We start from the raw sequence: 228,514 nt of genomic DNA, 5'->3' as shown, positions 1-228,514 counted from the left end.
TCATATTCGCGTTGGCGAAAGCATGTAGCAGCTTCATATACATATTATTTCCGTGAGAAACTGGACAATCTTTGCAGTCCAATGATCCTGTGACGAACTTATCTATTCATTTTTTTCTTGTTTATTTTTTTAAAGATTTTTCAATTTTTGTCAACTGAAAAGTTTAAATAATTTTAAATAATTAAGTCGGTAGTGTTTATACAATGGCCGTAGCATTACAAATTATCATGTGTGTCATGCATTTATACGCCACGTCCTTCTTATCTATTAAACATAACTAAATCAAAACAAGTCTTCATTTGATATGTATGAAACTTGACTACTTTGTCCTTGGGGCTATTTTAATCGTGAAATAACTTAAGATTTCCACTGAAACTCGATAGCCTGGTTGATTTCTTATATAAGTACGAAAGTTTTCATTTGATTAAACATTTCATCCGATTTAATTAACTAGCATATAGCTCAGTTACAGATATAAGGAGGTATATCGTATATAGTGTTACTGTCACTGAGAAATAGCTACGAGTACCCAAATTTAAGAAGTCGACATCTCAACAACGCATGTGGCTTTACGCCATACAATGTAAAAGTGTCATATTTAAAAGCAATTGTTGACCAAATGAAGCGAAGCAGGCAACAAGATGACTGGTAATTGACTTAAGTAGAAAAAAAAAACACACCTCATGCACAAAAGATGCAAAAAAGTATTGTCATTTTGACAACCATTGTACTTTAAAATAAGTGATATTAAGGCACATAATAAAAAAAAAATCAAAATACTTGTGTTAGAAGTTAGCTTTCTATACTCTTTTATGCATCAAAATTCTTACCATCATGTTTTAAATTGTTACCTTTTAAACAATGCAAAGTATAAATGTTAGCAAAGGAAAAGATAAAGATAGGAAAAAAAAAGCGTTTTATCCATGTCATTTGAACTCTGGTGGATACTGAGTTGTCTTATTGGCAATCATACCACATCTCTTTACTAGCTCACCTGGCCCAAGGGGCATGAGCTTTGTCATCACTTGGCGACGTATTCGACCTTTACAAAAATCTTATCCTCTGAAATTCATGACTGGGCTACAGTCATCATTGGGGCATTTTGTTTTAAAAAAAATGTGTCCGAGTACCCCACCTGCCATCAAACATGGCTTAAAACAGAACATAGGCCGACGGTAAAATCCACGTTTTGTTTATTATCTCAGTGAAAACTGTATATCTATAGTAGTCTCAGTCTGGGACTATCATACCAACAGTAGTCTCAGTGTAGTTAGAGAAAATATGACAGGGGAGAAATGTTTAGAATGATTAAATCTACCAACTGTCTGTTAACATCAAAACTGTCAGACAACTTCTTATAGGAGTTATATGCCCTTATACGGTGAATATAACGCTTTTTAATGTTTGCCCTTTTATCTTGAAAATTGAAAATAACAATCGATAAATAGAAACTTCAAACAAAAAAATTCGTAAGGGTTCCGCGGAACCCAGTGTGTCGCCTACGTTTGCTGTTAATCGCAGGCTCAACAAAAATGAGGAAAAAAAAATCAATAAAAATATTCCTATAGATACTATCTTTTGATTGTAAGAAGCTTCTGTCAAAGTTTGGTATAAATCCAGGATAGATTATGAATCTAATAAATGTTTTAAAAACTTTAACTGCAGACTGTATTTAACGTTAACTGGAAGAAAAACCAAGTCCATTTATAAGTAAAATACGGATAAACAGGTACAAAATTTTAACAAAATTTCCTTCTAGATACTAGCTTTTGATCATAAACAAGCTTCTGTCCAAGTTTGGTACAAATATCCAGGATAGTTTAAGAAAGTTATAAAATTTTTAAAAACTTTAACCACAGAGTGAATGTAATGTTTCCCGGCAGAAAAAATAAGTCTATTTACAAGTAAAATACGGAAAAAACAGGAATTTTATTTTTACAAAATTTACTTCTGGATACTATCTTATGATCACAAACAAGCTTCTGTCCAAGTTTGGTAGAAATCCAGGATAGTTTAAGAAAGTTATTAAAATTTCAAAAACTTTAACCACAGAGTGAATATTTGTGGACGCCACCGCCGACGACGACGACGACGCCGACGGAATGTAGGATCGCTATGTCACGCTTTTTCGACTAAAGTCGAAGGCTCGACAAAAATGATCAAAAAGAAAGAACTACAAGTATGTCAAACTTGGTCAAAATCGTCAGACGACTCCTTTTTGATGTTATTGCCCTTTAATGTTGATTTTTACCATTTTTGTTTTGCTTTTTTGCCTATAATCTTTAAGGATTTGTATAGTAAATCTTTCTACACGAATCCTTGCAATTTTGAAAACTATAATAGACAAGATCTACAAATAAGTCAATATAATTATTTTAGAAATCTTAAGATGACTCCTTGTAGGAGTTACTGCCCTTAACTTACGATTTTTACTATTTTTTGCGCAATTGCATTTTAATTTGTGGAGAGAGAAACTTTACATAGCAAAAATGATCCACAAGGCAATATTTACATATAAGTTGATAATAATATTGCTGAAATCTTTTATCAACTCTTTGGGAGTTAGTGCCCTTAGAGGACAGTTTTTACCGTCATTTTTTTGGTCGTTTTTGCCTAGTATATTGAAAACTCTAACAGATAGATAGAAACTTTAAAAAGCAAAAATGATCAGTAAGACAAGATCTGCAAATAAGTAAGAATAGACGAAACTGTCAGTTGTGGTCTTGTTATTCCCCTTCACGATGATTTTTACTCTTTTTTAGCTCACCTGGCCCGAAGGACCAAGTGAGTTTTTCTCATCACTTGGCGTCCGTCATGGAATAAAATAAAACATGGAATGAATGTTCCTTATGAGGTACTGACCAAGTGTTGTTACTTTGAAGCTGATCCATCATCAAAGATGGCCGCCAGAGAGGGACTTAGTTTAACATAGGACCATATGGGAAATACATACAAATGTCTTCTTTTAGAGAACCACTAAATGGGATGAAATAAAACATGGCATGAATGTTCCTTATGAGGTGCTGACCAAGTTTTGTAACCTTGTAGGCGATCCATCGTCCAATATGGTCGCCAGCGGGGGACTTCATTTAACATAGGACCCTATGGACAATACATACAAATGTCTTCTTTTAGAGAACCACTGAATGGAATGAAACAACCAAACATGGCATGAATGTTCCTAATGAGGTGCTGGCTAAGTGTTGTTACTTTGTAGCCAATCAATCACCCAAGATGGCTGCCAGAGAGGGACTTAGTTTAACAAAGAACCCCATGGGAAATACATAAAAATGTCTTCTTTGAGAGAACCACTAAATGGAATGAAATAAAACATGGCATGAATGTTCCTTATGAGATGCTGACCAAGTGTTGTAACTTTGTAGGCGATCAATCATCCAAGATGGCCACCAGCCGGGACTTAGTTTAGCATAGGACCCTTTGGGAATACATACAAATGTTTATTTTTAGAGATCCACTGATTTGAATGAAACCAAACATGGCATGAATGTTCCTAATGAGGTGCTGGCCAAGTGTTGTTTCTCTGTAGCCAATCAATCATCCAAGATGGCTGCCAGCAGGGAACTTAGTTTAACAAAGGACCCTATGTGAAATACATACAAAAGTCTTCTTTTGAAGAACCACTGAATGGAATGAAACCAAACATGGCATGGATGTTCCTTATGAGGTGCTGACCAAGTGTTATTACTTTGTAGCAAATCCATCAACCAAGATGGCTGCCAATAGGGGATTTAGTTTAACATAGGACCCTATGGGAAATACATACAAATGTCTTCTTTTAGAGAACCACTAAATGGAATGACATAAAAGATGGCATGAATGTTCCTTATGAGGTGCTGACCAAGTGCTGTAACTTTGTAGGCGATCAATCATCCAAGATGGCTGCCAGCGGGGACTAAGTTTAACATAGGACCCTATGGGAAACACATACAAATGTTTTCTTTTAGAGAACCACTGAATGGAATGAAACCAAACATGGCAAGAATGTTCATAATGAGGTGCTGGCCAAGTGTTGTTACTCTGTAGCCAATCAATCATCCAAGATGGCTGCCAGCAGGGAACTTAGTTTAACAAATGACCCTATGTGAAATACATACAAAATAGAAATAAGAAGATGTGGTATGAGTGCCAATGAGACAACTCTCCATCCAAGTCAAAATTTATAAAAGTAAACCATTATAGGTCAAAGTATGGTCTTCAACATGGAGCCTTGGCTCACACCGAACAGCAAGCTATAAAGGGCCCCAAAAAATTACTAGTGTAAAACCATTCAAACGGGAAAACCAACGGTCTAATCTATATAAAAAACGAGAAACGAGAAACACTTATGAACCACATCAACAAACGACAACTACTGAACATCAGATTCCTGACTTAGGACAGGTGCAAACAATTGCAGCGGGTTTAAACGTTTTAATGGTACCAAACCTTCACCCTTATCTGAAACAATAGTGTAACATCACAACATAGAAAAACACACTATAAAATATCAATTGAAGTGGCTTAACTCAATCAAAAGACATATTAACACCAGTGAACATACACTGAACAAATAAATATGAGGTGCTGACCAAGTGTTGTTACTTTGTAGCAAATCCATCAACCAAGATGTCTGCCAACGGGGGACTTAGTTTAACAAAGGACCCTATGGGAAATATATACAAATGTCTTCTTCTAGAAAACCGCTTAATGGATCGAAACCAAACATCGATGGTATGAATGTTTCTTATGAGGTGCTGACCAAGTGTTGTTACTTTGTAGCTGATTTGTCATTGTCCTTGTAAAGTCATTTTCTACAATTTCAATGAATTTATTGGTAATTTCTGTAAACTTTACAAAAGTCTTCTGCTTTTGATTAAATTTAATTAAATATTAAACCAAATTTGGCATCAATCATTATTAGGGTATCTGTTATGATTCTAATCTATTTTTTACATGATTTCCAAAACCAAAGTAGAATCAGGTGAGAGACACAGGCTCTTGGGAGGCTCTAGTTTTGTTTTGGGGAAAAACTAAAGAAGATAGAGATAAACTATAAACAGTCATGATTTATACCCGAGTCTACAATTTTGGAGTGTGTCCATTGTTAGAGATCATTGTATATAGACCTAAGTGAGCAACACATGCTCTTTAGAGCCTGTAGTTTTTATGCTATCAATCTTTATCCATTATTGTAGGTAGAACAGAAAGATATATATGTCGTGTTTATTCTCCTCCAATTTGTGTAATTGTTAAGAAGACAGTAGTTTGACACATACACCACATTTTGTCAATTTAATATCCTAGTATTAGATGATGTTAGCCCGAATGGGTGTATCTAATTTACACCAAGATATCATTGTCAATGTAGAATGATAGTTTTCAATAATTTAGGAGGGGGTCTTTCAGCGATGTGACCATATGTTATTGAAAAGCATGATAAATGCAAGGTATCCAATTTCATTTAACAACATCTTGGTGTAAGTATATATATAAGGTATTAAAAAATTGCTTGAGATGGGTATAAAACATGTTTAACCCCGCCACATTCTGTATGTGCCTGTCCCAAGTCAGGAGCTTGTAATTCAGTGGTTATTCTTTGTTGGCAATAGTTGCTATATATCAAGTTTTTCGTTTATTGTTTTGAAGATAAATCAGGCCGTTAGTTTTCTCATTTGAATTGTTTTACATTTGTCATTTCAGGGCCTTTTATAGCTTACAATGTGGTAATGGTTTTGCTTATTGTTGAAGGCCATATGGTGACCTATAATTGTAACTGCTACATCATTTGGTTTCTGGTGGAGAGTTGTCTCATTGGCAATCATACCACATCTTGCTATTTTTATATTTATAGGATCTAAATAATGTTTACCAAAAAACACTATGTTGTGTGTACACCTACACACTAAAACATGTAGAAAGGAGGGCTAAAATGTAGTTAAATATAGCTACTCAGCCTGTAACAATAGAGTTTTAATCACACTTTGTGCGATCTTCCCCCAAAAAACTTAAACCATATCTTTAATACTTGGTCGTCTGAAATGGGCTTAATCATCTGTACTTTTCTGTTTAACTACTGTTTTTATATACATGTAATAATTTAGTGTTTGGGGCATACATAGAAGGGGTTGTTCAGTGTTTACAGACTTTGAACAGGTATCATTGATTGTTCTTCTATGTTCTTTTTAAAATTCAAAAGCTAAAAATTAAAAAAGGGGGGTTGAGTGCCCCAAAAAAACCTAGTTTAACCCAACAAGTTCATGTGCCTGTACAAAGTTAGGAGCCTCGTTAGTAGTTCGTCTCAATGTTTTTTGTCCATTAATGAATTTGGTGCTGATAGAAGATCTTTGATAGATCTCACATAACTTGTTTAACCCCGCTACATTTTTGCACCTGTCCCAAGTCAGAAACCTCTAGCCTTTGTTAGTCTTGTGTGTGTGTTTTTTTAAATATTTTGGTTCATTTGTATGTTTCCGAGTTCAGTTTAGGTCCATTTCGCTAAACTAGTATACATATTGGTTTAGGGGCCAACAGAAGCCCGCCTCCAGGTGCACGATTTTCTCACTGCATTGAAGACACATTGGTGGCCTTGGGCTGTTTTATGTTCTTTGGTCGGTTTGTTGTCTCTTTGACACATTCCCTGTTTCCATTCTCTATTCTATCTGTTGAATTCATTCATAACTTTTCTATATTCAAAGTGGTTTAGGCATATTGTTGTGACACTACCATATAAAAATAAGAAGACTTGGTATGATTGACAATGAGACAACTCTCCACCAAAGTTCAAATGAAGTACGGCCTTCAACAATGAGAAAAACCCATAACCTATAGTCAGCTTTAAAAGGCACTGACATGAAAAAATATGAAACAATTCAATTGAGAAAACTAACGGCCTAATTTATAACAAAACAATTTACGAAAAACTTATATGACAAACATGAACCAATAACAACCACTGAAGCTACAGACTCCTGACTTGGGACAGGCACATATGCAATGTGGCGAGGTTAAACTAGTTTGAAGGCGCCAACCATCCCCAAACATGGGACAGTGGTGTAACAGCACCACACAAGAACAACTATGCAAAACAATAAACGAATAACAAATATGAGAAACAGCAAAAAAGGACAACCACTCAATTACAGGCTCCTGACTTGGGACAGGCACATATACAATCATGTCAATGTGGTGGGTTAAACTAGTTTGCTAGCGCCAAACACCCCCCTAACCTGGGACAGTAGTGTAACAGTACAACATAAGAACAGACTATAATAAACTGCTTCCCTGAGCGCAGCTGGATACGTCCGCAGAGGTCCAACCCTGAACAGTTGGGGCAAAAATGGACACAATATTCAAGCTTGATACAGGTCTGAATTTGGATTGTAATTAAATATTTGATATATTATAGGTTTCTGAATAAATGTAGTCAAAGAACTTGAAATTGGTTATATGAAAGATTTCTTGCTGTTGTGCAATACACTGTGCTGTTGCGTAATACTTAGTAAATCTGTTGTCAGACTATAAACAAATAAAATGTTATAACTCGGAAACATAAAATCGAAAATTTATAAAAATCAAAAGGGAGCTTAAAAAAATAGATATAAACAATTTACCAAAGTTTCATAAAAAATGCTGAAAGCATTTTTGAGTTATTGTCCGAAAACTGGAAAATCCCCCTTTTTGTAATGAATAAAACCCCATAAATTGGAAACGTATAGTCTGAAATTTAGAAAAATTAAAAGGGAGCTCATGTCGATAGAAATAAACAGTTCACCAAAGTTTCTTGCAAATTGGTGAAATTGTTTTTGAGTTATTTTCTGAAAACTGGAAAATCCCCCCTTTTTTAATGAATAAAACCCCAAAACTCAGAAGCGGTAAATTTAAAATTTATTAAAAATGAAAGGGAGCTCACGTTAATAGATATGAACAATTCACAAAAGTTTCTTGCAAATTGGCGAAATATTTTTTGAGTTATTGTCTGAAAACTGGAAAATCCCCCCTTTTTTAATGAATAAAACCCCAAAACTCGGAAATGGTACATCTGAAATGTATAAAAAATATAAGGGAGATAACGTCAATAGATATAAACAATTCACCAAAGTCTCATGCATATTGGTTAAAGCGTTTTTGAATTAATGTCCGACATGTTGACAACGGACGGACGGACAGACGGTCAACGGTATACCATAATACGTCACATAAATGGGCGTATAAAAATCATTTGAAAAGCGCTTAACTCATTAGATCGATACAAAGCAGAAAACATTTAACAATAAATGGAGAATGTGTCCCCATGGACACAGATGATGCCCCCGCTTGCATACAACATTATAAAGGGACATAACTCAAGAACAATAAAAATGATGCTACCAAAATTTGTACTTGATCTTAGTTTTGTGGTAATAAGTATTGTGTATAGGTTTCATGTTTGGTTGGGGCAAACTTAAGTTTTGCAATTTTTCGATTTATAAAGGGGCATAACTCAATAATAGTTAAAGTGACACACCCAAATTCAACTTGATCTGTGTTTTATCAGTGGAAGGCAAAATTAAACATTGCATTGTATAAAGCATTGATTGTAGTTGATTCAACTATAATCATGGACAAAGGAAGATAACTCCAATTTTAAAAATTACTTGAACAATGACATCATTGATATTTTTAGAAAAAAAATGAAAAATTTAGCAATTTTTCCATTTGTAAAGGGGCATAACTCTAGAACAGTAAAAGTGATGCCACCAAAACTCAAACTTGATCTGTGTATTGTGGTAATAAGCATTGTGTATAAGTTTCATAACATTTGGTTGAGGCAAACTAAGTAAGAGAACGGAAATGAAAAATTTTGCAATTTTTCCATTTATAAAGGGGAATAACTCGAGAACAGTTAAGGTGACGCCACCAAAATTCAAACTTGATCTGTGTTTTGTGGTAATAAGCATTGTGTACAAGTTTGATACCATTTGGTTGAGGCAAATTTAAGTTAGAGAACGGAAACCAATTTTGGGACGTACGGACAGACGGACAAGGGTAAAACTTAATGCCCCCTCCGCTTTGGAGTGGGCATAAAAACACAGACCGGATGTGGCAGCGTATCTATACATCCCACAACAAAAAAGACACTAATATCAAAATCTGAAAAAATGGCAGTTTAATAAAAAACACAACTACTTTCAGGATAAAAAAAAAAGAAGAGAAGTTTAATTTAAAGAAATAATAGACATCTACACTTACTATAAACAAAAGGAATGGAATAGATAAATCTTTATTGTTTGTGAACAAAACAAAATAGCCTTAAAAACAGATATTTTCTACAATTCTCTTACAGATAGCATTACCACAAAAAGGAGTAGGTTTCGATAATATGGCCCATATTTCTAGCTATCACATATGGATTTAAAGGCAATTATCAAAAGGTATAATTGTTATAACAATGAATGGATAGAAAACAATTTTTTTCTTTTTAAATTATGTAGCAGCTTTCTTTTATGACATCAAAATTAGCATATTTCACTTTTTAACTGGCTTTCATAAAAATAATAAAGAAACATAGCACATGCATTAAAAAAAATCTTTTACCATTATATTTGTTATAACAAATTACCTATCTGACTTTAATATTTGGTATGTCAAAACATGACCCGTATCATTCCTAGTCCTAAATGAGATTGAAATCAAAAGATTTCCGCAAATTTCACAACAAGAGTGCACATGCTGAAATGTCTCGCCTTCTTTACTTACCATTAATATTATGTTGATAGTCCTAAATGAAAGCTTTACTACAACTATTACATAAACTTAACATGATCCAAGAAAATGAAGTCAAGGTCATATAAACCAAACAAGAAATACATGTACACCTTACAATCATTCAAATACACTAAACATATTGATCAATGAATTGTGAAAATGAGGTCAAGGTCAGATGAACTATGCCAGGCAGACATGAACAGCTTACAATCCTTCCATACAACAAATATAGCTGACCTATAGCTTATAGTTTAAGAAAAACAGACTGAAACACATAAACTTAACTTTGACCACTGAACCATGAAAATGAGGTCAAAGTCAGATGACACCTGCCAGTTGGACATGTACACCTTACAATCATTCCATACACCAAATATAGTAGACCTTTTGCATAAAGTATAAGAAAAATGGACCAAAACACAAAAACTTAACTATAACCACTGAACCATGAAAATGAGGTCAAGGTCAGATGACACCAGCCAGTTGGACATGTACACCTTACAATCCTTCCATACACCAAATATATACTAGACCTATTGCTTATAGTATCTGAGATATGGACTTGACCACCAAACTTAACCTTGTTCACTGATCCATGAAATGAGGTTGAGGTCAAGTGAAAACTGTCTGACGGGCATGAGGACCTTGATAGGTACGCACATACCAAATATAGTTATCCTATTACTCATAATAAGAGAGAAATTAACATTACAAAAAATCACAACTTTTTTTTCAAGTAGTCACTGAACCATGAAAATGAGGTCAAGGACAATGGACATGTGACAGACGGAAACTTTGTAACATAAGGCATCTATATACAAAGTATGAAGCATCCAGGTCTTCCACCTTCTAAAATATAAAGCTTTTAAGAAGTTAGCTAACGCCGCTGCCGCCGGATCACTATCCCTATGTCGAGCTTTCTGCGACAAAAGTCGCAGGATCGACAAAAATGTGGGGTGTAATTAGCAACACTATATGAGAAAAGCTACACAAAAACTGTTCCATTTCACTTGCTCACATGTGCACACATCATTTGAACACATTTTTCATCTTGAAATAATGAACTTAGAATAAGGTACAAAATACTACAGCTTACCACACCTGCTCCTTTGTACAGATCAATCAAGGAATGCTTAAATGGCTATATTACTTTGGAATATTCTATTTTGGTGAAGCTAAACATGTACCAGTTATTACAAAAATAACGAGTGATCAGTAATGGCTAATAATAGAATTGTATGGAATTATTACTTTGATGATTGACATCATTTTATTGCTATTTACCTTTTCTATAATACACTCCATTATATAGCAGTTGAGGTCATGATCAGTTTGGTAAAAAATTAATAGAGAAATATGTATGCCACCAGGAACATATACATGTATATTGATTTACTGTTCCCAGATGCCACATAAAGTAATTTTTAGTTTGTTGCTCCCAGAAAAATTTGTTGTTTCCTTTTTTATTTACTTCTTCTTTTGCAACTATCAAATAGTGTGATGGGGAGTTCATTATATAGAACAGTTAAATTATAAGCATTATAAGCATTTGCTTTTTAGTTGAGATTCTCAGCCTTTTAATGAAATGATGCTTTGAGATAGACAACACAAGAATAGTTATAGCATTTTGTATCTTGGCTTTAATCATATGGTAGAAAAAGAAATGGTTTATACAAATATATATATATATATATGTATATACAAACAAGAACTACTAATAAAAAATAAATGGGGAATGTGTCCATGGGACACAGTTGATGCCCCCGCTTGCATATAACATTATAAAGGGATATTACTCAAGAACTGTAAAAGTGACGCTACCCAAATTTGTACTTGATCTGAGTTTTGTGGTAATAAGCATTGTTTATAAGTTTCATAACAATAAGTTGGGGCAAACTTAAGTTAGAGAACAGAAACGTAAAATTCAACAATTTTTCCATTTGTAAAGGTGCATAACTCTAGAACGGTAAAAGTGACACCACCAAAATTCGAACCTGATCTGTGTTTTGTGGTAATTAGCAATGTGCATAAGTTTCATTACATTTGGTTGAGGCAAACTAAAGTTAGAGAATGGAAATGAAAAATTCAGCAATTTTTCCATTTGTAAAGGGGCATAACTCTAGAACAGTAAAAGTGACACCACAAAAATTCAAACTTGATCTGTGTTTTGTTGTAATAAGCATTGTGTATAAGATTCATAACATTTGGTTGAGGCAAACTAAAGTTAGAGAATGGAAACCAATTTTGGGACATACAGACCGGCTGACGGACGTACAGACGGACGAGGGTTAAACTTAATGCCCCCTCCGCTACAGCGAGGGCATAAAAAGTGAAACATATGTACTAGCATGGTTGGGGGTATGAAAAAAAGATGTTTTAATGCTTTCTATTTTCCTAAATGTTTTCCTGTACTTGCTTTATTCCCAAAGTACTTAACAGCCAATTCTGAAAACAAGAATGTTTAATGCCTGCTATATTCCCAGTGTTTCTGTCAATTCTGGAACAGCAGATTTCTTTTTCCAATAAAACTAGTAAAAATTTAAGCAGCCATTTCAAAAGCATATGATTTATTTTTAAAAGTTTGATCATTTGTGGCCTTATTCAATTGGTAATAAGAAACAAGCCATTTGCAAAATACACATACATCCTGTAAGCATAACTTAACCATTAGACTGAAACATTTGTGTTATGGATGATTTTCTCAATTTGGTACATCTTCTTTGGTTAAATTTTTGTATATACACATGCAACAAGGTTTTCTATTACCCTTTATTTTCTAGAAAATAACATACCTTATTGGTATACATGTAAATATAAAGAGATTAAAAAGTAAATACAAAGTGTGTAAAAATAATAAATCATTATAGTCAATATCTTAGGTTCTAACTTCATGAACTTGGTTCATTATTTTTACTGCATGATTATTTCTGAATTCTGGTATACAAGCAAGTTCTCAAGCTTTGTTAGTTTAAGTTTGCTGATGAGGTGTAAAACATACACCAATCAATCAATATTGGTTTACGATATTCATATAGAATCTGTAATCCTAAGGTTATTTATATTTTTCCATGGAAAAAACTGTTAATTTTGAAACAATATATATATTTCAAATTTGACTTACTGTGGATTCATTATTATTCGTTGGATACCAATTTTCGTGGATTTCGTGGGTACAGGTAAACCACGAAATTAAATTTTCAACGAATGACAAATTTTCTATAGGCTTGTATGCAGACCTCAGAAAAACCACAAATTAAATATCCACGAACATACAAGTTTTCCTTTATCCACGAAAATTGATACCCACGAAAATAAATGAATCCACAGTAGCTTATCCTCTAAATAATGGAGATAAGCTGGCCATGAATTCTTCGGTAAATAGTCCTTTAAGTTAATTAGTATGAAAAACCTGCTGTCCATATAAATAATTTTGAAAGAAAAAACCACAACCTGAAAATACATGAATTCACAATACATCATAAGCAAGATATGACTACGCAGCTCCATCTATATGATTAAAATCACATACTGTATGAGGTAAATATTAATAAAATTGTGATAACAGGGCAGTGATATGAATGAGTATTTGTTCATCAAAATACCTTTATAGTAGATCATATATTTAATGCTCTTCATGATTTTTAATATGCTGTTAATTTTTTTTTATGAGAAGCTAATTTTGTCAAAAACGGTAAGCCAAAACTTTACATTTTACATGCAATTAATAAAGTTTAAATGCATAAAAATATTGAACAAAGATTCCATTTAAAATCTTGGATGGTTAAACCTGATGTGGTTTTAGCTGCTGATCATGAACAAAGCACCAACAATCAACTTCAAAAGACTTTGTTGTTTTAACAGAAAAAAGAAAAGGAGAATATTCTTTGTTGCAAATATGATATAATATTTATTGACATGAATCATCTACCAACATTCACATATATCCATAAATTCTGTGATTGTCATTTTTTTCCAACTTTGATTATACATATTACATTACTTGTTTAGACATAAGACACTGCAAAAAAATTAACAAAAATATTTTTTGAAGGATTAAATTGTATCTGATGTATCAAGTTTTTCTATTTTTTTTTTTTTTTTTGGCAAATTAAGTACTATAATGTTTTTTTTTTACCACCAATAATATAATTTCTATAATTTGACATGAACAATGCAATGTCATAATATACAGTATAAAAGTATAAAGAAAATGGATAAATGTTTGGTATCTCATTGTTGAAGGCCATACAGTTGTCTATAATTGCTTACAGTTGAACTTCAGTGGATAGTTGTCTCATTGGCAATCATACCACATCTCCTTATTCATATAAGGGGAACACATTCACACCACAAACTGAGCAAATATTTCATGGTGAGGTCATTTTAAAAGCTTGAAAAAAATTAAATAAAAATTGTATATCAAATTTTAAAGGAAACATCTCAAAACAATACAGCTGCAATTGAGTCCAAAGAGGTCATATTTATCAGTCATGACCTAAATTGGGACCAAAATGAATGAGATAAATATCCAAAACTCAGACTTTCAGAATTATGAAGATAATCCTGTTGTTAGTTATTCATCTATAAGTTATGAAAAGAATCAACCAGTTAACCATTTAGATACCTGTCTGGCAATAAAATATTTTGGAAATATTATGCAATACATATATAATATTTTTTGAATATTTTGATTTTATATGCTTCCTAAACAAAATTTAACAGGAATGTATATTTCTTGATAACAAAAATCACAATAATTGAGAACACTGTCTGTTAATGATATTTCGGAAAGTCTAAGTCGCATTCATATTATTAGACATCTTTGAAGTAAAATTATATCACTCATATTTCTAGAAATCTTTGTATTCAAAACAAGTTGTCAAATATTCATAGTAGATAGGGCCTAGACCTCGTCATGCTGACCCTTTATTTCTTAAAGCCAACATGTAATTCAAATAATGATATTTCTAGAATCATACAGGCTTTACTCTGAACAAGGCTTAAACTTGACAAAAATGAAAACTAAGACAATTGGTACCAGTATCAGGGACAAAAAAGAGCCAGCACATGTAAGCTATAAAACAAATGACTTATTTTTATACACAATCATAATGTTTCTCTCTAGTCTATTATCACTATTCACCATAACAACAGAAACATTATAGGACAATTCATTCTACAAAAATGGCCAAACTTTCATACAAACCTGAGTCAAAACCCATTTGCTTAACATCAAAATGCAAATAAAAAAGATAACATTGCGTAGTATTAACAATATAGTTGATCATGTAGGCTAAAGTACACTAAATTTATAAACTATGGAATTCAGATTCAATCACTAAGCTAATAAATACATGATATGATCTATCACCTAATAATATCACTAAATTAAAAAACAAACAATACATAAGCATTTCTTTGCTTAATCTTTGGTCCTTTAAGGTGAGGTAGAATAGCTGTATTTAGCATTTTTCAATTGAAGTTAGACTTTAAAACTGGTCTTTATCAATATTTTATCTATAACCCAGTCACCCTCCTGGTGAAAAACTTCATGTTTATCAGACAGTTTAAAAAGTGAAGAATTCAATTAACATGTCTCCCTTTTTTCTTTTTTTTTAATAGAGGATGGTCTTCAAAATAACTTTGTGGAAACTGGAAGATCTTAGACAAGACATCTACTTTATAATTAAGTTACTCCCTCTCCTCCTGCCCTTTAGAACAATAAAAAAATTCAAAACAATAATCTTTAAGCCTAAGTTAATGCAGTTTAAAAGGTATTTTTTAGATTTTTGAAAAGTTATTCAAGATAGTTACAGAACAAACAAAAATTTCAAAACAATAATACTTAATATGATTTGTAACAAGGGAGGTTATAATATAATGAAATAAACTTCAGTTAAACAATGGTAAGGTATTTCGGTCAAAATGATGATGGCACGTCATAAAAGTCATCAAAATTTTCATAGATAACAAAACACAAATGGATTTATACATAAAAAAATAAGTTAATAAATTTTCAAAAATATATAATAGTACCGTATATAATTATAATAAACAACTTTATATTTCTTTTTCTTAATTTTTATGTCTTGATGTAAATCTAATTGTATATCATTTTCTGAAGTTTTATCTTTTTTTTTCAAATTTTTAAAAAGATAACATCCTTCATTGTCTTCCAACTGTAGGAATTTAACAAATCAATACAAGATACCACCACTCACATCATAGCAAATAAACAAGCTAATACAATATAAAGGTAAGCTTTATAAGGATATTGGTACATATGTAAACAATCTAACAAAGCATATATTGGTCAATAGTGTTATACCATAAATAAAAAAATACATACATTAATTTCAATGTGTAAAAGTATAGCACATTTAACATATAATTTTAATTGTAAACAACATGAGAATGTGATCTTTAAACAATATCTTGATATATTGAGGAAGCTGAGTTTATGATTGGACTTATGATATGTTTTCACATTAAATTGTACTGGAGATGGAGATACCCATATTTTGCTGTAATAACTTAGACAGAAAAGAAATAGGGTTTGCCTAATCTACCTCTAATATTATCAGTTTTCTCTCAGATTTGTTTAGTTTGAATCTGATAAGCTTTCTTCATCATCCAAAATTTGTGTTAGCTGGTGAGGGGTGTTTGCATAAAGGTGAGGTACAGTACTGTCTGATCTCTGTAAACGCTTCCTCCTTTCTTCAGCCTCTTTGAACTCTCTGGAGCGACTGGCCATCACCTCTGCTTCTTGTGGTAATCTGTCTTCATGTCGAACTGTTGACTCATGAGGCATCTATATAAGATACATAAAAATAAAAAACAAGTGATTTTCAAAAATTATGTTCAATGGCAATTATTTTCAGAATATTTTAAAATAAAATAAATAACTTTTTCCATTGTAAGAAAAGCATTTATCTTAAGAATCATTTCTAAAATAAATCATTTTGCGGTGGCAGTCATTTTGTTTTTAAATTGGCACAAAATTTACATATTTAAGGAGGTACAATTATACAATAAAGGAGTGCAATATTCATCCAATCTTTGCAACTTTTTCAATCATAAACCTGATTACATGATTCCCATTGAGTTCTGTGCTATAAATAAACAAAGCTGCCAGGTATGATTTTAGATGGGACAGTCCAAGAGACAATCCAGGACCATTCTACTAAAGTTTTGTTCAATTTGGCGAAGGAATTTTAAGGATATGTCAAAAAGTGTCTCTCCCAATCAGAGAATATAATGGCCATTTCAAATTTCAAATGATAGGCAGTCAAGCAAGATAAAGATTTGAGGATCAGTCAAGGCAATTGTTTAATTTGGCATAACACCTTCAAAGCCATCCAATTTTTGTTTAGCCTATCAGCAGCTTTGACTATCAGGTTGGATGACGGGCAAACCTGCCAGAAAGATTTCTAAAAGGAGGACCACAAAAGAACCATTTTACTACAGTAAAATTTGCTCATTGGAAAAGGTCATAATTTTAAAAGTTTTTTGGTCCGACTGGAAATGACTTATGCCAAGCGATTGCCATAGTTTGGACCTGTTGAGCTTAAAATTGGTCTTAATCAAAAACAGATTTCCAGCAAAAAGTACATAGTTAAAAAAATTTACAAGTATAACAATATATCAAAACTCTTCAAAGTTTTTCCCCTATCAGTGCATTTGGTTATTCTTTTTAGGTCTCTTTTGGCCATATAGCTCCTCAAATATTCAAGTACACACTCATGCATTTATACATCCTTGGCTTTCAAAATTTTGGGGTTTCGAGCGTTCCTGATTCCTGATAAAGGTAAATCCAGAAATGCATTCAGACCCAGCAAATCTATGAAGTGTTGTTTTCACTTTCTAGCACTTGGCCAATTGGTAGTCACCAAGGGTATCATCAGAATAATTAAAAAAAAAACAACTAAGGTTCAAACTCCCTCAGGAAAAGTTGACCTTAGTTGGATTTGGTTATCATTTTTAGGTCTCTTTTGGTCATATATAACGTCAAGTATTCAATGTGTTATTTATATACATCCTTGGCATTCAAAATTTTTGGGTTTGAGCGTTTCCTGATGAAGGAAAATGCAAAAAAAAACGCTTCAGGCTGTAATAAGACAGTACTTTAGTTCTCTGTTTGAATTTTTCCTGAATTTTACAGGGGAAATATCAACTCTGTGTGAACTTATCTTTTATAGTTTTTCATTTGTAAGAAAATATATAAAAAGTTAATCTACCGGTACCATTAACTAATTGACAGTAGATGTATTACATACCAACATAGCAGGTGACCTAAATACATAGGAAAATGGATAATGAAGCAAATTGAGGAAAGAAGCAGCATACAAATCAGCATATCTCATCACTTGGTTACCAAAAAACGTCTGTCGAGAACCTATAAAATCAAACACCAATTAATCTAACGAACGATATAAATTGTACAGTTAAAAGAAATGAACAAGTGCTGTACAAGGCTTAATGTTACGGTACAATCAATGTGCAAAACTAAAGATTTTTATAAGATTTTATATCAAACTTAGGTGGTCCGAGTACACAGTTATTTCGTAGTGCATTTCTTTTAGACAATAAATGAAAATAAAAAAAATCCCACCTGCGCTTTATCAATAATATTTTTACAGTGTGTTGTACTACTTTTGGGACAAATTATATCAAAATTATAGAAAACTTCATCAGCTCTTAACTCAAAATATGGACAATTTTATGTTAAGGGGGTCTTCAATCTTTTGACAGCTTCCGAAGTGCTAATTTTTAACATTTTTCAGCTGGACCAAATCACTACTTTACTTTAAAATTCATAACCCAAATTTTTTTACAGTGTCATTTCACCCCCCTACTTGCTATTTGAGTCATAAAACATGGAGAAATAAATTTGGAAGGGGTATAAAAAAAATTGGCAAGTAAAACACTGTCCACACTAGGGACTATATTCGTGGACAACGAAAATCAAAGGACGATAACTGTGTACTAGGACCAGGTATGTTGAAAAAAACTGATAAAAAAAATGCATTTTGCTCTTACTATTATCTTAAATATTATTAAAGGAAACTTTTTAAATAAATACACATTTGTAATCTTATGTTCTAGCTTGAAAACTTTTAGAGGGGTAAGCCAAACAAACCATGTACCCCCATGCATAATTTCCCCCAAAATGACAAGGTTCGACATCCTCATACCTGTCAACCTCTGAACCTGAAAATGTCAGGTCATAACGCGTACAAACTTTTTCAGTCCAATTTTAGTATTGAGAGTTTTTTTTATATACTATAACATATACATGTACCACTGAGTTTCCTGAAAATAATCACTTTTGTATTTGTTAAGTATATAAATATTTATCATTAATTAAATAACTTTCTAAAGCAATGCCCTTTTATTGTTTTATTCACACTTGTTAACTTCTTCTTGTTAATGAATGTCATAAACCCCAGCCATACATGTAGTTAGAAATCAATATTATAGCTAATGTGCTCCTATACACAGGAGGAAGATAAAAAGAAAGAAGTTAGTGTGTTTCCTTTCAGTGTAATATTTAGAGCATATGGATTTGATTTAAAGCTTTTACATTTAAGTGATAACAAATTTATTCTTTCTAAAAGAAATGTATTAAAAGGTTCAAATTGTTTAAAAATGATTTCTACAGGATATTTTGATATTTGCAAATGGCAAATCTTTTAATCAGGACATAGAATTTTATTTCATAACCTCCGACAAGATATTCTAGTGTTTACTCCCCTTGGCCGTCAATAGATGGCAGCACCGTAGCCCTTTAAAAGCTTTGTTCCAAAGATTTGGTTTCATTCTCCAATATGGCTCGCTCGCAGCATCATCAACTATCGGACAACGCTTTGTATTCACCGTATTCTCAGTAACTTTTTATATATCAGTGGAATTTTTATATTTATATTAATTCACTTATTTTCAAATTTCTGTGGTACAATTAACAAACAATCCTCGAATTGTTACTTTTCAATCAAATGTAATGTTTTGATAGCTGCCATTGGTACGGTAAATAAGCAAATTCTAATTTCAATTGTTTATTTTTTCAAAGGAAAAACGCTGAGAAAATCGAAAGTATATTTGATATCTAAATACTGGAAACAATACCAGTCAGAAATACGGGTGAAAATGGGTCATTTTCTGAAATCTCGGGTTATTTGAATACCCGGCGGGTATTTAAAAAATCCCTGAAGGGGGAAATTCTCGGGTTACACCCACAGACTACGGGTCAGTTGACAGCTATGCATCCTATCATTTGTTGAAATTTAAAGAAAATAAAATTCAAAACAACATGCACAACCTCAGTATATGTTCTGAACACCCGGTTTTATAAAATTGTAGCTCTTAATTCAAGGAGGAGTTAGTTGAGCAAACAATATACCCTATGTAGGACCAATGGACAGATAAACATGGGTAAAACAATATGCCCCTAACATTTTGTTGCGGCCGCATAAAAAAAAAAAACCATTAAGGTAGATCATAGGTATATATTTCTTGAGATAGAATTTTCTTATACTTTGCCAAAACAAAGATTTTACTATGCTTTTGTCAAAAATATAATAAAAAGTATGGGTCACCGTGCTATTTTCCAAGCTATGAGTCGTTGAAAATTGCCTAAATTTGGTTAGATTGTTCATGAAAAAACACATTTGTGTGCATAAAAAGAAATCTATGAGATAGAATTTTGAAATAAATTGTGAGAAGATAGGTTTTATAATATGTTTTATGAAAATAAAAAGAAAAAATGGTGTCACGGAACTTGTTTTCTTGCTACAAGTAAAAGTAAAAAAATTCCCTATCAGTCCAGTATATTTTTTTTACTAAAAGAGTTGTTTCCCCTTAAATGGCTTATTTTAAAAAATTGATTCTAAAAACACAAAATTTGATATTTGTTTAAATATTTTGGATAATACAATAAATCACCAAGTTTTCTTTATATAAATAAACAGTCTAACCAATAAATTTCAAATCTTTCTCCAAATTTGCAGATTTGGGCAAATAACTAAACTGATTTTGTACTGCGATTGTACAATCCAAGATGGCGGTATACCATGAATCTACCTTAAAATGTGTAGCTATTTTCACTTTCCATTAGCACATAAGGAAAATAAAAGTGTTTTTTTTTCATAAATTATTCAGTTTAGTTTAATTAATCTGAATTGTATGCATAATCAGAAAGCAATCTGTGACAGAGACTACCCAGCATGACATAGGCCATGCTCATGCTCTACATACTTACCACTTCTAAAGAGACTTCCCAGCATGCCATAGGCCATGTCCATGTGATGAGTTACATCCTAGAAAGTATTATCAAATAATTAATGTATGAAAATCTACTAAATATATTTCTCACAAATGCTTTATTTCTTGTTCATTTTAACTTGAATTATAATCCAACATTGATAGTCTTATGCTTACAAGATCTTACAAATGATTTTTGATGCATATAATAAGCAATGTCGCAAAAACAACGTATTCAACTTAGATGAGTTATTATCTGCCCTTGCTACTGATTCATTCGACTCAGTAGGTCACTGGATATTTGATTGAAAATCATATATAAACAAGATTTTATAATGGTTTGCAATTTTACTGACCAAACTTATTTTATAATTTTACTTAAAAGATGAACGACCTCTGCTGTAGAAATATACATGAATTGTAAAATCAAATCAGGATAAAACTTATTTTATTTTGACCTTAATTTGTTCTAACTTCTATTCGTTTACAGATAAACAAAAATCAGATAGAGACCAAAACGTAAAAATGACTCTATTGATAAGATCCTTACCCTAATGGCTTTCTGGATATTACTAATGTCAGGCTTGGTTTTGGAACTGCTATCTAAATTTCTGAAATGTAAAAGATATTTTATAATAAACAATGTTATTTCAAAATAATTTAATGGTAGTCTAAAGCTTCTATATCTACCAAAGATTTGACAGCCTTAGTAAATATAAGAAAATCAAAATAACCTGAAATGGCATTTTTCCTTTCTTCCACAGCCTCCCATGTATATTGCAAGCATGACCAAGAGTAAAAAGGCAAGTCCCCAGTTTAATAATTCTATGTATTAATTATATATATTCTTAATAAGTTAGCATTAAATAAAACTTGAAAGTGTTCCAGTGTTTACCTGTACATTTTGTACTTATACATAAACACCTTTGTTAATATTTGATGTAAATTTGATATTTCACGTCGTTGCATTACAAACCTTTTACCTTTAAAATGAACTTCATAGTAGCAAGATAAGACATACCTATATATTTCTCCTATATTAGCATCAAAATCTTCTAGTTGTGTGAAGAAGTCCTGTTTTTCTGTCCACACTCTTAGTTCATGTGCTAATTCTGGTACAATAAGGAATGTTCTCCAACCTCTCATTTTCTTGGATTTCAAAATGTCACCGAATATATGGTCTCCAATATAAAGAACTTCCTTGTCTAAAACTCCCATGATATCAGAAAACACATCAACAGAACCTTAAATGAACATATAATTCAAATTTGAAGCAAATTAAATTATTGTGCACAACAAAAAACAACACAGGTTTACAAACAACTACATGTCAATTTTATTGTTACTTTGCTTGAATATAAGATGATTGATTGATTGATGGTAGCATAGCATCCTGCTACAAATATTGCATGTTTACATTCAGGAAGATGAAAGTCAGTTTTATATGATTGAAGCTCATTAGGTTAGTCTGAAGAGGATGTTACATCATTCCAACATTTTAGTCCGACTCTGAGCAAATTAGTTTTGGAGGAATGCTAGTTACTTTGTTGAAATTCTGCACATACCAATATCAAAGTATTTGGTTTGACCAGAGGTGAGACTATCACAAGGATTTACTACTAAAAATCTATGCAATGTATAGTGGGACATGAAAGTAGTGTATGCTTATGCACCAAAAAGATCCACATGTATTTGCACCTACCACAATCAACTGTTTTGTGAAAATGTGTCTATAATTTAAAAGTTTACAAATATCTCGAAGCTCCATACTATAGGTTAAGTAAAAACACATATATAAGATGCATAAAATCCTAAAATATGCACATTCATTAAACTTTTAAAGCCCATACAAACAGATGTAAACAATTCAAATTTACCAATTTGTCCTTTTTTACCTTCCTTAATAAAGAGTTCCATTTCGTTTAATTTCAACTGGGTTTACGCCTGTACTGATATTAATGCAACATCATACAAAATATTATTAATTTATCACAAGTAGTTCCTATCAATCTTACTTAAGCAGAAAACTTAATATTTAAAATCGATAATTAATTCAAGGGCAGGCCCTCAAAATAGTCATCAAACTGATATGTACTGGTAGTAATGCAACTTCATACAAAATATCATTGATATATAACAAGTAGTTCCTATCAAACTAACTTAGGCAGAAAATTTAACTTTTAAAATCACTAATTAATTCCAAGTCACTGAACCATAGACTTGGGGCAGCGCATAAAAACAGTCATCAAACTGATATGTACTGATAGTAATGCAACTTCATACAAAATATCATTGATCTATAACAAGTAGTTCTTATCATACTAACTTAAGCAGAAAACTTAAAAATTGTTGACGCCAACAGCAAGGTCGTCATCATCATTGTCGCCAGAAAAGCCATCCCTATGTCTTGATTTCCGTGACTTTTGTCACAGGCGAGACAATAAGAGAATTGCTATAATCTTGATTGGTTGTTGTGTACAGCCGTTATTGTTTATTTTTTTAATCCACCGAGAGGACTCTTCTGTATATCAAAGGATAACAATATATATTTCCCTTTGCTTCAAAAATTGTGTAATGAAAAGCAATGGGAATCTTTATTTTTTTAACTAAAAAATATTGGCTGGCCTAATAAATTTTTTAATTCTAACAAGGTTTTGTTTTAAAAATCAACTTTCTTAAGTTCTGTATCTCAAAAAATGCTAAATGTACTATTGTAGCCTATGAAAAAACAGTTGCACTTCCAAAATCAAAAACATGGGAATATGTTCATTCATTATACAGACCAACTACTATACACTTTAGTTAAAACTGATGCATTACTTATGCCCAGCTGTGCCTAAAGGGCTGTTAGGAAAAGATACACATCATTACAAGAGAATATTACCTCCAGAATAGATCTTTCCCGATTTAATTGGTCCTGTATGTGAACCAATCTGTAACTTTCCTGTGTCCTGAAGAATACAATTTTACATGCTACTGCTATTATATACAATTTTACGGATAATTTTTGTTGTTTGAAAAAAAACTCTACTTCGGTCCAAGGAAATTTAATAAGTGGTCAGCAAGTAAAAAATAAGGGCACAACATGTCTGTTAGAGGTAAAGGTTTCTCTAATAATCATTATCTATAAAATTGAGAATAGAAACAGGGAATGTGTCAAAGAGACAAAAACTCGACCAAAGAGCAGAAAACAGCCCAAGGCCACCAGTGGGTCTTCAACACAGTGAGAAAATCCCGCACCTGGAAGCAATTGTTTGCAGTGAGGGTGAATGAAATCACATATAGACAAAATTGTGGTTTTTTTTTGTGACACTAGGGATGTTTTCAAAATTATGTCTTTTAATAGATATTGTTTATAAATAGAAATTGTAAAAGGTTCCACAAAACCCTGTTTATGTTGACTACCAAAAACTAAGTCCAATAAACAATAAAAAACGGGAAAAAGGAAATCATTTCAAACCTTTTTCTTAAGTTATTGATGTCTAAAAAATTAAATCCTAGACTGTATCTGAATGTTAATTGCAAAAAAAAAACAAATCTTTTTATCATTGAAATACTGAAAAATGAAAACAATATGTTTAGTATTTTGCTAGGCATATGGTCTTTTGATCATAAAACAGCTTCTGTCCAAGTTTCGAAAAATTCCATGAAGGTTTGACAAAATAATTGATGTCTACAAAATTCTAACTTTAGACTGTATCTTATTTGAAACTGCAAAATTAAGTCCATTTATTAGTAAAATAATGGTCTACTTATGAAAATATTCTTCACAAAATGGTGTTCAAAAAAATTACTGTTTACTATATAAATAATGATGTACTCATAATTTTCTTATTTTTGCCACTTTGGAACATTTACAATGGATGACTTGTCTTCATGCACTTCCAAAAGGGTTCTAAACAACAGATCCTTTTCCCCAATACAATTCTTTATGCTCAATTATATGTATATGACAAAAGGAGATGTAAGGTCAGCGTCAGCAAGAGAGCGAAAATACAACCCCAAAAAACGCAAAACAATAAAAATACATATGAGTCAGCTACTTTCATGTTCAAAATATATGTGTGAAGCAAAAGACACATAAAAAGAATGAATGAAATGAAACAGTCATCTTACCCTAACTACTTCACGTAATATTGTTCCTCCTTCAAAAAATAAAGGTTTTCTAGCATCTACCACAATGTAATCAAAATAGTCTGTCCAATCTCTCTGAAATAACAAAAAAACATTACATGAAACAAGATATATGATTAGAACATGATTAACTCACCAGTCAAAAATAAATCTGATATTTCTGATGATTTTTACTATTTAAACTTTCTATCATTAGGATTAACATTTTTACACATTTAGGGTAAACCCTTATACACTAATAAGATTCAAATGAGACTAGGAACTTTGCTACCTTTAAATTCATTCACTTGAATAAGTTAGAAATGAAATATAAGAATACTGCTTCCTAATTACAAATTCTTAGTCTTACCTTTTCATCATAATCAAGAAGATATTTCATCACTTTCTGAAATAAAAATAACCTTTTAAAATTGTACCCTAAATATAATAAAAAGAAAGAAATTTCTTAATTTGTTTCTTAATTTTTCGCATTCACTTTGCATTGTAAGTATTTATCTAATCAGTCTTGATTCTTCAGAGTTCAGTTGTATTTCATTTCAACATCACCTATATATTTGTAAAAACACAATCAATGCCAGTGTTCACTATTAGAAATCACTTATCACTGTAAGAAACCACCATCACTCATGTTACCTATCACTGTAACAAAACATCACTCATGTTACCTATCACTGTAACAAACCATCACTCATGTTACCTATCACTGTAACAAACCATCACTCATGTTACCTAACACTGTTAGAAACCACCATCAATGTCACCTATCACTGTAAGAAACCATCATTCATGTCACCTATCACTATAAGAAGCCATCACTCATGTCACCTATCACTGTTAGAAACCACCATCAATGTCACCTATCACTGTTAGAAACCACCATCAATGTCACCTATCACTAAGAAACCATCACTCATGTCACCTATCACTAAGAAATTATCACTCATGTCACCTATCACTGTAAGAAACCATCACTCATGTCACCTACCGCTGTTAGAAACCACCATCAATGTCACCTATCACTAAGAAACCATCACTCATGTCACCTATCACTGTAAGAAACCACTGTCACTTGTGTAACCTATCACTGTAAGAAACAATCACTAATGTCACCTATCACTGTAAGAAACCATCACTTATGCCACCTATCACTGTGAGAAACTATCACTCATGTCGCCTATCACTAGTACTGTAAGAAACAATCACTAATGTCACCTATCACTGTAAGAAACCATCACTTATGCCACCTATCACTGTGAGAAACTATCACTCATGTCGCCTATCACTAGTACTGTAAGAAACAATCACTCATGTCATGTATCACTGTAACAAGAGTGCAAAAACTAAAATGTCTTGCATGCTTTACTGATCAGGATTGATTCATGATAAAGGCTAAGTATCATATAAACTAAACATTATCAATGATCCATGTGAATGAGGTTAAGGTCAGACATGTACATCTAACAATCATTATATGCAAAAATATAGTTGACCTCTTACTTACAGTATCTTAGAAAGAGACCAAAACACAAAAACTTTACATTGACCAAAGAACCATGAAAATGAGGTCAAGGTTTGATGATATCTGCAAGACCGACATGTACACCTTAAAATCATTCCATACACCATATATAGTTGATCTATTACTTATAATATCTAATAAAAAGAGCAAAACACAAAAACTTGACATTCACCAATGAACCATGAAAATGAGGTATACAGTTTTTTCAGCAGTCTAATCATCATCAATGTCACCTATCACTGTAAGAAACCATCATCAACATCACCACTTTGAAGTAAGGCAATCAACAATCAAAGGCCACTAAGAATCATTCTTCTTTTTTAACTATAGAAGCACTGAAAGGTATTGTGCATACTGTTTAAAAATAAACTATATTTGCCCACCATAGTTACACATTAAAATAATTCTGTAGTTTTTGATGGTACTATTAACCCCAAAAATTATTTCTTTACTAGTATAAGAAACTAAAAAATTATCCTTAACTGGTACTAGAAACCAAACGAATTACTTTCCTTCTGGTACTAGCAACCCAACAAGTTATTCTTAACTGGTACTAGAAACACAATAAATTACTTCATCACTGGTACTACAAACCCAACACTTCTTTAATGGTACTACAAACCCAACACTTCTTTAATGGTACTACAAACCCAACACTTCTTTAATGGTACTAGAAACCCAACACTTCTTTAATGGTACTACAAACCCAACACTTCTTTAATGGTACTACAAACCCAACACTTCTTTAATGGTACTACAAACCCAACACTTCTTTAATGGTACTACAAACCCAACACTTCTTTAATGGTACTAGAAACCCAACACTTCTTTAATGGTACTAGAAACCCAACGCTTCTTCACTGGTACTAGAAACCCAACACTTCTTTACTAGTACTAGAAACCCAACACTTCTTTACTGGTACAAATGTACTCGAAACCTAACACTTCTTCACTGATACTAGAAACCCAACACTTCTTTACTGGTGCTACAAACCCACCACTTCTTTACTGGTACTACAAACCCACCACTTCTTTACTGGTACTACAAACCCACCACTTCTTTACTGGTACTACAAATACACCACTTCTTTACTGGTACTACAAACCCAACACTTCTTTAATGGTACTAGAAACCCAAGATTTCTTCACTAGTACTAGAAACCCAACACTTCTTTACTGGTACTAGAAACCTCAACACTTCTTTACTAGTACTAGAAACCCAACACCTTTTTACTGGTACAAATGTACTCGAAACCTAACACTTCTTCACTGATACTAGAAACCCAACACTTCTTTACTGGTACTACAAACCCACCACTTCTTTACTGGTACTACAAACCCACCACTTCTTTACTGGTACTACAAACCCAACACTTCTTCACAGTTACTAGAAACCCAACATCTTTTTTTTGGTACTAGAAACCCACCACTTTTTTACTGGTACTAGAAACCCAACACTTCTTCATTGGTACTAGAAACCCAACACTTCTTCACTGGAACTAAAAACTCAACACTTCTTTACTGGTACTAGAAACCCAACATTTCTCCACTGGTACTAGAAACCCAACACCTTTTTACTGGTACTAGAAACCCCAAAACTTTTTTACTGGTATTTGAAACCCCACAATTTTTTCCAATTGAGTATAAATGAATACGCTGTAAACATTTCTTAGAAATCAATACTGGTACAATTATTTAAAGGTATTATGACAGGAGGTACACAATACATTTGTGCACTGAAATGTAAGTAAAAGTTTTACTGATATATATATCAAATGGTTTATGAGAAGTTGAAATGAGAGAGATTGATAGACAGACTGATATCCCACCAATTTCCACCTTTTCATTTGACAATTAGAAGTGGGAGTACATCTTTTAGTTCTGGTCATCCACAATATGTTACTGGCATAGACTCATTCACAACTGCAATATAATTCAATGGTTTTAAAATTCTCCAGCTCTTTTTTTCTTCTATGAGGAGGGTTGATATATAAATTGTACTTCTGTATCAAGTGTAAAACACACGAGACAGTTCGGGGCATCTGTGGCCGACAAGTCTAAGTAGTTCATCTACAGCAATCACTAGCCTGTAAACACTGAGGTTGTGAGTTCAAACCCCAACCTTGGCAGGTGCATTTGACTTCGATCTTAATTGACAAGGATTGCCAGTTTTCCTGTGAAAGATCAGTGCTTCTCTCTGGGCACTCTGGCTTCCTCCACCAATAAAAACTGGCCTCCACAATATAGCCAATAGTGCTAAAAGAGGCATTTAACACCATCAATCAATCAATACAGCTAAATATGTAAAACATAATAGTCGAGTGTGTAGATATATCATATAGCAAGAGATTCGTTGGTGGAATCTGTTTCTCTAATGATTTTCAAATTTAATCTTTCTATTTTGATGATCTGCAACAAGATGATTTTATTCTTATGTGAAGTCATCTGACATGGCTTTCTTTTTTCTTGACGTCACAATATAAATTCAGAGCAAAGCAAGCAAATATGATGCTAATAATTGACTTTTGACCAATAAAGGAATGAGATCAAACAAACCTCTCATTGGTTAATCAAATTAAAGAAGAAAGTGTCTGAGGACACAAAAGCTTGCTTATAATACATGTATGTGAAAATACTTTTGGGACGGACAGACGGTCAAGGGTAACACTTAATGATCCCTTCGCCTAGCAGCGGGGGCATAAAAAATAATCAACTAGACGACAAAAGTATAAAAAAATTGAGAATTTGATGAAAAAAAAAATATTCCTAAATTGATGTTTGAACAAACATCAATTTAGGAATATTCTATCATTAAATTCTCATTTTTTTCAAATCTTTGCCTTCTAGCTGATTATTCTTTTTATTGAGAATTTGATGATAAGATATTCTTTAATTGATGCTTGTTCGGTCTGTGTTATATTATTACTTTGTTACCTCATCCATGTAATTTTAACAAATGAACGCTACACAAAGTTTTCTGCCTTCATATATTAGAATTAGTACTTACATTTGTGTATATATAATCACTATTTGTTGCTAAAAATACTTTAGATCCATGTAGTCTCATTCTAAAAATAAAACACGGAAACAAAATAAACAAAAGAACAGTGTTCCAATGCCTCCCATCCTGGCACATCATATTTATCCAAGGGAAACAACTCCAATAATTTTCTTTTCGAGTGTAAAAATCATTCATGTTTCCAAGATATTTCTCTTATAAACCTTTGCTATAATGTTAATTAAAATATGACAAGAAATATAGACATGTTGGCATTAACAAACACAATTTTCCATAAAGATCACACTTACAAAGGCACAACTCTGGTAAAATTGGTTGGTGTTGAGTTTCCAACTTGTCTTAATATAAAATTTTTATATAAATTATAACTTCAAAAGTAAAAGTCACAATAATATATGATTCAAGCTTATAGCTTTGTCAGCATATTATATTGTGTTAAGAACTACATCTAGTCAAGTTGGTTTTTGTAGAAGCCTATAAGCTACCTCTTGTTCTAGTTTAATTGCTATGTCATTGTTAGTGCACAAGGAATTTGTTTCCCCTTCTTATTCTGACAGTTGTTGACAGTTTATTATAATGGTTTATAAACGCATCCCAAACAGAACAGTAAAAAAAAAATCAAATATGCATATTCTCACCTGTCTAAAAGAATTGGTAATCTGTCATCTTTTATGACATATTTCTCTAAATTTTTTGCTGTTTCTGTTTTCAGAGGGCCCTGAAAAAAATAGCTTTTATTTTTCCATTGTAAATAGCAGTTGCAGATAATGACAATTTAATGTATGTTTTATTAGCAATTAGAGTTATCTTTCTTTTGTTGCAATTTTGTAAGAATCAAATATTTTGATCGAAAGTTTTCTAGGTAAAAGTTTTTTAAAAGACTCTTTTATTCAGAAAATAAACATCCACTTAGTGTCACAACTTGACATTTTTGTTAAAAGTAGTACTGAAATCAACTGTGAGTCAAAAGATCTATTTGCTATATATCAAAATAATCTTTAGGAAGTACTATTGTTGATTGTAAAAAGTTAAAAATACTTAAATAAAATAAATCTGACACTGACTTATTGGCTAGCTTAGTTGGGGGGACTACTAATGATTCAAGGTAAGTAGTCCTGCAAGGAAATAATTGGCCCTTCAACATGTCAATTGAAATTCATCTTAATTTAAACAGCGATAAGGAGTACTTTTAAACAAAATATGATATGAAGTGTTAAACCATGTTCATTTTGTTTAATTGCAACCAATTTTAATAAAAGCATTTCTTTTGAAAACCAGTTGCCATTCACATAACGTATACCCCATATCCTTTCTTTTCTATTATAAAAAAAAATCACTGTTTTAAATTTCAACTGCCTCCTCATTTCTAATTTGACAAATTCAGTCAGCTGTTCTTAATACAACTGATCATGACCATTTTCCCAAACTCTGGTATTACATAATCAAAGTTCTAGAAATCTTTTCCCCCCTGGTGGACCTTGGAAAAAAATCTGCTGGTCCTTACTATTATTTCTATTGCAAAAATACCAAAATTATGTCTGTCATTTGCAATATTTTGGCGGTCAAAACCTTCAGACAACCACTTTTAGAGAACTCTGCAAAATTTTGCTTTTATTGGTTTCATTGACAAATTCCCAACATCGCCTTGTATTCCAATAGTTTTCTCTTAGCTATAGCATGCCACATTTATATTTTCCTACTGAAAGGTTACATTATTTCCTAATAAAATCATAACAAGGGATGACTGTTTTGTGGTAAAACATGTCTCACTTAATTTGCAACAAATCTGAATACCATAATGATATTACATGTACTTCATATATATGGAATGGTTATCACTTAACAATATTTACAAATATAAGAAAATGTGGTATAATTTCAAATGAGACAACTATCCCCCCCCCCCCCCCCCCCCCAGTTCAAACATGCCCAACTAGACTGAGAGAAATTTTCAAAATCAAAAGGGAGTCAAAATTTCCCATGCCTTTTATCTATCTGGCATTCAAAGTCACATAACTCTGGAATGACATCAGGATTTTGTTTTTTATCAACCAGTGTGTTATTTTTGCCAATTTCAATAATGTAAAGTTTCCAGTAAATCAATCCAAGCAAACTCAAGTCATGGTACCAGAAGTAAAAAATTTACTTTAATCTGATAAGTAAAGTCCTGTAACTCTTGAAATACAAACCAGAACATTTTAAAAATCGAGCCTTCTTTTCTGTCAATCTTAATATTGTGTTAAAATTACATAAGAATGAAACTATAGTATTTATTAGTGATTATTGAACCATGAAATTGAGGTCAAGGACAACAGACATATGCCAGCTGAAAACCTCAGACCATAAGGGATCTGTCTACAGCTCTTCAACCTTCTGAAATATGAAGCTTTATTCAAAGCGCTCAGGTTGCCTCAAGGATGAGCATCCTTTTTCTTCATTCTCTGACATTTGTCACAGGCGATACAAAGCTTGTTTATCACAGCTGGTATCATAATTTTTTTTTCTTTTGGGTAAATTAACAGTGCCAAAAAAAACCCAAATATGTCTACATATACATACTGTTTTTGTATGGACATAATCTGTAGCAGCTAGAACATCTTGGTATATAGACATATAAGTCATAGTTATATCTCCTGATTTCACACCATTGTCAACTCTAAAAAATAAAGTCTTCATACATAAGCAGAATAAAATTTACATAATGCATGAAAGGGTTGTAGCATTGAAATACCATTGCTATATTGTAGTGGATTTCTGAGAACTTAAAGTGCACTTAAAAAAACAAGAAGGACATAGTTATATCTTCTGATTTCACACAATTCTCAACTCTGAAAAGAAATTCTACATAATATGTACGTGAAAGGGCTGTAGCATTGAAATACCACTGTTATATCATAATGGAGTTCTGAGAACTTTTAGTGCACTTTACAAACAAAGCTTTATAATTAACTGCAACAGGCAGATGGACACATTTAGATCTTAAATCCTGGAATAAGACCAAAACATATGTGGATTGTATAAACTATTTTTGGCGATCCAAATCAAAAATGAAAACGATTTGCGCCATGTTCCATCTGATAAACATCTTGATAAATTCTGAAATGGACACCATTAATGATGTTCTTTTCTTTCCATTGATGTATTTTGCTCAAACAGATTTGCTTACAGCCTTTTTATCTAAGAATCATTTTATTCGATTAGAGATATTCTAATTTAATAGATATTAACCTCTGTCTATGATGTAACATTCTTTTTCTGTTTCTCTAGGATAAGATTTATTTGAAATTTTTCTGTTGTAGAAAAAAAAGTGATGCTTTTAATACTGACATGACAGATAAAATTGAGAATGGAAACGGGGAATGTGTCAAAGAGACAAGAACCCGACCAAAGAGCAGAAAACAGCCCAAGGCCACCAATTAGATTATGATTGAATTATTGCACTATATTACAATATGCATTTTGGCAAATCATTAAAGAATTTCCTTGCTATTTTTAAGAATTTTAGTCAAAGAATAATTGACATTGCAGTTTGTTCTAAATCTTATGTTGCATATTTTTTCGTGACAACTCACATGCATCCTAACATAAAACTTACCAAAAATCATTCACTTGTGAATTCTGGGTCATAGTGACACTATTTTTACAGAAATGTGTTGTAACTACATGGAGTAATGTAAAATTTAAATGTCATAGATTTGTAAATTATCATTCATGCTTCTGTAGTAAGAAAGACATGATATTTCTATGAAATAAAATGAAAATTTTATGAATTTACTTCTGGGAAATTAAAAATATGCTTCAGATTTTAATTTATCCTTTCTTTTGGTGGATCAATAGTTATTATTCAACTTTAAGTAAAATAGAAAAAAAGAAAGATAAACTGTTAACACAGAGATATGTCTTGCCTTTTTGTTATTTTGATAGTAAAATGCAAATGTTGAAATTAAAATAGCAATACTTTAACATGTAAGTTATGCAAAATATTCAAAGTCAATGAACCATGACTGAAGGCACAGGGCCAAACAATCTCCAAGGAAATGAGATGTGCCAATGCTAATACAACTGCATACCAAATATCAATGACCTACCACTAGTGGTTCCCCATAAACTGACCTAATCACAAACTAATACATTGTTGACGATGCCAAAAAACAAAAAGAGTACCTAAAAAGGTTGATGAATTTTTCTACTTATTTATTTATTTTCAGAATCATCTATATTGTTTTAACTGATCATGTCCAATTCCATATCCTGTTTTTTTTCAATTTATTTGAATAAACAATTTTCACCCAAAGCAAATGTCCCTATCATTTCATAATATAATGCATAAAATTAAAGTGATTTTTCAAAAATGTCAAAATTTAGACATCTGATAATGGGAGAGATCAACAAGTTTTATCTAATATTCTCTCCATGAGAAGGCAGATTTATCACAATATAAACTGTTTTATCAGTTATATCACGCCATCCTATCTTACGAAATGCTCCAGGTTAGCTTCATCTTCTGATAGCTACTAATACTTAAATTTATAGACTCTTTTAAAATAGTAATTTCAAAAGTTTAAAATAAAGTAATGGGGAAAAGTCTGCAAAACTAAGCCCACATAATCAGTTTATCAAGTACAGTACACTTCTGACTTAAAAGACCACACCAATTCTTATTGTGTTTGGAAAAGATGATAAAAAAGACTTACTTTAAAAGAAATGTTTATTTCAAAATAATATTTTCATTGAAATTCACAAAACTACTTCATGGAATGATTTTCCATTATTACCATAATATTAATCAAAGCAGTAAAATTTGGTAAAATTTTTATGTGAAATAGTCCAGTTTTTTCATTGTGTGTTCTCTTTCTACAAAGGCAAAGGTGGAGGTTTATGCACATGCAAAACTGGTCTAACCCCTTAACATTTTGCATCTCATATACCTTTATCTTCGTGTCCTTAAATAAGCCATGGCTTCTACTGACCCCTCATCTTGGAATGTCATATTGAAATTTCTCATCGCATAATAATATATATATTATACTTATATAATTAAAAAATAAAAAACTTATATAGGTGTGCGCAGCTTAACAATCAACAGGAACTTATAAATTTATATGGGTTCCAGTTTTCGACATTTAACGCAGACTTAAAATTATTCAAAGTCTTTGCCGTCACAGTTAAATCTGACAGGTTATTCCAATGATCCACTACTCAAATTGAAAAAGTATTTAGTCAATGTGTCCGCTTACACTGTTTTTTTAAATAGTGTAATGATTCTTACTATCTGAACCATGAGTGTTATGTGTTGTTTGATTTGGTTTGTCTATAGTTTGTTTGTACATCTATGTTTTTCAGAGGAGTAAGGTGTTGGTAGTGTTATTTGTTGCTCTAAGTTTACAATGTTTCTTTGATCATCTTTAACCTTCAAATTATGTAGTACAAATAGAAACATGCATTCTAACCACAAATAACATGAAAATCAAATACCAAAAAACAAGATGTTACATAACTGTTTTATTGTTTTCTAGATTGAGATTAAGTGAGATTTTCTGCAAAAATAATACAAATATCACCTAGAAACCAAATTTGTGGAAATATGTTGAATAAATCAAAAATTTACAAGAAACCACTGAGATGATTAATCCTATCATCTATTTCAACCCAATCCATTATCATTTAGAAAACATCAAATTTAATATGTTTGTAGATATAGATAAGTATATTATCTATTTTTGATGGATAGAGCTCCCATTGGGATTCCAGGATAAAATGTAGTAAGCGTTATGATATTATGATATAGCTGTTGTATTTTTGACATTTGATATTTTTTGTAATTTAAAAGAATTATATGTTACGTATGTTTTCAAATCTAAACATTTTGACTGATGTAAAGGCTATTATGGAACTTGGTTACCCACTGAAGCATAAAATTCAAGACAGACTCTTAATTTATGCTTTAACCATCCTTGTCACTTCAAAGGTACCTATGACAAATTTTTTGAAAAAAATATCTATGAAATATTAAAGATAATGAAGAGTTGAACTTTTTTAACTGTGAAATAAATCTTTTCACAGGATTGTGAAAGCACCGATCAATCACACGTTTTAGTATGATGTGCTTCTATGCATTGATCCAAATGAACCATGGTAATATCTTTATACCTCAATAAAAATACAAATAAATGTGGATAGTGTCCTAATGTGGACACAGATGATGCCCCCGCTTGCATATCATATAGTTGTGCAGGGACATAACTGAAGAACGGTAAAAGTGACGCTACCCAAATTTGAAATTGTTCTGAGTTTTGTGGTAATAAGCATTGTGTGTAAGTCTTGTAACATTTGGTTGAGGCTAACTTAAGTAGAGAACAGAAACGAAAAATTCAGCAATTTTTATGTTTATAAAGGACCATAACTCTAAGAATGGTAAAAGTGTTGCCACCAAATTTCGTACTTAATCTGTATTATGTAGTAATAAGCATTGTGTATAAGTTTCATAACATTTGGTTGAGGCAAACTAAAGTTAGAAAACAGAAACAAAAAATTTGTACTTGATCTGAGTTTTGTGGTAATGAATATTGTGTATAGGTTTCATAATGTTTGGTTGGGGCAAACTTAAGTTACAGAATGGAAACTAAAAATTTTGCAATCTTTCTATTGATAAAGGGGCATAACTCAATAATGGTTAAAGTGACACTACCCAAATTCAACTTGATCTGTGTTTTATCAGTGGAAGTCAAATTAAACATTGCATTGTATAAAGCATTGATTGTAGTTGATTCAACTATAATCATGGACAAAGGAAGATAACTCCAAATTTAAAAATTACTTGATATTTAGAAGAAAAAAATAAAAATTTTGCAATTTTTCCATTTATAAAGGGGCATAACTTTAGAACGGTTAAAGTGACGCTACCAACATTCAAAATTGATCTGTGTTTTGTGGTAATAAGCATTGTGTATAAGTTTAATAACATTTGGTTGAGGCAAATTTAAGTTAGAGAACGGAAACTAAAAATTTTGCAATTTTTCCATTTATAAAGGGGCATAACTCTAGAATGGTTAAAGTGACGCCACCAAAATTCAAACTTGATCTGTGTTTTGTAGTAATAAGTATTGTGAATAAGTTTCATAACATTTGGTTGAGGCAAACTCAGGTTAGAGAACGGAAACCAATTTTGGGACCTAAGGACGGACGTACGTACTTACGTATGTACAGACGGACAAGGCTAAAACTTAATACACCCACCGCTACGGCAGGGACATAAAAATGTATTGAATTCTTCAATGAAGAAGTACTGTTACTCATACTTTTTCAGTGTTTTCTGTTAATTTTTCATTATAAATAGATAACCCATATTCCACACAGTTTTTTAACCTGAAATGCATACTAATTTGTACTTACTTTTTAAAATCTTCATGGTTGGAAAAGAAATCTACTATACATGCAAGTATATAAATACCTGAAAATACAGAGCAAAGATGGCATCAGTAGTTTAATACTGAAGAAACATCAACTAGGGTAATGTGAACACACAGGGCCCTGCTACAAGTAAATAAGTAATTGAGATCAAAGTCCCATAACTCCTGTAAAAATGGTTGTATAAAAATTATGGTACAATATGGTCAACTAAACATGATGGCAAACAATCTTACACAATATGAGAGATTTTTGTCCAATGGTTCAGAAGAGTTGCATTTACAAGGTGGCTTTGTTGTTTGTGACAGATGGATGGACTTAATACTACAGGCCTAGCTTCCACTGATTGATTATCGGGCCAAAAATTAATTAGGAAATTTGAAGCAGATACAAAGAACTGGACAACACAGTACAATAACCAATAAAGACTAAATTTTTTTTGGAATCAAGCCCCTCCCCCCTGAATTTTTCTTATTAATCCCCCCCTCCCCACCAACTCTAAGTTGGAAGATTTCTTATTGAAATTTAATCATACTACTACTTTTTTCTCTCTCCTGGATGAATTGCATCCAACAACCACAGTTCAAAATAACATTTGAACTGAAAGAGTCTATAAACTGCAAAAGAACAATTTCACAATGGAGGCTGTCTTTATTGTTTGAGGATAGATAATACTGTCTTTTGGTACTATCTGCAAGTAACATTCAATAATCCTTTTTTAGAAATAAGGTAAGTGGCTTTCAACTTGTGGCATCAACTTACATCACAAAGGTGATGAACTTCAGATATCTTTACATGACATGCTGACAAACCTATCTCTACCACTTGACCATAGGTCTTAAAAACAACTGATACTGGGTATAATGTCAAGGATAAGAAATCTGGTGTATATCAAATTTTAAAATGCACTAAAACAAGTGCATACATTATATCAACACCATTTACAAATTTGTGTTTTCAACACACAAAAAATTGGGTGCTGCTTTTCAATTAGCATTCCAATATCTTTATTTGTAATGATGCAAAAAATGGAATCAACAATCTTTTAGACTTAAAAAAAGAAGAAAAGAATTGCAAAAATCAATAAAGATTGCAGGAAAAAAATAACATCTATAACTAACTAACCTAATAATTATGTTCCATTCAAGAAACTTTTCTACCTGTCAGTCAGATTGTTACATTTATTTGTTTGACGTAAAAATATCAAAAGGGATAATCAGACTATTATAAACATAAGTCTATTTGCAGTGAATGATTTCCTGTACAGAGGCATGTATTCTATCTTAAACACTGACGTATGTTTGAATTACACACCCTCGACAATTCAAATTGTTTGTGCTAAAGATGCAACCACTGCCAAGAAGGTAGGAATAAGGATGATTTTGTAGTAAACACCGAGGTCATATGACCTTTGACGTTGTACAATAACAGTACAAATCCATTTTGGAAATATTATTTATAAACATTTATAATTAAACCTATCCTGCCTAAGATGAAAGTATGTCTACATATTTCTCCAACCAAATGATTCACCTTCTAACAAAATAGCAAGTGAAATATACTTCTCTAAACTAAGCATACCAAACCAGAAACTTGGACAAGTGGACATTTAATATGTTATTTGGTGAATTCTGGCATATTTTCAATTCAACTATGCATTGCACAAGAGTAAGCAAAAACAAACCAAAACTTGTGATAATGGCCAAAGTGAACTTCGTACTCTATGGCCTTTTTAACTTTTTTTTGATTCGAGCATCACTGATGAGTCTTTTGAAGACAAAACGTGCGTCTGCCGTACAAATTTTTAATCCTGGTATTTATGATAAGTCCAGATATCAGCTTTAAGAAAGTGTAAATCAAATGTCTAAATGCTGTGATGCCTTGGGTATAACACTGAAATATCACAGCTCCCAAATTGGTTCTTTGTACCATTATAATAATCAATGAACAAAAAATGGTTCAGTATAAAAACAGCAGCTTTAAGGTAATAAACTGCTTCGCTAAGCACAGCTGGATACGCCCGCAGAGGTCCAACCCTGAACAGTTGGGGCAAAAATGGACACAATATTCAAGCTTGATACAGGTCTGAATTTGAATTGTAATTAAATATTTGACATATTATAGGTTTCTGAATAAATGTAGTCAAAGAACTTGAAATTGGTTATTCAATTAAAGATTTCTTGCTGTTATGCAATACACTGTGCTGTTGCGCAATACTTAGTAAATCTGTTGTCAGACTATAAACAAATAAAATCTTATAACTCGGAAACGTAACATTGAAAATTTATAAAAATCAAAAAGGGAGCTTACAAAGATAGATATAAACAATTTACCAAATTTTCATAAAAAATGCTGAAAGTATTTTTGAGTTATTGTCCGAAAACTGGAAAATCCCCAATTTTGTAATGAATAAAACCCCATGAATCGGAAACGTATAGTCTAAAATTTATAAAAATCAAAAAGGAGCTCATGTCGATAGAAATAAACAATTCATCAAAGTTTCTTGCAAATTGGTGAAATTGTTTTTCGAGTTCTTGTCCAAAAACTGGAAAATCCCCCCTTTTTTAATGAATAAAACCCCAAAACTCGGAAACGGTAAATCTGAAATTTATAAAAAAGGAAAGGGAGCTCAGGTCAATAGGTATAAACAATTCACAAAAGTTTCATGCAAATTGATGAAATTGTTTTTGAGTTATTGTCTGAAAACTGGAAAATCCCCCCTTTTTTAATGAATAAAACCCAAAAACTCGGAAACTGTACATCTGAAATTAAATGTTTTACTTATAAACTGTTGTTTTCAAGTAGGAATTAAAATGAAATCTTGTTTTCTAATTTTTCTTTCATTTCTGGGGAAAAAGGACAAATCCCTAATCCACCCCCTCTGAATCTATCACATCATAAATAAATGGAGAATGTGACCATAGGACACAGATGATGCCCCCATTGCATATAACATTACTCAAGAACGGTAAAAGTGACGCCACCCAAATCAGAACTTGATCTGAGTTTTGTGGTAATAAGCATTAAGTATAAATTTCATAACATTTGGTTGAGGCAAACTTAGAGAACAGAAACGAAAAATTCAGCAATTTTTCCATTTGTAAAGGGGCATAACTCTAGAACTGTAAAAGTGACACCACCGAAATTCAAACTTGATCTGTGTTTTGAGATTATAAATAATCATAGTGTATAAGTTTCATAAAATTTGGTTGAGGCAAACTAAAGTAAGAGAACAGAAACTAATTTTGGGACGTACATAGGGACGTACATAGGGACGTACAGACAGAAAAGGGTAACACTTAATGCCCCCTCCACTGCGGCAGGGGCATTATTTAACCATAAAAATTAGTTAATCAGTTTTTATGATACAACTTTTCATCAAATAATGTTTAGAAGTTTAATTTTTCCTTACACTGTATCAAAAGTAAATTACTTCAATTATGAGGCAACAACCTAAGCAATATGCGTCATAAATTTGAGGAAATTATTAAAATGATTTCCATCAATGCCAAATTGTTGTATAATTATTTTGGCAAAAGCAACTTTTTGATGAATAATTTCAAATTAATGCATTAGGGAAGAATTGTGTGATGATAGGTTAGTAATCGTTGGCAGATAAAATACAAGATGGCTAATTTATTCTTGGCAGACAACAGTACTAACAAGGCTCTATATCTTTAAGGTTAATTAACACTTCACATTAGCTCTTGTCTAAAATCCACAAAATTGTCTCTTATCCAAATACTGAACATCACAGACTGGTGGGATCAATTATGAAAAGATTACAAAACATATGTGTTTGGGTCACTGTCTTGACCACAAAAATGTAATCTTGTCAATATAAATATATCATTACCAAGAGTACATCTACATGCCAAGAAGTTAATGTATAACAAATTGTGGCCATTGGAAAACAATTACACATACTACCTGTCCAATTAATACTTGTATCTAGTTTGCCAGATTCCATTCATTTTGGTCACTTATTTCTATTAAGTATGCATATCTTTTGCAAGTATATGCCTTACACAGAGTCCTAGACATGGGTTTGGTCTACAAAAGACTCAATGTTATGTTAAGAGAATTGAAAACCAAAAAGTTCAAAAAGTTAAGCTGAATATGGATAAGGCCATCTATGTCTGGGGGTAGAAAAAACCTTAGTGTTTTCGAATAATTCAACATTTTATGAGTTGATTTACAAAAAAATTAACATATCAGTGATATTTCATGTCAATACAACCGTGTTGACTACTGGGTTGGTGATACCCTTTGGGATGAAACATGGTCCGTAAAACTCATCAGAGATACCAAGAGGACTGGCACACTTTTCGTCTACAAAGAAATTATGTGTAGATCACATAATGATAAGTTTTAAAGTGTATTTAGAAACAATCATTTATAAAAAGATGTGTAAAGAGTACCTACCTAATGAAAATGTACAGTTTAAGCACTGTATATTCATCACTAATGAAAGCTGACATCATAACATAATAAATGACTTAATCATTGATGTAAATATTATCAGTAATTAGTAAAACCATGTATACTACACTTAAAAACCAACTTTATGATTCCTTCGACGCATGAAGTCATTTATCTTTTCAACCTTTTGAGTAACAAAAATAACAATATTGCTTTGCTGTAGATAAACTCTTCTCAAACAATCAAGGAGAAGCTGCATTCACAAGATATCATTGTGTTTAATAGTCGAAAAATGGTTAAAGTCTCATTATTCCTGTAACAATGGTAAAAGTCTTGAAAAAAATTATCAAATCTAAATGATGGTACAGAAATGGTCAATAGAATATGATGTATGAAAGCTTTCTGTCAAATGATCCCTGAGTATTGTTGTATTTTGGAAGAGGACTATCAACAAGGGACAATAACACAGACCATTAAGGTCCTGTTGGTCACCTAATTTGTTTGATGCTTCGCAAAGAAGAGTGCATATAACCTCATTGTAATTAATCTTGGTGTTGATTGCATCGGAGGGGATGTGGTAGGAGGTGGGGTGCGTAGGTGGGTGGACAAAACCAATCCCTGCTGAAAATGGACTTTTCACTCTACTTGTCATATTTCTTTTTCATTTAAATATTACATTGTAGTTACTGTAGCCTATCCATGTTGAATATAAGTATATATGTTCAAAGGCTCCGTGTTGAAGACCGTACTTTGACATATAATGGTTTACTTTTATAAATTGTGACTTGGATGGAGAGTTGTCTCATTGGCACTCATACCACATCTTCTTATATCTATATATGACTTTGTCTTGCTCAGGAAACATTTATGGTAGTCCAAGTTGGCCAAAATGACTGATTTTACAGGTTTCTGAAAAGTGACCTACCTTTTACAGACCTGAATTAATATGGCCATAAAATACCTGTTTTTGAACTATCGATGCATTTAGGATAAAGTGAATAGCTTTGGTCAACATCATTAATTTTTTGGTAACCATTTTACTCCCATCCCACCTGATTTTGTCTATTTTCTATTTTTTCTACTTCCATTAAAGAACTGCATTAATGTTGTCATAGTTTTATAACAGCACACCTAAGTTTATGGACTATGAATTGCAAGATTGGACTCCCTGTTCTCAACACAGAACAAGTTATTTGGACCATGAATTGCAAGATTGGACTCCCTGTTATCAAAACATTGGACTCCCTGTTCTCAACACAGAACAAGTTATTTGAACCATGAATTGCAAGATTGGACTCCCTGTTATCAAAACATTGGACTCCCTGTTCTCAACACAGAACAAGTTATTTGAACCATGAATTGCAAGATTGGACTCCCTGTTATCAAAACATTGGACTCCCTGTTCTCAACACAGAACAAGTTATTTGAACCATGAATTGCAAGATTGGACTCCCTGTTATCAACACATTGGACTCCCTGTTCTCAACACAGAACAAGTTATTTGGACCATGAATTGCAAGATTGGACTCCCTGTTCTCAACACAGAACAAGTTATTTTGGACCATGAATTGCAAGATTGGACTTCCTGTTGACGACACAGAATAAAGGTTTATGGAATCATGGACTATGAATTGCATGATTAAACTCCAGTTGTAAACAGGGATAAAAGGTAAATAGATTATGAATTGCAAGATAGGACTCCCTGCTTGGCGTATTGCGTTTCCGCTAATTTTTCAAAGTTCCAATACTAAGTTTCCGAAAACTTAAAGTATACATTTCCAGAATTTGTATTTATTACTTTTCTGGAAATTTATCTGGAATTAGATCATAAATATTTGAATATATGTTAGATAATTATTTATTTTACACTTTTATACAAAAATGTTTCTGATATTAAATCTACAATATATAAGATATTATCAGTTGACTACGACTACAAGGACAAAGATTCGGATTTTGGAAAAAATGGTTGACACATTTCTTTGGTTTGGCTTACTTGCCAAACAATAATATTGAAGAATGATTTGTAGAATTAATAGCAGACGCTTCATCTGACGATAAATGCATGAAGTTTGCAGATTACATATTGGAATTTTATATAGATGGCAATTCGAGATTTCCACCAACCAAAGGTTCCTAGTATTTTAATTTCCACTTAATGAGCAGTTTTACGCTATCCATCCTAACCTTTTAGTCTTTGTCGATGTGCTATCAAAACTGCAAACAACATAATCGTAAAGATGAGAACTCTATCTATTAAAGCACCCGTTCGAAAATATGAAAAGGAGAAGATGGACTTCCTTGTTGAAAAAAAACCACAAAACTTTTAAATGGTGAATGTACGACTGTGGACTTTGTACGACGTGTTGGCTACAGTTTAATTATGACTTTGCTTTCGTTCAAAGGTATTCCTTAATTATTTTCGCGGAAAAGTAATAATTTTTTTTTTTCAGGAATCGTAACAATTTTCCAGCAAAAGTAAGGTATTTCTTTCCGGAAACGTGAACTTTTTTTCCCGGAAACGTCATCTTTTTTTCCTGGAAAAGTAATGCCAATTTCCGGAAACGTAAAACGCCGTCCCTGCTGTCCACATAGTTCAGATGGGGCAGTTTTTTAAAAAAAATGTACAGCCATATTGGCCAAAAAGAAATGGCTGCTGAAAACTACAAGCAGCATCATCCATAAATGGGTTTATTATGGTTTTTTTTGTAAATATATGAAAAGGTAATTCTGAGATTTAACTTTTTAAATTCTTTTGATAAGATGGTGAATTAACTGGTGTCTTAATCTTTCCACAAAATATTTGGTAGGAGAGGGAGTAAACTACAGTCTATAAAACTAAATGATCATGTCTTAAAAGGAATAAATATAGGGCTTTGGCACATCAATATGATTTTTTTCATGTTAAAATTTAACAACATTAATTACCTCAATGCCTTAAATGTCATAATTATTCTAATTTAAAAAGGGTGTTAAAAACAATTTTATTTCATGAATAATGGAGGAAAGAAAATCCAAAAAGATCAAAGGAAAAATTCATAATTAATTACAATTCAAAGAAAGTTCTGTGTATATTTATCCTGCCTGAATAATTAATATTAGTTCAAGCTGTAAATTGTTAGCATACTTTTGTCAATCAAAAATCCTTTTTTATTACATCAGTGAGAATCACTCTTCCACAAAACAATAAACAATATAAATGAACAATTACAAAAGAAAGGTAATTAATCATTTTGTTTTACAATTAATTAGGGGAAACATAATCAATGTGTGTTTCAGTTAACATGGCTGAATGGTACATCTTTAATACAGGACGTAATATTTCAATGAAAGAATCTACGATGTCATCCGCGACATGAATGCATAGATTTAAAGAAAAATCGTGACAACACTGTCTACTTATAGATTCAGTGATCTTCCAAATTCAGACATCTAAGCCTGCTATAAAATTAGCTTTGCTATTTTTTGGGGGTTGAATAGGTATGCAAATTAACAAGACAGCATTATAGATTTATTTGAAACTTGTAATGTCAGAAAGAGCTATAAAGGAAGTTGCAGAACACTATACCTCACAATTTCAAGATAAGTTGTTCCACTGTTTATATGTACCTGTATACAAGAATTATATTTATACCATTGGAACAAATTTCTACAATAAATGATATGACTAGAGCAGATATTTGTGACAACTGAAAATTTTTCTGTACAATCTGAATTGTTCTTTTTTTTTAGTTCTCTGGCAAAGTTGATGGCAGCCAATTTTTAGTTCTTCTTATTGGGCTTTTTTTTTTGTTGCTTAAATTTTTGTTAAACTTTCTATTAATTAAATCTATACTTTTGGTTTGAGCGATCTTAATGATGGTTAATCTAGAAAACTGCTTGGAATGCAACAAAAAAGGTATTTCTGATTTTCATTTGAAAATGACAAATCTAATGGACAAGATGCACTAAAGGTTTTATTTTACTTTGAAATAAGCTTATTAGGACATTGAATGATAGATACTGTGTTTTTAGTGTTAACTGATACATATTTCTTCAGAATTCAAATGACAATACAAATCCCCAAAACTTGACAAACTGCAATTAACTAAAAAAAAATCTAACACTTAAAAAAATATTTGTAAGTCATAAACATTTCAGAATAACGTACATTAGCTTTAGCCATAAGATTTTTGTGAAAAGAGCAACTGTCTTTTAAAATAAATGCACATAACTATACTGTATATATGTAGGGGAAAATCAACATGTTTGAAATAATTGCTATTCTCTATTTTAAACATGGACAAATGTATGTGTAAATTTTTGAGTTATCCAACTTTATATGATTTTTACAGATCATTCTAATGAATTTACATCTCTCATTAAAATGGCTACAGCAAAATATGATTTAAAATAAAAATATTACAGCAAAGAAGCATTTCTTCTTGCAACATAATAATTAGGTGGGACAGTCATTTGAAAAAAAAAACAGCTTTAATTCTAAGAAATATTTGAACATTTCATATGTTCTTATGGACATTACACTGTGTTAAAATTTGCAAAAATAGTTGGAATCGCCTGAATGTAATGCTACAACTGGCAAAGTTAGTGTAATCAATGGTGACCTCATTACTCTGCAAACTCTAATGTAAGGTTTCTTTTGACACTACAACAGTACAAGGCTATCTGTATAGACCCTTTAGTAAGTTGCACTCTCTAACACAAGTTTCTTTTGACACTACAACAGTACAAGACTATCAGTATAGACCCTTTAGTAAGTTGCACTCTCTAACACAAGTTTCTTTTGACACTACAACAGTACAAGACTATCAGTATAGACCCTTTAGTAAGTTGCTATCTCTAACACAAGTTTCTTTTGACACTACAACAGTACAAGACTATCTGTATAGACCCTTTAGTAAGTTGCACTCTCTAACACAAGTTTCTTTTGACACTACAACAGTACAAGACTATCTGTATAGACCCTTTAGTAAGTTGAACTCTCTAACACAAGTTTCTTTTGACACTACAACAGTACAAGACTATCTGTATAGACCATTTAGTAAGTTGCACTCTCTAACACAAGTTTCTTTTGACACTACAACAGTACAAGACTATCTGTATAGACCCTTTAGTAAGTTGCACTCTTTAACACAAGTTTCTTTTGACACTACAACAGTACAAGACTATCTGTATAGACCCTTTAGTAAGTAGCACTCTCTAACACAAGTTTCTTTTGACACTACAACAGTACAAGACTATCTGTATAGACCCTTTAGTAAGTTGCACTCTCTAACACAAGTTTTTTTTGACACTACAACAGTACAAGACTATCTGTAAGTTTCTTTTGACACTACAACAGTACAAGACTATCTGTATAGACCCTTTAGTAAGTTGCACTCTCTAACACAAGTTTCTTTTGACACTACAACAGTACAAGATTATCTGTATAGACCCTTTAGTAAGTTGCACTCTCTAACACAAGTTTCTTTTGACACTACAACAGTACAAGATTATCTGTATAGACCCTTTAGTAAGTTGCACTCTCTAACACAAGTTTCTTTTGACACTACAACAGTACAAGACTATCTGTATAGACCCTTTAGTAAGTTGCACTCTCTAACACAAGTTTCTTTTGACACTACAACAGTACAAGACTATCTGTATAGACCCTTTAGTAAGTTGCACTCTCTAACACAAGTTTCTTTTGACACTACAACAGTACAAGACTATCTGTATAGACCCTTTAGTAAGTTGCACTCTCTAACACAAGTTTCTTTTGACACTACAACAGTACAAGACTATCTGTATAGACCCTTTAGTAAGTTGCACTCTCTAACACAAGTTTCTTTTGACACTACAACAGTACAAGACTATCTGTATAGACCCTTTAGTAAGTTGCACTCTCTAACACAAGTTTCTTTTGACACTACAACAGTACAAGACTATCTGTATAGACCATTTAGTAAGTTGCACTTCAATGCTCCCAAAAAAAAAAACATTTCAGACTTCAGACAGTCTACATTAATTATCATATGCATTTTTATGCATATGTTTATTCTTAAACATTTATATTTTATCTATTTATGAAAGATGACAAGTAATTGCTTTGATGGACAAGTTATTAAAATTATTATTCTGATAATTGAATTTTCGCCCATCACAGAAGTCATTAACAACATTGTTTCCTGGCTATTTATGTAGTATTGGTGTATTAATAATGAGTTTATTAACATATTAACCCTCAAATTGATGACAGCTCTCTGACATAAAGTGACAGTAAATTGAGACGTATTATGGTTCATTTTTTATCCTTATCCATCTTGAAACAAACATACAAAGTCTACTGGAATTTCGATATGTTAAAAAATCACTATGATCACTATCCATAACACTTTTTACTTAAGAATTGAATGCCTTTTTTGTAGTTTTATTGACATGTAAAAGCACTTGTAAAGCACTTTTTGCATGAAAGACAGTATTGCTTCCTTGAACAAAAATGTATTAACTTAAAAACTCTTAAACATGACAATAAAAAAAAATCCTCTGTTCTTATAATGACACATTTCAAAACATATGTGCAAGGTGTTAGAAAATTGTATTCAATATTAAGCATATATAAGATTGAATCAAATGTAATCCCTGAAAATGTGCACATGTCAACTAACTGCAAGTTTTAACCGGGTCATCAAACTTTAATTCATAAAACTATCAACTAATCTGTCCTCATAATGTTGCAGATAGCATTCATTACTTCAATATTGTCTTGAAATAAACATCAATTGTTTGAATGTAACCATGTTAAAAGAACTAACTGTGTTGATGTTGCTTAAGAAACAGCTACATACCAGTTTTGTTTCTATGTTCTTATACAAGAAAAATATCCTTTTTTTTCAAAGTTCCTAGGCAAAAAGCACCTACTGTTTTGTTTCACTTTTGCTTTACACACTCCACAAAAAGTTTCAATGTTGCATTGTAAATAGTTACCATTGTTTTAATATGACTTCACAAATTACACCAAATGCTCAATTTTTCTATGTAAATACTAACCAGTGTTTGAATGTAGCCTTGCATGGAAGCAGTTATTGCATCTATGTTTAAATACAGCTCTACAAATACCAACCAATGTTTTAAGGTTCTTGCACTTTCCTTCATTGTTTTTGCATAAATCAGGCCGTTAGTTTTCTGGTTTGAATTGTTTTATATTTGTCATTTTGAGGCCTTTTATAGCTGACTATACGGTATGGGTTTTGCTCATTGTTGAAGGCCATACAGTGACCTATAGTTGTTAACTTCTATGTCATTTGGTCTCTGGTGGAGAATTGTCTAGTTGGCAATTATACCAGATCTTATTTTTATATGCAACCTTGCAACCACTTGGCTGTAACATCAACATGATGACATGATTGTGGACAAAAAAGTCAACAAGACTGGTTATTCTCTTAGAATCTCTTTCATAACATTTGAAATAAATGGAGAATATGTCCCCATGGACACAGATGATGCCCCCGCTTGCATACAACATTATAAAGGGACATAACTCAAGAACAATAAAAGTGACGCTACACAAATTTGTACTTGATCTGAGTTTTGTGGTAATAAGTATTGTGTAAAGGTTTCATAATGTTTGGTTGGGGCAAACTTAAGTTAAAGAACGGAAACTAAAAATTTTGCAAGTTTTCAATTTATAAAGGGGCATAACTCGATAATGATTAAAGTGACGTCACCATAATTCAACTTGATCTGTGTTTTGTGGTAAAAAGCATTGTGTATAAGTTTCATAACATTTGGTTAAGGCAACTTAAGTTAGAGAACAGAAACTAAAAATTTTGCATTTTTTTCAATTTATAAAGGGGCATAACTTGAGAATGGTTAAAGTGACCCCACCAAAATTCAAACTTGATCTTTATTGTGTGGTAATAAGCATTGTGTATAAGTTTCATAACATTTGGTTGAGGCAAACTTAAGTTAGAGAACGGAAACTAAAAATTTTACAATTTTTCCATTGATAAAGAGACATAACTCTAGAACGGTTAAAGTGACGCCACTAAAATTCAAACTTGATCTGTGTTTGTGGTAATAAGCATTGTGTATAAGTTTCATAACATTTGGTTGAGGCAAACCTAAGTTACAAAAAGGAAACTAAAAATTTTGTAATTTTTCCATTTATAAAGGGGCATAACTCTAGAACAGTTAGAGTGATGCTACCAAAATTCAAACTTGATCTGTATTTTGTGGTAATAAGCATTGTATATAAGTGTCATAACATTTGGTTGAGGCAAACTCAAGTTAGAGAACGGAAACCAACTTTGGGACGTACAGACGTATGTATTTACAGACGGACAAGGGTAAAACTTAATGCCCCCTCTGCTATGGCAGGGGCATAAAAATCTGCATACTATCCTATAGAAAATTTATATTTTGTGATTCACCTGTACCAATGAAATTTTTCCCTTTACCATGAAGTAAGAAAAAGTCACAGTAATTGTCATTTTGTTTTCTCATCATTGACTATTCCTATTTTTCAAGAAATATTTCCAACTAACTAATACGCATTTTAAGGCTAATCTGAAAACTCAATCTATCCCCTCCAATCTACTTGGAACCTGTGTAACATTGACACAATCTGGCAAAAAAAGGGGGGTAAAAGAAAATTTATTCCCGATTCCCAAGATTGTCATGGGAAACTAAAGATTTTGTTTTTGTATGATCTAAAAAAAGGTTTTTATAGACATGAGCTTTCAACAGGAACAAAACTTTTAACACAATACAACTAATAGCTTTGATCAATGTACTAAAGGTGTCTACATGATTAATTGGTAATACAAATTTCTATAATCTGGGAGGTGTTATTTAGATAAATTATAACACTATATCAACTTAGTAACAAATGTGCATATGTATCAAAGTGAGAAAAGTACATTAGAAAAACAATGATAAAATGATACATCTCAACCTCAAAAGTGTCAATGTCTTTTCAGCATAACTTTTTATTTAGCCTCATAAAACACTTTTTTTATTTGGTCTACTTATACTGAAAAATTGCCTTGGTATACATTCTAATCATTTTCATTTTGTATTCAGTGTGCAATGTGCTAATACATTTAGTTGAATTTATTTCACACATTAAAGATTTAACAGATATCAAGGCTTTCAAGTAGATGAAAAGACATGAATATAAAACAACAGTGAGTCCACAGATACTTATAAGGTCATGGTCATTAAGGGTATACCCAAGATCACTCCACTTAATCTTTTTGTTAGTAAACGTTTATTGTTATTTTCAAATGGCATCAAGAAAAACTCTCCCCCCCCTCCCCCAAAAAAAAATAAAAATTTCTATTCACATTTTGCAATCTTTTCAATTGACTTTTAGGGTCAACTTATTTCCTATATTTCAACAATGATCATATAGATTATACATATGTGTTTTGGTTGGCAGTAACATTAAAAATAATTATTACATTGGTAGCAATGAATTACATTGATTTCCCAGTCAAATAAAAACCAATAATTTCACATGTGAAATAAACGTGGTTATTTCACTCTCTGACGTCATACAACAATAGGCGTTGTCAAGACGTCAATAACGTCGGATCAAAACAAATTGTGAATGCTAGAAAAAAGATATAGTTCCTTACATTTTCTGCATTAATTTCATTAAAAAAGCCATTTGCCAATGTAATAAAAAGAATAACTAATCAAAGAATTCAAATATTGAAAAATATTCAACTCGTGACCGAACAACACTGATAATTAACTCATGCGCTACGCGCATTCGTGAATTAATGTGTTGTTCGGTCACTCGTTGAATATTTTTCTCTATTTGATTTCTTCGATTAGTTATTCTATAATTATTAACTAGACAGCCTTAGATTTCAAAATGACCATTTTTGAGCACAAGATTTATTTTTAGAAACCAATACTCAAACTGATGATGGATACAAAGTTAGACCCTTTGGACCAGGTAAACAAACTATAGCTATGATTGTAAGTTGTTTGACCATCTTAAAAACAAAGTTCAGTAGTATAAGCACAGGACAGACCAGCATTTTATAAGCCTAATAACTTTAAGACATATCAAATGTGTCCCCTTTTGTGTGTTCTCCACAGAGCCTTGTAAAACAATGGTACTATTGGCCCATGGTGCATTTTTTCTGTGCTATCTGAATAGATTTGATACATGTAGTATAATGCATTATAAATGTCATTATGTGGTGCTTTAAGTTTAGGGAATCAGTGCTATTTCAAATCACATGGTGCTATTTGAAAATTCTGGGGAGAACATTGAAGCTGTACCTTTTTTAATTAAACTGTTACTTGATTTTTCATTCAATGTATACATACAGAAACTTGATATTACCTGGTAGTTCATACAAGGTGTTGAATATTCTAAACCTATTAGGATCATCCTCTCTATTGACAAACTTGTTTGGGTAGATTTTATGGATTTCGTGTCTGAAAGAACAAAAAAAGTTATTCATCAGTTCACATATTTATCAAATTTAGTGAATTATAACAGTTACATACAACTTCTATGGTCCATGGCTAAGCACATTAAATTTATTTGCCATGATTATCCTGATATAGAAGAAAATACAGAGATATAAGACTACTACCGTACACAAGGAGATCATCTTTAAAGTTTTTATTTATAACTCTTTTAAACAAGAGTGCACCCTCTGAAATGTCTCATCTGCTTTACTTATCATGATTGCATTAATGTTGACACACTGTAATATGAAGTTTTTACTACAAATGTCACATACATCTAATGATGACATCTAACACTATCAATGATCAATGACAATGAGATCAAGGTCAAGGTCAAATCAACTATGCCAGACAGACATGTATACCTAAGAATCATTCCATACAACACATATAATGGCCCTATTGCTTATAGTACCTGAGAAACAGACCTAACCACAAAAACTTACAAAATGACCAATGAACCATGAAAATAAGGTCCCTGACAGACAGACATGTACACCATACACCAAATATAGTTGACCTATTGCTTATAGTATCTGATAAACTGACAAAACAACAAAAACTTCACATTGACCAATGAATCATGAAAATGAGTTCAAGGTCAAATGAACCCTTCCATACAGACATGTACACCTTACAATCATTCCATTTTTAAAGTTATAATATATTTTCTCCCACATTTCTTGAGTAATGAAAGAAATCTTGGTAAAATTATAGGAAAAAAATCCAGTGGATTTGTTTTTAAGAAACATCTTATTATAGCCTGGCACTGTAGAATTTATCAAGTTACATAAACCTCATTTAAATCAAAGTCACATTTTAATTAAGTTTAGTCTGTTTCAATTTTCCACCTTGCTACCTTCTAATCAAAATTTGTTATTATAAAATGATAGAAACCTTATAATGTTTACTGAAGACTTAACCATTTAAAAGTCTGCAAAATTGGAAAGTAATTTTACACATTTGCTTTCAAGCTTGTCCTGCCAAATGCATCATTTATTTAAGATGCAAAAAAAAAATATTAATGCTAAAAGAAACTGAAGGCACCTGTCTACTTTTATGAAACGATATGCTGTCTAAGAGTGCATTTAAATTTTGCATATGCCATGATTAAATTATTTTCACTTGCATGACGCATGACCTAAACTGCTGTTTTCTATATTTCATGCAACATTGAGAAAAGGCTACTGGACTTTTCTTAGCACCTTCATAATTACCAGCGTGTGGGTTTGAGATGATTGTTAATTTCACTGATTAACGATGAAGTTGTGTATTGCATCTGTTAAAATTGAATCATTTTCACCACAACAAATCATGCCTCCGCTCATTAAAAAGCTTAAAGGATTGTCTGCTTCTATAATGTCTAAAAAATCTAAATTTATTTTAACTTTACATCTTTAATATACTAAATCTTAAGTGCAAAGAACTAACTTTTGTCTAAACTATTACAGACTTGTTGGAAGCATTTCTTTTAACTACTTATGAATATTCCATCTTTCCCTTATTCATTCTATGTTTCATTTTAAACATTTACTTGCTACAGCTCTGTAAACAACATTTTTAATCCTTTTCACCCCATTACACATACACTACACTGATACCAAGTGTTAACTTATTTCCTTGCAAATGGTAAGAAAAATATAAAGTTGCGTTTCAGATCTCCATATCTACCAAAAATGTTCATGTCTTCCCAAACTCATTTTATGGATATTTATGTTTAAAACAAGGAATTATTTGAATCTGGAATAATTTAGTATTCTGGAAAATTGAAAAGAAATGTATGATGATAACTTAAACCCAATTTTGGAGGGTTAGCCTAAAAGGGGGGAGGGTGGTTAGTTCATACTGAAATATATCATTGAAAGTAAAATAAGCCTTCTATTTAGTTGTTTTAGTTTTTCATCATACATTTCTTATCAATTTTCCAGAATTCAAAATTATTCCAGATTCAAAAAATTCCTGGTTTTAAGCACTTTTAAAAGTCCAGACATTTTCAGTTAAGCACCTTTGAAGTCCAGAACATTTCCTTATATAGTCTTTGTAAAATATTTAAGAAAAGAAATCATTTTACTCGGGTACCTTCCCTATTTTTTCTGCCAAGAGACAGGAAACAATTATATATTTTTTGGTCAAACATATAGGTAAAGGGTTTTTAACTATTTACATAATCAGCCGATGAAAGACCAATTATCAACACTATATTACCATTGTGTAAAAAAAAATTAGTCAGATTGATTGATTAATGTTTGCTTTAAACATCCAGTGGCAAATATTTCATGGATATATATAGATATAAGAAGATGAGGTATGAGTGCCAATGAGACAACTCTCCATCCAAGTCACAATTTGTAAATTTAACCATTATAGGTCAGAATACAGCCTTCAACACGGAGCCTTGGCTTGGTCAAATAAAAAAATATACAAAAAATCCAAAAGGTACTTCTTGTAAATTAAGTGGCATTATTTGATGAATGGTAGTAATTTTGACTGGACTAGAAATGAGGGAATGCTGGAAATCGTTATTGTTGTCTTGAATTTTTTTTTGTCAGATCGAAATCATGTACTTCAAAAATATCATTAGGTAATGTATATAGAAGTTGAGTCTTAACTTGGGCTTCCTTAAAAAAATCTGATGCAGCCATACATTTTTTAAAGTCTAGTTTTTAATCTTTTTAGACTTCGTAACCAAAGGCATTCAAGCCAATAATTAAGGTAATAATTGGTGAATCAAGGGCAATAAATGTGACCACAGGACATGAAAATGATTACCGGTACTTAGTACTTTTGATACAGACTCTTAACCTCAAAACTAGTGGTGTGTATATTAAAGTCAAACTACCAAAAAATAGTACACTACTGGAGGCCACTTTTTTTTCCAAAATCAAGGTTAAAAACTGATTTCTGATCAAATTCATGAGTTAAAGTAAACTCATTCATTAAATCAAACTAATTTCTAAAAAGCTTTTTTACATCAGTTTTGATAAAAATAAATTCAAATGATTAAAAGGTCAAATAACGTCTTCATCAATTCAAAAACTGACAACTTAATTCCCTATTATAATCTGGAGCCAGAGTGCCAACATTATATATTTCAAAAATGATTAACTTTGAAATATTAGAAGAGGTTATGAAAATTAAGTTATTGTGTTAAGATTAATAGTGTGTAGATCCATTTTATCCAATTTTATCACACAGAATAGGACCGTAATGGACCTTAATGATACATGATGATATTTCTTTATTGAAAGTTCCCATGCCTATCTCCCTTTCAAAATGAATTTGACAATAATAAATATTTGTTTTCAAGTATGGTACATTTGATTTAGTAGCTATTGTGGTAAGTAGAAAAAAAGGTAATAAAAATTTCTTCAATTACATGTAAACTTAGAAAATAAATGGGCATGGTGGACATGGTGTCTACATGGTCAAATAACCGAAACTCACAGCAAAGTGACATCTATTGTCAAATTTATCACTAAAAGTGAGAATTGACGAACAACAAGGTCACCTTTGTGTTATTATCAGGAAATATCACCTTTTTGTTATGGTTGCCTAATTTGCTAATAATGAATTTCCTTTAACTAATAAGGTTACTATGTTTAAATTAATGAAAGTTGTTTGATGTGGCAGACACTTCTAATTAAAAACATCCGGTAATCTTTTCATTTACAGGGTACAATTCTCTTAGACAATAAACGAATTTTCCAAAACAATAAAATTTGTAATTTTAATCAATTTGGAAAACTTGAGATTTCATCAACAAATGTATTTGTCTTAAAGCGGTAGAATTTCTTATATTATTCTTTTTTATGATGCGTGTGATATTTGTCACTGGTCTCCTTTAACAGCAATATTCCCTAAATTTTAGCCTCAGTGGCCTAGTGGTCTTAGTAATAAAACTACAGTGATTACTATCATGTCAACACTGAGGTTGTGAGTTTGAACCCAGCTTTGACAAAGGGGGAATTGACTCTAATTTTTGATAAACCAGGATTGCTAGTTGCAATTCAGCTTTTTTCACCAATAAAAACTGGCCACCATGAGCTAAGTGTGCTGAAAAGATTGCACTAAACACCAGCAATCAATCAATCTATATTCCAAAAACCCTAATAGATCATATAAAGATTTATATGAAAAGTCAAAAAAGTATTAACTGAGGCAGTTGTAGTAAAACAGACAATACCACAGCCAAAATAATTAAAGATGAACAGACAAATAATAGTCCACAAAACACTAAAAACTGAATAACTTTAATACCAGTCAAATCCAGGAGAGGACTCAGCAGCAATAGATGGGGAAGCATCATGCTCCATCAGTGAAACCTGTCATATTTATTGAAGATCTATTCATTTCTGTGAAAGTTCCAGTTTCTTAGTTACTTAATTTTGTGGTTTTATCATTGACCCTTAGGAAAGATGCCAAAAACATGTATTTCATAGAGGACTAAACAAGTTGTTTCCTCATATTATGATATAAGCCAATAAATCAAGGATACTAAAATGTGGTTTCAGTATCATATGCCAAGTTGGACAAGCTTATCAAACTAATGGTAACCAACCTGGAACACCTGGCTGGTGTAATTTCTTAATTTTTGTCTTATGTTTTATTCATGATTGAATAAAATGATGAGGTCAAGGTCAAATGAACCCTACCAGACAGACATGTTCACCTTACAATCATTCCATACACCAAATATAGTGGACTTATTGCTAAATGTATCTCATAAACTGACAAAACCATGAATAAATAAACTGTTATCACAGAGATATGTCTCGCCTTTTTGTAATTTTGATAATGCAAATGTTGAAATTAAAATAGCAATACTTTAACATGTAAGTTATGCAAATATTCAAAGTCGATGAACCATGACTGAAGGTACATGGCTAACCAATCTCCATGGAATGAGATGTGTCAATGCTAATACAACTGCATACCAAATACCATTGACTTATTATAAGTCGTTCCCTTTAAACAAACCTAAACACAAACATTAACTTGTAAACTATGTAAAAGCTTCCAAGTCAATGAACTATGATCAGGGGTGGGGCTATATAATCTCCATGGAAATGATACTTGCAAATGCCAATTCACCTTAAACTGATCTAATCACAAACTAATACATGTAAACTAAGCAAAAGTTTCAACGTCAATAGACCATGACTGAGGGGGCGGGGCCAAATATTCTCCATGGAAATGAGATGTGCTAATGCTTATACAACTGAACATTAATTAACATTGGCCTACCACTAATGGTTCCCCTTGAACTGACCTAATCACAAACAAATACATGTTAACTTAGCAAAATTTTCAAAGTCTATAGACCATGACTAAGGGAGCGGAGCCAAATAATCTCCATGGAAATGAGATATGCCAATGCTTATACAACTGCATACCAAATATCATTGACCTACCACTAGTGGTTCCCCATAAATTGACCTAATCACAAACAAATACATGTAAACTATGAAAAGTTTCAAAGTCAAAAGACCTTGACTGAGGGGGCGGGGCCAAATAATCTCCATGGTAATGAGATGTGCCAATGCTAATACAACTGCATACCAAATATCATTGACCTACCACTAGTGGTTCACCATGAACTAGACCTTATCACAAACTAATACATTGTTGACACCGTCGCCGACACCGGAAACAGCATACCTATGTCTCGCTTTTTGACTCCGTCAAGGCGAGACAAAAACTAATATTGACCAATGAACCAGGAAAATGAGGTCAAGGTCAGATGAACCCCAACAGACTGACATGAACACCTTACAATCATTCCATACATCAAATATAGTTGACCTAATGCTTATAATTTCTGATAATCTGACAAAACCATGATAACTTAACATTGACCAATGAACCATGAAATGAAGGTCAAGGTCGTATGAAACAGACCAGACAGACATTTACACCTTACAATCATTCCATACAACAAATATAGTGACCCTATTGCTTACAGTACCTGAGAAATAGACCAAACCACAAACAGTAAACATTGATCAATGAACCATGAAATAAAGGTCAAGGTCAGATGAAACCTACCAGTTGGACATTAACACCTTAAAATCATTCCATACACCAAATATGGTTGACCTATTGCTTATAGTATCTGAGATACTGACTTGACCACCAAACTTTAACCTTGATCACTGATCCATGAAATGAGGTCAAGGTCAGGTAAACCCTGTCTGATATACATGTAAACGTCGCAAGGAACCCAAATACCAAATATAGTTATCCTTTTACTCATAACAAGTGAGAAATTCACATGACAAAAAAACTCTTATTTCAAGCAGTCACTGAACCATGAAAATGAGGTCAAGGACAATGGATATATGACAGACAGAAACTTCGTAACATAATGTATCTGCATACAAAGTCTTTTACCTTCTTAAACAATTAGTTTACAATCGCCGCCCCCAAGGATTGTAATCCCTATGTCTCGCATTCTGCAACTTTCTTCTCAGGGGCAATAACTAGTTAAGTAGATAAACATATTGGTCCTAGGGTAATGAAAGGAACTTTTTTTTTGCCAGGATGTAGTTCAGATTTCTTGAGTGTTTAGTAGTTTTTGTTGTTTATTTTTTTTAAATGTTTTTAGGTTAGGATAGTCCTTTCAACAAGCTTAAGGGTACCAGACACATCTTTCAGTTTTTACTTCATCAAAAATTTTGATAGAAAGTATAACTAAGAGACAAATATTTCATGCATATTCAGAATGATGGTCTAAAACTAAATATATTGTGTAAGAAAATAAAATATTACAAAGGAGTAGTACCTACGTACAATCTTTTGAAGTTTTGCCAGATGAGTGTGTTTGTAGTATCTGTTTTTTATATTAATTATTAAAACAGCATTTCAACATCATTCTCATTATATCATTTAATATTATACAACAAAAATACTCAAAATCTATAACCTTTGTGCTTGAGTCAATCAAAAGTATTAAGTAGCTTTTCATCTGCAAATATCTAGAAAATATAAATGAATTATGAAAAACTCTTCATTATTATTTCCTTACAGCATCTACTGTTTGTATGAAATTACAAAAATAACATTTAGACAACAGATATTAATAATCATTAAACAAAAATTTTAATTCATATACAATAAATAAATAGATGAATATTGAGGATACTGAGCGATATCTTTATTTATGTTTTATTAGCTTTTAAAGATTATGATGAGGGATGCATAAAAGACCGTTATGTCCAGTGGCAAAATCAGATCCAGATTCAGGAAGAGAACAACAGTTCATGTGATATGATATGCTGAGCCAGATTTTTAATGTACTAGTTACAAGGTACACTAACATTCAACAAGAAGACATGTCACTCTATCTGGACACATTATTCTGACACAATGTCTACCAGTCTTTGCTTATAATGCTAAATGTAACATGCTTAGCAAAGAAACAGCAAATACTAATTTTCAATTTTTGATTTTATCCAGCCTGGGATCAAACCTACAACCTCCCACACTCAAGTCACGCTCACGAGCTTATATTTGGCAATAATGCCTGAAATACTTTAAAAAAAAAAGGATTACCAACACTTTCGTCAATGAAGAGGAAACCTTAACTTATTGAAATGGCTTCAATTAAGAGTTATCTCCTCATACTCATTCCAATATTAAATTTAGCTAATGGAAATTAAAACCATTTTCTGCACAATCAAGCCATTCAATGACATTATTAAAGTTTTATTGTTGAAGAGGGCAAAACTGACACATCTGAGTAACTCACAAACTTCACCTTGCCAATGGTATGATTTCAAGAAATTTTCAAACAGATCATTTATTTTTAAACTTTTTATACTCTGATCATCCTCCAGTCACTTAAGGAATGCAAGAAACAATACTAATATACAAAAACTTCAATCTATAAATTCTTCTTTTAAATTTTCCCATGGAGGAATGTACATCTGGAAAAAATATTTAAAAATCAATGTTTAAATGATAGTTTGTAGGTAATAGGGCTCTATGCTTTTGTAAACATATAAACAAACTATAGTATGCATGTGTTCATTAGTAGCAATAACACTGAAGCAAGATGTTTCCACCAGATGACTGATATTACTTTCCTCTAAAATTATGTCATTTTTGGCCTGTTAAATACTGTTTCAACATGAAAAACAATTATAATTTCAATTACTACATTCCAGAAAAATTAAGACATCTAGACAGTGCATATATCTGCAGAATACTTCCAGATAACAGAGAACTAAGGTCTAAAATGTAAATATGAATACATCTGAACCCTTCACTAACTAATTGAGCAAAGCTTATGACTAGGGTTCTACTTGTTTTGACTTTATTTCTCATTAACCAAACAAAAACGTTCTGTACTGTGAACAAAGAGACTACAAACATTTATAAAAATACAATACAATGTTTTGACTACAATACTCCTGTAAGTCAAATGGCAAATATTTCATGGATATTATGAAGAAAAACTGTAACATGAAAATAGAACAGCTGTTGTCACAGAACATATGACTAACAAGCATCAGTGAACAAAAAACAAAATTGATATCAGCCGAGGAAGTGTTCTAGACAGGATTTAAGGGTAGAGGGGCACAGTTTGTGGATGAAGGGCACATTAGAGCTGTTTCTTGTCTGAAAAGGGACAACTTGATCATAATTATATAAACAAGAATGTGTCCATAGTACACGGATGCCCCACTCGCACTATCATTTTCTATGTTCAGTTGACCGTGAAATTGGGGTCAAAACTCTAATTTGGCATTAAAATTAGAAAGATCATATCATAGGGAACATGTGTACTAAGTTTCAAGTTGATTGAACTTCAACTTCATCAAAATCTACCTTGATCAAAAACTTTAACCTGAAGCGGAACAGACGGACGGACGGACGGACAAACAAACAGACGCACAGACCAGAAAACATATTGCCCCTACTACTATCGTAGGTGGGGCATAAAAATTAAAAAATATAGTATTTGGCACCGTAAAAATGTTATTCCAGCAGTTAAACTGATTTATTTTTTTTACAATGAAACATCTATTTTCCTATTCAAAACAAAATTGCATAGGGCATGTAGGGTGGGACTATAAAGGCAGAGAGGAGCTGTGCCCCTCTTTTGGGGCTAGCTAGGAGGTTGGACATGTCATTGTGTATTCATAAAGTGTATAATATCAATCACTATAAATAAACAGACCCACCCATAATAAGCTTTCTAAAGTGTGTATAACTGTACTTTTTATAATCTAAATAAGGACGATCAGGGTTATTAGCCTAATTCTTACTATTTATAAATAGGACAAACACAGTAAACTAGGGTCATTACTGCTAAAGCAAACAAAACACTTCAGTTGACAAATATTTAAATTGTAATTTTAAGATGCAGAAGAAGGGTTAAAAGATCATATCAGATTATATGGAGCCCATAGGTCTGAGCTATGATATGACCTAAATTTGATGAAGTACAGAGAATCTTACTTCCATGAAATATGAAGGAACTTGATGTGGCACTGTAGTATATTATTCTTCCTCTGTGATTCCATGAAGTTCTATTTTCCCCATTGTGAAATGTCTGAAAAGACACTATAATGAGGCTTTAGTTTTCACATCTTAGCCAATATATATACCCCTCTATAAAAATAATACTGTTACCAGAGGTTCCAAGGATCAGGCATTAGTCGCCGTGAATCCATGGATAATGTCAAGAATTACCTATTGAAACTATCATAGCTATTCATAATATAAATAAGTAGAAGTGGTATGATAGCCTGAATGAGAAAACTAACCGAAATGACCAAATAATCAAAGCACAATGATTTCAGGTTACTGTACAGCTTTCAATAATTAGAAAAACTCATACCCTATAGTAAGCTATGAAAGACCCTTGAATGAAAACCAACAGCCTGATTTATGCTATAACAATGAAAGAAAAACAAATATTGCGAATAACAATTAACCGCAACCACTGAATTACAGGTTCCCGAACAGACATGTAAATAATATTTATACATGTTTGTGAGCACTCAACCCTTCCTCTTACCTAGGAGAGTGGTTAAAATACACAACATAAGAACAAACTAAGATTGGTTCTAAGCACAAAAACAAATTATAAAAAAGACAAAAGACATAAAGAAGTGAACTAAGTGTACTCTACTTTACTGAAAGCTAGTTCAAAGACCAAATTCAGCTAATAAATAAACCAAGTTCTCCAGGATTAAATATCCATCGGTACACATACTGTTAAAGGATTTAGTGATAGGACATCACAAGCAGTTCAAGTTTGAATATGAAATTTTTTACAACTTTGTTTTATGATTCTTTTTAAGGTTCTAGTTAAAGAAACCATTTGAAATTGGTCGGGTTCATGAACCAAACTGACTAATGAAGAGTTCATTTTTTTAAAGTTGTTGTTTTTTGTGATTGTTTTTCACAGTATTTTTCAATCCAATTTTTGTCGGTTTTACCATTATAAACTATCTTTGCTGACTGGTATCAAATTGTCCTGTGATTTTAGAACACATTTTAAAAAAATACATTTAGTGGTAATTTAACAGACCATGATGAACTAAATGTACAATGTGAGCTAAAATCCCGCCTCAAATGGGGCTTTGTATCATATTGAAAACTATCTAAAGAACTTTTAACTCAAATCCTCAAGATACCATCCCATTTCTTACATTATGAAGTTTTATAAAATGACACTTTTTCTCATGCCATTTTCAAAGTAAACTGTAATACAATATAACTAGCAATTACAATTTCTAATTTCAAAACCCCTTATGCAATTTCTATATAAACCTCTTCAAACAATTTTCATTACAGATAACATTAAATTTTTATTAAACTCTCTGGAGGTAATATAATATTTTTTAAGTCATTAAGATTAAATCAGCATCAGGATGTGAAGGGATCTTAACTTTTAGATTATGTTTACTTTCAAGGGTAATAGAATACATAATGTTGTCACCAAAAAGTCTCATGCACATGTCAAACTGTTTTCAAATAGTTTTACAAGGTAACTGTATCCTTTAAGTACAGTCCTGCACCTGTCAAAAAATCCGGGTATTTCAATGCCACAGAGGTCATTTAATATGCAAATCTTATATAAACATTACCTCTTTATTTTAGGTTTGTTACCTTGCATTTTATCAGTGAGATACCGTTACATGTATTTAAATTTTGGCCTCCAAGGGATGCCAATGAATATGTTGATATATTTAAATAAGGACAAATAAATTTCCACTAAGAAACATATCTGAAATATCACAATGCAATGTGGGTGTTTTAAAATTTTATAGAATTTATAAGATCTTATGAAATTTCTTAGGTAGAGTATGCAGTGGTTATCAAAAATAGGATTCATTTATATTGACTTTTCAATCCTTAAAAGACAGTGTGAGAATATTTTTCAAAAATGTGTTTTTTTATCATTTTAAATTTTCATATAAGCATGACATTGGATTATTGCATATAAAATAGCTATACTGAAAGAAAATGACAATAACAAGCAACCTGCATACATTTCTGAAAATATAAATGAGTGATTTCTTAAGTTTTAAAAGAAAGATTACGGTACATATATGTATATACATTTCTCTAATTCTTACACGATTTATCCTTTTCCTGACCTGTTGATTATTTTTATTTAAACAACGTATGATTGTTTGATCTCAGATCTTCATTGGTCAAAATTTGATTATGACGTCAAATTTTCTTGCTTTCCTCTGAATTTCCTATTATGACGTCATGAGGCGACCATGCCTGATGACTTCACATAGAAAGAACACATCTTTTTGCAGATCATTCAAAAAGAAGGCTTGAGTTTGTCTGCATATCGTTTAAAAATCATCAGAGAAACAGATTCCACCACCAAATCTTGTGCAATACGATACTTATCCAATCTCGACAGTTAAATTTTTTAAATATTTAAAACGCTCAGCGAGCTTTGCGTTTAAGATTTGAAAATTTAACTGTTTTGAATGGATAAATATCGTATCACACACAATACAGTGGTAGAATCTATATATATATCATACCCTCTTCCTTTCTTCTTTGCTCATTAACCATTTGACTCATTTTTAACTCAAGACTGTCAAAAAATAATGTCTTTTATATTACATTTTTGTGTTATTCAATTCTTAAAAATTTCTTCATATATAAAAAGAAAATGGGTAATTAACTTATAGTTCTCTATTGCAAACTTTGATAATAATTTCACAATCTTTTCTCATTGAACATTTGTCCTCAATACAAGAATTACTTAACTTTTATTATTACCATTATCAAGGATTTGTATCATGTGTATAGTAAGATACAAATCCTTGCCATTATTTAAGACTTTTTGCATCAGAAATAAGCTGTTTATTGAAAACTATTTGCATAGAAATATAAAATAATTTGTTGAAAAAAATTTAACCCCAGTAAAAAGTTCTGGATTACATAAATAAGTTTGGAAACATCTTTCAAAAATTGGTTGAATAAACTGTAACTCTTTCATCAAGATTTTTTTTTAAATAAATGGAACGCATTAACCATTTTGTAAAGTTATAAAAATAAATCCAAGGCAATTTTTTCCAGTTAAAATAATGCAGACCCTTCCACTCACTGAAAATGATTATGCTTATTATAATGACTTCTCCTGTCTCAATGCCTGCAAGAACCACCTGAATTCACAGGTGTAACAAGTTTAAGCAAACAAAAACAAACAATATGATCTGATACAATATCAGACAATTTTCCCCCAACTTATCCAATAGTGATGAGTTATAATGAATGATGTCTGTAATATATGGTTTTCCAATCAAAGGCCTGTTACTTTCAATTTACTTCATTGAGCCATCATGGCAGAGTAAACATAAGTGATGGAATGGAGATTTAATGATCCTCACTAACGAAAGTAGTAATGTTTACGTCAATCTTTCCTTTACCTATTCTTTCTGTTTTCCACAAAAAATACACAAAATGTCAAACTTTTTTAAAACTCATAAAGCCAAAAAAATATACACTTTTTTGAAGATTTCCGTTTTTTAATGAAAAGAAAACTATTTTTTGTTATTCAATTTATAAACATTTCTTCATACATAAAAAAAAATTTGGTTAATTGACTTCTAGTTCTCTTGACATGTTTATAAAACCATAAAAAAACCAAGACAAAAATATAGGTCATAGATTCCTGAATGTTGCTGAACAGCATATGTACCAAAGTGTTATTATATACAGTATAAGAAATAAATGTGGAATGTGTCCATGGGACACAGATGATGCCCCTGCTTGCATATCATATAAAGTTATAAAGGGACATAACTGAAGAACAATAAAAGTGACACCACCAAAATTCAAACTTGATCTGTATTTTGTGGTAATAAGCATTGTGTATAAGTTTCATAACATTTGGTTGAGGTAAACTAAAGTTAGAGAACAAAAATGAAAAATTCAGCAATTTTCCCATTTGTAAAGGGGCATAACTCTAGAACAGTTAAAGTGACGCCACTAAAATTTGAATTTGATCTGTATTTTTCTTGAAATTTATAGCTGATTATCGAAAAATAAAAAGATTTAATATGAATGAGTATTTGTTACAGAAAACCGCAAGTCAATCCCAGAGGTGATGACCTTCAGATACTATTACACACGTACCTGGTATATAGAGATAAGGGCCTTAATCTGGACCATATATTACTATTTAAGTTGTAACACATAGTATCTTTCTCTATTATTGTAATTATAACAATTTTCTGGAGATTTTCATGGACCACAATGCAGTAATAAAATAAAATCAATAATCAATATATTTGTTTAATGTAATTGATAATGGAATCATAACAGCTGTACCCACAGTCTAGTCATAAATCCTCTGCTGCTGGACTTGTTAAATGAACAGAACCAAGGTCAGGGACTCCAATAAGTTAAACCTTATTTGAATCCTTGACACTGAAGGAACTTTACTCATTAACTTTGAACTTGCAAAAGCAGACAATTAAAACTGTCAGTGGTAACATGCTCCTAAAAACTTTTAGAAACTTGAGAAATTAAGAAACTTAAAAGATTAGTGAATGGATTATATATAGAGCCCATATATTTAAAAAAAAAATAATAATCATTTAATTTAAGAGACCACACAAAAAGCCTTTTTCAATTTTTTCTTTTTTCTGGATGCCTTTTTAACTGTGGTTTTATATTGGGATAAGCACTTAAACAAATCTAACAAGTTTATCATAACATATACATGTTTTTTTCAAAAATAAACCTTGTTGCTTTTCAACATTTTAATCTTAATTTTACTACGAAGTGAAACACCTGGACTGCCGTATTTCAAAATTAAAATATTTAAATTCAATTTTGAAGCCACATGTTCACTTAAAGGACATTTTAAAACTTTTTAATTTCGAAAATATTTTTTCTAAGGATTATTAAAATGACAATTTCCTCTTTCTTTTTAATTCTTATTAAACAAATGTAATTCTCACATGCCTGAAAGGTTCAAGATCTTTTCTTTTGGTCTCTTATTAACCAAAACTTCTAGAATTAACATTTAAACTTTTAATAAAAACATTTAAAAGTTTCCAAGTTCAATTAGGGTGAACAGTTCAGCCACCTAACATTAGTTATTGTACCAGATTACAGCTAGAAGCTAAATTCATTTAAATTTTAGAAGTACTTTTTGTCATTTTTTTCTATATAATTATTTCAGTTCAACCTTCAGATATCAATACCCATTTGAATAGCATCTCGTATTTGTTAAGTGAGCCCTGATAATATCTGTCATCACCAAAAGCTACTTAATTTTCATCTATTTCCCCTGATCTTCTTTCTATTTTTTAAATGTCTCCATTGAACCATACAGTATAGTTAGACAACATTGTGTTGTAAGGTGATAATGTCAAACAGCTCGCGGCTAAAGCTTGAAAGATATGACACCCTACAATACTACCCCAACTGAGCTGTACAATATATTATATCAACAAAAAAATGGAAAGAAAAACTTTTGAAAACCTGTATTTTTCTTGAAATTTATAGCTGATTATCGAAAAATAAAAAGATTTAATATGAATGAGTATTTGTTACAGAAAACCGCAAGTCAATCCCAGAGGTGATGACCTTCAGATACTATTACACACGTACCTGGTATATAGAGATAAGGGCCTTAATCTCAATAATCTGGACCATATATTACTATTTAAGTTGTAACACATAGTATCTTTCTCTATTATTGTAGTTATAACAATTTTCTGGAGATTTTCATGGACCACAATGCAGTTGCACTCATCTAAAATAATCCAATATCCCAAGAATAAAAATATTTAGAAATCTTTCCTTCACTGTACAATTTGCTACAATTAGAAAGAATAAAAAAACGGGACCAACCTAGAAATGACAGCATCTATTAATTTATTTATTCTGATGAATTATTTTGGTTTAAATCATTGTTACGCAAGCACCAGGGTATAAGACTGAAAATTCCTCAGACAATTTTTATTTTTATGTTTAATGTCACAAACCAGACTCTGGTACATTTTGACAGTACATGAAATAAAATGAATAAAAGAATTGAGTAAGAGAAAAGAGAAACTGAAAAATATTTATTGTTTAATCAGAGAATTAAGTGGAATTCAAAGGACTAATTCAAAGTATTTCACTATTACACAAATGTACAATCTTATACATGTATTTCAACTTTTGTATTTACCAGCAGATCATAGCTATTAAAATAATTTTTGGGGAGCATTTTCATTGGTATAAATGACATAATTTATTGTATATTTGCAAATAAACCTTTGTCTTCTAACACATGATTGTACCTTTATTCACATACATTCATAATCCTGCACAATGACAAATAATAATATATGTTTCTATACAGCTCCAAAATAAGAATGGTAAAGCCTGGATTATCACTTCTATAAGCTGGTCAACTACCTTTCATACAAAGAATTGTCAGGAACTGCAAGTATGACAAAGGTCATACTTGTATCAAAAGGTAGGTTAATGTGCTGTGAGCCATTATCATGAATGACCTTGTTCAAAGGTACAACAACTTTTGTTATACACAAAGGTTGAACCAAAAATTAAAAACCACAAATTTCTCCATGAAAACAAAAATTGGAGTCGGCAAATAATAGCTTGATATTTTCAAGGAACAATGCATTATAAATTTATACAAGCAGTTTATTAAATGAAATAAGTAAAAGTATGATGAAAGGAATACAGTACAAACCTCATAAGAAAACTGAATAAGAAAAACTGACAGAGAACAAGCTGTAATAAGTAATCTAGCCAGTACCTCAAATATTCTTATAAGATCAGTAAACCTACTTTGATCAAAAAGATATACCCTTCAGAACAAAGATCTGGTAGGTCATCTAAATATAGTTAAAAAATTATGCCTTTAGACAAAAAGAGTCTGCAAAACATAAAATGATCAGTTGACATATGACCCTCATTGGTAGTCAAGGTCGTTAAACACCCCCTAGTAGCACACTGTTGGGCTGTTGTCTCTGACATTTGACCTGATGCCGGATGGTCACAAGTCAGGAACCTTGGCAGTGTTTTTCTTTTGTTCTAATGTTTTTAATAGTAAAAATAGAAAGTTTGGTGTTAATTACAGATCTTGTGTAGTCTCTGTTAAATTAATCCACAAATATGCTATGATCAGGGTGATTTTGTGCAAGAATACTGTATCGACATCATTTGTATACCATTACAGACTGTATATTAACATCAAGATGCATTTGACTTTTCTATGTCATTGGGTTGCTGTCTCCTTCACATTAACCACACATCTTTCCTAAGTTCATATCATTTTGCTATTACAATAATGTATTAGAAGTTCATGTGGCCTTCTTAAAAATATATTATGTAATAGAAGAAAACTGTGTCAGTTGTACAATGAATACGCTGATATATATCATGATATTTCATATAGGGGAAAATGATGTGAAGTTCAAGGGTACTCTTGATTGTCTTTGTATATCCAGATGGTGTATGATGAAATTCAACAGTACTGTATTAAATATACAAGGATGGATGAGATCTGAGAAAAAAGTTTAACCAAGCCACATGTTCATGTGCCTATCTTAGGCTGTTGTCTTTTGATATTTTTTAATGTTTTAGGAAAATTTTTAAAAATGGCATAGTAGATCTTTGAAACTTATCATTTTAGACTTGATCTATTGTAACCTCTCAATTGTTTACATCTAAATATTTTCTTTTTTTTTTTTACCTTCAGTTGCTGTTCAATTGACATAGCAGTATACCTCACATCTCCTTTTATTTATTTACAGTGGTATTATTCTCATTTACATTGCACTTTTTAGTGAGTGTTCAACAACTTTCACTTACATATAGCAAGATCTATCATATCTTTTATTCAAGCCATATTTCATTACATTAAAGATAGTACGCAGCATCCTAGCATTCATCACAACATATGAATACAATTTTTATCATGTTAAAGTGTTTATATTGATTAATAAACAACTCCCTGAAAATAATTTGCCAAAATTAATACTGGGCATACTGTGAAGTACTCATTGATTCTGGCATTTATGATTGACAGCCTCCAATTTACTTTTTAAATTATATGGAATTAGGAGCATCCACCTTTAATCAAACAATAGATTATAAAGTGAAAACAGATTTTAGAAAAAAATATACTGTAAATGGGGACTTTCTCAAAAGTGCTAATTTTTTTTAACAACATTACAACAAATAACCATAGACAATGAAATATTCACTTTTTTTATTTTGTGATAATGTAGAATGCCTGCAAATATGTGACCTGCCATGACATTTCCAGACTTATGGCGGTAAACATAATAATGAGAAAACGTTGATGTAAAGTCGTTACGTAACCGGCATAATAGGCATAAATTCAAAGTGCAGTGTTAATATTTTTCTCTAATTTATTCCCTATACAGATTGCAGTATGAACATTAAGTTTTTGCAGTAAATCTCATTGTTTCACAAAGTAAAGGAAAATATGAACTTATGTATGGACATATACCTGTACATGTAAATCAAGCAAGATATGCCTGCCTATTAGGACCCCAATAGTATCTCATCCCATGTTTGTTACTAGGTTTTGTTTTACCTATGCCGGTCTTAGAAATACATAAACAAGATGTATGTGTTGTTGAAGTTTTCTTACACCCCTTTCACCTACATGCATTAATATTATTGATCATGCTGTTTGACTGTTTCTAATCTTACTCTGCATTAACAGATCTTTGATTTAATCACTTTGTCAGGATACATGTATAAAATGTATTCACAATAAGATAATAGATGAACATTAAAAAGCATATCAAATAATACACAGCTCCTTGATGGTTTATTATATATCTTGGTATTCATTTTCGTAGCATTGATGTTGTTTTCCTTAAGAGAAAGAAAATGTTTAAGTCATTATTATTTAAATTGCAGATTCCATTAAATTGTTGCTATGGCAACCTAACGGTTGATATATAAATACATATTCTTTAATTATTTACTTATTAAAGCTACAATTACATTTTGATTAATTAAAAAGACTAGGAACCCCCCCCCCCCCCCCCCCCCTTTCCCCTTTTCCAAAAAAAACAAAAAAAAAACAAAATAATATGACAAGTTTCAAAACTATATTAGATGAACATACATGTGTAAATTAAAAAAAAAATGAAAAATCTAATAAAATCAAAAGTAATAAAAATAACCCTTATTTCTGTTATTTTGCAGAATCTAGCAAAATAACTAGTCTGGGTGTTTTGAATCTATGTATACTTCTTAAAAATGCAAAAAACTCATTTTGACCCTGGTACCTCCATAAGCCTGAAAATCTCATGGCTGGTCACATATATATGCTTACTTGAATGGTCAACTTTCAAATACGTGCATTTTCCTGTACATTTCCTATGTCACAATTCTTATTCTAATACGTCACAGTGAGAACCAAAAGTAATAACAAAAATGTCGAGCTCCAAGGTAAACTAAATAGGGGAGGTCCATAAAAACTGATAAAATCCAACATAAGACTTTATCAACCAACGGAAAGACTGAAAAACAACTGTCATAATCCTTAATTTGATACAGGCATTTTTTAAAGAAAATGGTGGGTTAAACCTGGTTTTATAGCTTGATAAACCTTACCAAAATTACTCAATAACGTCAACCTGTGAAATTCATTCATAAAAAAACAACTTGAGATTGGTCAATAGTTGTTGCACAAATCACCGATATTGATGTGAAGGGCTCAGTTAGCATTGTATGCATGAATTTAATCCCTCAGATGAAAAATTCATGCATTCATATTAAAAAAACAAAATCCCTGGAAAATATCCAAGTCTACAGTATATTCAGTATAAAGTGTACATCTTTCAGCCCAAAATTGTTTTTCATCGCAGATGGAAGCAGTACTATTGAGACAAACAGTCCAAGGGAAAATACTGCACTGCACATTTATAGTTTATAACAACAGATGAATAGCCACAAAGAAATAGAAAAACTTTAAACCAAACAAACAGATGGTTTCAGAAATGTATTAAAATATAGAAGCATTATTTAAACAAATAAAAAATCTTCTCAAGTTAAAACTGCATAAAAATATGTTGGTTCTTGATAGGAAATAGTAAAAACAGCAAAGAACTGCATATAGGGGAGGGCTGAAAACTTACAAACATGCTTAATATTGCCAAATTCTTTATGTTTCTGTCCCAAGTCAGGAGCCTGAAATTTAGTGGTTGTCCTTGGTTCAGGTCTGTCATATTCAATTTTCCGTAAATTGAATTGTTATAAATTAGACAGATAGTTTTCTTGTATCAATCATTTCACATTTTTCATGTCTGAGTTTTCTCATTGTTGAAGGTCGTACAGCGACCTATAATTGCTTACATCCACAACTTTAGTGTGGCTATTTGTCTCATTGGCAATCATACCATATTATTATATAATATATGTACATTTTCTACTTCCAAACAAATAAAAGGGATAATTCTTTTTTTTCTGAGACTTGATTTGGTTGTGTTATTCATGTCAAACTTTAGACTTTAACTGCAGAGCGCTAGTTCCTTGGGAAGCTGGAGGCATATGCAAAGTCATTGAAAATCATAGAATTTACCAGTGAAAACTGCGAATTCAAAGACATTTTACACCTGTCTCACATCCTGGTTGCGTAAATAGATAGACACACCCTATTACCAGCTATGTGTATAGCAGATGGAATAGGTAACACAGATTAAAATCTGTAGGACACATTGCAAAATCCATTGTATTTCAATGACACTTTGAACCGCAGACAAAAATCTGCTGTACACGATAGCATAAACAATTGTATTAAATGGCAATCTATAACACAGATCCTAATATATCTGCTTTAGTGATAGCCATTAATAGGGCGTGATAGAGGTAGTATTAAAAAGTTCCACTGTAAGTATTGGAGATAAACAAATGGACAAAAGACTTCTTTCACACGGCAAATCAATAGTCAAAACTAGACCTTTTATACAGCCAACAGGAAGGACACTGTTATCACCATCAAATATATCATTTATTTTCTACATTTATTTTGAAGTTTTTGCTAATTGAACAAAAGAAGATTGTAGCACACCTTGATTTGAATGGTCAAGGTTACTGCATGGTCAGTGGACACAGGTGTTAAGCTTTGACCATTTGTTTGATGTGAAATAAATGATAAATCCATCATCGAAAATACTTCAGCCTGTCACCATTATGCAAAGGATAAAAATTAAATATCTATAAAAGCAATTCTGACTAATTATCAATCATTAAAATAACATTTCTTTTTCAGGTATAATGACTGAGCACTTTAAAAAGAAGGACTGTACCAAACTAATTAGATGCAGGTGCTAATAAAGAAAAAAAAAACATACAATGACAAAGCAAACACATTATATAACTTAGAACATGTGATGTCATTACATGCAGTCATTAAATTTGTACAAATGTATTCCTGAGTGTCAAGGTTTTGTGGCAAAACAAAAAAACTTGAGAATCAAGAACACATTGCCTATAAATCTATTTATTGTAGAAATCCACATTTATACCCAGAGGGGTTGAAGGCACATGAACAATATTCAAGACGTTTTCAATATAAGATCCTTCAAATATTCTGATAGGTACATGTTATTCAGTCCAGTCAAGAAGGACCATTTACTAGAATAAATCTTATTCCATCTCTCACTAAACATTTGAAATGACATTATAACAAGTTCTAAGGGGCTTTTGTGACGTGTTGTCAAAGTAGATCATCTACAGTGATCACTTAAGCCAGTCACATTAAGGTTGTGAATTTGAACTACTCATACAAGGTATGTTTGACTGCAATCTTGACTAGTATTGCCAATTTTCCTATGGAAGGTCATGGTCCTTTCCAGGCACTCCAACTCCCTCCACCAATAAAACTGTCCTCATGATATAGCCAAGAGAGTTGAAAGTGGCCTTAAACACCAACAATCAATCAATCAACAAGCTCCATATAAAATATCCTTATTTTCAGGTTCCTGCTTGACCATACTTTATTTCTATCATATATTGCTGCAGTGGATTCTGCTTGATCATTGGCTTCATCCATTATAATGCAAATTATATTATGATGTTCTTCTTTCTATTTGGAAAAAAAGCCATGTTCTTATTCAAATAGACTAATACCCAAAGTCCTTTTTTATTCATAGCAATAATATTGGCTATTCTTTACACAGAAATACTCATTTGTAAAGTTGACCTTCGATGGATTTGGCTATTTTCTTAGGTCCATTTTGGTTATACATGTATAGCTCTTCAACTGTTTCGGTTCTTATACATCTTTGACTTTCAAATATTTAGCTGTGAGCATTCCTGATATAGGTAAATCCAGAAAAGCGCTTCAGACACATGAAATTAATAATGTATTGTTTTCTTTTTTTGTAAAAAATCACTATTTTGATTAATAAAAAGCATTTTTCTCGTTAGAATTAAATGGAGAAAATGGAATTTTAAGCAATAAAATATCCTATTTCTATTTCCCCAACACATTGTGTAAAATTGATGTGAAATATATAAATGGTCTACAGTTAGACATGTTGAAATAAACTGGAAAAAAAGTGACTGAATTAACTATATTTGTATATCATAAAACACTAACAGAAGAGCATTACCGTCGAATTTAATTTACTAGGAATGATTTCAACTAATTGAGAAAAAAAAATTCATAAGCAAATATGTAAAAGTCTTCAAACACTGGCAGAGATTTATGTGAAATTTTTAATTTATTTCGGCTTTATTTCTATGACCCAAGAGCTGTTCTTAAATAAACAAATGACTTTTCATGAAATATGCAATTTCTAAACAAAACAAACTGAAGTTTTCAGAGTTCATAAATGAATTCCATATGACTGACAGGTGTTAAACACTAAAATAGATATATCAAGTAGCTCTTTCTATGGATTTTGTGATCTTCTATAGTACATAGCCATATTGCTTCTTTCTGCTTCATCGTAACAAACGTTTGCTAAACTCATCTAATGAACAATTATTCGCACCTTCTACTCTTGAAATTGTGTAAGATAAGTTATGACTTCCTCCAAAACAAAGCACACCAATCATAATTTTATGAAAAAGTGCCTTTATGAGAAATTTTCTCATCATAATTTTCAACAGCAGCCTCAGTTTATGTTTCATACCACATGTATCTATATAGAAGTCCTACAGGGTTATGACAGAATATGTCATATCAAACGCTTTATGAATTTATGAATGGAGAAGATAAGCTTTTGTTTATGCCTTTTTTCACCAAAATACAACTTGTTGTTTATACAATATACAGGTCAAAGATGATCACACTGTACTAATACAGATCTTTGTAGTGCTTTGTGGATTGTTGTCTTTCTTTTTTTTTTCTTTTTCTTTTTTTTTTGCCAGGATATCGCTGGTTTCTCCTGGAATTATTCTTGATTGTCTCTTTGTTGTCTTCTGCCACTTTTTTATAAACTTATTAATACAAGCTGGTGATCCTAAACAAGTTGTGCAAATAAAAGATGTTTTAAACAAGTTTTCTGAGAGTATTGCATGGCAATACATAGTTCCCTACCGGTTAAAAATTCATTGTACTGGAACAAAGTGCTAACTTGATCTATAACTTGTCATGGTGTAAACTTTATAACAAATATCAAGTCAATATCTTCAAGCATGACAAAAAAAAGTGTGGAAAGCTGATTATTAAAGTGAATTTTCTAAGTCCAAGGACCATAACTCTGCACAAAATAATCAGACCGGAACAAAATTCGAACTTGATCTGAAGCTTTCATGATAAAACTATATACCAATTATCAAATCAATATCTTCAAGTATGACTAAAATAAATGAGGAATGTGTCCATGGGACACAGATGATGCCCCCACTTGCATATCATATTAAGTTATAAAGGGACATAACTGAAGAACAGTAAAAGTGACGCTACCAAAATTTGTACTTGATCTGAGTTTTGTAGTAATAAGTATTGTGTATAAGTTTCATAAAATGGAAACGAAAAATTCAGCAATTTTTCCATTTGTAAAGGGGCATAACTCTAGAACGGTTAAAGTGACACCACCAAAATTCAAACTTGATCTGTATTTTGTGATAATAAGCATTGTGTATAAGTTTCAAAACATTTGGTTGAGGCAAACTTAAGTTAGAGAACGGAAACCAACTATGGGACGTACAGACGGACAAGGGTAAAACTTAATGCCCGCTCCGCTTGGCTTCAACAATTACAATATGTCAACATCTTAAAAATGGCTTGAATTTAACATTTCAAACTAACATAAATACAAGTATTGTCTTGCTAAGTATACCACCACTTTTTGTTCAAAAGTATCAGAAAACAAGAAGTTCCGGTAGTTGTCTTACAGATCTGAAAAGCTCACACCTGTAAAAACTCATCACTGTCAAGCTGCTGACAACAAATGAAGTCATTCTGATTAGGAGTTGCTGAGAAAAGTTTGATGAAAATATTATTTGGACGAACGAAAGGACTAACATTTATTTATATATTGAACATGTGAATTCATACCATTCGTTTTCTGTAACAGTGTTTTCTTGAATATACTTGTTCAATCGAATATCTAATTGAAAATAAAAATGAATCACTTACCTATTCATGAACTTGAAACCATGAACACAGACCATAATGTTTCCAAATGGGTCACATTTCAGCAGATTTCCATATGTGGAATCAAACCATAGTCCTCTGAAACAAAAATAAAAGGATCAGTAAAAGTTTAATAGACTTGTTTTTTATAAGAGAAGATGAAATAAAGCTATATAAACCATATAACTATATATAGCGAGTCCAGAGGATATTGATGTCCGCACCCTTAATTAAAATCTGAGAAAAAAATACAACGTATACCTACAGATAAAAGTCAATTAGAGTGTCACATGCCATACATGCATGTCATCATGAAGATAAATGGGGAATGTGTCCATGGGACACAGATGATGCCCCCGCTTGCATATAATGTTATAAAGGGACATAACTCAAGAACAGTAAAAGTGACACTACCCAAATTTTTACTTGATCTGTGTTTCGTGGTAATAAGCATTGTGTATACGTTTCATTACATTTGGTCGAGGAAAACTTAAGTTAGAGAACAGAAACGAAAAATCCAGCAATTTTTCCATTTGTAAAGGGGCATTTCTCTAGAACAGTAGAAGTGACGCCACAAAAATTCAAACTTGATCTGTGTTTTGTGGTAATATGCATTGTGTATAAGTTTCATAACATTTGGTTGAGGCAAACTAAAGTTGGAGAACGGAAACGAAAAATTTAGCAATTTTTCCATTTGTAAAGGGACATAACTCAAGAACAGTAAAAGTGACACTACCCAAATTTTTACTTGATCTGTGTTTCGTGGTAATAAGCATTGTGTATACGTTTCATTACATTTGGTCGAGGAAAACTTAAGTTAGAGAACAGAAACGAAAAATCCAGCAATTTTTCCATTTGTAAAGGGGCATTACTCTAGATCAGTAGAAGTGACGCCACAAAAATTCAAACTTGATCTGTGTTTTGTGGAAATAAGCATTGTGTATAAGTTTCATAACATTTGGTTGAGGCAAACTAAAGTTGGAGAAAGGAAACGAAAAATTTAGCAATTTTTCCATTTGTAAAGGGGCATAACTCTAGAACGGTAAAAGTGACGCCAACAAAATTCAAACTTGATCTGTGTTTTGTGGTAATAAGCATTGTGTATAAGTTTCATAACATTTGGTTGAGGCAAACTAAAGTTAGAGAACGGAAACCAATTTTGGGACGTACGGACGGACGGACGAATGTACGTACAGACGGACAAGGGTAAAACTTAATGCCCCCTCCGCTAGGGTGGGGCATGTAGCGAGGGGCATTAAAATAGGATCTAAGTCTCAAATTGCAAGGGTTGCACAGAATGTTTCTCTAAAATGAACGTGTAAATTCAGAAATTATAGTGATGTTCTTAATAATGCAAAATATGTGACAGTTTTATTTCAGGTTAGCAATAATAAAACTCATATTCATGATTTCAGTAGTGGTTTTCCTTCATAAAATAATTTTCAATCTCATTAATAAGTTTCTGAATTTTTGCCAATGGTCAAGAATTTGCAATTATAAATGCACGCTTCAATTTCTGAATTTACAGTACTGTAAATTCAGAAATTATTGCGTGCATTTATTATTGCGATTTTGTCATTTTAGACTTAAATGCAATTTTAATTTTTACGTTTTTGAGAAAAATCCTGTTTAGTTCATATGAAATATTTCACAATGCAAGTTTAAATTATTGCTTTTACAACTCTGTTGCATTTGTCGCAATAATAAAAACCTCGCAATAATTTCTGAATTTACAGTTTATGGTAACATTAAATGTAAATGTAGAAAGACCAAATTCCAAATCTGGAAAAATTCCTCGAACAATTTCATAATAGCCAGTGCAAAATAGATGTGCAACCTTTCATGAAGTTTTAAGGTTCTGGGTTGAAAACTGTAGGAAAAATGGTTGAAAAAAATCATTAAACAATTCCATAAAAGCAAGTTAACAACTACACTGTAACATTTCCATGGTTTCAAGGATCTGGGTGGTAAAATGTAAGTGTAAAAACAAAATATCTCCAATGTGTTGAGAAGTTTCAGAAGACTGCAATGATGATATGATCTTTTGTTTATGAGAAACAGATTAACAGAATCTATATAATATCAGACCATTTGATTGCCAGAATACAAGTATTAATTTAAATCAAATCAAATATTTTATTATACTAATCATGTGGACCCACTGGGGGCAATAACAGATTAAACAATCATTATTTTAGATAAACAACCTAGTACATACACCATCAATATAGAATACAAATGATCATTTGTATGGCAATATTGATGCTTATATGAGCAGGGAATTCAACTAAGGATTAAAAACTGTAAATTCAGAAATTATTGCTATGTTTGCGAGAACCCCTCAGGGGGTTCACGCCTATATATTGGTGAGTTTTGGTAACTTCTATGGGCCATTCAGATGTCCCCGGAAACAAGATTCTTGGAACATCTCAAAAATTTCGATCATTTATACAGATAGTTTTCTTTATTTTTGATACGGTCCCTCTATGTATAGGCTACCATGTGAGATTGTATATTTCAATCAAAGTACTGAAGTACTGAACATCGGATGACCACAAGTTCTTGAGGATGGTCAAAAGCACTTGTCTCAGAAAAAAAACAACATATCTCTTTACCTGAAACTGAGGTTAATGTACAGAGATATATTTTTTTCTAGACAAGTGCGTGCGAGTATGATGAATAAATGACAGGAAATTCAACTTCACCGTAATAACTATTATATTGTAGTGATACAAATCAGTATACACTGATTTGTTGTTATATATTATATTAAAATAACAGTTACATATATATATGATTTGCTTCCGTTTGTATATTATTCTATTCTACTGTTCTAATAATAGTGCAATGCAAGTGCATGGTGGACACTTTTCTGTAAAAATTCGATTTTTCTAAGATTGGATACGAGTAGGCATTCATATTTTCCCGCAAAAACAATTACAGAGTTACCGGTCCTGTCGCAAAACGTTCTTTGAGATATTCTTCCGCATGCTTTAACACAATTTTTCGGTACGTGTGCATTGATATTATCAATGATTTTTTACTTATATATATATATCTAACTACAAAACATTTTCACATTTTTAATTTATGTTGTAAACAAAAATATTTTTATCAGTATTCATTGAAGAGATGTATTTATATCAAATGACAAGGAATGTTATTTTGCACTCGTTTATGTGCGCATATTTATCATGTTTATAGATCGGTTACAAACCCAAAACTAATTTACATAAATGGAAATCTAGGCGATAGCAATACATCAGAATGACCTCAAGGTCATCGCGATGTAAAAATCAAACTTTTGTTGTAGATTGGATAGTAAAAAATTTGACTATATTGCAGTAAAAAAATCATTTATATATTCCAACGTATTTGCCTTTTGACAGAACATATGCGTTTTAATGTGAATGTTTATTAATTATATCAAGTATAATGATAAAGTAATAATATAATTCATGTTTTGAGACGGTCCCTGTACACGTTTCGTATGTAGTATTTAATAATAATTCTTTATTGTCATATAAGTACAACATGATACTTATGACATAATACAAATAATAACAACAACAAAAAAATAAACTGTTAATACAACGTGCTATTGTGCATTCTGAGAAAAAAACACTATAATTATTATGTCCCAGAATAAACTGATTATTTCTGAACGTTTATCCCGTGATAATTTTTAGACGCAATTATAAGCAACATGTGATCAAATGTCGGAAAGAAAAGAGAATTAACAAAACAATATTTCTGTTCACAAGGATTTTTAATTCTTGCATCTCACAAAAAAACTTGATTAATATTTTAAAATTATCATTTTCATTAATAATTACTACGTTATTTCATACCGTTTTAGTATGGTTTTGTAAGTCTCTGCTGCTTGTATTTTGTATAGCATTCATAAAATGAAAAGTTAGACTTGAAGAAGAGATTGATTTGATACAAAATGTCCATCAGTAAATACTTGAAGATTGTGTTTATTGACAGTATATTTTAAATTTTCGGAAAAGATTTTATTTACAGAAATGTGTGTTAATGATACCACTGCTGGTGGACTATCAATCACCGAGGGTATCATCAGCTCAGTAGTCAGTACTTCAGTACTGACATGATTTATAACAAACCTTTCTAAAGTTTTGCGTTTATAAATTTTGAAATTATAAAGAAACTAAGGTTTCAACTCCTTCAGGCAAAGTTAAAATTGACCTAAATAAATGGATTTGGCTAATTTTTTTAGGTCCTTTTGGGTATATAGCTATTCAATTGTTTCGGTTTTTATACATCCTTGGCTTTGAGAGTTCCTGATGAGGGTAAATCCAGAAAAGCGCTTTGGACGCATGAATTTTATAACGTGTTGTTTTTATTTTTTTACAGCAAGGGGTGATACTGCTGCTGGTAGACTATCAGTCCCCAACAGTGTCACCAGCTCAGTAGTCAGTACTTCTTCGGTACTGACATGATTTATAACAAACCTTTCTAAAATTGTCCTTTAGAAATTAAGGTTTCAACTCCCTCTGGTAAAGTTGACCTTAGATGGATTTCAATTGTTTCGTTTTTTAAACATCCTTGGCTTTCAAATATTCGGCTTTGAGCATTCCTATGAATTCAAATCCAGAAAAGCGCTTTGGACACATTAAATTTATAATGAGTTGTTTTCAATTTTTTTCAAATTCATTTTGTTTTTGTTTTAATAGTTCAACTTTATAGCATCTAAATATTTGCAATATGGTGCGATTTTGTATATCCGATTTGACAACAATATCGCTTTCAATCACACAAATTACTGATTAAATGACAATGACAAACCACTTGAGGTAGGTAGTTTGAAATCCGAATTCAACTAACATTAGAATTTCACGGATTTTTCTCATTTTATATCTAAATTCAGGACACGGCAGTAAGAGCTTGGTATTTAATTATGAATCATCATCATCATTAAGGTATTCAGACCTCTAGCTGTTTCTCTTTTCTTTTTCTTCTTTTATTTTTTGAGAAACTGTCCTATTATAAACTTTGAAATTTTCTAAAAACTAAGGATTTTCTACCCCAGGTATGAATCACTTAGCTGTATTTGGCAAAACCTTTAGGAATTTTGGGTCCTCAATGCTCTTCATTTTCATACTTTATATGGTCTTCTTAACTTTTTTGATTCGAGCTTCACTGATGAGTATTTTGTAGACAAAATGCAGGTCTGGCAAAATTTTAATCCTGGTATCTGTTTAACCATGTTTAACCCCACCACATGTTTGGGTCCGTCCCAAGTCAGGAACCTCTATACTAGCCTTTGTTAGTCTTGTGTGTTTTTTTAAATTTTAGTTAATTTGTAGGTTTCGGAGTTTAGTGAGGCGTCCATTCGCTGCCGGATCACTATCCCTATGTCTTGCTTACTGTGACAGAAGTCGCAAGCTAGACAAAAATCATACCCCCACTTCCATTATATAAGAAACTACAGTTGTTAGTTTCAGAGTAGTCATGTATACAAAAATGCCTACCAGTATATGTCATATTTTCAGATATGATTATGTTCATGTTACGCTATGGACAGCAATAAAATTACATAAGACTAAAAGATTAAGTGAAACAACAATAAAATAAATGGAGAATGTGTCTACCAATGTGTGGGCCACAGATTTTAGACCAAAAATATTTATCATTTACTTTAGTATATAAAAAAATAACTTCCAATAAACTGCTTTGCCGAGCGCAGCTGGATACAACTGCAGAGGTCCAACCCTGAACAGTTGGGCCAAAAATGGACACAATATTCAAGCTTGATACAGGTCTGAATTTTGATTGTAATTAAATATTTGACACATTATAGGTTTCTGACACAGAATAAATGTAGTCTAAGAACTTGAAATTGGTTATATGATTTGAATTTATATTCAATTGAAGATTTCTTGCTGTTGTGCAATACACTGTGATGTTGCGCAATACTTCGTAAATCTGTTGTCAGACTATATGCAAAGAATAAGCAAAATAAATTGTGACCCCTAATTTTTTTTTTTGAAAATTGATAATTTCTTAAATCTTGAGGGAAAAAAATTGACCCCCCCCCCCCCCCAATTTTTTTTTTACCCCCTCCAAAAATAATAATATTTGAAGAAATTTTATTTTTGTAAAATGTGGTACAATTTGAGAGACATCCATACACTTAAACACAAGTTACATACAGACGAACGGGACGGACAATGGTAACACTTAATGCCCCCTCCACTATGGCGGGGGCATAAAAAAGAGATATTTTTTAAGACAAATATGATCTTTGATAATCTCTGATATAAAAATAAGGAGATGTGGTAGGATTGCCAGTATGACAAAACTATTCACAAGAGACTAAAGGTCAAATATGAAGACAGTATATATATATTCTCAACTTTTCCAGACTGTGGACCTTTTCCAGTTTGACAAATTTAACATAAACACTATTGTTGGTCATGAACATTTTGTGTAAATTGGTTGCTGTCTCATTGGCATATACTCCTTTTCTCCCTTTATTCATTAAAATCTAACATCAAGGTCACAATGAAGTAATATGTAGCATAACTCATCAGTTTCTTCCGGAAATCTTCATAGTTCACCTGCAGTGGTGATATGAAAACCCAAGTATTTTATATTCTGCTTCCAATTATCACATATGAAATTTCCATTAAAAATTTCTTTACAGTGTCAAGATTTCAAGCATGCTTATCTTCAAAATTACAGCATAACTTGGCAGGAAGTCATTCACAAATGATGACAGTTTCAGATACCAACTAATGTCACAAATTTTCTTATCGGAAAATCAAATTTTGACTGAAAATTACAAAACAGTAAAAAGCTCTCTAAACAGGAAATGCTATAAAAACTGCTTCTCTTTTTGAGAGTAAAAGTTAAAGACTATTAGCGTTCTTTGTAATTAATAAGAACAGCTGACTTTTAAAATGCTACCATCGTAAACACTTAAAAAAACATGAACAGCATCCTCTTTATATCCTTCCTACTTAGACATTAGGTCGCACAAAAAATAATTTAAAATGGACAAATCAAGTAAATTTGATCATGATGTTCACAGTTTGGCCATTTCCTGTCATCATGTCCATATCAAATTAGAAAATTGATATTCAAATGAAAAAAATCGTAAATTTGTATAAATTAATCCACTTTTTTTCTATAAAGTTAACAATCAGCATAAGGCAAGGAGTTATTGACAGAATTTTCTTTTTTGTATTTGCATTTTCTATAACTTGGGGTCTTTGATCAGCTAAAATGCTCCTAATTTGACCAAAAATCGTCTTCTTGATAACTGTACTCCATAAATAAAATGAACATGCTATGGATTAAGTAACCCTAGTAAATTAAAACTAGAGGCTCTCAAGAGCCTGTGTCGCTCACCTGTATTAACTGATGCTTTGGAAATCATGTAAAATAAGGTTAAAATCATAATTAATAGTATTAGATATTAGATATTATAATGATATCTAAGATAATAACAAAAAACTGCAAAATTTCTGTATAATTACTAACTCAGGGGCAGCAACCCAACAACGGGTTGTCTGATTAGTCTGAAAATTTCAGGGCAGATAAATCAAAATCTGATGAACATTTTTGCCACCTGTCAGATTTGCTCTAAATGCTTTAGTTTCAGAGATATAAACCCAAAACTGCATTTTACCCCTATGTTCTATTTTTAACCTTCGGGCCAGGTGAGTTAAAAATATAGTGTTACAAATTACTGGTCAATATAAGTTAAGCCCAACTAACCAACATTGGATTACATAATCATTTTGTTAAAGGAGGCAACATAGAAAATGAATGGCATTTTAAGCTGGAGCACCTGAGATCACCCCCAGTTTTTGGTGGGTTGTGTTTTGTAGACTATTGTTTGTCTTTTGGTCATTTTTCATGTTTTGCCATGGCATTGTCAGTTTGTTTTCCACTTTTGAGTTTGACTTTCCCTTTGGTATCTTCCCCTCTCTTTTAAGTGTGTGAAACTTAATTGCACTAATTACGCAATAGCAAATTCATTTGCTGTTAATTTATAAACTGTTCTGCAGATAAAAAACAATCTGTGTAACATATTTGTTTTCTTCATTATTTTGTACATAAATTAGGCCGTTAGTTTTCTCGTTTGAATTGTTTCACATTTGTCATTTGGGGCCTTTTATAGCTGACTATGCGGTATGGGCTTTGATCATTGTTGAAGGCCGTACATCGACCTATAGTTGTTAATTTCTATGTCATTTGGTCTCTTGTGGAGAGTTGTCGCATAGGCAATCATACGACATTTTCTTTTTATAATCATTTTAATTGAGTAACACATTTTTTCTTGGTACTTATTCAAAGACCTTTATATCATAACTGCTATATCATATTATAACCAATTATAAATTTTATTTTCAATTATCAACATGAAAATAATGCCTCAACTGACCAACTGTGATGACAATCAACCATCTGTGCATTACTAGTTCTGATCAATACCAAGATCATGTCAATACTGCAGCAAAAAAAACTAGAGGCTCTCAAGAGCCTGTGTCGCTCACCTGATTCTACTTTGGTTTTGGAAATCATGTAAAAATAGATTAAAATCATAACAGATACCCTAATAATGAGTGAGGCCAAATTTGGTTTAATATTGGTCCTGTAATTTAATAAAAAATCCTGGTGGCCATCTTGAACAGTAAATCGGCAACAAAGTAGCAACACTTCATCAGCACCTCATAAGAAACATTTATGCCATGTTTTGGTTTCATTCCATTCAGTGCACCTCTAGAAGAAGCATTTGTATGTATTTCCCATAGGGTCTTATGTTAAAGGAAGTCCCCCCATTGGCGGCCATCATGGATGAAAGATCAGCTTCAAAGTAACAAAACTTAGTCAGCACCTCATAGGGAACATTCATGCCATGTTTGGCTTCAATCAATTCAGTATGTGGTTCTCTAAAAGAAGACATTTGTATGTATTGTCCATAGGGTCCTTGGTTTGGACTTCAAGTTCCCATGGGAACCAACTGTGCTCCTCTTCTTGCCCACTTGTTCCTTTATTCATATGAGGCTGACTTCATACAGGAACTTCTTAGGAAGAAAGAAAAGAAGTTAGCAGTATCCTTTAACTTTACTTTCCACTATATAGATGATGTTCTCTCACTAAATAATTCAAAATTTTGTGACTATGTTGAAAGCATCTATCCCAACGAACTTGAGATAAAAGATACAACAGATACAGTTAAGTCTGCCTCATATCTTGACTTACACTAGGAACTAACAATGAAGGTCAGTTGAAAACAAAACTTTACGACAAAAGAGATGATTTCAGCTTCCCAATTGTGAACTTTCCATTTCTATGTAGCAACATTCCAGCAGCGCCTGCATACCGAGTATATATGTCCCAGTTGATATGATATTCCAGGGCTTGTATTTCCTATCATGATTTCCTTGATAGAGGGTTGCTGCTTACAAGGAAGCTATTAAACCAAGAGTTCCAAGTGGTGAAGTTGAAATCATCCCTTCGTAAATTTTATGGACGCCATCACGAGTTGGTTGACCGTTATGGAATAGATGATAGCAGATATGTTCCAAATGTCGTAACTACAATCCCGTCCTCTTTTCCCCCGAATGTGAACCTTCTGATTTAAACTTATTACCGGGTTTGTACTAATATGAGCAACATGATGGGTGCCACATGTGAATCTGCTTACCCTTCTAGAGCACTTGAGATCACCCCTAGTTTTTGGTGGGGTTCGTGTTGCTCAGTCTTAAGTTTTCTATGTTGTGTTTTGTGTACTATTGTTAGTCTGTTGGTCTTTTTCTTTTTTAACCATGGCATTGTCAGTTTATTTTTGACTTATCTCTGTAGCCTAACCATTTGAAATATATAAGTGCATTTTTTAATGATCAAACTCCTGTAACTCTTTCACCAATATTCTGACTCTATGAATGCTCAATGAAGAAACAGGTGCAGGGGTGCAGGGGAAAGTGTTCCAGCTTTTCTAACACAAACAAACTAACAAAAATTAAATGAACTATGTCTGATGAAAAAATGACCCCATAGGAAAACCAGAAAACCTATGTATTGGTACCAAATCTTAACCAAAATAAGAAAAGGGTAAAATTCCAGTGTTTAGACATTACTTCCTTTCCAAGAATATATATTGGCCCCAAAAATTCAAAACCTCAAAAATTCAAAACTTCAAAAATTGTATCAGCTGTTTGTCCAATTACAAGCTTTTTAGAAAAGCTACTAACTTTCTAATTGAAGCTTTTCAGAAAGCTATTTAGAGAAGTTATAACTTTTTCAACTACCCACAATGTAATGGTATGCAATGGCTGCTACCCTATACAAAAGAAATACAAGTCAAATTTTTACAGAATACAAAATGCAAAAATTATAGTGTATAATTTAAATGTCGCTGTTATCATCATTCTAACTTGAAGATAGGTAACACCCCACCCACCATGCTCATAATATGTAACTGCAAAATCTCTGAATGTAAGATACTTCTATAAAAATTATCTTTACAAGAAAGACAAAATACTACAGAGATTGTCAAATTTTTAATTTGTTTTATTAAAGATTCTGTTTTTGTTTGAAATATGAAAAAAGCTCTGTTGAAAACCTTTTAAGCTCCTGAATCCTAAGAAAAATATTGCCATAATTTCAGTTATGTAAGATTAACAATTTTATTATTCATAGTAACACCTTCCTTTTAGTGAACAGGGAGTCCATAGTATGTGTTCAATTGTTTGTCACAAATCCCCCTGACCAGTCATTGGATTTCAATTTTCACATTTTGATCAGAGTGATTTTTGGGAGTTTAAAAAGGGACATAACTCTAGAACAGTAAATGACTCACTGCCCAAATTCAAACTCTGTCTACATGTTGTGGTTCTTAGCATTGTGTATGAGTTTCATAAAATTTGGATGAAAAGCTGAAGTAAGAATGCGGAAACAAAAATGAGACGGATGGAAAGACAGAAAGACGGAAAGACTGAAAGGACGGCCAGAAGAACAGACGGTCAAGGTTAACACTTAATGCCCCATAGCCTACAACAGGTGCATAATTGTACCAATTCGTGATAGCTCTACTTACAAAATTCTAGTTTCCTAAAATCTTTTCAATTAAAATGCTTTATGACAAAAGAAGAGTCTGTCTTTCATAATATTCCTTACTTCAAAATGGTTTTCAAATAATAATAATATATTTTCATTTCTTATAAGAAGACTTATAAACAATTTTGGTATGTTTATGTTCAATGACTTTTTGAGAAAAAAGTGCTCTTGCCACAAATAACATGTTACATAGTCAATGTGTTCAACTTCCATAAATCAATCAATCAATGATTTACTTTTACATAATCATCATGAATATATTGCTTGATGACATCATTATCACAACTTCTGATTGGTGAGATCAATGTGATAAAATTATAGAAAACTTCATCCTTTAAGTATTCAAAAACCTTAGGCCTATAAACACAATCATATCATTGAATTAGAAATGCTTATTATAAAAAAACCAACTAAGAGTATTGTGTCATAATAGATCTCTCATCTATAATCTAATGTCGTATCTTAATTTCCTGCAAATTAAAACATGTAAAGACTGCTACACTAATGATCACAAAAACCTTAATACACATAATTACCAAAGATAAAAAAAACCACCCGCCAAACGCTGCACAAATTGTTTGCATAATTCTGTCAATGTAGCATGAAAGTGAGAAAAAGATGAAAAGTCAATAATTGCCAGCTCTTCAACTGTGATTTTTTTTGTCGATGAGTAAATGCATGAAATTGCACCGTGCATACCATTCCACAATATCACTCTATCTTCCATTTGGCAACTTTCACAACATGTGTAATATATTGTTACTGTTTAAAAAGATTTATGGGGACATCGGAACCATTAAGTTTTGGCATGGATGGTAGACACCTACTATACACAGTAGTACTACAACAGTATGATACAAAGCTGTAAGCCTTTCACCATGCTTCTTCAATTATAATGTCACAATGATACAGCAATAAAAAACAAAATCCACTGAATTATTTAACTTACAACAAAAATCCGAATAGTTCTTAACAAATTTCTTATTACTCATCTTCTTACTTGAATTTTCCTTATCTGCATCTCTTTAATCAGTTGTAAGATCTTGCATTTGTTATTGGTCAAGTGAACAAGCTTGCTTTCAATGACTTTAATTTAGATTTACATGATTTCAACCTGAAACAATCTATGAAAGCTAACTTGACTACAGGACCAGCTGTTGTGAAGAATACACAAACGATCTCAGTATTTGACAGTTCTGTTGACAACTTCAAAAGAGGTGTTTGTGGAACTTTCATATTGACACAACTAAGACAAAAGATAGAACTTATTCTAAAACAGGGGGTTTGTAGGCCATAGGGGTAGAAATCAGACAAGAAATAATTTTCCTTTTGTTGCTCTGCTGCTAATTTTACTATTTTCTCCATTCTCAATTTCAGATTTAAAAAATGAAACTGTCCAAGTTATAGAAACATCATCATTCATTCAAATTTAAAGAAGAATCAATAAATGCTTGGAAAAATTTGTCATGCTTTACACAATTTTTTGAATTTTTTTCTCCATCTTAAATTGAAAAGTAAGTTGAAAGACAAAACTTATGAGATTGGAGGTGCATAAGGTGGGTAAAAATATAACCTTTATCTCAGCAATCACGAAAATGACAGGTGTCAGAAAAAACAAACAAAACTGTCTAGAACAAATGTTCATAATGGCCAATTCACCAACTGACCATAACACTTTATTACAATTCTAAGTTCTCTTTTGTAAATTAAGACAAAGAATTATTTTATTGCACAAATGTGTTGTCAATTTGTTTTCTTTCTGGCTTAGATTGTCTACTTCTTGAGAGGTGAATGAAACATACATCTTGAAGAGTCTTAATATGTTCATTTCCTTCTGTCTATATGTTTCTCCTAACTATAACTACTGTTTAATTGGCAGTCTTAATAACCTTTAACATCTGTAAATCATCACAAACAATAAGGTTGTTAGTAATCTGACCTAATTTCCATAAAAATAACATAAAATTTAGTGAAATTTTGACCTAAAAACTACTCATGAATCTCAGGGCACTAAAGAAGATGCACAGAAACTATAACAAAGACATTTCAGAAACTGCATCATTTTGAACTTGACTGTTGCTAATAATAAAATAATGTTATGTTTCTACACTTTTGACCTTGACATTGACCTTCACCTTCATTAGATGACACATGAGTAGCAATGTAAATTTTTTTGTATAGGTGTATTTTACCATTCTCACATTGCCCTAAACTCCAAGTCAACCTCTTCACATTTTTTAAGGCAGTGTTTGCATTGTTGTCTAGTTACAATGCTTCAAAATCAAAACTGTTTGAACCACATTGAACACCAGAAAGACCACATGAGAAAAACGTAGACAGATCTAATCATTTTTTCAGAATTTGGATGTAAATTACTTGGCCAAACTGTTTTTCACTTGTAATTTAAAATAATGTTTTTTTATTTCTTGGTATTTAAACCTTGATTTTCAAACTTGGCTCAAAGACTATTTCAAGTGTTTTGATAGTTAGTTCGTTTCATAAATTGTTTACATTTTGACTTTAATGTCTGCATGTTGCTACTGCAATTTAACAAAAATTGAAAATCCATGTTTCAAACGAATTGGGAGTTCTTGGCTAAGTTCGAAATGCCTCTTTAACTCTTTGTAAAACTTTAAACGATTACTTCTAAACAATACATGCAGTTGCAACTCAAAGCTATATTTCTTTTAACTACTGAATCTTAAACAAAAATATATGGTAAGAAGATTGATTTTACAAACATCAGGACTGAAAGCCATTATATAGTAATTTCATTGTGCCTAACATCTGGTTTGCTAAAATAAGACAGAAATTAAGTTTAAAGTGAACGTTTATGTAACTCTGGCGGGGAGATTAATTAAGCCAATCAGAGAGTATTTATTTTGATTGGTGAAGGGAACCACTTTAATCTTCAGGTGCCAAAAACTTTTTCTTTTCCTTTTTTTTTTGGCAAACTTCATTCACCTGTGTTAGATCTGTTATAAACAAACACCATTACCTGGCCATTCTTGCTAGAAAAGTTAAAGCGCTAAGCCCCCCAATTTCAGTTGAAAAATAGACATTATTTGGCCACTGAAAATGCAAAAAAGAGTATAAATCTTTTTTAAAAACTTGTTAAAAGCAGTTTTTCAACTACATAGATTTTCGTTAATTTTCAAAGTGTTGTCAGATTAGTAAATATATAGAGTGCATGTAAAAAACAACTAGGTAATTTACCACATACTGTTTGTCTATATAAATATGAACAACACTTCACAAGAAAATATTTACTTGATTCTTTCATTGATTGTTGATTTTAGTAATTTCAATCATAATTTCATTTAGGTTTTTTGTCATGTAAATTAAGCAGGGATGGAATCCAGGATTTTTGAAAGGGGGACATGATTCCTGATAACTGAATATATAATTTTTTGGGACAATTTTATACTAAAATTTATATATTTTTAAGGAATGACTGTAATATTTTTTCTGTCTATGAAGAAATAACATCAAAAATGTGGTGCACACTGAATAATCCGTGTAGTGGGTTATTTAAAAGTGTGCACCACATTTTTTAGGTTATTTCGAATAGACAGAAAAAATATTACAGTCATTCCTTATAATTTAATTCTAAATTCCATTTTAAAGGAGTAAATCATGAAAAAAACCTTGATGACGTCACGGTCACATGACGAAAAAACACTTTCAGCCAATCAGAAGACATGTTACATCCAAAATTAAATTATTGTGAAATACATGATTTTTTTTTTTTTTGGCCCTCTACGACCCCTCTGCCCCCTGAATCCTCCACTGTTATGGGAATCCTACTTGTATTATAAGAACTTCTGTTGAAGTCAAAAAAAACAAACACAAACTCTTAAAACCAAACTGTTCAGATATGTAAGGAAAACAGTAAATTGAAATGGGAAATCCTAATTTCTTAATCAGCAAGACTCTAGCATGAAATTGGAAAACGACAATTAAAAACACTACTTAAGGACTGCAACCAATTAAATCAGTTCAAACTCATATAAGTATTTTAGATTTTGAAAATTTAATTGTTTATTAATTGAACAGAAACATCTGCCAAAATCAGTAGTGCACATCTTGAATTATTCATTTCAAGTACTAAATGGTAAAAACAAAGTAACCTTTAGTATATAATGTGCTGCTATATAAAAATGATTTCAGGATGACACTAAAACAGATTTTCAAAGTCATTTTCATAGGCTAAACAAAGTCAATAAAATGCTGAATCTGCAAAAAATTGAACAATCAAACACCAAGACAAATCAATAGAGTCTACGATGGTAGACAACAATTCATACCATTTGTGTAAAGCTCTATATTACTGGAATCTAGATCAGTTGTGAATCAATGTAATGTCACCAAAATCAAGAAAGCAAAGGCAGTTATCAGGTCAAATACAGCATCAATGACTGAAACCTAAGAATGGATCCCTCTCTTAAATTTCCTGACTGTGTCCATCAATACATAAAAAGAATAACATGCACAAATTGCAGTGGGTGATTCCAGTTTTTTACATGTGCATGCATATGGAATATTGCAAAATCTCAAGATATTCAAAGTAACAAAGTTCTTCTGTTTTTTCAGAATTGTGCAACAGTTTTGTACTTCTGTTAACAATAAATCCTACATTGCTTCAATCATGGAAGTATTCATTTTTACTTCCATGCTTCAATAAAATCATCCACTGACAACTGTATTCAATTAAACAACAAATATAAATCAATCGAAAAAAGAAAACAAAACATATTTTCTTCAGTGATATGATACCATTTAATGTTCAATTTTTGTGCAGTAAATCACAGCATCAATATAAAAGTTCTGAGGAGTAATGAATACATAATATTAAACAATTAACTCAAATTTCATCATTAATTTTAAGCTTGGCATTGATGGGAAGAAGATCATTTTATATTCCTATCATGAAGACCAAGGAGCTGCCAGGCAGAGGAGGATTATCTAAATCTATATAATGAGCTGCTATAGTCAATTAAGAGTGCGAAAACATCTTTATATTAAGTGACCATTGTTGATGTGTTTAGTTTTGTTTGAAGTAAACATCAATTTTGATAGATTGAAGTCAAAACTTTAAGAGGTTTAATTACAAAATATATGGCATCAAAAGTTTTAACTACAAGGAATGCTATCAAGTGGGCATTTGATTTGCCTCCGGAAGTAATAAAAACTATGGTACTTGACCTGTCCTGGAGTGGATTGAGACCAGAGGTCATCAGGATCTATTTTGCATTACTATAGACTTTTTCTTAAAAAATGAAGTTTCAGAATGAAATATTCAGCTGGACAAACCTGATTTGGTACAAAAAATGAAATAAGCAGAACTTGCTATATTCTGATAAAATCTAAAAGCAGCTAGTGATGACTATGAAGTGTTAATTTACCAAAAAAATTTGTAAGGGTTCCGCGGAAACCCAGTGTCTCGCCTACTTTTGCTGTTAATTGCAGGCTCAACAAAAATGAGGAAAAAAATCATTAAAAATATTCCTTTAGATACTATTTTTTGATTGTAAGAAGCTTCTGTCAAAGTTTGGTATAAATCCAGGATAGTTTATGAATCTAATAAATGTTTTAAAAACTTTAACTGCAGACTGTATTTAATGTTAACTGGATGAAAAACTAAGTCCATTTATAAGTAAAATACGGATAAACAGGTACAAAATTTTAACAAAATTTCCTTCTAGATACCAGCTTTTGATCATAAACAAGCTTCTGTCCAAGTTTGGTACAAATCCAGGATAGTTTAAGAAAGTTATTAAAATTTTAAAAACTTTAACCACAGAGTGAATGTATTGTTTCCTGGTGGAAAAACTAAGTCCATTTATAAGTAAAATACGGAAAAAATGAATTTTTTTTTTAACAAATTTACTTCTGGATACTATCTTATGATCATAAAGAAGCTTCTGTCCAAGTTTGGTACAAATCCAGGATAGTTTAAGAAAGTTATTAAAATTTTAAAAACTTAACCACAGAGTGAATGTAATGTTTCCTGGTGGAAAAACTAAGTCCATTTACAAGTAAAATACGGAAAAAATGAATTTTTTTTTTAACAAATTTACTTCTGGATACTAGCTTTTGATCATAAACAAGCTTCTGTCCAAGTTTGGTACAAATCCAGGATAGTTTAAGAAAGTTATTAAAATTTTAAAAACTTTAACCACAGAGTGAATGTATTGTTTCCTGGTGGAAAAACTAAGTCCATTTATAAGTAAAATACGGAAAAAATGAATTTTTTTTTTAACAAATTTACTTCTGGATACTATCTTATGATCATAAAGAAGCTTCTGTCCAAGTTTGGTACAAATCCAGGATAGTTTAAGAAAGTTATTAAAATTTTAAAAACTTAACCACAGAGTGAATGTAATGTTTCCTGGTAGAAAAACTAAGTCCATTTACAAGTAAAATACGGAAAAAATGATTTTTTTTTTTAACAAATTTACTTCTGGATACTATCTTATGATCATAAAGAAGCTTCTGTCCAAGTTTGGTACAAATCCAGGATAGTTTAAGAAAGTTATTAAAATTTTAAAAACTTAACCACAGAGTGAATGTAATGTTTCCTGGCAGAAAAACTAAGTCCATTTACAAGTAAAATACGGAAAAACAGTAATTTTATTTTAACAAATTTACTTCTGGATACTATCTTATGATCATAAAGAAGCTTCTGTCCATGTTTGGTACAAATCCAGGATAGTTTAAGAAAGTTATTAAAATTTTAAAAACTTAACCACAGAGTGAATGTAATGTTTCCTGGCAGAAAAACTAAGTCCATTTACAAGTAAAATACGGAAAAAATGAATTTTTTTTTTAACAAATTTACTTCTGGATACTATCTTATGATCATAAAGAAGCTTCTGTCCAAGTTTGGTAGAAATCCAGGATAGTTTAAGAAAGTTATTAAAAATTCAAAAACTTTAACCACAGAGTGAATATTTGTGGCCGCCGACGCCGACGGAATGTAGGATCGCTATGTCTCACTTTTTCGACTAAAGTCGAAGGCTCGACAATGAGCAAACAGTAAGAATCAATAGTAAAAAAGACTTTCTGGTTTCTGGTATATCTTCCAATATGATGCCATAATTATATATAGTTGCAATAGTTATGTTCCCCCACACATCTTTCTAAATTGGAAAGAAACAGGACAAAACATCCTCCCAAAAAATTTGACTTTACATTTCCTATTACATACAATTAAGCCCTCTTTTTTGCCCCTCGAAAATGTAATAATCAAGGACTTTCATCCCAATAAAATCTTTGTTCCTGTGATATAATGGTTATTTTTATATTTATCTCATTGAATATTTGTCTTGTATCTGTTCATTTCATATCCTTTATTTTTTCAATCTGCATACCTTCTTGCCTTCTCCCCAGCATGATACTACAAATGTATTACATACATGTATATGACAACTCCCTGTAAGACAATCTTTTAAAAAAAAAATCCTACAGATCATTACTGTGTAACAACCTATGACTTTTTCAGAAGCCATAGTGTACCTTTGATAACTATTAACAATAAATAGAGCCAACTCAATTTCCCTTGTGCTCAACTGCCAAAATACTACAGTATTCTATTTACAAATGTTTTAAATATCTTTTATAAAAGGATATTAATTATCTATCACATATGTCTCTCTCTGAGTCTCTCTCTTTCTGAATTTTCTATACAAACCTTATAGGGAATGTTGGATCATATTCAAACTCTCCTATGGGTTCAGGGTACCCCATCTCTAGCAATTTGTTCTTTATCAAATCAAACCCTAGGGTTTCATATTCTGGAGATTTGTACACTGAAAACAAAAGAATTTCAACATGTACATGTAATTACAATAAAAAAGAATAATGGAATAATGGAAAAGCCTAAAGAAAGTTGTCAAAACCTGATTGAATAGCATGACTGAATTTGGTTTTATATGATGGTGCCACTGAATTTTCAAAATCATAGTGGTCAGTTTTTGCAGAAAGAATACAGAATGTCTTCTTTGATATTCTTGAAAAAAATGTACCCTACACTGAAATATCAAGTGCACTCTGCTATATAACCCCTGCTTCGTACTGGATCAACATGCTAGCTCAAAGTGTCTGTAAGATAACATTCTACCCTACTGATTTTTTAGTCTTGTTTTGGTCACCCCAGGTAGCCAACACATGACCTCCTGCATTTATGGGTGAGCATGCCAGCAAGACAGTTAGTTATAGGATGACATGACAAACAGCTATATGTTGTTCAAGATTGTGATGAAGTTCAGGATGGGGGAATAGAGGTCATTAAAAGCCCATGGTCAGTTGGATTACCAAAGAAACAATTTTTAACCTTTCTGCACCACAATACTGTGTACAATTGAAAAATTATTGATCACATTGTACACAAAATCCAAACTTACAACAAAAACAATCAAATACAACTCTTACCTAATCTTGAAATTGTAGACAACTGGCAAAAATTGATTGAAACAAGTTGAAGGTACCAATTTGTTTTCTAAAAATAACTACATAGCTTAATAGATATTATTTGACCTATAATGGTTTACTTTTATAAATTTTGACTTGGATGGAGAGTTGTCTCATTGGCACTCATACCACATCTTCTTATATCCAATTATAATTATTCATACACTGTAAATAAATATATCAAATCACTTTTTTTAGAGATCAGGTTTTGATCTTAGTATATGTTTACCGGTAATGTTGAATGGAATTTGTTTTGCCAACAGTAGTTAGAAACCAAGACTTCACTTGTAAAACAGCAAACACTACAAAAGAAGTCAAAGTGATGAGTTTTGTTCTGTGAATAACATCCCCTAGAACGAATGTCATTTTTTGTTGCTATTTTTCTTTTATTAAAGAATTAAGTGTTGCTAAAAGAATATACAAGGGTTTATTTCCAAGAACAACTCTCTCTGATTCTTTTGACTCTTTGATCAGTGATATTGCTTTACGTATCCCATCTTTATAACTTTAATTTGCTTTGTGGTTGCAAACATATGAAAAACAGCATTTTTGTTTGAACATAATGCTCTTTTTATAAAGCCTTTCAGAAAGAAGAGATGTTTTATTATTCAACTTTGTTCATATTGATTTCCTGTTTTATACTTTTATTACATTTGCAGTAAGGGTCAGTTTAATAGATTTTAAGAATTCTTTCTCCACAATATGAACACCATCCATACCTTTCAGCTTGCAAATCTTAGAAAGAATCTTTTCTATTCGGTCATCAAAAACATCAAGGTGCATTCATCCTTTTATATTATCAATAAATGTCAATTTTAGAGTCCTTAATTGTCAAAATATCTATCACATGAAAGGAGCACAAAAAACTATTTTAATATCACATCAATTTTAACATGTGAAATTACTTCCTAGTGCATTTTGTGGTCTAAACAGTAAGACTGTCTGCTGAAGATCTTTCACTGGATGAAGGAGAACTCGCATGCGCCAAAAATAAAAATAATGGAAACAATTGCTTTTTTTCTCTCAAAAAGCTAACTTAATGATATAGTCCATTGATTATAATAAGAGGGCCATAATTTATTTCATAACAGGGCTATTTTCATTTATATTAAGTTTCACAGTATTAGGGGACAATAGTTTAATATTCTGGGGGGGGGGGGGGGGGAGGGGGAGGGGGGCAGGAGGATGTTTTGTGGATTGACTGTTCATTTTCATCTGTTGCTTCACTTTTTTTACCATATATATATATATATATATATATACCAGGATGTTTTTTATCAAAATCCTCCCCTGCCCCCATATGGATATCTGTAAAATTGTTGGAAGATCTTTAAACTATATTATAGAAACTTTCATAATATTCCACTTTCAGTAAGTTTCATCATCTTTCTGATGTTGATACAATACAGAGAAATTGGCAATACCTCTTTCCAGTGGATGACTGACATTTGAAAGTTAATCGGTACTGTAATGTATGTAAATTTTTAGGTCTAAAATGAATAATGTCTATTGCATGTTAATAATATTTTATATTGATAAATGCACTACAAGTATTATTATCTTAGATTGAGGTCAAACTCACAACATGGTTAAAACACTGAAAATAGCTGAAACACAACATACATTCATACTCTGACAAGTCACATTTGAAATTTTCAGCTGAATGAATTAATGCAAATATTTATCTTATGCAACAAGAATCAATGAATTTGCCAGTGCAGTTAACCTCAGGATTATGCAGGACCACCACTTTATTGGCATGATTTTTTTATTCTTTGAAAAAATATTAGAATTAAGAGATTTAGATTAAACAAATGTTAACTGGAAACAATAATCCTCAAAGATACAGTTGTTCAGTGCACTTCAAGGTAAAGATTTCTATTTGAAGACTGAAATAACGTCATTACAACATCATTACAACATACGTTTCAAGTCATTATACAACTTGATCTTTTACATGAATTGAGAATTTTGACAATCCTTAATAGCCATTATAATTGCTCAAGTCATGTGCTGAGTGCATCCCATGATACTTCACAAAACTAAAACCTATAATACTTTAAAAATAAATTTCCTCCCCCAGATCTTAACTGACTTAATTCTGGTGCAGTTGTTATACTCTCATTTATTATATTAATTTATGAGTTTATACTTTTCCACTGAAACCATGCTGAATGGGCAAACTGCCTAAGAGGGAGAAAGTTTTATTCCAACTCTGTAAATCATTCTATACGTGCCTCTCCCCAACCAAAAACCTGTAATCTGGTGGTTGTTGTTGGTTGGTGTCTGCCATAATTGTTTTTCTTTTATCGTTATAAATAGTATTAATATGTCCGTTGGTTTTCTCTTTTGAATTGTTTCACATATTGTCATACAAGGGCATTTTATATTTCTAAATGGAATAGGAACTGCTTATTTTTGAAGGTTGTACGGTAATCTGTAATTTTTTTACATCTTTGTCCTCTAGTCTTTAATGGAGGTACAAGTGCCGTCTAACTGGCGATCATACCACATCTCCATATTTGTATTTATAACTTACAAGGGACATAACCAGGGTACTGTCACAATGATAGTTTGTGAAATATAATATCAACTATTATCACATATTTGTTACGAAAAAACATTGGGTTTTGCATATGTAATAACCGCACAATTGTCCTACTCATATTGCTGCCTGTGGCAAAAAAGTGGTTATTGGTTATTGTGCCCCGGTTCCAAATGACAAGACGTCATTGCGTTATTAACGTCAATGGCGAACAATGATGGTGTTAGTATTGAAAATTACGAGAATTATGCTACAATGGCCACTAGTAACAATGTCCAACCAATTATTATCGATTTAGGCCAAGTTATGTCAAATTCTCGCTTTTGTGTCATACCATATTCAAAAATAAGGGGAATGTTACAATAAATTTGTATGCAGTATATATTAATCAAAGTACTGAAGTACTGAACATCGGATGACCGCAGGTTCTTGTGGATGGTCAAAAGCACATGTCACAGAAATAGATCACATCTCTATACCTGAAACTGAGGTTAATTTACAGAGATATATCTTTTTCTGATACAAGTTCGTGCATGGATGATGAATAAATGACAGGAAATTCAACCACACCGTAATAACTATTATATTGTAGTGATACAAATCAGTATACCTGGGACTATTATACTAATATGATAATAGTGTCAGAGTATACACGTCTGGTTTGTTGTTATATATTATATTAATATTACGGTTGCATGTATATATAATTTTCATCTATTTATATATCATTCTATTCTACTATTCTAATTATAGTGCAGTGCAAGTGCATGGTGGACACTCTTCTGTAAAAAAATCGATTTTTCTAAAAGATTGGATATGAGAAGCCATTCATATTTTCCCGCAAAACATTAACAGAGTTATCGGTCCTTGCTGGGAGTGTCGCAAAACGTTCTTGAGATATTCTTCCGTAAGCTTTAACACAATTTTTCGGTACGTGTGCATTTATATCATCAATGATTTTTTACTTTTATATATATATAACTAACGACAACACATTTTCATATTATTAATTTGTGTTTTAATAAAAATATTTATAGGAGTATTCATTGAAAAAATGAATTTGAAACAAGCGATAAGTAATGTTATTTTGCACTAGATAAGTGACCGCGGATCTATAATTTTTATAGATCAGTTGAAAACCCAAAACTAATTTGCATAATGGATATTTAGGCGATAGCAATACATCGATATGACCTCACGGTCATCGCGATGTAAAAATTAATGGAATATGTGATAAAATCTTTTTAGATTTTACCTGTTGTGGTTAATTAGTTATAATTGAACGTTTTTCTCTTTCCTGTAGAACTTAAATATGTGATAAATAGATTATAACATGTCTTTTCCAAGATAATTATAGATTATAACATACCTATTTCCATATTGGCCCTGGTATCATCCCTCGACCCATATAGGCCCTCGGCTAAAGCCTCGGGCTGATATGGGGTCTCAGGATGATACCAGGGCCAATATGGAAAAGGGTATGTTAAAATCTATAATTATCTTTGTGATAAATGTTGCATTTAAAGTATTAATTGTTGATACAGAAATAAAATCACATACAAAACTGATGCTAAAATTTACAGCAAATGATATAACTTTGATATTTGACAATTCAGAATAAAACTTTATGATAATTTCATAGATGACAGTATATTTTTGTCAACATCACATATACCACTTTCTTATAAAAACAGTTGTTTGGATTATTCTCCTGATATTCTAAGGAAAAAAAAGGAGGCTGTATAAGACATTTGTTTACAATATTCTCTGGAAGGGTAAGAATTTCCTGTTTAAAATGTGGAAATTGTAGAGTAACCTGGTATTTTTAACTGTGAAGTAGTTGACATAGTAGTTTAGAAGCATTTTGCAACTTCTTAGACTAAACTTTTTGTGAGATTAATTTTTGGTGTCCCTGAATCTAATTTCCCTTAAAGATTCAATTTTTCTGACTGTAGATATTCTTAATTGTGTAATTAGCAAAAATTCTTCCCTCCCATAAATCACTCACTTTATACTAAGCGATTTTGAACTTATGTTTTCTTTTAGTCTAATGACAATATTAGTACACTGAAATAGCAATGACATTACAGTAGGGTAGACCATAGATGTACAAACTCATGGGTTTATACATCTATGGGTAGACATGCTCTCATTAGTTCAAAAGTTGGATGATATGCACAATTCTTTAATAATTAATCATTTTCTAAAACAAAACTTGATATCTGCTTTAACTTTAGTTGCAAGATCTGCATCCACAATTATTTCCCTAAATATGTTTATTTTTTTAACCCTAAGTAGGTGGAGCACTTTAAAGGATAAAAAGACCAAGATGAAATTTCTACTAGTAAGCTACATTTCCAGACATCTTTACATCTTGTCATCACGCTAATCACTCAAGCTATTGATATTGTCTACAAAACATCCATAATTTCAGTTTTTGTGAAACTAAATCACAAAACCAATCACTACATCTTTAAGATAAGGTAATTTTCATTATCTAGTTTTGACATTTCATAATTTTATCATTTGTAAAATCATATTTTGGTAATTGTTGCATAGATGACCACATAAAATAACAATACTTTGCTTTTCAAAGGATTGCATGTTATACAGAAAAATAAGCATTTATAAGTATTTGTAAACTTTTGAAAGATAACCTTTGTCACCTGAAAATAGGCGTGAATTCAGGTGCAATGAAAAATCACTGCACATCTGCTTGAAATCAACCAAAAAAATCAACTTTAAATATATCATTTAAAATAATTTTGTAAATGAATGATATAGCTAGTACAAGAGGGGCCCTTTAATTGGATTCAATAAATATTCTTAGTCTTATTCTTATTCTTAAGCAGTTTTAGATTTTTTAAATAAAATTGGGTACATACCCCTTGAACTTCAAAATTATAAATGTACTGTAGATTCATCAATATTCATTGGATACCAATTTTCATGGATTACGTGGGTACACATGAACCAAGAATAAAATCTTCAACAAAGTACAAATTTTTGAATGGCTTATATGCATACTCTGGCAAAACCACAAATACTATTTTTCCCCAATCCACCAAAATTAGTACCCACGAAAATAAATGAATCCACAGTAATTGATTTAGAGTTTGACATATTCAGACATCTGTCTTTTTTCAAGGAACATATATATTGACCTTTATAAGTCTTTTGGTTTTAAGAGTCTTATTGTGTTGCTGTCTCATTTACATATACCCTTTACCTCCTTTTATCTATCGTTCTGAACATGCATGTAATATTTGCCAGTGGACGTTAAGCAAACATCGATCAATTATTTATACAATGCGTGTACTAAAACATACAGTCATACTCTTTTACAACTTTGATTGCTTTTTCTGTAATGATTTATCTTGTCATGCAGGCATGTTGTCCAGGTGAAAAGAAACTCACCTAACAAACAAAAAATCTCATAAAGATAACACTAGCTAACGTTCATACTTTTGTAGAAAGCGATGTGTACTCTTAAAATTCCTCTGAATGATTCAGCATAGCTTTACAATTTTACTAAGATGTTTTAAGTACTTTCTGGAATATTAAAACATAGCAATTTTTAAGATAGTTGTCAAGCATGGGTTACGTGATGAAAATAATGCACAATTTAAAATTTCTTATCTACTGATTGGTTCGTCTAGTATTCTGCATAGCATAAAGTTTGTTTTTATTAGTGAAACAAAAATTTTCAATTTAAAATTTTCAAATAGTACATGTTTTAAAAACAACATTTTTGAGGGATTATTTTTTTTCCAAAACATTAAAATACCAGTAATTGCTTGTATAAAACATTTTAAGCAAACTCATTTTTTTTGTCAGAAATGAATTCTAATGACAAATTTTTGTACAAATATAAATAGATTCTTTTGAAAGTAGGCAACTTATCATCCCAATTTCACTTATAATATATAATAATAAATTCTTTATTTAAAGAGGGTAAACTCAGTTAGTTACAATAAACTAATCTTCCCTGAGGCCCTCACAAACTTGAGAATTGCCCTCTTCATTTATTTGTATTTCAATGTTTTCCTTTAATTTCTGGTCTTGATACTGGACACTTGATGCTGTCAAGATTAGAGTCAGTCAAGACTTTGCAATTTATCCCAAAACACAGAAAATAAATTTACCTCTTCTTTCAATCCCCTTCCAAGAGTTACCCATCAATGATATAACAACCAGAATCATTTCCTAAATGTGAAAGTTACAAATGCTTCTTGCTTTGCTGACAATTTTTTTCAAAACAAAAAGTTTTAAAGAAAAATTATCTCAAAGCTTGTCTGGTTAATTCAATTAATTTGCAATGATTTATGATTGCATACATATCTAAAATATGTTGTAATATTTTCACCTTTTGACATTTAAATGTATCATCTTATTCTATTACAAAAAATGTACTAATAATAATACATGTAATACATTATCATGTTTTAATGTGTACTTTTACAAATTCTCATGTTTAGAAAAAAGGAATTAATAATTTTTTTAACAAGTGAAACTGACATTGGTAGAAATTTTGATAAATGGTATACTAGTAAGGTCACTATGAATTTGTTAAATAAACCAAGCATTAATAATGCTCTCTGACGTACTCCAGTATTTAGTTCAAAGTCTGATATTTGTTATACAAGTCAGGCTTAAATAATCCCTCCTGTCGTACTCCTGTTTCGTGTTCAAAAGACAAACAGGAAGACCTTGTCATAATAACGCCATAATTTCTTGATGTTATTCAATAAAATGTTACCATCTTCATTTATCATGAGTTTACAAGGGGCTAAAAGGGGATATAATTGACAATGACTTAACTAAAGACATCATAAGAGGGTTAGCATGGGATATCCCAAATGACTATCAACTGTCAAAATTTCATAAAAATAATATTTGTTTTCTCCATTTAGTACAATGTAGCTTTAAAAAAAGCTCGATGATTGCAGTTAAAAATATTTAAGCTCATTGCACTTACATTGGCAAAAAGGGGCCATCTGACACTTGATAATAAATGCAAATCATCCACTTTTATCAATATGGCATCTCATGTTTTATCAACACTGTTCCTATAAAGAGTGGCATTATACATGCCCCAACAAACTGTCTTAAACAAGTACAATTGCTGTCCAAATGTTTACGAACATTTTTGTCTTGTCCGCTATTTGAAGTCATCACCCTTTACTATTTGTCATTTTATCAGGTTTAATGACAAGTTCTTGTGGTAATGTACTTGTCAACATGACAATTATTGCAAAAACAATAATTTTATATTTGCTTAAACAAGTGTAATAAGACTCCCACATTTTCTTTGTATATTTTGTACTTTGAAGATTTGTATTTTTGTATGTTTTAATCAATTTAAAATCATTTATGGAAACCAAACCTCAGAACATGTTATTTATGAATAATTTTTACCTTGCATACTAGTACATGTATTTGTATTTATGTGTTTAAAAACAATTGACAAATCATTAGTAAAACCAAAACCTAGGACATGGCATACACGCATTATTATTTGTATAGCTGTCTTTCAGGTATTTAAAACAATCAACAAATCATTTATGGAAACCAAAACTCAAAAAAGTTGAGATTTTAAAATTGAAATTCATGTGACGTGTGATTTGTTTACAAAATTATACTTTGCCAAAACTTAAAAATGAAAGTGCTATGCTAAAATTATGACAGAAGACTCATCATAAAGCAACACAAAGCTTATCTTTTTTTATCACATGAGTTCACCCCTGTCTTTTTTGGTGGGATACTTGTATCTCAATCTCGAGTTTTCAGTTTCATGTCTGTGAACTATGTCTTATACTATTTTGTCCACAGTGTTGTCTTGGTTTTTTCAACGGGGTCGGTAGAAGTGGATTTAAGTGACAGTGTACATGAATTTAATTTTAAACTTAAATGCCAATGTGCTACATGTACCGCTATATGGGATGTGAACTAATTTAGCATGTCTATGCAAAATTCTGTTATGAGTTATCTCCCTTTAACATACTCAAATTCATTCCTTCTATTTCAATGTATTTTCTTCAAATGTATACTTCAAATGTTTTATTCATACAGACAACACAGCCACTACAACTGACAAAGGACAGTGACTGTTTGAGGAGGTGTATTTATTTAAGTAAAGTTTTGCCAGGTGAATGTCTTAAGTTTACAGGAAATAACCTTTTCATGTTAATTAATCCTGATTATCTCAACTCTTTAGCCCTAATCCATTTCTTGATCAAAGTTAAATAAAAACTCTTCTGATAATGATAAAATAAAAAAACGTAACATTATGAACTATGAAGGAAAAACCAAGGCAGCTGGTGAAAAACAGATCAATTAATGCTGATGAAGTTGTCCATCCCAGCAAACTATAATGTAACCCCAATCATCAAATAGACATATGCTACACTTAATTAGAAAACCATTGACATTCGGCTGCTTAAAAGTTACGCATTACCTAAATATTGGTCTATATGCTGGAAAAATATACAAACAATCAAACACAAATTGAAAAACCAAACCAATTGAGAAACGATGATGATGTTGGCACCAAACTCTTTATCGATGTAACACATCATTAAAAAATAACTTCCTGTTTCTTAAATACTTCACTGCCTCATAATGAGTACAGATACACTAGTAATTAAGCAATTCTAAAGAAATCATCACAGTAAAAGAAGAAAAGAGTAGACTTTGTAAGGTTTTCCTCTTGTGGTGAAACCTTCTTAATGTATAGCCATCTGAAAATCATTTTCATTATTTTTCTTGGTTCCAAATCTGGAATTGGTGAAAATCTGAATTCTGTCCCAATTCTTCTCGTACTTAAAAACGTAGTCTATAATAGCTCTTGTAAAAAGAACATCCGGTATCTTGACTCATAGCTACTGAAAATCTCTTTAGGCCCTTACAAATACAGCTATACTTTAAAATACTAATAAATTATGAGTGTTGGGTCTAGTCACAAATTACCACTAACATTATGTGGACTACTTGTGGCTTATCAAAAATATATATGCTACAAGTAAGGATTCCCACTCAAGTCTGTCAGACTGCTATATGTTACTGTTCATAAATATTCCGGGATCATAATAATAGTATTGCAATCAATGTATTTTTACTTTATAGTGGAAAAATCCCTAATCATTTTCCACTAGTTTTTAAAAAGAATTTAATGGAAGGGGGAAATAAACAAGTATATAAACAAAAACTTGCTCTAAAAAAGTACCCTGAAAAACAACTACATTAATAATTAAATTAAATTCAAATTTATTAATATTAAGTTATTTGAAAATTGCAAATAAACTGTAAATGTGATTCTGTGTTTTAAATGTTTACAATTTATTACTGAAAATACAATAAGAAAATTACTTAATGACAAATTTATGGCATTGGACGTGTTAATGTGTTCAAATGACAGATCATAGCGAAAAATCCAGGCTATACTACTTGATCAAAACAGCTTTTAAAAACCATTATTTTTTTCTACATTAAAAAATTTTCCCAGCTTTTACAATTTGAATATAGATGTCTTTGTAATACATCATTGCATCTTCAAAAAATAACAGACGTAAAAAGTTGATGTAAAAATGATAATTAATGGCTACTTTTAATCAAACGCACCAAAACATTTGAATGCATCGTTCAAGGTGAAGTTATTTAATAATATTTCTAATAACAAATACTTCAAAACAGAATATAAAATTTCAAACAGGCTTCGAAACAGATACACAAAAGATAATCTGTCGATGGAGAGCTGTTTTTTCTGCTCTGATGATTCCGAAGAAATGACTTCCTGTAAAGTGTGAAAATATTGTTCCGACATAACAGTAAAGATTAAAAGAACACCTACACTTTAATTATTGGAAAAAAAATATTGTAAATATAAATTTAAATTTTGATGAATCACTGTAGCCCAATAAGGATTTAAAGAAAGAAGTAATTTCAAATCTGATAACCTACAACAAAAGATAGGCATTTTTAAATAGCCACAAAGACTTAACAGTACTTAAAATTCAGTAAAACCAGATTTCCCCCTCTTTTGTAAATACATGACAGGGTGTTAACTATTCAGTCAGGTCATGATATAACAGCCCAATAATTATTCTAAACTGAAGAAGGTTATGATATACTCTATCCTGAATTTATAGTAGTCTGCCAACGGAAATTATTTATTGTATTGAAAATTGTTTATTCAAAGAACATCCCCAACTAAAATTGGCTCAAATAATCAAAACCTTTTTAATTTTTAAAATTGCTGTTAAAAGGTCTATGTTGGCCATAATAGTCAAAGTACAGTCACAGATGAGAGACTTAATAAGTTTTTACGATAATGTCCTCTGAATCTTGCAAAAATGTTTAACTTCTGGAGCACCTGGGTTCACCCTGGGTTTAGTTTTCTGTGTAGTTTTTGTGGAATGCTCTATCTTTAGATTTAGGGAAAGCTTTTTATCGTGAATTGCTCAATCTCCTGTTTTCTGTGTAGTTTTTTTTAAATTGCTCAATTCTTTAGTTTGCTGTGTTATTTTTTGTAATCTTTAATTTTTCTTAGAATGTTGTCTTTTTGTCTTTTAAATCTTTTGACCATGTTGTTGTGCGTCTTTCTTCTACTTATCGGCATAGGTTTTATTGCCCTTTGGTTAATGATAATCCTCTTACTTTTTTACCAAAAAAATGCAGGGGTGGCTTCCTAATATCAGAAAAAAATCGTTTTTTGGCAGAAACATGTCAAAAATGTTTGTTAGGGTGCAAGACACTCTAATCTCAAACCTTGGGGATTCAAGCATGAAAGGTCCTATGATTCCAGAGAAAATGATTTCAACTCATTCTGTATGTGCCTGTCCCAAGTAGGAAGCCTGTAGTTCAGTGGTTGTTGTTGGTTCCTATCTATCATTGTTGTTTTTATTTTATTGTTCTGTAAATAATCAGGCCATTTGTTTCCTCGTTTGAATTGTTTTACATTTTGTCATTTCTGAGCCTTTTATAGTTTGCTATGCATTATGGGTTTGGCTAATAGTTGAAAGCTGTACAGTGACATATAGCTGCTTACATCTACTTCATTTGGTCTCTTGTGGATAGCTATCTCATTGGCAATCATATCACATCTTCTTATTGTTGTTTTAAATAGTTTTCTATGTAAGATTATTATGTCTATTGACCAGTTATTGAAGACCAGTTAAATTGTTTTCTATGTAAGATTATATGCATAGTGACCAGTTATTGACTAAGGCCAATTAAATATTGTATGGTAATATCTTGCTGTTTTAAATTCACAAATCATTATAGCTAGTTAAGTAGATATCATCTATTTATGCCAGAGAAATTTATCTGCTAAGACCCCTTAAAAAGCATTAAGAAGAATGTAAACAAGAAGTAAATTTAACAATATTCTGGAATAACATCCCTACATCCGTTCTTTTGTCATTCAAGATTTTAAAAACAACACGGAAGAAAGGTGCAATTAAATGCACTAAAATTCAGAATAAATTTTGCAACAGTGATAGCTTTTACACTTCAATATTAGGTATGTAATTACAGCTTTCCTGTAATGGGAAGGATTGAAGCTCTAGAAACTAGAGCAACACCCTGTCATCCTCAAGACAAGCACGCTTATTAGACCAATATTTAAAAGTCAGATGAGAACTTTATTTTCCTTACTGCAGCCATGTACTGACATATTACACCAACATCCTGCCTTTAGAATACACTGAAATTTAACAATAGAAGCAGGTGCAATTACGTATATATATGCAAAGTACTTTTGCAACTGTTCTATTTGTTTACACTTGAAACACCAGGGAGGTAATTGTATACCATTTTTTCAATTGAAATCTGGGTCAAAACAAATGACCCGAAGAGATTTAGAATAAATTATAGCATTTTTAGTGTATTTATATTAAATGTAACACCTGGGTTTCCCGCCTTTTTTACTACCTGAGAAATTTACCTGTAAATAAAGTTACAAGGTACCTGATTAATAATAGGCTTTCAACATTTGTCATTGAGATGGCGGATATCATATAATACCTATCTACTTATAGAGTTGTTGAGTTATTGCCCATAATCAATTTAATTCCAAAATTGTCACCACTTAGCTTGGTGTAAACAGGAAATTAGGACATTTTTATAGAGATTAGAAAGTAGTTTATTTGGGAAATGAAAAGGTACATGAACAAAGCAATAAAGTGGATTGTAAACTACTACCTGAAGGAATTTTTATAGCATCATAATTTTATAAATTGTCTATGCCCTTTTAGAAATATAGGTAAACTGTTGTATCATATGGTAAAATGTGCAATGAAATAATCAGTACTTATTTAGCAAGTACCTTTCCTTGATTGCATTAATGATGCAAATGCTGGAACTTACTATTGCAATCAAGGCTGTTTCTTTTTTAAAGATGTACTGGTAATTGGGCTCAGAATAACTTATCATAGATTACTTTGGATAAAATTTGCTATAAAAGAGCTTTGCTTTAGAAACGTGTGTCTGGCGCAAATAGAAAATTTCAATTCTGGTATCTATGATGAGTTTATTTAGATGTAGAAATCTTGTAGCATGAATTAATCCTCAATTACCCTTTTTCATCTAGCTTCTTTTCAGACTCATTAAAAATTATACCATCAAGGAAGCTCTGATTAGAAAATCAGCAAAGAAGACCACTACTAGATGTTTTTTCCCTATTATCTTTATACATGAACTTATTTAAGCAACAAGGTGGAATATACATGTACCGATATTGCTTTATGATAGGCTAATTTGAAATCAGGCACAGTTATACTTGCAGCATCCTTCTTGAAAAAAAGATTCAAAATTGCATTGATGCATATCATCCAGACAATCATGTTGAGAGGCTTAAAGGACCTACTTTTTTAAAAGAACAGATAAGTGGTCATGGCTTGACATGAGACAACAAACTCATTGTTTTGAGAAGTTTTCTTATCTTGAAAACGATAAAAAGCATTTCTTTTCTTCAGAACAGGTCAGTGCCACATACTCTCTGAAGCGATTGACTTTATCTTGATGGAAATATTTCCATATTGATGCCAAGGAGTGACAGGGACATTCAGAAAAGTGCATGTTGGAAGATTTTGATATTTTTTATCCAGTCAACGTTATGGATGAGAGGTCTTACCTGATATTACACATAAAAACCATTGAAGGAAGAATACTTGTCTTTGATTGGTAGACTTTTACCTGCTATTGTGTAATCCATGTCAAAGCCATAAAACTTCACTGTATCCAGTAATAATCCTCTGTTGACAAACACTCTGTAAAAAGGATTTACATGTGCATGAGAAACTCTGCGATCATACATGTGCGACATACTTTTTTAATATCTAGTTATCAAATATTGTAACGTTCTGTGTCGAATAATCAAGTTTATTCCATTAGATCATCTGATGTAATATGAAAATCATTTTCACAGTATGCCTATATTTGCTCAGTTATATTAATTGTTTTAAGGTGACATTTCTGCTATCACTGTTCTGATCTACAGCTGTTCCAGCACCTGATATTGACAATCAGATTTTGTAGTCGATATTTTTGTTCCTTTTATTCAATGCTAACGCAAATCTGCAGCAACAAAATTGCATGTAATTTTGAACAATTTTGTCAATTTTCACTAATTCTTTGAAGTAAATCTTGAAGAACAGACACTTTCAATCAGTTATTATTCCCTGTAAACCTCATTTGACATTTCGTAGTGAAGGGGGAACCAAAGGATTTATGACATTCTAAAGATTTTTTTTAACTAAAGATTAATGTATTGTTTCAGGTGAGGGCCAACATGGTATTTTTGAACAATATTTAATCCATTAAAGTAATTAAATCTTTAATAATCTGTTTAAATAATTTCTGTCTCAAATTTAAAATTCACCTCTGAATAAACCTTCTATTGGAGTCAATTGCATACACCCTATTAGTGGAGATATGTGCATTATATCACGATTTAAAGCAAAGGTACAAGATAAAAAGAATGTAATAAAATATTATTGTAGTCACTGTCCCTCCCAAACCTAAAAATCAATGTTCAACAAATATCAATGCTTTCAACTTAAAAATTGGTTGTATTCTGCCTGAAAGCATTTTATAACATGTATATTCAATTGTACACAACAACGTATTTATGTTTCAAATTCATCAAATATGATAAACTTAAATAGGTTAAGTATTCTCCTGAGATCCTTATAGCACCTGTTACCATGGTGCAATATCTTCTACCCTGTTGCTATCTGAATAGATTTAGTAACTAATATATGTGGTGCAATTTATTTAAGGAAAAGTGCTGTTTTAAATCCAGAAAACATTGGGGAAAACAGTGTAAATAGGTATAGCATAAAATTGACAAATTGACAAATTGACAAATCGTTTTTATTGATGTATTTCATTACGTTTGTGATATTGTAAGACTGATATTATATATATATGGCAAGCCATTTTACTATTTATTCTAACTTCAAGATATCTAATAAACTTTATAAGATATCTCATATAGTTTATAAGTTATCTTATCAATTATATGAGATATCTTATAAAGTATATGAGGTATCTTATAAACTATATAAGATATCTTATGAAATATACGAGAAATCTTATAAAGTACATAAGATATCTTATACATTTATATTATATGAGATATCTTGAAGTTAGAATAAATAGTAAAACGGCTTGCCATGCATAATCTGTTTGTCGGTTTCACAATATTCAATGCCTTTTTCTGCACATACTAACAATTTCATTGTGGTGAGTGTTTTCTTGTAGAATGCCACTAACAAACAACCATCGTTTGGCATGTATTGACTTTGTTTTATATCAATTTAAAAAATTGTGTGTTTCATAAAGGGTTCTGCTTTTAAGGGATCAAACAGTTGAAAAAACTGTTCCCCTAAATACAAAAAGTATATTGCACAACATATATAATACAGTCTCAAATCAATTTACAAGTTTTTCAGCAGTATGATTGACATGATTTGGAGATCAATTTATCCCATATAATTAACTTCCAAATCATCCGAAATGATTGTGTAGTTCTTGGTTGTATTGTAAGCTATGTGTATTTCCCCTCATAGTTGAAGACATTCAAGCAACTGTCAGAATGAAGAACGCCAATAAAAGTACTTTTCCTTAGATTATGGATATATCTTGGTTTTTCAAAAAATTATTGTCTCGTGTACATCCAACCAAATTCCTACTTATCAGATGCAACGGAATCAATGCATTTCCTACTTATATTCTTGGGAGAAATATCACAAAAAAAATTATAATTTATAATAAATATACAGCAGATTTATAAACAGATATATATATATATGTATAAAAGATAACAAAACAAAAGGACAATCGAATCAATAACAAACAGTACTATATCGAAGAATTCTTTTGTATAAAGCTGAAGATCTTGGCTGCTAGTCATAAAACTTTACTCAGTACTCAAGTACAAAATTTGTGATCTAAACACCAAATCCAGTTTTCGATTGGTTGATTTGAAAGTCTGAGTACAATAATTGTTCTCAAATTTTTATGACTGCATGTTTTATGTTGATCTTTAGATCTCTTTTGGTTTTTATTGTTGATGGGTTTAACACTTAATCTCATTGGCATCTATTTCTTCTTTTATTCATGTGTAAGATACTATCAAGAAATCTAAAATTATTCTGATTGGTTGCTAATGTTCAGTGGCATATATTTCATGCAAATTCAGACATAAAACAACTAAACAACAAATCTATTGTTGTCTTTTATAGTTTGGAACAAATCAATTAGATAAGATCTGCAAAGATAAAAGATTGGAAATTTGAATTACCACTAGAAAAGGAGGATATGTTTGATAAAGGTAGAAATAATGCCTTCAAATGGTTCACCTATGTACCCAAAAAAGTGTTATAACAAGGTTCCTTTTATGTGCAGAGAGCATGACATTCTCCGAACATGAGGTATCAGATTTATCACCACTTATTCTGACCAAATGTGGCAAAATGTTTATACATCCAGCATTTGACTATATAGGAATCCTGTACAGCCAAATGGGCACACCCACAGCATGGATCTTACATCTGAATAAAAGTACAGGTGACCATATCGAATGATTTTTCTATACTCAAGTCAATCCTTAAGGCAATCTAAATCTAGAAATGAACTATCAAACCACATCTTCGTATTTTTATATATTTTTCCTAGAAAATTTACACTAACACACAAACAAGTATTTTCAGTGTTAGTTTCATTTTTACACTCTGATAAGCCTTATAAACCGTTTTCAACTAATTTTCATTGTTTGTTCTTATGTCGTGCTGTTACACCACTGTCCCAGGTTAGGGGGAGGGGTGAGTGCTGACAAACATGTTTAACCCCGCCAAATTCTTTATTTGCCTGTCACAAGTCAGGAGCCTGTGGTTCAGTGGTTGTCATTGGTTCATGTCTCTGTCATATTTGTTTTTCGTAAATTCTTTTGTTATAAATTAGGCCATTAGTTTTCTCAATTGAATTGTTTCATATTTTTCATGTTGGGGTCTTTCATAGCCAACTATACAGGTTTTTCTCATTGTTGAAGGCCGTACGGTGGCCTATAATTGCTAACATCCACTTCATTTGAACTTTGGTGGATAGTTGTCTCATTGCCAATCATACCACATCATATATTTTTATAAAGAAAACTTAATATATTTTCATAAAATTTCTTGCAACCTGCTTGTTCAATTTGAATTTTACCTAGCTGTATTTAAACAAGTATTGAAAATAACATTTCTCAGGTGACTTTATCTCACATTTACCTGAATTCCAGCTCATGAAAAAATACAAATAGAAGTAAAGTGATCCTTTGCACATGTATGGTTTTGGTTGTAAAAAATAAGCATACAACACTGTGATGGACAGATTGATTGATTGTTGGTTGCTTAAAGTCCAGTGGCAAATATTTCATGCATGTTCAGGACAAGTGATGGACAGAGATGTCGATAGAACCTGACAAATATTAATATACACAAACCAAAAACAATGTGTCCTGTGAAAGGATGAGGAGTAAGATAAACATTGTGAAACGCTAAAAGATAGAAATTTTCACCTGAACACATGACATTGCATCTTCAGGGGCCTCTGTTACACTGTTTTCCTTCATAACAGTATAACTAATCAAAGTGAGATCTAATCTGAGACAAAAATCAATAATTTAATATTTTTGTTGCTGAGTAGAAAATGAAAGAAACCAAATTTATTGTTTTTATTTCAACCTTCAATTATATTTCTGCAGACAAATGATCACGATGTGCATTTGATCTTCAAAACAAAGTCATATAAATTACTGTGACAGGGTAAATATGCACTGCATTTATTGTTAAAAGTATGATTTTCAATATTGTACTAGATTGGAACTAACATTACAAGCATATAGATTAGATGCAATTATTTGTGTTTATCATTTTTTCATATATGTGTGTTTGTTTGATATTTTGTAATTGTTTGTTTTATTTCATTGTATTTCATGAGGGCCTCAGGGAAGATTAGTTTTATAGCTAACTGTGTAACCCTCTTTAGATAAAGAATTATTATTATTATTATTATTTAGTATACTTCAATTTCTCACAAAGAAAAAATGAATTGGTAAAAAATTTAATTTTATAATGAAATATATCCAGCATCATCATGATAAATGAAAATGAAATCTTAAAGAACTGATTGAATATTTTCAATGTTTGTAATACATATACATGTATTTATAAAATATTGAAATTTCAAAAGATTTGGTCTAGGGATACTTTCATTTTTTATCCATAAACGAGACTAACTATGGACAGACAGATGGGCATGTGCATCACTATATACACCCTCTTCCGAAAAATACTCTAAAAGATGCCATTAAGGAGTAATACAACCATTGTTTTTCCCCTATTAAGCTTTGTTAAATTTGCATTTTTTTTCCAAAAATTGTGCAGAATTTCTTTTTTTTTTTCAAATGAAGAAATACTTGGCATGAGTAAAGTTTTATCCTATCCAGTACTACAGTCAAAAATTCACATAACATTTCATTGCATATAAGATAATAACCATCACCAGAAATTAACCAATCCAATTTTCACCCCTTATTTTCCTGTTTACAAGCTTTAGTAACCATGTTACCTCAAGTTTCCAAATTTTTTATAGAAACACCAAATAAAAAAAGAATGGTGCTTTGAAACATCCAAGATATATGTTTATGACTCACAATTTTTTTCTGCAATGAAATGCAGGGTTTCTTTACTGTCAAATATAAGGGAATATTTTTTTTTATCCTTTTTCATATGAAACCAGATGTGAGATATACTATTGTTTGGTGGTATTATAACTATGCTTATCATAAATCGGAGCAAGCTACATAAATTTCTGCTGAGGGTGAAACAATTTTTCAAAATTTACTTTCTTGAATGGAGAAAAAAAAAAAATTCTATAAAATAAGTGAAAATCATTATCACAAGTTAAAATTCACCAACAGTAGTTAATACAATGGGTCATTATATTGCAATGTCTTTCAAAAGACATGATTAAGCTTTACAGTGAACGTTCTATCAAGTCTAGGTAAATTTGTTAATATACATATTTGTTAAAAGCACTATGATTCAATTGCAATACTACATGTACCTATAGTTAATACCAACCTTTTATAAGCCTCTCTTTTATAAACCTTCAGTGTTCGAATGTCACTTGTGTCACTTGCTTGACTTGGCATGTCCTCGGTTATTTCACTCTGACTCATATTTCAAATGGATCTGTAAAAAAGAGAGCTAACAATTCCATAAATGATTTCGCTCTAATCCCATGAAGAAAAAAACAATAAAATTGATGTTGAAAAAATTGATACAGCACTATAATCAGACGGTAAATTAACCTTAAATTGACTTCCTCATACGACATCTAAGAAAACTATTGCTGGTTCAATATAAAAGCTGTTATTGATAAATAAAAGACCTTTAACAGCAGCTTTTATCCATAATCATGCAGCATAATTGTATAAAATAGGATTTTGACACATCAGTTTGTCAATGAGAGGATGATTAATGCTATCTTAACATAACTGTCAATCTAATATCTGGATGTCTTGCATGGATTTTGGCTATACATGATAATCTTTATTCCTGTGCTTAAAATCAAAGAATTGTATGGAATCAAAATAAACCAAAATGTCATATGTGTACGTCTCATTTTATAGGTAGACATATCGTTTCAGTCACTGCAAGATACAGAATAGAAGAGATGCCCTTTTTTTTACTTTTGGAGAACCATTAAAACTCCTTAAAGTCTCTTAGTTGATTTTTCAATCATTGTGCTAAAAACAACAAGAATGTGTGTCAAAAGGACAACAATCTGCTTGCACTACCACATTTCAATATTCAGTGGACCATAAAAATCTGGGTAAAATTGGTATAAATCTGGAATTTTAATATAAAAATGAACATGTGTGTACAAAGTTTCAAGTTTGCATCATCATAACTTCAAGGTAAACCAAAACTTAAACCTACCTTAAACCAAAAATTTTACCAATACAAAAAGGACAAACAAAACAGACAGAAGAGAGCAGATGGATTATCATAATGCCCCCCCTCCCCCAACTTACTATTGTAGGCTGAATAAACTAGAGCTCTAAAGAGCCTGTGTCGCTCACCTGCATCTTCAACTATGGCCACTTTTTAGTAAAAATCATCATTAAATGGGAACAACTCTATCAAGAGTTAACTGACAATTTCAGTCATGTTGACATATTTGTAGACCTTATCCTGCTGACAATTTTTCATTTCTAAAGTTTCCATCTATCTATTTGAAGTTTTCATGATAAATGGAAAAAAGTGCAAAAAAATGTTTAAAAAATATGATTAAAGGGCAATAACTCCAATAACGAGTCCGATAAATGGACGATAGGTAGAATTTGTCATTTTGAACATTTTTGCTCATGTTAGAATTTCTCTATTTATATCCGTTTTCAAAATAATAATCGGACACATTTTTAAAACTAGATACCCCAATGATGATTGTGGCCAAGTTTGGGTAATAAAGGCAACAGTAGTATACCGGTGTTCTAAAGTCATAAATCGATTGAGAGAAAACAAATCCGAGTTAAAAACCTAAAACCAAGGGAAACACATCAACTATAAGAGGAAAACAAAGGAACAACAGGAACACTGAAGTGCAACAAAAACAAACGCCAACATACATAGAAACGAACTATTTGATAACAACTGCCTTATTCCTGACTTGGTACAGGACATTTTAAGAAAAATTGGTGGGTTGAACCTGGTTTTATGGCTAGCCAAACCTCCCGCTTGTATGATAATGTTAAAAGATATCGCTAAAATGACAACACTATGTGACAGTAATACAGCAAAAACACATGCAAGAACTCTCATCACAGAGAAAAGCACAAACAAATAATATTATAGTCGACACAACATGCAAACCGCAGAACAACAACAATCATCTTCCATCAACGACAGACACCACAGGACATCACAAACAGTGACGCACTTACGTAACGAACATGCAATCTCGAACTTTATACAATTATTTTTACAATACCAGTCCAAACAATTTTCATGACAATGATGGTATTGAAAGGTTGTTTTATAATTATTTGGACTACAAATATGGTTTAAATTTGGCCCAGTAGTTTCAGAAGAGAAGATTTTTGTAAAAGTTTACAGACGACGACAGACATCATTAGGATTTGAACGTTCTTGTTCTAAAATATATGTATTCATTTACATCCAGCCATCATCATCATCACCATCAAGAACAAAAACCTGTGAAATAAAAATTGCAAACATATTTCCCGAAAATTATGTAAACACCTGTATTATTTCAGGGTATTGGGTCCATTCACTCCCAAAACACATTTGCATCCCACACGTTTGCCCCCTGGGTTAGTTCGGACCCTACACGCTTGCACTTTTGTTTTGGCCTATTTTTCTCTATTTCTCTATTTTTAATTTTTGGACCGATTTTTCTGTTGCATTGGTCAACTATTCTCTATTCTATAAACCCAATTCAGACCTTCATGGTAATGCACCTTATAAACATGTGCTTTGTAGCTTGGTTTTTGTTTTATTCGTTGTTGTCGTAATGATGTCATTGTGACTAGTTTGATAGCCATTTGGTATCTTCCGCCTTTCTTTTACAAATCTTAGAGACGAATTACTTGGCCTTTGATCATCATGACAATATTGTATTCCTTACTCATTTCGTCCAAATATTTCACAAAACTTAGGACGTATAACTAACATCTTATATATGTCCTTGACAAAACCAGGAACATATATATTGACTTGTATAGTTATACTGTTCCCAGACAAAACAAAACCGGATTTCATTTTAGAAAGTCACTTTATTTTTAAACAATAAAAAAACTTATTATCTTTATTTTATAGCAATAGCCAATACAATGATAAAGCATGATTTAAAAAATATTCAAACCTTAAACATAATTAACCTTAAAAAAGCCTAAAATGATGCAAATGTGCAATAATATGACCCAAGGTGTGAACGTGTGGGGTGCGAACGTAAAAGGGACGAACTTGAATGGAAGTGAATGTGATTTTGGGCAAACGGATCGGATTCTTGTTTCAGGCCAATCAGGGGTAATCTCTCATCTGTGCCAGACTGTGGGGCCATATACAAAAGTCTTGCTGAACTGTCAAAGAAGTACCGAGTATTGACAGTAAAATGTGCAAACTAAAGCTTGCATTTCGTATATCACTAATAAAACTGTAAACCTGTCACAACACACAATGAAAGACCATACGTCATACTTAGTGAAGTTTCAACAAAATATTTCTAAAGTCTTGTTTGTTTTCCTATATCTGTTCCCATTTGATTTGTCTCTATTGAATGTAGTAGTTCAAAATGACGGTAACCAGGTTGCAGACGCCATTCGGAAGTAAATATTACTTCGGAGTCCAATGATTTGCAGACGAAATTCAGACGCAAGAAATATAGTTTTGAATCAAATATTTACTGTACAAATGATATCCATGGTTGAATGTCTTAATGATATGATATTCATGTTGAAAACGTTCTAGCAATGTCTAACTAAACATAAAATAAGAAATGTGTCATCACAGCAAAAAAAACTTAAAAAAAACAACATAAAAATAGAAATTTGTACGGTAATTCTTCAAGTGCTGCAAGATAAATCATAAAGATATTTTTATTCCAAATAGAGCTCAAAGTAATTTCTTTCGGTGATTTTTTTTATAATTGAGACACTCAATAAATTACACAATCTGAATCATTTATGAATATGATCAGAAGTCCATTGCTAGACGAAGTGTGCAAGCTGTACTATATAGTAAGGCGATCGCGATGTCCCCATTATCAGTGGAAAGCCCCATAGGTGAGGGGCCTGATGGGTTATTTTCGTTCTTCGTGATCGGCGCATTTTTCGCTATCGTGATCCGTTTTTCTACAGATTTATACTCTTTTTATATTTTCGTGATCATGGAAATTTATTTTCTGTGAATCGTGATTGACAAAAAAATCAACTCATGAATCGTGATGAGCCCCCCCCCCCCCCATTAGGCCCCTCATAGGTGGTCCTCCTAAATTTCATTTTATAACTATGGAATCATGGGTACAAATATTATTATCAAACAGATAGCTGTTAATTAGTCTCCTTGAGTGTTTCATTAATTATCAGTTTGTTGTAAATGAAGTGAGCCGATTTAGTGCAATGGTTTCTTATTGCCAGTTATTTAACTTCATTTTAATTCAACATTTAGAAAATGATATAAAATTTTATAAACAAATACATTGGTACCATTTTTCATCGCGCAAAGGCAAATGAGCACTATAAAATCTGCCTTGTCGGACTAAAAATGTATCGTCTATTTCAAAGATATAGTTGTTTTTGTCAAAATATAGTCATAATTGCCTCTTTTTTTAAATAGAACATTGTGTTGACAAATTGTGTCTCGGTTACTTACGGCGTCAAGGAAGCTATATACGGTGATGAATAAACAAAGACGGTTTTTTTCTTCGCTTTAACCGAAATACATTTGTCAAAAATATCCGACCATTTGTTGCTTCAGATTACTGCGAAACAATTTCGAATAGCAAAAGTCTCTTGTTTTTTAGCTATTTTAAATTAAGAGACATACTCTTCTCCTGTCTGTCCGTCATTACGTTCGCCATCATAAGATGTATACGTAAGTCAGTGTTGCAACGTGTAATAGTCCTTTTTTTTGTTTTATTACTCACAAGACTGAAGACATCTGTAGATCATGCGGATTAAAGTTTTGATTTATTGTGTTTTGCTAGCTTTACGTTCAGTGGCAAATATATCATGCATATCCCATCAAAGAGTTGTCGCAAGTGTTATATTTAACATCAGAGATCGTAACATTCATCCTGAATACGGGAGGTACTGGATTTAAAGTCCCTGATCCGACCTGACAGGCTGCTATTAATATATACATCCCTCACTTGTAAGAAAGGGTTTTACTGTTGGAACCGGACAATTCCAGAGATTACTTTATTTCTTTACAGCCCAACTTAACCCTTGAGATTGATTTAGTATTTGAACAATTTAAACTACAGCTATAGGTTTTGGAAGTAAGACTTCGTCATATTTCTGTCTGAAGTATACTTACATAAAGAATATATATTTATTACTCATTAATTTGTTTACAAAGATTGTGATCGCAACTTGTCCTTCAATTTTAACCTATAAAATTTATACGCCGAACGCACGTGTTGTAAACGGCATTTTTTACATATATTTTAACGGATAAATGTAACAATATCTGACTGAAATGATAACCTTTGTTCATCCACACCGTCATCCGAGGTAGTATTACCGTCAAGATCTCAGTTACGCAGGATCGAAGATATTCGAAATTGAAGAAAGGGTATACAATTAAATTCCCCCCTCTTTTTTTCGAAATTGAGAGTACAATTTGTTAATTTTGCTAAAAATGGTTATATATGCAGAATTCCTGTGTAACTTTTAAAAAAAACTTATTTCTTGAAATTTGTAATTCGTAACATATTCCTAAAATAAATATAATAGAATGTTTATTCCTATTAAACTTATTCCTAATCCAATGTAACTTGTACTGTATGTGGAAACACATTCTCCGACCTAATTTTTCCTTGCCAACTTTTTAATGGCAATTTTTTCACAAATAACTCTAAAACCAAACGTTTATTGTATTTAGAAGTGAGCCTGTTTATTTCGTCTGACAATTTTTCTACGGTTATAATTGTAGTTTTAAATTGATAAATTATACAAACATATTTATCATTTAATATTAAAACCATCATAATGACTCATGACACTGATATAATATGCTAGGATCTGCTATTCATGAACACGTCGATGGTCAAACATTATTTTCAACAGTGTGCTAATTAAGTTATAGGGTGTTTTGCATAAATTATCTGTACCCAGAATGCATCGCTAAAAATTTGGCCATTGATTTTTGTTACTATTAATAGCAATCTCGCTCAAATCCTGTTTCAATCACAGTTGGAAGTACAGGGACAACGTGATCGCCTTACTATATAGCGGGTTGCACGCTTCGTCTAGTAATGGACTTCTGATATGATATAATCACCTTAGTTTTATTTTTAATTCAAAGCACAGCCTTAATAATATAATAATAATAATATGAATTTTATTTAAAGAGGTGTGACGGGATTGCTTCCCTTCATTAGTAGATACTTAGTCAGCCGTAAGCGGTTGAGCTAAGGAAGTACTTCTTTAGCTCAGTCGGTATACGCGCTGCCTTGTAACACAGAGGTCCCGGGTTCGAGTCCCGGTGGAGACATGCGATTTTGCAAGTAGAATCATGCTCTCTGGTTACATTGGCGCCCAACAATAAAAACCCATGGTAGTTAGAGAGGATTTCTAGCTAGGGTATGTGTGTGAGAGTCATAATGGTATAATGACTCTTGAGGTGGGGGAAGTGTGACGGGATTGCTTCCCTTCATTAGTAGATACTTAGTCAGCCGTAAGCGGTTGAGCTAAGGAAGTACTTCTTAAGCTCAGTCGTTATACGCGCTGCCTTGTAACACAGAGGTCCCGGGTTCGAGTCCCGGTGGAGACATACGATTTTGCAAGTAGAATCATGCTCTCCGGTTACAGAGGGTAACATCAGTTAGTACAATACTAATCACTAGGTATATGTGTAAACCGGTTAAAGCATTGATAAAACAGATTATTCAAAATATTAGCAGGCAAATCAAGTTAACCTTTCCTAACTTCTTATAGACCTTATCAATATTTGGGAATCTGCGACACCTGACCCGAAAGTCTGTGACACTTGAATTATTGACGTCATACAACAATCACTTTTCCTTTGTGGAGTTAGACATTTTCTATTGTGATGTCCAGTAAAGGTGGACAAATAGCAATAAAGGTGTATTACTGAGTGATTTAATGGTTTCATTGTTGTTGATTACTGTTGTGAATGCGTTAAAAAGAAAACAACACAAAAACACTAATAGCTGTCTTCATTTCCAAAGCAAAGTTTTCCATTTATAAATTGAAACTTTTCAAAACATTTAATTATAGTGGGCCTCTTTTTGGTCTAAGCGTGATGCAGAATTTCCGATTTTTGTAAGCGTAAAGTGCTATATTACCAAAAAGGGCCTAAAATATAGCCAAATCCATCTATGGTCAACTGTGTGAGGGAGTTGAAGCCTTAGTTTCTTTATAATTTCAAAATTTATAAACGGACAATTTTAGAAAGGTTTGTTATTAATCACGTCAGTACCAAAGAACTGACTACTGAGCTGATGATGCCCTCCGTAACTGATAGTCCACCAGCAGAGGTATCGACCTAGTGCTGCAAAAAATTAAAACAACACATTATAAATTTCAAGCGCCAGAAGTGCTTTTCTTGATTTACCTTCATCAGGAATGTTAAAAGTTGAAAATTTGAAAGCCAAGGATGTTTAAGAACTGTTACAGTTGAAGAGCTATATTACCAAAAAGGGCCTAAAAAATAGCCATATCCATCTCAGGTCAACTTTGCCTGAGGAAGTTGAAACCTTAGTTTCTTTATATTTTAAAATTTATAAACAGATAATTTCAGAAAGGTTTGTTATAAATCATGTCAGTACCGAAGTACTGACTACTGAGCTGATGATACTCATGTAACATATGAATGCATTTTTTTTTAATGTCTTTTCATTAAATATAATAAATGATATTTTCATTTTTTCATTTTCATGGCACATAGTTATATGTTATAAGACTATCATACACTCTGATGACTGAAAGATGCTTCCACCTCATATGTTGATAATTTAGATTTAAAGGAACTTTTAGAGTACTTTTAGATGGGCACTTTGTTTCTTTTGTCTTTATGTTAGTTGTTTTTGTGTTTTTTTCTGATCTGATGAGATTGATTTATTGTTTTGTCATTATCAGGCAGATTGTTTGTAATTTGAATTGTTCCCCATTTTGCCATGTCGGGGATTTTATAGCTGAACAAAGGTTATGGATTTCACTCATTGTTGAAGGCTATACAGTCACTTATAAATGCTTGAATCTTCTTCATTTTAAATCTGTTGGATAGTTGTCTCATTGCGAACTTTACCACATCTCCTCATTTTATATTTTATTTTTTTAAATTTTAATTACAAAAAAGTAACTTTTAATCAAAATAAGTCTTAGATACTGGATTTTTTTAAATAATTGTTATTGGCTTTGAACTAGCTGTCGGTAACTGTGAGTACTCTCAGATCTGTACTTTGCGTCTTTTTATTGTGAGGGATGTATTTTGTTAGATGTTTGTCTGCTCTGAATTGATCTGATGAGTTAAGCCCTTTTCAACTGATTTATATAGTTTGTTTCTTATGTTGTGCCGTTACACCACTTCCCCAGGTTAGAAGGAGGGTTGGCACCTTCAAATATGTTTAACCCACCACGTTCATTATGTGCCTGTCCCAAGTCAGGAGCCTGTAGTTCAGTGGCTGTTGTTGGTTCATGTCAGTCATATTTGTTTTTTGTTAATTGTTTTGTAGTGAATTAGGCCATTAGTTATCTCAATTGAATTGTTTCATATTTTTCATGTCCAGTCCTTTTATAGCTGACTATACAGATTTGGTTTTCTCATTTTTGAAGGTGCTACGGTTGCCTTTAATTGCTTACATCCACTTCATTTGAACTTTGGTGGATAGTTGTCTCATTGGCAATCATACCACATCTTCTTGTTTTTATTTTATGTCCTGCTGTCGCCAGGGAAGGGGCCATTAAGTGTTACCCTTGACTGTCTGTCCTTCTGTCTTCTGTCTTTCTGTCCTTCAGTCTTTCTGTCCATCCCATTTTTTTGTTGTGAAAAGGAAGCTTGAGAGGGGGCAATGTGTCCTTAGACACAGTCTTCTTTTATGTTAAAAAAAAACTGTGTCAGAAGATCTGATTCCAAATATATAATTGTATTGTTCTTTTCTTTGATATATATTAATAAAATATATGGTTTCTTTTACTTTTGCTTGAAATAAGGGAAAAATGATTGCTTTTTCTAGTCAATTTTGGTTCATTTGATAAGATTACTTCACGCTGATTCTAAACATATATGGTTTCTAGATACTTTTACATAATATTAGTGCTAAAATGGCTACTTCCAGTTAACACAAGGTCACATTCCATTTTCTTAAATGTCATTTGTCTTTCAACCTATTGCTAAAGACCTAATGGCTTGATCATTTACAGCAAAGGTCAAAATCTAGAATGTTCAATTGACTAACCTTGACCTCAATCAAAGATCAAGGATCTCTTATCAAATGGTTTCTTAGTTACACTGACATAACGTTTTCTGCTGCAAACAAAAAAGGGAAATAAACCTTAATACATGTAACTGACTTTGGTCCACACTGAACAGATCATCTTGAGGATGTTACTATAATTGTATGTGGATTCTGAGGAGAAGCCATAGCAAGAAAAGCAGCATACAGGGATATATGTCACAAAATCCAGAGCTATGTTAGATAAGGGGCTTACTAAATATGTACCTGAGCTAAGGAACAGGGGGTCAGTCTATTGCTAGACTTAATGTTCTGATAGTCATAGCAAAATGGCAAGAAAGGTTTTCATAATTTAATTAACAATAACAATTTTGAGGAATGATAATAAATTAATTTGTAAGCAATGCCAAATGATAATAATGATATTCTAATTAAACTACAAAGTATAAAAGCCAAATATCAAATACAAAGGAAAAGAATCTGTTGACAATATCAATATAAAATAAATACTAATTTATAAACAAACTTAATTTCAAACAAAAAAAATGTCTTAAAAATAAATTGATTCTCAATATGTTCTTCCAACCATAAAATATGAGTCAGAAGTAAATTTTGTCTCATCACTACAAAGTCAATTGATAAACTGGTGGACAGTCTAAAAGATCCAATATAAGTGACATGAGCAGCTTGAGTTTATGTTTCGGAAACATTGACTGGTTATCCAAAATTTTGTAACACTATTCTAAAAATATAATTATATACTAATACTAAAAATTACTCAATGTGACAAAACATGTAAATAGTGCTTTCATTAGTAAATTAAAAACTAATTAAACAAAGCCTTTAATAATCCCCTAAAGTTTTGATAAAAACTTGGAATATCCTAATGACATACTAATTACATTTAATATTTCAAAAGTAATTACTTTGATCATACACGTTAAGTACTTTCCACAACTTCTATAAATAAAAATTAATTAAACAACATTATGAACAAATTTCTAACAAAATACAAAATTTAAATTTTTCAAAAAAATGTAACATATTTTATAAACCAAATGACACAAACAAACATATAATCCAAAGTACACACCATGACAACATAGATAAAAATAAATTAAAAAAAAAATATTTACATTTTTTTACAAAATACAAAATTTTCAAAAAAATTAAACAATTTTTAAACAAACTTATTTACAAGCCAAATTATACACCATGACACTTCTATGTTTGTTGCCAAACATATATATACCTTCAAAATCCCATTTAGTCAATTTGTTGTACATTTTTAATGTATGTCCAATCAGTGCATCAATATAAGTTCCATTTGAATTGAAATATTTAACAGTCAAACAATTTTTTTTACAATTTTCTGAATGTATTTGCGAGATCCACAATTTCAAAAATTCAATAACACATTTGACTGAAAAGTAATGATTTTGAATAATTATTAAAGCACCGTGTAACTATATAAATACTACTTAATTAGTCTATAGAAACTGCATACACCCTTCCAACAGCATAAAGTGAGTTATTACAATACGAATATTCTGAATAATTGTCAGCACTTGTGTTCCATATGCATTGACTTGAGAAAGACACAGACGGACTAACTTGATTTTCGCCTATCGATACGATCACTACCAGTTTGTATTTTTCAAAGTCCTGAGCTTTAACCGCCTGTTTGATTTTTTCTGCTAATAATTTTGATTGACTTACACAAAGTTCTGGCTTATATGTCATATTTGCTAGGTCCTTTTCCAAAATCTCCTGAATAACACTATTTATTTTGTCAGCTCCGAATTTAGCATCAGGTCCAAGCTTGTATGTATTCTCATATTCAGCATTTTTCTGTTGTGCATTTGCCGTCATTATAAGAGTTGGTCTCGTAGTCGGTGATTCAACCACCAACTGTCTGCTGTGAGCCATAGATATATATTGGTCTGGAAATATCTGATCTGTGTGAAATCAACTGCTTTCTTTGTAATCTTGTGAGCCTTTACATTCAATGTCAAAATCTTATAGATCCAGTGTGAGTTTATGTTTACAGAACACTAACTGCTTATCCAAAATTTAGTAACACTATTTAATCAAACGTTCATCAACATGACAAGACATGTAAATAGTGCTCTTATTACATGTAGCAAATTAAAAAAAAAATTAAACAATGCTTAATCCCCTAATGTTTTGATAAAAACTTTAAAAATCTATCCCAGTGACTTGCTAATTACTATGATAAAAAAAAACTGTGACACATACTGCCACATAATAGATATCAATTAAACAAAATTATTAAATTAAATTTTGCAAGATACAACCGTAAATTTTCTTTCTAAAAAATAAAACTAATTTTTTATTCGAAAAAACACTAAAATATAAGCAAAGTTTAACAGCCATGACAGATAGCTGGAAAAATATTGGTTAAAAAGGGTGAGTTTCAAAAGGACAATAAGTGTTAGTTACAAAAGCAACATTTCAGAAAAACAAAAGTGGCGGAAGATAAAAATATAATTAGAACAATATCGAAAGGCTTTTTCACGGACAGGTGGAAAGATCTTATTACTCTTATAGGCATTATTTGAAGACTTCAATTAGCTTTTCTTTACTTTTAAATAACATGTATCACATGGTGATATTTTGATCATGATATCATTTCATTTGTGATGGCTCTCTGCACTTCTATCTCAGGTCAAATGTTAGATTAAATTGTTTCATATGTACTACTCACTGTCTTTAGTATATGTGGTTGATTTTTGCCATTTTTATGGCCTGAAAAGAATGTTGGATACAACAAATAATTGCTATAAGTTCTTCAATCCCTTTGGTAAAATCCCTTTGAATCACCTGATCAGACTTTTATATTTGTTCTGCATTGTTTTTCTAGTCTCCTTTTTTTTAATAGTAATTTCTCAAAAAAGACCCACTCTTTTAGCAATACATTAGTAACATGCTCTAAATTTTTGTATAAGTATAGGATAGAATAGAACAAAAGGACATTTGTCTGAGTTTGTTTTAACTATTTACAGTACTTAAATTTTGATATGCTGTTCCTCATCAATATCGTAATAGTCGTTTGTTTACTCGATTATAGTTTTTTTGCTGTTGTCTAAAATAATGTCTAATATTGTAATATGCTTCATGTGAGCCCAAGGACCTTAAGAAACCAACAATCAATCAATCAATCAATCATGCGAGCCCATTAAATGGAAATATTACATCTTCTATTGTGTATAGTTCTATATCAGATGAACAATTATGATATTTATAGCCATTTTTTAACCGAATAATGTCAGTCTAATGTCAGTCGTTATATTCCGCCGATCTCCGAAAGATATACTATGGTATCAAATTTCACTGTAAATGAGAGTCATCTTGATGTAATTAAAATTTGGTACAAGTAAATAATATGGTTCAAGATTATTGTCAACTCAATAGCATATGAGAAAGGAAAACCCATGGCATATATACCTCGAGCATATACCCAGTCAGAAGTTTATTTCTATTGCACAAAATTGTATAAAATTTATGTTAAAAACAATACAGGAAATTAGCTATACTTTTGCAATGTAATTGGTTGTAAAAGGCGCAGAAATGGGTACTGAGCAAATACAGATACTATTTATAAAGAGCAACTGTTTACAAAATATGTCATAGAATTGCAAAATGATATAAAAATATGGAGATGTGGTATGATTGCCAATGTAAGGTGCCCCTTTGTCACCCAATGAATACATATTCCTATGTCTATTAAAAAAGCACTTTGCCTTCTAAATAATCAGTAAAACTATGTTGTTGACTTCAATTTAATTAAACTTTTGCACTTTTAAAAAGGTTTTTTGTATACATGTACACATATATAAAGAAAATTCTGTGAGACTAATACAGGTAGCTATGGGCCATAAATAAAATTTCTTATTTGGGATTTAAATGATTTCTTATGATCTGTACTTTTTGAAATTATATATATTTATATAAATATATTATCGATTAAATTAAAATTGCCTTTCCTGACATCTAATTAATGGAGGAAATTAATGAATCTAAGTGAAGTAGCTTATGAGGAGGTATGAGAGTTAGTTACATATCTGCAAGTTTTGAGAAGCCGATGTCATCTTAAAACCCAACAAAAGATTACAATGCATAACTGAATTTTTCATCAAGTACTTATATACCTTTAAAGTTTAACAAAGGTAAACAATTTAAATAGACGTATCTGTTTGATACATGTATATATATCCTTAATGTGATGCTGTTGTTAAAAAGAAACATGTTTAGACTTGTCTACCCAACCTACCTTATATTCAAATGATTACCTATAAGTGGTCATATACCCCTCTGTCATTTATAACTTCAAGATGTCCAAAATTTATTTATATATAAGGAAATTTCATCATTTATAATTTTCTATTTAAAGAAATTGTGTCTCACTTTGAAGTTGGACTTTTTTATGCTTAGAAAAAAATGACAATGCCAGGCAGAAGACTGCTGTCAGTCATCTGTTCTCAAATGGATTTGAAAGTTCTGTGGGTTCTGAAACAATTGGATTATCTATTTAAGCTTGTGGATATGTTTTGTATGTATATCAATTCAGGAATAACTTGAAATGGAGGTGACCATTTTGCGTTGACAGTAAGGAAGTTAAAATAATAGGAGATAACCTTGAAGAATATGAAAACACAGCACATACATTCAATAACTGCAATTAATCAAGCAAGATCATAAAAACCAAGTCATAATTCTACAACATCTATCCAGAAGTTGTGGAATATGAGATTTGAGGTGCTAGATCGGAAAGAAAATGTTGGAGAAAACTTTTACCGTTATGGTAACAAACAATACAATTTAATTTAGTATAAAACAGTTATTTAAAGTTAGCAAAACATATACTGATATGTTTGTTTAATTAATTATGGTTGTAATTTACTTCTGAATTTATATGAAATAATTTTTTAATTCTGAATATGCATTGATTGGAAGAATTTATTTGTTCAGTGCAATCTTTTAACATATATAAAAATAAGAAGATATGGTATGATTGCCAATGAGAAGACTATCCACAAGAGAATGAATGACACAGAAATTAACTATAGGTCACTGTACGGCCTTCAACAATGAGCAAAACCCATACCGCATAGTCAGCTATAAAAGGCCCTGAGATGACAAATGTAAAACAATTCAAACGAGAAAACTAACGGCCTAATTTGTGTACAAAATAATGAAAGAAAAACAAATATGATACTCTTTTCGATGTTACTATATAAGAGTTATAATATTATTTTATGAGCATATGATAATATACATGAAAATATCAATATTAAAAACACAATACAAAAACTTCCATCTTCAAAACACTTAAGAGTTTAAAAGATATATAAATCTACAGAAGGATTTACAACATAAAAAAATACCAGCTATGAAATGACAGAAATAAACAGACCAAAGCTTGTAATATGATATGAGAGTCCTTAATTGAAGACCCCATGATGACCTCTTAAGTCTATTTTGGTTAACCTTAGCTCTTAGGTTGCTGTCATATTAGCCGTAACACATCTTTTACTAAAAAAACAAAACAATAACAGTCACAAAGTGATGTTGTGGTAGGTCAGTAATTTTTATGCTAAATAAAAATATAATAGAATTGCATTTGAGATAAACGAATTATTAAATACTTCCCTTTCTATTAAAAACATATTTCTTATGCACTCGTTTAACTTTTAACATATGCATACTGATCCATACTCAGGCATTAAAATCTGCATTTTGTAAACATGATAAAATGTAAATTACTGAACTTAGATGAACTTGCATTATTTAATCTTGGTTCATATGCATAAGAAATTTTATCATCGATGCATATTAAAGTTACCTGTAAGCAATAGTCGTGATGAAGTCACCTTGTTTTGGTGTATATATTGATGAAACAAGAATGTGTCACTGTAGTCAACACATGTTACTTCATTGTAAGATAGGGAAAGAAATATTTCTTTTCTATTTTTATGAATTTTCTAAAGGTTAAAGTTTGCATTTGATTTGTAAATACAAATATTTATTCATTTAATTTTTTTTTATCTTTTTTTTTTATTTGGGGTGGGGGAGGGGAAGGAGACAGTTGCATTATAATACCTAAGATATAGCTTCTGTAAATATCATGATATCACCTTTGGCGTGTCACATATTGTACCGCAGATCCCAGATATTAAATCGGTCAATGAACCTAATCCAACTCCTTTTATCTGCCCCTGATGAGCAATGGAAGAGAATTATCATAATTTAGACAAGAGTTTGCTATTGGCATTTGATAAAACCTAAATCAATGGAAAATAATGTTTTTATTGCTGTTCTTTATCTTAAAGGCACAGTGAAACTTTCAACTTTGAGTAAAATCTCACACCTCACTGCAAATTTAAGACGGCCCCTAGAACCATTTTGATTTCTTTGGATAACCATTGAAAATACGCTATGATCTTGGTTACTGTGCAACTCAAATAGAAATTCATCATTACAGAGCATATTAAGGAAGACTGCTTTTTCATCAGGTGATGATCCCTGATTTATTTTGGGATACTCTAGGATATTTAGCTTACAATTAATAGTTATCAGCAATTGAATTATACCTAAGAATTCATATTGTATCATTGTATCATATTGTTATTTTCAGAATATTATTAAGAAAAGGAAAAAAAAGATAATGATTTTTTTTAGGTATACATTGATTTTATCTTTTGTATAAAAGTATAAAGACACATTCTTAGGATATATTTGGTCTGTGATGGAAACCTATAAATAATACAGTAGAAACATACTAACACAACTATTTTGTTCTTTGGCAGCTGATGGGCTCTTGAAAAAGGAAGAGAAAATCATAAAGATTTGAAGCACTTTAGTTTATTGCATGGTTTGTTGTTAGATGTCAGGAAAATATTCTGGGGAATGCCATTTTATTCCACTCACAGAACTTACTGAAAGAAGATCTTTGCAAAGCTTAACCACTTAAAACGTAATGAGCCACACATGTTCAAAATAAGGAGGATGGTAAAAAAAAACTTCTTTAGTTTTAAAATTTATTTACACACCTACTCAACATGACTAGGCTAGAATTTCAGTTGTAGAATGCATAAAATAAATGTTGTAAACAAAAGTGTAGCAAAAACATCAAAGCCAATCCTTCAGTTCACGATCAAAATAATACTTGCTATAATATACAAAAAAATTGTATTTTAACTAAGTTGATCCAATAGTCATCTTTTAAAGCTGTATAGATATACATTGTATATAAATAAATGGAGATTTGAGGTGCATCCCAATGAGACATCTGTTAAAAAAGCTCACAAAAACATAAAAGTCATCTAAACAGTGTTCAGGCAATGTCTATATCATATGGCTATTTATGCTATATCAAGCTCTAAACCATTCCCTACCACTTAGTGACACAGCTACCATGACCCCTAAAATGATTACTTATTGATAAAGAAAAAAAACACAAGTAAAACATATAGTGTTGACCAACAAGAATAGTTCATTTTGATTTCATTTTTGGACAGTACCTGTGAATGTATTATTAATTTTGTCTGTTTACAGAAAAAAAACAGAAACAAGTTAACAAGCTTGAACTGAAGCAGAGGAATCATATTTAAGGTATATATAAGATCAAACAGTTTCAAAATAATTCATTCAGGAAATTCAATTTTAAACATCTTTTTATCTGTATAACCATAGACATATTCCAGAGTTCACTACAGGCATATTATTTCTAAATCTAATGATCATGATGATATACATTTACAATTTTATAAACACTAGAAAAGAGGGTAATTAAAGAAAAATTGTACTAGAAAGGTTCTGTGTCTTATATATTAGACCAATTATTGGTGAGTCCTACTTTGAATAAAAGAACATTTGTGGGTTAATGACAATTGAAAAGTAATCGAAAAACACAAGTTTGGTATAGGTATCTTAAGTCACTGATTAACACGTAGCAGTTACTGAAATAAATATTCCTATTTTTACAAGAAATGCATAAGTAATGAATTAGAATTTATTCAAAAGAACAAATTGTCAATCAAATGTAAGCCAAATATTTGAAAATTTCCATGGAAATTGATATTATATTCTAATTTACACCAATTAAGATGTTGTTAAATGAAATTGGATACTCTGCATTTATCTCATATGGTAAAATCGCTGAAAGACCCCCTCCTAGATTATTGAAAACTATTATTCTGCATTGACAATAATGTCTTGGTGAAAATCACATACACCCATTCGGGCTAACACCCTCAAGGTGTATCTAAATACATAAATTTGCAATACACTGATTTCAGTGGAAAAATTGTATTATCTCCCTTACATATTTCACCAGAGCACTTAATCTGAATAAATTTTTGTTTGTTACTGTTTAAGAGTTTTACAGAATCTTACTTTCTTAAGATGGATTGTTTATGAAAAATATAAATGTATTGGTTTTCTGAAAAAGTAAATTTATTAGTTAAAGCAATTTGCATCCAAGGTTCATGATTATGGAGACAGTATAACATCAAGAGAGGATGTTCAGTTCATTTGTCTTATAAAAAGAAGTTATATTATAGTATTTATGTTCATTCTTACAATTTTCCAACATATATACTGTTAACTAATGGAATGACAGTTTACACTTTCAAGACCTTGTTTGATTTGCTATGTGATCTGGCCATGATTTGACCTTAGCAAACCTGCCATTACAGTATCCTTAGGTTTGGTTCTGTCTGGAATTATGTTAGTAATTCAATTTGCTTTACTAGGAACAGGTGTAGCTGTGTGTTTACTCTAGGTGATCTGGCATTGTGGCATACATTATAGAAAAGCTTGCCAAAGATGTGAGGCATTGTAAACAGAGGAATAGGAAAAGGTAAATAGTAATGATAAACTGAGAACAGGTACTCCTTATTTCCAAATAACAGCTACTAGATGTCAGGACAAATGCCAAGCATATTTCCTACTTTTATTTACTTCATATGATAATAAGCAACAAAAATCAACAGTTTACATAACCTTGACAGTTGTTCATGTAAGGCTGTTCACCAATATAATTTTCTGCAAAGGTAATTTTACATATTGGTCACTATATTCTGGTTATGAAAAAGAAGAATCATATACCCCATGCTTACGATATCTGATTATATGAAATCAAAGACATGAGTATTTCATTATATATAAAATTTTAAAGTATTTTTTGTTTTTCTCAAAAAGTTTTAATTGTGATTTTATTTCAATTTAGCATTCATCACTATCGAATTTATTCCATTTCAAAACAATTTTTAGTGTTTCGGTAAAGAAGTTTTATCATGGAATAATATTTTGTATTGAACAGTATCTTTTACAACAGCTTGATTTTGAGGATATTAGAGAAAATTAAAAATGGCAGTTGAGTGTATTTCTTCCATAAGCTTTAGTATAAAAATAAGAAGATGTGGTACATCATTGCCAACGAGACAACTCTCCAACTGAGAACAAATGATGTAGAAGTTAGCAACTATAAAAGGTCACCAAAAATTGTCAGCAATGAGCAAAACCCATACCACATAGCAAGCTATAAAAGGCCCCCGGAAATGACAAATGTAAACTAACATTAATTACAGGCTCCTAATTTGGGACAGGCACATACAAAATGTGGCAGGGTTAAACATGTAAGGAGGCGCCAAAACCTTTCCCTAACCTTAGACAGTGGTGCAACAGTTCAACGCAAGAAAAATCTAACAATAAACCAAATATGATAAAGAGTAACACATGACTACCTCTAAATAACAGGATCCTAACTTGAAACAGGCACAAATAGAATGTGGCGGGGTTAAACATGTTTGCGGGAATCCTACCTACCCCTAACCTTGGACTGTGGTGTAACAGCACAACATAAGAACAAACTATAAAAATTGTTAAGGTATATTTACAGAAAGGTATTAGTTTGTACACCCATGTAACTGCTCTAGCAACAACTTATTTTGTACTTGACAATTTCATTTATTGATTTATTCAAGTTCATGTTTGTTTGAGTGTTTTTGATATTAAGATACACATTCAATTTCATTTTTTTTATTTGAATTAATCAGAAAACATGATTTTGTGAAAATAAATAAGAAGTTATGAAGAGGTTCATCATATCTTGACATAGAGTAGAGACACAAATGCTTCTCTATTAATTATATTAATAAAACTTGAACTGAGTAACAAGCTTATAACACTTCCAAGATGTAAAAAATAACATGATAAAATATATATTTACTGGAAAATATCTTTTGTTTGTACAACATTTTAAAGGTATAATTTGTTAACTTTTGCTGGTAATGGATTTTGTGTACAAGAGGAGAGAAAAACAACAATGCTTTTGCTTTGTGATACTTTTCAAATTGACAATATAAATGGATTTCCTGATTTACTTCAGAAATTTGTTTTGATACAGCACTTTTTTCACAAAATTATCAAAAATATCTTAATCTGCTTTACAAATGAGAAATTGCACACCCATAGTCAGGGGAAGGTACCCCTTCCCCTTAAAAACCATTAAACACTATTGAAGATAACATTTTTCCCTTTTTATAGAAATTGTCAGAATGCAGGATTTGGAAGCAATTATTCTAGCTTCTTAGGTCCCAGGTCCTAACTGTAATGGAATTGTGTTACCTGGTTTTTATTGTGTAAGGTTGCTGTCTCGTTGACATATTTCTGATTTCTTTTATTTGTATAATGCCCAGCAAAGAACTTTTGACTATTTCTTAGTTTTATTCCCCCCTGGGGTCAGTTAATTATTGAAAGACATCCCTGAAAATTGAAAAAAAATTTTGGTAATGAAAATAAAATTAAGCATCTTTATGAGTCTATCACGCTTTTCAGAATACTATTGAAGAATTGCTTTACCAGTATGCACTTAATAATATACTTTATCCTGCAATTCCACAACTTAATGAATATTTCTAAACTTTCAGATCTACAAAGATATAGTATTACCTTTGAAGAAAAAAGGTAAATGAGTTATGTAATAATAATTACGAGGAAATTTCTAATGATTATCTCAAGGCAGAACTCTAGTTACTTCCTAATAAAACATGACATATTGCAGTAGTTATGAATTATTTATTTTCATCAGATGAGATTTACTTTTAGTACCGGTTATCATTATTTAATATCATTAATTGGCAAGGTTTTATCCAATAAAATGAAATACATATGTATTTTATTGGAAACCTTTTTTTCTAGTTGTATTCTATGATAGCAAACAGATTTACCATAGCTAATTTTTAAGGTGTTTATTGCCAGCTTTTTTCGGAAAATGGGGTACAAGTCATCTTCTAATTTGTTAAAAAATATTTAATATAAAAGTGGGAGTAATAAAACTGAAAGAAGTGTAGTTTCACAATACAATTTATATCAATATGCTTCAACCGAGTTCTCATCCCTGTTGTGGGTTTTTTATATATAAAAAATAAGAAGATGTGGTATGATTGCCAATGAGACAACTCTCCACCAGAGACCAAATGATTTGGAAGTTAGCAGCTATAGGTCACCGTACATCCTTCAACAAGGAGCAAAAACCATACTGCACAGCAAGCTCTAAAGGCCCTGTCATAACAAATGTAAAAAGATTCAAACAAGAAATTTATTGTTTTATGTTTGGTAAGCTGTTCATGACAACCTGGTCAGGCTGTTTGAAAGAAAAACTAATTTAATGCTTTTTTTATTTACTATTTTTGAATAGTGAAAACAGTAAGATGTGCTGAGGAACATGTAAATTCAACAAATGTTTCTATGTTTTTATTTTTGAGAAATTTGCAACAACAATCACCAAAAAAAAATGTGTACACAAAAATATCTGAATTTACAGTTTATTGTTTACTGTTAAAAAAAAACCAACTGATATTTATATGTGATACATACTTATTCATAGGGAATGTTTTTTTTACATTCTTACATGTTTTCTAACAAAAGAAAACCTTGAAGAGACAGGTTTCCATTTTGTCCTTTAACCTCTGCGGATGGACTAATTGATCGATCTACCAGTGTATGACTTTTTGACCAAATAGAATTGTCACATGAAGATTATATTTTTGATATCATAATCAATATTTTGGCATATAATTAAGTCATTGAACTTGTAACAGATTTTTTCCTTTGAAAAAAAAATGAAAAATGAGGAAAAAAGTATCAGTTGGATGTAAAAGTTGAATGCCCTGAGAATCTAGTTGCCACATTACATACAAGCTTTAACAATGCTGTACTTAAGATTTTAATAAGATTGAAGAATCAATGAAAAGAAATGCTAATATTTGTTGTTTGTAAATCGTACAGTACTTGACCATGGTTACACTTTAGTTAAACAAATTATAGCAAAACATTTTTGAAAAATCATTTTGGCACATCATATAAAGCATGGGGTGGTTAATTGGCAATTGAACTACATTTTTCAAGTAATAATGGTAATCGAAGAAATATTTTAAAATCACATTATAAAAAGTAATAGTAATTAGCTGCATTTAATATTTTTGGGAAATTTGCCATGAAGAACAAGAAAATATTAACTATAACTAATATATAGAATGCAGTGCTTTGCTAAACAGTCATCAAGAAAAAGAATCTCAAATGCTTTGAATGCTGCATTATAAAAGTGAATTTTGTTTGTAGTTGTTTTAATTAAAATTTATCTAAAATACAAGTAAAATATTTTACACAAAACACTTTGGGGAGGACTGAATTTTATAATGATAATACTTAGCTGATTGGGTTCAGAAATTTACTGTTATATTAAGAAATAAAACTATTACTTTATTTAGTTGTCTAACGAAGATGCATACTTTATTATTCATCATATCTTTTAAATATCTGTTTTGTACATCTTGAATTGAGCACTCTGCAGTCAGATGGGAGAGTGAGTATAAGGCAATGAGTTTCCATCATTTTTCATAGGTCATTGTATAAGATCCTATGTAAATGTTTCTATCTTCTTTGGTTTCTTTGTCAATAAAGGACTTTAACCAGTAGGCTCCCTATTATCTCAATAATGAAAAGGACAGTATGGACTTCTATCTTCTACTATTATATGTTTAAATGCACAAATTATTTGATATTTCTTTAAAAATGGTTAAAAATAATGACAAAACTTTCATTTTTTTACGACCACAAACAATTTTTGCAGTCGTATATTGGTTTGACGTTGGCGTCGTCGTCGTCATCGTCCAAAGACACATTGGTTTTCGCACAATAACTTTAGTTTAAGTGAATGGATCTCTATGAAATTCAAACATAAGGTTTATAACCACAAAAGGAAGGTCATGGTCCCAGCAGTTTAGGAATAATGGGCCAAAAAGGGGCCCAAATAAGCATTTTTCTAGTTTCATGACAATAGCTTGTGGAACAGTGTATGGATCTCTCTGAAATTATACCACAAGTTTCCACACCACAAAGGGATGGTTGGGATTGGCTTTGGGGGGTTATGGCTCAAACCGTTTAGGAATTAGGGGCAAAAAAGTGAGAAAAAACAAGGGTGTCCTGGTTAATGGACAATTACTTAATTACAAATTACAGTGTAAGGGAGGTAATTCAAAAACTACTTTGAATTACCTCCCTTACACTGCTTTTAAATTATGTATAAAGAACTTTTGTATTGTCTTTAGGTGATTAGCTGTCAATTCATTTTCAGAAGTTACTATTTTAATAATTTTAAAAATGCTGATTAAGGTAAATTAATTTTAGCTATGATTCTGTAAGTCATTTTCTATTTTAAGACTTTTATGATGTATTTAAATGGGTTATTATGGTTGCAAACTCCATGGAAATTTGAATTGAAATTATGACCATGACTGAGGGAAAGAATTTTTTTTGGGAAAAAGAGGGGGGGGTTAAAAAAAATGGGGGGGGGGACAATTTTTTCTCCTCAAGATTTCTGAAATCAAACAGAAAATCCTTCAAGTTGTTTTTTTTTTGAAAATAGGAGGGGGGGAGGTCAATTTGCAACAGCATAGTGTATTGCACAAAAGCAAAAAATTGAATATAAATTCAAATCATATAACCAATTCTAAGTTCTTTGACTACAGTTATTCTGTGTCAGAAACCTATTATGTGTCAAATATTGAATTACAATCCAAATTCAGACCTGTATCAAGCACGAATATTGTGTCCATTTTTGCCCCAACTGTTCATGGTTGGACCTCTGCGGTCGTATCCAGCTGCGCTCGGCGAAGCAATTTATTATTATCTTACATCTAAATTTAGTGTTGCCTCTAAATGAATATCCTTGATTTCAGCAGACTTGGTTATATCATGGCAACCAGTTTTTGATTTGTCTTTTGCATTTGATAGATTTCTAAGCAAACCAAAATTTCATGATCACTTTCATGAGTGAAATGTTTAATTTTCAGTCTGATCTATTGTGTCTATTTAGGTCATAATTGTAGGAGTCTAATCGTACAAACATTTTGCATTTGAAAAAAAAATAACACAAAAGAAATGTAATATGTTTACTGATTTTTCATAATGTTTTTTATCAAAATTTAGAACAAGAAGCTGAACAAATCCACTTTATATTTCAAACAATGCCACTTTCTTCAATAAAAGAAACTGTTTATTGATGCTTGAGAGATGTGGGTAAACAAAGAAGACCAAATATTGACACAGTGTCAAACATTTACTTTTATTTGTATAATAATTATGGTCTCCTCTTTCCATTTCAGAAATTGAAGAAAAGAAAGTTATGGCTCTAAAAGTTGCTTTTTGTACTTTTACAGATTTTACGAAGTTTGTTTCAATACAGATTTAAAGCTTACTACTCTCAGGTGATAGCCATTAGAGGTTGTTATAGTCATTGATTGCATTACAACAAACATGATAGATGGGAACAATAAACAATCACAAAATTTTTTCATAAAAAAAAATAAGCATTGTTATTGCCTTGCAATGAAGAGATGCCCAGTATAAAAGAATTCTCATGTTTATGCATGATGATAAATGAAACAACACACAACTTTAGTTTTGAAATTCATACTTAATCATTATAGACCTTAAAAGATAGGATTTTGACCCCAATCTTGACAAATTTAACATTTGCTGTTCTAGTATATGATTCTAGTTTGCTTATTAGGTTTCTGGATGACAAGTGAGATTTAGAACTTTTACATCTTGTCATTAACCAATTGATACAGATTAAGTTCAGTTGTGAAAAATTTGCTGTTCTTAAGATATGATCTTTTTAATGTTATACACTCAGCAAAAAACTTTGAAAACAGATTAAATTGAATAACCTTTGACATCTACTATTTAGAAGTTATAACCTTTACCCATTTGACACCTACCATTTAAAAGTTATAGCTTATTTGTTCATTTAAAAGTTTCTAAATGATAAAATTTCTTCATTATAATTTTTTTCAACATTCAGCTGAACAGTATTTGATAAGAAATAAAGTTCTGGAGTAACAACAAACAATTTTTTTTTTAGAATGGTCTTATGGTACAAATTACTATTGTTTTTGTTTGTTACCAATCAGATATTCAATTCATAAATTGAGGGTTATCTCCCATTAAATATTATTTTAATAACAATTTTCTAAGGTATAAATTTGTATGAAAAATTATATTTTATATCCTCTGTTTTTATTTTTTTTTAAATGACAGTAATTGATATTAATTTTAGTTATATAAAGGCATTTTTAAGTATATATTGATTGCATTGATTTAGCTTTTAAAAGGAATATTCTATTTTTATTCATATATAGATTATGTGTCAGTTGTAATAGTTTATCTTTTAATTCCTAAAATTAAGTTCAGTTTTTATATAATACAACTTTTCTGTTATTAAGAATTAACTGGACCGATTTTATGTCAAATTAGTGGTTACTGACCCACATTTATTGGTTTGTTCACTATGAGAAATAATTACATAGCTTTTCTCAATTTTCTCAAGGTTCATCTTATCCATTTATGTCCTAATCAATGTAAAGTCATGGTTGTGTCAACAATTTAAGATTTAGAAGTGTTTTTGTTTCTGTAAAATCTTGGCTACATCCAATACCTGAATAGTAAATGATAATATTGATAGTATTTGATGTTAATAAAAACAATCCCAGTCCAAATATACTGAATCAGCGAATTGAAGGTTTGGGAGAAGGGTTAATAATTGTACAGTCAATCTATACAAAATCACTGTATCTTGTTTTTTGCATGAGGGAAAGACAATTTAAAATCTAAAAATCTATCAAATGAAAAGTTGAAAGATGGGCTTTCTCTAAATCATCTTTGGGATAAATATTTTTTCTTTAGGGTAATTAATGCATACTTTTAATTTCTGAAGTATGAGAGACAAATTAAATTACAAGTATTTAGTTTTTAACATTTTCTACTTTAATAGATTCTTAAAATTCGTGAATCATAACATTAAACCAAACATCAATACAAATTTTTATCACAAATATTGAATGACGTAATCTCTTTTCTGAAAATTTATTCTTCTATCAAAAATTATTTCCAGATTTTATCAAAAATTTTCAAGTTGTTTTATTCCCAACCACTTGCTATACACAAAAAGGTAAAGCTACCTGGTTATACAAAGCAGACATTCTAGGTCAACCTGTTTGCCAGGGTGACAATTTAAACCATTAAATCACTTTTTAAGAATAAGGATACATCCTATTTGCATTTGACTAAGCTATAATCGCTAGATTTTTAGGTTGCTATCTTAAATTGTTTGTTGTTATGCACTGATAAGTGCTGTTTGTTTAAGGCATTATTTGCAAGCGTTTTAAATACCAAATTTGGCAAGTTATCTTTTCACCATCAACATTTATTGTGTTATATAGATGAATTTTGCAAATTTTATACTGAAAATAAAAAATTAAATAATTTAGTAGACTGACAAGTAGGTTATACTTTTATGTAAATGACCTATGAAAATGTAGTCATGTACCTTAAATGTAGTCAGCAAAAGTAAAAAAAAATGTTTTTATGTTCAATTTCATTTTCAGATCAAGGAAAAGCTGCCATCTGATTTTCCCAGGGCTCAAATTGACGCTAATGATATAGGTGAAACCATAATGACTGCATTTCTGCAAGACAATAATTGTGATGGAAGAAAGAAAACTGTTGGGATCCCCAATAAAGTTGTTTAACCAGGTATAATTTTGTTGCCAGGGTTTTACTATTTAAAGAAAATGAGGTGTTCTAATTCAAAGAATCCAGGTAAAACCCAATCGGAGACCCGTTACAGGTCAGCGGGGTCTATGCATTATTTGTATTACCCGTCACTCCTTCAGTCTTTGTTGAGAGAGATAATAACAACCCTATACTAACCAAGATTCAGGTATAATTAACCTATGTTTACCTTTACTATTAGGTAAAACTCCTTGGTTTTGTGTCAGTATTTGTTTGTTTTGTGGATTTTAAGATGAGAAATATCTGGATTGAAAATTTTGATGTAGAAAAATTGTACAAATAGGTGATAAACACTGTAAAATTGGTGTCAGTTTTATCAGCGATATGAAAAATGGGAAGAAAGTTGGTACCTTGGGTTTTTGTTACACTGTAAAATGAATATTAAACTTACAAAAAACATAAAGGATTGACATAAGTACTGTTAAAAGCTGTGAAAACATTCAAGTTTTTTCATCTTCATAAGATTGATGAAATTGATGACTATCTTTTACTGTTATGTAAATGTTCAGATGTGTATCTACATTTTTTTTTCTTTCTAAAGAATTTCTTAATCTTTAAATTGGATGAAAGTTAATGTTACCATATTTTTTCAAAGTGTTTTTTGCAATATAGCCTATTTTCTGTAATATAAGTAATATAAATTCGTGAACAGTTTTTTTTTTTTTTTCATTTTTGGAAATTACTCCCTGAAGATCATGAGAAGTAAGAAATAACTAAAAAATCAGAAAATCCCTCCAACTTCATATTTTATTAAAGAAAAATTTCTGATTATATATTGAGAAAAACTTAATGATATTGTCCAGGGACAAATTTCTAAACTCATACAGAAATAAGAATTTGAAAATTTTCTCATCTATACCAGTTCCATTACTGTAGAGGAAACAAATACTGATACTTTGAAACTACGGTATACTATAAAACTAACAAAATTTAAGTTTGAAATCATGGTTGATGAATTCAAACCCCCTCAGTTGTGTTGAGGTTTTATGCTTGCCTTGAGTGTAGGAGGTTGTGGGTTTGGACTTAGACTACCTACCCTTTCACCATAAATTCAGCATTTGAGGTACAAGAAAAGATTGGTTGGCTGTTTGTCATAACTCTGAATGCTAGTAGAATTACATGTATTCTATGTGGACTGTTGGCTATCACATTAAAAATATTGCTCAGTTTGCCAGTCTAGCACAAAGCAGGGTATTTTCATCAACTTGTTTTCTTCCTGGATATAATATTTGATGTTGAATGTTTGTTAGTCAATCTTGAAGATGTATGCCCTCACTAGTGTGAATCATTATGAAAAATGTTTACAAAGTAATTTGTAATGAAATTCCTAATTTTAGTACACACATTGCTGTCTGACTAAAGATGCATGTATTATAAAGTGTTTAAGGGATTCTGAAACGATGAAATAAAGATGAGGATTTCCTTACCAAAAAGGAAGAATTGGTATGAATATCAATGAAAATGCTACAAAAATCATCAATTTTCACTCTTTTTTTTAATTTGATTTTTTGCCCTTATTCACTCCTCTCCTTCAAGAGCTTATAATGTCTGGTTGGGAGGGTTAAACCTGATGGTCTTTGTCACCATTTCACACAGAAAAGGACATGCATTAACTCATTGAGTGGTCAAGAGTTGACCTGTTGCAAATCAAAATTCCTGCTCCTGTTTAACATACCATCTTGTCTTGCAGAGCTAGGAAAATTTTTCTGATATTTGACTTTCATGTCTCCTTTTTTTCCAAAGGTCCCACTGAAATTCCCCTTTTTTTTGAAAGTCCTAAATCTACTGAGGTTTCTCCCTTATTGTTGAACTACTTAATCAAGCTCCAAGATGAAGAATAACAATAAAAATGCTGCCCTTTGATATGTAATAAGTGTCCAGTATTTCACATGACATTTATGCCATCTCAAGGTTCTCAAGCTGTGCAAATATGGCTTTACTTAATTATATAATATAGATATAAATAAATTCCATGTTGGCAGGATAAGATACTCCTAAGAGGAAATTGTTTGTCAAATATATATATATATATCAGAAACAATAAAATAATTAAAAACCTTATAGATGTAAAACAATTAATTGATATAAATCAATCTGAACATGAAAGGCATATTGCAATATGCAGCTATTTACCTGAGTCATTAAAATGCACCTTATTTTTAAACATGATGACATTTTGTTCAGCTGAAAGAAAGTATAGAGGGATGTCATTTATGACAGCAAAATCTTTAATTAGGTTTTTGGTTATTCTTTTTTGACCTAATTCTTTTCTTTAATTTTTTTTATTAATTAAACTACATGGCTACTGTCAGAGTTGGAAAATTTTATGTGTTTTATTTATCAATTGGCTGAATGAAAGTCCTGGGAGTAGACATGAATATACACAAATATAGATTATTCTCAGGTGCAGATCAAGGATTTTGAAAAGGGGGAGGGGGCTCAGTAAGCCAACATTTGGAGTGAAGCAAATAGAAAAGTCTATGCATTTATCATATAAGAAGCTCCATAAGGGGGGCTTTGCCCAACCTCCCCTAAATCCCGCCTCTGATTCTTCATTGGTTTTATTAATTCTTTGCAATAGAATTGAGCCAGATGACCTTTATCCTTAGTGGAGGTTTGGATCATGCCTGAAAAGTTTGCACAGAGGATAAAGCTTACTGACAAGTCCATAATCTAATTACCTTAAGCATTTGTCAACACCTAAGCTTTCAAATATGAGAACATGTACTCTGTGCAGTATGGTTGACAAGGTATTAACTGTGACCAGGTGAGAATATCCCCCCTCTAGCAGAACTGTTACCTGGTGAGAATATCCCCCCTCTGGCAGATCCTGTATCCTGTTTATACTGTATTCATCATTAATTATAATGTTTTCTTCAGGTTCAACTCCTGTGCCAACTGATAATTGCTATGTCTGTTTTCACCTCATCCATTATTGCTAACCCCTCTTCCTGTCAGATTTTTATGAATTTTGGAGGGAAGTTTCAATTATTACAATTCTAATATATCATATCTAATTAAGATTTAGAAATCTGTTTTTCAATTCAACACTGAGATTTTTACAATTAAAGATCAATTCTTGGTTAGTCCAGACATTTTATTTTGAGAGCAAAACACTTGGCTCCTAATAAAATGAGAAACTTAACTTCAGATCTTACAACTTTCACTGGATCATTATTTGCCAAATAGTTGAATAAAATATAATCAGAATTCTTATTATAAATCAGATTTTAAAAAATCAAAGAAGCTGCAAAAAATATTTTTCCAAATTTCTTAGAATTAAAGTTTTGGTGTCAACAAAGTCTTATACAAATTCCTTGGAATTGAATAAAAATTTTCACTTCTTTAAAGCAACATATTTTCATTTGCATATCACTTTTTTCAAGAAATAAGAAGTTTATTTTAAATTAAAGCTAAAATTTAATGAAAAAAAATGAATTGGATTTAAGATCTTTGTTACTGGTAACTTTTATGAATACAGTCTGATAATATAAGTATATTATCAAACAAATGCTTAAAATTTCAATGTTGCACTTTCATGTAAAAAAAAAGAAAGATAAAGTTTTATTTATAGGAAAGGGTTACTTATATTAATTTTCTAGGGTTGGGTCACTTCAAATTTATTTCATTGTGACATTATGAGTTAAACAACATATTCTACCATTAATTTATGCAACTTTTTCTTATCTTATTCTAGCAAAAAACAGATATCTTAAGTCTCCATTGAAGACATAGTAGTAAAAGTCATAGTCGTGGTTTCATTCATAATGAAACAGACATGAAAATATTGTTTTTCTATGTTGAGGTTATGACCTTAAAAACTTTAATTAATGGACTAAGTCCAATTATATTACCATGTTCCTTATTTTGATATTTTGTTTCCAATTATAGAAATGTCAGAACCATTATTAATTTTTTTTTCATATTTTGCACAATAAAATAATGACAGGAAACTTAGTTTTTGATGTTGATGTTTCTGACACAAATTTAACAAATTTAATATTACATTTTCAGATGTTTTCAGAATTAACTATTTCTGACGACCCCTTTTAGTAAAGATGGCCTTTAAAGTTTAATAACCTGTTGAAGTAATTCATGGAAATGAAAGCCTGTAATTCATAGAAATGATATAAAGTGTCAAAGTGATAATAACTGAAAATAGTTTTCCCATGCAATCATTCATAATTCGTCTCTTCGTTATTTGATATTGAATAAGGATTTTTACTATAAGAGTTCTACGTTGCATCAGAGACATATAATACATTTCTACTAGAGTTGCGAATCTCTTGTATTGTATGTCTCTGGTTGCATCAATGTAATGTTTTGGAAAATAAATTTTCTAAAATTCATAAATTAAATGTGCCAAAAATAATTTCAATTACTTATGCCAATTGATATACAATGTATTAATAATATGAAAGATTATTGAATTTAAATGAATACTGGTATTTGTTTTCTTTTAACTGGGCTTGAGACCTGATGTAAAGACCTTTATTACTAAAAACCTGCTTAGAATGTAAATACAATATACACTAGCAGAATCATTAAACCAATGGATCACCCTAATATGGTTCTTTTTCACTAAGTATTCAACACATGTAGCATCTGTTGTATTTATTGCCACACCCACTTTCACTGTGTTTTGCAATTAGTATGAAGTCACTTTTCTTTAGAAATCGTAGCTTAAATTTTCGTCTGTCTACAACAAAATTAGTTTCCTGCTACATATTTAGATTATGTATACGTAGGCATTGAACTGTAAATGGTACTGGTCATTTAATGCTTTTGATAGTTCAATTTTTTGGCGATTTTATTACATATGATTTTATTATTTGTCAGCGCTACTAGGCGAAGGGGGCATTAAGTGTTACCCTTGACCGTCCGTCCTATTTTAGTTTCCACATTCTTACTCATTTAAATTTTATGAAACTCACACACAATGCTGAGAACCAAAACTTGCAGACAGAGTTCAAATTTGGGCAGTGAGTCATTTACCGTTCTAAAGTTATGCCCCTATATTACTCAGAAAATTGCCTTTTTTTTGTTTCGGCACTCTAACTTAAAGTGTGCTTCATTCAAATTTTATGAAACTCATAAATGATGCAAAGAACCAAAACTCACAACCAGAGTTCAAATTTGGACAGCGAGTCAATGACCGTTCTTGCCCCTTTTTAACTGGGAAAATTGCAAATTTTTCGTTTCCACACTAGCAGTGACATTTAATGCTCTCAAAAAGTATTTTCATGTATTATAAGCAACCTTGAGCGGGGGATATTCGTGTCCTCAAACACATACTTCTTTTATATATTTAGAAAACTGTAATTAGTAATTACCATAACTATAACCATATGCATTTCTGGATAATGAATGGCTGAAAATTATCCTTATTCAGAGTCACTCTGCCGACTTTGAATATAAAGAAAAAAAATTAAAGAAAGAATATTGGAAGATGTACCATGAAACCATAGGGATTTGGGGTATGTAAATGAAAGAAGCAACTTTAATCTTTAATATGGTCTTCAGAAATTTTATTTAAAAGTAATTTTCTAAATAAGAAATTCAGTCTCATTGTGAGTTATTATACTAAAATACATATGTATCTTCAATGTTGGAAAATGCTTCGAAAACTTTGTGTTTGCAAGTTTGCAAACTGTTGATGAATTTGTAATCATTTATGAACTCCTACATTTCCCTTAATTATAGACTAACTTAAGATCTTTTAATAGAAGAAGCTTTTCATCGAGGAAAAACCTCTTTTGAAGAATCTTTGATAGTAGATACAATCTTTGATTTTTAGGTTTGTTTTGTTTCTTTTTCAACCATTTTGTATAACTATTAAACTTTTTAAAGCATTTTCTTCTGACTTGTCTTTCATTGTTAAAAAATAAGAATGACATTAAATTTAACAAGTTAAATGATATCTTCAAAATAATTGTTTTTAAAATAATACCACCAACATATCTTTTAAAGCTACAAAATGGTTTAAATCTTATCATGGAAGTATGATAGACTTGCTTTTGCAATTTTATGTTTTCAGACATTTTATCCAGTGATATATGATCATTCTAACTTGTTAAAAATTGATTTTCATCTTTGGAATTCTTGAAAAAAGACAATCTGCTTAGAAATATTAATTATGTTCAGTGACAAATTTGGACTGCCTCCAGAAAATGACGGAATGTTGGACAAGGACAGAAATTTTCAAAAGTTCTAATATATTTGAAATTTTTTTATAGAATTTTCTTGAAATTGTAGGCCACTCTAACTGCAGCCAAACAATGTTGCACTAGACACTTTTTTCACCAAGAAAAATATTCATACTGCAGCAGTTTATGCAACACAGCAGTTTTGATTTAAATATCTTATATGTACTGTTGCAAACAGTATTGCACTTTACATGTAAAATTTTTCTTTCTTGGAATGAACTTTATTGACCCACAATTAAAATCAATTCGATGATGATATGGTTACTGTGAAATCATCCTATAATACAAGAACGTCATTAAATATATAATAAATCTTACTGTAACTGTCACAAATGTCTCTTAATGTAGCTATTACATCTAAAAAGTGTGTAAATTTGTTAAGTGACATCAAAATGATAGTGATGGCAAAAGATACAAAGTACATGGTAATGTTGTTTTTATGAAAGTTTAATTCCTGTTTGTTTTATAGGTATCTTAGTTATTGTCAGTGACACCAAATTGAAGAACACTATTATTTTTCATGTTTTTCTGTTTACTTATTTATTTCCGTTTTTTGTGACCACTGTTTCAAATTTACAAAATTCTTGATATTACTTTATAATAAAATTTGAACTTTCTATTTCTCTGTCTCTTGATTGATATATTGTCTTTATACTTTATATTCTATTTTTATTTACTGACTTTTTAGCTGCGAAAACGTAGCTCTTAAGGTCCTTTTGATGATTTTGATATGCAAAAAAAAATTCAAAGGACAATAGAGCTACGTTTTCGCAGCTACTAACTTTTAAGAAGTATAGAATTTTAATGATGATGAAGAAATGGAATTGTGGAGGATCAGAAAATAATAACATGCTTATTATACCATGTTATGCAAATATAAGTACCATATTTAATTTGTTTTCAGTAACAAAGCACCAGAGGCCAAATCAAATAATTGAATCTGGTCCAGAAAATCTCCCTATTATCAAATAGATAATTAAATCAAGAGTAGATCAAGTATTTAGATTTATATCAGATGAAAAGATTCACTTTTCTGCTTGATTAAGCATCAGGTAAGGTAATACTGTTGGTGAAAGTGGACAACCTAGCATGACTGCCCATGTTATCTGTAATATGACAACACTGGATGCCTTCCAGCATGAAGATAGACAATGAAACTAGCAATAGATACCTACATGATCTACTTAATCTACAATAAATTGACTCATAACATTCACCATATATACTAGTGTTATGGTGTTGTAACACAAAATGGTCATAGCAATCTTTGGCTAATTAACTGGTCCATTGCCCCTAGCCCTATAATTAGATATTGCTGCTCAGTATAGAAATAAGTAAATATTTTCTAATTTATGTGGTCAATTTGTTCTTTTGGTGAATGGCATGACATGACAGATGTATTGTCATTGTATACTGAAATGTTGTTGACTTGTTGCTGACACTGTGTAGGGAAGTTTTCTCCAACTTGTTGGGTGGTAAAAAAAACATTTTTTATGATGATAATTAATGTGAAGTTCCTTTTTAGCCATCATTAGGTCTTAAGTGTTAGATAGCGTTTTTTTACACCAAGAAACAGGTCAGAGGTTAATATCAGGACTGTAATGAGGACATAGTCCTTTATTATTAATATAATTATTTTGAAAGAAATAAAAATCCACAATGCATTTTTTAGTTCACCTGGCCCAAAGGGCCAATGTGAGCTTTTGCCATCACTTAGGGTCTGTCCTCAGTTGTTGTCATCTGTTGTTTGTTAACTTTTACAAATATAATCACTGAAACTTCTGGGCGAAATTTAACCAACCTTGGCCACAGGCATCAATGGGGTATATAGTTTAAAGATTCTGTCCGATGATCCTGCCTGCCTACAAACATGGGCGACATGGCTTAAAATAGAACAAAAAACTGTCAGACAATTTCTTATAGGAGTCTTTGCCCTTAAACGACGAATTTGACCAATTTATTTTTTTTGCCTTTTATATGGAAACTTATAATCATAGACAGAAACTTAAAGTTGCAAAATGATCAGCAAGACAAGATCTACAAATAAGTTGATACGACCAAATTCGTAAGTCAACTCTTACTGCAGTTCTTGCACTTTAATGACAACTTTTCCCATTTTTTTGCATTTTGCCAACTATTTTGAAAACTACAATGATAGATAAAAAATTGAAATAGCACAAATGATCAGCAAGACAAGATTAACATATAAAGTAGCATGACTGAAATCATTAGTCGACTCCTTGTTGAAGTTATTGCCCTTTAATGACAATTTTTCACAATTTTTGCCTATTATCTTGAAAACTATAATAGATGAATAGAAACTTTATATAGCAAAAATGATAAACAAGACAAGATCTACAAATATGTCAACATGAATGAAATTGTCATTTACGGTAACTCTTTATCGTCATTAAACCCTTTAATGATAATTTTTACCATTTTTTTTGCATTTTTTTACCATTATCTTGAAAACTATAATAGATAAATAGAAAATTATAAAAGGGAAAAATGATGAGCAGGATAAGATCTACAAATATTTTAACATGACTGAAATTGTCATTAAACTATTAATAGAGTTAATTTCATTTATGATGATTTTTACTGAAAAGTGGCATTGTTGAAGATGCAGGTAAGAGACACAGGTTCTTTAGAGCCTCTTGTTTGTTATCACACACATTCAGAATCTATTATAATAGATAACAAAAACACAAATTATAAAGATTAAAAAAAATACTGTTTCAAAGAATTCATGCAGTTTTGAAAGAAAGCTCAAAGTATGACTAAAATAAAATGGTGCCTTCTTTCACTCTTAATATTGCATGCTGTACTTCATGAAATAGTTTCTTACAACAATGCCATGAATGAAACCTGATGAGATGGTCTTGTGCAATTCTCAGAACTAACAGTTCAAATTTTCAGTGCAGAATAGAAAAGACACATTTTAGTATTGCTTCAAACTGTTAATCAGCGAATTAATGTTTATCTTCAAAAATACCATAAGCTGATCTGGCCCAAAGTTCCAAGTGAGCTTTTTTCATCACATGGCATCTGTCATTGACAAAGTCTTTGTCCGTTAAATTTTATAAAAAATCTTCTCCTCTGAAACTACTAAACCAAATTTTACCAAACTTGGCCACAATCATCATTGTAGTATCTAGTTTAAAATTGTCTCCTATGAATCCCCCTGCCAACCAAGATGCCTCATATGGCTAAAAATAGAACATAGGGGTAATATGCATGTTTTGCCTATTATCTTGAAAATTGCTTTGACAGGGGCAGAAATGTTTAGAAAGATGAGATTTACCTATTGACCATTTACATTAAAACTGTCAGACGATTCCTTATAGGAGTTATTGTCCTTAAATGACAAATTTTACCAATTTTTTGCATTTTTGCCTATTATCTTGAAAACGCAAGTAGATAGAGAGAAATTTTAAATGGCAAAAATTAATCAGCAGGGCTACTTTTACAAATTTGTTCAAATGCTGAAATAGTTTGTCAACACCTCATAGGAGTTATTGCCCTTGAATGATGAATTTTAGTCATTTTTGTATTTTTTGTAATACAATAGTAGATATAGAAAAAAACAGTAAACAGCAAAAATGAGCAGCAAATCAAGATGTACAAATAGGTCAACATTGCCGAAATTGTCAGTCAACTTCTTATAGGAGTTATTGCCCTTGCATGATGATTTTGCCCATATTTGCATTTTCTACCCTAATTAACTATAGAACATAATAAACAACTGTAAACTAATAAAATGAAGAGCAAGACAAAATCTACAAAAAAAGTCAGCATTGTCAGTTGACTCCTTAAAGGTTGATTGATTGATTGTTGGTATTTAACACCACTTTCAGCACTCTTGGCTATATGGTGGCAGCAAGTTGTTATCTGGCAATCCTCATCAATTAAGATAAGAGTTGAATGCACCTGCCATGAGCAGGGTTCCAACTCACAACCTCACTGTTGACAGGCTTGTTATTACTGTAGATGAATTACATAGGTAGGACTCAGCCACTGATGCCCCGGACTCCTTATATGAGTAATTGTCCTTAGTTGACAATTTTTATTCTTTTTTTTTACCAAATGTGTTTTAGGAAAAATTATAGTAGATAGAGAGAAACTGTAAAAAGAAAAAATGATCAGCAATAACAAGATTTACAAAACTGAAAAGAACAGATTTTAATAGTCATGAATTATATTCAAGTCTACAATGTTGTGGAAAGTGGGTGTTGTTGAAGATGCACATTAGTAACAGGTGAGGGACACAGGCTCTTTAGAGAGGCCGCTAGTTGTGATCCTTCTAACTATTTAGAAGATACCATGCTGAAGGAGAGGATGAAAAGAACAAATAAAAACAAGTTGGTTGAATCCTCATGATGAGTTCATAGAAGCAATACATCTGAAAATAAAACAAAGAAGTATTAACAAATATCTGTCATAAAAATGTCCAATTTAAGATGATTTTAATTGATGGAGGGGCAGCCTGAAATTTTAGCAATGCATATAGGTGATCATATGTGATTCTGGCAACAATTGAGAAAATGTGTATTTTGAAGAACCTTAATGAACCTTCATGTAGATAAATAGAAATCAGGAATTTTCCAAGATTTTAAGAAAAAATGTGGAACATGTGAATATTTTTTTTTTTCAATTAGAACCTGAAAGGTCTTCTTATTGAATTTGGAAGATAGACAATATTCTTGAAATCTTTGTTCAGTATTCAAGTTAGGAAACTGAAATATTATCATACATAAACCTTTTTTGTATTATATGTCTCTGGTAAAGCCAAAGAAAGGATCAAGGGGTTCAACAAAGAACAATAAATGAATTCAGAAATGAAATGTATTTAAAATTGTAATATTAGCAACACTTAATTTCATTCCCAATTCAGCTGAAGGACTCCATTTTGACAGAGACATATAATACAAAATATACGTGTCTCTAGTCTATAAACGTCCCTGGTGATCAAGAAAATTTTTAAAAAATGTTACACTAGAACATATTAGCATCCTTGGTGGGTCCTTCTTATAAAGAAGCACATGTGAATTCAAAACAGTATTACTTTTACGAATATATATATCAAAGTTAATTAGTTATACCTATATAAAAGGTGCCCATCTCTTCCAAGTTTTTAAAATTCATAATCTAAAATAATTTAATTGGTTCAATTAAATTAAAAGTAGCAACGGATTTGTTTCGTTGAATGTTTTCTAGGATCTGAATGTAAGTAAGGTAATATCTGACTTTCTCCATGTACTATGACAGTATTAAATTTTGGTACAATTATGTTGTATGTGCGTAATTGCACGCGGAAATCATATACGAAATTTAAAGCATCGGATTATAACAATCTGAATTAATTTACAAACACGTCTTTGATTTACATTTTCGTTGAAAATTGAAAACGTCAGATAAAAAAATTATATACTCATGATCTTTTTTTAAATTTTTAATGACAAAAGTCGTGACACATTGTTATTAATTAAGTCTTTTTGCGCGACAGTTATAAGGTCGTAATTTTGATAGACAATTTGTCAAAAAGTATGTAAACAGCTAAATTGATCTCTATTTACTGAATATTGAAAGAAAGGCGAATATATATTCCAGAGGCGATTTCTCTGCTGTAATCTGATCAAAAATATTATATTTTTTGTAAAGAAAGAATTTCCTGTTTATAATTGTAAAATGCGAAGATGTGTGGTCACGTGGTAGCACCTGCCAATTTTGAACAGTATTAGATCACGTGGTTACGATCATAGAGTGTAAGTCGTTGGCTTGGAGTAAACCGTGCAATTTTAGAGTTCCTACAAATAATTCTCGTTATTAATCTATTGGGATGTAAAACTTAATTAATTTGTGTGGGAATAACAATTTTTATGGTGAGTTATGAAACTTTTTTTATATGCAATTTTACTGTGAAATGACATTTCATGTAAACAAAACATTTTTTAATAATTTTTTGCGCAAAGCCAAGGACATGATTGCAACAAAAATGCGGAATTTAAATTTAATGATTTTATCGAATGCACAAAGGGATGTAGAAAGAACAGTGTTGAAAACCCATGTAAAATATTCGTTACCCGCGTTTTTTTTCTGTACAGGTAGTTAAGTTTATCTGTGATATAAAAGTGTATTTTCTGATTGTATTTGTATCTAAAAAAAAAGAAAGTATGGAGGGATGTTCCCAGTGATTAAAGATTCCATTGTTTGATGACAATGCTGCAACAGTTGGTAATAAAATTGCAAAATCAATACATATCTTGTAAAAACGAAAAAAAATACAACATTCTTTCTTTACTACAAGTAAATATTTATATTATTGAATAATTTTATACTGACGCAAAAAATATTAAGCTATCAGAAAGGCTTGGTCTTACTCCTATTTAAAGGCATTGGTGCTAGATTGAATGGAAAATCTGATATCAAATATATGCTTCAGTCCTGATTTATAACAGTATTAAATTTCATCTAGAACATCTGGATATACTTCATCTAAAGTTTAATTTGTGAAATTAAAAACAAAAAAGTTTGACAGCTGTATAAATCATACAAGTAAAAAAGAGAGAAAGGAAAAGTTTATGTGCATTGTATATGAGTTGTACATTGAAAATCATTACTCATTGAATGATTTTATTTTTTATATTATATTAAATTCTATTATTTCAGACTAAAAGTTAAAACAAAATGTGGAAGAGGATTATAGTGAATTGTGTGTTTTATGAATTCTTTTAAATGTGTGGAATTTTATTATGGGAGTAAATTGGAGTGTTATCATTGTTTGTTATTTTCTGGGAATATCATTTTGTGTAGCAGGAAGCAGACAAAAAGATAACAATAAGAACAAGAGTAAGTTTTTCACTATTTCATCATATCTATATTTATAGAAATATGTCACTTTATTATCTTGGAGTTTGGTAATTTTGTTTTTACATTATTTTTTTCCATATATTATACATGTACATTGTACCTGTATATGAGGTACATGTACAATATAGATGCATTACTTATTATTGTACAACTGACCACTTTTTTTAAGTACATGTATAACACTTCTCCATTTTGGAAAATTTTACCAATTTCAGTTTAATTTTCCTTGTATAATTTTAAAAGTTGTCATCTTATGGAAATAATGCTCTTTCAAACACATTGTAAACAATCAAATAATAGGATATACACAAATGTATATGTACTTTTTAGGAATCAAATTTATTTTGTAGTAAAAGAGTGAAAGATTTCAGTTACAATTTCCTCAGAATTTTCAGTTGAACTGGAAAATAAAAAAAATGAGAAAATAGATTTGTCATTTTCAAATGAACTGAGTAACAAAAGAGACTAATGCTTTGATCCTTTAATATAAAGTATTGTAAAAGTTCATGTAAAAATGGCCATTAATTTAATGAAATGTACATCAAACCTGGAACCAACAGATGTATTAGTCCCACATTTTCAGCAAATGTCATAAAAAATGTATTTGAAACAACTGATTTTATGAACACTAAATAAACTTTCTTTTACAGAATTATTGTACAAATGTACTACAAATCATATCTTGTTTCTTATAGTGTCATTGTGTATGCTTATACATGTACCTCGCACATTTTTTTTTTTCATGATGTACTTTTTTATGAGAGTTTTACTTAAAAATTTGAATATGATATTTCCTAGGTGCTCCAAAAATTGCAGACATTGACTTTCGACAGAACTTAGCTTCGTTAGTAGGAGATAGATTAAAACTGCCTTGTAAAGTAATAGGCTATCCAAAACCTTTCAAAATATGGCATAAAGACCAGCGGCCACTGTCTACAAAGGATGATAACAGGTAGGTCAATTAGCACACTTAGTTATGAAAACTTTTGTGATTTTGAATTATTAGGTATGGATATTCCCTAACAAATAAATAATTCTTTGCAGATTCTCTACCTTCAGCAGGTTACTGGTGTCAGTATTTTCGCCATGGGACTTACACGTGAAGAACAGCAATTCAAGCTGGTCCCTTCTTTGGATTTTGTGCCATTAAAGATTGAACAAGATATACTATCCTTTCTTTTTCATGCACATTATAAATTTATACAAATATAAAATGAACATGATGAAAAACCCCACTTTAACCCAAACCCCCCCCCAACCCCTTAGGATTGCAGAGGAGGAAATAATAGCATTCTTTGTTAATGTCAATAAAGAACTTTTTTTGTACTTCATCAGTTAAATAAAGTAAAAATCATTTACAGGTAGAAACTGAAAATTAATTAGATGTGAATTTACATTTCTTTGTTTTTACAAAACTTTCATTAATGTATTATTTTCCTTCAAATAAAAGTACATGTGTCAGGAAATGTGAAAGGTAAAAATGTTTGAAATGACAAAACAATTTATACCAGAAATATATTATAATGTAACATGGAGAAAATCATGTTTCGAAAAGTATAAAAATGAGCTTAATATATTGTTAATATTATTCATTACTATATTAGTGTGTATACAGCAGTTGCAATACCTTTTGTTGTCAATAAATCATGGTAAATGGCAATTAGATAAAACAGGTTTCCATGAAATTGGTGTGAAAATCTTCACTTGAATTATAAAACCTTCGTTTAAGAGTAAATTACAATATCTACAGTTGCTGTAATAGCATCCTTCATGTCCTAGTATAGCAGAAATTTTAAATACCATCTATTTGCAGAAATTTATTATATTAGTATGAACCAAATGTATTTCAAAACCTTCGAGAAATCCTATTCTGATGTGGTAAGAAAATATGAAACTATTCCCTTATGAAAACACTGTTCAAGTGTATTTTTCGTCAAAAAGTATGTAGTTGATTTTTCAAAATTGGTAAAACCTTTTGGTTCTTTTAACTTTATTTGTAGAATGAATTTCTATATTTTTATTGGTAAAATCTGAAATTTAAAAATATAATTGTTTTGCAGGTATAAGTTTGGAAGAAATGCATTAACAATTGATCCAGTGGAAAAGAACGATTCTGGAACTTACTACTGTCATGCAGAAAATGGACTTGGTGATTTATGGATTAACTTTACTGTGAAAGTGTTGACGGGTAATTAATACTTTCAGTTCTTCAGATTCTGTGCATATTTTGAATATATATATATGTTTTGAATATTAGTGATTTTCTACCTTTGAGCAAATTCTGGTGAACCCATCAAATACCAAAGAAAATCATTTTCCTTCATCCCCTCGTTTGTTTGTCAAGTAAAACTTTTGCTTTGATCAATTGCAGTGCTAGGATAATTTTTGATAAAGAAATTAAACAATTTCAATTTTAATAAAGCTTTGGCAAATTAAATACAAAATTTGTAAAAATATCCAATATATGTTTAAGGATTCTAAAATTGTGTGGGCTTTTCAAAACATCCAGTACATCATAATATTGTTTCTCCACCACCACAATGCAATTTTATCATTTAGATCAATAAGCAATAAAGAACTTAGCCATTTGTGACAAATTGACCTGTCAAAGAGCTGTCTGTTTATGATACTTGGCAATTATGAAATATTATTGATACAGAATGGTCAAGAAACTAGGATATATATATATATTTGATAAACCCATTTTTAAGAATTGAAGATGGCTAGCAGTATTGGTATGCAAGAAATTTTTGATATTTACATACATGTAGCTAATACTACATAAAAAGGAATTACCAAAAATATATGACAGTACACCAGACCAGACCAAAGCACTGTACATGTCAGTCTGACAGAAACACAAAGACAGACTAAAACAATGAACTAAACATGGTCCAGTTAGAAAAATGGACTTCATAGAAAAAAGATCACTTGCAGTTGTACTTCTGAAATATAATAATGATATATTTTTATAACAATTTACCTAGATACTAAGTGTACCTTCTGGCCATAATGCTTCAAATCACAAAAAAAAGTTGCTGTTAATAAATCTGCTTAAATAAGTCTTTGTATTAAATTCAAACAGATATTTCAACATCTCAGATACTTTTTTAATAGCTTCATCATTTGTATACTAGATTTACAGTTTGTTTCTTTTTTTGTGGTTTCATCCTGTCATGCATTCAATTCTGTATAAATGAAGAAATTTGAGAAATGAAAGTATACAAAAAGGTTTGTCACAAAATTGCCCTATCAAAGACTGACCTTTCCAAAAATGTGGATTTCAATTTATTTAATTCAAATCTTTGTAACAAACATTTCAAATTTTCACCTGTGTCCGTTAAAAAAACAGGTAAATATTTGTGTCACCCTGGTCTTGTTACATTGCAGCTGGCTATGAAAACAAAACTTTTTCACTGCATAGTTTCTTTTCATTTTTATGACTTGGCCCCAAGGTGAAAACCTTTTAAATTTCAATAAGCCATTAAAAGATGCACTGTATTAAAGGAACAAAAGGGTTTCTGGTCCAGACATGAAATGCCTTTGATTTGAACCTTGACCTCAAGATTAAATCAAATCATCTGCCATGGACTACAGAAGTTGATGGTCAGTTAAAATTCTATAGGTCAATACTCAGTCAGAATTAATCTAATTCCTATTCTGACACCTTTCTACAGCCATGCGGTGCTAATGTACATTTTCAAAACAAATGAAAACTAAACTAAAAAACATCTCTTTATTTGATGGATAGTTTTTTAATATCACATAAAGTACATGTAATAATACACGTACATCACAAGATTTTAACTTCAGTTACAATGTATTTATATATCTGTCAATGAGACATATATCCTTTTAATAGCAGTCTGACAACCGCTGTCATATCGTGTTGCTTGTTACACGAAATTCTGTTGTATATGTACTAAATTGCAATATTGTAAGATTCTTCTGTAATTGAAAGGACTTTAGTTATGCGCTTTGAAAAAACAAAATACTAAGCAAATATATAAAAAAAAAGCTAAGACTCTCTTGATACACAAGGTAGTCATATAAACATTTGACTATTTACCAACTATTTACTATGGAATTCAGTGCCTCTTGTATAAGTACACATAAACTTTCAATGTATAGCATACTTTTTCAGGAAGTTTAAAAAAAGGAACAACATTCCTGATAAATAAACTGAAAATACACCAAATATTGCTGCTATATATTCATTGTGTATTGTATTTTGTAGAAGAAGAAGTTGAGGATTACGATGAGGTAGAATATGATGATCCTGATGGCAAATGTCAAGAAGGTAAATATTGTGTTCAGAAACTAGTAACTCTCTAGACCAATCAAGATTAACATGTATGATGACTGCTTTGTACAAATCAAGATGAAAAGGCCACACTGTTATGGTGAACATCTGTTCTCTTAAGTTTCCTAGGGTCTTCTGTGATTATAAATCATTTGGTCCTGTAAGGTTCTGGTTCCTTCCACGGTTTTTACTTATTCTATATGTTGAATCTGATAGACGTGTGATAGTTCTTGGAAAAAAGAAACAATATTCAGTATACATTTTTGTACCTCATTATTAAGTATTGGGATGAATACCAGAGTATTTTTGGAAGTCTAAACTTGATCTGGATAGTGTCATTAAGGCAGATTTAAACATCAGTGCTCAGCAAATAAACAAAAATAAAAAACTACAGTACAGAAAGATTAAAAAAAATGGAAGAGAGGAATTTTTTCAATACTGAAGTATTTCATAAACACTACTTTTGTAACTATAAATATTGTAGATACTCCAATCAAACAGGCTATAGTTAATAAAGTCAGAGTAGTTTGTCTTTGTCTTACACAATCAGTACCATCTGTATATACATTATAGGTATATAGATGTAGATTTATGTTGACATGAAAAAGATAACCCTCTATTTATCTCACAACCTTATTTTTAAACTGTCATATTTCCTGCCATAATTCATAATCTTTTATTTTCTCCACTTGTCAGTTTTCATTAAGATTTACGCAAATTATAAGCATTTTTTGCCTATACATCTTTTCATGTTTTAGCTAGATGACTTTATGGTTGTGTTACAACAAGTATATATTTCTTATTTGATTGAATACTACTATTATAAAGAACAGTTTTCTTGAAAAAGAAAAATCGCCTCTTTCTTAAATGGATTTTGGTCGGAATGAAGCTTGTTTGCTGGTCTCTTATTTGATACGATTTACTTCATAATCTGTTGGTAACTATCCAATGGACTTGGTTTTTATGTGGACAAGAAAACTTTATTCCACCTATAGAGACCTTTACAATTAAGAAAGTGAACATAGAATTTCTTCCTGGCCAGTGTAATATATTTCCATCACCTTATAAAGATATTTAGCAAAACTACTAGATATAACAACAAATCAATGTTAATCATGAACCCATGAATATTTGTCCCAACAATATTACTACTGAAGCAAAAACAATGAGAAATGTTAAATGTTGCGTAAGTACGTACTGTATTAAAAATCCATTGTACACCTATTTTTTACAAATATATACATAAATTGAATTCTAAGCTTTCAATCAAATACCACTTCTTGTTCGATAAAGTATGCCAGTTTCAATACTTTTGGCACTATGAGAATGGAATTAACGCAAGCTGTTGTATGCTCTAGTTTATTTTTGATATATTGGCATTGAAATGAACTTAGGCTTTAAAAACAAGACTTGAAACAAAAATCTGATTTTGTTTTGCATGTTGTATCTAAATAGCAGTCATAAGGTTATCGTTTTTGATAAGGGGAAAGGACACACAGATTAAAGTATTTTAACATGTTTAATGGTTGTTTTCACTTGGCAATAAAACAAGGCCTTATAATCATCAGGTGTAAAAAATTGAAGAGGGAAAAATTTGACCAGCATTTAGAAATGAAAAGAACGATTTAATTCAATCATTGTGTAAATCTCAGTCTGCTTGTACTATCAAAATGTTAATATTCTAAGACAGCAAAACAAAGAAATTTGTAAAAGTATTTGACTCCCTGGGAAAGTTGGTAAATTGTACCAAAGAACATTTTCTGTTAATTCATCACCTAGTGTTACTGGTAGAGATAAAATTAAATACCAAGCATTTCAGATAAGTGGGTCCACATGTACACAAATTTGTTATACAACATCTCAAGTCATATTTATTTACATCATTCTAATCCATAATTAATGAAGAGAGATAAACACATTGTTGGTGCCAACAGGGAATTACAAGGTGCACAGACAAATATATATGATAGCATAATTAAATTAACTAGCAATAGATTAGCCTGGAATTAACCTTACTATAAATTGCAGCAGTGAAAATGGCTTGTTCATGATAGAGAGTTGGCATAGTGCAAACCCAGTGTAACAAAACTGTGATGAAAGTTGACATCCAGCTTAGCGATGGCTGCTGTCAATAGCTTTTGTAAATTGGTATCTGAATTAAAAAACGATTATGCTCTGTTGCGTTATCCCATTAAAATTATTCTTCATTGGGAGGGCAAACTAAAAATGATAAAAATGTATGACACCCATTGCAATGCACAAGGCATGTTTCTAAAAATAAGACTTCACTTAAACACAGGAGACCAGTAGTATTGTAATCCAAAAAATATCTGAGCAGCAGGACCAAAATGGACAAGACTGTCTGTGATAACTGTGGCTTAATGAGTTAAAGCCCAAATGTCAAACTACAAATGCATATGCAATCATGACAGTAACAAAACACAGACTACTAGCTATTTCTTTGCAGCCAAATTTACTACTGGGTTCAGCATGCACAAGTTACATTTTTTGTGGAGTTCATACTTCCAACACTGTTCTTTTTCCTGTTTTTCAGCTTCTTCATTTTGCAGGTTTTGTGAAATTATGCCTCCAGTAATGTTTTTTCTTTGTTTTAGTTCATGGTTCTTTTGATCAATGTAAGGAGGTTCTGTTTAAAATGAATTTTTTATATATAAATTAATGTTTTTCAAGGTTTAATAAAGTACAGAGTAGAGACTTATTAAATTGTACCAAGAAGTACCTTGTTTATTATAGAAATATGACCTTTATGTGAAATCTTTTGTGATGGAAATGAAGCTTAAAAAATAAACCTATTATTGGTCATCTGATAGGGGCACCTGTCTACTGGGTCACTGACAATTTGGAGGGAATTATTTTCTAAGTTAATGACCTAGATTTTTCAATATAAATACTATATTATTAGAAACAGGGAATAAGTCTGGTGGCAAAGTTCAGTCTAGTTAAAATTAAATGCCTTATGGCAATGTGAAAATTTTTAAAATGGAAAACTAAAATGTCAAAAACACAATTTTAAAATCAAATGATATAACTTTATAATTTTAAATGAGTAGTAAATGTCAGTGTTAAAAGATCTTTCACACATTATTTTTTTAAATTAACATTTAAGATAAATGGGGCATTTAAAATTATGCAATTGTTTTCCAAAATGTAAATTCAAAAAGTGCATGAAAATTGTTAATAAGGTGTAATTTATCTTCTTTTGGCAGTTTTTTTTTTCTCTTCTGCCTGTTTTATTGTTTAATTTAGGAAAACAAAATATAATGTAAATTACAAAAAAATAGGCAAAGCTCCGATTAAAACTTGGCATTAATAGTTCAAATTATAATGATCTTTACATAACCATGACATTTTTAGAAAATACTGGAAAAATAGTTTAGGTCAGGGAAACATTGTGGCATTTTCCCCCTTTGTGATAAAAGAAACACAGGTACAGTTTCTTAACTATGATTAATGGGTTGGAATAGTTTGAAATGTTTTAATGTATGGTCGTGGTGTGATAACATAAACATTTCTACAGGTCATGACTTAATACAATCTCCAGCCAAACAGCAAAATACCTCTGATTAAAAACAAATAAACATCTCAACAATTAAAACTTGCATTCTTATCCATATTTTATGAGGCTGGATGTCCCTTATGGTTTGTTTAATTAATTGGTTAGTGTGACAAACTTGTTAAGTCCCTTTTGGATCAATTATCTAGGAGGTGCCCAGTTTGACATCAGATAAGGGTGTTTGATGAGTAAATATCATAGATACTTTAATGAAAGTCACTTCCTTTCTATTGTGATAAATACAGATGGTTGGCAGGAATTCCAGTGAAATTATATAATTCAGGGGATTTAAAAGGGAAATTACACTCCTATTCAATTTGTACTTGAAACCCTAGAACTTTGAATAAGTATTTATTTGTTTTAAATTTATTTGATCAAAGTAGAATCAGTAAGCATAAAATTATAGATTTATTTGTTTATTGATGTAAAATTTTGGATTTATTTATTGAAGCCCATTGCTTTTATGTGATGAAACTAAATGCTGGGTACATTTTACAATTTAGATGTTGTAAACATGTGTCAATTTACCAGTATTAAGTGCTTTCAGCTTTAGCAATATCTCCATGCAAATTTACTAGTTACACAACCTATCAAATCAGTATAAATAAGCTATGAATATTCAAATTACTATAAATGGGGTTTTAAAAATGATTTAAAAGGTTAAGCTTTTTGTAAGTCCCTAACTAGTTATTAATATCTAGGTTGCATGTTATATTTTAAGTACAATATGGATTTGGCAACATATTTTTCACCTGATCAGCCACTTGTCTGTTATATACAGTATATGCCAGCCTGCTTCCTGCTGTTAGAACAAACACATGGCCCTTTTATAAAGACCTTTGACCCCAAATCATATGTTAATCCCATTTTCTTATAAATTCTGCTTAATAAATTACAAATTGAATATAGCCATGTGGATTGATGTATAAAGGTTTCCTGCAGAGAAAAGATAAATCAGATTTACAATCACCTTTCATCTTTTTTGATTTTTTAGTCTCATCTTTGTCTGCTTAATATTAGAAGAAAAAAAAATGGAAAGAAAAAAATCAAAATGTAAAAAAAAATGTGGTGACTTTGGATGAAGTAATCATGGTAAACAAGAATGACAAGTTTTTGGAATATGTCATCTTTTGACTTGGTAATGGATTTTTAATTGGTTATGATTGGAACCATATGGGTATGTGGCTTCTGACTAATCCAATTTTCTGTATTACATCAAAATTGCAGCAATTAATAGGATTGGTAATGATAGAGAAACCACACTGAGCAGATTTATTAAGTTTCCAACAAAATATAACTATTTTCCAATTTTTATAATTTTCTTACTATTATCAAGGATATAACTATACAAATCCTTGCTATTATAAAAAGCCCTGGAACATCTGAACTTATGATTGATGAACACACAAATCATGATTTTTACAATGAATCAACAGATAAGAAGATAAATATAAAGCCTAGAATTATTTTTTTGTGTGTGCAAAATTACAGTAGATATTTTTAAAAAGTTAAATTGCAACTGATGTCATATTTTTGTTCAATTGAGTATGGGAGATAACTCATGGTAACAAAAAAGATGTTGGATATTTTGTTGATGATTTAGCTGAGCAAAAAACAATAAATAGAAAAAAATTATCCAATTTTATTATTTTTAACATGGATGCATATGGTCAATGGATTATTGGTATTATAAACTAATTTATTAAAACCCTAATTAAAGCTACACTGGCAGAGCATGTAAATATTTACCAGGACAGCTTTTTGAAACTGTATTCCTTGGATAAGATCTAACTAGTCTATGTGAATTACAGGTCCACCAGTTTTTAAAGACAAAACCAATGGCGAGTGGATTGCCAGACCAGAAATGTCTCCAGTGGAAATCAAATGTGTTGCTTGTGGAAAACCCAAACCTACAATTCAGTGGTATAAGGACAAACAGTTCATTGACCCTGGTGTCACAGGAGGACGGGTAGGCAACAATGTTGTTTTAAAAGTCTGTTTAATAGAGAAGGGATTAATGCTACCTATATACAGTGCAGTAGTTAGATCTACAAAGTATACTCTATGTGAGAAGAGAAATTGATTTTAAATTTTAATTTGATCATGAAAATAAGATGTGGTATAATTGCCAATGACAACTCTACACCAGAGACCAAATGTACAGCCTTCAACAATGAGCAAAACCCATACCACATGGTCAGTTATAAAAGGCTCTGAAATGACAAATGTAAAACAATTCAAACAAGAAAACTAATGACCTGACAGTTTACTATGGAATACTGTGTTGTAATTTAAAAAAAAAACATTAAAATGTTTATAACCTACATTATATTCACCTCATATAAAATATAACTTCTGCCACAAGCCAAGCACAAGTAACAACATTGGCCATGACTGTTGACTTTTATCATAAATGGTAAACAGAAACAGCTTGCTTTTATATGCTTCTACCAGACACAGTCAGTCTGTCCTGTCTGATGAGCCTGCTCTTCAGAATTCCTTTGATATGAGACAAGAAATTATAATTTGAAAAATGTGATGACTAGAGTAAAGAGGTGCAGGATTTATAAACAATGTTATATCCACATATAAACAATTTTATTCAAGCCATATGGCAGTACTGATAGATGTACTATAATCCGCACAGTCTTAGTTCTAAATCTTCTACATAGTGCATTCTTCTGAGGGTTAACTAAGGAAATGTGGCTTTAATTTGTTTAATAGGGGGATTCAATGAGGGGCAGGTCATTCTTCCTTCAGGAATAATGGTTGTGTGCTTTTTAAAAATGGTAATTTTATAATAGGTTGAAATAAGTGATTATAATTTTAATACTAAATGAAACTAGATGCAAAGCTAATGAAATTTAAAAATTGATTAACAGATTTAAAGAAAATTATTGAAAAGAAGTAACTGCTAATAAAGACCATTGTTGATCTTCAGATGTAAAATACAAAATATTTGCACATGTTTATTCTTTTATTTTACCCCAATCACTTAACAAATTCTACTACCCGGTATGTAAAAATTAGTTGAAAGAAAATGTTTGTGTATATCAGTAGATTATCCTCTTGAGAAGCTATTTTATGCTTGATAGAATGAATAATTTGTTTTAAACACATTTGGAAGATTTTCTTTGTTTTTCAGTACAATGTTCGAGAATATCAACTAAAGATCGATAGACTTCTGAAATCTGATGAAGGCAACTATACCTGTGTTGTTGAGAATGAACTTGGAAAATTGAATTTCACCTACAAACTTGAAGTTCTAAGTATGTGAACATGTATAAAGATTAAATTCATTAATACCAATATTTACTGGAATCCAGATTTTAAGAATTAACAGTAATGTGTGATTGTAGTACGGATCACAATGTAGTAAAACAATTATGTTAAATTTGTCTGCAGTCACAAAGACAATACTAGACTGCTCAGTTACAAAAATAGAAAAAGACAATACATTAAAGGATTAAGATACCCAATGGCAAGAGAATATATATGGAAGTTTTTAACCACCTTGACTGGCTATACAGCCCTTGCACGGTCGGTGACAATGGCAAGAGAACATTAGGAATGGGACTTTAAATTGTAAAAAGTTTATGCATTAACCAATTATATAGCTCCATTGGGGGGGGGGGGGGGCTGTCTTAATTATTTTTCATTTAGGAATGTACTTCAGAAATATGCAGCAGTTTATGCTTTAACATTTTTAATTATTTCCTTATGTTAGGTTTTGCACATTGTTAGAAAGTTACACATAGATTAATTTTAAATTGGGGGAATGAAAGTAATTTTGGCAAAGTTTATTGATTATAGAAGTTACATGAGTAACTGATAGCCAATTATTTTGATATATAGGGTATCTAATATATAGCTTGATAACTTCCAATCTTCATCAGATGTGTATGATTGAGACATTTGATAACTAGAGATGCTGATGGTGTCAATTTGAAAGCCAATTACTCAAACATTTAGTGTTAAATTGAAATAAAAAAAGGATTTGCAGAATTTTTCTTTTCATCCAATGTTGCAAGAATAGTATAATGTGATTTGGTGTATATGTTGCAGTTTTCTATCTGGTATAGACCTAATATGTCATGCCTAAATTAAATTGAAATTTCTTTTCAATAAAGTGGTTAAAATTATATTTTTAATGAGAGACTGACAAAAGATACTGTGGATTCATTTTTGTCGAGCCTGCGACTTTTGTCGCAAAAGCGAGACATAGCGATCCTACATTCCGTCGTCGGCGGTGTCCACAAATATTCACTTTGTGGTTAAAGTTTTTGAAATTTTAATAACTTTCTTAAACTATCCTGCATTTCAACCAAACTTGGACAGAAGCTTGTTTATGATCATAAGATAGTAACCAGAAGTAAATTTTGTAAAAAAAAATCCTGTTTATCCGTATTTTACTCATAAATGGACTTAGTTTTTCTGCCAGTTAACATTACATTCACTCTGTGGTTAAAGTTTTTCAAATTTTAATAACTTTCTTAAACTATCCTGGATTTGTACAACACTTGGACAGAAGCTTGTTTGTGATCATAAGATAGTATTCAAAAAGTCAATTTTGTTTAAAAAAAAATCCTGTTTATCTGTATTTTACTTATAAATGGACTTAGGGGAAAACTAGGAATTTATATCAATATTTAAACTCAAGAAAATCAAATTTTTATGCTCTATGATTAGGAGCAAATAATAAAATTATGAGATCAAATATCCTGAAAATAGAAATGTTTTCTTTAACCACCAACATTGATGTCAATGGAAATAAATAATTCCACAATACCATTTCATTAATAAGCAGTTGTTCAAAAAGAATTAAGTTTTTGTGATTGTGAATTTGTTATTATTATTATTGCACAATGAGTGTTATTTTGAAAGTCATTTCCTTAAAGAACTTATCTTTATATTAATATATTTTCAGTGAGCAGAATTACAAAACCAGTAATTGTGGGACCAACAAATCAGACAGTCCAAGCAGGGGGTGATGCTAGGTTTGAATGTAAAGTGTTAAGAAATGACCTACAGCACCATACACAGTGGTTACAACACTACACAGTCAATGGTTCTTATAGAGATGATGAAGGACAGCCATATGTCAACATTATACAGGTAAATATCATTTGGATGAAATAAAAAGATGCAAAAATCCTTTTTTTTTTCGAATTTCCATCTTTGCGAGCTGTGTTAGAATTTAAAAGTATCTCGCTGCAAGGCATATAAAATCTATCCACTTATGCATAGAATGTTTAATATTTCCTTATGAAGATAGATTTTCAAAAGCAAACAATAAATTGATAGTTGAATTGTCCAGTGTTAAACTATTGCTACCTTTTTCTTTATGGGAAAAATTGGTGCTCAAAGAGGTCAGAAAATAGAAAGGAGAAAAATTCAAAAACTTATAAAGCGGTAACACTTTTACTGCACCAGATTTGCATTTCGACAATAAATGTCTCTTTAGTGATGTTCGAGGCCAAAATTTTTGAATAACCAAATCTTGCTGAACCATTAAAGAGCTGATAAAACAAAAAAGGACCAAAAGGTTTGTCATTTCCGGACAAGGAATCGGAGCTTTGCATGAGGGAAATATATTCCTTAAATTAAAAAGATTTCCATCTTTGTATAAGTGCTTCTGTTATTGTTCTGAGAAAAACCTTATCAGTGATTCAACAGCCACCTCAAGCCTAGAGATGGTAATCTGCATTATGTTAATTGTACATTTCTCTTTGACTGGTCAAAGGGAAGCAACCACATTATTAACTCTTTAAATTCTAATGTTTACAGGGACAAAAGGTAGTGTATATTAGATTAAAGTAAAAGAGTGTAAATTTCACACTCAGATATGCAGCTTGAAAAAAATCACACTGAGTTATGAAATGTTCACAGTTGTTGTGTGTCTGAATGATCTTTATGTGAATGTTTCTTAAAAATTAATTCCTTATGTCTGTTAAGCCAGAAGAAAGGATTGTAGGAGAATCCTTGCATGCTTATCTTGAAAATGATCAATTTATTTTAGCTGCATGAGTCATCAGTGTTGTCTTCCCAGATAACTGTTTATAATTTTACAAAAATCCTTACATTAGGTAAAAATCAGTTGCTCTTAAAAAGTCACAATTGTATGTACTAACTTTTAAAAAAGCTGACTGCATGACACATCCCATGTGACTTAAAAAAGAATGTGATTTTAATCGTTGTCTAGTGTATTGAAATAGTTTATTTACTTTTTTTAGTTTCTTGATAATTTCTTATCTTAATTATTTTTTTTATTTGGCTTTTTAATGTTATTAATATTATATATATTGAAATACTATTTCCATTATAATTGTAATTATAACTTGTAAACTAAAAGTAAAAAAAATTACTTATTTGTAAATACAGGATCCTAAACTTTTAAAACTATTTAATTGGTTTTGATTGGTTAAATTTTTTATAGCGTTATCATCACACAGTGAGTGTATTGACACTAGTTTGGCAGAGTGGTTTCAGCGATACTGTTATCAATGTATGAAACAGCTATTGAATAATTAATAACTTTATCAAAATGTTTTTTAATTACTTTAGGCTTACAGCTTTTAGGTTTAATGACAAAATCTCTTATTACTCTCTGTTTCTAAAACATTTGTTAACAAGATATATTCTCAACCTGTTTATGTGTTTTATTTGAATTTTTAGCAATCCATGGTGAATGTTAGTCAACCAGAAATACTTATAATAAAGAATGTAACAAAAGATAATGCTGGATGGTATACTTGTTTGATTTCTAATCCACTTGGTAGAGATTATCAGAGTGCCTGGCTAACAGTTATAGGTAAAGGCTTAGGTTAGAAGGCATTTTTTTTTGTTTTTCATCAATGCAAGAATGAAATATTTTATTTGAAAAAAAAATTCATTAGTAGTAAGTGATTATCAATGTTGACACAATTTTTTATCAGTAATTTTATTATAGACTCATATAAATGGGAGGTACCATGAAAATGAATTATCAAAACCATTTTATTCTGGCAAATTCCTCTACACAGTCAGGAATATAACAAACCATTTCATGCTGTCTTGAATCCTCCCAAAATGGATTGGAATAGTTATACTTTTAATAACAGATAAATCAGCTACTGGGTTTACATAGAATTTAGTATATCCTTTCAAACATTAATATTTCACTTTTACAAAATTAAAAGACTTCAAAATACTAGAATTAAAAAAAAATGGATTTAACTATTTATGCTTTCACTGTTATTGTAGATAAACAAGCAGAAGCAGTAGCTAGTAGGTCAGGAGAGACAAACAGTAAAGAAAGAGTAGTTATCTACATCATTGCTGGGGTCACATCAGTCGTCGTTCTCATCTTGTTACTGTTGGTGTTTATATGTTACAAACGTTACAAGAGGGTACAATCAGGCAAATACAGAAATGTCAAAAGAGTAATTGTCATGAGACAGGTAAGTTTCACTTTTCAAACAATTTATTGTTGGTAAGTGAAAATACAAGTGCACATTATGATTAAGAAGTGAAATAGGGAAATTGTCAATTCCATGTCAAAGTTACAAAGAAAGTCTTAAAAAAAAAAAATTATTGAGGTTCATTAAATGTTCATCAATGATTAGAAGGTAATTATTATTAAATTATGAAAACAAAACCAAACTGTGAGTAATGGTGAGATCATGTAAAAAAGACACATATCTAATCCAGACAAAATCTTAGTTTTAAGGAAGTTTATGTTAGTTTTTTTCATTTTATTTTCAATATTAATGACAGCCTTGTATCATGTGTATCTAGACTTGATTATTTATAGTAAAAAGTCTGTGTGCTTTAGATGTTGGTTAATTTTACAAAATTACACATTGCAATTACATTACAGAAAATCTTAAATTTACTTCCAGAATGAGATTTACTATCCAGACAAGTCTTATGATGGCACACAACCACTGGTTTTACCAACAATTAGAATTGAACCTGGTCCAAGACGACGCTTATCATCAGACTTGACCATGATGTCAGAGTATGATCTCCCTCTTGATAAACACTGGGAATTTGGAAGAGAAAAGTAAGGAATAGCACCACACTGACCAATCCATGAAAATAATTCAACTGTATAGACATATTGACTCTTGACATTTTAACTGATATCTGTTGACCCACAAATAGCATTGCTTACTGTTACCTGCATCAAGATTGTTTCTTTGAACAAAAGCTGTATGATTGAACAAGTTCTCTAAATGAACTAAGCTTTGATGGGTCTTCAGGTTGTAGAATATTAAGGAAGTAGACAAAGAGATGTCACCACTGCAGTCTGAAGTATTTTTAACAAATTACAGGAAATTCTCTAAAATCTGTTTGTTTCATGTCTGACATTACTTAGTATATGATGGACTCACATGATATTTTGTGAGAAACTTCATTTTCTGGTATTTTTGTGAATACTGGAAATAACTAACTCAAATTTTGATAAAAAAAAAAGCACAATAATGAACAATTGTCTCATGACAAAATTGTTCATAAACCCTGAAAATCTGGGCTCATTTAATAGAATGGTTTACATAAGTTGTTATGGTTGTATCACTCAGTACCTCAGTATCTAAATAAAAGTGATGGAATACTTCATTTATATTTGTAGGTTATCACTTGGAAAGCCACTTGGAGAAGGAGCATTCGGTCTGGTAGTGAAAGCAGAAGCTGTTGGATTAAATAAAGCTCCAACAACGGCCGTAGCAGTCAAGATGTTGAAGGGTAAAATTTACTTTTGAAATAATATTAATGAAAACTGGATTTTTGCATAAGCATTCTTATTTATTAGACTAGCATGAACTTTGGGGAAATAAATTTTTCATCATATTTGTTTTCATTGGAACATTTTAAAACTTGCAGGTTTTTTATGCCCCTGCCGTAGCGGAGGGGGCATTAAGTTTTACCCTTGTCCGTCTGTACGTACGTCCGTCCTTCCGTACGTCCCAAAATTGGTTTCCGTTCTCTAACTTGAGTTTGCCTCAACCAAATGTTATGAAACTTATACACAATGCTTATTACCATAAAACACAGATCAAGTTTGAATTTTGGTGGGACACTTTAACCGTTCTAGAGTTATGCCCCTTAATAAATGGAAAAATTGCAAAATTTTTAGTTTGCGTTCTCTTACTTAAGTTTGCCTCAACCAAATGTTATGAAACTTATACACAATGCTTATTACCACAAAACACAGATCAAGTTTGAATTTTGGTGGCGTCACTTTAATCGTTCTAGAGTTATGCCCCTTTATAAATGGAAAAATTGCAAAATTTTTATTTTCTTCTAAATATCAAGTAATTTTTAAAATTGGAGTTATCTTCCTTTGTCCATGATTATAGTTGAATCAACTAGAATCAATGCTTTATACAATGCAATGTTTAATTTTGACTTCCACTGATAAAACACAGATCAAGTTGAATTTGGGTAGTGTCACTTTAACCATTATTGAGTTATGCCCCTTTATAAATTGAAAGATTGCAAAATTTTTAGTTTCCATTCTGTAACTTAAGTTTGCCCCAACCAAACATTATGAAACCTATACACAATATTCATTACCACAAAACTCAGATCAAGTACAAATTTTTGTTTCCGTTTTCTAACTTTAGTTTGCCTCAACCAAATGTTATGAAACTTATACACAATGCTTATTACTACATAATACAGATTAAGTACGAAATTTGGTGGCGACACTTTTACCATTCTTGAGTTATGTCCCTTTATGAACATAAAAATTGCTGAATTTTTTAGTTTGTCTCAACCAAATGTTATAAAACTTATACACAACCATTCTAGAGTTATGCATGTTTACAAATAGAAAAATTGCTGAATTTTTAGTTTCTGTTCTCTACTTAAGTTAGCTTCAACCAAATGTTATGAGACTTACACACAATGCTTATTACCACAAAACTCAGATCAAGTTCAAATTTGGGTAGCGTCACTTTTACTGTTCTTCAGTTATGTCCCTTTATAACTTTATGATATGCAAGCGGGGGCATCATCTGTGTCCACATGTGGACACTATCCACATTTATTTTAAAATGATATTCTAAGTTTATTAATACAAAGGGGAATTGAGTCTGTGAAACATATTCAATACTGAAAAAATATTGTAATACTTCAGTATACTTAATAATTATACAAAAAAGTAGTTGGCATACGACAAATTATAATTATAATTTTTGAATGTGACCAATTGTCTCATCTGTTAATAATTGCCAATTTAATTTAAATATTTCAGAGGATGCAACTGATAGAGAATTGACAGATCTAATACAAGAAATGGAAGTGATGAAATTAATAGGATGCCATAAAAATATCATTAATTTACTTGGATGTTGTACTCAAAATGGTAAGTGGTGTACTATAAAGGTCAAATGTGATCTGAAATGTTGTTCTAGGTTTGGATTTTTTGTAAGGACACCAGCTATAGGTCTCAAAGGAAGAAATGTCGACGCAACTTATCAGCACAAGAATAAATAGACAATTTGCATTTGTGCATTGTCAGCAGAACAGACATTTGTAGTAAGACAGCCATGAAATTTTTGTAATTTTTCATATATAATAAATACATGATAATGTTTTAGTATTGTGTTTTCTCCATTGTCAATTTTGGGATAATCAATTTTAATTGAAAACTTTGAAGAAACTTTATTTCAGATTGTCTTAAAATTGTATAATTTCAGGACCTCTATATGTATTGGTTGAATTTGCGCCACATGGTAACTTGCGAGACTTTTTGAGGTCAAGAAGACCGCCTAATTCTGCAGGATACGAAAAGCCGGGGCTTGAAAAGGGCTCTTCCAGACCATTAACAGAAAAAGACTTGATATCATTTGCATATCAGATTGCTAGAGGAATGGAATACCTTGCGTCAAGACAGGTTAGATTTAAAATAATACTTTTTATATGAAAAGTTTTAGTTGTTTAACACTTGTTTATTCTTTAATTTAAAATATAAGGGTTAAACTTTTTATACCATCATTGGTAAAGATTGGGACTGTATAGTGATTGTGTCTGTTTGTTTGTTCTTTACTTGATCTTCCCAAAGTTGAAACATATAGAAAATCTATAGGACTTCAATGATATTAGATGTTTAATACTTATTTATTCTTTAATTTAAAATATAAGGGTTTAACTTTTTATACCATCATTGGTAAAGATTGGGACTGTATAGTGATTGTTTCTGTTTAGATCTTCCCAAAGCTGAAACATATAGAAAATCTATAGGACTTCAATGATACTGTGCATATTTTTTATCTGAAAGAATTTTTGGAGTTTGCAAAGAAAAATAGGAACTTTGCCATATCATATGGGAGATTAAGGAAATGAATTTGTTATACTTACTCACAGTTTTTCTGAATTAGTATCTTAAGTTCCTTTTAGGTAAAAAGCTAAACTGAAAAAAAAATATATTTTGTCAACTTGAATTGGAAAAAAAAAATACTACTTTATGATTGCTTATATAGTGAATGAATAAGTAATAAAATAGCACTCATTCCTGGATGGGCTTTTGTTTTATTTAAGTGTATTGATTTCTGACAGTATACTACAAGAGCTCAAGTTTGAATGTGATATATTAATTTTTGTTTATTTATTTCAGTGCATTCACAGAGATTTAGCTGCAAGAAATGTGTTAGTTGCTGAAGACTATGTACTAAAAATAGCAGATTTTGGTTTGACCAGAAATCTGACCAATGTGGATTATTACAGAAAGACTGGAGATGTAAGACATTCTTTAATAATACCATGTTTTTGAATATTCTTTTATCAAAATCTCAAAAAATTCACCTTAAGATCTAATTATTTTTGTGGTTACTTGGTTTCATGGTTTCTAGGAATTCTGTGAACATGCCAGATTGGTATTTTTTGGAATATTTAATTCATGGTTCATTTTTTCTCTACAAATTCATTAAAATGAATACCCCAGAAATAGCCATGAATCCACAGTAAAACATGCTGTAAAAAGGTCGAAAGTTGGAACAGATTAAAAAACAGAATACTTGAAATTGAATTCTTTTATTGCCGTATATTAAAAAATTATCGGAAGTTCTTTTATAAACATTGATGTGAAATACTTCTTAGTATATATAAAAGAACTTTTAAATTTTGCAACTTGAATTTCGGAGGTGTAATGTTAAATCCACGGCAAGCTCAAAACAGAAGCATATGCTGCTGCTGTAACAAGCACAGCATTTAGGAGTAAAAGAAAGAAGATTAGACTCAAGAGTTTAAATACTGTGTTTGTGTAGGTTGACATGTCTTCCACTAGACTGTTACCTTGTTAACTATCAATTATAAAGCTCAGTGTACCAGTCCAGCACAAATTATGGTAAATTCATATCATTTTAAACACAAAATAAAATATCCATGTAATACTTGCCACTGGATTTTAAGTAGCTATCAATTGATTAGTATTAATGGATGTTTATTTATTGCAGGGTCGTCTACCAGTAAAATGGATGGCTCCAGAGGCATTATTTGACAGAAAATATACTTCCAAGAGTGATGTGTAAGTTATTCATACTACTAAAAAATTTCATTTCACTTCCATACAAAAATGCATGTTAAATTTTGTTCCATTATACAGTAGACTCCGGCAAATCGGATACCCAAAATGTCAGCTAAAAATATCCGATTACCCGATATATTCAATTAGACGATGAATGTATATTCATTGAATATTCTGCAATAATGAGTAGATATAATCCTGAGATGTTACTAACCCTGACAATTGCTAAATATGTGAAAGGGCTGGAGGATTGATGGAGTGATTTTTATCAGTTACATCACCACGATGTTTGTGTAAAAAATTATCAGCTGATTATGTAATGATTAAATTTGTTTTCAGTTTTTAAATCCTTTATTTATTAAAATAAATCGAATGTCCTGAAATATTTATGTGAATTATTATCTACCATCCATAGTTTGTCTTTATTTGTTTTGTAAGCAAATTAATATCCATTATTTACATTATCACACAGGTAAACTAATTTGGCTATAAATAGATCTAAGCATGTCTGTGTAGAATCTCCAAACTAAAATCGTATTTGTTATAATTTTATTTCTTTAAATAATCAAATTAAAATTTATGAAAATAATCATGATTGATAAAATATTATTGCATAAAGTTTACGTTTTCTGAAGACTATTTATATTTAGGTCATAGTTCTAGAGGCTTCCTCACAAATTTGTAAACATCCAAAATGGCGTCCATGACATGTGGTTACTTTTGCACATGTGAAAAAAATATATCTGACAAAAGTCAGATTTCTCTTGTCAAAAGGGATTTTTATTTATATTGCAATAAATTAATCAGAAGGAGGTACATTCAGTTTAGATTATATTTCTGATTCAGTGAACATTTAGAGTTTGATCAAAATTCTCCAAACAGCAACGTCAACTGAGTCTTGCATATTTTATGAATATATTTAAACCATTTGAAGTAAAAGGGCATCTAATTCACATGACAAAGGAAGACAATGATTAAAGACAACAATTTATTAAGAAATACTAGTAGTTCCTTTTATTTAGTAAAAACAAAATCTTCTTGTCTGCAAAATGTAAATTCGTAACTTCCGGGTCCATTTCCTGTCAGAAAAACATTGAAAATATCCGATTGTGCATGGTTTTGAACAAAATGACCTGAATATTCTTATCCGATTTGCCGATATATTCTTATATCCGATATTCGATTACACGATAAAATTAACATTAAACATATAGGGAAGGGTTTGGTGTTTTGAAATAATATTACAATAGCCGATATATTCGTTTAGCCGATATCCGATTAGGTGGAGTCTACTGTAATAGAAAGATATAAAGTTATTGATTGTGTTAAAAACATGAACAAATAAAAATAGTGCCAAAAATTGAAGATAAAACAAAAGAAAAAAAGAAAATAGTTTTGAACAGAGGATGCAACTTTGCTGTCAAGAAAGACTTTTAAAAAGGTGAAAACTGGTTAACATGATTTTATTTTAGTTTGTTTTAACATAAGAAACATGATGAAGATGGTCTTGAGATAAAGTTTTACAAAGAACCATTAGGCCAAAGTACTGCTTAATTCATCTTGTTATATATTGTATGGTATATCATAGACACAGTCTTTACGAATTTAAATTGCAGGCCCTACGGCAGTAAAATTTTTTCTAAAAAGAGGCCTCACAAGCCATATAAATTTAAAAGACATTTTATGAATGACTGATTTTTGGACCCGTAAGTAGACTAAATTTGGCAAAAACTGTTGAAATGAAACATGTTTTTGCGTTACTCATTTGTTCATAAAAAATATTTATCTTTGTTGATAATAATGTTAAATGTTTTTTATTTGTAGTTGGTCCTATGGTGTACTGTTGTGGGAGATATTTACACTCGGAGGAAATCCTTATCCTTCTGTACCTGTAGAAAGATTATTTGAACTTTTAAAAGAAGGTCATAGAATGGAGAAACCTCCATATGCTTCGGATGAAATTAATAGAATGATGCAGTTCTGTTGGCATGAGTATCCATCAGGGCGACCATCTTTCAATAAACTTGTTAATGAGTTAGATAAAATGTTGACGTCTATGGCAAACAGAGGTGAAGTAAGTATTTAATCTGCAATATGATGAAATTCTTACCAAAAAAAACTAAAAATCTGTAAGAAAAAAGATGACCTTAACTGCAAGGGGAAAGAAAGGCCATTGACCATAATCTTATAAAATCAAACTGAGATGTCTTAAGAACACTATATTGGGTTATGGCATGGTAGGGTTCCAGCAGGGTTTTACTTCAGCACTGGCAGGCGTAATGTCAATTTTTATGGCAACCCCTCAAACCAAATTAATAAATGGTTTAATTCAGGTGAATTATTAACCAAATTTTTAAATGATGTGATTGTTTCAAATGCATTAACATAGCTAAAGTGGTTATTATGGTTAAATCGTTTCTATAAAGATGTACAAACAGCTAGAACTTGATGAAACAAGGCATATGATGTGAACAAATATTTACAGTTCATAATGAAGAGTTGTATTACTGTATCAATCATCATTGAAGAGTATAATACTTTATTAAACTTATTAAAATAAAAAGTAGTGGGTGAAGTAAATTGCACCAACTAAGTTCAGCTATTTGACTTATCTCATATTGAGGCTTTTGGAGTGTAAAAAAAGGTGTTAAAGTTTATGATTATAATTAAGCTCTTTTCTATCAATTCATGTCATCATAAATTGGTGTTTTGCCATTCACTTAAAACTTTTTTATTGAATATATATCAAAGGAGACATACTTATATTTACTTAATGAAGCTTGTTTTCAAATACATGTCTGTATTTTACAATTGTCAGTTTAATTTTGTATGTGTATTCTGTTAAACTTTACAAAACTAGAACTCTTTGGATGTATTATCTATATTTAAAAAAAAAAAATCTTTAGTTATGTAATTTATTTTTTTCAGGAATATTTAGATTTAGAACCACTAGAAAGTCCAACCAGTATGTCAGATAGCCAGTATTCTTCTATGTCTCGTAGCTCAAGTAATTACGATGTAACGAGCAATAGCACAGACTCAGAATCTTCATGAATGTAACAGTATACATCCCATCATATCATAGTCTCTCTCATGTACGAGGCATTCACTGACAACTGTGTCTCATACAACTAGGCAGCGATTGTTTCATAATCTCATTCATCTGGATGTCTTCCACATTGTGTAGACGAAAAAACAGCATGTGCCAATTTTCTTTTTCTCAGCTTGTTACTTGAGCAAGTGTTTTAATATGTAGTAACTCTTTTATAAAGGAGATTAAAAAATGGACTTATTTGCCACAGTGTGTTCAAAGAATATTGGATTATTCTTGATGTGTTCAAAGAAGACAACCATTTTATTCAATCTCATGTTTTTACAATAAGTGCTACAGTGAACAAAAAAGACGGGTTTTTGTTGCTGAAATGTTGTAACCTCATTGACACCAAAGACAAAGAAGTACTATTAGAAATCCAGTGTCTGATTTGTCAGTGATTATTTATGTGATTTGTGTTTGATCAGGATTATGTTTAATCATGATTTGTACATGAACTTATTTCAAGTCATTGTAAGGCCATTCCATTTTAGTAACCTAGTAGCAAGCCCATTGAGTTTTCTATATATAGATCATGGGTTAATGTTTCAGAACTACAGCTTGAGGAGTTGTCACTTAATTTCATTCTTTATCTGTTTATTCTGCTAGAGGAAGTGAAATGGAAGCCTTTATTGTCTTGAGGTACAACTATGTTTTATTGAAATACAGAAATTTTGATTTGAATTTTACTTGATTTTATAATGAACTTTTATAATTTTTTTACTGCAAAAAAATGTTTTATAATTAAAATCTGTGAAATTTGCATTTTTTTCTCCACATTTTCTAGACTAAATTTTACAACGAAGTGAAGCTAACAAGACAGGACTGTCAAAATAATTTTGTCTGTTTTATCATTCTGTAAGTAGGAATGCAGGAACAGTAAAAACAAATGTTTTTTATTGGCACATACTTAGTAACATTATACACAATTTTATATTTGTCTTTGGTTATACATCAGTTACCTTAGTATACATTTCAATAAATATCGATTAGAAAAAATATTTTTTAGAAATATAAACTATGGTAAACTAGGACCTGTGTATTCAAAAAATTAAATGTTCATGTTTCTGTCTTCTCAAGAAAAAGATGTATATTTAACTTGTTCATGCAATGAATTACTTGTGATTAATAAAGGAATTAAAGTAGAGGTTAATTTGTTAACTTTCAAATTCCTTTTTTTTTCTTTTCGATATCTCTGATTGAAAACGGTTAGTCAGTTAAAAATAGAATGTTTTCATTCAAATGTTTAATGATTGTCAAATTCAAAACAAATAACACTTAAATAAAATGGTGCAAAGCCAGTTACAAATGATAAATCAAACAAAACAGAATCAGCCTGTGTCAAATCGGGTACAAATCATGCAATGGAACAAAGTATTTTGTAATTATGGTCCAATTCTGGACCTCTTGGTGTATATATATATATATGACCAGTATGTATAATTATGTTGATGCATATATTGTTAACAATTAATAAATTTTATGATTCTGAAGTACAGAGTTTATTTTTAGACTTGACAATGATGTAAATGTTTTCTCTTTGTGTTCATTGTTAAATTATGGCAAGGTGACGCCATCTGTTGCTTACTTTTTATTTCACTTGTTAAAACCTTATGTATCAATGTTGCTCCTCTTTTGTGATTTTTGTACATAATTGTTTTTTTTTATACTAGAACTGTTATATAAATGTTAGGAGCCCAGTTCTGATGAAAACTTTCTTTTACCTGTGTCATTGACAAAACTTTCCTATATCTTTTAATAGTGGTTTCTTTTTCTGTTGTATTTGGAATTTAATAATTTTTGATCAATTCAAGTTCAGAAACAAATTTCATCTGAAGAGGAAAGAAATTGCATAAAAATCTAAGAATATCACTTCTTCAACGTACATGTCATTTAAAAAATTTAAAGTTCAAATTCTGATACATTTGAGAACATTTCATTAGTTTTGCCTCATTTAATATGGTTAATTGAAACAAAAAATTATTATTTTACTAAATATCTTCAATAAAAAATTATAGCAAGTTACTTGCAAACAGTTTCATGGGCCATATTCTTCCTATGTATAATTACAGAAGACATTTGTAATTACAGTGATTACAATTATACCCAATTGTATTTTGCATAAGAATTTAAAGTATACTTACAATATTACTTAACATGTATAAGGTTGTAGTTTTGTCCGTCCATTTGGTTGATTTTGATTAAATAGTAACATCACACTTTTAACCCCTTGAAATTGAATTTATGTTTTGCAAATAGCTGTATTAAAAGCCATGAAGGTTGCAGAAAAGTTTTAAAAGATCAGCTGGTATTTTATCTCGATGTACAAGATGTGTGTATTAATGATTTTGGGGTAAATTGATTTTAAACTGCTTACCATACAATTAATCTAATTATGGTATGCAGCAGATAATTACAAAAATATACATGCACATAAATTAGACCCTCGGTGGCTCATTTTGCATTTCTGGTGGTTTTTTGTTTTTTTTTTAAATTAAACAAGTAGTTTATATTAGATAATAAAGTTCTAGAAGATTTGAAATTATAATTGTACATATAAGTGAAATCTGTAAAAAAAAATGATGATAGAAAAAAAATGTCTTGAGTCACAGAGGGTGTAGTAAAATAATTGTATTAGTTTGTTTTCAATGGAAAATGATCTCAGATGTATAGCCCTACAAAAATTAACCTTTTGCTTGTTACAGTATTTAATCAGTTTTGTATAGTTTTAACACTGCCTTAATTTTTATGTTTTGCCTAATTGTGTTCACTAATTTGGTTTAACTTTTGTTTTTCAGTTTTAAAAACTGCAGACTTTTTCTCGTTGATAAAATCAAATTCATTTAACACTGCCAGATATTATTTTAATTCATCTTTTAACTTTTAATTTCATTTTATTTAATTCATCAGATTTGTTGGGCATTTTACATAAAATTCTGTTGTGTTCATTTTTAAAAAAAACAATTCATTATATATATAAATGTGTTCAATGTGTAAGATAACTCTACCTATTTTAAACCATTGTTAATCATGTTGTTGTTTTAATTTTTTTTTTTTATATTTTACAAAAATTAATGATATTTTTCATCACCCCATAACGGATTTAAACACATTAGTTATGATAAAATAAAATATGCGAAATCTGGAGAAAATAATTGAAATAATTTTTTTTTCATTTACTTTTGTAATGTAATTTTATTATATGAATAACTCATTGAAGTTTAATTATTGGTCAGTTCTTGATATTGAACTGTTTGCAACATTTTGTAATTTAATCATCGGGCAAAAAAAATGAAAAAAATTAATGTCTGCTAAGTTGGTGACTATAAATGCACATGGTTTTTTCGCCCAACCTACATATAAAATTATATGAATAAATGTCTCAGTATTTTTTTTTTAAGTATTACCTTATGCAAGAGTTGATGGTGCAGAATTATATGTCTATGCAGTTCATTTGTTTAAATATTGCCAAAAGTGTCTGTTTGTTTAAAGGTCCTAGACAAGCTTACCAAATTTGATTTACCTCAGTCTATTTTTTGGGGGCTGCCTTCTCTGGCTTGCAGACTCTTGTAAAAATCTATATAAAGCAATACAGGACTAATGCATTCATTTAATTTGTACAAGGTTTGAAATGTATCTGCCACATGATATTTTTTAAGAGTAATGAACACATTTTATTTATATATTAAATTTCTTAACCAACACTTGGTGAATTGGGTTTATTTAGCTAACAAAGTTATTAAATCTTTTGAAATGTTTTTACTAGTATACTATTTTGATAATTTTGGAAATATATATACATATGTGGTTGTTGATATATATTTTTTTACTATCTGGACAATGGATGTCCTTTTCAAATTTTATTTCTTGTTGTTTCTGTATCTGCAGGAAAACAGATGCTTTTTTCAAGTTGATTTGTATTCTTTTGATAGAATTTCAAATTTTTATTTACACCACTGTCACAAGTAAGTAAAATTTGATTGCATGTTTTAAAATTTAACAATCACTGCAAGATGTGTCTTTGAAAAATCTTTTTAAAAGTAAATATTGATGTGCTTTATATTAAGTTTTTTTTTTAAATTTGTTATTAGTAGTATAAATATACCTCTAAAAGTTCACTATTAGTAGTATAAAGACACTTCTGAAAGTTCACATACATGGTTTTAAACATAACAACAATGAACTTTTTGCACTAAGTTTTTATTGTCTGCTATTAATGTACAGATGTTGTATAGAACAACAACAACAGGTGCTTTCAATCAATTACACACATACATTTTGGGCTCACCAGAAACAAAAGGTCCATGTGAGCCATCACTTGGCTTCTGTTGTGGTTGTCAGGTATTAACTGTTTAAAAATCTTCTCCTTTTAAATCTACAGGACCAATCACCCTGAAAACCATCAGAATGCCACTCTCTACCTTTTGGAATATCAATTGATACCCTATGGCTTTATTTTTTTTTTATTTTTTTTTTACAAATATCTTGAAATTTCAAGAGAGAACCAGCAAAACTTACCATCAAGACAGGATTTCCTTGTACAAGAAAATCATGTGATTGAAATCAACATATGAGCTTTCAATGGTTTAGTTATACTGCTTGTAGAAGTTATCAGTACTGTTCAGATAAGTCTATATTAGAATATCTTAGGATATATGTTAAGTTGTTCATAGGTCACATATGCTGTTATAAACTCATACTACAAATGTACAACATTGTGTTCAATAATTGTTATGAAATTTTCTAGTCTGAGTAAAACTGATCTGTAACAATTAAAGGTCCCAATAATCAAATTGTTCATGTCTTTGTTGAATTCAGTTGTATCTGATAGAAAGAATTACATCAATAAAATAAATGTTAACAATTACTTAGTTGTTAAGTTGTATTTTTAAGACATGGAAGTTTCTTATAACAAAGAGGATATACATTAAGATAGAAAGTAAATACTAAGCATGGCTGAAGGAGTGGGGCCTCATGTTGTGCTTAAAATGAAATGCATGGATACTATGCATCAGCACACAAACATTAACTATTAAGATGTTATTTTAAGATATGGAAGTTCCATTATAACAAAGCGGGAATAAATGAAGATAGAGAGTTACAAAGCATGGCTGAATGAGTGGAGCCACATATGCTTAGAATTAAATGCTTGGATACTATGCATCAGCACACAAATATTAAAGTTCTTGGATACTATGCATCAGCACACAAATATTAAAGTTCTTGGATACTATGCATCAGCACACAAATATTAAAGTTCTTGGATACTATGCATCAGCACACAAATATTAAAGTTCTTGTATACTATGCATCAGCACACAAATATTAAAGTTCTTGGATACTATGCATCAGCACACAAATATTAAAGTTCTTGGATACTATGCATCAGCACACAAATAATAAAGTTCTATCATAAGTGCAGTAGGTACTTTTTCATAAAAACACCTAATCAGATAACTGAACTTGGTAGAAATTCCAAAAGCACTGGATCATGACCTAAAGAATAGTCTTCTATACTTTATTTGAAAAGGGATATAGTTGAAATCTTTACATAAAGTGTTAACTACTAATTGTGGTCTTAGTTAACACAAAATGACAGTTGTGCTTAAAGAGCTCAAATAAAAAGAAGCACACCAGGGAACATTTTTGTATTCTTAATTTTTGAAAGATGATAGATTCATTTATCAACAATTTTTTTGTTAAAAGTAGGAAGCAAAACACGCAAGATATTTGGACGCACTGGTATTAAAAAAATTGCAAAGACTTGTATATGTTATTACCTCTTCTTCCTAATATTTACCAGAAGTATTTGATTGTGGTTCTTAACAAGACCTTGTCAGCTGAAGTTGACATCATTTGTATGCTCTAGTGACCAGTATTAAGCTCATTTGGTCAATGTTCTATATTAGTAGGGATTCTGACATTACCGCTGTTACATCTGCCACAGTGCAATTTTGGCAAATCTTTCTTTCCTGATACTAAAAAGAGATAGCTTTTCCACCAAACCAACCCTTACAAATGATATCTTACTCTAGCGATAATTTATATTATTCTACAGAGTAATTGTCTACAATATTTTTCCCAACAAAACAGGGCATGAAGTCCAATTTTGATGAAGTATATATTGTTAACATTCTGAATTTGAGGTCGTATTTAACAAACACTTGGATTTTTCGCTATTATCTATGCAGAATCTAAACATGAGAAAACATAAGATATTAAGCATGTTATACCTTACTTTGTTAAAGATAGGTATAAATAAAAATAAATAATGGTGTATTGTAGCAGCAAAAAAGTGCATTTATTGAATAAGCTAGGCTTCTGTGGAAAATTTAATAGTTACTAAGCACCTCCCATTTAAGATTGGTCTACCACCTAAAAAATAGTATTGGGGAGCAACCATTTAACTTCAAGGGGGGTTTATGGTTTTTTGTCTGAGTCAGAATTTTTTTTTTAGTTTTTCGACTCTATCAATCAAATGTTTTTTTTTCAAAATTTAACACTATTTAAGGTATTGGGGAAAATCTGGATTCAGAATTTTTTTTTTTTGTCATCTGCTTGACCACAATTTTTTTTTTCATCAAGTTGGGGATCAGAATATTTTTTCAGGAAAAAACCATAACCCTCCCTTGAAGCTAAATGGTCGAAAGTGGCATTGATCATGTCAATTTTTTTCAAGCATTTCTGCAAAACACGATGCTAACATGGAAAATAAGAAATGACCAGCATTATCATAATATAACATGATATGAATCCTTGCCAGAAATAAAACATGTTTGTGAGCGCTCAACCTAATGTTGAATGTAGGACTCTTGATTCTATCCGTAAATGCATATGATATCATTTTTATACGACCTCAAAATTTTTGCGGTCGTATATTGGTATGACGTTGGCGTTGGCGTCGTCGTCGTCGTCCTGCGTCGTCCGAAGACACATTGGTTTTCGCACTCTTACTTTAGTTTAAGTGAATGGATCTCTATGAAATTTTACCATAAGGTTCAATACCACAAAAGGAAGGTTGGGATTGATTTTGGGGGTTATGGTACCAACAGTTAAGGAATTAGGGGCCAAAAATAAGCATTTTTGTAACTTCCAGACATAACTTGTGTGTTAGTGTATGGATCTCTCTGACATTGTACCACAAGGTTCCATATCACAAAGGGAATGCTGGGATTGATTTTGGGGGTAATTGCCTCAAAATATTAGGAATTGGGGGCCAAAAAAGGGGCAAAAAACAAGCATTTTTCTAGTTTCATGACAATAACTTGTGTGAAAGTGTATGAATCTTTCTGAAATTGTACTACAAGGTTCCATATCACAAAGGGAAAGCTGGAATTGAGTTTGGGGGTAATTGCCATAAACGTTTAGGAATAAGGGGCCAAACAGGGCCCAAAAATAAGCATTTTTCTAGTTTCCAGACAATAACTTGTGTTCAAGTGTATGGATCTCTCTGAAATTGTACTGCAAGGTACCATACCACAAAGGGAAGGCTGGGATTGATGATGGGGGTAATTGCCTCAATATTTTAGGAATTAGGGGCAAAAAAAGGGGCAAAAAACAAGCTTTTTTCTAGTTTCAGGACAATAACTTGTGTGTAAGTGTATGGATCTTTCGGGGGTAATTGCCATAAACGTTTAGGAATTTGGGGCCAAAAAGGGGCCAAAAAACACATTTTTCTAGTTTCCAGACAATAACTTGTGTTCAAGTGTATGGCCATGCTGCTCAATATAAAGTTTTCTGTGTAGTGATTTGTGTACTGTTGTTTGCCTGTTTGTCGTGCAGCACAATATAAAGTTTTCTGTGTAGTGATTTGTGTACTGTTGTTTGCCTGTTCGTCATGCTGCTCAATCTAAAGTTTTCTGTGTAATGATTTGTGTACTGTTGTTTGACTGTTCGTCGTGCTGCTCAATCTAAAGCTTACTGTGTAGTGATTTGTGAACTGTTGTTTGCCTGTTTGCCGGATGATCTCTCTGAAATTGTACTGCAAGGTACCATACCACAAAGGGAAGGCTGGGATTGAGTTTGGAGGTGATGAATCATAAGGGGGTTCAAAAAATTTGGGGGGGGGGGATTTTTTTTTTTTTCCTTTTTTTTCTATTTTTCCTTTTTTTTTTCTTTTAAAATTTTCCATTTTAAGTTGGTTATTTCTGATTTATATTTAAAAGCAAATAATAATGATATGGTAGGAGATACACACCAAACAGGATGTGTAAATTATTATATAATAAGTATTGTGCAATAGCAAGAAATTTTCAATTGCACAGTATTGCACAATAGCAAGAAATCTTCAATTGCACAGTATTGCGCAATAGCAAGAAATCTTCAATTGCACAGTATTGCGCAATAGCAAGAAATATCCAATAGCACAATATTGCGCAATAGCAAGAAATTGTCAATTGTACAGTATTGCGCAATAGCAAGAAATATTTAATTGCACAGTATTGTGCAAAAGAAGATACTTCGTATAAATTGCTTATTTCTTGACCAATTTCAATGGGGTTTTATTCTTGAATTCTTGGGGTTCTTTAATATGCTGAATCTAACCGTGTATTTAGTTTTTGGATTTTGGGCCCCGTTTTTAAATTGGTCCACATTGAGGTCCAAAGGGTCCAAAATTAAACTTTGTTTGATTTCATCAAAAATTGAATTATTGGGGTTCTTTGATATGCTGAATCTAACCGTGTATTTAGATTCTTAATTTTTGGTTCTGTTTTCAAATTGGTCTACATTAAGGTCCAAAGGGTCCAAAATTAAACTTAGTTTGATTTTAACAAAAATTGAATTCTTAGGGTTCTTTGATATGCTGAATCTAAACATGTATTTAGATTTTTTATTATGGGCCCAGTTTTCAAGTTGGTCCAAATCGGGGTCCAAAATTAAACTTTGCTTGATTTCAACAAAAATTGAATTTATGGGGTTCTTTGATATGCTGAATCTAACCATGTTTTTAGATTTTTGATTTTTGGACCCCATTATCAACTTTGTCCACATTGAGGTCAAAAGGGTCCAAAATTAAACTTTGTTTGATTTCATCAAAAATTGAATTCTTGGGGTTCTTTGGTATGCTGAATCTAACCATGTATTTAGATTTTGGATATTGGACCATAATAGGTGAATGTCCAATTTAAAATTTTTAAGTTCTTAGACCACATTCATTCCGTGTCAGAAACCTATGCTGTGTCAAATATTTAATCACAATCCAAATGCAAAGCTGTATCAAGCTTGAATGTTGTGTCCATACTTGCCCCAACTGTTCAGGGTTCGACCTCTGCGGTCGTATCAAGCTGCGCCCTGCGGAGCATTTTATTTAGAATTTTTCGTTTCTGTTTTCTAACGAAGTTTGCCTCAACCAAATGTTATGCAACTTGTACACAATGCTTATTCAACCACAAAACCCAGATCAAGTACAAATTAGGGTAACGTCGCTTTGTTCCGTTCTTGAGGTATGTCCCTTTGTAATGTTTTATGTAAGCGGGGGTACCATCTGTGTCCCATGGACACGTTCCCCTTTTATTTAGAATTCATGTACATATATTATGAACGTGGTCAGAATGAGGGATGCCTCATGCAGAGAGAGTGCCACGCATTCTGTATGATTATGAACCCTTGCAACAACTGTATGAGGTCAGGGGCGTTTCTAGGATATTTGAAAGAGGGGGCGTAGAATCAAATGTTTGGCCGAGCGGAGCGAGGCAAAAAAAAATTTTTGACCTTTTTTTGCTAAAAAAACATAAAATAATTGTGAAATGCACTAATGTAAAGGTTCCCGACTTGGAGCATGTATATTTTATAGTTAAAGTGTCAGGGTTTGACATTTTTTATGCCGAATTCTCTCCATTAATTTTCAATGGTATATCAAACCAGAGACATATATGTGTATATATGTCTCTGATCAAACTGATCGGATGGATCTTAACAGCAGTAGACCAATAACGAGAAATTCCAAATTCTAGGCTATAAGGCGTTACTTAACATTTCAATAGTCCTAGGTCAGGATTCAAGTATATCTCCCCTCAATTGTCTTCTATCGCCACGCGTCGGAGGGGCATGGAAATGCTTTCTGTCCGTCCGTCACACAGTGACTATTTTGTGAACTCCTCTGAAACCGCTGGACGGATTTCGTTCATTTTTTGCAGGATTGTTAAACATGACATGTATTTGATATCATTGCAAAAAGAATGCAAAAATGGGGAAGTTCCGTTCAGACAATTTAGCTGAAAATGCAACTCCGTTTGTTGGAACATACCCGATATCATATATATATAGAGATATGTATATAAGCAGATTACGATATTTTTTTTTTTTGAAAAGGGGGGGGGGGCGTACGCCCATTTCGCTTTCACCTGGACCCGCCCCTGGAGGTTCTGTAGGTTTTCAGTCACAAGGCTAAATATCTGCAACATTTCCAACATTCCCTAATGGCATTACCATCCTGTTTTAATCCTGGTCGTCATACCTTGCAGAATCTACTTATTGTATTTATTGTTAGTTTGTTCTCGTCCTGAGCATGCATCACATAGAATTCCATGACATAAGTCGTGTATCATATTACCAATATACAACACATCAAAATAAGGGGCACTTTAAATAAGTTGGGGAGGAGTTATTTGTTGTTTTTGTTTGGCAGATCCGGCAAAGTAGCGATTTTTACAGAGTTTTTCTATTTTGCCAGTCTCTATCAAGATTTTTCAGTATATTTATTTCGAATAGAAAGAAATGTAGAAACATACACTTTAACATGTTAATAAGAAATCTCTAAAAAATATGTCTTCTTTAAGAAAACTTATACATAAGCAAAGCATGCATATTAGAATTGATATTCTAATAAAAAATATCCCACAAGTTTGGAAATTAACAGTTACTTTACATACAACAAAAATTTGTCTTTCTTAAAAACATAATAATTAAGCAAAGCATACATATTAAAATTGATATTCTAAGTAAAAATTATAATAAAAATAATATTCCATAAGTTTTGCAATTAAAAGTATAAAACTCAACAACTTCAAAATGCTTTACAAGTGTTACAAAACAAGAAAGATTCTGCCATTGCAGACATGAAGCACACAACACTTGTTGGATAGGGTTTTTATAATAGTTTGTTTATGATTTGTTGTTAAGCGAGAATTACACAACTATGTTTTTTGTTGTTGTTATTTTTTATATGCGTTACATAATGTAACATTAGAGCGCACTTGTTAGTGCAAAGTGTATACCAAATTTGGTGTAAATTGATTGAAAGATGTTAAGTGATGAACAATTTCGCAAGTTTTGTCAACGCTAGTTTCTGTGCTGATTCTCATCTCAAATGCGTGCCGCCATTCGTAAATATATATAGTTGCAAGATAAAAACGGAGATACATATATTTATTCAAGATAAAAGGCATGAAATTGACAGACACAAAACAGTAAAATGACATACAAATATAGCAATGTGTACATGTACATGTAATGATGAAACAACTTGACTAACCAGTGGATGAAGATATGTGTTCTTTATGAAGATTTGTGTTCTTTTCGCAATGAACACAGCAGTACTTTACTGCACCTGACCATAGACCAGATCGTTACTTAACGGTTTGCTGTTTTGTGCTCTAGGTTTCATAAATTATATATTCCTTGAATCACGTTTCCACAGTTGCACATAGTTGTCGTTTTCAAAGTGCTCCAAAACCTGTTTTAGTTCTTTATATGAGTCGAGCATAGCGTTTATTCCAAGTTTTTTTTTACAACAAAGTGTAGTCTCCGATTTTCGAATGTCAATGATTTCAATGAAAAAATTATTTCATAATCTGAAAAAAAATCTGAAAGAAGACGGCAAAATAGTAAAACTCTATAAACTAAGTAGGCTATTTTACCGGAGCCGGTAAAATAGCACCTAAGAGGTTATTTTGCCGGAGCCGGTAAAATAGCCAGTGCCTTTTTTGTATGTAAAGTGGGTTTCTTGTAAGAACTTACCATCAAATTGAAATAATTTGAAACAAAATACTTGCAAACACAATTGTTTCTCTTATTCCTTGATCGAAATATTTTTTCTCCAAAGTTGCATAGGTAGGTACAAAACATGTGCTTTGGGGACAGGACAATTTTTTTTAACCCTCCCCTTTTTTTCGCGTTTTTTCTGTATTATATCAGAGACATATATTCGCATATGTATATCTGTCTCTGATTATATGAACATAAATATACTAGAAATAACTTGTATTTGCTATATTCTAACAACTCCAAGTTTACTATCCACAGCGGTCACTGATCTCTTTATAATATATATCAGTGACGCTGTGGATAGACTAGTAAACTTGGAATTGATAAAATATAGCAAATACAAGTTATGTTTATATTATACAGAAAAACTCGGAAATAATAGAAATTAATAGAAAATACAAAAAATAACGGATTTTGGAAAAAAGGGGGAGGGCTAAAAAAAAATTGTCCTGTCCCCCAAGTGCCTATGCAAAGTTAGGCACAGAATACACCGTAGGTCAGAAGAAATAGATACGTTTATATGCATGATATACATGTACAAAGTCCTTTTATAAAAATATGGAGATGCGATATGATGGCCAATTGCAATTAAGCTATACATCGCACCCTCAACTATTAAAGGGGCATTAGCTACGAGATATAGAAAAAAATGAGATATGATTTTTTTTTCTTCGATCATTAATGAAAGTGAAATAGTGATATAATAACTCGCTTTTAGCAGATAGTTTGGTTCAGTTTTGTCAAAATAAGCAAAGAAACATCGCTAATGAATTATTCGACCTCATTAAATCCGTATTCATGTGAACTTCAATTGAACTCCTTAGCTAGAGATAGGTTACGCATGAACTAGGCGCGTTCAGCTATTAAAAAGAAAAGAATGTCAACATTGGAAGTAAAACGAGGTAAACCATTTGGTATACTGATTCGATCATATTTTTTAAACCTACAATATGAAATCAAACAGACCTAGAAAAATCCAATTGCACGAGTTCGCTATCTATTTATATCTATGTTTATGTTTATATCGGGTTATATGACCGTCGGCAGTCTTCGGAGGTCAATTAGATGGCGTCTAGACTAAAATACACACGTGCATCGTGAATTGGTTATTCTAGACTTTTTATTATTTGGATACACGTTTTAGTATGTTATAAATCAAATATGAGAATTTGAGTCAAATCGGGGAACATGAATTTGTTTCTTTGATTAATTTATATTAACTATTGGTATGATAGTCGCAGATCGCACCGAGTCAACCAATATGAAACTGTCAACGGATGCTGACATAATTGTTTAATTTTTTCCCCATAGCGTTGAAAGTACTTTCACTATTTCACAACAATTGTGGGAAATACTTAAACTTTGACAATTATTTGATTTAAATACAAACGGAAACCACATGACAGAAAACTGATTGAAATCACGAGAAAGTACATATAGACGGAAATGTTTTAAGTAATGATACATCATTGGAAAGCTGGAACTAATACATTAGACAATGATCCCAGATAAAAGTCAAATATTGTCTACAGATGTATTATTTTTAACTTTTAACAAAGCGGAAACCAAGATTATATTTACTATTTGAAATAATAAAGACCCTATAATTTGTCGCAAATACACTCAATACCAGGATTGAAATTTTGTACGCCAGACGCGTGTTTCGTCTACAAAAGTCTCATCAGTGACGCTCGAATCAAAAAAGTTAAAAAGACCAAACAAGATCAATCAAAGTTTGAAATTAATGATCATTGAGGTCCCGAAATTCCTAAAAGTTTTGGCAAATACAGCTAAGGTAAACTATTCCTGGGGTAAAAAGCATTAGTATTTCGAAAAAAATCAAAGTTTTATAAACAGTTAATTTATAATTAAGATTCATTTTGATGCCCGCCTTCGAGAGAGTTTTCTGTTCTGTGTGTCCGTTCGTTAGTCCGTCCCGGATCAGGTTAAAGGTTTTTGTTTCGGTATTGTATCATGAAGGTGTGGCCACATCAACTTGAAATTTAGGACAATTGTTAATTATAATGTGAACTTTACATATTATATGGCAGATTACGGTTTTGACCCCGATTGCTCTCCAAGTTTCAACAAGCAACAACAAAAAAACTATATTTTTTTATAAAAAGCCAAAGAAATGAAAACACTGACATTGCACCTCTACGAAGCGAAGGTACCCTTCATGCAAACCCCTTTGCAAAAGCAAACATGTTTCATGAACAAACAATCATTCAATCTGCTTTTACATCAGAAACAAAGACAGAAATACCAACAAAATAACGGAAACCTAAAGTTAGTCTACAAAATGGAACAAACTAACTTCAGCCGAGAAGGAGTATAAAAAATTATAAAAACATAAACATCAACAAGGCTGCAGGACCAGATAATATTATTAGCCAAATACTGAAGGAAAACATCTACATAAATAAAGGCAACAGTAGTATACCGGTGTTCAAAAGTCTTAAATCGATTGAGAGAAAACAAATCCGGGTTACAAACCAAAACCGAGGGAAACACATTAACTATGAGAGGAAAACAAAGGAACAACAGGAACACCGAAGTGCAACAAAAACAAACGCCAACACACATAGAAACGAACTATTTGATAACAACTGCCATATTCCTGACTTGGTACAGGACATTTTAAGAAAAAAATGGTGGGTTGAACCTGGTTTCATGGCATGCCAAACCTCCCGTTGTATGGCAATGTTTAAAAATATCGCTAAAACACTACGTGACAGAAATACAACATAAACACTCGCAAGAACATTCATAACAGAGAAACGCACAAACAAATAATATAATAGTCGACACAACATGCAAACCACAGAACAACAACGAACATATTCCATCAACACCACAGGATATCAAAAACCGTGACGCGCTTACGTAACTAACATTCAATCTCGAACTTTATACAATTATTTTCACAATATTCGTCCAAACAATTTTCATGACAATGATGGTATGGAAAGGTAATTTTATAATTATTTGGACTACAAACGATAAGACATAACAGATTATCCAACCGAAACTATAACAGAAACATCAAAATAAATCCATTAATGTTGGATGTAAAAAACACCGAGACACGCCGCACAGCAATGCAAATTCACATTCAGTATAACAGTCATATTCAGGAATATGACAATGATGGTATTGAAAGGCAATTTTACAATTATTTTGACAACAAACGATACGGCATAACACATTATTCAAATGAAACCATAACAAAAACATGAAATATAAATACATGAATTCACTCTCGGTTTAACAGTCATATTCGGGAATAGGTCACGTTCGGTACTTAGCAGACAGACGACATAGATGTTAAACCACAATCTAAAAAATGTCATTAGTTAGTTTAGACACAGACACATCGTATAAATCAACCAATTCGTGATGGTGTCCATAAAATTTACTGAGTGTAATTTTTAATCTTTCCTCCTCATAACTCTGTTGGAGCAATTTCTGCGTAAGCAGCACACTCCTGTATATGAAGTCAGTATAGAGTGAACATGCACGAGCATAATGTATCAATTGAGATATGTACACACCATACGACAGAGCAGAGGGTATGTTACTGCAGAAAAATGGGAAATTGATAATTGGGAAGTTGAAATCATCCCGTTTGTCATAGATTTTAGTGTGAAGTCGACCATCTGTGTCAATATTGAGGAAAAGATCAAGGTATGAAGCAGTCCTTCTTGTGTCAGTGGTATCCTTACTTTCAAGTTCACTGGGATATATGAGATGCAAGTACTGACTGACATCAAATATACATACAATCTTCAGCAAATCTCAAGAAACATGCAAAATACCATCAGACTAGAATCATGCTAACGTTACACCAATATTTAAAAAAGGAGACCAACATCATCCTGGTAACTCAAACTTAGTAAAGGAAAGACCTTACCAAACTATAGTTAGACCAAAATTAGAATATTGTTGCACAGTCTTCAGAAAATATATACAGACCGCATGGAACCAGTGCAAAGAAGAGCTACACGATATGCCTGCAACAGATATCATAACACCAGCAGTATATCTGCAATTTAGTAAAAAAAGAATGGCAGATAAACATTTTATTCCAACAGGGCAATAACTCACCCTTAACCATCTAAATCACATTTTCTCGCCAATTGTTTTTTTTTATTTTGCTTCGATTAATCTTCTAAAAGTATGTATAGTTTAAAAGTATACTGCAATTCATAAAGATATCATGAAGTCCCTATTATTAGCTTTTGCTATCATTTTAGGTCCGTGGTATGTATACTTTTAAAGACCTTCTCATCTGCAATCACTTAACCAATTGAAATATAACTTGACACGATCGACCCTTAGGATGTCTAGATTATCATTTATTCATTTTTATATAGATCCATCATCTCACATGGCTAAAACAAGTTGCTTTCTTTAAAAAAAAGAAAAGCAATACGTGAACCTAAGACCGCTGACTGGTCACCAAAAGATTGTTGCTGAATTTTTGTTGCTTTTGAATTGAAATAATTGACTGTGAATAGAAGGAGATAATGATGAAGTTAAACTACCTTTATTAAAAATATGTAATAGTATGTACATTCTTGCACAAGTCAGCTGAAAGCAATGTTGAATAGGTGTGAATAGAAAAGTGTATATACAGCTACTATTTGAATATACATTTTAAAGCGCGACTATTTCATTTATTACTTGGGATTGTACATTATTTTTTTATAATCCTATTGCAAATCTCAGTTTCTACAAACTGGATGTATAATGCAAATTGCACAAACCAATCGCAATATAAATTTAAGCACTCAGTTTGCTTTATAATCTGGATGCATTTATTCTATCTATCACATCTTTATATTTTGTTTCCTGCATGGATGCCTTCATATTCTCAACTCGTTATTGAAGTCGCCACTAGTTGTCTATACTCATGGTAGATGTTTTGTCTGTACCCATGGTAGATGTTGTACAGATAAATTTAAAGTCCATTTTCCATGTGAAATGAAACCCTGTGGCATGCAACTTATAAGAAGGTTTCGTATATTTTTCTTAAGAGTAACACACCAGCTTCATTTGGACCTCTTATATAGAGACTTATTTTGGTCTCATAAAACATCTCAAATTTTAAGGATTTCCCGATTTTACTTAAATCAATCCAAATATTTTACAGGGAAACTTGGTTTCGAAGAATATCTTATTTTCAGAAGTTTTATGAATACCTGAACATACTCACAAAAGAACCAATTTATATAAAAAGACAAGAAGATATAAAAAAAAATACCAGGATTAACATGTTGTACGCCAGACGCGAGTTAAGTCTACAAAGAATCATCAGTGACGCTCGAATAAAAATAGTTATAAAGGCCAAATAAAGTACGAAGTTAAGTAATAAATTCCTTGGGTAGACAATCCTTGGCATTTCAAAAATGTCAAAGTTAATAAAAGGACAGTGACTCAAAAAAGAAAACAAAAGAGAAACAGCTAGAGGTCAGAATACCGTAAGCAATGATGACCGTGCTTGAAAGTCACATGGCAAGCTCTTATTGCCGTGTCCTGAATTAAGATAAGAAAAGCGAAAATTCGTATTCGCGAGTGGTATTAATATTTATGCATGAACGTGGTATTTTTGCGCAAGAAATAGTAAATAGAAAGCATACGCACTGATACTCTGGATAAGAATACGCATTTGGGTCATCACATATATTAATCTAATAGTTGAATTCGGATGTCAAACTACCTACTTCAAGTGTTTTGACTCCGGATTCATTGACATTTTATCCGGATTTTTTTTGAACGCAAACCGATAGTGTGCGTGTGAACAGGGTGATGTATAATGTGAATGAATCAAGACGTGAAGGATAGCTGACCAACACAATGGATACAATTTTCAAAACCGTACCATCGTACAAATATTTAGATGCTATAAGGTTGAACTAATAAAAGAAAAAAAATAATTAACATTATGATAGTAATTAAATTTTGTTATGATTATTGTAAAATATTAATAACGTTTTTTGTGAGATGCAAGGATTTAAAATCCTTGTGAATTGAAACCACGCAAGTATGTTTTCATTTACGACCGTTTAAAATTTAGATATTTCGCTAACTTTGGGTACGCATCCCTGCTCATTGGTGCTCATACGTTACATATAATTTTCATAAATGTAATGACTGATCAAACCTGTGAGACATAATGCACGTATACATTACAATCTATAATTATTAGGAATAAATTCAGTCTCAGTTTTACCTTAACAATGAATATTCTCTTAGTCTGGTAGTATCTATTAATGAAATAAGATATTTTTTTTACAGAAAAATCCTTTTGTTTGATTATCTTTCTGCTTTCCGACCACTGTGTTTCCGACCTTAGATAAATATTTTTAACAGAAATATCGTTTTCTTAATTTTCTTTGTTCTTTTCGACATTTTCTCATGCTATGATTGAAATACTAAATATCAAATGATAAACGTTCAGAAATAATCAGTTTATTCTGGGTCATTGTATATCAATAAACTATTCCCTCGATTGTGACACAGATGGACGACTTCGAACTAGAATCTCTGACAAACGTAATGATTTCAACTTTCCATTTCTCAGCAGTAACATACCCTCTGCTCCACCGTATGGCGTATGCATGTCTCAATTGATACGTTACACTTGTGCATGTTCACACAATACAGACTTCATAAGAAGGGATACAATCCTTACAAGTCTCCAACAGAGTTATGAGGAAGAACGGCTGAAATCGACACTTCATAAGTTTTCCGGTCACCATCACGAATTGGTTTACCGATACGATATATCTGTGTCTCAACTCACTAGCTACATTTTTTGCAGTCTTAGATTTTAAGATAGAATAGTCGTGTAATCTGTAATTTAACCTATCGTGTCATATTCCCGATTGTGTCAATTTGACTGTATGTGGATTCGCATGGTGGGTTCTGCATGGATAGCAGGAGATGATTATCCAGTTGATGCACCCACATTGGCTCCTTTTGGAGTTCATGAGGTTCCCGCACTTTTTGTTTGTTACCTTGATTTATAAAAATAAGAAGATGTGGTATAATTGCCAATGACACAACACTCCACCAGAGAACAAATGACATAGAAGTTAACAACTATAGGTTACCATACGGTCTTCAACAATGAGTAAAACTCATACCACATATTCAGCTATAAAAAGCCCCGAAATAACAAATGTAAAACAAGTCAAACGAGAAAACTAACGGCCCGATTTATGTACAACGCAATGAATGAAAAACAAATATGATATCCAGCAACAAACGACAACCACTGAATTACAGGTTCCTGACTTGGGGTAGGCACATACAGAAAGTGGCGGGGTCGAACTAGTTTGATGGCGCCAAACTCTCCCCTAACCTGGGACAATGATGTAACAGCACAACATATGAACAAACTGTAAAACTCAGTTGAAAAGGACTTAACTCATCAAATCGATACAAAGCAGAAAAACCAGTAACAAAAACACATACTGGACGTGGCAGGATATATTTATACATCCCCACAACAAAAAAGACACTAAGTACAGATCTGAGAGTACTGTCTTCTTTATCGATTTATGAGATTTAAACTTCGGTAAATTACTGTTTCCTATATTTCCCATAAAATGACTGATTAATCTATTTTAGTACCATTGACACTGTCTGTAACCAATATTCTTAAATGTGATGGATATTGGTATCCATAAAAGTTGCATTCACTTTTTCTCAATCAGTAAGTTTGGTAATTGAATAACAATAGTGTATCCTAATTTTTTTACATGTTAAATGACATTTAGTTTAATACATGATCATCAACTCCCATTAATGGCTTGATTTTTATTGTTACATAGCTATGTTTAGACTGTTGTGCATTACACGGTAACATAGAATTGTAATTTGAGTGATTTCATGATTTTTCAAGAAGCCTTTATAAATTTATCCCAAACTTAAGTGATATACAGAAGTGTGTATCTAGTCAACAAGTTATAAATGCGCAGTATCATTTCGGATGTGTAACTTATTTACAAGCCATGAGCTAATATTGAGCGTGATCAATTTCAGTAACTAAGGACTAAAAATGCAAATATTCTTACAGTTGAAAAAGACCTAACACCTTAGTCAGCGAGTTTCTTTCAAGACAAGAGATATTGCTTCTTTGATAATCGTGGTATCACTCGAATTTCGTATCTATGTCGACATTCACCTCAAAAGCTGACCAAACCTTTGAACAGACTTATTCAGAAGGGATATATAGTTTCATATGATGAAGACATAATCTTTCAATCAGTTTAATTGAGGTCTGGAGCATGTATGTCAGTAACTGCCAGTAGTCCTTTGTTTATTTATGTTGATCATTATCATTTTGCCTAGTTTCTTCTGTTCCCTATTCTAACGTCGGAATCGGGCTTCTTTTAAACTGAGTTTTACTGTGCGTATTGCTGTGTGTTTGTTTGTTCTACATTGGCTAGAGGTATAAGGGGACGGTTAAGACCTCACAAAACATGTTTAACCCTGCCGCATTTTTGCGCCTGTCCCAAGTCAGGAACCTCTGGCCTTTGTTAGTCTTGTATGTTTTATTCTAATTTTGGTTCATTTATAGTTTCGGAGTTTAGTTTGACGTCCATTTTCCCTGAATTAGTAAACATTTTTGTTTAGGGGCCAGCTAAAGCCCGCCTCCGGGTGCAGGATTTTCTCGCTGTGTTGAAGACCCATTGGTGGCCTTGAGCTGTTTTCTGCTCTTTGGTCGAGTTGTTGTCTCTTTGACTTCTGGAATGATTTTCATTAATTTCAAGTTTCAACCTCTTGTTATATTTCTAAAAAAATATACAGTTGCGCAAATTATTTGCAAAAAAATTGCAAATATTATACTGCCTTGAATTAAGACTTCAAAAATAAATGTTAAATAATAAATCCGTTATCAAAATGGGGAAGGTGTTCGTATTCCTTTGAATTAATAACAAGAATTGGCAGATGTTAACTGAACTAAAACATACCGAGAGATACACCCCTATAAGATCGGCTTTTTTTGTAATCAACTTCATATGTATAGATAGATAGACATGTTGATGTTTACCACAATTGAATAGTCCAACTCGGCCTCATATAATATTCAAATCGAAACGAAACAAAATCAACATTGACACCTTTGTGTCGACTTCAGAATACTGAATGAAAAATTTAAAATTATAGCTTTCCTATTCCTTTGCTTGAGTGTGTATTTGACTCGTGTTACAATATAGCGTTATTTTCTTTCAAATTAACTCTGTGTCCCGGTATTTGAGCCCACGAAGTCTGGTACAATAAGCCATAAGGTAAATGGAAAGTCCACTTAAAAAGTTGATGTGGGAAATATAAATCTTAAAGCTGAAGTCAGTAGCTGACTAGTCTAGATTTTCACTACTGTAGACTAGAGATTGATGAGCAATACATGAGGAGTATTTTTCAATGTGAACTACATCCTAAAACTATATTAAACCCTAATTTGAGTGCGATTGCATAGACAAAAATGCACCATTACCAAAAGGAAAAAGGATGAAAAGACACGTCTACAAAATACTACAATTAAATGAACTAAAGATTGATCAACATCGATATCAATCTTGGTCAATCTTGGTCATTTCCTGTTCTTGTTGTCTTCTACTAAAAATCGTTCCATCCTTATCAATCTTAGGTAAATTTTGTTGCTTAAGGCAATCTTAGTAATTGAAAGTTTCTGACCAACTTTAAGTTGGCAATTTATCAAAATGTTCATCATGATTTGTGATTGCTACCCAGGGGCGTAGCTAGGTATCCATTAAACTGTAGGCACAAATTGCGGCAGTGGATCTGGGGCCGCTTAAGGCACCCAGCAGGTCCAAGGCAGAGCCCTGGTAGGGGGTTCAGGGTGGCGAAGCCCCCCGACGGAAAACGGTTTTCAGCATTGTAGTTGCAAAATATTTTGTACAAAAAAACATAAAATTTACTGGTAATTTTATCATGATAATAAACATGAAAAAAATGTCGAAAAAATAAACATAATTCTACAATTACATCTGACTGATGAATTAAGGGAGCTACCATTTGATTTTTATGGGGTTAGGATGAAAAATTTTGTCCTGCATTTTTTTTAGTTGTAATCTCTGTCCTGCCTTTTTATTTTTCACTCTATTCGGTCCTGCCTTTTTTTTTATTAGTTTATCCTGACTTTTTTTACATAAATTGTCATCCTGCCATTTTTTTGGGCAAAGTTGCTCATCCTGCCTTTTTTTTACTCAAAACTCCTGTCCTGCCTTTTTTTTTAAATTTCATCCTACCCCCCCCCCCCCCCCCCCCCCCCCCCCCCCCCCCCCCCCCCCCCCCCCCCCCATTAACATGTTGTCGTCCTGATATGCATGTACTATTTGTCACTGGATCGGTTAAACACCAATCCATAAACATCATGGCATAAAATATTGGGCAGTTAATACATCAAACCACAATAACATCATAACACAGGATTCAACCGAACGGACAAACGTACAAAGACAACGAATCAACGAACAACTCGTGCATTTCTAAACGTTTACTTTTGTAAGAAAATTAACAGAAAGTAGGGATAGCCAAAAAATATACAAATGCATGGGAATAACTGTGTAATTGGTGTCTATTCAATACCTCAATTATTTTTGCATAGCCAGAACAATTACATGTAAGTGGTATGAAAGTCAAGTTGTAGTTGCTGAGAAAATGCGACAGAAAATTGACAGTGTTACGGACAGACGGACGGACAGTGGTAAATCAGTAAACACGTATCTCTCCCGCATATTGATATAATTATATATGTTTTTTACTACTAGTATGTAAATACGCGACTATTCTATTTACAGGACAAACGTGTGTATATTATCTTTGTCCCAATATATAACCTTTGAAAAAAAACTTCTTATCATAGTGTGTTGAAAGGGAGTTAACTCCAGTTACATTTTAAATTGATCAAATGGCATCCAATCGACTAGCCCAGTTTAGAGTGTTTGGGAAAAAGATTGTTGCAGTAGGAAGAAATTACAAGTAAGTTTACAGTTACAAGTAAATAAGTCAAATTCTCTATGTTTAATTTGTGTCAATTGTTGAATATAGCAGAAAAGTTTTGTGCAGGTGTGACTGGCGTTCACTAATCTTCGAGAGTAATGACGGTGATTATACATCCGTACGTTGCGGGTTAATTAGAAAAGAAACATCGCCTAAACACAAAAGAGCCGTTTGTTTTTTGGGAGACACATGTTTAAATGATAACAAATGTATCATATATATGTGTCGCCATTTTCGGCAGTATGTATGATTTTATTGTAACTTGAATCATAGATGTATGAATATTTATACATCTATGCTCAAATATTGTATATTTTTGGGGGTTACATTTATTCCGCGGCTTAGCGCAGTGTAAGATAAATTGATGAATCGTATTTTCTTACTCACTTGTATTTGCTTGATATTGAAGGGCACATGCAGAAGAACTTGGAAATAAAGTCCCAGAAAAGCCAATTATATTTACAAAACCAACGACATCATATTTATCGCAGGGCCATCCAATAAAGGTATGAAAAAATAGTGTTGCAAATTCTATTTTTTATTTATTTTTAAGGAGTTTGGCTGACCAACGTGGAGACCCGGTTCCTCCATATCCACTGGTCTTTCTTAAGCCAACAACCACCTATATATCTGAAGGAGAAACTATTAGGGTATGTTGAAATTCGTCCCCAAATTGTCCTATGTTTAAAGGTTTCTTGACTACGTCTGCTTAGCTTCTTAACTAGCTTACTCTTAAATATTTCTTTATTTGCAGTGCCTATTTCTCTTCTGTAATCCTCACCCAGACCTGCATATAACCGTAGACATACTTGTAACAGTTCAGTGGCTTAACCGTAGACATACTTGTAACAGTTCAGTGGCTTAACCGTAGACATACTTGTAACAGTTCAGTGGCTGAGTGAAAATATCACCAAAACACCGAGATGCAGTAACGTTAGGGGACGACCATTTGATATTCTGGGGGGGGGGGGGGCAGCAGGGGGGGCAGGAGGATTTTGAAAATAAATAACTCAGCCTTGATAATCACAAAAATAAATGGTTTGTTCTGTGGTAGTTTGAAAATAAATTACCTGACTTGCAATGTATTGAAAATAAATAACTCAGCAGGTCTAATCGAAAGTATGAGATGGCACCAGATTCTTCATAAATTCATCTTTTTTCCAAAAAAAAAAAATCGGGAAACACTTCCCATATCTTTTAATAATAAAAGTATAAATATTATTTAAATATACTTGAAATGTCAGAAAATTGGTTTCATTTAACTTGAGGTTAATTGTCTCAGGAACACTTACCTCGCTTTTATTAAATCAGGGCCGTAACTACATTGAGACAAATGCCTCATGTAGGAAATTTCAAAACCAAACGCTTGTCTCCATATCAAATTGTGTTCACCGTGAGTGCCTTGCAAGAAGCAAGTTCTGTTCTCCCTCAGACATAGCCCCTGATTTTTCGGGATCAATGTTTCTTATTTATTTGTCTTTTGTCCATTGATTGCCCTTCTGCATGTTCTGTATTCTGTTAGTGTTGCATTCATTTTGTAATTTAGTAATTTTATTATTAACTCCGCTCGGCGAAACATGTTTGCCAATACTTTTAAAAGAGCCTTAGTTACAACCAAACTTTAATACTGTGTATGTATGCAATACATGTATATGCATTGGGGATTATAGAAGATTCATTTCTGCAGAGGATAATAATTAATTCTGATTAAATGGTACATAATGACTTGACTATACATGAATCATTTATAATAAACAAATAATTTAAAAATTGTATGTTTTCGAATAATATAAATATAGTTGTGAAAATAAATAATCAGTCCCTTGCTTTGATGAAAATGAAAAATCTTGCTTCAATAGTGCAGAAAATAGATAATCTGTCCTCTTAGTTTACAAAAATAAATAACCGATCCAAAACAAATCCTCCTGCCCCCCCCCCCCCCCCCCCCCCAGAATATCAAATGGTCGTCCCCTTAGCTTAAATTCATAACATTAAAACCTAATCTGATTAAAATACAGATCCTACGTGTCCAGGCTAAATGCTAAAAAAGAAAGCAACGCTTAGAACCAGGATCTATTTTAATCAGATTGATTAAAACCCTAATGGATTATGTTGTTGATTATGCCAAACATATTGACCAAACACGAGAAGACGTGCATAATCTTTCTGAATAGGTTTAACTGTGAGGTGGTTGGTACAAATGAGAGGTAAATATTAATTCGCGGGTATATGAACATTGGAGCAATAATGAACCACGTGTAATGAACATGCATCTTTATAACGACCCAAATGTTTCTAGAAACCTGTCTTTCCAGAATTCTCCATGAATATGTTGTTTTCTCGCAAAGAAAAGACCCCTATATGTAGTTTTGTATGCAAGTCTTGATAAAATAATTATGACAATAGGGTTTACATTGAATTAAAGTCCGATCTCTACACTAGTCTTATAATATAAGAAATCGTATGTCCATATCGTTTGCATTCTACGTTTTTTTTCCGGACATTTGTTAACTATCATTGCTGTACCGATATGGACCTACGAAGTATTATATTATAGGACTATCTCGACACATTTGACTGCTACTTTTTTTTGCCGTCGATGGTCTCGTGCTCGTTCAAAGTGCGAACTATATGTCCGGGTAGGGTGGCATGGCTTCTTGCGTACTGTCACAATGGAACTAGGATGAAACCGCTAAGCGTGTCGGTCTAGTACAAAACGGATCCATATTCATAAATTACATAAACCTTTTAACTTGGGTGTTATATTTGCTGCTGGATATTAAACACAGAACAATCGGGCATCTGTATATTTCTATTCATAACTTAATCGATTTCTTTTTCATAAAGAAAGAAAGAATGGTCAACATAATTATATAAGCATCTTATTTTGGGAAACGACAACTCATACTTAGTAAAAAAAATTGAAGCTTTCTAAAATTAAAAATATTGTTCTTAAAGTGCTTGATATTTCATAGACAATATTTGTGTTTTGTTTCACGGTTGTAATTTTCTATTGTAACCAAAATCAGTATTCTTCTCATCGACTTGTGCCTTAATGGTATGAGACAGATTTCACACAGGTTTTCTTAAGAAGAATTGAAAAGAATGAAAAGAAACTAGCATTATTCTTAAACTTGACTTTTCCTTCAATGTATATACAAGTATGTAATGCCCTTTGAGTTTCAGTAAATACGTTTGGTGACTTTGCTCACTGCACCTATCCAAAAACGTGAAATAAAGGACATATTACTTTACATTGGAAATGTAAGGTCTGCTCCATACATGAGGGTCTGGATGGGGATCCTTCATTTCTGTATTCTTTAATTTTTTAGGCCATTTTTCTCTATTCTTTATACGTTTTGTCCATTATTCTCTTTTCTTTATATTTTAGCACCTCATTATTCTGTATTCTGTATTTTTTTGGTCCATTTTTCTCTATTCTTTATATTTTTTGCCCATTATTCTTTATTCTGTAAACCCCCATCCACACCCTCATACATTGACTTATACATAGATCTATACAATGAGAGTTTGATAACTGAACAATTACAATATATATAGATATAAGAAGATGTGGTATGCGTGCCAATGAGACAACTCTCCATCCAAGTCAAAATTTATAAAAGTAAACCATTATAGGTCAAAGTACGGTCTTCAACACGGAGCCTTGGCTCACACCGAACAGCAAGCTATAAAGGGCCCCAAAAATTACTAGTGTAAAACCATTCAAACGGGAAAACCAACGGTCTAATCTATATATAAAAAACGAGAAACGAGAAACACTTATGAACCACATCAACAAACGACAACTACTGAACATCAGATTCCTGACTTAGGACAGGTGCAAACAATTGCAGCGGGTTTAAACGTTTTAATGGTACCAAACCTTCACCCCTTTTCTGAAACAATAGTGTAACATCACAACATAGAAAGTCACACTATAAAATATCAACTGAAATGGCTTAACTCAAAGGACATATTAACACCAGTGAACATACACTGAACAAATAAATTATATATATATATATATACAAGTCTAAATTGAAAACAACGTTCAAACTTATGATTGCGTTGGATAAAAACCTCAATTTTTATACGTGTCTATGCAAAACAAATTTCTTGGTAGAGGGGTCTAAATACAGCACAAACAACATTTTCGCAAAAGACCAAAAAAGTGAAAAAGTATATTTTAACAAAACTCATTTGACTAGCAGGTCGAACAACGGATGTTCTTAAACCCTGCTGACTGCCATATATATATATATATATATATATATATATATATGTAGGACTCAAATCTATGGTGGGTTCCAAATCTATGGCAGATTCCTAATCTATGGCAAATGTGACGTCATGTCATCCCAAATCTATGGCAGATTTTTTATAATCCTAATCTATGGCAAGTTTTGTAATTTCCTAATCTATGGCGGATTTTTGTTGCTTCCAAATCTATGGCAAAATTTGTGCAAATGTAAAACAATGCAGTACATATGAACAATGACTTGTCTTAAACAAGTGGAAATGTACGGGAACATGTCTATAAACATTCTATAATAGTCAAAACCAAATCGTGATGGCAACCAACAAATTTCATAAATGATGAATTCATATACCTTAATACAGACTTCAAGATTAAAATAAACATTTTCTAATCGGTGCATGATACCTGTTTAACCAATTCATTAAACCAACTAGTAAGTCTCTTAACAAACAAGAAGGCAGTTTTTTTTATATTAAAAAAATAAATATAAAATGAACAGTTTGAATTTTCACTTAAATTTTTTTTCATCGTTAATACATTTTTTTTTTATTTAATGACGATTTAAATCAAATTGGAATCCAGTAATTTCATCTTTCACTTTATAAACTTTGCCAGCCGTGGACAATAAACATTTACTACAACTCCTTTTCTAAAATATCCGGTACTGAAAATAGCGGGCTTCGGCAGGTACAGCACATTTTGTCCCTCTTCCGGATAATAGCTCAAATCTTCCTTTAAACAATCCGCAAATTGTCGTCGAGGGAAATACCTTCATCTGGAATGGTGTTCAAATCTATAGGTTCCGCCATCGTTAGCGGCGGCGACGATTTAATATGGCGTTATTTAATTGTGATATTTTATGTTACTTTTTTCCCCCGGAAAATTACGCAATTTTAAGATCTGCCATAGATTTGGAGAAAACAAAAATCTGCCATAGATTTGATTTGTTTGACGTTTGTAACGTCACATTTGCCATAGATTAGAAATCTGCCATAGATTTGGAACCCGCCATAGATTTGAGTCCTACATATATATATATATTTTTTTGCCACCTGTCATTAAAATCTATCCCGTTTGCAGTCTTTTTTAAATTATCATCGAAGGTTTTATTCTATATCTCTTACAGTTTCCGCCTGGTTGCAATGATCTTCATCATGAAGTAGAACTAGGTATTGTTGTTGGAAAGAAAGGATTCCAAATTCCCGAGGAGAAAGCGAAGGAATATATTGGTGGTTATTTTGTTGCCCTAGATATGACCGCTAGAGATCTTCAACTTGAAGCAAAAAAGAATGGACATCCGTGGACATTGTCTAAAGGTTGGGATACATCCACTCCAGCAGGCGAATTTATTGAAAAGGATAAAATTACTAATCCTCAAAATCTTCAGATATGGTTGAAGGTGAATGGTGAAATGAGACAAAACGGAAATACTGCGGATATGATATTTAGCATTAGTTATTTGATCAGCTTTATTAGTAAATATATGACGCTGGAAGAGGGTGATGTCATACTAACTGGTACGCCCTCTGGTGTAGGTGGTCTTAAGGGTGGTGACGTTATTGAAGCTGGAATTGGTGATGTTTCTAAAATAACATTTTCTGTGGATAAATCCTGAAATATTTTGCAATGCCTTTAAAAAACACATCTATATTTACGATTATCGCATTATTCATGTTGCTGTTATCTACTTAACAACAATTAAACGGTCCTTATATTTTATATCGGACTTCGACACGATGAGTATATTGTTCTATTACATCATATATATTCAGTAACAAATTTTTTTTTTCAATAAAAAGGTTTTTTTTTTGTTTTGTTCAATCAAGATGATACTGAAAAATTGCTCTATTCACCATATAATCCACAAAAGAGAAATTGCATTTAAGTATTTTGAAGGGTATTTGTGTATTTCGTATTTAGACTAAACACAAGTTTAACCTGCTGTTTTGTTAAAACTATTTTACCTTTAAATATGATATAACTAATAATTTTCTGGAGGTGATCCCCTGGTCCAAAAACTGTCGTTTAGTCATCTGACAGTGTCATGAACTTATTTGTTAAAAATGATATGTTTATTATGCAAATCATACTATATATTATATATATAAAGATGGTCAATTTAGTTTAATACTTTCTTTATTGTCTGGCGACAAACAGTTACCTATTTTGCCGAAGACATACGGAGTAGATTTATTCCTATTTGGATGAGCCGACATGCCATCATGATTATTATCCTTTGATTGCCATCGTCAACCACCAGAAATCTTATTCATTTTAAAGAATCTTTTGCTATGAACAACTACGAAAAAAGAACCCAGAATTAACCAGGCGCGTAGCTACGTTTACGTCAAAACGCCCGGGCGTGCACATGAATTTTGGAGAAAATAAATTTTAATTCAAATAAATTAGAACTGGTTAAAAGCAAATGATCTTTATAATGCTTTCTTCAATGACTTGTAATTGAAGACAAAAGTGACGAAATTTACTTTTTACTCAAATGGTATCATATTAGATATTTGTTCATTTTATGTCAAAGTCTGTATCTTCTGTGAATTCTACTCAGTTTACTATTGTTTAAAGCAATTCATTATCTGCTGAAATACGATAAGTGGCTTGCATTTTTATGTTACACCTGACCATCAATGAAAATTAATTATTTCATGTGTCCATTAACAAAATTTGCGCGTAAAAGGGTGAGAAAATTGGATGAAGTCAAAATAATTAATAGAACGACAACATTGAGATGGAAACTTGCTTTTTTTTTATTATCTCTAAAGTTTTGAATATTTTTCGATTGATTGTTTTACCCCACATCTCATTTTAAACATATTTTAAAGTATCTGGTTTGGATTTTTTTTCTCTCTAAAACAAATGACCATTAAATTCTAAATCCTAAAATGAAAAAAAAAATTAAAAAAAAACCCAAACAAACTAGACTATAAAAGCGAGGCGAAAGATACCAAAGGGATATTTAAACTCATTAGTCGAAAACAAACTGACAATGCCATGACAAAAATGAAAAATTCGTAAGGGTTCCGCGGAACCCAGTGTCTCGCCTACTTTTTCTGTTAATCGCAGGCTCAACAAAAATGAGGAAGTAAATCAATAAAAATATTCCTCTTGATACTATCTTTTGATTGTAAGAAGCTTCTGTCCAAGTTTGGTAAAAATCCAGGATAGTTTATGAATCTAATAAATGTTTAAAAACTTTAACTGCAGACTGAATGTAATGTTAACTGGAAGAAAACAAAATTTCCTTCTAGATACTAGCATTTGATCATAAACAAGCTTCTGTCCAAGTTTGGTACAAATCCAAAATAGTATAAGAAAGTTATTAAAATTTTAAAAACTTTTAACCACAGAGTGAATGTGTTGTTTCCTGGCAGAAAATCTAAGTCCATTTAAAAGTAAAATAAGGAAAAATGGATTTATTTTTTTACAAAATTTACTTCTGGATACTATCTTATGATCATAAACAAGCTTCTGTCCAAGTTTGGTACAAACCCAGGATAGTTTAAGAAAGTTATTAAAATTTTAAAAACTTTAACCACAGAGTGAATGTAATATTTCCCGGCAGAAAAACTAAGTCCATTTATAAGTAAAATTCAGAAAAAATGAAATTTTATTTTTACAAAATTTACTTCTGGATACTATCTTATGATCATAAACAAGCTTCTGTCCAAGTTTGGTAGAAATCCAGGATAGTTTAAGAAAGTTATTAAAATTTCAAAAACTTTAACCACAGAGTGAATATTTGTGGACGCCGCCGACGACGACGCCGACGGAATGTAGGATCGCTATGTCTCGCTTTTTCGACTAAAGTCGAAGGCTCGACAAAAACGATGAAAAGACTAAAAACAGTACAAAACAAAACATCGAAAACTAAAGACTGAGTAACACGAACCCCATCAAAAACCGGAGGTTATCTCAGGTGATTCGGAAGGGTAAACAAATCCTGCTCCACATGATTCACTAGTCGTGTCGCTCATGTAAGTTCGAACCCGCTAATAGTTCTAATTCAGTAGGTCACATTCGAGGAAAAGAGGACGTGATTGTGGTTACAGCAAATTGAAACATATCCGTCGTCACCTGTGAAACAGAAGCCCACCTCCGGGTGCAGGATTTTCTCGCTGTGTTGAAGACCCATTGGTGGCCTTGGGCTGTTTTCTGCTCTTTGGTCGGGTTGTTGTCTCTTTGACGCATTCCCCCGTTTACAGTCAAAATTTTATTCCATAACGGTCAACCAACTCGTGATGACGGTCGTAAATATTTTGAATGAAAGATTTCAACATCACCATTAGGAACTCTTGGTTCAATAGCTTCCTTGAAAGCACAAACCCTCTATCAAGGAAATCACGATAGGAAATGCAGGCTTTGGAATATCGTATCAGTTGGGAGATATATACTCCATATGCAGTTGCTGCTGGTGTGTTGCTACATAGAAATGGAAATTTCACAATTGGGAAGCTGAAGTCATCTCTTTTGTCGTAAAGTTGTTGCTATTGATGAGTTTTTAATGATAGAAGTGGTATCTCTTTCTTGATAACGCGTGAGCTTCAGGGGGGTTTCGTACCTTACTAGGATGTCCTCTGCCCTGGACCCGCTGAGGCCCCAGACCCCTCACCAAGGTTCGGGCGCACACGTAAAAATGGCCTAGCTACGCCACTGCGGACAGGATTCCTATATACACCAGACTATATCGAGCTTGGGCATAAAAATCCATCATTCTGCAAAGTTAACACATCATAATCTGTAAGTGTACAAAGTTTGGTTTGAATTGGACAAAGGACTCAAAACTTAGCTTGGACAGACAAGCTGATTCCTATATACCCTTCAACATTGTTTGCAAGGGGTATGATACTGCACTGCATAGTATTTCACTTCGACTCAAAACTAAGGTTTTTTTTCTTCAGATTTACTACCTATTCCCATTGATTGTACATAATTCCCCCTTATTTACTTAGTAAAGTAAACAATTTATATGCACTCTGACAATTTATCAGCATGTTCCAATATGGTATTGTTTGATAATTCTTACAGAGAAAAAAATAAAAGTTTCTTTTATTATTTGTACCAATTTTGAACTGCGATGACAGTTATATTTATAACAGGCTATATGCACTCTGACAATCAGTCTAATTAAAATATAGAACTCTGATTTCGTTATACTCCATATGAGTATAACGAAATCAGAGTTCTGTATTTTAATTAGACTGTCTGACAATTTATCAGCATGTTTCAATATGATATTGAATTGGATTATTCTAACAGAGAAAAGAAATTAAATGTGTATTTTATTAGCTCACCTGGCTGAAAGGCCAAGTGAGCTTTTCTCATCAATTGGCACCCGTCGTCCGTCGTCGTTAACTTTTACAAAAATCTTCTCCTCTGAAACTACTAGGGCAAATTTAACAAAACTAGGCCACAATCATTATTGAGGTATCTAGATTTAAAAATGAGTCCGATGACCCCGCCTGCCAACCAACGAGGCTAAAAATAGAACATAGGGGTAAAATGCAAGTTTTGACTATTATCTTGAAAACCGCTTTGAATAGAGAAAATCTTATATCTACCTGCTGTCCATTTACGTCAAAACTGTCAGATGGCTTTTTAAAGGAATCATTAAATGTCAATTTTTTTTTCGTTTTATACGACCGCAAAATTTGTGCGTTTGTATTCTGTTATGGCGATGTCTGCGTCTTCGCCCGAAGACATTTTGATTTCCAGACAATAACTTGAGTATACGTGTATGGATCTCTATAAAATTGTAGCACAAGGTTCCATAACACAATAGGAAGGTTGGGATTGATTATGGGGGTTATTGTCCTAGCTGTTAAGGAATAAGAGGCCAAAAAGGGACAAAAAACAAGCACTTTTCTTGTTTCATGAAAATAACTTATGTACAAGTGTATGGATCTCTATGAATTTTTTACCACAAGGTTCCATACCTGAAATGGAAGGTTGAGATTGATTTTTTGGGGTCATGGCCCAAACCGTTTAGGAATTAGGGGCCGAAAAGGGGTCAAAAACTAGGATTTTCTGGTTTCTGGACAATAACTTGAGTATAAGTCTATGTATCGCTATGAAATTGTACCACAATGTTCCATCATAGTACCATGAAAGGAAGGTTGGGATTGATTTGGGGTTATGACCTTAACGATTTAGGAATAAAATGCTCCGCTGGGCGCAGCTTGATACGAACGCAGAGGTCGAACCCTGAACAGTTGGGGCAAGTATGGACACAACACTCAAGCTTGATACAGCACTGAATTTGGATTGTGATTAAATATTTGACACAGCATAGGTTTCTGACACAGAATGAATGTGGTCTAAGAACTTAAAAATTTTAATTTACCTATTCAAACCATATCATTATTATTTGCTTTAATATATTAATCAGAAATAACCAATTTAAAAAGGAAAATTTTAAAGAAAAAAAAAAGGAAAAAAAGTCCCTCCCCCAAATTTTTTGAACCCCCTTATGATTCATCACCCCCAAACTCAATCCCAGCCTTCCCTTTGTGGTATGGTACCTTGCAGTACAATTTCAGAGAGATCCATACACTTGAACACAAGTAATTGTCTGGAAACTAGAAAAATGCTTGTTTTTTTGCCCCTTTTTGGCCCCAAATATTAAACGTAAAGGGCAATTACCCCCAAACTCAAACCCAGCTTTCCCTTTGTGATATGGAACCTTGTAGTACAATTTCATAAAGATCCATACACTTACACACAAGTTATTGTCCTGAAACTAGAAAAATGCTTGTTTTTTGCCCCTTTTTGGCCCTTTATTCCTAAAATTTTGAGGCAATTACCACCAAAATCAATTCCAGCCTTCCCTTTGTGGTATGGTACCTTGCAGTACAATTTCAGAGAGATCCATACACTTAAACACAAGTTATTGTCTGGAAACTAGAAAAATGCTTATTTTTGGTCCGTTTGGCCCCTTATTCCTAAACGTTTTTGGCAATTACCCCCAAACTCAATTCCAGCTTTCCCTTTGTGATATGGAAACTTGTAGTACAATTTCAGAAAGATCCATACACATACATACAAGTTATTGTCATGAAACTACAAAAATGCTTTTTTTCCCCCTTTTTTGGTCCCTAATTCCTAAAATTTTGAGGCAATTACCCCAAAAATCAATCCCAGCATTCCCTTTGTGAAATGGAACCTTGGGGTACAATGTATAGAGTGATCCATACACTAACACACAAGTTATTTTCTGGAAGTTACAAAAATGCTTATTTTTGGCCCCTAATTCCTTAACTGTTGGTACAATAACCCCCAAAATCAATCCCAATCTTCCTTTTGTGGTATTGAACCTTATGGTAAAATTTCATAGAGATCCATTCACTTAAACTAAAGTTAGAGTGCGAAAACCAATGTGTCTTCGGACGACAACGACAACGCCAACGTCATACCAATATACGACCGCAAAATTTTTTTGCGGTCGTATAAAAAGGGCCCAAAATCAATACTTTTATAATACTTTGTATAAATTGCTTATTTCTTGACCAATTTCAATGGGGTTTAATTCAAAGTCTTGAATTCTTGGGGTTCTTCAATATGCTGAATCTAACCGTGTATTTAGATTTTTGAATTTTGGGCCCTGTTTTTGAATTGGTCCATATTAAGGTCCAAAGGGTCTAAAATTAAACTTTGTTTGATCTTTAAATAAAATGCTCCACTGGGCGCAGCTTGATAAGACCGCAGAGGTCGAACCCTGAACAGTTGGTGCAAGTATGGACACAACATTCAAGCTTGATACAGCACTAAATTTGGATTGTGATTAAATATTTGACACAGCATAGGTTTCTGACACAGAATGAATGTGGTCTAAGAACTTTAAAAAATTTAATTTACCTATTATGGTCCAATATCCAAAATCTTAATACATACACGGTTAGATTCAGCATATCAAAGAACCCCAAGAATTCAATTTTTGTTAAAATCAAACTAACTTTAATTTTGGACCCTTTGGACCTTAATGTAGACCAATTTGAAGACGGGACCAAAAATTAAGAATCTAAATACACAGTTAGATTCAGCATATGAAGAACACCAATATTTCAATTTTTTATGAAATCAAACCATATCATTATTATTTGCTTTGATATATAAATAAAAAATAACCAACTTAAAATGGAAAATTTGAAAGGAAAAAAAAAAGGAAAAAAAAAAAAAGGAAACAAAATCACCCCCCCCTAAATTTTTGAACCCCCTTATGATTCATCACCCCTAAACTCAATCCCAGCCTTCCCTTTGTGGTATGGAACCTTGCAGTACAATTTCATTGAGATCCATACACTTACACACAAGTTATTGTCTGGAAACTAGAAACGCTTATTTTTGGACCCAAATTCCTAAACATTTAGGGCAATTACCCCCAAACTCAAAACCCAGCTTTCCCTTTGTGATATGGAACCTTGTAGTACAATTTCATAAAGATCCATACATTTACACACAAGTAATTGTCCTGAAACTAGAAAAATGCTTGTTACTTGCCCCTTTTTGGCCCCTAATTCCTAAAATTTTGAAGCAATTACCCCCAAAATCAATCCCAGCCTTCCCTTTGTGGTATGGTACCTTGCAGACCAATTTCAGAGAGATCCATACACTTGAACACAAGGTATTGTCTGAAAACTAGAAAAAAGCTTATTTTTGGCCCCTTATTCCTAAACGTTTTGGGCAATTACCCCCAAACTCAATTCCAGCTTTCCCTTTGTGATATGGAACCATGTAGTACAATTTCAGAAAGATCCATACACTTACACACAAGTTATTGTCATGAAACTAGAAAAATGCTTTTTTTCCCCCTTTTTTGGTCTCTAATTCCTAAAATTTTGATGCAATTACTACCAAAATCAATCCCAGCATTTCCTTTGTGATATGAAACCTTGTGGTACAATGTCAGAGTGATCCATACACTAAAACACAAGTTATGTCTGGAAGTTACAAAAATGCTTATTTTTGGCCCCTTTTTCCTTAACTGTTGGTACCATAACCCCCAAAATCAATCCCAATCTTCCTTTTGTGGTATTGAACCTTATGGTAAAATTTCATAGAGATCCATTCACTTAAACTAAAGTTAGAGTGCGAAAACCAATGTGTCTTCGGACGACGACGACGCCAACGTCATACCAATATACGACCACAAAATTTTTTTGCGGTCGTATAAAAAATGGATTCTTAGGGTTCTTTGATATGCTGAATCTAACCGTGTATTTAGATTTTTGATTTTGGGCACAGTCTTCAAGTTGGTCCAAAATTAAACTTTGTTTGATTTCATCAAATATTGAATTATTGGTGTTCTTTGATATGCCCAATCTAACAGTGTATTTAGATTTTTGATTTTGGGCCCGGTTTCAAAAACTGGTCCACATTAAGGTCCAAAGTATCCAAAATAAAACTAGTTTGCTTTTAACAAAAATTGAATTCTTTGGTTCTTTGATATGCTGAATCTAAGCATGTATTTAGATTTTCGATTTTGGGCCCCGTTTTCAAGTTGGTCCAAAATTAAACTTTTGTTTGATTTAAAAAAGAAAAAGAATGTATGGGGTTCTTTGAAATGCTGAATCTTACCGTGTTTTGAGATTTTGAATTTTTGGTTATGTTATCAAATTGGTCCACATTGAGGTTCAAAGGGTCCAAAATTAAACTTTGTTTGATTTCATCAAAAATAAGAACTTCGTGGTAGGTAATTCTGTGTAAATTAATTTTCAAAATGCTTTTTTTTATGAAGCGATCCCCTTGAAAAACTTAGCTTAAAAAATACATTGATTAAATTCTTGGTGTACTTGGATATGCTGAATCTGTCCAAATCGGGGTCCAAAATTAACCTTTGTTTGATTTCAACAAAAAATGTATAAATGGTGATCTTTGATATGGTGAATCTAACCTTGTATTTATATTCTGGATTTTGGGCCCTGTTATCAAATTGGTCAACATTGAGGCCCAAAGGGTCTTCAATTAAAAATATGTTTGATTTCATCTAACATTAAATTCTTGTGGTTCTTTGATATGCTAAATCTAACCTTGTATCTAGATTTTGGATATTGGACCATATAAATAGGTAAAAGTCCAATTTCAAATTTTTCAGTTCTCTGACCACATTCATTCTGTGTCAGAAACCTATGATGTGTCATTTAAATCACAATCCAAATTCAATGCTATATCAAGCTTGAATGTAGTGTCCATACTTTTTCCAACTGTTCAGGGTTCGACCTCTGTGGTCGTATCAAGCTGCGCCCCGTGGAGCACTTTATTATTGTCTATTATTTTGAAACTATAATGGATAGATAGAAACTGTGATAAGGAAAAATCATCAGCAAGATAAGATCTACAAATAAGTCAACATGACTTAAATCGTCAGACGACTCCTTATTGGAGTTTTTGCCCTTTAATGACGAGTTTTACCATTTTTTTTCGTTTTAGCCTAATATCTTATCAAAACATTCTCTCCTGAAACTACTGAGCCAAATTTAACATAACTTGGTCACAATCATTATTGGGGTATCTAGTTTTAAGAATGTGTCATATGACCCCGCCTGCCAACCAAAATGGCAGACATGGTTAAAAAAAGAATATCGAAGTTTGAAACCACTATGAAAAGAGGAAATTAGATAGGAGCAGAAACTTGGGATCTACTTGCTGTCCATTTACGCCAAAGCTGTCAGACGACTTCTGGTAGGAGTTTTTGCCCTTAAATGTCAAAATTTTATAATTTTTTTCGTTTTTGTATTATTTTGAAAACTATAATAGATACACAGAAATTTTCACGAGGAAAAATGATGAGCAAGACAAGATCTACAAATAAGTTAACATGGCTGAAATCTTCAGACGACTCTTTATTGGAGGTATTGCTCTTTAATGACAATTTTAACCATATTTTTTTGAGTTTTTGCCTCATATCTTATAAATTATAATAAATAGATAGAAACTTTGAATAGCAAAAATGATCAGCAAGACAAAGATCTACAGATGAGCCATAATGGCTGAAATCTTAAGTCGACTCGTTATTGGAGTTATTTCCCTGTAAATATGTTTTTACCATTTTTTGTCTATTATCTTGAAAAGTATGAGAGATACAAATGTAGATAGAAACATTGAAAAGCAAAAATGATCAGCAGGACAAAATCTTCAAATATGTTAACATTATTGAAATTTTCTAGTTATTTGTTTTTCACTGCTTTCTGTCTATACAGTGGTTTTTTTTTGTAGAAAAAGTACACAAAATTTCTTGCATAACCCATTGGTAACATTCCTGTTTCAATTTCAATGCTGTGACAAAGAATCTTCATCATAATAGTATAACTGAACCTGCAAAATAAGGTTCATAACTACATGACATTAGATTTGAATACCACAGCTCAATGTTTATTTACATTTGACTCCTCTTTTCAAAGTCGTTGCATATTGTAATATACTGCTGGTCCAGTTCAGATGTTAAGAATAAGCCAAATTGAAATTGGACATTTACATATTATGGTCAAATTTCCAAAATCTAAATACATGGTTATATTCAGCATATCAAAGAACCCCAAGAATTGAATTTTTGATGAAATCAAAAACAAGAGGCTGTCGAGTGACAGCAAACTGGATTTTTCTGCAGAGGTCGAACCCTGAACAGTTGAGCAAGTATGGACACAACATTTAAGCTTAAAACAGCTCTTAATTTGGATTGTGATTGAATATTTATAATATTATCTATTATCTAATTAATAATGAAAATGATATTTGCAAATCTGAACCCCAAACAGGATCATGTAAAAATTAAACATTAACACACACAACAAAAATAAAATACCACATAACAACTGTGACATCTACCTTCATAACACACATGACATGAAATAGTTATAAAGAAATTTTGATGTTATCATTACTGGTTCATGGAATAAGTTTGAGTTATTTCCCTTTGAACAGAAATATGGTTTAACATAGTACTATAACATTTGATATGATTTCACTAAAAATAGTTCTCTAAAATTAGATATCATGTTACACAATGTGTATCTATTTTCAAATTATAATCAAATATAATTAATAGTTCCAAATATTTTTTATTTCATTTGTCACAAACTAATATAGATCTGCAACTTATCTATCAACTTTATCTACACAATGTAATGTAATGAAATATATCCTTTAATAAAAATAGATTATTATCTAATAAAAGGAGTTCACTTCATCAACATTTTTTTATATATATAGCCATCAGAAAATTAGTTTATACAGAATAACAAACAAACCTACCATAAAATTCTTCAAACAATTTACCAAAGAAAAGAAAAAAAAATCCAAAATGTCATTTATCATTAATACAATGTCTTTTAAAAATCTTTTAAAAAATGAGTTATTTCCCTTTGTACAGAAATGGATAAATTCATCAAAAATTGAATTCTTGGGAAAGGGCTATAAATGAACGAGAAAAGCTAAAATCATGAAAATTGAACTTGACCTTCATTCAGTCACATTCAACATATCTAAATTTGAAAATAAATGGGGAACACAGATGATGCCCCCGCTTGCAAATAACGTTATAAAGGGGCATAACTCAAGAAGAGTAAAAGTGACAATTCCCAAATTCAAATTTGATCTGTGTTTTGTGGTAATAAGCATTGTGTATACGTTTCATAACATTTGGTTGAGGCAAACTAAAGTTAGAGAACAGAAACGAAAAATTCAGCAATTTTTCCATTTGTAAAGGGGCATAACTCTAAAACGGTAAAAGTGACGCCACCAAAATTCGAACTTGATCTGTGTTTTGTGGTAATAAGCATTGTGTATAAGTTTCATAACATTTGGTTAGGGGAAACTAAAGTTAGATAACGGAAACGAAAAATTTTGCAATTTTTCCATTTTTAAAGGGGCATAACTCTAGAACGGTAAATGTGACCCCACCAAAATTCAAACCAGATCTGTTTTTTGTGGTAATAAGCATTGTGTATAAGTTTTAAAACATTTGGTTGAGGCAAACTAAAGTTGGAGAACAGAAACGAATAAAATGCTCCGCTGGGCACAGCTTGATACGACCGCAGAGGTCGAACCCTGAACAGTTGGGGCAAGTATGGACACAACATTCAAGCTTGATACAGCACTGAATTTGGATTGTGATTAAATATTTGACACAGCATAGGTTTCTGACACAGAATTAATGTGGTCTAAGAACTTAAAATTTTTCAATTTACCTATTCAAGCCATATCATTATTATTTGCTTTTATATATAAATCAGAAATAAACAATTTAAAATGGAAAATTTAAAGAAAAAACAAGGAAAAAAAAATCCCTCCCCTAAATTTTTTGAACCCCCTTATGATTCATCACCCCCAAACTCAATCCCAGCCTTCCCTTTGTGGTATGGTACCTTGCAGTACAATTTCAGAGAGATCCATACACTTGAACACAAGTTATTGTCTGGAAACTAGAAAAATGCTTGTTTTTTTGCCCCTTTTTTGCCCCAAATTCCTAAACATTTAGGGCAATTACCCCCAAACTCAAACCCAGTTTTCCCTTTGTGATATGGAACCTTGTAGTACAATTTCAGAAAGATCAATACACTTACACACAAGTTATTGTCCTGAAACTAGAAAAATGCTTGTTTTTTGCCCCTTTTTGGCCCCTTATTCCTAAAAATTTAAGGCAATTACCCCCAAATCAATCCCAGCCTTCCCTTTGTGGGTTGGTACCTTGCAGTACAATTTCAGAGAGATCCATACTCTTGAACACAAGTTATTGTCTGGAAACTAGAAAAATGCTTATTTTTGGCCCCTTTTACCTAAACCTTTTGGGCAATTACCCCCAAACTCAATTCCAGCTTTTCCTTTGTGATATGGAACCTTGTAGTACAATTTCAGAAAGATCCATACACTAACACACAAGTTATTGTCATGAAACTAGAAAAATGCTTGTTTTTGCCCCTTTTTTAGCCCCTAATTCCTAAAATTTTGAGGCAATTACCCCAAAAATCAACCCCAGCATTCCCTTTATGATATGGAACCTTGTGGTACAATGTCAGAGAGATCAATACACTAACACACAAGTTATGTCTGGAAGTTACAAAAATGCTTATTTTTGGCCCTTAATTCCTTAACTGTTGGTACCTTAACCCCCAAAATCAATACCAACCTTCCTTATGTGGTATTGAACCTTATGGAAAAACTTCATAGAGATCCATTCACTTAAACAAAAGTTAGAGTTCGAAAACCAATGTGTCTTCGAAGGACATCGACGACGCCAACGTCATACCAATATACGACTGCAAATTTTTTTGCGGTCGTATAAAAATTCAGCAATTTTTCCATTTGTAATGGGCATAACTCTAGAACGGTAAAAGTGACGCCTCAAAAATTCAAAAGTGATCTGTGTTGTGTAATAATAAGCATTGTGTATAAGTTTCATAACATTTGGTTGTGGCAAACTAAAGTTAGAGTACGGAAACCAATTTTGGGACGTACGGACGTACAGACAGACAAGGGTAAAACTTAATGCCCCCTCCGCTACAGCAGGGGCATAAAAATTCTTCAAAGTGTTTTCATGTAAATGAACGGACACTGTTTGGCAACCGCCCGCCCGCCAGCCGTACATCCCCAATCAAAAACCGATTTTTACTTTGAAAATCCGGAAAAAAATGTCATTTTGGACCCTTTGGACTAATTTATTAACCGGGTCCAAAATCCAAATTATAAATACATGTTTAGATTCAGCATATCAAAGAACCCCATATATTCATTTTTTAAAGTTTAATATTGGACCCCGATTCGGACCAATTTGAAAACTGGGCCCAAAATCAAAATCTAAATACATGTTTAGATTTAGCTTATCAAAGAACATGAAGAATTCAATTTTGCTAAAATCATACGAAGTTATATTTTGGACACTTTGGATCTTAATGTGGACCAATTTGAAAACTGGGCCCAAAAATAAAAAATCTAAATACAGGGTTAGATTCAGCATATCGACAAACCACAAGAGTTCATTTTTTGTTGAATTCAAACAAAGTTTAATTTTTGGACTCATTGGACCTCAATGTGGACCAGTTTTAAAACCGGGCCAAATAGTAAAAATCTAAATACACAGTTAGATTCAGCATATTAAAGAACCACAAGAATTCAAGACTTTGAATTAAACTCCATTGAAATTAGTCAAGAAATAAGCAATGTATACATAGTATTAGAAAAGTATTGTTTTTGGCCCTTTTTTCCTAAACAGTCAAGGCCATAAACCCCAAAATCAATCCCAACCTCCTTTTCAGTTATGGAACCTTGTTGTACAATTTCATAGATATCCGTTGACTTATACTCAAGTTATTTTCTGGAAACTAGAAAATCCTTGTTTTTTGGCCTCTAATTCCTAAACTGTTTGGGCCATAACCCCAAAAATCAATCACAACCTTCCTTTTGTGGTATGGAACCTTGTGGTACAATTTCATAGAGATCCATACGCTGATACTCAAGTTATCGTCTGGAAACCAAATTCTTAAGATGATGACGAGACGACACATGAGACCATTATATGACCGCAAACACTTTGCTGTTATATACCGGTAATAAAACTTTTGAGTAATTCCAATATTTTCAAGAATTTTATCACAACTGCTGGCAGAACCCAAGTTACTATGGATTCATTATAATTAAGTGTTGGGTACCAATTTTCGAGGATTTCGTAGGTTCAGGTAAACCACGAATTTAAATGTTCAACAAATTACAAATTTTCTTAAGCTTCAATGCAGACTTTGGCATAACAAAGAAAGATTATTACATAAATGTAAGTTTTCGTCAATCCAAAAATAAAATGCTTCGCTGGGCGCAGCTTTATACGACCGCAGAGGTCGAACCCTGAACAGTTGGGGCAAGTATGGACACAACATTCAAGCTAAATACAGCTCTGAATTTGGATTGTGATTAAATATTTGACACAGTATAGGTTTCTGACACAGAAAGAATGTGGTCTAAGAACTTGAATTTTTTTAATTTACCTATTATGGTCCAATGTCCAAAATCAAAATACATGGTTAGATTCAGCATATCAAAGAACCCCATATATTCAATTTTTGTTGAAATCAAACAAAGTTTAATTTTGGACTCCAATTTGGACCAACTTGAAAACTGGGCCAAAAATCTGAAATCTAAATACATGTTTAGATTCAGCATATCAAAGAACCCCAAGAATTCAATTTTTGTTAAAATCAAACTAAGTTTAATTTTGGACCCTTTTGACCTCAATATGAACCAATTTGATAGCAAGGTCCACAAATAAAAAATCTAAATACATGGTTAGATTCAGCATACCAAAGAACCCCATATATTCAAATTTTGGACCCCAATTTGGACCAACTTGAAAACTGGGCCAAAAATCTAAAATCTAAATACATGTTTAGATTCAGCATATCAAAGAACCCCATATATTCAATTTTTGTTGAAATAAAAAAAAGTTTAATTTTGGACCCCAACTTGAAAACTGGGCCCATAATCAATAAAATGCTCCGCAGGGCGCAGCTTGATACGACCGCAGAGGTCGAACCCTGAACAGTTGGGGGAAGTATGGACACAACATTCAAGCTTGATACAGCTTTGGATTTGGATTGTGATTAAATATTTGACACAGCATAGGTTTCTGACACAGAATGAATGTGGTCTAAGAACTTAAAAATTTTAAATTGGACATTCACCTATTATGGTCCAATATCCAAAATCTAAATACATGGTTAGATTCAGCATATCAAAGAACCCCAAGAATTCAATTTTTGATGAAATCAAACAAAGTTTAATTTTGGACCCTTTTGACCTCAATGTGGACAAAGTTGATAACGGGGCCCAAAAATCAAAAATCTAAATACATGGTTAGATTCAGCATATCAAAGAACCCCATATATTCAATTTTTGTTGAAATCAAACAAAGTTTAATTTTGGACCCCGATTTGGACCAACTTGAAAACTGGGCCCATAATCAAAAATCTAAATACATGTTTAGATTCAGCATATCAAAGAACCCTAAGAATTCAATTTTTGTTAAAATCAAACTAAGTTTAATTTTGGACCCTTTGGACCTTAATGTAGACCAATTTGAAAACGGAACCAAAAATTAAGAATCTAAATACACGGTTAGATTCGGCATATCAAAGAACCCCAATAATTCAATTTTTGATGAAATCAAACAAAGTTTAATTTTGGACCCTTTTGACCTCAATGTAGACAAAGTTGATAACGGGGCCCAAAAATCAAAAATCTACATACATGGTTAGATTCAGCATATCAAAGAACCCCATATATTCAATTTTTGTTGAAATCAAACAAAGTTTAATTTTGGACCCCGATTTGGACCAACTTGAAAACTGGGCCCATAATCAAAAATCTGAATACTTGTTTAGTTCAGCATATCAAAGAACCCTAAGAATTCAATTTTTGTTAAAATCAAACTAAGTTTAATTTTGGACCCTTTGGACCTTAATGTAGACCAATTTGAAAACGGAACCAAAATTTAAGAATCTAAAAACACGGTTAGATTTGGCATATCAAAGAACCCCAATAATTCAATTTTTGATGAAATCAAACAAAGTTTAATTTTGGACCCTTTGGACCTCAATGTGGACCAATTTAAAAACGGGGCCCAAAATCCAAAAACTAAATACACGGTTAGATTCAGCATATTAAAGAACCCCATGAAATCAAGAATAAAACCCCATTGAAATTGGTCAAGAAATAAGCAATTTATAGGAAGTATCTTCTTTTGCACAATCCTGTGCTATTAAATATTTCTTGCTATTGCGCAATACTGTACAATTTACAATTTCTTGCTATTGCGCAATATTGTGCTATTGGATATTTCTTGCTATTGCGCAATACTGTGCAATTGAAGATTTCTTGCTATTGCGCAATACTGTGCAATTGAAGATTTCTTGCTATTGTGCAATACTGTGCAATTGAAAATTTCTTGCTATTGCACAATACTTATTATATAATAATTTACACATCCTGTTTGGTGTGTATCTCCTACCATATCATTATTATTTGATTTTAAATATAAATCAGAAATAACCAACTTAAAATGGAAAATTTTAAAAGAAACAAAAAAGGAAAAAAAGAAAAAAAGGAAAAAAAAATAAATCCCCCCCCAAAATTTTTTGAACCCCCATTATGATTCATCACCCCCAAACTCAATCCCAGCCTTCCCTTTGTGGTATGGTACCTTGCAGTACAATTTCAGAGAGATCCATACACTTGAACACAAGTTATTGTCTGGAAACTAGAAAAAAATGTGTTTTTTGGCCCCTTTTTGGCCCCAAATTCCTAAACATTTAGGGCAATTACCCCCAAACTCAAACCCAGCTTTCCCTTTGTGATATGGAACCTTGTAGTACAATTTCAGAAAGATCCATACACTTACACACAAGTTATTGTCATGAAACTAGAAAAATGCTTGTTTTTTGCCCCTTTTTTGGCCCCTAATTCCTAAAATTTGGAGGCAATTACCCCCAAAATCAATCCCAGCATTCCTTTAGTGATATGGAACCTTGTGGTACAATGTCAGAGAGATCCATACACTAACACACAAGTTATGTCTGGAAGTTACAAAAATGCTTATTTTTGGCCCCTTTTTCCTTTACTGTTATTACCATAACCCCCAAAATCAATCCCAACCTTCCTTTTGTGGTATTGAACCTTGTGGTAAAATTTCATAAAGATCCATTCACTTAAACTAAAGTTAGAGTGCGAAAACCAATGTGTCTTCGGACGACGCCGGACGACAACGACGACGACGACGCCAACGTCATACCAATATACGACCACAAAAATTTTTTTGCGGTCGTATAAAAATCTAAACACATGCTTAGATTCAGCATATCAAAGAACCCCAAGAATTCAATTTTTGTTAAAATCAAACTAAGTTTAATTTTGGACCCTTTGGACCTTAATGTAGACCAATTTAAAAAACAGGACCCAAAATTAAAAATCTTAATACACAGTTAGATTTGGCATATCAAAGAACCCCAATAATTCAATTTTTGATGAAATCAAACGAAGTTTAATTTTGGACCCTTTTGACCTCAATATGAACCAATTTGATAGCAGGGTCCACAAATAAAAAATCTAAATACATGGTTAGATTCAGCATATCAAAGAACCCCATATATTCAATTTTTGTTGAAATCAAACAAAGTTTAATTTTGGACCCCAATTTGGACCAACTTGAAAACTGGGCCAAAAATCAAAAATCTAAATACATGTTTAGATTCAGCATATCAAAGAACCCCATATATTCAATTTTTGTTAAAATCAAACAAAAGTTTAATTTTGGACCCTTTGGACCTTAATGTAGACCAATTTGAAAACTGGACCCAAAATTAAAAATCTAAATACACGGTTAAATTCGGCATAACAAATAAATAAATGTGGTCAAAGATTTTACAAATCTAATGCGCCATACTGTCGATTAAAGATTACTTCTTGAAATTTTTCAATATTTGAAATTTGAAAAAAAAATAATATTTGAAGAATAATTCTTTTTAATTTCTGAAATCTGAAATGAGAAAAAATTGACCCCCCACAATTTCTTTTTACCCCCCAAAAAATTCTTTCCCTCAAGATATGGTCATAATCTCAATTCAAATTTCCAATGGAGTTGTATTTGGATTACCTCCCTTACACTGTTTTAAATTATCTTAATTGTTCATTAACCATTACTTTATACATAATTTAAAAGCAGTGTAAGGGAGATAATTTCAATGATGTATTTGATTTATCTCCCTTACACTGCTTTAAATTATGTTTTGTACTAAAGTATTTGTCCATTAACCAGGACAACCTTGTTTTTCCCCCTTTTTTGCCCCTAATTCTTAAACGGTTTGAGCCATAACCCCCCAAAGCAAATCCTAACCATCCCTTTGTGGTATGGAAACTTGTAGTATAATTTCAGAGAGATCCATACACCGTTCCAGTTATTGTCTGGAAACTAGAAAATGCTTATTTTTGGCCCCCAATTCCTTAACTGATGGTACCATAACCCCCAAAATCAATCCCCACCTTCCTTTTGTGGTATTGAACCTTATGGTAAAATTTCATAGAGATCCATTCACTTAAACTAAAGTTACAGTACGAAAACCAATGTGTCTTCGGACGACAACGACAACGCCAACGTCATACCAATATACGACCACAAAAATTTTTTTGCGGTCGTATAAAAATTGGTACCCACAAAAATTAATGCATCCACAGTACATAGCAGAAGCTTGATTGCTAGTAAAGGTCTGAATCAGTTGTTCTGAGGCAAAACAGCATCAACTTAATTGATGGTGCATTTTATTTACTGCACGGTCAAATATTTTTATATATTCTGTAATCTTCTTAATGTTTTTTTTTTTTTAAACCATCTGTTTTTTGTTGTTCTGGTAATTATAATATATCAGGCACTGTCATAGTTTCCAAGAAACATGAAACTTTTGAACCTTGTAGAATTTTAACAAATAACAAATCCATAATTTTTTTACAACCTTGTTTTATTTGCCACAAACAGGCTAGATACCAGCCCATTCTAAGATTTTCACTTCATCAATAATCTGGTTTACATATTATCGTATTAACAGATCTGTACGAAGTGTGTTTAATACAACACCACTTCTACTGGTGGTCCAAAGACAGTGAATACTGCACAAAGGTTCCGAGACCAGAAAGATTATCAAGTTAATATTTTTGGTTTATTTCACCATAAATATTGTATACCAGATACTTGTTAATCTGTTTTTTACCATTACTCTCAGATAAACAACTGTGATAAATAAACTTGAAATTTAATTACTTGCATAATTTCATATAAATCTAATGATGTAATTTGTCAACTTAAAATTGAAAGGATCTTGAAGAGAACAGGCAGGTAGTTCATAGTATGGTTGTAAAATCCTTAATTGTAATAATTCAGTGATGTATGAAACAGAACATGGTCATACCCTTGAATACAGCAACAAGATATTTACACTAAATGTCATTTGGTATAAAATACAATGCCCTAAATTGGTTTCTTTTTCGTCAATCTTAACAAATACTTTGTTCACTTAAATAATGCCATGAATTGATTAAGTAAATCTTTCAAATTGTTCTAATAAATTTATCTTTCATAAAAATGCTGCAACATTGTACATTCAATACATATGTGTGCATTCTTTCTAGTTTTTATATCAAAATATTCAAACATAACTTCCCTAATTATGGTTGGATGATGTTAGAGTTTGTTCCTAACATGGGAAGTTCATGTAGAAACCTTTAATTCATTAATCCCCCAATTTGCAATTAAAATATCTTCAAAGGTTATTAGAACTGTAGGGGATAGAAAAAAATGGCATATTTTTACAGGAAAAAAATTAAGAAAACTTTTAAAAACAAAATTAAAGAACTGTTAACAGAGCTAAAACTCCTTCCCCTGCTTCCTCATTTGAATAGATATGGCGAAATCCATTTATCACAATGGAAAATTAAAAAAAAATGCTTAGATGAATAATATATATATAGAATGTGCACAATACAATTCATTAAAATCCAGTCAATGGTTTAGGAGGAGTTTAAGATACAAGGTGACTCCCTCCTTCTGTACATATTGCAAACTGAACTATTTGCAATGGGAGACCCCAAAATCATTGTGAAAAGGAAAAATAAAAATAGAAAAAAGGTCAGTGCACAATGTCAATGAAAACTTCAAATTCTCTGAAAATTCCATTGAAATCTATTCCCTGGTTTAGGAGAAGCGGCAAAATACATAATGTTGCAGAATGAACGAACGAATGCAACAATCGGTATAGAATAGATCCCCCTCCACTGAAGGTTTATACAGATGTTGTAGTCATTGGTTTTCTTTTGAATGCATGATAGAATCATTAATGTACAAATATATATATATAACTTAAAATATGAATACATTCAATGTACATAATTGTCATATATAAGGCATCAACCATTTAATATGCGAGAGTTGGCAAGGAATAATGTATTTTTTTGGGGGTAAATAACTTGATTTAAAATTGAAGTATATTTTTGCATGTCATGCTATAGATAGGAAAAACAATTATAAATACACATTTTCCAATTGGCATTAGTTCACCCGTTTGCCCATGTAGTGGAAAAAGGTTTCTCATTGCGGATGGAAGTTTTCTTAATCAACATTAAATTCCACAAGCCCTTAAATAAAATGGTTGGTGCCTTGATTTAACATAATAAATTCATTGAACAATGCACTCCCAATCCTTAATGCTGATGAATTAAAAACGATTAGCACTTAAACATTGGTGGAATTTGTGACTTTTGAAGAAAGTAAACATTGGTATGCAATAATTGCTTATTTGCATGCTTTAAAAGCCAAAATTGTGCATGTTTTTATTTTATTCAAAGACAATAAGTTGAACTAAGTACAAGTCAATATAAAATTTGATTTACTTTTTAAACATTGGTGCTGAAATATTGACCAGTTAGTAACCTTGGTGACTGGCCAAAAATAACATCCTGTGATCTTTCAAATTAACATAATTTTTATTGTCTAGTTCCTATAGCAACTTAATGAAATGTTTATCTTAAAGCAGATAAATACAATTTTGTTTTTATCTGCAAAATACTTTTCATACATTTATTAGCAATGCCCATTTTTTAGGAAGACTAGCAAAATCTTTTTTTCCATGAGCTGTGTTTTAATTTCCAGAAAACCACTTGTAAAACATGATAGAATTCAATATCATAATATTTATTTTTTTAATAATAAAATGTATGAAATTAAAATGATTTTTTTGAAGAGGTAGCTTTTAAACAACTTAAAATAGAGAATGACTAGGTCCTTTCTATCAATTTTCACAATGTATTAAGGATGATAATTGATGTCAGAAATGCAGTTTGAATTAATTTTCATAATTTGAATTGAAAAATGTTCAAGGAAAGTCTGGCAAGTGCAGAACAAATTCTTAGGACAGAACATTTAAAATATGTTTTGAATTCATAACATTAACATTAATGATAATATAAAGTATCACTTGCATGCTATTTTTTTTTTAGACAACTTTGAAGTTTTATTGTTCATGACACTAAAATTATATGGCATATATGAAGGCATAAATATATCTAATATCTATTTAAATTACTTTTTTGTTAATTTAATTGTTTTCCTCTTATCCAATTACTTCCCAAACAACCTTAATTGATTGCATTTATAGTACATTTTTATAGAATTTCTCAAAAAATTTTAATCATGCAAATTCCAAAATTTTGTCAAGCACTTCTTTTATATGCAAAGAATTTCTGAAGAATGGAATATAGTATAAACTTCATGCAAGTTGTGGATTAAATAAAAGTAGATTTATCACAGTTAATGTATATGTTTCAAAGAAAGGGATATTTGGTGGGGTTTTATTATTTTTCTTTTAAGCATTCTGAATAATTCAAGCTATGAGAAAATGTAAATTTTAGTTATCACAGAAATGAGGAGAAATATCAGCATATCAATCAGATCTCTTGAAATAAACCTTTTCTACTGTAGTCAATCCATATGATGTGATACAATGAATTATGTAGTACTTAACTGGTTTCTTCTAAAATATATCAATTTATTTCTAAAGGAAGAGGTAGGAAAAAACCACCTTTTTGGCTTTAAATTGGTAAAT

General features: G+C 31.5%; 3 protein-coding genes across 8 annotated transcripts; 2 read left to right on the top strand and 1 right to left on the bottom strand.

Annotated features, from left to right (window-relative positions):
- Positions 1–9,165: 9,165 nt before the first annotated feature.
- LOC127733300 (cytosolic purine 5'-nucleotidase-like) lies at positions 9,166–118,004 on the bottom strand. Of its 2 annotated transcripts, XR_007997069.1 has the most exons (19): positions 117,940–118,004; positions 114,799–114,909; positions 109,364–109,437; positions 94,847–94,964; positions 76,063–76,158; positions 51,847–51,941; positions 37,068–37,125; positions 32,235–32,331; positions 30,314–30,393; positions 29,664–29,724; positions 25,487–25,522; positions 25,120–25,212; positions 23,888–23,954; positions 22,025–22,247; positions 21,554–21,614; positions 21,002–21,059; positions 18,021–18,139; positions 13,070–16,555; positions 9,166–12,860 (listed from the first exon to the last, which is right to left on the bottom strand). XR_007997069.1 is itself a non-coding variant. In XM_052242662.1 (18 exons), the coding sequence occupies exons 2-18, from the start codon at positions 114,894–114,896 to the stop codon at positions 16,346–16,348; spliced, it is 1,644 nt and encodes a 547-aa protein (XP_052098622.1). In that variant the 5' UTR covers positions 114,897–114,909; positions 117,940–118,004; the 3' UTR covers positions 9,166–16,345. The 2 variants fall into 2 exon arrangements, 1 of the variants encoding a protein (XP_052098622.1); XM_052242662.1 differs by having other exon boundaries at positions 9,166–16,555.
- A 10,212-nt stretch (positions 118,005–128,216) lies between these two features.
- Positions 128,217–182,465, top strand: LOC127733292 (fibroblast growth factor receptor 2-like). 4 transcript variants are annotated; one of them, XM_052242652.1, is made up of 24 exons: positions 128,217–128,705; positions 130,711–130,912; positions 131,459–131,515; positions 132,658–132,764; positions 134,836–134,872; positions 138,574–138,675; positions 140,857–141,004; positions 153,919–154,098; positions 154,918–155,071; positions 156,180–156,307; positions 158,357–158,419; positions 163,808–163,965; positions 165,142–165,265; positions 166,924–167,111; positions 168,672–168,807; positions 169,239–169,435; positions 169,877–170,040; positions 170,611–170,723; positions 172,237–172,347; positions 172,682–172,878; positions 173,599–173,721; positions 174,437–174,507; positions 176,332–176,581; positions 177,436–182,465. In XM_052242652.1, exons 8-24 carry the CDS (start codon positions 154,002–154,004, stop codon positions 177,559–177,561), a joined length of 2,400 nt encoding a protein of 799 aa, XP_052098612.1. In that variant the 5' UTR covers positions 128,217–128,705; positions 130,711–130,912; positions 131,459–131,515; positions 132,658–132,764; positions 134,836–134,872; positions 138,574–138,675; positions 140,857–141,004; positions 153,919–154,001; the 3' UTR covers positions 177,562–182,465. The 4 variants fall into 4 exon arrangements, with proteins under 4 accessions (XP_052098612.1, XP_052098609.1, XP_052098611.1 ...); XM_052242649.1 differs by having other exon boundaries at positions 168,672–168,819; XM_052242651.1 differs by lacking the exons at positions 128,217–128,705; positions 130,711–130,912; positions 131,459–131,515; ... (1 more) ...; positions 134,836–134,872; positions 138,574–138,675 and having other exon boundaries at positions 140,208–141,004; positions 168,672–168,819.
- An 18,025-nt stretch (positions 182,466–200,490) lies between these two features.
- On the top strand, positions 200,491–207,003 carry LOC127733320 (uncharacterized). Of its 2 annotated transcripts, none has more exons than XM_052242699.1 (3): positions 200,491–200,599; positions 201,174–201,270; positions 206,008–207,003. In XM_052242699.1, the coding sequence occupies exons 1-3, from the start codon at positions 200,529–200,531 to the stop codon at positions 206,494–206,496; spliced, it is 657 nt and encodes a 218-aa protein (XP_052098659.1). In that variant the 5' UTR covers positions 200,491–200,528; the 3' UTR covers positions 206,497–207,003. The 2 variants fall into 2 exon arrangements, with proteins under 2 accessions (XP_052098659.1, XP_052098658.1); XM_052242698.1 differs by lacking the exon at positions 201,174–201,270 and adding an exon at positions 201,030–201,126.
- Positions 207,004–228,514: the final 21,511 nt, after the last annotated feature.

The sequence above is a fragment of the Mytilus californianus genome, unplaced genomic scaffold (genome assembly GCF_021869535.1).
Source record: "Mytilus californianus isolate M0D057914Y unplaced genomic scaffold, xbMytCali1.0.p SCAF_3, whole genome shotgun sequence".
Lineage (NCBI taxonomy): Eukaryota > Metazoa > Mollusca > Bivalvia > Mytilida > Mytilidae > Mytilus > Mytilus californianus.
This window is presented reverse-complemented; position numbering and strand designations above follow the sequence as displayed.

What these genes read in the sequence shown, in the direction of transcription:
- LOC127733320 (XM_052242699.1), top strand. Translation starts at nt 200,529, where the DNA reads ATGGCATCCAATCGACTAGCCCAGTTTAGAGTGTTTGGGAAAAAGATT. An exon ending in GCAGTAGGAAGAAATTACAA is followed by an intron (nt 200,600 to 201,173) that starts GTAAGTTTACAG and finishes TTTATTTTTAAG; the next exon opens with GAGTTTGGCTGACCAACGTG. An exon ending in CTGAAGGAGAAACTATTAGG is followed by an intron (nt 201,271 to 206,007) that starts GTATGTTGAAAT and finishes TATCTCTTACAG; the next exon opens with TTTCCGCCTGGTTGCAATGA.
- LOC127733292 (XM_052242649.1), top strand. Translation starts at nt 154,002, where the DNA reads ATGGGAGTAAATTGGAGTGTTATCATTGTTTGTTATTTTCTGGGAATA. An exon ending in TACTGTGAAAGTGTTGACGG is followed by an intron (nt 156,308 to 158,356) that starts GTAATTAATACT and finishes TGTATTTTGTAG; the next exon opens with AAGAAGAAGTTGAGGATTAC. An exon ending in TGATGGCAAATGTCAAGAAG is followed by an intron (nt 158,420 to 163,807) that starts GTAAATATTGTG and finishes TGTGAATTACAG; the next exon opens with GTCCACCAGTTTTTAAAGAC.
- LOC127733300 (XM_052242662.1), bottom strand. Translation starts at nt 114,896, where the DNA reads ATGAGTCAGAGTGAAATAACCGAGGACATGCCAAGTCAAGCAAGTGAC. An exon ending in CACCTTGTATGAACTACCAG is followed by an intron (nt 37,126 to 51,846) that starts GTAATATCAAGT and finishes CTGTATTTTCAG; the next exon opens with GTATTTATATACTTGCATGT. An exon ending in AACCATGAAGATTTTAAAAA is followed by an intron (nt 32,332 to 37,067) that starts GTAAGTACAAAT and finishes TTTATTTTTTAG; the next exon opens with AGTTGACAATGGTGTGAAAT.